The following is a 274,981-nucleotide window of genomic DNA, read 5'->3' on the forward strand; positions in this document are numbered from 1 at the left end:
ACACGAGCATAAGAGTGAATGAAAGGGGCACATAGGTGGAAAAGGCTGTGAAGGACACAGCGGACCCTGGGAAGCACCTACACCACCCAGCACTGGTAAGGCCCCACAGCAGGTATCGCAAATCCTCAATATGAAGAGAAACAAGTTAGAATCATAGAACAATTTAGGTCGGATCATCGAGTCCAACCGTTCCCACACCTCGGCACTGCCCCACGTCCTGAGAACCTCATGTCCGTCTGTCCAGCCCTCCAGGGCTGGTGACTCCAGCACTGCCCTGGGCAGCCTGTTCCAATGCCCCACAGCCCTTTGGGGAAGAAATTGTTCCCAGACCCAACCTCAACCTCCCCTGGCGCAACTTCACGCGGCAGCAGCCGGGGAGCAGGGACGGGCCGCACAGCGGGGCCTGTCAGCAGAACGACGCGAAGCGGCCCAGCGCTCGACTCCAGCCGCCCCACCCCGACCAACCCACCGCCACAGGAGAAGCGGTGGTGCAGGCACCGGGGCGCTGCCGAGGCCGAGCCCCGTGAGCCCGCCCGGCCCGGGGCCGCTCACCCGCCCTCAGAGCCGTCCTGGTGCGCCCATCGCATTTCGCGCCTTTCGGTCACGCCGATACACACCGCACCAACCAGCCAATCCTATTCCTCAATCACAGCACGTGGGCCGAGACACGCCCTCTAATTGGTTTCTCTCCTTTACGTGATACTCTCACAGAGGGGCGGGCAGGGAAGAGCACAGCTGATTGGCTGTGCCGTATTGCGTCAGAGAGAGCAGCAGTTGGCGCGGTGCATTGTGGGAGCTCCGGCGTCAGCTGGCACCGTACCCCTCCCCGACTCTGTTTATTGTTGTGGCTCCGCGAGTCCTGTCTCCGCCTCTCGACCAATCAGAGCCGTAAGGAGGATGAGTGGCAGGCGCGGCGGCCAGTAACACCGCGCGGAGGGCACGGGGCTGGCCGCCGTCGCTCCGCCATGTTGTGTTCGTCGAGCCGTCTGACAGGGCTGCCCGGGGCTCCCGGGGAGCGCGGGATGGAGCCGCAGGTGAACCTCCGTGTCACCTGCCGGGGGGACACGCAGAGCTTCCTGGTGTCGGACTCGGCGCACACGACGTGGGCGGATGTGGAGGCCATGGTGAGCGCGGGGAGGGGGCTCGGGAGGCCCCGCCGCGGGGAACCGTCTCCCTGAGGAACCGTCTCCGTGAGGCGCCGGGACCTTAAGCGCCTCTGAGAGGGCCCAGCAGCTTCTTTTTCGCCTTCCAAAGAAGTGTCACCCATTTCCCGGCCTGTTAGAAGTGTTTTATTTTTTCTGAGTTTCCCTATTAGTGTTGACAGTAACTTTAACTCTGTTGTATACTTGGAGTGATGTGAAAAGTCTGTTTTGGGTAAAGCTCCTTGCAGGTCTCTTGTTTTAGTGTGTGAGCGGGTAACCTTAACTGTGTATTTTGCTCTTTTCCTGAGTTATGGATACTTGTTTTTGACACTGTACCCCTATAAAGTACAGTCTGCACCTCTTATTTCCCATTATTTTACTCATTCAAGTGGATATGGTGAAGTAACACCCTGTAGTTGCTTATCGGGTGTTTTCCCGAACATTTATCTTTGCTCTCTGGAGTACTGAGTCACTAACATACATTTCTGATTTCTTGCTTCCTGGTGCCTTGTGTTAGTTTGGATACAGTTGGTTTTGTTAGTGGGCCATGCACACATAGTTACTTATGAAGGTTTGTATGTCGTGCAGTTGGTATATTGAGGAGGTTCTATTTTTTTGGTTTGGTTGCTTATTTCCAGTCCTATCTAGTGAAAAATCCTGTATTGGCTGAAGTTGAAATTGTGTAGTAAGGATTTCCTTGGTTATGATGAAGGTGTGGTGATATATCTATATACATGTAGATATATATATTTTTTTCTATAGCAGCTTTTGTTTTGTTTTTCTTTTTTTAGCTTACTCTCAAATTGCACCTTAAGAAGTCCTGCCAGTATTTTACTTTCTCTCTTCCACTTCTTTCTTTATCTAGTTCAGGCTTAAAATACTCAGTGGTAAGTAGACCCAGCAGGAATGTCTGAAGCGGTCAGAGTCCTACTTGCATCAAAGCTGAAGCAGGTTGCTCTGTAAGCAGTGGTGTTGCCCTTCATCTTAAGTAGTCTGAGGGTGTGTTTGCTCAAGGTGTGGTGTTCTACTAAAATAATGTTTCCCTAAGTAAGGTAAGTACCACTGGGTGTCTCTGCACTGTGTTGTGTGAATTACTGTTTCAAGGTAGTATCAGTTAAACTGCTTCTTCCTTGTGTTTTGGTGTATTATTAAACGTGTCTGGTGTTCATAAGGGATTGCCCGCTGTCTGGTTCTATCTTGAGTTTTAGGGGAGGAATCTGTGGTACTAGACAGTGTAGATACAGACCCCAGTTCCTCCTTGATAAGTTGAGTTGGTTCTCTTGCCGCACTCCCATAATTAATTTGGAATATGTCACTGAAGAACCTGCCAGTAGCACATCTGTTGTGGGATGTGTAGCTACGTCACTGTGCTCTTGCAGTGCTAAGTCCCAGCCATCTGCTGTCGTCTAAGGCCCCTGTTCTGCTGAGTCCAGCCTAGCAGAATGTGTTCTGTTTACAGTTTTTTCAGAGAGAGTTTCCATCAAGAAAAATACAGCTTGTGTAGGTAAACGATACAAAAATGCGCATGAGCCTCAAAGGCTGTTATTCAGCACAGGGAAACAACCACCTTCATTTATGGTTCATTTGATGCTGTTTGTTCTGCCCTGTTAATGCAAACTACAAAGTAGCTGCTCGGCTTTATTCTCCTAATTCTAACGTCTAGAGTGGATTTCTGTGTTCAGATGTACAGCGCGTCACCCAGCGAGTAGCAGAATGAGTTACTTTGCTCTTTTTAGCACTGGAATTAATCCTTGTTTTCCAAAACACAAACAAGTTTGTGGGAAAAAAGGCTGCTCACCTGTGTGAGCTGCTTTTTCATATAAAAGTCGGCATTCAGTGATTGTTGGCTTTAGCCTTTGTAGTGTTTACTGTGACTGGGTTCGTTAACCCTGAGCTAGTCCTTTTGTAACGGAAAGGCAATTATTATTTATTTTGGAGTAAACATTAACTGGGGAAGGTGAAACATTAAAATAATTTTATTTTTTTCTGTTAATCACAGCAAGTTAGTGAAGGTGGGAGGCAAGTTGTTTTAACTCCAGAAGAATGGATGTTATAAAACAGTGTTTATTTCAACTGAGAGACTGAAGGGAGGGGCAGAAGGGTTAATATTTTTCCCTATTAATAATCGTGATTAACGGAAAACACCTGTAGTGCTGTCTCATTGTGGTTTTATGTTCTTTTTCCCTTACAGGTTAAGGTTTCATTTGACCTGGACAACATTCAGATCAAATACATTGATGAGGATAATGATGAGGTAAAATACCACCCCAATTGCAACAACTCTACCAATGTATGAGTGGTGTGAAACTTTCTGCCTCCTGATAATTTGTAGCGGGTCCTTCAGGAATGTCTGTTATGTAGATCAGATGGTTTTGAGGATGGTTTTGCCCCTCTGATAGGAATATATCTATTGGTCTTGTGTTTTCCCACCCTGTTAAAACAGCCGGTGGTTCTGTGGGCTCTGAGGGAGGGATCTTTATGTTGAGGGACTTATTTTACATTTTATCAGAATAAGGTTGCTGTGACTCTGTGTTTGCGGCCGCGGTAAAGCCATGTCGCTTCAATCTACGCTCCTTCCTCTGAAAAATGTAGGTCCCCTGCCATTAGCATATGTTTGCTTCTGTGATCTGGTGCTCTCAAATCCTCTGCTTGTTTTATGCAAATGCTGTAATCTCCAAGCAGATTACTGTCTCCAAAAACACATTGATTACTTCTAGTTGTCCTTGTTGAGTAACTTCCTGCTCGGCATAACCTCACGCACTCGTATTCTTTAGAGATTTGGAGTAGAATGGAGCTCTCAAATAAATTAAAGAAAGACCAATTAAGTGTTTCATGTTGAGCATTAACAGCAGCTGGTTGCAACCTCTGTGTACTTGTGTTGCAAACCCAGTAGTACCAGCACCAGCTTATTTCCAGCTTGTTCTGGATGCTCATAGCTGCCAGAGGCTTTGCTAATTGTGCAGATCTAATAAAGAACATGGTCTGCGCCGGAATATGCCAGCGGTGGTTAATGATTAAATGTGGCAGCAGCAACAACAAATTCAGGTGAAGGAGTGGTATTTTAGGAACTCTTGTTTAAAAGTACATTTATTCTGAAAGCGTGTTAACTTTAAGAGAATCACAACAATGCGTCGGTGGCTGTTACTCATGGATATTTCTCTTTGCAGGTCTCTGTGAATAGCAAAGGTGAGCTGCTGCTTTATTGAAGTGAAATTGGTGAAGACACCCCAACTGCTGTTCATCTTTTTGGACAAGCAATTGAGAATACTTGCCTTTTGATTTTTATGTATGGGTGGGCATCAAATTCTTCTCAAAGGAAGGAGTTTTTGATCTGATTAGGAATGACTAAATTAATGGGATCTTTAGTACCTAGGCTATGAAGACATGTTTGCTTGTTGCTGTATATACAACTTCTTCCTTCAGTAGCACTATTTTAAAAGAATTTACAGCAGGGGTGGGAGACACTCCTTCATGGGAGGGTCCCTAAATGCTGTGTGCTAAACTTATATCTGTGTTTGAGGTGGAAAATTCATGTTTCTTTCCCTTTTTCTTTAGAGGAATATGAAGAAGCTCTGAAGGTAAATGTTCTCTTGGACTTTTTTCTATATTAATTCTCCAACCTCTCCTGTGTTTTTACAGGATTTTGTGTGTTGGTTCTAGGTGGAGTAAACATGGTGTATTTATGTACTGTTTATTTAGATTGCAGTTAAACAAGGAAATCGTCTCCAGATGAATGTGTATGAAGAAAACTCTCCTCTGAAAGGAGCTTCATGTTCTTCGCAACTACGTGAAAAAACTGTGGCAGAAAAGTTGACACTTAAAGACGAGAAGAAACCCCTTTTGCACTATTCCACGCTAGCCCGGGGGTTAGAGGAAGACTTAAAAAAGGAGGAGATGACAATTCAGGTAGGATGCAGAAGTAGGTTGTAAATGCATTAAAACAAAATGCTTTATAGACTGATTATCATCTTTACCTGCACTTAAAAACTCTAAGCTCAGAAGCTGCTCTTCATGTTCAGCTACCAGCACCTATTGAAACTTGCAAAATTGTTTGAATGTTTTCAAGAGGATATTTTGATGCTGTATTTAGAAATCCAGATTCTTTCATGTTGACCATTTTTAAGTGTTTTGATAAACAGAGCAGTTGGTTTCCTGAAGCCCCGATTGCCATCTAGTTGTAATTTCTGGTTGACTTGATTTCTTTGGCTTTGGGTGTAATTACCCTCAAATGCAAATAAGGGAGAAATATTTCTGGGAAATGTCAGTGGCTTTCTTGGGTTGCTTTTCCACTGTTTTCTGAAGAATTTGATTTTGTTTTTTAAGGACAGTTGAGGGGAGAGCTCTTGGAAAGCGGTTCATTTGTATTGAGGGCTTTTTATTTTTGCAGCTTTGCATACTTTACATTTGTGACTTATTTTTGTGATGTGTGTGTTTGTTTGTGTGTTTCCCCAGCAAAAGTTAAATCCCACTAGAACAGGAAGAACAAGTGAAAATCCTCCAGAGTGGTTTACTAGCTACTTGGAAACAGTAAGTCTATTTTCTTCTGAAGCTCATAGAAGCTTCTGGGCACTAATAATGAGAGAGGATGTGAAATATGGTGTTGCTGTTGAGACTCTTGCTTGACCAGTTCCAGCAGGGTAATACTTAGCGTTTCCTGACATTTGAAGCATGGCATTTGATGACCTTGCTTTTCTTGATTGTTCAGTTTAAGAAAATACTTTCAGGATGCCAGTGAGTATAACCTAGAGATTAATAAGATGTGGGCGTTGACTTGTTTTGAACAGCAAATAAACATGAATGGGATGCTAAGAATTAATGAGATAGTGAGTTCTTGAAAAGATAGTGGTACACCAGTATATACGTTTATCTTTAAGCTTTTTATTTCTAGCATCTCTCTTGCTTTGCCACCTCTTTATGCAAACTAAAGATAGGGGAACTTAATGGTTGTATTCCAAGCATCCCTGGGGGACAAAATCAGGACTTAATGATAGAGACTCCAGAGGGATTTTTTTGGGAGTTGTGATAATTGTCTCAGAGATGAGTTTCCTTCCCTCTGTGCAAGGGTGTGAAAGAACTTTAATATTGTAAATGTGCGTATATGTTTTTTAATTTGCCTTGTTAAAACCTATGGGCTGGTATTTTCTGAAATACAAATCCTCTTTGAGGAATATGATACTTGTTTAATTTTATCTGGCATGTGCTGGGGGCGGGGGGGGATGGGAAGCGGATTCTGAGCTGCTTTGTGGCTTATGGATTAGGAGCCTCAGGACAGTGTAATTCAACTTCTGAACCTGCATAGGTGGATCTCACCATGACTATCTCCATTTTATTTTCCAGTTCAGGGAACAAGTCGTTAAAGAAACTGTTGAGAAACTGGAACAGAAGCTGTATGAGAAGCTTGTTCAGCCCAATCAGCCTCCGGATTTTTCTGAGAGCTCAATTACAGCAGGACCTCCCACTTCAGAGAGCCAGTCAGGGACCGGCAGCCAGTGCGACTGGCTGATCTCCTGCTGCAACTGCCAGGCCCGAATTGTTGGGGTTCGCTACCAGTGCAGGTAGAACATGATGAGAGATGGGAGTGAGGGAAACTGAACGTGGTTAAACAGCCTCTTGCTAACTATCCTGGGTCTCTACTTTGCAGCGTTTGTCCAGCCTACAACATCTGTGAACAGTGTGAAGCAGGAACATATGCACATGATCCTAATCATGTTTTGTTGAAGCTGCGAAGACCTGTACCATGTGTTGCTGAAAATTACAGCCTTGCAGAGTTTTCACCTCGCCTCCCTGCTACTCTGGAGCAAGTTAGGTAAATGGCGACACTTGGCAGTACAAGATTATTCTGATAGCAAAGTGGAAACTAGGTGGCTTATTCTCTCTGCAGGCTCCAGAAACAGATGGACAAAAGGTTTCTGAAGGCAGAAAAGCAAAGATTACGAGCGGAGAAGAAACAGCGGAAGGCAGAGGTCCGAGAGCTCAAAAAGCAGCTCAAATTGCACAGGAAAATTCATCTCTGGAACTCTGTCCATGTGTTGGAAACTAGTGGCTCACCTACCCTGAAATCTGAGAGTCTCCAACCAAATACCTTCCTGTAAGAATTGTTGGTAACTGATAAATAGATAAATCAAGTGAAAACCTTAGTTATAAAATTCTTCCAAACAAGCCAATCTTGTTTTGATGTGTTTTCTTTTTTCCTAAAGAAAAGAAAGCAAACTGTTATGTGGTCTTTAGACTCAAGGTTAAAACAGTAACTAAAATGTTAGGATTTTGAAACACGTCTAGAGAGAAAAGAATAAAACAAACTAAATGGACTGCTGTATTTTTAGCCAGTGAAATAGCAGCTGAGTTATTTCCTCAGTTTTGGTGGTGTATTTAATGTATTTTTGTTTGCTTCCTCCCCCTGAATCCCAGGACTCCTACTCAACCCTTCCAAGCAATTGTCCCAACACTCAGCGCGGTGTTTGTGGATGAGAATTTGCCGGATGGGACTCACTTGCAACCAGGGACCAAGTTTATCAAACACTGGCGAATGAAAAATACTGGCAATGTGGAATGGAGCTCAGACACAAAGGTACCTTCCCTTTGCTTTTACTTCTACACACTAAAATTGTCCTGGAGGATATTTGCATAGATTAGGAATCAACAGAGAATTTATGAAGGTTTTACCACCCACAGTTGGCAGAGAAGCTTGTGAAGTTAACTTTTGTTTTTTGCCGTGTATTTCAGCTGAAACTCATGTGGGGCAATCTGACCTTGGCGTCTTCTGAAAAGAAAGATGTGTTAGTGCCATCCCTTCCAGCAGGACAAGTAGGAACTGTGTCAGTGGAGTTTGTAGCTCCTAATATAGAAGGAACTTACACATCTCACTGGAGGCTGTCGCACCGAGGGGAGCAGTTTGGACCCAGGATCTGGTGCAGTATTGTTGTGGATCCCTCCCCAGCTCCTGACTCGTTCGAAAGCAATTGGAAGGATTCTGACTCCTGTCAGAAGGATAAAGCTTCCAGCACCAAAGAGGCAAGTAACTCATGTGGTATTTGAGGCAGTTCTGAATTGTTGGATCTTGTCCTTTTGGTTTATAAACAACATTCAGGCTTTACATTTCAGGTAAGTGTGTTATTTGCTGCCTGTCTAAGTGCCTTCTGGGACGCTGTTTTTTTGCTTTTGCAGGATGCTTCCTTAAAGACAGAAGCAGGTGCTCAGCTGATGAGTGAAATCATGGAGCAGGCTGACATACCTCTGCCAACTATTCCTTTAAAGATCAAAAACCTGCCAAGCGAGAGAGAATTTTATATCCCGTCTGTCGATCTCCTCACAGCGCAGGTAAGGTGCCAAAATTCAGGTGGAGATGAACTGCTTTTGTGTTCACAGATATCCATAAGAATAAGCAGCTCTAAAATAGCCACTATATTTTCAGGAAGAGTATATTGAGTTTTATATAGCAGAAATATTTTATCGAGTTAGTATTGGGGACTGTCACTATATGTGCAGGACAGAGTCAGATTCTCAATGAAGAGTCACAGGGTTGGGTTATTCTTTGGCCCCTAAAAAGGGAGTACTTAGCTTTGCCTCTTGCTGCCCTAATTTGTGTGCTATAATCTGTGACATGGATATACGTTATGGGAAAACCAGCCTCCAAGTAACTAACAAAGAGGAATAGACTTATTTGGAAGTTAATAGGATCTGATGCTGGGAAGTACGGCATAAAGAGTCCGTTTTGGGGTTTGCTGATGTAAACTGTCGTGTTTCCTTCTGTAGGATTTGCTGTCCTTTGAGCTGCTGGACATCAATATTGTGCAGGAATTGGAGCGGGTGCCACACAATACCCCTGTTGGTAAGCTTCTTATGTTCTGTGTGCCGTCATGGACATTCCAAGCTAACAGTTTATCCAAAGAAAAGCTGAACTTATTTGTGCAAAAAGCTTATTTGCTCTTCAGGGTAGAGTGTCAAGGAAGGGAGCCAGGAGAGCTGCTGGTTAAACAGGAGCTGCTGGGGATGCTCAAGTGGAAGAGGAGGAGTGTATAAACCATGGAAGGGGGGGCTGGCCACTTGGGAGAATATCAGGCTGTTGTCAGAGGGTGTAGGAGGCAACTAGGAAAGCTCAGGCCTCCTTAGAATTGAACCTGGCGAGAGGGGTCAAGGACAACAGGAAGAGCTTTTTCCAATACGTGACAGATAAAACTAACAGCAGAGGCAATGTAGGCCACTGGTGAATGAGGTGAGTGCCCTGGGGACAGAAGATACAGAGAACGCGGAGTTTCCCAAGTCTTGGGAAACAGGAGAGGTGCCTGAGGACTGGAGGACAGCAAATGCCACTCCAGTCTTCAAAAAGGGCAGGAAGGAGAACCTGGGGAACTCTAGACCAGTCAGCCTCACCTCCACCCCTGGGAAACTGATGGAACGACTTCTCCTTGGTGCCATCTCAAGGCATATCAGAGAGAGGAGGGTCATTAGAGGCAGTCACCATGGCTTCACCAAGGGGAAGTCGTGCTTGACCAACCTCATCGACTGTTATGAGGACATAGCAAGGTGGATGGATGATGGCAGAGCGGTGGACGTGATCTCCCTCGACTTGAGTAAGGCATTGACACAAAACTTCTCAAAAGGTTGCCTTCTGGAGGAAGGAAGCTTCCTATTCCTTTAGTGTCTTATATCTTCGCTTCGTTTTTCAGACATGACTCCGTGCATGTCCCCTCTGCCACACGACGGCCCCTGGCTGGAGAAGCCTGGCTTAGGTCAGATACAGGAGGAGAACGAGGGGAGTGGATTTAAGCCCGTCCTTGGTAAGCCGTATTCACAGGGAGCATGGGGTGGGAGGAGGAGGATATTGTTGCTTCTGTGCAGTTGTCAGTCTCGTTGTCTAAAAGCAGTTCTAACTCCGCTCTTTCCCTTCGGTGGAAAAACAAACAATTGTTTTGCTCTGACGCTGCTTTTTGATTGTAGAAGTTGGAGCTTAATATATGTAGAATTCAGAAATACAAGTGTTTCTTGATTTGTCTGACTACTGGAATTGTTGGGAGAAATAACAATTTGCTCTTTATAGACTGGACTACACTCAGACACTCCAGGTGTGGCCCCTGTGCTTCTCAATCCCTTTCACATTCAACTAGAACTGAATTCCAAAGTCTTTAAATTTTTAAAAAGAATTAGCACAGTCAATGTTAGCCTTAGCTAACCTAAAAAATTCTTCTTATATTTCCTCGTGGTAGCGTTCAAGTAATCTGGTATGCTTCCCTTTCAAAGGAACGACGGAAACCTGCTTTCCTGCAGATCCTTCCACGGTCAAAGGGAAAGCTGAACATCTGTCAACCCAGGAGGAAGGTGAAGAAGACATGAGTGGGACTCAGTTTGTCTGTGAAACCGTCATTCGCTCTCTAACCCTGGATGCTGCACCCGACCATAAGCCCCCCCAAAAAAAGAAAATCCTCCCGAGTAAGTACTGGCTGTGGCTGCTGGCTATGGTTTTACTCTTGTACAGCCAGACATTGGCCACAAATTACCCTGCGCTGGAGGTGGTGACACCGCTTTAATTGTTTTTTCCTGATTGTTTGATTAGGCTCTCTGCAGACACTGCAAGACACCTTCAGTTGCAACATGCTAAATGAGGCATCTCCTCGGATCAAAACTGATTCCGCTTCTAAAAAGGAAGCAGAGATTCATCAGTCAGAGGCAATGCCAGAAGATGGCTGTGGTGAGTAAAATAGGTTTGAATTTAAGATAAAGCTATAAAAAGGGCTACCAAAAAATGGTGTAAAACTTGACATAGCTTCAAGTCAGTGCCTTGAACTTCCTGCTGTGTGTAATTGGGAGCTGAAAACTACTGTTGAAGTTCTCCATGATCTCTTACTCCTGTTTTAAATATTAATATCAACAACATATTTGCATGGGCTTAACAGTAAGATCTGTTATTCTTTTGCCCTATACCTCTACCCTCAACAGACAAAGTGGTACCATTAATAGCAGCAGCAAAGGTTTATGTTGGTTTGAAATTCTTGCCTTTCATGTTTGGTACGATCCTGTCTTTGCTGTTATCCATAGAAAATGGACAATTGTTAATACTTCACTTTTATTTTATCCTGTTAGGGAACCTTCCCCTGTCTGATGGGAGAGCAAACCCCTCTGGCGATACTGGCAATTCTGACGAAGAGGAAGATGATGATAACGATGATGTTCAAAGTCAAGGCTCTTCTGCTTCCTCAGAGGATTATATCATTATTCTCCCTGAGTGCTTTGACACCAGTCGCCCTTTGGGGGAGTCTTTGTATAGTTCAGCTCTTTCTCAGCCCAGTTTGGAAAAGACAGGAGAACCTGAAACAGGAGCAGAGGATCCAGAAGGAGCGAGCCAGGCGCAGATCTGCAGCGTCAGTGAGATTCTGACAGCTTCCCAAACGCTGGCTGTGGTGCCCCTGACCCCAGAGATTGTGGACACCTCACCCCAGACACAAAGGTAATGCCTCTTGCACAAGAACAGAACGGTGACGTGTTGCTGTAGAGTCTGCAGGGTCTTGTGCTTAACTTCAGTGTCTGAACACAAATTGTTGCAGCGAGTGTTTTATCACTGACTGGTGTGAGCGTTCTAAATCCTACAACTTTTTATAAAGCCTGTACTTGTTGAGTGTGAGAGAGGTAAAGGCGGCAGCATGTGAAGCTGCTTCTTTTGTCTGTCCAACCTCAACTTCCCTACACATCTACATGTAGAATAAATGTAGTAAAAGTCATTTTTTTGCCTTATGTTCTCAGGAATCTTGCATCTCTGCAGAACGATCTCTTCCAAGAACCAAACGCGCCGCTGTCAGAGAACATCTCTTCCACTCCTCAGAATCAAATAAGAGAAGGTATTGACAGTACCTGACAAAGGGCAGGTCCACATCACCTATTCCTTATGCCTAGTATTGGATTTAATGTCTTGTTATTCTTGAGTAGAGCAGAAATCTACCAAGTAATGATTTTTTTTCTCCTGAAATTCTTTGGGTTGTTGTGACTGCAGTCAGACCCCTGTCTACCCACTTTGTGTCTGGATAACGAGGCTTGAAAGTAGTAGTTCTGGACTGAATGCCTCTCCGTTCCATTTGTGTACATGTTGCATCTCCTCAGCTTCTCATTAACTGGACATTTTGATATGATTTTTTTTCTTCCTGTTCCAGAACCCAGTGGTGAAGATGGTCATGGGCCAGGAGCTTCTGCACTCACAGCTAGTAAACAGAACTGCCCAGAATACCCGAGGTAATGAAGCTGAGACTTCTATTTTAAACTAAGAACTGCTAAATTAGGCACCTAGGAAGCAACACTGGCTTAGATTCCATGTGGTCAGTAGCTTGGGAGAAAGGCCTCCCTTATTAAAGGAAACATGGTTTTTTTTCCTCTAAAATCTCAGGACTCTTAGAATAGGGATTTTGTAAGTTAGCTACGAAGTTAAGCATCTTAAGATACTGAAAACTGGAGGAATGATAAAAGGTTGAGCAGAATATTAAGTGACTTAAGAACTGGTGGAAAACAAATGGAAGTTACTCTGGCCTGAATGGATGTGTCACAGTGCGCAGCTTTCATATAGAGATTTGTCTTCTGAGTGTGAATACTTCATTCTTTACAAAAATGGCCATGTTATGGAGAACAATCTCACGTAATTTAGCGTAAAGCCACATTTTAATATATCAAGAAGGAAGGAATGGATAGCTTGGTTCCTGAAGAGCAGTGATTCCTTTGGATCAGAGGTTGTTCTCTCCAACAAGAACTAAGTCTCAGTTGACACATCAACACAGACAGATTTCCTTTCTAGGGAAACAAAGACTTGACTTTGCTGACTCTGAAGTAATTTGTGACTTCTTTGCAGGTACCCCCAAGGAAGCAGCATCGCAGGAGAAATAGTTAAAGGAGCTTTGTCTGTTGCTGCTTCTGCCTACAAAGCATTATTTGCTGGACCACCCATTCTAGAACAGGTAAATGTCGCTCCTGAATGCTCTGGGAGTTTCATAGAAGGCCAGCCTTAAAATTATAGATTTATTTTTTAATAAATGTTATCGATATTCTGTGTAGGAATTCATGTGACAGTAAAGTGTTAATTTGATGGCATCCCTTTGAAATATGCTGCTGTCCCAGCAGATGGGGAAATCAATACCATGGGGATGGAGTTACATCTATAGTGTCACGTGAGAGTAGTAATTCCTCTGTGTTAGTGAACAGTGGAGGTGAATATCAACAACTTAATTGTGAACAAAAAGGGCCTCTGTGCCTTAATTACATCCCGGCGTAATGCAGGCCGCTGCTTCAAATGGCAAAAACAAATGATGGTCTTTTAGCTTATCTTAATTACGTTTAATTTGCAGCAGCCCGCGGCTCCCGAGGAGCACACTGCCGCCCTGCTGTCCAGCCTCTGCGAGATGGGCTTCTGCGACAGGCACCTGAACCTGCGGCTGCTCAAGAAACACAACAATAACATGGTGCAAGTGGTAACCGAGTTGCTTCAGATCAGTAACGGCGACCAGTACAGCCGATACTGAACCTTCCTGGTGGAGGAGGAATCCTCTGCGCGGAGTAAACTCTCATTAAACACTACAACAGTAGCAGGCTGCTCCTCGGCTGCTTTCTGTTTGGAGTTGTGACTAAAACTTTGGCTTTTCTTTGAGCTTTTGACTTGTTTTCTTCTCATGGAAATGTCACACAGTGCTCATCGCAGCATCTGATGAACTGGAGACCAGAATTTCAGCTGTTATTTGGACCTCATAGTTAAACGAGTAGCCTTTAGGTCTCTGACTTCATACTGAGTCCTTTTATCAGGGAACCCTGTAGAGATGCTTCAAACTTCCACCAGGATGGGAACTTCTCCTTCTATTGTGTGTTTGTTTTTTCTTTCTCTTTTTTAGGCAGCTGGAAACCTGTTTTGTTGACTTTTAACAAGCTTTGGAATAGGAACCAATGTAAAATGCTGCTGTAAAACGTAGTCTTGCCTAATTTACAAGACATGCCCACAACTCACAACTTTTCTTCCAACAGGACTTAGTAACTGGTTTGTCCAGTGCATGGTAGTCACGTAACAAATTGAAACCTTGCAAATGATTCTTAGAAGAACAAAGTTGCTCAGACACAAAAGCCATTGTGAACTGCCAAACAGTTTTGGAAAAGTCTGGAAGTGAAACTGCTGTTCAGCTGATGAATAGCAGGAAAGTTGTGGTTTCTTGTAGCAGAATGAAGGCAGGAAGTGAATTTACCAGCAGCAGTTGAACCATTTCTAGTAATATCAGTGCAAAACATCTTTAACAGGAAAATATAGCCTACATAAAATATGTTGTTAAAAATGGAGCGTAGGGGTAGGAGAAGCCTTTCTAAGACTCTTTACAGACTCTTTGTGAAAATGTTACGTTCGACTGTCGTTTTTTCAGTGTAGCGCAAACCTCTTGTTCTGGTGATACCACAGAGAATTGAAGCGTGTGTACAAACAGACCTGAACTGGAGTAGAATTCTGGTACTGTTTATGAACAGGAGGAGCGGTTGAGGTAGAGCTTGTGTGACTTCACAGGTGGAGAAATGCATCAACTTAAGCAGCTTTAAGCGTAGAATCTCCTGTGATGCTTCTGGCTGCTCCCGTGTTTCCATCGACACATCCGTAGGATTAATTTTTCTCACACAATTCCATGTTGAATTTGGGAATCTAAGAATTCCCTTCTAAAATGCACCAAGAGAGATCTGATTCTGGAGAATCACACAGGATGCTGCTGTGCAGTGCTGAATCCATTGGTCCCTCGGGAGGTGACAGCAGCCTTGGCCATTTTCTTACTTTCAAGCAAACTTTCTTCCTTGCTGCAGCAAAAGACCATTGATCCTAAAGTATTTTCTTACTGCTGCTTCAAAGCAGGGTGTTCCTGCTCCGTCGCCGTGCAGCTGGGCAGCAGCAGGATTGTGACTGAGCAGGTGACCAGGAGTAGTAATTTTTTAAAGAACTACATAAATACCCTTAGAGATGAGATACCATTAAAATAAGAGGAAAAAAAATGTATCATAGCAGTTTTGTTCTAAACCTATTTTTATAGATTGTGGAAGATATACTCTTAAATGTTTATTTTGAAATACAGTAGAGCTATTTTGTGGTGTTTCCCATCTCTGTACACCAGTACAACTGTGCTGTGGACCAGCTAAAGATCTTTCTGTAGCTTGAATCTACTTGGTTTCTCTTTTCTCACTGTTTTGAGGACCTTTTGGCTCCTGCCTGCTGTAGGAAGAGGAAAGCACGTGGATGAAGGGGTGGTATCTGCTTTGCTCTGGAATGCCCAGCAGGACACACGTTCTTTCTGTGTGTACGTTTGTACTTAGAATGTTGACGTGTTCTATCGATTAACAAAACACTAAACCGTTGGAGGTTGAAAACTTCATCACAGATTGAGATGTGAAGTGTGCGATGTATTTTCTTTTTTCTATAGGTTACTTTTTACTAGGGTTTAGATAACCTACGCTCAGGCTTCCCATCTGTTTCCGTTGGCTTTGTATATTTTGTTAATGGCCGCATGGTATAATTTATAATATATTAGAGCACAGCTGTGACTCTGTATCCGATTTAGGGCGAGCACTTTAACGGCACCTGGTATGAGGAGGCACCTTTTGCTCCCTTGTCACAATAAAGCTCTTCATCCCCTGGTTGTCCCTCGGGTTGTCCCTTGGGCTCTTGTCGCGCTTGGTGGCAGCGGCTCCGCCCCACCCAGCGGTGCCACCCCCTGGCGCTTTCGGTTCCACTTTGCAAGGCTTGGCCGCTGTCCACGGGCAACCGGTAAGCGGGGGGGTGGCCGGATGGGCCCTAAGACTCTGGGCCTGGGAGGGTCAGCAGTGCCCCTTGTACCCTGGTCCCTTAACGGGGCACCAGCCGCCCTCGAAGGTCGCAGTAGTTCCCGGCTTTGCGTTCGCTTCCCCTCGCGGAGCTGGGGACTGTCCCAGCTGGGCCGGTGCATGGGGGAGAGGCGGGGGGGTTATGGGGAACCAGAGAGGCAGGACATGGGGTTCAGTAGTGTGGGCAGCAGCCCCAGGGCAGTGACCGTCCCTGTGCTGGGCACTGGGGAGGCCAAACCTCAATTGCAGGGGTCAGTTTTGGGCCCCTCATGACAAGAAAGCCCTTGAGGGCCTGGAGTGAGTTGAGAGAAGGGGAAGCGGCTGGAGCACAAGTGTGATGGGAGCAGCTGAGGGACCTGGGAGGTAACGAGTGATACGACAAAACAGCCTCAAGTTGCACCAGGGGAGGTTGAGGTTGGATTTAGGAACAATTTCTTCCCCAAAGGGCTGTGGGGCATTGGAACAGGCTGCCCAGGGCAGTGCTGGAGTCACCAGCACTGGAGGGCTGGACAGACGGACATGAGGTTCTCGGTGACAAGATTCAGTGCCAGCGTGGGATAATGGCTGGACTCTGATCTTAAAGGTCTTTTCCAACCAGAATGATTCTGTGATTCCGGTCTCTGCGCCTTTAGCTTGGTCTCTCTGTTCCCCACTTATGATTTCTCCAGCTTTTGTGTTGTCGCAGCTCTATGAACAGGCTGCTGCTCCTTCTCACCACTCGTGTCTGAAAAGCTGGTAAACATTAACTGGAAGTGTTAGCAAAAAGGACACATAACCACGGACGTAGTTATATGTGGTGCTTTATTTCAGCGCTGGGAAACCAGGGGTTCGCACCCAAAGCTGGCTTCGACCACTGATTTGAATTCTACTACATTTATACAGTTTGGTTACATACATATTCATTAAAGTTACAACGTGTATACTACATATTCATTAGGTTACACAATTATTTCACAATATCAGTTGCAACACCTTGGAACTACCTTAAGCATGCGCAGCGTCCTCTGGTGGTCGTTTTGGGGGCCTTCAGGATGAAGTAAGTAGTCTTCATCACCAGTGTACTTTTCACCTTTCCTCACAGCACATGCGCACTCTTCACAAAATTATATAAATTCTTGGATGATAGTAAATGTACCTTCTCAGCACATCCTATCTTCTCGAGATAAGATAAGTACTAACTTTTAGTTCTTTTAAAATATGAAACTCATATAACTCATATACAAGCTGCATAGTTTTTGAGATAAGGTAAGAATCTTGGATACAGTTTACGAAGCAAAATGCAGCTAACTATAACAGATTTGCTGTCTGGAGCCCTCGAGACTGCAGAGGTGGGAACTTGTGGTACTTCAAGAGGCCCTTCCCTCAGAAAAAGGGGAAAAAAGAAAAGCCTGGATCATTCAGGCACCCTCATCCTTCCCATCCCCTCTGCCTGCTGCCCGAGGACTGGGAACGCTGAGTTACCTTGGGGGTCCGGGGAGCATCTTGCTGGATTTCACAGTCTGGGGTGCTGAAGGGTCCCCCTGTGCCCCCCAGGCTGCGCAGCCGGGTCTCTTTGCCACCGGTTCGGTGAGATCCTGGTTCTTCCTTTACCAGCAAGGAAACCAGCAGCTGCTTCTGGAATCGGCCTGTCCTGCTGTTGCGGCTCAGGCTTGCGGGGTGAACCTGCGCCCCGCAGCTCTGTCCCGGTGCTGCTGCGCTGCCACGCGTCCGTTTTCATCCCCAGCGTGACCCCCTGAGCGGTTCCTCACGCAAAACCTCCTGCTCACCTGGGCAAATAGAGAAGCTGCTGTTTACCGAGCTGAGCAGCCTACCTGCGTGTGAGCGGCTGGAACAAGACTGCAGGGAGGGGAAGGCTGGCACAGGTAGGAAACTGCGTTCAACTGCTGTCTTTATGATGAAAATACACGGTTTGGTATTGTTAATGCTTTCATGATGATTATTGGGAGCTGATGTAAAGGTTTTTGGTTGCCAAAAGCCTGGGAAAATGAGTTCAACTGTATTTTTAACTTTTAAAAATAGATTATATTCTTTTAGATGGTGCGCTATTTGATTTTAGTCAGGTTGCTGTTAGTAACACTCTGCTTGGTTGGAAACGCCAAGGCCTTGATGTTCAGCTGAGCTCCCCGTTGGATGCAGGTGAATAATGACCAGCCAAGAATGTGGCACTTCCACTTCTGGGCTGCATTGTCATCTCAGAACCTTCTGGAGCTGTGAGATAAAGAAGAACCTGGTGCGCTGTTCTGTAGGGTGGTGCTCTCAGATGCTTTTCCTTTAATCAGTGTACGTTTAAAAGAGTAACTTGCACTAACTCAGTTCTTAAAGCAACTTTAGAACTTTCCTATAAATATTAGGATACTTGTGATTACTACAAATGCTGATGATGCTGCTCTTGGAGATTGGCTCACAGAGACAATTTTCTTAATGCGTTTTTGTGTTGGACACCTAGTGAGAATTTTCCTTCTGCCATGGGTGCAAGAGTCTCCGAGTTCTGGAAAACAGCTGAGCAAAAGGAGAGGGAAGGCAAACGGATCTTACCCAAGCGGCTGGATGCTGAAGGTGAAATCGCGGGTTACGCCAGCATCGGTGACTCCGCGACGTCCCGCGTGCCCTGTGCGGACGCTGCACGTCGACGCTGCGTCAACTGCCCAACGTGTCAGGGGACAGGGAGGATCCCCAGGGGTAGGTGATTCTTCTGTGTGCTGTGTAAGTGCTTTTTGGAGCCGACGCTGCTGTGCCACGTTCTGCAACGCAATTTGCGTTATTTACTTCCATCCTTCGTGTGGTCTCTGAGCTGCTGCCACCTCTTTCAGAGCAAGAGAGGCAGCTGGTGGCTCTGATTCCATACGGTGACCAGAGGCTGAAGCCCAGACGCACGTAAGTCCTGTTACATTTTCCCCTTTTCTTATCTTGTGCATATTTCTGCACCAGATGCAGGGAAGCCTCAGTCCTTCGGGTGTTTTGCTCTGTGTGCTCTGTGCTGCAGTAAGGTTGGCGTTAACCATGTGCAGCTGTTGGGGGATCTCTAGCAATTTGTACTGCGAGGCACCACGTCAGCGTGCGGGACTGTACCCTGCTGCCATTTGGTAGCTGGCAAAGAGTCCTGCACGAACCCATCCTGGTTTTCTGGCACCCAGGATTTATTGCCTTCCCTGCTGAGCTGCAGGGGCTGACAAACTGTGCTGGCTTGCAGGAAACTCTACGTGTGTCTTGCTGTGACGATCTGCCTGCTGACAGCGGCGCTCAGTATCTTCTTCCTGTTCCCTCGCTCCATCCCCGTGCTGCCCGCGGGGCTGAACGCCTCCTCCGTTGGTTTTAACGCCACCACCACCAGCGTGTACCTCAACCTGACGGTAAGTGCTCTGCTCACAGCCAAAGGGCACATCTGGAGGGGTCGTTGGGCATTGGAACAGGCTGCCCAGGGCAGTGCTGGAGTCACCAGCCCTGGAGGGTTGGACAGACAGACATGAGGTTCTCAGGACATGGGGCAGTGCCGGGGGTGGGGGAACAGTTGGACTCAATGATTTTGTTGGGCTTTTCCAACCAAAATGATTCCATGATTCTGTGTGGCCCTGCCGCAAGGTGATTTGTGGTTGAGGTGGTTCTTTAATTATTATTTTTCTCCCTAGAACGTGCTGAACATAACTAATAACAACTTCTACTGGGTCACGGTTGCGCAGCTGGACGTAGAGGTTTTGCACCAGTCCCTGGTAGTAGGGAAAACCACCATGAACGCCCTGCTGAAAATGAGCCCTTTGCAGAGCGGCCAGGTGAGCTCTGCTGGTGCTTGTATTTCCTCCTAAACCCGGGTGTCCTGGACAGGGAGGTGATGGTGGTTATCTTGAAATATAATGAGGCACCTAACGAGAGTGCAGTTCTCCCTCCTGCGGCTCTCTGCATTGCACACAAATATACCCGAGTTCCCGTGTGCATCCTGCTCTCTCTTCTCTTCACATTTGCAGATCTATTATACAGTGGCCAGTACGATATTGGACGACAACACCTAGTGAGTAATTCTTAAAGATTTCTTCTCTTAGTTCATAAGTAACATTAATGTTTTAGGCTTTTCCTGACTAGATTTCTTGTGCCGGCCCTGTCTGTAGAGCAAAGCTGAGTTTATCTTTTTCAGTTTATTGTATAGAGATTATTCAGATACAGGTCTCACACATCCATTTTAAACTCATTTCCTTCCCTATTTATTGGTGTTCTCTGCTTAGTGTTGGCTCAACAATGTCATTTTCCATACATTTTGATGAACAAGTGATGATGTTAATTCGATTCCTATATTATCAACTTGAAATGCTCCATCTGCGAGCAGCTAAAGGCACCTTGTACACACTGCATTTCTCTGCACGTGACCTGCAAACTGAAGTTCATAGCAACCAAAACCTCTGTGCAGACAGGGTGGTGCGTTGCATATTTATGACGCCCATCTTACTAAATCCAGAATTAGTTAAACTGGTAAAAACCAGGTTTTCCTGCTGTAGCTACTGCTGTTCTTGAAGAGCTTGACCTGCAGAGCTGTTGTCAGAGTATCGCAAAGACAGACTTGTTTGGAGAAGTGATGGAATAATGGAGGGCAGGAGGCGCGTAGGCGTCTCGCATGTAATTAACTCTCTTTTCTCTTGCAGTAACATTTGCACCTGGGCAAAAGTCAAAGTTCACAATGTTCTGCTGCATATACAGTAAGTGCTGCCTGGTTCAGAGCTGTAGCTAAAACCTGTGTCACCGTTGTTTCTTAACTCCTGAGTGACAGCTGTCAAGGGACGAAGCAGAAGGGCAGCAGGAGCTCCCCGTGGGCCATTAGGAGAAGCGTTAATTAATCGTTTCTGGTCTCCTTTGCCGTGCAGGGGTACCCTGACGTGCACGTACCTGTGCCGCTCGGAGCAGGTGCTGTTTGAGGATTACCAGTACGTGGACTGCCGGGGGAACGCCACGCTGCCCCCCGCGCCGCCGTGAAGGGGCCGGTGGCAGAGCCGCCGCAAACACAAGGCACGCAGAGACAACCTTCTGGGGCTTGTTCTCAATCTGCCTTAAATAGGAGACTCAGTGTTTCCGTGGTAAGACTTTACATCGGTCATGCAAAACTTGGGCTCTGTTGCCCTCGGATTGCAGCGATTTTCACATACTCATTTTGGTTGGAAAAGAGCCTCAGGATCATCAAGAGCAACCGTTAACACGATGCTGGCACTAATCCGTGTCCCTCAGAACCTCATCTCTCTGAGGGTTTTTGTATTTGCCACTGTGATTCTGCTCTGCGCTGCCCAGCTGTTGAGATTCCAGCTGTGCTTCTGTACTGCCATTATCCACTTGTTCACAAATAAAGGGACTTTATGCAACCAGAGGTAGATTATTGTCTCTGCAAGGTGAGTCTTCAAGGAATCACAGAATACTTTGGGTGGGAAGAGACCTCCAAAGTGCATCCAGTGCCCCCCCTGCCATGACAGGGACATCGTCACCAGCTCAGGGTGCTCAGAGCCCCGTCCAGCCTGGCCTGGGGTGTCTCAGGGATGGTTCATCCACCACCTCTCTGGCCAACCTGGGCCAGGCTCTCACCACCCTCAGAGACCAAAACCCCCTTCCCCGCTGCTGTCGCCCCTTTGTACAAGGTGGAAACGCCACCTTGTCCCCCACTAACCACCGAGCTCGCCTCATAGAGCGGCCCTAGGCACGAGCCGTTCTAGCACCCTCCGCCCTCTCTATGGTCGGTGTCACCGCCCCGCCTCCAGCGCGTCCCCGGATGCGGAAGTGGCGGCGGGTGCGCGCATGCGCAGGAGGGAGCGGGATCATGGCGGACCTGGTGGCCCTGGAGGAGCTCGCCAAGCTCGAGTACTTGTCGCTGGTCTCCAAGGTCTGCACCGAGCTCGACAACCACCTGGGCATCAACGACAAGGACCTGGGTGAGTGGCGGGCCCCAGCCCCGCGGCCTTTGGGGGGCTCTGCTGGTGTCTGTCGCGTTCCGGGCCTGGCGGCGGCTCCGGCAGGGGCTGTTGTGGCCGGTTGTGGCGGTCACGGCGCGTTTGGCGAAGGGGCTTTTCGAGTTCTGAAAAAGCTCATGATTTTTCTTCAAAAAGCTCGCAGTGAGAGCGAGAAAATGCCTCGATCTAGGCTGCTGTAAGAGGACTTGCCCTGGTGAGGCCACATCTGCAGAACGGGATCCAGTGCTGGGCTCCCCGGTTTGAGAGGGACGAGGAGTTACTGGGGAGGGTCCAGGGAGGGACACAGAGATGCTGAGGGGTCTGGAGCATCTTTGTGATGAGGAGACACTGAGAGAGCTGGGGCTGCTCAGCTGGAGAGGAGAAGCTGAGAGGGATGTGATCAATGGGATCAATATCTCAGGGTGGGTGTCAGAGGATGGACCAGACTCTGTTCAGTGGTGCCCAGCGCCAGGGTGAGGGGCAACGGGCACAGACTGAAACACAGGTCTGTCTGTCAACGGAAAAACCTCCTATCTGGTCACTGCGTTGCCAGGAGAATGCTTTTATCCAAATATGGGGTATTTCTACTGCTTTTTAATGATTTCTTTTCATTTACTTCCTGCTTTTTCCTCACAGCTGAGTTTGTGATAAGTCTCGCTGAGAAAAATACTACGTTTGACACATTTAAAGCAGTTCTTTTGAAGAATGGGGCTGAGTTCACGGTAAGTGAGATCTTAACCTTATTTACATGTTCTTTTTGTCCTGGTGTATTTTATAGAGCTTTTCATTTTAAAGAGAGGTGTTCTTTTTTTGTTCTACTGCTGAACCCTCACATGTGCTTTGTAATAATGCAAAACCATGGAGCTGACATTTCTTAAAGTATTTCATTAAATTTTGCAGGACTCCCTTATTAGTAATTTGCTACGTCTCATACAGACGATGCGGCCTCCACCAAAACCAACCACGAGCAAAGGTACGTGCGATCTTGTCCCTCTAATCAGCTCAGTGAAAACAGCTCTTTTTTTGGACTTTTAAGCCACGTTTGGTGTCTGTTCTACTGTTGTAAGATGAGATTTTGGATCTTATTGTTGCACTGAGAGTCTCTCTGTTGTTTGTGGTACATTGGCAAAGCTGTTTAGGCGTTTAAAACATACCGAGAGCACTATTTAAAGTATTTATGCATTTCTCAGATTCACAAATAATCAGAGTGTTGTTTGTAGGGAGGTAACACTGTAATCTTTGAATTGAGGCTCTGTAAACCTGGCTCATCCTGTGCGTTCAGATGAAAGTTGAACTTCATATTCAGTTACAGAAAAATAAAGAGTGAATCATTTCAGCTTTTCTAAGTTTTGAGGGTTTTCTTTTGTTTTTTTTTAAATCTCAAAATCAGAGACGGTTGTTAAACCCAAATCGGAGAAGGAGAAGCTGAAGGAGTTGTTTCCAGCCCTTTGCAGGCCAGACAATCCCAACATCAGGGTAAGGTCATCGTTTCCAGTTTCTTTTGTGGCTGTGTGAAAACATAATTTCTTTTGCTGTTTCTCTTAGCATTTTTCATGTTAACGTGAGCATCTCCTGCTGATGCATCAATAAAAGTGGGCTACGAGAAATGAAATACTGAGAGACAGGAATTATTATTGTGTAGAGTTATCAAGAAGAGCTGTTACCGCAATTGCCACGTTGATATTTTGCAGAATACCTGGAAGACGAGGCTTTTGCGACATGAAATTGTAGCCTTATGTAGTGTTTAACGGATTACAAACTAGATACAAATCTTGGACATTCATAGGCTGTGGGGGATTTGCATTTTGTATTTCTGTAATAATTGGAGGTGTTAAAATGATGTAAAAGCAGAATTGTGTCAATATTGGGGCAAAATAGCTTTATTACCTATTTTCCTATATCATGCATTGTGACTAATCTTTTTCTATCTTATGTTCCTTCTAAGTAATCGTTATCGTTCCTGTAGATTAATTCTCTGCGCCAGATTTTTTCCTCAGCCTTCTCACAGCGTGGTTCTGGGTTCTTGCAGAATATGCTGGATGAAGATGACGTGAAAGTGGCCGCCGATGCCCTTAAAGAACTCGAAGCTCTGATGCCCCATGCAGAGCGGCACGGCCAGCAAAGGAGCAGCGACCACCGGTGGGTTCCTGGGCTGCTTTTGGGTGGATGGCGGCAGTTGGCGTTGCCTGATCCCCCTGTTCTTACTGGGAATGTCTGTGACGTTTGGGAGCAGTCGTGGGGTACAAACTTCCCGACCGTTGCCATGTTGTTGTGCTGCTCCCACAGACAGGTCAGCACTGTGTTTGTGTCGGGTTCGCTGGAGCTGTGCCCTGCTGGCAGAACGGTCAAAATATATATTAGCTAAACACTTAAAACCTGTTATTCTGCAGAACAGACGCCCCTTTTATAGCGACTCTATCAGTGCGTCACATTGGTGGCGTTAGCAACAGAGAAAATGTGGAAAGCGCACAGTTTCCATGTAGCCTTAGGGACAACTTTCCCCTTTCCTTCTTTTTTTTGTTTTCTACTTCTTTTCCATGACTTTCCAGGAATGATTATCTGATTATTGCCAGGACCCAACTGTTACTGCTATATTTGGTAGGATGAATGGGATCAATAAATATTAATTATGATCTTGAAACCTTAAATCTGAAAAAATAACAGGATGCACACACATGGCACAGAAAACGGCTCTTGACATGCACAAAAGCCCCGTAAGCCCACTTTTTTTTTGGTGTGCAGATGCCAGGACTAGGTTTTTATTTTCTTGCCCGACTCCAGCACTGCCGTGGATTTCGAATGCCGCTGTAAATATGTAATGTTTGGTTTTTTTAGGGCAAAGAAAAGGAGGAGGAGCCGAAGCCGCAGCAGGGACAGGAGACGACGGCACAGATCTCGCTCGAGGTCTCGTTCTAGGACTCGGGATAGGAACAGGGGAAAATCCAGATACCGCTCGAGGAGCAGGAGCCGGAGTCCCAGCAGGGACTGGAAGGATCGAGAGAGATACAGTGAGAAGAGCCACGAGAGATGGAGAGACAAGCACATAGACCGTCCCCCGCCCGAGGAACCTTCCATCGGAGACATTTACAACGGCAAAGTCACGAGTATCATGCAGTTTGGATGCTTTGTGCAGCTGGAAGGACTAAGGTACTTTCTGACGTTCACGATAAATCTGGTGCTTCTCCATCCGAGTTCTCTTTTTGCAGGTATCTCGTGAGGTTGCAAGAAGTTATTCTGGGGTTTCAGTAAAAAAACTGAAAGAATGTTCTTTATAAAAGAACACAAGCAATCCGTCGGCAACAGAGTATTTTAATCCAGACGGAGTGGTCTGAAGGGCTGTTGGAGGAGTGATGTCCAAGATCTCATGCCCGTCCATTTGTTTCACCTCCAGGAAGCGTTGGGAGGGCTTGGTCCACATCTCGGAGCTTCGGAGAGAGGGACGAGTCGCCAACGTTGCTGATGTTGTGAGCAAAGGACAAAGAGTAAAAGTCAAAGTCCTGTCCTTCACTGGATCCAAAACCAGCCTGAGCATGAAGGTGTGGAAGACGTTCTGTAGGGCTTGTAAGAGAGTTTGTGGCACCAAAGTTGTTGAAGAGTGCATCTCTTTTTCCTATTTTTTGCTCTTTGGGTGAAAAATAATACATAACCCTTCAAGTGAGTGATAAAAAAATGAATTACTGTTCTACATTGAATTGGCTTATTGCTTTTTAGTCGTTTTCTGTAGGTTCTTGGTTTTGATGAAACATTCCTAAAAATTTTGTGACGATGCGGGAGCTCAGTGACAAGGCAAATGTCAAGTTGCCCCTATGTTCTTTTCCTTTTATTTAGTCTTTTTCATTTCAAATGACATCGCTGCCATTGCCAAGGCAGTGTAGAATGTTCTAGGCCTTGGGGTGCACTTACCTCACAATACTAGCTGACATAAAAAAGCAAAATAGGATTTTCAGTCTCTCTGAGAAATATACTCTGCTTTTTCTCTTGTGTTAAATGAAGCGCCGGCGTTAATAGATCGGCAGAAATGCAATATAGGTAGAGCTGATTGATTAATCAATCTAATGTAGGATGTTGATCAAGACACTGGGGAAGATTTGAACCCAAATCGGAGGAGAAACCTGGTTGGAGAAACCAATGAAGAAACCTCGATGAGAAACCCCGACCGGCCCAGTCACCTGTCGCTGGTGAGCGCCCCGGAGGTGGAGGACGACAGCCTGGAGCGAAAGCGCCTCACCCGCATTTCCGACCCGGAGAAGTGGGAAATCAAACAGGTGCGTTGTACTCGGGGAGACAGAGCGTCAGGAAAATCAGTGGGGAGTTTAATGAACTAGAATACAGCTCCTTGATGGATTGCTTGTGGAACTTATTCCTCGCCTCTAAATTGCTGCCTTGGTGTGATGTGGGATTTCTAGCTTAGTTCTAGCTATGAGGCTGGCCCGGCCTTGAGCAGAGTTCGGGCGATTTGACCTCTAGAGATCACTCTGACCTGGGGGATCACGGTTATCCAGCGACCATCAGGTGGTTTCTGATTGTCGGCGCAGTCCTACCGTGCGTAAGCCGCTGTCTGGTATTGAAGGAATTTCAAATAACAAAAGGCCGATTTGCGCAGAGACTGGATGACTTGGGGAAACGAGTGGCAGAATGTTCCGCCCATTCCTTTCTTCTGAAATCACAGCATTCCTCTGTTCCTGTTTTACGAGTCTGGCAAGAGTGTTAGAACTGAGACCTCGCCGGCGCGATTGGTGTTTGACAAATTCCTGTCGTGTTTGTTGTTTTCCCAGATGATCGCGGCCAATGTGCTTTCCAAGGAAGAGTTTCCCGACTTTGATGAGGAGACTGGGATTCTACCTAAAGTTGATGATGAAGAAGGTAGTATTTCCAAGTAGTCTTATTGTTCTTGTAAATCCCTTGTGTTTCTGGATGTGTTTTGATTCAAAAAGATGATGATATAAGTGGATGTGAATCATCTCACAGTTTGCTGCCATCTTAAACGTTTGAAACCAGGGCTATTCGAGCCTTATCGATAGTGACACTTGGATGTGCTCTGTCTGCATGTTCTTTTTATTTGTGGTGTTTTCACTTGTAAAACTATCTAATTATGCTATAATCAAGAATACACAGGAAGGACTGTTGAAGGAAGTACTTTTGTGTACCTAAAAGGTGTTTAATTTTTGATAAAAATAATCTACTCGTGCATTTTAGATGAGGACCTGGAGATTGAGTTAGTTGAAGAAGAGCCGCCGTTCCTTCGAGGTCATACGAAACAGAGCATGGATATGAGTCCCATCAAAATAGTAAAGGTAAGTGATTTCCAGGACCAAAACAAATAGACTTGATTTAATTAATAAATATTTGGGAATTTAAGAACGAGTTCTCCACCTGGACATTACCACTGAAATGAAGATCCCTTCTTTACTGTTTTACTTAACTGGCGAATAACAGACCTGAAATGTGCATTAACCTGCAGCAGCAGCCGTTACACATAAGTGTGTTAGAACATGCTTGTTCTGCTCTCCTTTTTCTCACCTTTTGGAAGTAGGAGGAGGTAGGGAAATACTTATTTTTCATTGGTTGTGCCCACAATCCTTCTGACTGGACAGCATAGGGATATTAGTTGGGCTGACGGAAATATCCTGGAACTCAGATAAAGAGTGCACGTCTTTTAGAAGCCTCTTCTGAAGATCGTGCAAAGGACAGTGGCAACAGAGAGAATTGAAGTGCTTGAAATCTTCACTTTTGTCTTCCTTTCCAGAATCCCGATGGTTCCTTGTCCCAGGCCGCGATGATGCAGAGTGCTTTAGCTAAAGAGAGACGAGAACTCAAACAAGCCCAGAGGGAAGCCGAGATGGATTCTATCCCCATGGGACTCAACACGCACTGGGTGGATCCTCTCCCTGACGGTATGTCCGAACACACCAGAGCTTGCACTGTGCCTTTGGTGGAATAGTTGAGCAACGCAGGAGAAACGTCTTGATGTTGTGTTTGTCTGCCTCACTTCAGAATCGAGGCACAGAAGAAACACGTTTCCACTGAAGTGGAAATAGGGATGTCAAGGGGAATGTGCAGGTATATCGTGCTGTCCCGCAAAAGTGCATTACTAAAAGGTGCGATGGATGCTGAAGCAGTTTTTTACATGGAAATTAATGTAATTGTGGGGTTTTACATGTAGGAACTTAAATATTTAAATACACAAGTGCAGAAGGTATGGATGATGGAACAGTAGGAGCAGGATCATCGGGGTCTGCGCTGTGGGAACCCGAATGTAATGATGGAATTGTTTTGTCTCTAGTGGATGGAAGACAAATCGCTGCAAACATGCGAGGTATTGGGATGATGCCCAACGATATCCCAGAGTGGAAGAAACATGCATTTGGTGGCAACAAAGCTTCTTACGGTAAGAAGACGCAGCTTTCCATCATTGAGCAGAGAGAGAGTCTCCCCATCTTCAGGCTGAAGGAGCAGTTGATACAGGTGAGACTCTTGAAATTACATTCTTGTTTGAGCAAACAGTAGTTTAAAATAAATATTCTTGGTTTAGCTTGTTGACAGGTAAATAGCCAGTTCACAAGTTAAAGTGCGGAACTGTAGTTCACAGTGATTATTTTAAAGGATTATATGTATCTATATATTTTAATAAAGCTCTAGATATTTATTGATGTAAATAAAAATTGAAACTAGGATCATACTGGCAAGGGGTGAATCAGATAAACAGTTTGCTGACTTCATCTGTAAGAACATTCGTGTGAATTTTGGTCTGGGGCAGCTGGAGCAAGAGCAGTAGGTGCTCAGTCTGGTCCTGGATATAGTGTTGATTTTTTGTTTGTATTTTCTTTTATAATTTTGACAAGTGTATCTGTTCTGACCTTTTCTAGGCTGTGCATGACAACCAGATTCTGATTGTTATTGGAGAGACAGGATCTGGGAAAACAACGCAGATTACGCAGTACCTGGCTGAGGCAGGGTACACGTCGAGGGGAAAGATCGGGTGCACTCAGCCGCGCAGAGTGGCTGCGATGTCTGTTGCGAAGAGGGTGTCAGAGGAATTTGGCTGCTGCTTGGGACAAGAGGTGAATTTTCATGAAGAACATGGCAAATTAAGCCTGAGGAAAAGTAGGAAGAATTAGTACTGGAGCTAGTTTGCTTGTGTCCGTGTGTCTATTCCCTTGTAAGCTGTAAAATGAGCTTGCAGAATAATCAAACTGGGAATTAATGGTGCTTATAACTTAATTCTATAGCAACTCTTTTTTTCTAGGTTGGCTACACCATTCGATTTGAAGACTGTACGAGCCCTGAAACCGTGATTAAGTACATGACAGACGGTATGTTGCTGCGGGAGTGCTTGATAGACCCTGATTTGACTCAGTACGCCATCATCATGCTGGATGAAGCCCATGAGAGGACCATACACACCGACGTGCTTTTTGGCCTCCTGAAGAAGGTAATGTAGCATTTGATTTTTATTGCTTCAGCGTCCTCTGTGCTACGTCTGCGTGGGAGTGCGCAGGGAAAGGCGCACGAGTCGAGTTCATTCCTGTGCTCTGAGAGTCTCTTCTCAAGCAAAGCAAATGCTCCGAAGGGTTTGTTGTCCAAATTTGCATAAGATGAGGCTCCGTGTGAAGATAAAGCAAAATTCAGCAGAAACAATGTCAATTTACAGTCCAGGATGAGTGAGCAGAGCTCAGCTGCTTGTGACAGCTGCTGCCAGGAAAGGTTTGAGATGTGACCTTGGTGGTCGATTGTTTGAAATTGTTAATACTGGAATGAGCTGCCCCTCTATGCAGACATCAAAACGCCTGATGTTACTGCCCTTATTTCTCTGACTGAAGTCAAATGCCATATTTTAATAGTCCCAAAGGCAATAAATGACTTGAGGACTTTCTTTCCTATACAGACAGTGCAGAAACGGCAAGATATGAAGTTGATAGTGACGTCGGCAACGCTGGATGCTGTGAAGTTCTCTCAGTACTTCTACGAAGCGCCAATCTTCACCATTCCCGGCAGAACGTACCCGGTAGAAATTCTATACACAAAAGAGCCGGAGACAGATTATTTGGATGCCAGTCTGATCACAGTAATGCAGATCCACTTAACGGAGCCGCCGGGTGAGTGGAGAGTGGTCCAGGGTGATTAGTGACTCAAATACTCTAATTATGAGCAAGGTCTTTCTGTAAAGTCATGGGTCACATATTAGTAATATGAGCAAAATGCTCTCAGCACTATGTTGTTTGCAAATACAGTAAATAAAATGAAAAAGTAGGGTGAAAGAGTGAAGTGTGTTACTCCAGGCTAAGAGTAGGGGCGAGCAAGTTTGAGATCATCTGCTTTAAATGGAGACAGCGAGGGAGGGAAATGTCGCGCTGCAGGAGTTGTGCTGAACAGAAATGATTCAGTGGCTGTTTTAATTTCCTTCCTGTGTAGGTGACATTTTGGTGTTTCTGACTGGTCAGGAAGAGATCGACACTGCCTGTGAAATCCTTTACGAGAGGATGAAATCTCTAGGACCTGATGTGCCCGAGTTAATTATCCTACCGGTCTATTCGGCTTTACCCAGTGAAATGCAAACCAGGATCTTTGACCCAGCCCCACCAGGAAGCAGAAAGGTAATTTCAGCTCAGTATGGCTTCGTTTTCTGTCGATCCATTTCAGTCGTGGGGTGTATTACGCTGCTAATCATATGTATTGTATTTATCACTTCTAATTCTGTTAGTTCTAACTTCAGAAAAAATGTAGTTTAAAGAAAAGGTGGCTTATATAGCTTAGAGCATGTTTTTGTTCTTCTGTGAATAATTTCTACTTTGATATTACATGATAGCAGTTACATTTATAACAAACTGCTTGTATTGTGCAGAGTGGATTGTTTAATTAAGCAGCACGGTTGGCTTGGAACCAGAGACAGAACTGGTACTGAATCCGTGTGGTGTTTGCAGGTCGTCATCGCCACTAACATCGCTGAAACGTCTTTGACTATCGATGGAATATATTATGTAGTCGATCCTGGCTTTGTGAAGCAGAAAGTTTATAACTCCAAGACCGGGATTGACCAGCTGGTTGTTACACCCATTTCACAGGTGGGAATTCTGTGTTTCATGTTTGGTTTGGTTTGTTTTTTTCTTGCTGGTAATGTGTATCTTGATGATGTGGCATCCAAGCAAAGTGAAGCAACGATAAAATCCCATTTTTGATAATTCCCTGAGGCTGTGCCCAAGGAATAACACTTTCCTGGGTTGTATTGGGAGTCTCTATTAACACAAGTAGAATTGTGAACTATTACTAATTTAATTTTACTTGTTTGCACCTGTTCATTGAGATGCCTCGCTACCTTTAGGCTCAAGCAAAGCAGCGAGCAGGAAGGGCCGGGAGAACCGGACCCGGCAAATGCTACAGATTATATACGGAACGCGCTTATCGAGACGAAATGCTAACCACCAACGTGCCCGAAATCCAGAGGACTAATTTGGCCAGTACGGTGCTTTCCCTGAAGGTGGGTATTTCACCAACCTGTAGCGAGCCAACATGATCACAAGCATTTCAATAAATGAGTCTCTGCCTTTATGAGCCTCATTAAATACTTCTGTAGTTTCAGGTCCTTCTAGTGAACAGAGGTATTTTGGAAGGGAGGCTCCATCAAATGCAGTTTTCAGGCACTGAGCTTGCTCCTCCCTTTTTCTATTGAGGGTTATAATGTTGAATATCCACCTAAATGACAAGTCTCAGCTGTGCGGAACAGTCCGCTGCAGGAAGTTTGAGAAGCAGGAATCTTATGGGCAGTACACATTTCCTGTGTAAGGCACATATATGTTGTTAACAGATAAGACACGCTGGTTTAGGGTGGGTTTTGATCTCCAAACACATGGATCTCCTGTATTCCATCCCTCTGGGTGTCTGCGAACTGGATCTAACCCAGTATGTGTCAGCTGGGGCTGTTGCTGCCTTTTTGGGAAAAAGGGGAAGGGTGGAGAAATATTTAACGTCCATTGGAGCTGTTGAGCCACTCTGGTTTACAAGCCAGGAAGTCCTCAAAACCAGGATTTAGCTGATGTGTCTCCTCAGTCGAATCATCTTGCCTGAGAGATGTGTGGAACAGACTGGAAAACGGGCAGGTAGTGCGGGTTATCTCAAATGTAGAAGTGTGGCCATGGATTTGTGACCGTGGTTACAGTCAGGGTAAGGACACAAGGACGCGATTGCTCAAAGTTCCGTGGTGCCTCATTGTTTGGTGGTTCTTATATGTCTGGCTGGAGTTTGGTGTCTTCCTTCTGCGTGTTTTAACTTGGGTGTTCTCTGCTCCTCTGTTCAGGCAATGGGCATCAATGATCTGCTCTCCTTTGACTTTATGGACGCCCCCCCGATGGAAACTCTGATAACTGCCATGGAGCAGCTCTACACCCTGGGAGCTCTGGATGACGAGGGGCTGCTCACGCGGCTTGGGCGCAGGGTAGGCAAAAGAGAAAACAGCGCTTCTTAGCACTGCCGGGGTCGCAAATATTTAGGGGGTGACAGGAGAGTAGTTGCCAAGCACTGCTGGTTTCCTTTTCCCATTGTTCTCGTGTGTTTTATTGGTAGTTTCCACTTCCCATACTTACGTATCTTCTGATTTTGAAGGAGCAGCTGTTATTTCTCCTTATTCTTGAGGTTACTTGCAATAATGTCTAAAAATTTCCTGTAAGTATTGAGATGTTGTAGTGTTAGTGAATAGAGACAGATAATTTGCTTCGTGTTAAGTTATCCTGGGTAAAGCGCACTGCTTTAGAAAGGAAATACAGGCAAAAGGGCCTTGCTCTCTTTTGCACTGAGAAATGAAGGTTTTCCCAAGATGTTGCAGGATATCCTGAGACGGGTTTCTTGCAGATGGCAGAATTCCCCTTGGAGCCCATGTTGTGTAAGATGTTGATCATGTCCGTACATCTGGGATGCAGCGAGGAAATGCTGACGATCGTCTCCATGCTGTCTGTCCAGAACGTGTTCTACAGGCCAAAGGTGAGAAACGCAGCCCAGCAGCAGCAGTCGTACATTTTGGCTGGTTTTCTGTGCCTGCCTCAGGTTTACTGAGCGTATTTGCCAAAATAAACCTGTAGCCTGGTTAGGTTGTGCTCATATGGCACATTTCTAATGTGCCTTTTGGTTAAAAGCCCTGTAGCTTTGAATGTCGGTGGTTTCTTTGCAGGTGGAAGTTCCAAGTCTCACATTCTCTTTTGTTTTTCCCACTAAACAGCAGGCTTCTCTTGAATCTGTCACTTCTTTGTCATGTTGGCCTCCTGCAGTTTACTCTGTTCACTTCTATTTTCATTTATGTAGCCAGAGTGTTTGATCCATGTTTTATCTGCAGATCGGAGGGGTGGGAAGGTCAGTAGGGTCAAAGCTACTTCCATTAAAACCATTTACTTTGCGGTGTCCTTTACAAAATAGGGACTGAAATGGAATTAAAAGTATCAGAAAAAAACCAAAGGGTTCTTCATCGTTTCTGGTCAGGTCCTTGTCACCCATGGGAGGGTCTGTAGGAGTCCACGTGAGCTCTCTGGCAAGAGCTGTTCCAGGCTTTTCTGTCATACAGGCTTGGTGAGAACAGTCCCAGTGACCTCCAGATTCTCATCACTTTGTCCTTAGTCACTTGCCACTCAAAATTCTGTGTTGTCTTCTTGGTCTTACATCATCTGTTTCTTGGTGGACTTAAAAAGTCCTGGTAGGAGTGACAAGGAGCCCGTGTCCTGCTCCGTGTTGCACAAGGATTGTCTCTATGATGTGTATTGATGTGTATTTCACCCGTTAGGATAAACAAGCGCTGGCGGATCAAAAGAAAGCCAAGTTCCATCAGACGGAAGGCGACCACCTCACTCTGCTGGCCGTCTACAATTCCTGGAAGAACAATAAGTTTTCAAATCCCTGGTGCTATGAAAATTTTATCCAGGCCCGATCCTTACGCAGAGCGCAGGACATCCGCAAGCAGATGCTGGGCATTATGGACAGGTGAGCATGACGAGGACAAGTAGCGACTTCGTTTTCTTACTGTTTTTACACTGGTAGCTAAAGAAAATGTGCTAATCTGCTGGTGGTAGCTGCACCCACATCTGGAGAACCCTTTTTTCTCTCTCGCTCTTGCCTGGCAGGCACAAGCTGGATGTGGTGTCCTGCGGGAAGGCAACAGTTCGAGTCCAGAAGGCCATCTGCAGTGGCTTCTTCCGAAATGCGGCCAAGAAGGATCCCCAGGAAGGTTATCGGACACTCATCGATCAACAAGTAGTCTATATCCACCCATCCAGCGCTCTGTTCAACAGGCAGCCAGAATGGTAAGGAAGGCGATCTCGTTATTTTCTGTTTCAGTTCAGACTTCATAACCGGAGATGTTGTGGTGTTCCCCCTGTGGAGCACGGATCGAAGTCTAAGCTGCTGATTTCTCAGCATTGTGGAGGGTGAGAAAGGTTTTAAGTCTGCTTTTGGCTCCTTCTGCTGCTCAAATTAGTGCCTGTACAGAGATGAGACTTAACATTTTGGGCCAAGGCCAGGCCTGGAGCCTGCAGTTCTGCTTTTGTGTTGTGGAAGTGAGTTTAAAACACTGAGTGTTGAATGGGGGTAGAGAGAGAATTGTTTTAAATCAAATTAAGTAATTCTGTGCTGAAAAGTAGTTGTGGATTAGGAAAGGAAAAATAAGAGACCTCTTCTGCATGGTGCTTTTGAAGCTTATAAGGAACCTTATGCTGAAGGAGGGTGAAGCAGAGCTAGAGAGGCAAGGTTAGATACTCCAGCTCTTGTCTTGCCTCTTCTTGTTTGGAAAAATGAATGTCCCAAGTGCTGTCCCTTTCCCAGGGTGGTGTATCACGAGCTGGTGCTGACCACCAAGGAATACATGCGGGAAGTGACGACGATTGATCCCCGCTGGCTGGTGGAGTTTGCACCGGCTTTCTTCAAGGTTTCGGATCCGACCAAGCTGAGCAAACAGAAGAAGCAGCAGCGGCTGGAGCCCCTGTACAACCGCTACGAGGAGCCCAACGCTTGGCGGATATCGCGCGCCTTCCGACGGCGCTGAGCCTCCTTCCCCGGGGACCCTTCCTGCGTTTGTATTGGCGGGACTGTGGTTTTTGCACTGTTGCAAGTGCCCCAAAAGAAAGGACATTCAGTTGAATCTTCTCTACAAAAGGAACAGAAAATGAGTGTTTTCAGAGCGCGAGCACAAGGGGGTGATGTGTGCGCACATCAGCTGCGTGACAGACATCCTCGGGCTCCTCAGGCTGGTGCATCGCTTCAGAAATGGTTCTGGAAGTGCTTCTTTTGTCATTCCCCTTGTAAGAGACTAAACTTAAGGCTCAGAAATCCAGGCACCGAGCTGAACAACAACAACAAGATAATGATTAAGAAATAGTTGTTCACTAACCTAACTGGGTTCTGAATGACCAGACAAATAGAGGCTGGAATAGTTGGTTTCTTTACAGCGCTAAAAGAGGTTTATTTCTACTTACGCTCTTGGACAGTGGTTTGTTTCTTTGAGAGCTGCTTGTTTTCCATTTTTCCTATTTTATGCGTTTTCAGCGTAGCTTGTCCTTTATACAAGCCAGCTGTGGCGAGGTATTTCCTATCTGTGGCTTTGGGATCCAGCAGGAGAGATCCCTGGAAACCCGGCTCAAATGTCAGTTGTACTTGGACAACTGCACAGGTCAGACTGCGAGTCTGATCCTTCATCACCCTCTCCTGCGTGCTGAAGGCTCGTATATCAAAGGGTAATTAACCACATCCACCCTGGAGCACGGCTCTGTCTGTGAACATAAGTGCTTACAGATGTTCAGACTTTCCATACAATGCGTCATGTGTTTTATTTTCACTTGCACTGTTTGGTGACATCACAACTGTTGGGTTTTATTAGAAAACGCTCTCACAGCTAAGATGTCTGTAAACCATTGTGCAGCAGATCCTTGTTTAAAGAGAGATGGGCTGTTCAGCGTCGTTGTGTCACGCTGAAGTTATCTGGAAATTATTCTTTCTGTTGCAAACAGATGAAACTGATTTGACTCGATAGCCACAGATCCCCATTTTTCAAGTGTTTTTTCCAAAGCTGGGACATTTTCTAAAGCGATTGTTGAAATTAGCAGAATGCCGCTGGCTCGTCGTTTTATCCTCAGTGAATCTGAACCTTCCACAGCGAGAAGTGGCTCTCTTGGCAATCTGTATCTATGTACAGAAGCGGGCAGGGATGTTGTATATACTGTTTTATTATGTTGTGTAAATACCCGGAGTTCCCCTGTGGTGTCACCTCCTCATAAAGTTAAATAGAATTAGAAAGTTTGTTTGTTCGGAGGCTTTTTTCTTCCTGGCATTGGGCAGAGAAGGTTTTTCTATCGAATGCTCTTCCAAGCATATTTTCCTCCCACAAATTCTGCAGCCTCATTTGTTCCTGTTTTCCATGAAAATCTGTGCTTGACTTTCTCTTTACATCTTTCATTTGCCTTTGGAAAGCGTTCCCGGTGTCCCGCGCACCCCGAGCTGTTTCTGTCCACAACTCATTTTGAATTTGCTTCTTCAGTGCCGCAACTTTCTGACTAATGGGAGGGAAAAAGGCACCAGCAGAGAGGGTTTTCTTTTTTGCCTTTGTAAGTGAACAATTCTCATCTGGTTTGTGTCTGTTATTTCTTTCCTTGCTGTAATATCCTTTAATTCATTTACAGCAAGTTTTCCATGTTGGCCTTTGGGAATACCCCCCATCCAGAGCTCGCCTGGGAAACAAATGCTGCCTTTCAAACTTGAACCACTTCCATGTGTTGTTTTAAAGCAAGTTCTATCAACCTGTTACTGCTCTGATGTTTCTGAGTGGAGCATCGTAACATCCTTTGCTGTTTATGTCATTTGTAGCTGGTTTATATTGTCTAAAAACCTCAAAATAAGCTGCCTGATGCTACGATAAAACCACAAACTTAATCCATAACTGAACTGGTATTTTAGCCCTTGCTGGGGAAGGTTCTTGAGCTCTTGTGGAAGCGCTTGCCAACCTGCCTCAGTCTACATGAGCTGCGTTATTGTAAGTGCTAGAAATTGTGACAGCCCTTTCTGGGAAGAAATTGTTCCGAAATCAAATAATTGACAAGCAAAAGATTCACAACAAGAGAAGAACTCACATGTTGGTGTGTACGTACACACGCACATCGCGACCAGCCTTCTGCCATTAATGCTAGAAAGATAGATATGATTTCTACAGCCACCCGCACACGTGCTCCATCTGGTAGAGTAACCACCTTAAGCTCATTAATGGGCTCGTTACCAGAGCCGCTGTGGCAGCACCGTGCTGCCTGCACAATGGGGTTTTGTGCTTTCAGTCATTCCGTTTTCACGAGATTCCTGTGCCAATGGCAGAGGCTGCGGCGCTGACCCGTTAGCACTTGGTGGAATTGCTCCTTTATGAACGCATTGTTCTTCCGGGCCAGCTGGGAATACAGCGAGTGAGCGTCTGATTTTAGCACATGTGGTTTGGATGTGGATGTTCTGCAACCTCCATAAATCCTCTGGCCGGTCTGGCTGTACGCAGGGGGCGGGTTGTAGGCTGTGCTGATCCGGACGTGTTTATTGGGATCAAAAAGGAGCTTGTTCTTGGAGCTGACAGTCCAAACACAGCTCAGAGTTGTGCTTTTTGTTGGGTGTAGGAAATTCACCTCTTGGACGTCAATATTAATTCACTTCTACTAGGAAAAAGGTGAAGAGGTGGAAGTGAGCTGGGTCATAGCGGCACGTCCTGGCTCTTTTGCAATGTGAATTTAAGCTTCTACCTTTATGTCAGTCCCAGTGCCGGTGTCTGGAAAGCCCAGGGATGGAAATCCGCTGTTAGGAAATAGAAAATCTTATCAGAGATGTGGGGCAGCGCCTTAGGAATTCTCACAGGCACATTGCGGAGGCTTCATCTCACTAGATGACATCAGCCGTCTGCGTTATGTACGGCCTGCAAAGATGAATGCGCTTTCTCATCGCTCTCTTGCCTTCCTGCCCAGTGCTCAACCCATAAAGTGAGATTTACTGCTGTCCTTGTTCTTCATTATCACTATTTATCTGTATTTCAGGGCACGGAATCTGGTGATAGAAATATTTCTTGGGTTGGCCTCAGCAAATGGCATCGGGTAGTTCAGCTCTGCTTGGCAACCCGTTAGCACAAGAGGTAATTCCGTGGCCCTGGATGGTGCGCTCTAAGGGCGCATCTGGGACGTGCTGTAACGTTTGGTGTTAATTATTTACTCTGACCAGAAAGCAGCTTTGCGTCGTGTTCTGGGTAATAATTTTATGGTGCTTCCTGCTGGGCTTTGTACTGTTGATGCAGCGGGAGTAACGGCAACGCCGCTGCAACAATAGCGACCGCGTGGAAAAACAATAACTCTAGAAAACACTACGTTAGGAAGAAATGACTGCTGAGGATTTATTTGTGGCTGGTCCCAAAGCATCGTCACATCCTGAGGAATAAGCTGCTAGAATAAATATGGAATATAAGGAGTAAACAATAGTAAAAAGTGTGAAAATATTAGGTGTATTTGCATCCAGCTGTCGGTGTGGCAGGAGCAGAGCTCTGTCTCGAGAGGGTTTTCCATGAGGGAGAATGATGTCTGTCTTACCTGCCTAATGCAAAGTTCAGCTGCCAATTTGTACGGTGAGGGGGTGCTGACTGAAATTCCTGATCAGCTGCCCCTGTCTTGCTGACCTGGAAACACGGGGGGTGTTTATTGATTATAAATCTCTGCCCTTTGGAGGTCACTGCCCTCGCTGATGAGAACCTGATCCTGCCCATTCCCAGCACCGCGCTGCCGCCATCGATCCGTCGCGCTGACTTCACGGACCCCAGCGAGACACCGAGCTGGAATTCAATCCAAACGTGAACTCGCTCCCTGAATTCCCTGTCTGGAAGGAAGGTTGGCCAGGAAGGAAGCCCAAAGAAACCTCTGCAGCCAGAGGTTACAGATTTCATCGCGATCTTCCCATCCTGGTTGTGAGGATGGCAAGGGAGTGAAGTGTTCGCTCCTTGAGCTGCGCCGAGATTCAGAAGTAAAACACGCAGCCCTGAACTCTCTGGATCAGCTGCCCGGAGATGGGCAAAGCAGGGGCTGAATGAAGGTGCACTGGTGAAAGGCATAGACCAATTTATTAATTATAGTATTTTTACACTCATAAATAGTAAAGGCAGCTTATACCAACGGAAGGGTTCCCCTTCACCCTCCCTTCTGGGACACCGGAGGGTGTGGAGGGAGTGGGACAAGGCGGGGGGACCAGGGGCTGCCAGGACACCCCAGTTCTGGGCCTCTGGCTTCTTGGGCAGCAGGAGCTGCGTTTCCAGCCCTCAGAGCCGGGCCCGGGGGGGTTGGCATTAGCCATGCAGGGAAGAGGCACCGGGGGACATCAGGTTTGCAATCACTATACAGAGTTTTCCTGTTCAGGCAGCGCTCTGGATTCAGCAGCTGGAGCGGCAGGCTGAAGCAGTAGAAAAATGGCTTTTTCTGTACGGGTACGCTGCTAATTAAAAAACAAGGCACCTCTCGGTAAGGATGTGGTGCCCATTATGAATGTTCGTTATTGTGGAAAACCAGTCGAGACCCAGTTAAGTTGTGTGTGCTGCAGGGAGAGCGGCCCGTCCAGCACGCCGGGATTTCCTCAAACATGCAAATGCCTGTGGAGCTTAAGTCTAAATTCAGATATGAAATACTATATCTGCTTTGGGTTACCTGGTAAAGCATTTTAAGAGACATTCTCCAGGTGTTTTTCTTGCCTCGGGTGGTTTTCTGGCCCAGCCCAGGACGGGCACAACTCAAGAGCCCGACAGGTCTCCAGAGCCCCTGAGGATGGTTGTTGAAGTTGTTCGGTTTGGAAAAGCTACAACACGACAACGAACGGGTGGCTCAGGCCTCACTGCCTCTGCAGCCGCTCTACCTGAAGGTGACATTGGCCTTGCCCTGTGTCCCAGCAGGCACATCCCCTCAATTGGACGTAGTCCCGTGTACTCCAGGACAACTCCAATCCGGCCAGTGCCTCCAGCTGCCCCGACATCCCAGCAAGGAGGTGATGAGACAGGCACATGCACAGAACATACAAGTCTTGCCTGTTCGCACAGAGCAGGTGGGAAGGAAGGTGTGTGACCTGTGAGCACGGCCGTCCTGGCAAGCAGCAAAGCCTGGCCTTGCAGAGCGGGGTCAGAGCCCCCAAGCTCAGGCCGGGCTCTGCAGGGGTTCAGTGCATGTGCTGGAGGAATGGAGGCAGCGAGGGCGTGGTGGCATCCTCATAGCTGAAAAAAAAGCCCAATAGGACGGCATCTCCTCCATCACCAAAGAGAGGGACTGTGACCGGCTCAGTTGTTCCCGCTGGAAGCGCCAATTGCCCCATATGCTGCTGAAACAGCAGTTCTGCTCAGGATCAGTCCACATCACTGACAACAACTCCCATCCTGCCATTATGGGTGTCTCGTCACAAGAGCCTGGGAGGTGATTATCCACGTGCGCACCTGAACGCTGTTCCTGACCAAAGGAAGTTTAGTGCCACCCTAGGCCGGCCTGGAAAATGCTTGTACTGCTTGAATACTAACCAGACGTCTCCTTATACACAACCGAGGGTGGCACAGGCTCTTCTAGTACGTGTAGCCTTTGCTGTAAAGCTGTGGGGGGAGGCTGCCAAGGTCTGGCAGGTAAGCGGCGTTGTCATCCAGGTGGAAAAGAGGCACCGTGTCCTCCTCGCTGACCTGCCGGTCGAATTCTGCCTTCAGCGACGGGCGCTGGTTGTCGGGGAAGGCCAGAGAGAACAAGGCTTCGGGTTCACACACAAACTTGTACACGTAGCGCTCGCCGGCCACCTGCGCGGAGGAGAGGAGATGGAATCGTGGAATCATCGTTTTGGTTGGAAAAGCCCCTCAAGCTCATCGAGTCCAACCGTCCCCCACCCCTGGCACTGTCCCACGTCCTGAGAACCTCATGTCCGTCTGTCCAACTCTCCAGGGCTGGTGACTCCAGCACTGCCCTGGGCAGCCTGTTCCAATGCCCCACAGCCCTTTCTGAGATGATGAAGAGATGAACGCTGTAGGCACGAAGGCAGCACCGGGCAGTGGAGAAGGCTTGAGCAACCACCTGCCTGCTCTAGCCCGGTGCCCTGAGACACGTCAGGGTTGGAAACTGCTCCTTGTGCTGCTTCTCTGGTGTCCCCTGGAACAGCTCCTGGGAGCTCTCCTGACTGCAAACGTACAGGAAAAGCGAGCAAGCATAATTCCCCTTTGTTTTATTTCCCATACGTTGCCTAGATTCAGCTCCTATATCCTTTCTTCATGGAGCTGCTGCAAAGAGAAGTGATGGGGAAGGCAAGCTCAGGGTGCCTGGCTGGCTCAGGGACATTCTGTATGTCAAACACATCCTGGCTCAAACAACAGAAGCATCACAAAAGGCATAAAAACTCCATGTGCTTTGCAAACTGACCTTCTGCATGATGCCCTTCTCATAATAGTAGCGAAGGGATCGGCTCAGCTTGTCGTAGTTCATGGCCGGACGGTTCTTCTGGATCCCCCACAGCCTGGCCACCTGCAGAATAAAGCGTTAAAGAGCATGAATGTCTGTGAACCCAACCCAGGGGCAAAAGAGCATCATCCAGCCGATTCTCTTCTGAGGAACGCTACCACGAAACATAAAACCTCTTAAAGCTCTGAAAGCCTGAGGATGCTAATGGGTTTCACCTCCTCTGGCTCAATAAGCTTGAACTCCATCCCTCTGCCAGTCCAGGCGATGAAGTGGGAATTGGTGGGATCATCCAGTAAAGCCACAAGAAACTGCCAGAGCTGGAGAGAGCCCCGTCTCTGGTACGGAGGGCCGTCCCGGTACCCCCCGCCTTCCTGCTTCATGTCTCCTGTGGAGAACAACAGATGAGGCGTTTCTAAAGGTAACAGTGCAAAAAAGTTGCAAAAACCCCCACATTTCACAAAAAAACCAGCCAGTTCACCAGCAGCTCTCCCAAGAGGAGCTCTGATGAACCTCACGGTTCAGCTGCTGATGCAAGAAGGCCTGTTTGCTCCTAAAAAACTCAAGAAATGGGCTGCTAAAAAGCCAGGTATGAAGCACAGCCAACACGCTTGCAAGAGCACAGCGTAACAGACTGTGCAGGCAGGGCCCACGTGGCTAACGAAGGTGCTGGATGCCCCATCTTACACCCAAACCACAAGCCATTCTTCCTCTGACCTTCAAATTTTTCTGGAACGACACAGACATCGTCAGCAAAGGGTCTCATGGGCTTGTCATAGCTGCAGCCTGGAAGAGAAACACGGGCAGGGATGGACAAAGCGTGGTGCCAGAGGGCAATGCAGGGAAAAAGAGCCACCGAGTCTCTTACCTAATGCATCTTCTGTGTTTGGATGGCTTGGATAACTCTCAGCATTTACATACATGGAAGGGCACCCAGGAACATCTACGGAACATTTAACATGGTACAGAAAACGTCCCAGCCTTCTTTTGGATGCAGGAAACAGACGTAACACTTTGCACTCCCTGCTACGCAGTCGGTTTCCCAGACCACACAGAAATCACAGGGTGCTTGAGTTGCAGGGACCCCAGTACATCCCCAGCCCTGCTCACGCAGGGTCACAGAGCGGATCACACAGAATCCCAGGGGTTTGAATGTCCCAGAGAAGGAGACTCCACAGCCGCTCTGGGCAGCCTGGGCCAGGCTCTGGCACCGCAAAGGACACAAGTTTCTCCTCGTGTGCAGATGGAGCCTCCTGTGTTTCAGTCTGTGCCCGTTGCCCCTCACCCTAAATGCTCCTGAAGATGAAGTAGAACTGTTCCAAAGCCCAAAGCCCACCAGTGGTGGTTGCTCACCCCCCACCGATGCCCGGTTGATGCCATCAGAGCTACTCCTGCCTACCTGAGTCATACACATAGTCCGTCTGCTCCTGCTTCACCGCCACAGCCACTGGGTACCGACAGCTGCCGCTTGCTTGCTCATACTGCGGGTCATGGAACTCCTGCTTGAAGCCCTGCGGGGGGTACTGGGTGCGCTGGTACGTGCTGGAGCCCTCCTGGGCCAGGCCCTGGGCGGAGGGGAAGGAGCGGCACATCTCCAGGGGCGGCGGGAACGCGGAGCTGGAAGAGAGGACGCGGGACGGCTGCGTTCTCGGCCCCTGATCCCAGGGGACAGAAGCTCAGGCTGTTCCTAGGGCTGTGGAAGCTGCACGCAGAGCTGGGGCAAGGAAGGGACCCCAACTAAAGGTGTTTCCAACGTCAGCCGCACAGCCCATCATCCACCCAGTCTGACAGGCTTAAGGTTGGGGACAATTTCTTCAAAGCCCAGGCAGCAGTGCTGGGTCCAGGTACTTTGGATGGGAAGATCCTGGGATTGCTGGAAACTGAGCGCTTGAATCTGGCCACTGTAACCCCTCCCAAACCACCAAAAAGCACCCACCTCCTTGTCTTCCCTGGCAATACTCACCTGGTTTTGGGGAGGTGCCCACAGCTGGATGTGGGGTGGGGCGGCCCCGCCGGGGTCAGGAAGCTCCTGTCCTGTCTCGGGAACTGTTGGAGCGGTGACTGTATCGGAGTTCCGGGGCTGGGGGACTTGATTCCCACTTGTCTGGCTTGATCATAGGCACTGGGACAGTCAAACAGGTATCGGGACGTTACGGTTCTCCGAGAAGGGCTCGTGACGGCACTGGGGAGACGTGTCACCAGCCACACGCCGTCTCCTGCGCAGCCACCTGGGCCAGGAAACTCCCACCATAAACCCCTTCCTTTCTAATTATTGTTTGCCCCCATGCACCATAGTGATAAACCTCCAAGCTGGAGGTGTCTGTGCTGAAGAAATTACACTATAGTTATACTATATATATATATAAATATACTAAAAAAGGTGGGTTGTGATGGCAGGAGACTCCTTTCTACAGGGAACAGGAGGTCTGACCCGCTTCTTAGGGAAGTGTTGGGGCCGGGTTAAAGGTGTAAACAACTTACTGCCCCGGTTAAAGCCTCAAAGCACGCAGGGACGTGGTTTAGTGCTGGAGTTAGCTCGTCGTTGGACTCAATGATCCTGAGGGTCTCTCCCAACCACAGTGGTTCCATGTTCTATGATCGAGCCCAACTGTTCCCCCACCCCGGCACTGCCCCACGTCCTGAGAACCTCATGTCCGTCTGTCCAGCCCTCCAGGATGGTGACTCCAGCACTGCCCTGGGCAGCCTGTTCCAATGCCCCATAGCCCCTGCTGGTTGTTGGGTTCCCTTCCCCACGAGCTGTCACCTGCTGTAGAGGCACCGCTCGCCATTGTGGTACTGGAGCGGCTGCTTGTGGCCGCAGGACAGCGTGGGGTCCGAGCTGGGACTCTGCGGCTCCTTTTTGATCTTTGCGGGACTGTGAAAAGCTACTGCGGGAGAGAAACGAAAGATTAAGTTGGTGTTTTTCTTGTTTGCACAGAGATTTTATTATCGGCCGGTAGAACGTCGGGTTGAGGTGCCACCACCTTGTCCTTGTTCAGCAGAGGAAAACAAAACGTCAATATGCACAACTGCTCGCTGGACTTTGCTGAGCTCTGCCCTTGATTTAGTTAGGCTTGGATGATACACCAGCCTTAAAAGAGCAAATTGAAGGTAGCGTTAACATGCTCTGTGTTAATCCAGAGCACGTTGAAAAGGATTAAGAGTGGACATTTCCTAAGCTGTTCAGGGCTGGGACAGACCTTCGCATGCACATAATTCTGCTTTTCAATGCATAAAAGGGAAGTTTTGATTTGCATCGTGCAAAACGCTCTCGTTTGATACCCAGGAGGCACATCTTGTGAGAGGCACTGCATTACACTCTAATAACCTTTGCCTTCGCTAAATACACCTCCAAGTGCAAAAAGCAGCTTGCGGTCCTTTCAACCTCCCTCCAGAGTATTTAATTTCATTAAAGGTATCAGGTTTATACTTCGGCACCCAGGAAAAGGCCCTTCAAGAGGACACTGATTCCTGGCACAGCAGCTCCCACGTGGTTTCCAAACGCAGATTTCTCTTGGTTGAACCTCTTTGGTGCTACAACATCTCCGAACATGGGCTGGGGAATCTCGTCACCAAACACCCAAACACCAGGAAAAAGGGGGAAAAAGAAGGTTCCTTTTCATTGATGTAGCACTGGGCTGAGGCGGATGAGGAGCCATATTTCTGGGCTGGTTAGAATCCCATGAATAACGAACGTGAGCTGCAGTTCACAGCACTGGGAAGTGGGGATTGTTGTTTCTTATGCTTAATTAAATCCAGCAGGCAGCCAAACGTCACTGGTTCCTCAGGAATGTTCTCCTGGGCACGTGAAGCATCTTCTGCCTTTGCTGCTGGGACGGGGGCCGTTTCCACCACAAAAAAGGTGCTGTTGCGTTGTCCACATGTGGATTCTTTGCCTGCTTTGGGGCTTTATTTGAGGTTTTTTTGGTCACCGTCATGACATAGAAATAACATTAGTGCTTTAGCCTCAGTATCTGTGTTGCATGTATGTGTCTGTGGGGTCTAAGTGCCTCCTGCCCTTCTCCCCCGAGACGTGCGATACTTACGGGTTTCTGAATGAAAGTCGGGCACAAACTGCTCATCGCTGTCTGGAACCTGAGCTGCCGAGGGAGCGAAGAGAGAGAGAATTAGACTGGGCACTTTGTGCAGGGTAATTAACAGCCAGGCAGGAGTACGTCTGTGCTTTCTGCTGGATGCACTTTAGCGACTGACGAGAATTTCCCTCCGGGATTAATGGATCCAGATTTCCCCCTTAAGAGCCTGGCAGCCTCGTGCTCCCTTACCTTGGAAATAAGGACAACGGCAAGTTTATTAGCTCAGGGTTCATTAGAAACATACAACACAGGGATTTTTAAGCATTTATCATAGGGAATACAACTACCCCCTGCAAAATTTGGAAAGGTTGTGCCCAAGCGATGGGCGGAACAGGAGACATCTGCGGCTCCGGGTCCAACCTGCGCAGCCGCTCTGGAAGTAGCAGATTAATAATTGAATTCAATTAATAATGATTAATAATGATGTGGTGGCAGGAGAGGGAAATGGTCAATAGCGCCCGGCACGTGGGTTTGAGTTTCCCCAGGGATCCAAGCTGATTTCTGGGCATCTGCCCTGTGAGCGGCACCGTTAGTGCAGCTCTAAGGCATGAATGAAAAAGCTGTTTTCACCGTTCAGGAAATCCTTTCACATACTGATGAATATAGAGAAACAAACCATAGTTTGCTCCAGATGGCAATTTTTCTTGTTTAAAAGTCTGGAAATGGGAGTCCCTATGGCCGAAAGCAGCTCCCCACGCACCCCTCTGAAATCATGACTACAACATTAAACACGCGTTGAATTTCCTAAAGATTTCCCTTGAACTCGGAGTAAATGCGATGAGCTATTTCAAAGAAAAAAACTCATCTGCCTGTATTCTAAAACCATGGAAGGGGGTTTGCTTTATCACTTATTAATCATGTATAATAGCAGATGATCCCTTTCCATACGGTTCTATGAGGGCGTGTGTGATCTGCCCTTCTCCCCAGGGAATGTGTGAGTTAATTCGACCAACACTCTGCTCCCGACCTTCATCTGTGGCAAAATTAGGGGAAAAACCCTGCTCAAAATGCCTATTTGTATATTATTCTTGTTAAGTACCTATATCACTGTAAGTACTTTTATATTTATCAAGAGGCTATACTTGAGGATTATGTTTTACATTTTCTGGAAAGCTGATCATTTCTAACAGTGGAATCAGAGCAAATTCACCGTCCTGTTTAAAACCAGTTTCACTTGGAATTAACGGGATTCCCTGGGATTTGAAGGTTTCTCTCCCTTGAAGCCAAAAGGTGAAACGATTGAGACACCGAACTGAGCCGCGTGTGAATCCCAGGAAGGTGCCTTCGAAGAGTTATCTTAAAAATAAAACACTGAGAGAAGCACTTTGTCCCTCAAATTATAGAACAGTTGATTGCTTGTTTAAGAAAATACCGGCGTTCTGACAACCAACAGAAATAAGTGAAAAATTGGCATCAAATCCAATGAGTTACAAGCAGCCTGAAATGAAAATCGTAACCAGGCAAGTTGGGCCGAACGCCAAGTTCCATTCCCAAGCAAATACCCAGCACAATAGTGTGATTCACGCTCCTCCTTCACCCAAGGCAGAGGTTGGCAAGTCTGAAAACAAATAAATCCTTCGTGTTTGGAGCTGAGCAAACAAAGCGAAGGAGCAGCCCAAACAGCAAGAGCCAAACACGGAAAGATGAGGCGAAGCAAAAGGCGAGCGAGGGGAAGGAGCCTACCTTCTGTCAGCCAAGTCTCCTGGAGCTGGCTCAAGTCCTGGAAGAGCTCTGCGGGAAAAGGGAGAGCGACAAACACTTATAAATCCGGCCTGAGCAGAGCGCTGGGCAGGAACGGCGGCGTGAGCCGGTGGGTGAATGGGGAGCTGCGGGTGGAGGCGCAGGGGGAGGAACCCGGTCCCTGCCCAGAAAGCTTCCCCATCCCCATCCCCATCCCCATCCCCATCCCTCCCTCCCTCAGTCATCCCCATCTCTTCCTGCACCCCCAACCTACAGCATGCCGGTACCTTCTGAGACCTGCACTGTCCTCATCCCACCCCGCACCATCCCCATCCCTCTATCAACCCTGTCCCTCCCTCAATCATCCCCATCCCTGCCCACACCGCCCCCATCCCGCACCGTCCTCATCTGTCCCCCCACCATCCCCATCCCTCCCCGCATCCCCCGACCCCCGGTACCTTCCGAGTCCTGCACCGGCGGCCAGCCTGGCTCTCCGGGTCTCTTCCTAACGCCCAGCAAAGCTCCGCCACCTGGAACCGCCTGGCCCGGAGGCTGCTGCGGAAGGAGCCGGTGACCGCGGGGTCCCTGACCGGACCCCCCACCGCGACCCAAGCCCAGAGCCCCCCCAGCCCGGAGCCGCCGCTCACCTGCGGGAACGTGAACGGCACCTGCTGGTCCAGGTACCCCTTCATCCTCCCGCCCGTGCGCTACCGCGGCGGCCACCAGCGGAAGCCACCGGGGTGGCCGCCACCTGCCGCGGTCCCCCCTGGGCTCCCCGATACTCGCGGTGATCGCGAAACTTGCGATCCGAGGTGGGACCGAGCCCGCCGGCTCCCACTGGGAACGGTTTTCCCCCGTAACCCCGGGACAGCGGCCCCGTCCCGCCGCTCCCCGCGCTCCCCGCGCTCCCGTCCCGCAGCCGGTGCCGGTTCGCGGCCCACGCGGAGCCCCGAGCGGCCCCGCCCCGCGCGGGCGCTCAGGCCGCCGTGGGCCCGGGGGCGGCCGCCCATTGGCTCATCGCCGCCTTCACAGCCCTTTGTTTCATTGACAGTTTTTTTCTGAATGAAGCTCCGGGGTTGGGACACGCCCGCCAATCCCAGCGCTCCTTGGCATTCGCCCAATGGAAAAGTGGGCGTGGCTTTAGCTTTCCAGGCCAATCAGGTCGCAGTGCTCTGGGATTCATTCGAGGACGGAGCTCCCATTCATAAAAAAACCCTCCCGAAGTTCATTCACGAGAGGCCGCACAGGCGCGTTTTCAAACGTTCTCCACGTTCGGTTCTTGCGGGGAAAGTTTAAGTTTCAACAACATTTAGGGAAAAAAATCTCCCTCATGCATCTGGAGCGGAAACAGTGAGAGCCCTGGCTGGCTAAATCGGTTTTACAAATGTTAAGGGGCAAGAAAATAAAACAAAAACCTAGTCCTGCGATCTGCACCCCAAAAGGAAAAGTGCGTTTGTGGCGCTTTTGTGCATGTCCAGAGCCGTTTTCTGTGGCAGGTGTGTGCATCCTGTTATTTGATCAGATTTAAGGTTCCATGATCTTAATTAATATTTATTAATCCCATTCATCCTACCAAAAATAGCAGTAACAGTTGGGCCCTGGCAATAACCAGATAATCAGTCATGAAAAGTCATGGAAAAGAAGCAGAAAAGAAGGGGAAAGTTGTCCCTAAGGCTACATGGAATCTCCATTTTCCACGTTCTCTCTATCACTAACAGCACCAACGTGACGCGCTGATATAGTCACTATAAAAGGGGCGTCTGTTCTGCAGAGTAACAGGTTTTAAGCATTTAGTCAATCTACATGTTGACCTTTCTCCAGCAGGGAACAGCCCCAGTCAGCGCAGACACCCCGGTCCGTCCACATCAGAGCATAAACTTCCTTTGGTTTAGCAAGATCACTGAAGTGTGAGAGTTAATCTGAATTTCCAGCTTTACTGGATTTGTTTCTGCTTCCTGTATTTTGTACAGACCTATCCAGACTGTTAATTTCAATCCAGTTTTACTGTAGAGCCAGAATCTCGGTTAGATTGTTAGGAAATGTATAAATACCTTACAAAGTTTTAGTGTCAACAGATACTCCTGCTTTGCACCTTTTTCTATGAATATCACAGCAAAATGGCACTTTGACTCGGTTATTAGTGCTACATCCCCTGGTTAAGAGATAATGAACATTAATGAACAAAGAGGAGAGAAGAAGCACAAAATTCACAAAAACGGAGAAATGTTTTTCTTCCACTGGTCTGGGCAACTTGGTCCAATTATTTGATGCATTTCATGTCTATTGGGAGCTCTTGGGCTGGAAACAAAAAGCAGACAGTATGTCACCTTACAAGGAAAGTGGTAATCAAGCACTAATAAGATGGGGCTGTTGTTATCATGGCACAGCTGATCTGGATGGTGAGTTAATTATCACAGGTGAAACCAGTGCTGCTGTTGAGACGCAAGACCAGTCGCTGATGACAACAACGGTCTTAGAGGGTGAATTGTGCTTTAAAGCCGTTTGTTCCTCTCTTTCTGCTTCTTTTTGTGTCCTGTGGTCTCTTAGGGATCTATATGAATCCTTCTGGTTTTATAACACTGACATAGTGAAGATGTTGCTGGTTGACAACCTGGCGGGTGCAGAAGCAGCCTGAGCAAAGAGAGGAGCTGAGGATTCCTGGAAAAGCTGCCGGCTTTGTGTCAGGAAACGTCCCAGAGGAGCAGAAGGTCAGTGGAAGTTACAAATAACTAACTGCGTCGCTCCCTCGTTTGATAATTTCTCCTCTGTTCCTCGTGTGCTTGTTGTACAACTGTGTCACATTTGTTTGTAAAGCCGAGCTCATCAGATATGGGGATGTGATTCTGGAGTGTCTACTTGCAGCTCAGCATTCAACATTCAGGGTGATTAATTACCTTTGAACACTGTTTTTCTCTAAGCGCAGAGTGTGGGAAGTTCAGCAGTGATACACAAACCAGAGATGAACTGATTCACGCTTACAAAGTGTTAGCAGTAGATTTATTCCAGCGTTATAGTTCACGCTGCCTGAGATGTTTCTTCCCTGGTTTTACAGCTTATTTTTGTCGCTTTGCCATTGAGGTCTGTGTCTGATCCCCCTCCTGCGTCCCCCCGTGGTTTGGCTGTTTCCATCCATTGTGGTGGTTTGAGAAGGGCCGGGCTGGGTTCCTGCTGTGGTCAGCGATGGATCCCGACGCCAATGGGAACAAATGGCAAATGGCTTAGAAAGTGACACACTGAAAGCTGGAAGAAACCTCTCTAGGTGCTCTGAAAGGGATCAGGAGCAGAGCTGCAGCTTCATAAAACAACAATAATAAAGAAACATCTGGCTGAGGAGCTCAGGTTTCCTTATGTCAGGTATGAAATCAGCCCAGCTGCTCTTCAATACCCTGTTGTTACTTATTGAGAATAAGGTCCTGGGTCTTGTTGTCGCTTGTTGGTATCAATTATCTTTGGCTATGGGGTGACACAATACCTGAGAACACACAGAAATCCTCACACTGGAAATGGCAAATAGTGTGTGCAGCCCCAACTCAGCCCCAGTAACGATGGGGTGCACAGAGGGAGCTGGGGAACACAACCGTGCTCCCCAAGTTGTCCTGATCCTCTTGTTTTGGTCACCGTTCCTGCTGCTGGCATCGAGCACCAAACATCAAGCTGGTATTTTTACACTGTGGAGAAACAAAAAGCAAGAGACACGGCAGAGACTCTTTGAGAAGCAGCTTCTAGATGGACTCGTGGATAAAATCGCCCCTTTTAGGTATTCACGCCAGCTACTTTTTATAGTGTTCTGAATGAGAGAAGACGGTTCAGGCACTTTGTCTGCAGGAAGGAAGCAATTAAATTATTAGCACTTTGAGAAATTAAATGATGTAAGTTATGGCAGAATAAGTTTAGCAAAATGTGATAATGTAGGAAAACAATTTAGAAGAGTTATATAAGGTTGGGTGGCTTCTTTATTGTGATAGAGTGAGCAGTTAATTGATTGTCATATGGCCATAATGTACCCGGGCACTTGTGAGAGCAAATAGAGGAATCCGTGCTCAGGAAGCAGGGGATGAGGTGCCAGCGAGGGACGTGTCCTCGAGGGAAATGGGGCTGAGCAGCAGTTTGCTGCCCTCGATTCCTTTTCCATGTATCCTGGAAAGAAACGTGAAGTGCAGAGAAATTCCCTCATTCTCTTCAGCTTCCGAGGCCTGATGATGTGAGATTGCATTGAGTTCTGCTCATAAACAGTGTGGGTTGGAGGGACCTTCCCAGTGCCCCCGCTGCCATGACAGGGACATCGTCACCAGCTCAGGGTGCTCAGAGCCCCGTCCAGCTTGGCCTGGGGTGTCTCAGGGATGGTTCATCCACCCCCTCTCTGGGAACCTGGGCCAGGCTCTCACCACCCTCAGGGCAACAATTCCTGCCTCATGTCCAGCCTGGATCTCCCTCCTTTAGTTTAAACCATCACCCCTTGTCCTGTTGCAACAGGTCCTGCTGAAAATTCTGTCCCCATCTTCCTGCTCTCTTTCCTGCTCTTTGCTCTACCCCTGAGTTTCCACTGTTTAATAATAACAATTCTGGCCTAAAACACTCCACTCAGTTTTGGTTTGGGAGTCACGATCTGGTTTCACCTGTCGTTGTGATGCTGGCGGGTCCGCGGCTCTTCAGCTGGGGGGTGTTTGTGTGCGCAGACACCGAGATGCTCTCGGAACAAGGAGCCGCATGCGACAAGTGGGTGATTTTGTCAGCACCGCTTGGCCATGCGGCCGCTGTGCTGTACAGAAATGAAAGAGGACAAAGCACGGGAGGTACTGAGGCGGTAAAGAAGGTGCTAATTACCAAGCACTTAATTAAGGCAGGAGAAAGGAACCCAGACTTCACTTGGTGATGTCCAGAGCCGGGTACCAAAGTGAGACATGCAGCTGTTAGCAGGTAGCAGCAACTTATCCCAGTATGGCTGCAGGAACCACCAATAAAACCTGATCAATGAAATCCCTTTTAAGTTGGTTGGATCAGTGACCCAGAAAATAGCTCCCCTGCAGAAAAGGAAATGATCGTCTATAAAGCAAGAAGTCAATGGGAAAAAATCTATTAAAGCGAGTGAGCTATAAGGAGACCTCTGGTGTTAACTTGAAACCTTTTGGAAAGAAGCCACAAAACTTGCGGCGGACTTTTAACCCTCCAAATGCTGTCAGGCCAGGAAAGAGCCATCTGTCCTGCTCTAGTCCGAGAGGGCACCGCAGGCAGCCCGGCTACCCCCCGATAACAACCCGCACGTTTGCGAGAAAACCCCCATCAGGTGAAGGGAATAGAGGAGGAACGGCAGCGCAACCGGCGGGTTGTCAGACACAACGGGGAGTTGCAGGACACCCAGTGGTTTGGGTGGTGACAATGGCCATCGCTGCTCCAGCGACCCCCCCATCTTGCAGGACTTTGAGCTGATTCCCCCCCTGCCAAACAGTTAATTCACAGTATACTTAGAATTATCACTCGGCCTTTTTGTACTGGAGAAGTCAGCCGAGTAATCGCTGTGACATCTTGAGCCTGGGACAGTACAGAGGATTAGTCTGGTAGACTTAAGAGTGAACTATGGAGGAAAGGGTTTTCTGGCATAAAAATACAAAATAACCCACCCCCCCGCAAAAAAAAGAAGTTGGGAAAAAAAGTCTATTTAATTTTTCATCGGATTCTTTTAGTTCCCAAAGCAGTTTCCTCTGGTCCTGCTGCAGACAGTATTGATGGGTTGTTAGGATGAGAAGACAGAAAGCAGATCTCTGCCTTGCTGCTGCTGCTTCTCAGGAGGCTGCGCCGCGTGTCAGAAACCGAACAGGAACCCACCCGACGTGGGAACACAGTTAAAGCACAATGGGAGTGGGAAAGGCGTCCTGAAAGAGGTTATTAACAGAGACCCAGTGAAAAGCTCATCACTCATGTTGTGCTGCGCGTTAAGTTCCAGCCAGGCTTAATTTGGCTCAATTAACTTGTAAAATATTTTCACAAAGTGATAGATCATCTGCCATCCCCATTCATTACGTAAAAATGAGGAATTCAGGGATGCAAAGTAAGTCGGGGATCTAGGAAAGTCAGTTATCCAGAGTTAGATGTTGATCAATCGGTGCTGACTCTATTCTTGCACATGAATCGCAGGGAAGAAGCTGAAAACATCCATGTGGAAGCAGAAGTTTTGGTCACATCTCTTCCTACATTTTCAATTTTAAAAAATATTGGAAATAATACAGCCAATCTGCCCCCGGGACACTGAACCCCTTGGGCTTTTCACAGAACCACAGAGTGTCAGGGGTTGAAGGGCCCTGGAAAGCTCATCCAGTGCAATCCCCCCATGGAGCAGGAACACCCAGATGAGGTTACACAGGAAGGTGTCCAGGCGGGTTGGAATGTCTGCACAGAAGGAGACTCCACAACCCCCCTGGGCAGCCTGGGCCAGGCTCTGCCACCCTCACCGGGAACAAGTTGCTTCTCATATTTAAGTGGAACCTCTTGTGTTCCAGTTTGCACCAATTGCCCCTTGTCCTGTCCCTGGTTGTCACCAGCAGAGCCTGGCTCCATCCTCCTGACACTGCCCCTTTCCATATTGATCCCATGAATGAGTCCCCCCTCAGTGTCCTCTTGTCCAGCTCCAGAGCCCCAGCTCCCTCAGCCTTTCCTCACACGGGAGATGCTCCACTCCCTGCAGCATCTTGGTGGCTGCGCTGGACTCTCTGCAGCAGTTCCCTGTCCTGCTGGAACTGAGGGGCCACAACTGGACACAAGATTCCAGGTGTGGTCTCCCCAGGGCAGAGCAGAGGGGCAGGAGAACCTCTCTGACCTACTGACCACCCCCTTCTCACCCACCTTTTTTATGACATGGAAGCAGAAAATGGGGATGGAGCAGAAAGTTTGTAAATCCCAGGAGAGCGGGTGAAAAAAGCAGCGTGACCTCTGCACATGGTTTGTAAAAGAAGGAAGAAAAACCTGTAGAGTTACAATTTGAGAAGTTATTTAGTAAAGAAGTTGCCTTGGGACTGGACAATCACAGTGTGGCAGGAGCTGGGACTTTTTTCGTCCTTAAGCATTACGTTATAACTCGAAAAGGATCCTGCTTTATCAGGCTTCTCCCTTGTTTTCTTTGCGAGCTGCTCGGTGCTGGTGCTGGGCCAAGCGGGCTTGGCAGGGAGGACGTGGCGCTCAGCGAGGGGAAGGAGTGAGTCACCGCTCACTGCACCTTTTCTGAATGGAGCCCTCACGGGTGAGGTTTGTGCCGTACACGGCCCACTGACAACCTAAGGATTTACAAATAAAATACGTATTTTACATGAAGTTAAGTTTGCTGTTTAAAAGCCACAGATGTGCCCCACAGGACAGTCCGCTCCTGGTCCTGAAGGGAGTAAATAATGTCTTTTTTCCCGCTGGATATATTTATATGGGGAAGCCAGGAAAATCCCCTTCTTAACCCCCACATGCCGAATTGAAACGACTTCTTTCTTCCTAGCCCAAAATTAAAAGCAATAACCCAAGTTTTGGAAAGAAATCTCTATTTTTCCTTATAATAACTTTCAGTGCGAGAACGTTATCGGGATTGTTCACAATTGTTCACTTTGGGTGCAGCCGAGACGCCGCTTGATTTGACGGGAGGGACAGAGGGTTTCTTGGGCCGTTGCTCAGTCCTTTCACCACCCGTAGCTGCTCCAGCTCATCTTCTCCTTCCACTGAAGGATCTTGGTGCTTGTTCAGTGTTTTCAGCAGCTCTTTGAGCAAACGCGGCGTTGCGGAACCTCCCGAGCAAAGACACCCCCTGGGGCTCCTCCTGTTTACTCCAGCAAAGAATGAAGTGATTAATGAGGCCAGAACATCTCTCTTTCTCTCCAGGATCCCCAGGAGAGGCACAGCTGAATAAACACCCCGTGTTATCGCGCTCTGCTTCTTTGGGAGTGAAACTGCAGGTAGCAAAAAGCGCTGCCAAATGTAGTTATGGCCACGCTCTGCACCGGTCTCACGGATCAGAGCAAGTCGGAAAGATTTATAGGGACAAAATTATGATCGGAGCTCTTTTTGTGCTGGAACTGGAGGGTTCTGGCTTCTACTGGGGGTGACTCAGTCTCGTGTTCTTCTGCTTTTTCAGCATATGATGTCTCTGAGATGTAGCACAGATGATTCATTGTAGGCTGCTTTTTGCATCCCTTCGTGGTGATCATTCATTTTCCTAAGAAGCTTTACATTTTGGGGGCTCATCTCCCATGGAATAGTATGGAGAAGCTCCCTTGTAATCCTTTCCCAAAGCCCCCAGAGAGAAGAGCGCTGTTGATGTAAGGTGCACAGCAGGAGACGCGGGGAAGCGTGCGGGGCGCTCCCGCCGGGCAGCCTGTGGTTGTGCTGCACAACCCACGGACTCGGGATCGAGCTCCAGGTTCTTGAGTGATGCCAAAACACTTTTTCAGTGTTTTTCAGGAGCTGGTTGAGTGAACACAGGAACACCGTGACCAGGCCAAATCCACCTTCCTCCCAAACTTCCTCACTTCTTTTCCCCCCTTTCCCTGCCGGATTCCAGACAGATGACATTTTCTTGGCACAGCCCCGTTCCTGGCAGCATCTCTCCTCTGAGTCATAATAAATCAGGACTTGAGGGTGAACTGATTGACAGTGTGGAAAGAGAAGGTGCTCAGCCTAACAGATCAAATCCCTCCCCATCTGCCCAGCGCTTCGCCGCCTCCCTCAGCTCCTCCTGTGCTGCTTCTCATTTTCTGCAAAATCCCCCATTTTAACCTGATTCCGGAGTTTGCCGATACGCGGCTGATGCTGTTGTTGGTGTGATAGTGTCGAGAGCGGGCGCATTCCTCGGATCATAAATCATCTCAACCTGACCCCAATTAGCTATAGACTCTGGATTTCATTTCTCTGGGTTCTAACCAGCCAAAACAAATGAGGTCACTGTGTGTCGGGGGGACACGGAGCAGACACCAGCGGGAACGTCACGGGGGGCTCTGGGATCCAGTTCTTGCAGGAGCAGCAAAAGAGATGGAACCAATCGTATCTTCTTGCTGTTTGCTAAATAGGAGCCACAGGATACTTGGCAGCATAGGTAAAGGATTTCCATAAGGATACAGGAAAACTATCTTTAAATTGTATCTGAATTTGCAGCAATCTTTGATTGCAATGCCTACATATCTTGCATAAAATCAAGAAGCCATAGGGCTCTGCGGACACCTGCCCGTACCCGGTCCTGCGGTGCAAACCGCCTTATAATTCACAAATATGGCCTGAAAGCGATAGCTTGATGCTGTGAGATTGTTGTACAGCCGCCCCAGGCAAGTCCCGGTCAGACAGAAGCGCTTCTGCTGTAATTGCTGGAAGAAAACGGGTTTCCTGTCCATCTAGAAGTGCTGCAGGGACCCAGCCCGGTCGCTAATGCAGACATATAGTGTTTCTTGACGGGGCTGCGTGTTTTCCTCAAGGGAAATGACCCCAACTATGAGATAGCGGCTGGTGAAACTCAGTATGAGCGTTGCTGGAGGTGGGGGAAGAAAGTGGGGTGACTGAGAAATGGTGTCTATTCTGCACGCTGCCCTGAGGCAGTGGGGGGTGTATATATGTGTGTGTGTGTGTGTATATATGTGTGTATATATGTGCATAGGAAATCCTGCTTGCAGGAGAATTTCCTACACTTTGCTCCTATGGAATACAACCCAGTCAAAGCCTCCGGCTGGGAGGTGTTTCCTAAAAGGGGTCTCCTGCTTTCCAGACGGTGTCAATTAGAGGATTTGGTTTATTAGTCACACCGTACCCCCAATCAGGAGGACTGTACATATAGGGACTTTAATAGAGGGCTTTGCACTGTGTCCTGCACATGCAGGTTCTCAGCACGAGCAGGTGTTTAACAAAACGTTAGCGAGGATGTGCTACAGCTTGCAAAGTTGTTTGAAGGGAAACAGAGCTGCTGCTTCTAATTTTTCACTTTGCTGTCCCCATAATGAAATACAGTCACATCCACTTAAGTAACAGCTTATGGAAAAGGAAATGTCGTGTTTTTATTGGACACTTTTTATTACCAGCCTGGGTGAAAAGTGCAGTTGTGAGCAAGTATTGGTTCCTCAGGCTTTTCGGCAGCTTGTAATCCCGCCGAGAAGGGCTCCTTGGAGACCCCGAGGTCTGCAGCAGCGGGGTCACTGTGTCCTGTTGCGACAGGACAAGCAGCAACAGTTTTAAACTGAAAGAGGGGAGGTTTATATTAGATATAAGGAAGGAACGGTTTGCTACGAGGGTGGCGAGACACTGGAACAAGTTGTCCGGGGGTGACGTGGGTGCCCCATCCCTGGATGTGCTCAGAGTGAGGTTGGATGGACTTCGAGCAGCCCGGTCTGATTGAAGGTGTCTCTGGCTGTGAATTTGCCATCATCAAACCATTTGAAAATACACTCTAACAGGCCATCCACCCTGCTTCCCATCCCCGTCCCTCATTAATGCTGGATTTCTTCTTTCTCCTGCACTAAACCGGACTGTAAATAGAAGAACCCGGTTTAACCTGCAGCACAGACAGGATTCTCTCAGGAGAGATCTGTGCTGCGGGAAAGCAAGGGGCTTGTTTTGTTCCTGGCGTGCCAAGGGCCCTGCGGACACCCGGCTTGGTGTGGGGTGGATGGGACGTGGCCAAGCACAGCAGCACCTCGGCACATACGCAGAACCCCATTTCTGTCTCTGGATCTAGGATGCAGCGGGTTCCTTCTGCAAGTCCTTTTCTTGCGTTTAATTATTGAAAGTAACAGTCTGGTTAAAAACCACGCAGGGGTATTATTAGACAGCTGCTAGGAAACTAGACCAGGAGTTCACAGTAGCATCATCTTCCAAAATCACCCCATTGCTGCTGAGTCTCCTGCTCTCTGCGAAGCTGATGTAGCTGGTGTGAGGGTAGTAATGGTGTAGTTGATGCTGAAAATCCACGATTCTTTGAAGTTATGGACCATCTAAATTCTTCTAGTGAGGTTGTGGACCTGTCTAAGGCCGTTTCAAATGTACACACACGAGTACATGCTTTTCTCTTTATGTTTGGGTTGTCTTTTGGTTGTCCAAGTAGCTCCATTGACTGGAAGAATCACTGGTTTAATGCTGTAGAGAAACTGAGGGCTGGCGATGGTGGACACAGCAACCATACAAAACAAATCAGGGTTCATGCTCCACTGGTATCTGGCTGGGTAGAGAAAATGTCCGGAAAACCTGACTCTATAGCAAATACTTCTCTTCCTGTATTTATAAGAAGCAGCACAGATAGGAAGGGCCACGGCACATATTTTTGTGTTTATATGGATACCCCCATTCCCTGTGGGCAATTTGCTCTGGCCTTATATGGGGAGAAAATCTCTGCTTCCTGTGGAAGCCCCGGCAGACCCTGCGGACGGGACGCGGGTGACTGTGCGCTCGCGTTATTTATGGAGGATCGGGCATGGGAAGCATCACAAAGCGTCCCTGGGTAGTTCACTTCCTTCTGGGAGCAGAATGGAGCTTGATAGGTATTTCTGTAAAAAATATAGTAATTGCAGGTCGGAGATTTTCAGTCCTAGACAACAGGTTTTGCCTGAAAGGTTTTTGGCACCAGCGGTTCAGGGGTCAAACGCTTTGATGTCGGGAGAGAAATGTTCCCTTGCAAGACACTGAAGTCTTAGAATAAACAGATGGTTTTGTGCAGGAAAATCATAAAATGATCTCACAGGTGACTCGTGCCTTGTTTCACAAAACCCAGAGCCAGGGCTGTTTGGGAGCTGTAATTACAGGCACAGACTGAGCTCCCATTGACTATTTTAAAGTGAATTAGGATGCAATACACTGCTGTTGACAGCTCCCTTGGAAGGGAAGATTTACCAGCCTTCTTTCTGGGTGAGGAGCTGAGTTTTGGTTGATGCTGGAAGCCAAGAGCCAGAAGTTTTCATGACAAAAGGAGTTCCTGCAGCTTGCACACTCTGAGCAGGACGGGGAGGGGGTGTACAGGGTGTAATGGGCTCAAGAGCTTCCAGGGGGACAAGACACAAAGAGCTCCTGCCCATGGGGGTTTGTGTTCTGGGGATGTATGGGGTGTAACGGGCTCGGGAGCTTCCAGGGGGATGAGGCACAAAGAGCTCCTGCCCATGGGGGTTTGTGTTCTGGGGATGTATGGGGTGTAACGGGCTCGGGAGCTTCCAGGGGGATGAGACACAAAGAGCTCCTGCCCATGGGGGTTTGTGTTCTGGGGATGTATGGGATGTAACAGGCTCGAGAGCTTCCAGGGGGACGAGACACAAAGAGCTCCTGCCCATGGGGGTTTGTGTTCTGGGGACGAGGGTGGGGTGGCTGAGTTAGCACCAGAGCTCTTCCCCAAACCAGCTTCTTTTCCAGCATTTGCCAAGAGCTAAACTAGCGAGTGCTGTTCAAAGCTTAATCAGAAGCCACTGAGGTTTAAGCAAAACCATTCTCTGGTCTCAAAGCTACAGTAAAACTGCAGCTTCTTCTCAGCTGTACATACGCAGTTTTATTTTGTAGTCAACTAGTTTGATGTAACCTGAATACTGAGGTTATTAGCGTGTTATTAATGGCAGGTTTGTAACCCAAAGAAGTGCTCTGTCATAGGACACCTCAGCTTATTGCTGCTGGATTAACTGGGATCCGACCAGAGCTTCCCGTCTGCTCCGTCTCCCAGCGCCATCCGGGCCGCTCGCACACAGGTGTCCTGGGAGGAAACGGGGGTCGTGTTTCTGAACCATAACAACCTGAAGGGACATGGGTAGATCTGTCTCAGACAGGACGTGCACACTCCTAATCATCTGAACTCATTTTTGGTTATTAATTTGCATTAAATGCAGCATTCATTTAAGCTTACAGTGACAAACCACTCGTTTATTTTTTAGAGGGATGGGCAGACTCTTCCAGGGTGATGGTGTTTGCTGAACATCTGTCCAGCTGCTCTGAGAAGGAACGGCAAACACCCCTCTGCACACACTGCAGCTTGTCAAATGCTTCATAGATTTAATGGTGTTTGCAAAGAGAGATTCTCCTTTCTCCACCTACTGGGTTTGGGTTGAAATTGAAAATGCCTTCTATAGCCTTTCACCTGTCAACTTTGCAAAAAGGGCTCAGTTAGTCACTTAAATGTGAAATTCCTAAATCCAGATATTGATTTAGAAGACGGTGAGTAATGAGTGTAAATGCACACAATGCCTGGATTAACAGATGGGTTTATATGTAATTCAAACATACACATGTGCACGTTTATTCAGAGCAAAGTTTTGTCTCCAATGGAAAATGCAGCCAGTGAGCTCAGTTAAATGACTCCAGACGTTGTTTTCCACTTCTCCTGACAATCCTGAATTCACAAAGAAAACTCTGGGTTTCCAGCGAGATTCCATAAATCCAAAAGGAATGCAGGACCACAGAGTAGTTGAGTTAAATAGATATGAATGTCGAAAACAAGATAGTACTGGCTGTTGTTGTGTGTTTAATCTGCCGTACCCGCTGTGACATTGGCAATAACTGCTTTGAAAAAAATATTTGAAATTGACATCTAGCAATTTAATTTCAGGATTTACAATAAGTTTGGAAGAAACCTCCCTCTGCCAATTGCTGCCATCACCAAGGGACCCGTCCCCTCGGACCGTCACTGTGAAGCTGTCTCTTCTGAAAGCGGTGAGCAGAATGTTCTGAAAGCAGTAAGCAGAATGCTGGGCATATAATTTTGGTCTCAAATACGTATTTTGCAATCTTACCGCCTGGTTGTACAGATGCTCGATTTTCATTGCAAGAAAAATGGGTGACTGTGGGCAACCCCCCTCCCCACCTGTTTGCTTCCCCAGCTGCCCCTGTGTAATAGGTTTGGGAGCCTGGATCTTGGAGAGGAGGTGGTTGAGGATGTGGTGCGAGGCCCAGTGGGTTTTAGCTGTTATTCTGAAGGCACATGTGTGGTAGGAGGACAATCCAGAGAGGGGCAAAGTCATTCAGTCAAAAATGCAAATCACGCCCTCCTGTGGTTTTGTCCTCAGTTTCTTTAACTGCCGCTGTGACCTCCAGCGTCACAGACCTCGGAAGACTCGTGGCTATAGGTTTGGCAAGCAGGGCTGTCTCATGGTGTAGCTGCCCTGCAGTGGGTTTACATCCACCTGCTGGTCCGTGGTTTCTCCGTGCACCCCCCGGCGCTGGGAGGACTATTCAGAGCTGGGGGAGGCGGCAGAGTCCGCGTCCTCTGCGTCGTGTTCAGGGGGGGACGCCGGCTGGCCACCTTTGACGCGCTTCCACTTCATCCTTCTGTTTTGGAACCACACTTTGACCTGGGGGATGGAAAGCAAATAGGTACTTATTGCCTTGATCCGTGCTGTATGAGCAGACCTATGTGTATATATGTGCCAATAGACAGATGTTTAGTGGAAGTCTAGAAGAAAAGGTGAAAGGAATCTCGTAGGTTTAAGTAATCCATCTCTGACAAAGGCAGGAACAATTCTTCCTAAACTGTTCCAGGCAGATGTTTACCTGAGAACTGCAAAAGTCTTACAAGTACTTTGCCTAGAATATACATCCATCCCATTTAATGCTTCAGGAGCTGTAATTTGCTTCACTTAATTGAGGAATTCCACTAAGCTTTGATAAGGAAACCCTGACTGAGATCACAGTGAGAGGACAGAAATATCTGTCTCCAGAGAACTCTTCATTTTTGTCTTTCCTTATCACCTCAAGGTACCACCTGACCCGGGAAGAACGCGTGTATGGGACATATATCATCCTACTTACAGAAATTTGTAACAAATGCGTTTTAAAAGAATGTGAAGGCTTTGTATTACAATACCTCCGTGCCATTGCAAATGTACACCCTTGAGTAACGTATCTGGGTTTCAGCTTTAGGGAGAAGTCGTGGGGGAGGAAGGAGAAGTCGGGGAGGCAGGGTTTGGGAAGTACTTGTCTCTCGGTGAGATCCAGGTTCACGGCGATCTCGTATCTCCTGAGCCTCGTCAAGTAGTTGTGGTGGGCGAATTCGGCTTCCAGCTCCCGCAGCTGCTCCTTGGTGAAGGCCGTCCTCTCCTTCCGCGACCGGCTGCTCGGCTCCGCCTTGCTCGGCTTCGGGGTTTCTAGGGGACAAGCACACACGTTGTGTCATGCGTGGTTGTGCTGATCTGTGTGAACACGTGTATCGCGGAGGCCTGATGCTAATTAATTAATTGAAATGCTCAGCGGAAGTTTTAAGGAGGTTGTGTCATGACCCCTCGAGCTCAGCGTGATCGGTCAGTGGTGTCAGCCTTGGGTTCAAGGTCTTTTCCAACCAAAATGATTCTACGATTTGATTGATCTTTACTTTCATTCCTTATACAGCTATTACAACCCTACGCTGATCTACCAAGCAACGGACAGCCGAGTTAGCACTTTGTGTGTATTATAGAGAGATTTGGGTTGGAAGGGACCTTAGAGGGACCATAAAGACAAACTAGTTCCACCCATGGGACATCTTCCACCAGACTTGGTTGCTTAAAGCCCCGTCCAACCTGACCTTGAGCACTACGAGGGATGGGACACCCACAGCTCCTCTGGGCGCCCCGTTCCAGGGCCTCACCGCCCTCATGGGGGTGAATTTGTTCCTTATATCCCATATAAACATCCCCTGTTTCAGTTTAAAGCTGTCACCCCTTATCCTGTCACTTTACACCCTTGTAGAAAGTCCCTCTCCAGCTTTCCTGTAGGTTCCCTTTAGGTATATGACGTGTGTTGTGTTATAAGCGCGTGGTGACGATCTTTGGTGCAGGGTGTGAGGTGAAGTCACTTAGGAAGCACAGCACAGTGAAATCACAATAAAACTGCTCAGACATTCCCTTCATTTGTTTTATTTTGTCTGGGGCAGAAGGAAGGAAAAGATTCCGGGAGGGATATCAAATAATTGGAGCTGCTGTCTGGAAAGCCAAGAAGGGAGTGAAATGAAAAGCCCTCCCTTTGGGATGTTTCCTTTGTTCTGCAAGGAAAAGTATATGGGACAGCAGCAAGTATGGAAAGAAAACGTTTCTAAAGAAACTACAGATAACCGATGGGAGTAAACTGGATTCTGGGGATAAAGAGATTAGGAATATTAGTTATTTTAGTTGTTCCATGACAGTCTGTTTGTATTGGAAGAGAACAAAGATGGGGTGATAGAGTGCGAACACAAGCTTGTTGTTTAAACTGTGAAATGGAGCCGTGGATGCTGGATTAGAGGTGGCTCTTCTGTCACCAACCTGTAAAAACTAGAGATTAATATTTTATCGCTGTGTCCTCTACCTGTAAAATGGGGATACTGGAAAATATTCCCCGTTAAATAGCACCGCTGGGTGGGAAAAGCACATTGTGGCTTGTAAACAAATACTATAGCAAATGAATGCAGATAAGCATCTTGATTTTTAACAGCTTTCTGAGGAGAAAAAACACTACGCGGGTTTCACGTGTCTGGGTTTGAGAGAGCAGCAAATGGGAGGTTGCATAAGTATTAATGCCCTGTAGAAAGGATGTTTCACTAGCTGGAATGACACAATGAAACTACCTCCACTTTCTGCATTTTGGACACTGTACTGCTGGGCAAACTTCCAGTACCTCCTTTTTTGGGGTGAAAACGTTGAATATTTAGTGAGGCCAAACAGAACTTATGTCTAAAGGGAGACTTTGCATCTTGTGCTTCTTAGCAGAAGCCGAGATGTCAAAATCCTAATAGAACATTTCCAACAGGCAGCTCAACACGTGGGCTCTTTGCCGTTCTCTTAAGAAATAAAGCGGATGAGGAAAAGACTTTGTAATTCCTGATCTTACAGATGCTCTCTAACCCGTACCGTCCCACAACCCTTATTTCATGTCACCTACCTGAGCTTTCCTTTTTCCTTTTGGACGCCTTTTTCTCCGTCTCGTTCGTCGTATTCGCTGGCGCCTCCTCCTCTTCGTTCATCCCCACGGCCGCGCTCACTAGGTGGGGGCTGCTGCCTTCCAGCTCCCCCGAGCCCAAAGCCAGCCCTGGGTTTAGCCGCCTTCTGGCCTCCGTGGCTGCAAAGTGCCATTCGGAGGGGTGCAAAGGGAGGTGCTGCTCCCCGAAGGCGCGCTCCTCCTGCGGGAAGCTGTGGGGAGCAGCCACCAGGCAGGGGGTGGAGAAATCAGCGTAAGGGGTGAAATCTGCTTTTGGGTGGCAGGAGAACGGTGCCGGTGGGTAGTGGTGGAGCCCGGAGGCTGCGGTGACATCCAGGGTGCCCCGCAGGCTCCCCCAGATTGGGACAGAAGGTTGTGGGCCGCGCATGCAGCTGCTGCTGGTGGGATCCATTGGCTTCCAGTCCTTGGGTTCCCACCTTGGCCGCCGGTTCTGGCTCAGGCTTCCAAAAAGAAGGGAAAAATCCTCCCAAATTGTACAGAATAGATTTCCCCCCTCAAACACCAGTTTGCCCGCGGGTTTCACGCTGCTGCAGATGCGGCACCCGGCGAACTCTTCTCAACGTCTTCATCGTCCCAGCTGGAAACCAGGAACCAGCTCGATGCCCCGGATCGCTCCCCGAGGCTTGAAGTTTGTGTCCTTGTGAAGCGCTGGACATGGGGGAAACACTTTTTAAATACTGTGCTGGGCGAGAGTGACAAGTTTGCAAAGTGAAATGTGAGAGGGAAGGAGGGGTTAACGTACACACACTCGGTCCCGCCAACCAAAGCAGAGCAGGCGACTATTAATCATCCGAAACCTTATATGCACATCTAATGGGATTTGCAGATGGAGCCTTTTAAAGAAACAATGTCTGTATTTTTTTTTAAAAAAAGGGAAAGAGCAGCACACACAGAAAAAGGCTTTAATGTTTCCTTGTAACACTATGAAGTTATTTTTATTGCGCTGTTAACAAAATTCCCCAAGTCTTGGGTTTGGGAAAGGCCCTGAGACAGAATTCGACAGATGCCGAATTTCAAGAGCTGAGGTGGGAAATAAAAGTAAGAAAGGACTTCACTGATTATACATCATTTAAGGCCAAATCCTAATTTTTTTAATGTATTAAACCTTGCTTGTGCACACATGCGGGGTTTGAGTGATTTAGTTTGTTTCGTTAGCTTTGTACCACGTGTATTTGCCGAGAGTGGGAATTTGCCGCCAGTGCTGGTTGTTCTTTCCGTATTCCGCTTTCCAGGGAGTTTTCGGTGTGCCGCTGCTTGCAGGGAGATCTCCAGCTCTATGCCAACGGGAGACACGTCTTTCATCGCTTTTGTTGAAAGTTTTATAGTGTTTTCCTAACAGAAAGCAGATTCTTCGACCCCGGAGCTGGTTGAAAAGACATTAACGGGGAATCTGTTCTCAACCCCCTTTCCACAGAAGTGCGGCAGCTGGGAATGCCCCCAGCCCTTCTCTCAAGGTGGTTTTCCATGTTTCTAGTGGCAATTCATGTGCGTGTGTTCCACGTTCCCATTATCCGCTTGCAACCATCTCCAATATTTAGGTTGTGTGCGTCTCTTCCCCTCGCACCGTTGGTGCTGGTTTTGTGTTCTCTCAGACACAGAGATGGAGACACGGAGCTTTTGTTTTTCACATGGGCTTAAGCGACGCTTTTATTTGACTTCTGTGTCATTCAGAATTGTGACATTTCAAGGAACCAGGAAAAAAGACAAAAAGGAAAAGGTTTTCCTATCCTATCTGCCGGTTCTTAGAGCTTCACCTTCTCCAAGTGTGCGTAGTCCAAATATTTCTGAACAAGAACAACAATCACCGTTCTGGCAAGTGAATCTTGATTTTCTTGCAAAACACTAAATATCTGATACCTAATTAATTCTTTAGGTAGAACTCTTGTAATAATTTGAGGTTGTTGCTGTGTCGTATTAGAGAATAAACAATTATCTGGCTAATGATGCAAAACCACATTTCTGTCCTTGCACGTATGCTTGGGCAATAAAATGAGGACTGGGTGTTATTGTAGTGCTGACTTTAGCCAGGAGCAGCTTTAGGCTCCCATTGGGGGATCCCCATGAGGTCCGAGCGAGGGTCCGTCCATGGGTGCGACTCGATTCCCGCACGTCGCTTGTGTTCCCGGTGGAGCCGCGGGGCCCCTGTTTTCCCAGCGGAGCCCTCGCTGTCGTTCCTCCCGGTTGAGCTGTGGGAAAAGGAGGTGGCAAAACCCCCCAGCGTGGGACCCCGCGGGTCGCGCTGCTCCGGCACCTTGTGCAGCTGGTGCTGTCACTCGGCGGCTCAGCAGGGGCCGGGGTGACCTCGGCATCCTCCTGACACTTCATTCCTGCGGGAGAAAGAACAACAACCCTCCCCTCCTGAGAAAACCCATTTGTTGGCCGAGGCGGCCACCTTTAACCTTCGCAAAGTCAACATCTCTTCGGTCAAGCGCTGTGTTGGGTAGAGAAAATATAACTGCATGGATGATGGTCAGTTTTTGTAACGAACGCTCCCGTAATGAGCTGAAGGCTGGGAAATGGGGCTTTATCTTTGAGCTTTCTATGGGTTTGTTCTGGGACTCCCCAGGAAAGCGTTTCTGGGTATCTCGCACAGGGAGAAGCTGTTGAGCTCTGGCTCCCCCTGGGACCTTGCACAGCGCTTTGCGTAACTTTGTGAAGGTGAAATCGCAAAATTGTGCCATGTCTTCACCTTTAAAAGACCCGACCCATCCTATATGGCTTTAATAGCTCTCCTAAACCACCTTCGTGCTGGTGCTGCTTCATGGAAAGCTGGAGCTCTGGGTCCCGCCGCCTTTGCCGCACCTGACCCAGTACACTTGTGTCGCTGCTTTTGCACCTGAAATCCAAAGGGATTTCTTGGATATCAGAGTTTACTCTGATCTCGAGGCGAAGGGAGATTCAGCTTCACAACAGACACATGCTGGTTAGGTGCTTATCCTATCAGAAGAAAAATGTACACGCTGCTTATGGGGAAAACTCAAGGCAGCGAGGTCTGCTTTTGAAATTTTATGAGCTGCCAAATTTCAAGTTAATAACGTTCTTCATTAAAAAAACAGTACTCTCCAAAGTTGTTTTGTCTTGATAAATAACACACAGTGCCATGCTGTGACCTGCCATGTGTGCAGCTGCAGCAACCGGGAAGTTTTGATCCATGCGAGCACTGGACCAACACTGGGCAGGTCCTCCTGTGTTGAAGAACCTTTCTATTAACTATATTGTGCATTTTAGCACTGGTAAAGCTGGAGAGCAACAACCAGCCAGTAAGAGATACAGGAAGCTGCTGCTTAGTTGCACAAGTTAAAGATGGCAAAAGTTTATCAGGTTACTTAGACTCCCCACAGAGAGTTGTTTTACTGTTCCCTATGAGATGTGTCCATAGAATCACAGTTTGGGTTGGAAGGGACCTTAAAGCTCATCTGGCTCAACCTCCTGCATGAGCAGGGACATCTTCCACTTGACCAGGTTGTTCAAACCCCATCCAGCCTGGGTTGGATCCGCAGCTTCTCTTGGTAACCCGTTCCAGTGTAGTTTTCTAGGGTGTTGCTCAGATCCGCCTGTCACAGCTCGGCTGTTCCACTTTCCCTCAGAGAAAGACGCTTCTCCACTCTTCCTGGTGCACAGACTCAGTTCTCACTCACACTGACTCCTCATTACTCTGAGTACCAACCTGTTGGTACCGCACAGGTGGGGATCAATTATCCAAGTGAGTTATAAAGTGTTGCGCTATCTATGATGAATGGCCCGAAACAGAAGCCAGATGTATTTCAGACGTTCAGCTTCCAAGTCAATCGCTATAGACTCTCAATCATGTTCTGGTGTTTGAGTTCTTTCCAAGTCACGGTGCTGGGAATGAATGTTCACCAGCACCAAGATGAGATTCCTGGTACCGTTTTGGTGAAGAAGGGGGAACAATCTCTGAAGGCAACGGCAGCACCGGGGGGTCACAAAGCTCAGTTCCTAAGGGATTATGCCTGAGATTTTGTGCTCCCTTGTGCTTAGAACCTCCCTTTCAAACGCTCCCAAATATTCTATATCTGCTGAATAGCAGCATTTCCCTAAAGAATGGAAGACAGTTCAATATTCCATTAGAAGATTGTCTTCTGCCACACAAAAGTCATTGTAACATGAGGAAAGCTGTTGACTATTCACTGATCTTCTCTTCCTCAGCTGTTCTTATATATATATATATGTATAGTGCTGGTCACTTGGCGATCTCCTGTTCTTCATTCACGAGGCTGCTTGAATTTCTCACTTTCCTTAATTTTCTCAGGTTTTCACCTAAATTTGTCAAGGCACCTATATGACCAGAGCAACGTGAATCCCCTGAGTATCAGAGGGTGCTGGTAGAGCCTTTGTTAGTCGATAGGAGCCGTACAGTCAATGTACAATCAACATACAGTCAACATACATTCAACCCACCAAGCAGAACCATGAAGGATCTTTTCCTATGAACAGCCTTGTCTGACACTTTGAGACTCGGTGTCTGACTTGCTCTGCAGAGCTGGCATCACCACCACAAGAATTTGTAATGTAATGATAATGTTTCTCTTAGCACTAAGTCAATATTTCCGGTATTAATTAAATTTGATGGCTTCACATAGTGGAAAAAAGCGCCCTGTTTCAGGTCCAGGAAGCACCCAGATGTGTTCGGGGACACTGACGTGATCATTTATCTCGGACAGAGAGCAGAAGCAGCAAAAAGCAGAAGAAAGGGGCGGCCAGCTTGAAGTTTGCAGAAATATCATTTACAAAAGAAAGAAAACCCCAGTAGCTGGGAATGTCTCAGCGCCGTTACACAGTCCGGCAGTGCTAACGCCGCTTGTTTGAAGGATCACTTCTTGGTTTTTAGCTGGTTTTAGTATTATGTTGAGTACAACAAGGGGTTCGGGCTTTAGGGAGGAAAGGGGTGACAGGCAAATGATGGCAAACTGGGGTTTACTGGGCTCAGTGGGTTTTCTTGCCCTTCTCCCCCCCTTTTCTTGCTCTTCCCCCCCCTTTTTTTTGCCCTTCCCCCTCTTTTCTTGTCCTTTCCCCCCCCTTTTCTTGCTCTTCCCCCCACCTTTCTTTGCCCTTCCCCCCCTTTTCTTGCCCTTCCCCGCCTTTCCCCTTTCCTTTCCCCCTTTCCTTTCCCCCTTTCCTTTCCCCCTTTCCTTTCCCCCTTTCCTTTCCCCCTTTCCTTTCCCCCTTTCCTTTCCCCCTTTCCTTTCCCCCTTTCCTTTCCCCCTTTCCTTTCCCCCTTTCCTTTCCCCCTTTCCTTTCCCCCTTTCCTTTCCCCCTTTCCTTTCCCCCTTTCCTTTCCCCCTTTCCTTTCCCCCTTTCCTTTCCCCCTTTCCTTTCCCCCTTTCCTTTCCCCCTTTCCTTTCCCCCTTTCCTTTCCCCGGCTTTGCTGCCGTGTGAGGGCGAGGGCAACGTCCCTTCCCTGGAAGGTCACAAAGAAGCGGCGTCTCTGCTCCAACGTTCATCCTCGAGGCAGCGAAACCCGCTTGCCAGAGCACTTAGATAAATCACCATTCCTAACGCGACGACCCCGTGTCTCCACCGTGTTTGCTCTCGTGGCTCTTCCATGGGGCACTGAGCGTCCTGAGCCACGGCCAGGGCAGCAGCAGCTTTCCATTAAGCCCAGCCTGCTCTTTAGGATCAGCTCAGGAGCCGTTAAAGAGCTTGGTGGGCAAATATTCTGAACAATCCCCAATTAGCTCAGCTTTTGGCATGTTGCAAATCTCATCTGTTGTTTCCATCAGACCACACGGAAGAAACAGGAACCGGAGCATCCCCGAGGAACAGAAGCAGAATGTTCACCCCTTTCAAAGCGTTTTTGTGGGTATAGATGAGCAAATCTACACTTTAGCGCATGGTCTGTGCATGTGAGCTGGGAGAGGCTGCAATATTTTCAGGTTTTATTGTAATAAGAATCCCATATATTTCTGGAGATGCTAAGAAATAAGTGTATAGGGTTATCCGCCAAGTGATGAGCCTTTAAATTCCTTCAGTGCTAAGACATCTGGGCTATTTTTCTTGAGACCATCACTGGGTACTGCTTTTATTGAGCTGTGTGAGCTGCCACTGAGCTGGCGAAACAAAACACAATTAAATGAACATTCTGCAAAAAAACTTTGGAAGAGCCAGGGTTCGTTCCTACGCTGAACAACTTATGGGCAATGATACTTATAATTGCCTAAATTAAATAAAATCCTTTAAATTCTTCTTATTTGCAACATAGTCACAGGATATTTACAGTTTTGAAGAGGTCAACACAAATTAAGATGTTAAAGGTGTCCTACGGAGTTCTATATAGTAATTAAAGTTCAGTCTGTGGTTTCATTAGGGAATTCTGCCGAGGCCATAGAACACATTACAACTATCCTATCGCCTTGTGTCTCAGGGCAATGAGAACCTATTTCTGTTCAATTTAAGCTCTTTCCTCGCTGTGGTTTTTGCCGGGGAGTTACTGGTCAGTGGTGGAGGATCCCACTCTGCTGGCAGCCCTTGTAAATGCAACACAACTTCCATTTAACTGTGCACCAGGTTCATTGGTTTTGAAACATTGGAAGTTCCATAGTCCATGCAATGCGAATTTACACCAATTAGCGCTTCAGTTTCATGTAGTGCTTCTCTTTTCTGTACCTTCACGTCTCCCTTTTTTGTGTGTGCATTTACACGCTATATATATCAATTAATGCTTTATTATGTATTTGACCAGTGGGACATGAGTCATTGACACTCTTTGGATGAATTATTACTTTGTAATGAGAATTACGGTTACAAAAATCAGACAATAACATATCTATCAGGCAAACAGGTTTGCCAAATGGGCATTTATATTGTAAACTGGGAGCTTACCAGCTGGAACCAGTAAATGGAACGGGAGTGGGGGACAGGACCTAGGTATATGGGTTGATTTTAAGGTGATTGCAAGCTGTCCAGAATGTGGTCATGAAAAATCATGTGCATTCCAAAATTGCAAAGAGTTAATTAGGCTAAACTTATAAATACTTCTAAAAAGCCTAAATGCTTAAGTCACCCGAGTGACTTGAGGCAAAGTAGAGGGTTTAGGCCGAAAACTATTAATGTTGTGCAGGACGTGGATCATTCTGTGCAGAAAGGCTGAGTACAGTGTGTTTGTTATACGCTGAATTTAACATGTTGCCTTTGCATAAAATAGCACATCAGGAGTTTTCTGAAGATGCTTCCACTTCACACCACGGGGTGGAGACATCTACCTGCAATTATTGCTAAAATAACCCGATTTTTAGCTGTAAAACTGGCCTTCTGGGCCACCCGGAGGCATCGCAGGCTCTCCCTGCCTACAGCCTTTGCCTTGCGGCTGGTCCTGGTTTGGTTTGACTTTATAACGCGGACACTCCAGGGCCCTTCAGCCAAGTTCTGAGTGTTTTCCAGCGGGTGCCTGGGAGTGACCGTGTGGGTGTCCCAGGTCACTGACTGAGTGTCCCAGGTCGCCGGGGGTTCCTGGGGCCGCACGCACCTGCACCCGCAGCCGCAGGAACGGGGCGAGCGGCCCGAATGGTGTTGGGGGTTCTGCGAGCGATACGTGGGAACATCAGCAGGAGGTGCCGGGAGGCTCCTGTAACGAGAACAAGGGCAGGGGTGGCTCAGGTCGTTCCCCTCAGTCGCAGACGGAAGAGCTCTCAGCACCCACACTCATCTTGGGGGAAACCACCAGCCTTGTCATTTTCTTCTTATTATTTTTCTGCTTTTTATTTTTTTCCCCTTTTCTCTTTTTATTTTTTGCTTTTTACTTTTTCAGTTTTTGCGCCTTTTTCTTTGATTTTTTTTTCCTTTTTATTTTTTCTTTTTATTTTCTTTTTATTTTTTTCCTTTGCCCCCTCTTTCCTCCTTTGCCCCCCACTTTGCCCCCCTCTTCCCTCCTCCTTTGCCCCCCTCTTCCCTCCTCCTTTGCCCCCCTCTTCCCCCCTCCTTTGCCCCCCCCTCCTTTGCCATCCCCCCTTCCTCCTCCTTTGCCCCCCCAGTTTCCCAGCCCTCCTCGCTCCAGGTCCCATCGCGCCCCAGCGCAGGGGTTCCCAGCACAGGGGTTCCCAGCGCAGGCTCCCGCAGTAGCTAAGGCAGCTTCTCCTGCCGGAATGGCCTCTGCCGTTGCCATGGCAGTGAGTGCAGTGGGATCGTAACACAAAGGTGAGGAGCCTGCGACTTGGAGGAGGCCTCATGTCGGGTTTGATTGATAGGAAAGAGTGATTTTTAGTTAGGTTGGAAAGAGTGCGAGCAGCTCCTCCGCTTGCCCCTTGCTGGGTTTCCAGGGCCCTAAGCCCTCTTGCAAATCAGGAGGTATTAGCCTAGATGCTGTGAGAACTGAAGCTTATCTTAAAAACTCAAGATTTGTCCCTGAAGGATTCCAAATTAAAAAGAAAAGTAGAATAAAATCTGAAAATAGGGCAAAGAGGAGCTACTGATCCATCCGTTCCAAGTACACATCACATTGTGACTATGCAGGTAGGAGTATAGACCGCTACGGGCAGGTTTGAACACCCTGACACTTGTGTTTTCCTGTATCTGCCATCTGACACCATAAATCCATGGGTCCGGATGGGATGCACCCGCGGGTGCTGAGGGAGCTGGCTGAGGTCATGGCTGGACCGCTCTCCACCATCTTTGCCAAGTCTTGGGAAACGGGAGCGGTGCCCGAGGGCTGGAGGACAGCAAATGGCACTGCAGGCTTCAACAAGGGCAGGAAGGAGGAGCCGGGGAACTCTAGACCGGTCACCCTCACCTCCACCCCTGGGAAACCGATGGAACGACTTCTCCTTGGGGCCATCTCAAGGCGTGTCAGGGAGAAGAGGGTCATTAGGGGCAGTCAGCGTGGCTTCACCAAGGGGAGTCGTGCTTGACCAACCTCATTGACTGTTATGAGGACATAAGATGGATGGATGATGGCAGAGCGGTGGACGTGATCTCCCTTGGCTTGAGTGAGGCATTGACACAGTCTGCACAGCATCCTCACACTGAACTGAGGGAGTGCGGCTGGATGAGCGGGGAGTGAGGTGACTGAACTCACTGAAGGGAAGAAGCCAGAGAGCCGTGGTCAATGGGCAGAGTCCAGTTGAGTCCTGTGTCTAGTGCAGTGCCCCAGGGGCAGTGCTGGGGCCGGTATTGTTCAATTCATTCATTCAAATCTTCTACATGTTCCACCTGTAGCTGGAAGTAGATTTTTAAAGAGTGCAGCATTCCACATACAAACAGCTATAGGTTGCTTTATCAAGTCTTCTCTATTGCCAGGGGTCTATGCCACTAGAATTTAACATAAGGCTTGGAGGATTTAAATGTCTGTTCGGTTTTGTGCTGGACTGTCAGCCTAATGCAAGTAGGAAATGGCCAAAATTAAACACAAACCGACATGAAATTCACACTTTCAAATGCTTCCCATTTGAACATAATGTAGGCTCGATCCAATTAGCAATTACCACCTATTTATTATAAACAAGTAGAATTCTAATTAGGCTGATTCGAGCCTCAGCTACCCCCTCAGATTGGATTGGCAATTAAGGTACTACTTGTACTAGTAATTATGGTTTACCATGAAATTACCCTCCCTTCTTCCCTCCCCCCCAAAAAAACCCTCGAATTAGCCAGGAGTGGGATTATATTTATCACAGGACCCTGCGCAGCAGAGACTTTGCGAATAAATACAAACAATTAGAAACCCACTCGCAGGGTGCTGTGCCAGCACCGTAATTAGGGCTGGAGGACAGGAGGTTTTGCTGAAGCCAAATTGGCCGAGTTGTCATGCGAGAGTGTCCCCAGCAAACACCCCGTGGGGAGCGGATCCGGGCACCGGGTCGCCTGTCCCCCCACAGAGCAGCAATAATGCAGATCATCGAGTGTACAACCAGTGTCACCCCACAGTAAGGAGCGGACTGTGAATTCAGCAGTTACGGTGTTTCCTGAGTGAGCTGGTGGGGAACAGGCAGATGACAGAGGAATATCAGCTTGATGTATTTCTCTAAAGCGAAAACAAAAGGCTAATGAGCAGAAACTAAACCTGAATTGTATTTCCTTGCCCAGAGAATTAAAAACAGTCTTCTCGTCCTAATTCTAGTCCCTATAGTTGCAGTCTGTTATAAACAATCACAATTACTAATAAAGATGCTTGTCACTGAAGAGGAAAAGCCTAAGGAAAACACCAAATTCACTTCATTAGATGTACAGAATGCATAATTCAAAACACAGCAGCAGAGCCAAGCTGTCCCCATGATAATTTGTTTCCCTGTCTGTACAATGTGACACGATGCTTCTTCCCCATTTCAGCAAGAACAATCCAGGCTGCAGACAGAACATTTGTATCCTAGTCATCCCGACTACCTGTTTAGTTAGACAACTGAAATAAATAGCCTGCAGCCCACGCGCTGCGGGCTGGCACGGAGCGGCGCCCCGACATGAGTGCGGCTGATGAGATTAATTTGTCGGGCCCTTACTTATCACCTGCAGGCGGAGGCTCCGCGTGTGATGAGCTCATTTCCTGGCGCATGCACAACGTGCTATTTCAGCCCGGCCAAACAGGCCAATTTGCTGCGGCCAGAATTACCACCGGCTCGCGTTGTTGAAACGCTCTCCGAGTCTGTTCAGCCATTCGACCCCTGGGTGTTAGGCCTGTCTTAAGCCTCTCGCTGCTTCTCCCTGTGCCGTCTTCAGTGTGGGTTGTTCACAAGCTCTGGGGCGCTTGTCCATGTGCTGGGGTCTGTTTGATCATGTTCTTTAGGAAATCTTAGCGGGATGTATAGTTTGTCTGTAAGAAAGAGGTATTATTCAGTGCTACGCAAACTCTCCTGTGTGTAGGCTCAGCCCCATGCGAAGGCAGCATGAGGACACCCGGCTTGGCCAAACTGCCGTTTCCCACAATTTATCTTCTTTTCCTGAGAAATGTGACTTGAATCATACAAGTGGCTTTAACAAGTATTTCAGTGAGTCTTGGCTTAATACGGTTCTTTAAAGGCAGCACATTCTACTGGCCTCCGACAGCCAAATTCAGAGTCAAACGTACCCGCACAACCGAACCCCAGGTGGTTCCATTGTCCGTCTTCAGCGGGCGCGGGAAGCTCTGTCTGCATCCACAGACCACCCTGAACATTTCTCACCGTTCAGTTTATTGTACAGAGCAAACAAGGTTCATTTTATTGGTTTTTAACTTCAATAATAGGATCAGTGAGGCTCCCGTTCCTCTGCGCGCGGCCCCCGGCACACTGTGCTCCCCACGGCAGAGCAGCACCTCTGATAAACCGCTTGTTTGGTTTGGAAGGGTGTTGTGTCCACCTTCTCACATCAGTCAGAATTGATCTTTGCTGTAAAATGCCGCCAGGAATCAATGTGTTCACAGAGAGGGATCATTTCTGCTTTACTGTTAGAAATGGAATCTTGTCTCGTCCCCAGAGCCAGTCTGGGTGTTCCCAAGGCAGTAATCTGATTTCAAAGCAATATGAACAATTTACATATCCCGAACCGCTTAGTATTTATTTGTGTGATATAAGATGTTGCTCTAATGTCATTTGAAGTCAGTGGAAGAGCTCCTATTGGTGTTGTTGCCTGACCGCGGCACTTTCCCACTATCCCAAGGACCCGTTTCTTTGCTCCTGTGTGTTCTTCCCCGACGTACACTCAGAATCTCGCAGTAAATGTCCTGTTGTTGGACTCTCTACAACAGCATGAACCGAGGTTCGTTATCCACCAGGCTTGCGTGTGTGTGTATTTTTATTTTACATTATATAAGTAGCGAGATGCAATGCGAGGCCTCGAGCCGCAGGAAGGATGGAGCGAGCGATTGACGGCAGCAAACCCACGAGACGGCTCGAGACAGCTTTAATTTACGTGTCCAGCGTGCGCACGGGAGGGTCCTCACCTCCCTTTCGGGTGATGATAAATGACAAGACGTCGACAGTTATTAATTAAGCTGCCTGGCATAGCAATGGAGGCGACGATAAGGGCTAAGAAATGTGCGGCGTTCCTTCTACCCCGCCATGAGAATGAGACCCCGCTGCTGTTCTCTGGCACAGCAGAGATTAGACTAACGCATCAATATTCCAGCGCGGGCTGGCTACCTAGTAACTGCCTGAACACACGGCCCCGCAGACTGAAATCCTCCCTCATGCCATGTGCGGTAATTAAACTTCAGCATTCTTTCAGCAGGAAAGGGTTCTCCTGTGTTGTTCCCACAGATTGTGCTACAACAACAATTTTAGCCCCATGAACTATTAGCAATTATAAAGGGATTTTCTTGGTCTGTTTTACCTGAGGATCAAAGGCGTTTCTTTTTTTCCTTGTCAGATATTGTAGTTTAGATGCAAACAGGACTCCAGGCTTTGGTCGAACCCAATGGGCTCGAGGCAGAAGAACAACTCGCGGCCCGTTTCAGCTTTGCAGGTTTGACTTGCTCATGTTCCACATGAGGTTTGTGTCCGAGTGCTTCCCAAAAGCGGTGATGAGAAATCACCGTCAGACACGCATTTCCAACAGGAAAAATACAATGGCTGGTGAAGGGGGCTTGGGATCCGTCGCTGCATGCAAAGTGAAATGAGATCGGCAGCACACAATGCGAAAAAATGGTATCGTGATATAGGGGAAAGAGGAGAAAGTGGCAGCGCACTTTCCAGTGTACGGAAATTGTGTCCAGTTGTGGCCCCTCAGTTCCAGAAGGACACGGAACTGCTGGAGAGGGTCCAGCATAGAGCAACAAAGATGCTGAAGGGAGTGGAGCATCTCCCGTGTGAGGAAAGGCTGAGGGAGCTGGGGCTCTTTAGTTTGGAGAAGAGGAGACTGAGGGGTGACCTTATTAATGTTTATAAATATCTAAAAGGGGAGTGTCAGGAGGATGGAGCCAGGCTCTTCTGGTGACAACCAGTCACAGGACAAGGGGCAATGGGTTCAAGCTGGAACACAAGAGGTTCCACTTAAATTTGAGAAGAAACTTCTCAGTGAGGGTGGCAGAGCCTGGCCCAGGCTGCCCAGGGGGTTGTGGAGTCTCCTTCTGTGCAGACATTCCAACCCGCCTGGACACCTTCCTGTGTAACCTCATCTGGGTGTTCCTGCTCCATGGGGGGATTGCACTGGATGAGCTTTCCAGGGCCCTTCAACCCCTGACATTCTGTGATACTGTGAAAATAAAAATACAAAGGAAACAAAGAAAAGCGCTATTAAGAAAGCAGAACCCCCCCGATGTCATTAAATAGCAAGCTAAAAAATGTGCGTTCTCAGAAAAAAGAAATAGCAGATGCCGAGTGCGTCGCGTGTCCTTGCAGGGCCCAGCTGCTCCACAACCACAGCTGGTGCAGCCCCGGAGCTGCTGGCAGCACAAAACACCTTCTCCAGGGGCACCGAGTCAGGCTCTGGGTCCTCTTGGAAGCACCAGGGTGTTTAACCTCTTTTCTCTGGTTATTTCATTCTGTTATTATTTTATATTTATACCGTACAGCCCTACCCGTCTTCTCTGGGCTGGGATTATTTTAGTCCCATACATGGAGCCTGAACGTTTTCACAATGTACCTGCTGACCATATTTTAGCATGTTTTGCATTTAGTATAATATCTGTTTAGTGTAATATGCTTTAAATACCTGTTATTTGTAACAGATAAGTGCTCTGACCTCCATGACTAGAACTATTTAAAATGTTCCAGCTGGATTTAGACCTGACTCGAACAAAATTTGACTTTTAGCAGTGGCAACATATTGATGTGTGTGACAGTATGAAAAATAACACATAGCAACCTATGTATGCGTCTTGTATTTTAGTCAAAGGGTAAATCCCTTACTGCTGTATCTTTTAGTATTTAAAATACATTTATTGGATGCATTTGTGCAAGGCAAGAACAGATTGGTCACCTTCCCAACCAAAGCACGACCAGGTTTTGGCTCTCGAGAGATGTAACTCAGGCCTGTGTCTGTAACCGTATTAAAGGTTCCAGGGGCAGAAGGCGCTGGGACAGGAATTAGCAGTGCTTGGAGAGCTTTAAACTCGACTCGAAGTGGGATGGGGATGTAGCTGGGCTTGCATTAGAAGGGCATCACTCTGGAGTTGGTGAAGGCTGGGAGGCCTCCCATAGCCCTGGGGTGAAATGGATGTGGAGTCTTGGATCTGGGCAGGAACAGCCCAGGTTCCAGTCTAAGTTGGGGAATGAGCTATTAGAGAGCAGCATAGGGGAAAGGGACCTGGGGGTGCTGGGGACAGCAGGGTGACCATGAGCCAGCACTGGGCCCTTGTGGCCAAGAAGCCAATGGGACCTGGGGTGGGTGAGAAGGGGGTGGTCAGTAGGTCAGAGAGGTTCTCCCACCCCTCTGCTCTGCCCTTGAAAACAGGGTTTAGTTCAGATACTATCAGGATATACTTGAGGAACAGAAATATATATATAATATATACAGCCATATATATATAATATATAATATATACACCCATAGCACCCTGAGAATGCCCGATCTCATCTGACCTCGAAAGCTAAGCAGGGTCAGGCCCGGTCAGAACTTGGATGGGAGACCAGCTGGGAATCCCGGGTGCTGTGGGCTGAGCCAGCACTGGGCCCTTGTGGCCAGGAAGCCAATGGGACCTGGGGGGGTTAGAAGGGGGTGGTCAGTGGGTCAGAGAGGTTCTCCTGCCCCTCTGCTCTGCCCTGGGGAGACCACACCTGGAATCTTGTGTCCAGCTGTGGCCCCTCAGTTCCAGCAGGACAGGGAACTGCTGCAGAGAGTCCAGCGCGGGGCAACGCGTGTTATTTCCACCGCTCTTGCGCCTTCCATTTGCTTTCTGAACAGCAGAGCATTCTATATATATTAAAAGTTATATTTTCACTGTTTGCAGAGAAATGCAAGAGAACTCTAAGTCCCTGGGTACGGTGCCTCTGCGCAACGTGTGCTTCAAAATAACAGTGGAGTAGTTCAGTAAATACAGGGTGATGGTACCGCTGGCCAAGACAAGTATATATTTGAGAGCTGTGTAGCTTAAAAGTCAATTGGACGTGGACTGAGTTTGTTGCTCATTTTGGGCTCTTAGGAGGACCCCGGATGCCTCTGATTGAAAGATTAATTTATTCAGAGGCTCACATTAATTAATGAGCAGACCGAAACTTCTTGTGCATTTTTCCAGTTCATTAGGAGTCGAATCCAACGTCTGTCCCCTCACCTCAATGATTTCCTGATAGTGCTGCTTTGGTTTCTAGACATGCAGAAATTCAGCACGAGTGCAAAGTTTCTGGTTCCAAGCACCACCCTCCATCTGAAGAACAATTTTAGGAGAAAACCATCACTTTTCAAACTAACTTCTGCTAATTTGACTAGAAAAAATAAAAAATGAGGCCCTGCAAATAGCCAACCCCTCCAAATGGGAGAGTAATTACCTTCAATTAGGCTTTATTTCTGGTTGTGAGAAAATAAAAAGATAAAACCCACAACAACCACCCAATTCTAAAAGCACATTGTGCAGGCTGGGGGCACTGGAGTGAAATACTGGCCATTTGTAGTGAAAGGGAAGGAAATAGAAAGGAGGAAGGAAGGAAGGAAGAAGAGATTAGAGAATCTGAGGGATGGAAATAGTCTCCGAGGAGCCACTGTGTCCCGGGGCCTCTCCTGAGGGACGTTTGACACCACGAATCTGGGAGCCTGAATGAGCAATGACATCACTCACTTATTTAGCCGAGCTGTTTTCTTAAGGCATCGAAATAACCTCATGCCACAAGCATTAAATTGTTGGCGAAGCGATCAAGATGTCTGTTCAGTTTAGGGGCTTGATAACCACGGAATAAAGACACCTCTGTTCCTCGGTTTGGGAGTGTATTTAAATTGCCTGGAAAGCCACGAGGAGGAAAGCTTGAGCCTGAAGGTTTAGTACCAGAATCAGCCTGATGTGGGAGTTTTCAGTAGGGAGATGCTTGACTTTGGACTTGTAACTCAGGCAAGTTGTTGGGGCTTCTTCCCTTTGAGATTAAAACAATGGTGTTACCCTCATGGACACCAAGCACAGGCCAAAGTTTCCACATCCTGGGTGCTGTGCGAGTTCACAAGGAAGGGATGATTTCACTGGGAAGTGCTGGTGGTGATGCGTGGTGCCAGACATACCCAGATCAGTGCGAATTTGAGTAGTCAATATGTGGCAAAAAAGTGATCCAGGTTACATACCCCCTTACCTGGGATGGAGAAAATGGATGTTCATGACACCAGCGTGAACCAGTTGTCCCCAGGTGGTAACAGGAGAAGCAGAGCTGGGCTGGATTACAAGCTGAGGTACCGAAGTGTTCAAAACGACACCAAATGGAGTGACCCGGTGGGTAGTCAGGAGGGACGGGACGTCACCCAGAGGGACCTGGACAGGCCAGAGGGTACAACCGTATGAACGTCATGAGGTTCAACAAGGTCAAGAGAGGGGGTGGCTGAACCACCCCTGAGACACCCCAGGCCAGGCTGGACGGGGCTCTGAGCACCCTGAGCTGGTGAAGATGTCCCTGTCATGGCAGGGGGGGCACTGGGGAGCTTTACGGTCCCTTCAGCCCAAACCATCTGTGATTCAGATTGGGTGTTATAACTCTGCAACATTCAGCATGAAAACTCTTTCCACAGTTCAGGGAAGAGAAATGTCCATCCCTTTCTATAGAACTGGGCAAACATGGTGTGGGATTGTCCGTTGATGGCTCTGAGACCAAAGGGGAGCGGTGTCTCGTATAACTGAATAACTCTGGGTTAATGTAAAGGTGAATTTGCATTCCTTGCGCATCAAGGAGAACTTCAGTTTATTCACATTTCAGGTTACAGCCGCACAGGGTGTTCAATCCTCAAGCTACATATAAATATGTTCTGTGTTAATTTAAGCCTTTTGAGCCTGTTGACTATAGAAAAGTTGTTCTGTGCACCCATATACTGCACTAATTTGAGTGAAACAAGCTCGTTCTGAGTTGATGTCATATGGCTAAAAAAATTCCATGAATGTTCAGAGCTGATTTGCAGAAATCATGAGTCCCAACTTGGCTGTTTTGCTGTGACCTGCTTATTATGGCGGCGGCTCCGCTGCCGACGGGCAGCGCCTCCAGCCACCGGGGCTCAATTCAGGCACTCACCACTATTTATAGGTCAGGAGCGCCTGAATTACTGCACCATTGGGCTGTTTTATTGCAAAAACTGCAATAAAGAAATTTGCTTTTGCCTGAAGAGTTTACAGTCCTGCAGCGAAACTATTTAATGCTTCGATAAAAGGAATATACAGCAGGTTTCTGCCCATTGCAAAGTATTTAATTTGAAAGGGCCTGTCCGGTGTATGTCGTGTCCAGAAAGGTTTGAGTGGTGTGCGGACAAGCTGTAAAGCAGCTCTGGTTTCAGTTGTTTCCTCTGTGCACAGAACCAAGATTTTCCTTCGGAAAAAAGGGTGGAAATGTAGAGATTTGGTGTGAAAAACAAACTGACATTTCCTGCACCCTCATTCTCAGCCCCAGGTAGATGTAGCAGCTCTGTAAAGCACGTCCCTTCAGTCGTAAGTAACTGACGTGGATTATCAGACCCGTAAGCCACACTCTGCATTGCTGTCTCGTAGCAGAGCCCATGTTCTGATTTTCCCAGCAGTTTGCAGACGCTGCCATTTCTGGTTCCCCTCCCGATAACTTATATTGCAAAAGAGGTGGTGGGAAGGGAAGGTTTTGGGAGTAAAACTGCAGAAGGATGAGCAGATCTGCTCAGCTCATCCCCTTTTACCCCGCGGTAAGAAAGCAGAGGGGAGCGGTGCGAACAGGACAGGTTTTTTTGTGGTTGTGTTTTGTGGTTTTTTTGGTGGTTTGTTGGGTTATTTTTTTGGAAAAGGCGTTTTTTGAGGTGAAACGTTTGGGAGATGGATATCACCGGTTCACCCGCATTGGTCCCAATGCTTCTGAGCTGCCTGGGATGCAGCACGAAGCCTCAGATAAAGTGCAATGAGTATCAATGAGTCCTCCTATAATTAATCATTGATTCTGCTTTATTAACAATGTGTTTAAAATTAAAAATAACAGACTAATATTTTCAAAGCAGTATTAGGGCTCGTTCTCTACAAGGAAAACCACTGCATAAATAGTTTCTGAGGAAAAATAAATACATCATTGACTCTCTGGGCATCTCACCTTTTCTCTCGGGGCTTTGGTCCCACATGAAATAATCGCAAAAATCTATCACCATCACAAATTCCATCGTTTATATGATTTCAGCATGAACGCTACATAAAATATCACAGCAGTGAGGAACTGTCTCCATCCCAAACTGTGTTTATCTGACACCAGGCTTAGCGATTCTACAGGATACATACAGCGTGTGACGATTCACCTTCTAATAATATTCTTTAATGTAAAAAGACAAACGTTAGTCTGAATGTTGAGAAGCTAAGGAAAGCTGCACATACCAAAGGCTTTTCTAGGGGGATCCCGACTGGGCCGTTAGCAGAGGTTCACTTTGAGCGCAGAGCCAGCCCCTCGCTCCCAGAACTCGGCTTGCACGGTCCTAGCGCTGCAAAGTGTGTGTGGCCGCGTAATCCCGACTCTACAGAACAGAACATGTAGACTGAAACATCTAAGTCTGTTGTGTTCCAGGAAATAAGGAATAATCTGTATGGTTTATGTGAAATTATGCACATTATTAGCTGCTTGCAGGACAAACACCAGTAGGTTGTCTGGTTGGAGAGGAGCATCCGATTCATGAATCTGCTCCACTTTTAGAATGTGTTTACTTGTCCCTAAACCAAATACGCTTTAGTTGTCAAATCTCAGGTTTGAGTCTGTTGACCCTACAGTCTTTTAATTAAAAGTATGAACTAGATTTGCCCCACTTTTGTTTTGAGAACACGAGTGTCCTGCTCTGATGTTTTGTGTTTAGTGGAAACAGCCAGGGTTCAGGACACCCCACAGGGTATCGTTTCCCAGCAATTTGACTCCAGTCACCAGAACTGTTGAAGTCCTTCCTACCACTAACTTCTACAGCTCGGAGCAGTAGCTCCCGTGGTGCTCGTTTGTCCTGGCTCTTAGGAAAGTGGGAAAGGGATCTCAGGGTTCTTTTCACATAAAGTGAGCAGAACGACTTCTAACCAAGCGCAACTGCCACCACAACAGCTTCGCTTCCCTCTGCCCTACAAGCCACACGACCTCCCAAGAACATCCGAGGTCCTCTCAGACCCAGCTTAGGTGTTGCTGCCTCCAGCTCGGTTTATCTCATTCTCTTATCAGACCGTAACTGCTGTAACCTGATAACTTTTTTGACTACGTGAGCCTTGTGACCCAGCTCAGCAGAAGGAGTTGGAACCTACTGCAGTCACAATGTCATCAGTGCGTACCGCCCGATGTTTTGTAAAATATCCAGAGCTGCTGGGCCGTGTCACTCAGAGCAACCTTCTAATAAGCATTTTCTAACTCGTGCTGGTTCGATTTGCTGCTCCGGGCCCTGGAGAGACGGGGCTTCTTGTTCTTCTGAGGCCTGACGGTGTCTTTGCCGAAGTCCTTCAGCTCGGACTGGTTGTGGTAGCGGGTGTAGCGCTTGCATTTGCAGGCCGTGACGGCTCGGAATTTGTAAGTCCGAGTCTCCCCGTCGGGACAAGCCATGGGGACGCGCTGCGTGCGGCTGTGCGCGGGGATGCAGCGGTAGTCCAGGGCGTTCTGCCGCCACCACTTCCCCCTGCCGATGGAGTTGGGCAGCAGGTGCGAGGGGACGCACTGGCCCGAGCAAACCAGCTCCTTGACGGGCTTGACGCTGCGGCACGAGCCCTCGCTCAGGTAGCGGGTGGTTCGCATCTCTCTGCAGCTGAAGTCGGAAGCGTCTGCAAACAAGAGACATGTTAATTACGACTTTCTCCCCCAGCGTTGAGAAAGCACTTTGTTGTTTCTGGAGCGGGTATCAAGCTCTGAGCAAGGTACAAGCTGGACATCTCTTGAGCAGGGGCTGTTGTGATAGATGAGGGGTGATGGTTTAAACTAAAGGAGGGACATGAGGCAGGAATTGTTGCCCTGAGGGTGCTGAGAGCCTGGCCCAGGTTGGCCAGAGAGGTGGTGGATGAACCATCCCTGAGACACCCCAGGCCAGGCTGGACGGGGCTCTGAGCACCCTGAGCTGGTGAAGATGTCCCTGCTCATGGCAGGGGTGGATAAGGTGACACTTGAAGGACCCTCCAGCCCAAACCATCCTGTGACTTTACAGTTCTACTTGCGGTGGAAATCCGCACAGCTCAGGTTGTGTCTGTTGGGGAAATTCTTCTCGCTGTGTGCAAGGTGCTTCCCCCCTCAGTACATCAGAGAGAGCTCTGGCCCTGAGTCGTTAGCGATGGAACAGCATTTGCACAGACATTTTAATTTTTTGTCCTGTCCCTGGTTGTCACCAGCAGAGCCTGGCTCCATCCTCCTGACACTGCCCCTTTCCATATTGATCCCCAGCAATGAGTCCCCCCTCAGTGTCCTCTTGTCCAGCTCCAGAGCCCCAGCTCCCTCAGCCTTTCCTCACACGGGAGATGCTCCACTCCCTGCAGCATCTTGGTGGCTGCGCTGGACTCTCTGCAGCAGTTCCCTGTCCTGCTGGAACTGAGGGGCCACAGCTGGACACAAGATTCCAGGTGTGGTCTCCCCAGGGCAGAGCAGAGGGGCAGGAGAACCTCTCTGACCTACTGACCACCCCCTTCTAACCCACTCCAGGTCCCATTGGCTTCCTGGCCACAAGGGCCCAGTGCTGGCTCATGGTCACCCTGCTGTCCCCAGCACCCCCAGGTCCCTTTCCCCTACGCTGCTCTCTAATAGGTCATTCCCCAACGTACACTGGAACCTGGGGTTGTTCCTGCCCAGATTCAAGACTCTGCACTTGCCCTTGTTCTATGTCATTAATATATTTCATTAATGTTGGACATCTGGCCAAACGCAGTGACAAGATATTACGAGGTGTGTCAGTGCTGCTGAAGTAGCCAAGCTGACTCCCAGATTGCAAAGTAAAGCCTCCTGTAAGAGATATTGCTCACATTTCTCTGTGTTCTATGTAACTCAAATTTCTCTGTGTCTTGTGCTTGAAAGCACTGAGAGGAAAGATCCCAAGTCATCCTTCTCTCTTTGCCGGTAGGACGGGACAACAGGTTGACAGTGGGGATAATGTGCGCATTGTAGTACCTAAGGGTTGTTCAATAGACAGACCACGTTTTTCAGCAGTAAACTCCACTATATCCCTTCTGACATTTTCATTGATAGCTCTTCATCAGTAGCTGTAACTCCCTATCACTCACAGCACTAAGTCAACACCCAGAGGTTTTAATAGACACACACAATAGCCAGTATTCTCTTACAATCCGCCCGAACCAGCACCAACGCTGCTGGTTTTCTTACCGTTGAGGTCTGGCGCTGGTTGCACGTGTCTCCCTCCGTGCTTCGCCCGGTTCATTGTGTTGTTGTCGCTGGGGATCTGCTCGGCGGGCGGCTCCGTGTTTTCGGCGGCCTCGGGGATGATTTCTGTCGCGTCGTTTTTGAACATCTGCCACCCCTCCACGGACCGAACCGCGATTTGTAGGAAGACACAGAGGGAGCACAGAGCCCAGGAGACCTGCATGGTGGCAGCTCCCGGCGGCGCCTCAGCTCCCTGCCAGGCTCACATCCCGGCAAACGCACATTATTCCCCTTTTTTAAATCCTTTTTAGAACCCGGCCAGCCAATGGCCACACAAAGTGGGAAGGGCCAGACAGCAACTCATTCATCTCAGCTTTTGTCAGCGTGAAATAAACTGGGTGTGTGGGCGTGGGTTGGTGACAATATTCTACAACTTCTGTGTAAAGCTCCTCATACGCGGCTCCGTTCTCGTGCCCGGCAAAGCGGGCGAGCGACCAGCCCGCCCTCAATCGCAACCTGACAAGGCTGCTTTTTGGTAGTTTTTTCTGACAGCAGTATAATTAAAACCCGCTTCTGCCTCCGTATTTGAATCTTTGCCTATTGTGTTTTGCAAACGTTTGTCAGGGGTTTTGTTTTCCCTGCTGTTCTTTGGCTCCCCCAGTGCAAATGAAGCACATCTCCAAACTGTAGCTCAGGAGCTGTGGCTTCTCAGTCTCTGCAGGTGAATGATTGAGGGAAAAGAGCTTTTTTTTTCTCCTTTACAAAACAAGAAGCTTTAAATTTTGTTTCTGGGAGAAACAGGAAAGAGCAGCTTTGCAAAATAAGTTTTGTTTAGTTTTCCTTAAAAAACAAGCTACTTGGGATATGTTGGTGAGGGTGAACAGCAGGCTGTTGTAGGTCATGCTTTTTAATGGGCTCTTTCTCAGGTTTTTATCATTGAAAAGAAGAAAAAAGGCAGCTGCATTTGCTTTAAATGAATCGCATGCTCCTGCTCCCGCTGCCGTTTGCACAGGTGCTGAACATAGGACATTTGCTCATTTTAAATGCAGGAATAGGAGCAGCCCGATTTCCATTCATGATGTGGCCAACGCCAATAGAATTGAGGACCTTATGTCTCGGGATGTGTTCACGTGTTGTGTTGTAAAATCTTCTGATATAATCTTCCTTGCAAAGATAAGACGGCAGTGGCGATTGTCGACAGATGTTGGTTGGTTTAGGGGTTGTTTGGCTTTTCCTTCACAGAACAGGCGAGGCGACCAGGACTGAGTTACACAATGATCTCAGGCTTTGCTTCCAGGCCTTGAAATATTCTTATTTTCTCTGCAAGTGCTGACATGTGGTCTCCTAATGGCCCTTAAATGAATAAAATCATGTGGGTTTGGGGGGATTTGTTTAGGTTTTGCTGAGTTTCTGTTGTGGATTTGTTGTTTGACTTGGTATTAGACAGCAACACCACCTTGTGCTGGAGTTCACCAGCAGGGACTGTGCCGGCTGTGGCACCGTGTCCAGCTGAACAGCAGAACGGGAGAGGAAGAAAACTGAGTCCTGGAAACCACTGCCCCATTGCACCCTGTGCCCTCCCCTGTTCCAATGCCTTTAGAATTGCATGTGTCCACCTATCAAAGCTCAGTTTCTGTTAATATCTTTTCATGTAATATCTGCCTAGAGAGCATTTCCAAAAGCTCTCAATGTCAGCACAGGCCAACTGCAGAGAACAGCGGCGACAGCACTAATGGTCACGTAAAACATAAAATTCTCCTTGATGCAGCTTCTCTAAGTACTTAATCCCCTCTATTAACTGTCTTAACATGTGTCTGCATTACACACTGGGAGAAATAATAGGAAAAAATCTATGCAGTAAGGATCAGAAGCTGTATTTAGCCTCCAGCTTAAAACTCCTTGTCCACAAGCCTAAGAGAGGCAAGAAAAGAACCCAAATCTCACAGATATTCAGATTCCTTAACTACAAAAACACCACTCCGTGTCCTGTAGCTACTTCCCTGCTCATAAGACTTTCTGCAACAAAGCAGAGGGGGTCAGGGCTGCAGCCCCCCCCAAACAATTGACTTTGCACTGTTAATGAAGCACAGGGGAAACCAGGATGTATTGAGGGTACTTTCAGAATGGCCCCTCAGCCTCCTGATTTTCAGCCCCAGGGCCGTGTGAGTCCATCAGTCTGAGGGCTCCGATGTGATCTCTTCACAGCAGCCGGGAATCAACGGGATCTGCTCCCACTGGCGAGCAGCACATTGGCTGGGAAAGCATTCCGGCACGGCACGGACACGGATCCACGCAACAGTGTTGATCGGGGTGAACGAGGACTGTCTGTTGAGGAGTAACGAGCCAACAGCTCCATCTGGTGAGTGATCTCGCAGCCACCTCGGCCTGCTGCAATTACATCTCATAAAATAGAGACAGCGAAACAAACCAAAAAGCCACAACTCAACTGGTTTCCGAGATTTATTTGCAGAATAGAAACAATGAGTAGGACACGAATTCTCACAAACAAATCCTCAGGAGATACCTCTTTGTTCCTTGCTATAGAACGCTGATAGCTTCTTGCCTCCATTCCTCCAACTTCACTAACTCCCAAGTATAAAAACCCCAAGCTATTGACTTTTTCTTTCATTGTGCTGGATCTGACAGGGTAGATGTGTTCGTTGTATGATATATGCATGTTTTAGAGATCACGTCACTTCTCTAGAGTGCTGTCTACACAAAAAGTACCACATATACTAACGTAAATCCAGATGACACAATTTTAGTTATAGCCAAGAGGTGTCAGTTCCAAAAACGTAGTGTTGCTATTTGCAACACATGGTTGGTTTAAAAAGTGCCTTCCCTCACCAGCGTGCTGTACGAACAGCTCACCGCAAAGGGCAGGCGCGCCGTCATTTCGGAAGAATAAAAAGGTGCATTTCTTCCAATACCTTCTCCATGTCGTATTACACGCAAAGGAGGCTCTCATTCCCATTTTTATAGCAATCTTTCCTTCCATAATCCAAAATTCAGACGTATACAGCATATCATTACGGATTAGGGGCATCCGAGCTCTTCTTGGCCAGCTCCAACAGGCAGAGGAATGCCCAATGTTACTGTTCCTACCCAGCGAGATAACGCTGAAAGGATGGGTACGATCCATCTGACATCCTATTTTTAGCCTACGCTAAAAGCAGAACTAGAAATGGTTTCGTTACTGAGTCACCCATCAGTAACTCAGAATAGGAGGCACCGCCTTAGAGCTCGATTTTTAACATCAATTTATAGCCTTGTCTTATTTATTCCTCTCCACCCTCCTGTTACAAAACGTTTGTTGAATTGGTTATGCTGAGGTAAACAGGTCGTGGTGCTACTGAAGTAGTGACAGGAAAGCAGGGAGAGACACGGTAAGTGGATCCAAGCCTCGGGGCTGTGTTTGATATGTAGGACTTTATCACACACCCAGCACAGGCGCTCCGAAACGCACACGTTATTTCTTCCTTGCTCAAGTTTCCTCCTCAACGTTTGCTCCTGATATTTTTTTCTAGTATGACTTCAAAACAAAAATAAAAAGGTATTTAGTATCAGACTATTTCAAGTCACTCACAACAGCAAGAGGTATAAATACTATTGGAAATACAGTGTGCATCAAGGGCGGGCTCTGAATGGCTTTACGAACACACTGTGTATTGCATAAATCCACACTGAACACAACAACGCGTACACTTCATTTTACAAGCAAGTGCATCTGTGCATTTGTATATATGCTGCTCCATTCCTGGAAGCTCCTACACTCGAGCTTTAGGCACCTGTGTGCGTGAAAAAGAAGCTTTAAAAAATACAGTACTTGAATTAAGACTGAGTGAAGACGTGTTGGGGCTCTTGGAAACTGGTGCTCCGGTGAGATACAAGACTAGGCCTAAATAAATCACACTCAACGCCAATGCAAACCACATACGCTATAGAGTCTGCAGGGGGCCCTGAAATACATGTGAACAGCTGTTATCATGGGAGTTACCCCTCTGACAACACCTCTTCATTGCAACAGCTCCGAACGGCGCCACGATTTTGTGCCATCTTGAAAGACAGAGCCACAGTTCGACAAACACTTTCATTAGACAAGAGCAGGAATTCTGTCTCCCTCACGTGATGTGATTTAGCTCGGTGGTTGGGCTTTGGGAACCTAAAGCACCTCACACGTCCTCTGATGGTTTGAGAACCTCTGTTCTAGGGCTTCAGTTTGCCTTCCTTCACTAACCGCTCGTTGAGCTGGCAGAGCTGCCTTAGGAAGCCGTCGTTGGGGCCAATCTCTCGCTTCTGGCGGACAGCGCTCAGCGCAGACTTGACGTCCATGTTCTGGCGCAGCATGAGGTAGGCGATGACCAGCGTGGGGGAACGGCTGTAGCCCTCGCGGCAGTGCACGAACACCTGGCCTGCAGGGGAGACGGGTCACAATTGGGGTTATACTGGAATATAGGTTTGGAAAGCAACATGAAATAGGGAGGATGTAAAATGGAATGATATTAGTTCTTCAGCAGCTTCGTGAAGGGAAGGAGCCATGCTGGAGAAGTTGGTGCAGGGTGGGATGTCACACTGGAGCAGAGGAGGGGAGTGAGGAGGGAGGAGCAGCAGAGACAACGTGGTGAACTGAGCACAGCCCTCACCCACGTCCCCTTGTGCGGCTTAGGGACAGGAGGAGGAGAAAATCAAGAGTGAAGTTGAACCCGAGAAGGCGCCAAGGGCAGGGGGGAAGGAGTTTTAATATTTGCTTTCGCTTCTCATGATCCTACTCTGATTTGATTGGTAATGTGTTAAATTGATTTCCCCAAGTCAAGTCTGTTTTGCCTGTGACAGTATTACTGAGTGATTCCCCTGTCCTTATCTCAACCCAGGAGCCTTTTGTCATATTCTTCCCCCCCTGTTCAGCTGAGGGAGTGATAGAGCAGCTCAGTGGGCATGTGGTGTCCAGCCAAGGTCAACCCATCACATGGATAAATCCTGTAGGGAGGTATCCAACAATAACAAATCAGGCCACTGCTCCCTTTGAGAAATCCAACTCTATTTCATTGCTCCTCAGCTGCTTCCTCTTTGACCTGCTTTTCCAGGCACAGAAATTTTCCCCTTCCCAAATGCAGCGGGAGATCTGGCCCCGGCTACTCTCCAGAGCCAACTCTTTTCTGACCCCAGAGAACAGATGAACCATACACGCGTATTTTCATCATAACAACTTGTTTGAACCACAGCAACAAAAGCCCGTTGCCACGTTTGCCTGGAGCTGCAGAGGCTTCTTAGCTCAAGGCAAATCTCTAATCAGAAATGCAGCATATGTAGAAATAACTGGTGTGTAGAAATAGTCAGACAACAAACACCGTCTGGCCCACTGCACTATGTCCCAGGATTCCTGCTCTGAGGAAACACACTGTAAAGTAATGTGGCAATCAACACCACCACAAATCTCCAGCCTTCCTGCAGTCCTAGGGAATGAAGAGCTAATAATCACAGAAAATAATGTGATGAGTTAATATAAGAAAAGCTGCAAGGCTACAGTCTCTACCCTTCCTGAACATTCGGAAATAAACAACCATATAGCAGGTTGTGTGAGTACTCCTCAGCAATGCGATACTTGTATCACTTCTGCCTTTAGTTTCTCATTAGTAGTGTCACAAAACAAATTTTAGATCCTGTTTTGGTTTTTTTGGGTGACATAGCACTTCTAAGAACACTAATTCCCAGAAAGGCACTAGTGTAGGATGCGGCAGCTGTTCCACTTGGCAAAGTCACCCCTACAGTGACAGATTCCCATCTGCCATATACTGGAGAACTACACGTCTAGACAGAAGATTCCAGTGTCTTATTGCGTTGATGATCCAGACCCTTGATCTGAATTCCTGATTTGGTTGTTCAGCTGATAATCTGAGCAAAAAACCCCTATTTTAATCGGTAAAATAAATTGCTCTGAAACATATGCATAGAAAACGTGGTAGAAAGATAACTCGGTTTGCCTTACCATCCTTTTGGGAAAGTGCTTTCTCAATAAAATCAGCTGCCTCCTCAAAATAGCGGCTGAGGTTAAATTCTGGAGTATCGTTCGCTTTGATGCCATGGTACGTGATGCCCGAGCCTTCATAGAACTCTGCGTTCGTGTTGACGTGCATGAACGACTTCCCCTCCGCTGCATTCAGAACATGGGTTATCCCCAGGTGCTGCAGCCTCGTTATGTTCTTGGCTATGAACCTGTGTGATAAAACGATTAGAACCTGGTAAATCACCTCAATATTTATGATGTCCCCAGACAGCACTGCTAACCAAAACCTCTGAAGCTGAAGGTCAGAGAATCGTACCCCCCGTGGATGAGGAAGGCTGGCAAAATGGTGACAATGAGCAGAAAGGTGAGGCACTCAACAACTTCTTGCCTCGGTCTTCACTGGCAAGTTCTCCTTCCGCAGTTCTCGAGTGGATGAGCTGCAAGATGGGGCTGGGGGAGCAAACGCCCCCGCACTGTAAATGAAGATCAGGTTTGGGACCACTTGAGGAACCCGAACAGACAGAAATCTTGATGAGATGCACCCGGAGTCCTGAGGGAACCGGCTGATGTGGCTGCCAAGCCGCTCCCCACGGTATTTAACAAGTCGCAGCAGTCAGGGGGTTGGCCTAAGTGAGCCTGGAAGGTTCCTTCCAACCCAAACCATCCTACAATTCTATGATTTTTCTGTTAATAGTGGCTAAATATACTGTGTCCAGAGGTGAATTAACTACAATTATAAACTCACAGAACTATTTAGAGCCACAGTCACTACTTGTGCGTGAGAGATCGCTACTTTCTTGGCTGACAAGCAAGGAGAGTATGTATGAAATTCAATCTGCTAGACCCTACCATGGCGTAGAATTCTAACTCTTTCTGAACACAAAATTCTGACCAAAGTAAGAAAATACTGGAGATAACAGAAAGCCCAGGATAGTCACTTATTAACTGTTATCTACATAAGATAATTCAAAAAGCAGCCATAAAAAGGCTCTACTGTCAGCTACCAGTCTTGCAGGGCCAGGGAAGCAGCACTTGCTATGCCAGCAGACAGTCCAAACAGACATTTTAGGGGCAATTTAAACCACTGTAAAACAGCACTGGCTCCTTCTCAGGCCACAGGAAGACAGAAAGTAACCGGGAGTAAATGTTCCTGCATCTTCTAAGGTCGCATCTGAAGACTATGAGGCGTAATCTTCTGTCCTTGTGCCGTTCAACATCTTTAAATCATGGAAAGATCTGGCCAGGCTACTCAAAGGGCAGCAATACATTTCAGTCTTTGCCGCTCAGTGTTTCCATCACAAGTACCGTAATCTTTAGTGTCTTAGTTGAAATCAATATCTGAATGGAAAAGAATCCAGATGAGCGATGTTTAAGATGCTTAAGTGCCTAAGAAAGCATTCAGTACTTTTAGGTCAGCTAAGCCCTCTCTAGCTCCTCAGTTCTACCCAGTAATTGGAGCAAAACCACCTGCGTCCAGCTCTAAGTGGCTAAAAGAGCACCCTGCCCTGTGAGTGAACAACTCAGCGGGATGATACGTAATCATCATCCCTTTCGGGCTTGAATTAGATCCACTAATAGTGCCATAAGCTCTGATAAAAGCTCCAGGCTGTACAAGGGCAAGCAATCTATCTGCTGAGCACCACAACTGCTTATGCACTGGAACGCAATCTCTGGTAAGAGGAGATACCCACTGACTCCTTTTTGTCATAAAACCACTGTTGTCATTCTGAGTCCGATTATTTCCATCTGTCAGTCCCAATATTTGCCTGACTTTCCTGGGAATCAAAAAACCCCATACATTTTATCATACCACGGGGTCTCCCAGTAAAACCCGAGCCCGCTGGTGACAGAAGGTGACAGAGGCTTGAGCTGAAAGATTCACAGTTCCTCCTGCACACTTTGTGACAAGAGGCAGCCTAAGCAGCCATAAGCCCTGGTACTGTTTTAGAGGTGGCTTTCGCCATGTGGAAACAGAAATCTTCTAGAAAATCTCCCTCTGGCTCGAGTCATAAACTCCAATACAAGGAGTTGTAACATTAAGCTGAGCTCCAGATAAGCATTGGTGCAATATCTTTTTGGAGAAGTTTCTAAGGGATGGCAACACACCTAAGGGTTTGGGCTGGACTCTTAGCTATTCAAAAAAGGTTAAAATAAATACCCAAATGAGTTAGCTTATAGCTATATGAGCCTCTGAGTGAATTCACTCACAATTTTCCTGTAATTCACGGCTATACGTACATCTAGAGCGTTCCTTTTCTCCTAATGACCGTTCACCCCTTAAGTTGTAGCGTAAGCAGATGAATCCTTATGCATGAGTGAAGCAGCTACATTTTCTGCCCTCTGTGCCAAAAAAAATCCCCTATGGCAATGAGCCAAATATTTGTAAAGACTTCATTACCCAAACAACCGTTGACAGATTTTCCATCTGGCAGGACATCATCTGTGCCAGGGGACAAGTATCAGAGCCTGGAGAATTCTGCTTGCAACACAGAAGTAAATCCTACAGTGCAAAGCCAAAACAAAGAGTGTTAATTCAGCTGTGAGTTCCTGCGCTCAGTGGGGTGAGTATATGGTGGTTCTTATCAAAATGAGCTCCAGGAAATCACTCCCATAGTCTCCTGTGCTGGAGACTCTCCAGAGCCCCCCTGCCCAGCTCAGAGCTGCACGAGGGCTGAGAACCTTTTGTTTTTCCAGAAGGATCCTTATACATGACACTGAGGACACAATGAGGTTAAAGACTTGTTGAAGGAGAATGAGAAGAGGATGTGAAAGCTTGGAGGAAACATGCATAGATCTCTTTTTCTTCATAGCTTTAATATGGTATGTAATACGTATCCTTCCTAGTTCACTGGTGCAGACTTCTTTGTAAATGCGGCAAGAGGTGGTTCTTAGGCTGAGTTACACCGAATAGTACAGAGTATTTTCAAGAGTGTTAAAAATGCCACCAAACATAGATCCTGTTCGCCTTCCCTGCCCTTTCTGTGACAAATCCCTGCGGTAAAAGTGAACTCCCGCTTCTCCTCATTTATTAAAACACCTTTTCCCTTTGTTACCCACTCAAGGATGCTGCAAAACTTATCTTTGCGGTTTGCTTTCTTCAATAAGGCCTCGCTTGTAATAGAACAGGTTACACAGAGCTCTAAGACAGGCACTTGCTATGTGGTTAACACTCCAGGTGCTATTCCCCGTAACTTGCCATTTGCCATGGCAGACCCGCAGCTGCTCAGGCCTCGCACCCCCGGGGCGGCAATTCCTGTCAGCTCCGGCCTCCCGGGCCTGTGGGGCCTCCCCGGGCTCCCCGTTCGATTCCTCCGGCCCGAAGTCCCGGCTCAGGCCTCACAACCCGCCCGGCCCCGGCGCCTCCCGGCCCCGCTCACTCACGCGTTCCCCACATGGATCCGCGGCACCACCTCGTTGCTGTGCGCGCTGGGGAGGCTGTAGCAGCCGCTCCCGTTAGCCAGGAGGTCGTTGAGCTCCCCCACCGAGATCTCGTAATCGGACATGGCCGAGCCCCAGCGGCGCCCCAGCCGGAGCGGCCTCTTGGCACGGCGGCAGCTCGGCCCGGGCCCGCCCCGCCCGCCGCCTCATAGGCCGAGGAGCGTCAGCTGGCGGCGGCGCAGCCGGCGGGTGTGCCCGGAGCGGAGCGGAGCGTGCCCGGAGCGGAGCGTGCCCGGAGCGGAGCGTGCCCGGAGCGGAGCGTGCCCGGAGCGGAGCGTGCCCGGAGCGGAGCGGGCAGCGCGGCGGCTCTGCCGGGCGGGGATGGACCCGGCGGCGCTCACTCTGAAGCTGCTGCTGGTCGGAGACAGCGCGGTGGGGAAGTCCAGGTGCGGTGCGGGATGTGGGGCTGTGCGGGATGTGGGGCTGTGCCGTGCAGACTGTGGGGCGGTGCGGGATGTGGGGCTGTATGATGCGGGATGTAGGGCTGTGCGGTGCACTGTGGGGCGGTGCGGGATGTGGGGCTGTGCGGTGCACTGTGGGGCGGTGCAGGATGTGGGGCGGTGCAGGATGTGGGGCTGTGCGGTGCACTATGGGGCGGTGCAGGATGTGGGGCTGTGTGGTGCAGACTGTGGGGCGGTGCAGGATGTGGGGCTGTGTGGTGCAGACTGTGGGGCGGTGCGGGATGTGGGGCTGTGCGGTGCACTGTGGGGCGGTGCAGGATGTGGGGCTGTGTGGTGCAGACTGTGGGGCGGTGCAGGATGTGGGGCTGTGTGGTGCAGACTGTGGGGCGGTGCGGGATGTGGGGCGGTGTGGCGCAAACTGCGCGGACCAGGCGCCCGCAGCCCCGGGCTGAGCCCGCAGTGTCTCTTCTCGCAGCCTCCTACTGAGGTTCACGGGTGGTGGGTTCGAGCCCAACCTGAAACCCACTGTGGGTGAGTCTCAAACCCTCCTGCCCCGGAGCTGCGGGCGGTTTTCGCTTCTTCTCGTCTGGGTCCCGTTGGCGAGAGGCGGGGGCGGATTCATCGGTTCCTCCTGACAACTCTTTCCTTCTCAGGTATTGATTTTAAAGTGAAGAAAATGGTGGTAGACGGCCACGCGGTGCAGCTCGCGATATGGGTAGGTTTTGTTCTTGACAGGTGTGTGAGAACTTCAAGATCCCACTTTTTTGGTGGGTTTTTTCCCCTTTTCCTTCCCCTCAGTCCTTGCTAAAGTCTTGTGCGTGTTGAGTTCATGTGCTTCTGATGCAAACACACATGCCTGCTATGATCATACAACAGTATTGCACACAAAGTTTGTTCAAAATGCCGATAAATGTTGTTGCTCTGGGGTTTGGATTTCTTTCAATTCCATTAAATATTTTGACTGCTCTTTCCTGCACTTACACAACGGAGTTTCTCAAACCCCCTGTGAAGATGCGGCGGTGCAACAGAGGCAGCTGCTTCATGTCTGTATCTCCCAGGATAGCTGCAGAAAAGTGATATTCTGGGTCATGAGTCAATAATTTCTACCAAGGCTGCGCAGTGACTGTGTGTCTGTATTACACCAGAAACAGCCCAGGTGCGTTCTGTTGGTTTTAGAGTCTTAGCAAACCTGAAGCGGCTCTTCAGCTGGACTCTCCTTTCCTGGTGCGGAGGAGCAGAGGGAGGGTTTTGGAACCACTGTGCCTCCTTTCCTGCAGTGTCTTTCACTGGAAACCCAGTTATTGCTCATTATCGTTAACTGATTAAGCCTGGTGGCTTGGCTTGCAGCAAGAGCCTTTTGTGGTTCTCTCTTTGAGTCCCATTGATTTTCTCGTTGTCTCACTCATGTTACAGGTGTCTGTGTTTATTGCTTTAACAATGAAGTCCTCTCTGTGCTTTTCTACCCATCCTGTCCCATTTTCTGCTTCTGCTCACGTTTGCTGGCTGCTCCCCACCTCCTGCTGCCTCATCATTTCACTGTCCTTCCTGATCAGGAAAAAAATTAATTTTGTGTAGTTTAAAATATTATTTTTATTTTAAATATACTTGATTTTTTTGTGTATGTGGTGGGGTTTTTGTGTTTTGTGTTTTTCCTTTGTAGGACACAGCAGGACAGGAGCGCTTTAGAACACTGACTCCCAGTTATTACCGCGGAGCTCAAGGGGTTGTTTTAGGTAGGAGGTATATGGAAGAAAAACACCGTGACAGCGAGTGTGGTCTCTGTTGCTACCTAAACGTGCATGTTTTTAGAAGAGGAGGCTGTCTAGGGGAACCACAGGCGCAGTCCATTTCCTACAACGTGACTGCATCATTAGCTCACACACTGGGTACTCAGAACCACTGGCAGGAAATCCTGCTGCTTCAAAATAGTTTGAATTAAAAATAAAGAGGTATCACGCTGCAGGCTCTTGAGTAGATGAATTATTAGCTTTGCAGTTCTTTGGTGAGTTTCTGGTAATAAGACAAATGGAGTTTGTTCATTTGTTTTTACTTTCCTTGGCAGAAACTATTGATGCGATTACTGTAAGACATGAGGTTTGTAGCACAAGTAATGGATGTTAGTTATTAGTTAATTTAATTAGTTATAAATTAGGTGACAAAATACCTATTTTAAAATATTCTGCGTGGCCCAATTCAAAGCTAATAACAAGTATAAAATTCACCTTATAAGTCTGATTTCCAGTCCTAGATGTATTGCAGAGATACTGCTTGTGTTCTGTAACCCCAGTGACTTTGGGTGAGCACAGCGAACATGTTCAAGCATGGGGAAGGCGATAGGGTTGATACATCTTTCTGTAATTCCCTAATCTGGCTTATTTTTAGAGGGGGGGACAGTAGTCAGCCAGCTGGGCCTGAATTCTGCTAGAATGAAGAAATTTTATGCAAGAGCCTAGAGCTGTTAATTTTCCTCTGTTGCCAGTGTATGACGTTACACGAAAAGAGACTTTCACGGGACTGGAGGGCTGGCTGAACGAGCTGGACACGTACATCGCCAAAAACAACACTGTGAAGATGTTAGTTGGCAATAAAACCGATAAGGTCAGTTTGGAAACGCATTGTTTTACACTCTTCCACACGTTACCAGTCGTGACCCCCTAACGGTGGCTGTGTGTGGAGCGGGCACATCCAGCTGCTGAGTGTTCCGTGGTTTTATGGGCTTCACAAGGTCACTTCTGCAGTGACGCTTTTCCAGGGGCTTCCTCCAAGCAGCAACTGTTGATTATTTTAGTCCTGTTCATTTGTCTCTGCAGCCTGATCGTGAAGTAGAGAGGAAAGAAGGACTCCAGTTCGCCAGGAAACACTCACTGCTTTTTATAGGTATGTAAATGCTCCAAAAACTTGTATATTCATGTTTATTTTGGTATTGCAAAGTGTGAATGAAGCGTACAATTATATTTCAGATTGACAGGTTAATTTACTTTTGGTTTTGAGTACTTAATTAATAGGGATTCCTTTTGCCGCATTGGTTCATAGGTGTGGGTTTTAACTTTCTCCGAGATGCTCTGCATTGCCTGCAACTGGAGGTGCTGATCTCCAGAACAGATTTACTTCATATAGTGTATAGCCATGACTTTTATATTCTCTTCAGACCAGCAGGACTTGTAGTCTTGTAGATTTACTGTCACAAAACGAGAACAATTTCTGTTTCTTGTTATGGAGAGAATGGGGAGCTGTGGAATTTGTTTCAGGTGGGAAAATGAGATGCTTCAGACTGGGATGTATTTCTGGTTATCATATTTAAGGGAGAACATGGAGAAGTTTAATTTCTTATAAAGATACTTTCTCTCTGCTTGCGAAAGAACTGCTTACAGAGGAGAAATGTCCCTGCAAATACAATAAAACTCCCTTTTTCCCCCTTCCCAGAGACCAGTGCCAAGACACGGGATGGGGTCCAATGTGCCTTTGAGGAACTGGCCGCAAAGATCCTGGAGACACCAGGTGTTTGCAAGAAAAACGCAGAGAAGGAGAGAGTGCAGCTGCAGGAACGGCGGGACAAGAGCTTCTGCGGCGCCTTCTGTCCGCTCTCCTAGATCTGCAGGTGGCTCTCCCGTGTGAATGGACTTGCATTGGAAACAAACCCAGAAGAGGTGGGGGAATTCCCAGCCCTCCTCTGTGCCTTGTTTGACCAGATCCAAAAACCAAACTGAGGAACAAACTCCGGTTTCTCCTTCCCTTACGCACAACCAAGAGATTTTTCTGGTTATGTCAGGTTTTCCCTATGAAACCCTAGTGCTGTACGGCGTCTCGTGCTCTCGCTGTATGGTGTTCAACATGGGCTTTTTCTGAGATTCCTGCCTTAGCATAAAATAAGGTTTGTACTCTATTTTGTGATATTACTTTTCAGCTGCCCTTCTGCGGATCGGCACGGGAGTCTTTCAGACTCTGTAGATTCAGCGACACTGGTATATAGGAAATGTGCTTTTAATAGGCAATGTAGTTCTGTTCAATGCACTGAAGAAGAATTACATCACACTGCTAAGAGTCAAGGACCAAAAGGTCTTGTTGAATAGTACACAGGAAAGAGGAGACCTCAGCAGAGAATGGAAAACAGGACCTAGTTTCAGTTAACATGCACCTGTACAATGCTCGTATATTTTTTTTTTCAAACAATTGTAAAGCAGAAGTGCTTCCAGAATCATCTCTGTGCATTTTCTTATTAACACCCGCCTAAAAAAAATCCTGTATATTCAAATCTCCAGAAATATATACAAAATCCTCTACCCAGTTAAGATTTCTTCCTCAGGATGGGCTGTAGGCAAACGGATGCTCTGGAAGCACTTAACTGATTTCAAACAGAGGTGGTGATAAATGATTTGGAGCTGTAGCTCAACTACTTGGTGAAGTTTCAGCACCCGTTTTGGAGCTGCTGTGGTGGCGTCAGGCTGCTCTCGCATCACATGGCATCTGCAAAGATGTCTTGTAGAAAAAGAGCTTTGAAAAAGGTCTCTTTTAAATCACAGGCAGTTGTTTCCATGTAGACTAAACAAAAGTCTCTGTTTTACGAGCTGGTGTGTTTGCAGGGGGTCTTAACGTTTTCCTGGGGCAGTAGGAAGATGGGGAAAGTGCGCAGACCAATACCTGCGCAAGACAACTCGGACACATTGGGAAACATGGGGTGGACATGAAATAAAGAATCAGCCACTGAAATATTTACAACTAGCCTAGTTTTACTGCCCAGTTGGAACGGATTTGCAACATCTTCCTACCTGGCTGAAGGAGCTTGTTCTGCAGGCACGTTGGTTCCTGAAAAGAACCTTCTCAGATGCTTTAATTCAAAATTTGTGGCTAAAGGATGAAAATTGCAGTTTTGAGTGTTGGATCTTGGAAAGCGGGGGGCGCTCTGTGAAACTTTACTGTACAAAATGCACTATTTACAGTCTAAAAGTCACTCCAGTCTTCTACTGATCTGTTTAGTCTAAGCATTGACTTTTACATGACAGCTGCTATTAAAGATGTTGATTCAGGAAGGCAGTGTTGGCTTCTGACTTCGTTTAGTTTTTCTCCTACAGTCTGTATGTATCGCCTTCGAGACAGACCAGCAGTTCTGAAGTGAGCTGGACATGATTTCCCTTTTCTAATCCATATATTTACAAGATGTTTTTATACAACTTTTCACTTAAACAGCACATAAGAAGCTACGACCTCACCCAGCTGACAGGCACCCAGAATGAATCCTTGTTTAGTTTCTCTAACTCCGTTTTCAGCTGATTACACGCGCTCTGCAGATCTTCTTTCACCAGCACCGCGTCAATTAAGTGTCCATACTGCTCTTCAATGAATGCTGCTGAATTAATAATTTCCTGCTGTTCTTCATCCTGCTGATCAACACGAGAAGATGGTATGAGATCCACAGTGTGTCTTTTTAATTACTAGCATTTTAAAATATATTCATTACTAGCATTTTGAAGTATATTAGCACGAGAAGTCATTGCTTTTGAAGGCAATGAAATGAGCTGCTCCCATTAGGACCTGCTCAGTGCCCCACTCCTGCTGTTATGCAATAGGAACTCTCCTGTATCATAGAAATTCCAGCCCAAATACTTATTTAATGTCTAAAAAGAAGAGCTGGAGGTTCAAATACATACAAGGGGGGATGAGATTTCTTCTGATGTGGGAGATTTCAGGACAGGTTTTTTCTTTTCTGGAACGAGAGGCTTCACAAAGATAACATAGGGTTTAAACTCGGGCGTCCTCAAGTGCTTCACTGCCTGCAAACAGATGGCTTTGGTTACAATACTTGAATGGTTTTGGTTTTGTTCTATATCAATGCTCAACGCAGGCCGGGTTCAACCGTTTCACTAGTACACTGTGGGGTCCTGTGCACTGCACCGCCCAGGATGCTGCGGGAGGTGTGTCAATGTGTCAAATGCCTTCCTCAAGTCACCTCTGGTCACACTGACCTTTTGTTTCGCTTAAGAAGCCAAACACTGCAAATTTAAGACCTGGAATTCAGCTGGGGTCGTATGACAAGTCTTGTCATAGCCCAGTTACCAAATCTGCATCAAAATTTCAAATGTTAACTCATAACATGGAGGGATTAAGAGCAGGTAATACTGGCACTGGTTGCACCACCAGTAACACTTCAGAACCAATAGGAAGGTGCTTAGAAAGTAAATAAAACTGAGTATTTTATAGACCGTACTGGCAGCCTAAGGTGAAATAGTTGCTTTCTTTAAAATAAGCTGCGGAACTTACTTCAGGTACCACGTCCACCAAACAAACCTTCTTCTTGGCCATCACGGACCGGATTGCCTCGAGACTTGTACCGTACAGGTTTTCTTTGTATTCTCCATGTTCCACAAATCTGAAAAGTCAAGGTTTTTAAAGAAGATCCACGGAGAATATGTCACTTCCAACATTCGCCAGCTGTTTCCTGAAGTCCCAGCAGTCAAATGTTGGCTCTAAATCACTTCTTACTAAATTTCTGAGTTCACGCTAACAGCCCAGACTGAATAAAGAGCTTTTTACGTGGAAAGCTGAACCTTCCTAATACAACTAGTCCAGCTTTACACCTCATTTTGGTATTCATATGATGCAAAATTAAATTAGCGGTATTTTTTAAATACAGTCAACTGTAGCAGTGTTTTTAAGTTCACTCACTTGTTTTGCTGCACATCTGTCTCAAATGATTGCTTGGAGACAAAATTGTATTCCACTCCTTCTTTCTCATGACTCTTTCTTGACCTGGTTGTATCTAGAAGAGAACGGAAGCAAGGCAGGACAGACCAACCTTTGCTACCAACTCTGTTTTCTGTTTAATTAATTCCAGTCGCGTTTTCATTACCTCAAACAAGGTGGTTACACACTGGCAAATTCCAAATAACATAAAATGCAAATCAAATATTCTAAGTTTGTTTTAAACTCAATATCAAAAATTCTAAGACCAAAACCAAAGTGGTTTTGCTCCTGAGCGTGCTAGAACTAGCCCAAAAATTAGGAAGAAGATTTCTTACACCTGATAGAAGCTGCTATGATGTTCTGAAGATGATTTAAACACACCTGTTTTGGCTGAATCAATCAATGCAGCCAGCACTACATAATTAGCAATTAAGGAATAAAATGGCTACAAACCAAAGTCAGTGAAGGTGACTCACGTGGAACTGCAACTCCGTATTCCTGCGGGTTCTCGGCCACCACCTTCTGCTTGAGCTCACTTAATCTGGCCCCCAAACAACCTGAGAGAATAGAACTGACTAAGATATCTGTGTAGAATAAAATATTGCAAAGAGAATATCAGCAATTTCACACAACATGATGCAGGAATATGCCGGAAGACACCTGTACATAAGAGACCTCATGACCCGCCACGTTTTCATTTGACAAACATCAAACTGATTCCTTGAACAGCTGTAGGACAAATACTGTCACAAAATCTGTCATCTTAGCAGTCGGTTTTATGAGATTTCTGTGACATCCTGGGAAACTGGTTTAACATGAGGCTGTTAAGCACACGGAATAAAAACTGCGTGCAAAAATGTTGCTAGATAATTCCACCCCATACCTTTTCATGGGTGGTTCTGACAGCATAAGTACGTGTGTTTAAGTGAAAATCAATGGAAAGGGAAGTAGAAAAATGAGAAACAGATTTCATGAGTTTGGTTGGGGTTTTTTTTTGGTGGTTATTTGTGAAAAGATGGGAAGCAATGGTGGACCTACCAATCAAAACCACCAGCCTCTGCTGGTCACCCGGCTGCTGCTGGTACTTTGTGACTTCTTCATAGGTGAGGAACTCGGCTGGGTCCGCCTGCTCCGCCGCTTTTCCCTCGTTCACACTGTTCTCCTTCTCTTTACGGCTCAATCGAAAGCTCCTGCGTAAGCCAGCTGGCCGGGAAAACAACACAGCTATTAAACCATGTCTTCATTTAGCTCAATTTTCAAGCTTGTCCAGCTCTAAGATATTCTGTCTTTGAATACGAGTTACCATCACTATGGTTATATAATCAAATCAGTGCACACGCCAATCTTAGAGATGAAAAATGTGCGTATCGGGGAGAAAAGCAAGCACCCCACCTATAAAAAAACCCCCTCAGCACCTTGAGTTGCCACGTGTTGCCTACACCAAAGTCCAGTTACGCCCCTGCACACAACCCAGTTTATGAATATATGGGAAATTAACGTACATAAGTGAGTTTTGCTTTTTTAACATGGGGGGGGATTTTTGGGGTGGGTGTTTCTTGGGTTTTGCTTTTTTCCTGGGGGTGGTTAGGGAAGAGGAAAGTGTGCTTTCTCACCTATGTACTGCCCGTTGAAATATCCTTCACAGTCACAGTCCTCTGTAAATTGAAAAGGAGAGGGAGGGGAAAGGGGCAAAGGAGAGGGGAGGAGGGAGATATCTTAAATAGTGCCTGTATGCGAGTCGGGCTCACTGCTACAGAAGTAGCTTTATCTCCTATACTCTATGCACACACTTTTCTAACACAAACACTAATGATACAAAACCCTATTTGCCTTGGCTGGCGGTTTGTAGTTTAAAAAGATCCTTGGAGGTGAAGCTGAGCGGTCCAGAGCAGTCCAGAGTGCCCCGGCTCCTCCTTCTTGCCCTTTCTGAAGACTCTAAACACCTTTGGGCTCTAAACACCTTCTTTTGATTAAGTTAAATTACCATTGCTTATTAATTCTTGATTAAAAAGGTAAAGATTTGATGCTTTTGTCATACACAAATATGTAAAATCTTATGCAAATCTATGTTAAAAATCCAACCTACCCCCTCCTCCAGCTACGATCACCCCAAAGCCCCTCTCACCAAAGCTGCTGGAATAACGGTACCTGGAATGTTATTCACAAGCAGCACGTATAATGCGGCAACAAAAATCACAGCATGCAGAATGGAAAGACAAAGGCTTTGGTTGACTATATTCAGCCACAAAATGAGTTAGGAGAGTACCTACCTTTATCAGAAGACTGATCATCTGCAGTTAGCATGAAAGGCAGAGGTGGTTTGATATTAAAAGACTGGCAAATTATTTGAGTAAAATTAGAGGGAGTGGAAAGGAAGGTTCTTCTGGTCTGATTTGCTTAAGAGGCTTTTCTAACTTAAAAAAATAATGCAGAAATGTTCCCTTATCAACTGATTAAAGACTTTTGTTGTTAAAATTTAGTATTATAACCAGTTGTTAGCTTAATTGTCTCATAAAGATCTGAGAAAGAGCCTAATTAGCAATCGTCATTACATTCCTCCTAACACTGAACGTAACGGAAAGTCATTTGGAAAAGCTTTGTGTAAATCAGTGATGCTGTTCTATAACTGGGTTGAGCATCTTTCCTCCTCTTTGTAGCCTAAAAATTCCCAAGAATACCTGTACCTTGATACAGCTGATTTTAATCCTCCTTCAAGCTACACTTTCTTTTAATACAAGCTTGGAATCATAAGAATTTTAAGTAGTAGCACAGGGTTACTCTTGCAGCTTTCAAGTTTCAAACCATAGAAAAAAAATGTGAACATTAGCAAATTTTAAAACACCTAAATGATGTGTAAGGCCTCATGTTCTTGACAGTAAGAAGAGAGGGATGGCTGTGGCTTTTGAAAACAATAGGAACCAGTACCGCTGGGTAAAGCTCAGACCTAAGTCCTCCAGCTGATTCCCACGCAAATCAATCACGGCCAGATTACACAGCACATTAACACATCACTATTGAGAGACAAACCCTGAGGAGCTGGGCCCGACGGGCGCACTGCCGAGGGAACAGAGCACACTTACACAGCGGCTTCCTCACGGGCCGGGGCTTCTGCAGAGCGCCGATTGCTCTTCTGTACGTCAACCGTCTAAAGAGAAAGTAATTCTATTTTAGCCACGTAAGCTCAGAATTATAAAGAATTTATAGCGTGTTATAGCACTGGAAATAAAGAATGAAACAGTGTTTTCCTTTGAAAAATAGAAAACGTCTCTGATTCAACATTTCAAAAGACTTCTTGAAAACTATGAGAGTCCCAGACTGCCCCGCTAAGTTACTGAGAGAGAATCAGAGCATATTACTCCTATCAATTATTTTTTTCCTGTTTCTTTTTCTCCACTCAACCTATTATCTTCTATTCCTGCTGCAAATCCAAGGGCAAGAAGGAGGACCCAGGGAACTATAGGCCGGTCATTCTGTGAAATACAGTATCTCCATACGCCAAGAGGGTCAAGAGACTGATATTCTGTACTTCATTTTATATGTTTGCTTAGCAGGTGCTTCTGTCCTCGTTAAGTCAATGGCAAACTAGCCAAGGAAAGCTAGGAAGTTAATTATATAATTAGAGAAGATGGAGATTTGGTATTCACCCTGCCCGTCACCTCCTGAAAGAAAAAGCAGCATAAAATCAGCGTGACATGATCTGAACGGAACAAAATCCCTCATCTTCACTGACAAACCTTTCTTGGAACTGTTTGGAGGGGATGAGGCCCGCTCGGAGGTTGGTATCCCCAACACGCTTCGCTTGCCACCACGTGGGGTCGTCTTGGCTCACGACTTCCAGGATGTGTCGTCTCTTGAAGGGCAGCCCGGCCTCCTGGCAAGGAATGGCTCTGTCTTCTTTGGGGTTATAGCAGAAAAGCGCCCTCATATACACCTTTAAAAGAAAGTAACACATCCTTTCTTCTTGGCCCGTTTGGAATTTCAAATGACATTGAAAAAGCTGCCCCAATGCTTATGCTGCTGGCTGTGGATACTCTTCATCTCTCCCTTATGCTTTATGGTACTGAAAAATACTGAAATGGGTATCATACTCAAAAAACAGCACCTCTATTTTGACTTACTTATGCAGAAAAATAACCTTCAACACATACCCAGTCATTACATATTGGCATTGAGCAACACGGGACTCAAAGTCCCCAGAAATACAGTTCACAGCCTATGTAAGTGAAAAATGGAACAAACGGACAGAAAAAATAATTGAAGGAGAAAACAATTAAAAGGGACTTATGGCAACGTTGCCCAGTTACAAAGATCGTCCTTTAAATGGTCCTTTAATGCATCAAAATCTATTCAACTTTGCATTTGTATCTCGCTACGATTTAACACATCACTACAGAACTACTTGTAAGTGAGGCAACTGAGAGGAGGGAAGTGGAAATAGAGGCTGGCAGAGGAATCCTGTAAGGGACCAGCTGCTGATCAAGGAGGCCAAACGAAGCACTCGCTGTGAAGATTTTTGCAGTGCGCTAATGAACTCAAATAATTAACATAGCTCTGTTTGCAAACAGGTCCATTGTGCCTCGAGCAAGTGGCAAAATGCCCAGTGCTAATGGACACGGAGCAGCTGGCACGGCAAGAGCAGATGGGCAGGAACACCCGTTCTAATTACGTGAACAAAAAGGAGTGGCTGGATTTCAGGAATGCTCCGAAAGAACGTGCGCCCAGACCACGAGGAGGAGAAGTCACCCAAGTCATTCTACTGAATCAAAGGGCCCTGCTTTTTACAATGAGAAACCGCTCTACCATCGTTTTAGTTCAATAACAGGTGTGTGAGGCTCCCCGCTGGAACAGCAGCAATCCTGCGCTTAGAGAGGCGCCAGAATTGTGAAAATAGGAAAAGGCACACTTGGGTACCTCAGGAAGCCGCGTACCTTGCTGTCCTTCAGACGATCTTCTTCTTTGACAGCTGGAATTATTTTTAATGTTATTGATCCCTGAGACTGAGCCTGAGGAAGAGAGAAAGGGCTTTTGACTCTGAAAGGAGGACAAGACACAACACAGACTATTCAAGTTCCAGTTTAGGAGCAAACGTTTGTCTCTTCTTCTCAGAACTTTAATAGGCCAAGTTAATCCACTATTTAACTTCTTTACAGACACTATCATGACGTTCCGTGAATCCTCCGCAATGGCATTTTGGAGACATCCGCAGTAACTATTAATACTTGGCTACAAAATATTAAGACCTGCATTAAAATCCCTTCATTTGCTTTTAGCAAGCGCATTAATTTCCGGATTACAGCTCACAGGGTGCCTGTGGCTTTTAGTACGACATTAACTGCAGTTTTTGCAGAGGAACCATTTTCAAGTGCTCCTTGGAAAAATATCGCTGTATTTTCCCAAATAGCGGGTGAAACGTACAAATCTACAACATTAACGTCTACTTTCGCTCTAAAAATCTTGCTCATATCACAAGGAAACTGCTCAAAAAGAACAGAGTGACAGCTCTACCGGCCACACAGCCAACATGCCATGTTATAAATACTCTGCTTATCTCCCGGAAATGTACTTTTAATTTGCAATTTGCCCAACATGAACAGGAGGAAAGGGAAGCTCTTTCCATCATCTATTGTAATTACTAGACAACCGAACAGAAAAGATCTCGCAATGAAAATGCAGACCAAAATCTGACTGATTTCTTCCGGTCGCTTGCGGAGCACGGCGACGCCGTTCACTTCTCTCAGTTCATCTCCAACGTGGACAAGACCTGAAAAAGATGGTAAGGAAATGAAAATAAATCGACAGACTGGAAAGCACCGCTCTGCTGTCCAGCCTGAGTCAGCTGCACCTGCCTCCTCCTACAGGTTATACGTTGGTTTATCCATTTTCAGTGCAAAACGTTGTACTTGTGTTATTTTGGACATTTTAAAACAGTTTACAAGTGCAATATAAAACCCCCTTTCTTTAGGAATTTACCGCTGCGATCAGCTGCGCCCCCTCGCATGATCCTGGCTACGATCACCGCTCCCGTGTGCTCGTCTCGTCTGATGGTAGCTCCCTGAAATCAAACAAAACCCCCAAAATTCACTTAAAATGCAGCCAGCGGTGAGATACCGTGTGTGTGTGGCGTCTGAATGTTTGTTCAACACAGCCAGCACCTTCACAGCAGGGAAAGCCGAGTCATTAGATTTCTTTCTCTTCTCCTACCCCCGCTGGCAATGCAAAGCTCTAATCAGGAACTAAATCACTGCTCTCCTCTGCTGCCTACTGGCATATACAAAAAGCGCATTTCTTCCCCAATGCAACTGGTTTTTCTTAGGAAATCAACTCTTCCATTTCCATCTGTATAGAATTAGTACCTTGTCATTAAATCTTTACATACGGGTACTGCACATATACTCTTAGTCACTGACTTTCATGCAAATGCACATTCATTGAATGTTAGCTACAAAATGAAGAGAATTAATATGTATAATAAGCACAATTGCTTCAACACACACAGTTTCCTCAGAGATTGTGTCCCCCGCGTTAACTGGCGTTATAAACTGACGCCTATAAAGCACCTCATGCAAAATTGTAAAGGCTTATTTACCAAAGTTTTATTTTTATATTATTTTACCAGCTTCAGAAACTCCTGGTTTTTGCAGACTATCTGACCTTCTGGTATCTCGTCCATACTCACAGTAACGCTTCTGCACTACTGAGTTTCTGATTAGAGGTGGGTTATGTTACACGTACCAAGGGTTCCTTATTTTTCACTAGCCGAACAATTTTCACTGATTCCTCATCAAAATCATCAGCAAAGTTATCGGGCAGAGGTGGAAGGACCGGGTCAAAGTTCTTCTGCGCTACGGTGTCATGTACTACAAGCATTGCCTGCATAAAGGAGATAAGAAAATGTAACATCATGAGGTAATAATCCAGTTTCCAGTTCTCACGTTTCCAACATTATAAACTTAAACTTCCCCTTTCCCACCCACACCATAAATTCCCCCAAAAAAAGATTTAGCTATTACCTTACCCATCATATAAACTACATATTGGTATACATTGATATTTAAAGTAAATCCAAGTGATAACAAAGCTCGACCTAAATAAAGCTACAGAATGGAGGTGGACTATGGAAAGCAAGAAATGAATTCATTAAGTGCTTTTTACCCTGAGATGTGGTGTTGACAACAGCTGCAGTAGCTCTTTTTCTTCATTATTCACTGGTGCAGTCTGCAACTCTTCTATTACCTTTAAAATAACAATTACCAACCTCAAAATTAAAGGAGCAAGATTGTATATTTGCAAGTGAACGCTTCACATGTTTGCGAACATCTGTCATCCTTCAAAGCAGCGTGCACAGATAAAAACCAGACCCAGTCCATAGTGCGGGAATCCCAAAAGACATGAAAGCTGCTTCATCTGGTTTATTTTTATTAGATAGTACAGGAAGAACTAGTCAGAAATCAGGACCATAGGCTCTAAACATACATTTCAAGAGCGAGACAAGAATTTGTACTCACATCTTCCACTAATCCTGCTGCGCTATGTAGAACAGGAGTCGGACTCTGTCTTTCATAATGACGGAGTTTTTCATGAATCTGAAAAAGATGATCCAGGTATATTACCACAGCGAGATACAGATCCTCCTAAACATACCTACACGGGGATATCTTTATATTGAACAACACAATTTTTCAGAGAGAACTGTCAGAAAAACAACCCCTCTTGGGGTTATTTGTGTTTTGTTCAGGAGTCTTTTAGTTTCTTTTTGCTTGCGCTGGTTTCCCAGCCAGACAGAAAATCTGTTCAGACTTCAGTGGCCTAAGGGAAAAATGACATCATTTCATGCTGCTTTTTAGCTATGGGGAACTGTACGTGCACTCTGGCAGACGGGCTTTTTCTAAGCAAAATGTGTTAAATATCAACAAATGTTTGAATGTTCTTCATGTTTGTGCACAAATAAATCCATGCTCGCTCAGCACAGAATTCTAACCAAACAAAAAAGCTTTGGCAAAGTAAAGAGTTGATAAATCAAGGGAACAGAGAATAAGTAACTGGTAAGGAAAATGTACATTTATAAAAGAACTTTTACCTTCATCAAGTAGCTGAGACTCTTTTCACTGAAGACATCTCTAAGAAATCCCATCTCCTCTTTATGATTTGAATCAGGTGTCAGCTGAGATGTCAAAAGGGCCAAAGTTTCGTGCAATCCTAAATTTAAATTCAAACCAGGATAAAGCTTTGTAGCCAGCACGTCTCACGGGACCTTCTGTTGCAGACTGAGCATCAGCGACATTTACTTGGGTACCACCTTGGTGACCATGAATTTTGTAGGAAGATTTGTGCTTATCTGTGCTTGAATGGAATCACTTTAAGTCAAAAGGAAGAATATTAACAAAGCCTACCAACACCTATTGAGAAAACATTCAGGAAGTGGCACAGCAAGCAGCAGATACAAGGGCTAATTTTTAATAAATGTGTGTAGAAGCCACCAAGAGGTCCAAGTTTGTCCATAGGAGCATTTATTCAGTAGCTCGAAGCTTCTTATGAAACCAGGTGTTTCCTGAAATCTGACCAACCTCATTCATTTCCACCTTTTCTACTCCACCTTCCTTGTATTCTCCCAGAATCCCAGAGTGTCAGGGGTTGAAGGGCCCTGGAAAGCTCATCCAGTGCAATCCCCCCATGGAGCAAGAACGCCCAGATGAGGTTACACAGGAAGGTGTCCAGGCGGGTTGGAATGTCTGCAGAGAAGGAGACTCCACAACCCCCCTGGGCAGCCTGGGCCAGTGTTCCGTCACCCTCACTGAGATGCTCCACTCCCTTCAGCATCTTGGTGGCTGCGCTGGACTCTCTGCAGCAGTTCCCTGTCCTGCTGGAACTGAGGGGCCACAACTGGACACAAGATTCCAGGTGTGGTCTCCCCAGGGCAGAGCAGAGGGGCAGGAGAACCTCTCTGACCTACTGACCACCCGCTTCTAACCCACCCCAGGTCCCATTGGCTTCCTGGCCACAAGGGCCCAGTGCTGGCTCATGGTCACCCTGCTGTCCCCAGCACCCCCAGGTCCCTTTCCCCTACGCTGCTCTCTAATAGGTCATTCCCCAACTTACACTGGAACCTGAGGCTGTTCCTGCCCAGATCCAAGACCCCACACTTTGGTGTGCAGGCATTTCAGAGCGAGCTGAGCACACCCATTTCACCCCAGGGCTATGGGAGGCCTCCCAGCCTTCACCAACTCCAGCGTGATGCCCCGCTGATGCAAGCCCAGCTACCAGCCCAGGCTGTTAGGTAATTGCTAAGAAACCTAATCGAACTATCTACATTCTATTTTATTTAACTCCAAGTTGAATTCATTTCCTCTGTGAAACACTAAGATTTCAGTCACTGGTCTGTTGAAAACATGTAGATTAGTTACCTGAGTCTTCTGAAAGCACTGGCATGGCTTCCTTCTTAATCCTCCTCAACTTAAATCAACACGATTGTTTCTTCTGTGATTCAGAGGGAGTCCTGAAACGAGCAGGGATAATAAAAGCTCAAGCACGAGAGGAAAAATAGTAATCATGCACAAAACGATAAATTCCTAATACATCCTTCTCTCAAGCGTTCAGCTGAACCTGAATCGGGCAGAGTCCTGCGGTTATTCTGCTATGTAAGTAGTGACACGAAAAATATTACGTTATATAATAAACATATGGTACCTTGGATAAAGCTGATGCTGAAGAGAGCAGATGCTTCCCTATCCTGTTCTCCAGATAGTTTTAGAAGGCCTACAGAAAATGAAATTGTGCTGCAGAAGGGATGTCTAAATGCACCGATCAACACCATATGCACAGCAATCGAGCACGCGGGAAGATGCCGCGACATCCTGGGGACTCCTAAAAGCGCAACCCAAAGGAGTTTCCATCCCCTGGGCATCCTGATGCAAACCACGCTACAATACGTACAACTCGTAGTAGGAGCATCACTCCATCAGGTCATGAGTTGTAAGGATGCTACAACAACTCGGGCTCCGGCCACTGCTCACAGATCCCGTCAGAGGCTTTTATTGCTGATTCTTCTTGTCACCGAGAGCAAACGAGCCCTGAGCAATTTCATTTCAAACTGAAAAATCAATGCTCATCATTGCCTGTCCAAGATGAAACACTTCGCGTGTTCCAGTGCATTGAAAAATCTCGTTCGCCCTCATAAAATTCATCAGGTTAATGCTTGCGGAAAAATAAACAACCAGGACAGCACGCAAAAGAAAACCTATTCAAAAGAAATGTGGGCTATTCCAGCTCTTTGTTAAATGCAATAAAGGATGCTCCCGGTGTTTCTACTTGTAGGTAAATCCCTGATATTTTGATGGTTTTCTGATTCAACTTGATTTGATCAGCTGCCTGACAACACCATAGTACGGCCTGGCAACCTGGCGCACACCAGCCTAATGTTCTAGATACCCGAGTTTCTCTACAACACACTGAAATATTAATCTCAATAGTCACTTGTGTTTTGCACCCGGTATTTTCTACTGCTGTGCTTAATTAGCCCACCTGGGTATCAAAACATAACCGAGTTCTCTAAATAAGTGAACCGACACTGTTGAAATTCCACTCTAATCCATGGATTGTACTCCAGTGTGTTACATATACTAGGCATTTATTTAATTAACTTTCAAAAGCATCATTGTTACCTATTGCTCTGAAGAAATAAGTGTTTCACACACGCCCCACACACTTCACGCCAAAAGAAATATACACACAATTAATTCAGCTGCTCTGATTCCTTGATTATTGTATTTCATTTGACACATATTTAAAGTCTCTGATTATCAAGAAAGGGAACTTTGATGGCGTGCTCTGTCTTTTAACAACGTGTGCTTCCCACAGACAAACTTACTTAGCGCCAAAACCCAAGGAAACCTGAGTTATTTTCCAAACTCCTAGTGGAACAGCATCCCCCACCGAAATCCGGAAAATATGTTTTAACATCTCAAAAACCCAGCAGCAAACTCAGGAGCAGCAGGATTAGACAAGTCAGGCACCGCAACCGAGATGGAGGCGTCTCCCGTCTCTGTAAATCCCTGGTAGCCAGGACCGACTGGAATGAACAGTCGGAAGAATGAAAACCACTCTGAATCCAATAATTTACCACCAGCATGTTCCACATCAATACTCAGCGTTACCTTCGAGGTGTTAAATTCAGCCCCAGCATGTGATATTTTGAAAGAGGGGCTCAAACCCATGAATCTGTCTTCTCATCATGAACAGGCTCAAATACACTTTTCCTTTTTTAAAAATATCTACCTTAAAGCATAATTCATTTTTCACACGTATCCTTGTGCCGCTGTGCCCGAGACAGGATGTTTGAGCCACGTTCCCCAATTAGGAAAAGGACCATTGATATTTGGAAAGGATTAAATAAAGTGAACTGATGCTCTTCGTGGGGTCAAAGAAGGGGATTAACCTTGGCAAATAAACCTGGTGTGGTTCACAGCCTGATACAACACAAAGCTTCTGTAATCCAGCCACGGCGGTCAGAATCGGAGATCTCATTTTGGAAAGCGGTTCCATTTTAACGTCTTTGCAGCAGATCACCCCTTGATCAGGTCAGCAAATGCATCTGCATGTTAACGAGACGCCAGCTGCCAGCTATGACACAGGGTTTCTGCTCACTGTGATTCTGTGCACAAAAAGTGTCCACATGGTACTGAACTGGTCTTTTGCTGCGTACTGTACCTGCTTTGGCACTAAGGAGTGGCTGCTCTGATGGCCTGAACGATTCACAGAATCATTTGGGTTGGAAAAGCCCCTCAAGATCATGGAGTCCAACCGTTCAACCACCCCATGTCCTGAGAATCTCATGTCCGTCTGTCCAGCCCCCCAGGGCTGGTGACTCCAGCACTGCCCTGGGCAGCCTGTTCCAATGCCCCACAGCCCTTTGGGGAAGAAATTGTTCCCAGATCCAACCTCAACCTCCCCTGGCGCAACTTGAGGCCGTTTCCTCTGCTCCTGGCGCTTGTTCCTGGGGAGCAGAGCCCGACCCCCCTGGCTCCAAGCTCCTTTCAGGCAGTTCAGAGATCAGAAGGTCTCCCCTCAGCTCCTGTTCTCCAGCTGAACCCCCCAGGTCCCTCAGTCTCCATCACATTGTGCTCCAGCCCCTCAGCAGCTCCGTTCCCTTCTCTCCACTCGCTCCAGCACCTCAAGGGCTTTTTTGGCGTGAGGGGCCCAGAACTGCCCCAGGACTCGCGGTTTGGGCTCCCCAGGTCCCAGCACAGGGACGGGCACTGCCCTGCTTCTGCTGGCCACCCCAGTGCTGGCACAAGCCAGGATGCTCGTGGCTTTTTTAGTCACAGTCGCCCAACACCCGCGGCCGCTCGCCACCACAGCCCGCGCCACAGCCCGGCCCCAACATGGCGCCGCCCGGCCCGCCGCCGCAGGCCCAGAAACGCGCCCCGTTACCTGCGGCTACGGGCCCGTGCGCTGCTGCCGCCCGTCCCGGCGGGACCCGGAGCGGCTTCCCCGGTTCTCTCCACCCCGCAGCCCCGCTCCGAGCCTCGGTCATGCGCCCTCCGCGCCGCCTCCCGCCCGCCCGGGGCCGCGCACGGCGTTGAGTACAACCGCTTCCCCGTATTCTCCTCAGCTTCAAAGAATAATGTGAAGGAAAATGAACATTTTCCTTGTTCTGGAGCCAGCAGCGCTTCCAGCTGCAGCGCTGCGGTTGTACAGCTGCTGACCTATTTCGGCGAGTCCCTTCGCGCGCCGCGCAGCCTCTCGGCGCCGCTGCCGCTGCTGTTCTCAGCCCCGGCGGCCCGGGCTCCGCTGTCCGGTGAGACGCCAGCACTAAAACCATCACTTGTCCTCGCTCAGAAGGGACCCCGGGGGTGTCTGAGCGCACAGGTCCAGAGCAACGATCCAGCGGCGCCCCCCTCACTCCGCATCCTCCGGCGCTGCCCCCGACCGCCCTGCCGCGCTCCGCCCCGCCCGCCCCGCCGAGCTCCGCCCCGCCCGCCCCGCCGCGCTCCGCCCCGCCCGCCCCGCCGAGCTCCGCCCCGCCCGCCCCGCCGCGCTCCGCCCCGCCCGCTCCGCCGAGCTCCGCCCCGCCCGCCCCGCCGCGCTCCGCCCCGCCCGCCCCGCCGAGCTCCGCCCCGCCCGCCCCGCCGCGCTCCGCCCCGCCCGCCCCGCCGAGCTCCGCCCCGCCCGCCCCGCCCGCCCCGCCGCGCTCCGCCCCGCCGAGCTCCGCCTCGCCCGCCCCGCCGCGCTCCGCCCCGCCCGCCCCGCCGAGCTCCGCCGCGCTCCCCGCGCTGCTCTTCCCGAGCGTCCCCGGCGCTCGCACCCCCCACGGCCACCCCCGTGGGGATTCCCCGCGGCGCCGGCAGCATGTCCGCCGTGCACCGGCGCTTTGGGGACGAGTACCGGGCGGTGGGCCCGGCCCGCAGGGAGCGGCAGCGTTTCGTGGACAAGAACGGGCGCTGCAACGTGCAACACGGGAACCTGGGCGGCGAGAGCAGCCGCTACCTGTCCGACCTCTTCACCACGCTGGTGGATCTCAAGTGGCGCTGGAACCTGCTCATCTTCCTGCTGACCTACACGGTCGCCTGGCTGGTCATGGCTTCCATGTGGTGGGGCATCGCCTACCTGCGAGGTGACCTGCACCGGGCGCACGATGATGCCTACAGCCCGTGTGTGGCCAACGTCTACAACTTCCCCTCCGCCTTCCTCTTCTTCATAGAGACCGAAGCCACCATCGGCTACGGGCACCGCTACATCACCGAGCGCTGCCCCGAGGGCATCGTGCTCTTCCTCTTCCAGTCGCTGCTGGGCTCCATCGTCGACGCGTTCCTCATCGGCTGCATGTTCATCAAGATGTCGCAGCCCAAGAAGCGAGCCGAGACCCTCATGTTCAGCCGCGCCGCCGTCGTCTCGCAGCGCGACGGCAAGCTCTGCCTCATGTTCCGCGTCGGCAACCTCCGCAACAGCCACATGGTGTCTGCCCAGATCCGCTGCAAGCTCATCAAGGTGAGGTCTGGCGTGGGATGGGACACGTTCGTTGCGGTGGGTGACACAGGCAACTATGTGCGAGGTGACAGCTGGGAATAAGAAAATTGATCGTACCCATTTTGTGGTGATGCTAAATGAGGACAAAAATCAACCCTGGCCTCCTCTTCCCTTTGGGGAAACCCGGGGAGGTTTAACTTGCAGTTTCTTACCCCGTGGTCTCCCAAGCATTTCAGAGGGATTGTGCGGGTGCTTCGGTGGAAAGGCCCCTTGATTGTCACCACTATATTTATTAATCACTGACAATGGTCAGTGTAATTCAGAATGCAAGAAAACTGGGATTCAAAGGCGATCATAACAAAAATAAATCATAGGGATGCAGCCGAGCTTGGCAGACGTGGAATTCCTGAGGGTGCGTCGGGCAGGAGCAGAATGGAAGGAAAACACTATGTGTGCACATGAAGATGAAGCAACATAGTATAGCAGCTCCCAGCAGCTACGTCATGTCTAAATATCATATTTCAATGCTGTAAATGTTCTATATTCTCTATGGTAATCCTCTCTTTGGAGCAGGTCTGTGGGCAGTTTAATAATCTGCAGAAACAAGTATAACAGAGCAGGTGATGGGACGATGGTAAATGCCAAATGCTGTTTTCCTCCTGCTCTGTGCAGAACGCTTGGCTGAGCTGTTCATTTTTCTCGCTACAGAATATCATTTAAAATGGAGAATCTGCTAAGATTCAGCAAGAGGTTGGATATATATATATATATATGAGAACAAGCTGTCAGGAGTGAAAATGGAGCAGTTCATGTAGGAATCAGAAAACCAGCTAAACCATGTTTTTTGTTGCTCTCTATTAAGAGTTAGCAGAAATCCTCCTTTAAATTATTTCATTCTGTCCATCATCCAAGATGAGACGCAAGTCCAAGTGGAATAAAAGCGGTACCACAGTCGTGGTTTTACAGCACTAGTAATTCGGTGCAAAGTTATTTTGCAATAAGACACAACCCACACAACCTGGTGCTGTTCCCGCTGATAACTGTTGGTGCTCCATGCTGGTGTGCAGGCGATTGAGACTGAAAACATAAGGACATTTGGTGGACCTGCTTGCCCTGTTCATCTTCTGAATAGCTGTTTCATAGACCAGACAACGAATCAGTGACTCATATGTGATTTATTTCAAGCTATCGTTGTGCCCAACCTGCTCAGCTCCTTGAGGTGCCTCTTGAACCAGACTGTTCCAGCCTTATAGCGGCTGTTCTGGCAGCCTGTGAATTAACATCGGTGTGTGATGTGTCTTGTAAACTTACGGTGGCTGTGCCAGAGCTCACTCACATTTATCTTTAGCACGTTCTGCCTTTTTTGTGTGATTTGTGCTCTTTCTGCTGTGCTTTACAGGGGGCTGTTGACAGCTGGTCTCGCTACACTCCTGCACCCGATTAGATAGCCGGCGTTTCATTTACTTGTGTCACACTGGAAGAATGTGAAGAAATATGGCTTATCACATTTTGCACTTGCGACAGGACCCATATTTAGCAGTGAATGTAGCGTTTCAATGGAAACACTGGGGCCCTGAGGATTTACCTTTGTAAATAAAATACACCAGTCTAACTCTGAATGGCTCGTAGTGTAGTAGTCAAAATATATATATATATATATCATGGTAAAGTTTGTAGATGATGATGAGATGTAGTGGCACAATAAGAAGAGTGAAAATGGGTCATATATAGTAGCCTGACAGTATTTATTATCACTTACATCTCCATTGTGAAGACCCCAGACCTAATATATAGATAATAATGCCACGAAAGCGGCAGGTTTAAACTTCATTGCATTGAGTTCATGTTTTCCCGCACACTAAATCATCTTTTCGTCTTCAGTCCCGACAGACGCCGGAGGGAGAGTTTCTGCCGCTGGACCAGTGTGAACTGGATGTCGGGTTTGGAACCGGAGCGGACCAGCTGTTCTTGGTGTCCCCGTTAACCATCTGCCACGAAATTAATTCCAAGAGCCCCCTGTTCTGCCTCTCCCAAAGATCCCTGCGAAGCGAGCAATTCGAAATAGTTGTCATCCTTGAAGGAATTGTTGAGACCACCGGTAAGATTCAGAATAACACGCGTGCTCTGGTTTGTAGTCTTTGTTTTCAGCCCGGTGTAGAAGAACGCGGGACTTCAGAAGCTGCTGGGGCTGCAGAATCCCTGGCAGCCTGTCCTGCTTTTAACTGAACGCAAAATAACAAACCCAGCTTTGCAGCGCGAACAGAGACCGCGCAGCCACAACACCTGGTTGGCTGATTTTAAACGTGGATACAGCATTGCCCAGGGGACACTTGGCTTTGCAGCCTTGGCTTTCGAGGGTTTAATGTGTTTGTGGACCCTCTGACAATGCGGTTATTGAAGAAGCTATACATTGAGGATCCATGTGTAAGTTAAAGTGAAGACCATTCTAGATGCGTTGGCTTGCTTAGAACACATTTGAGCTGTTAGTTCAGGCATGGAAATACTGCCAATGTTCTACATTTGCACTGAGTGGAACAAATCCTGCGAGCCTCCCAGCAGTACCTGTGTCTCAGCATGGAAACAGCTGCAGTGTCTCTAACGGCTCTTATCTTGACATGCTGTTTGGAGAAGAAGTAGCCTGTCCTCGAGAAGGAAAGGGACATTACGTTTCATTTCTCTTTGGCTCCCCCATGCCTGACCTTTGCCAGAGAATTCTGTACATCTCTGCCAAGCAGCAGTTCTTGCTCCCAAGGTGACTTCCAAGAACCAGCTTTACATACGGACTATAGGATTGTTGCTAGAGAGCTGATACTGTCTTCATTTTATCTTTTGCTTTTGTCAAAAGCTCTTTGCTCGGCGTGAGTCTGAAATATATACTCCAATATTTGCATTAAAATCTAGTCAATCAGTTAGAGGCGCTCCATGAATTGTTGCGAGATTGACTAGGAAAAATCCCTCCATTTTATAATCTATACATTCGATATCTTACAGGCTACAATTGCTTTTCATCCAGCAGCTTTACCTTGTGTTTTTGTTCCACGTGCCTGTTTTCTTGCTCCCATTACGATGTCGTGCTCTTGTTTCTGTTTTGCAGGAATGACATGTCAAGCCAGGACCTCCTATACAGAAGATGAAGTTCTTTGGGGCCACAGATTCCTGCCAGTAATGTCCCTAGAAGATGGCTTTTTCCACGTCGATTATTCTCAGTTCCACGCTACGTTTGAAGTCCCAACTCCTCCTTACAGCGTTAAAGAGCAAGAAGAAAACCCGTCCCTGGCATCTCCTTTGAGCAGTCCCGTCGATACCAACAGAACCAGAAGAGAACAGGTTTGTTCGCTTGACTGCATGGATGGTACGGGAGACAAAAACAAGCTCCCTTTTAAACTTCAGAAGATCAGCTCAGGAAAGGAAGAGTTTCCAAGACGAGCCCTGCGGATGAGCTCCAGCAGCACGGAGAAGACTTGCAGTGCTGGAGATCTCCTGGAAATCCAAGAAGTCAGTCCCAGCTCTGCGGGGGACGACAGGATACAGCTGGAAGCCTTACAAGCCAGCGCCCGGCCTTTGAGTCAGTCTGCCAGCGATTTGGATTTTCAGAAGAGCCCTCCAGGTGTGTGCGCTCCAGACTTGAAATTGGAAGGTAATTTTCCTGCCAAACTTCAAAAAATGGACTCCGGTCTCCTCTCTTAAGAGCAGAAACAACAGGAGTTGTGGCTGATAAACTGCTTTAAGACCACTGACCTGCACGAGCTGACTTACAGTACAGTCATTATTTAGTTTGGCCACTTTCAAGAAGAACAATCCTTTTTGTATCATAGTTCCAGCTTAGGTAGCACAATAGGACTTAGAGGGGCAGTCAGGTTAGACTGTCGTGCCAAAGAAATCCTGCCCCAATTACGTTTATCAGCATGCTCGTTGCAAATCCACGTTGTCTTCCATAGCTGCAGATGCTGTTTCACGAAGCAAAGACCAGGTCCTTAGTTATTTTAAACACCCTCCCCGGAATGTGGTGATCTGTAGAAATGACTAAAACGATGTCAGGGCAGGTTTACACAGAGGTGTTGGTATTTTGGTGTTCAGTGTCTCTTTAAAGTGTCATGTTATTTCTGAGCGACTGCCCTTGAAGAGGGCGAAATCTTGCAGAGCTGAAACTACTGTTTGCCTTACCCATCACCAGGAATGGCAAGAACTAGACTTCTATTTTCTTAGGTTTCCTGGGGTTCCACACTTCCGAATAATGGCTCTATTATTCAGCTATTCCGCTGTCCATCGCAGTCTGCCAAAGAGGTTGGTTTGTTTGTTTTCCAGAGGGTAGTGAGCAAGCACAATCAGAATAAGCAGACACGTGAGGCAGGAGGATTCTGCGCTGTGCATCCTGCAGGATGGTCCTGAGCTATTGTCAGTTTTCCCGGCTCTGTGCTGCTCCCATAGCTGCGGAGGAGATTTCATGGCCTCCCGAGACTTTCCTGTAGACCACTCACATACATACGGACATCTATGTGTTAAAAAATGTAACTGTGCACACGTATATTCTATACACAGATGTTACAATACATGTCAGTCAGCTATTAAGCTCACCCGTGGCTGCATTTTGTTCTCAATTAATGCTGAGGTCTCTGCAGCATTGGGGATGGGTCGTCGGAGCATCATGGCATCGCTTTCCTGATTATGGAGGTGCAGGGGGGAGTTTGGCCAGACCCTGAGCTGTTCCCATCTTCTGGGAGCATTTTATCAGGGCCTTTAGTTCCCTTGGCCCGGTTTCATGTGATCGCCCTGTGCCCTGTTTAGTGTCCCCTTCCACAAACGTTACACACAGAGGGTTTTCCTCCCGCCGCTGGAGGGAAAGACGGGACCGCAATACAGAGCGACGGACACGAGAGGTTACAGATGCGCTGTCGAGATAAACTGCCCAGAACTCCAGGGAGAAATAAATGTTCGTTTGTTGCACCGGGAGATCTACTGCTGCTCCATGAACACACACTGGAAAACAAGGGGGAATTACAGGGAGATGGTCATAGGAACAATTTCTTCCCCAAAGGGCTGTGGGGCATTGGAACAGGCTGCCCAGGGCAGTGCTGGAGTCACCAGCCCTGGAGGGCTGGACAGACGGACATGAGGTTCTCAGGACGTGGGGCAGTGCCGGGGGTGACCGGCTGGACGGGATGATCTCGAGGGGCTTTTCCAGCCGGAGCGGTCCGATGGTTGAGCCGCTTTTCCAGCTGTTCGCACATCTGCGGGAGCAGCGGGACCCGGGGCCGCCCGCGCGCCCCCTGGCGGCCGCGGCGGGTCCTGCGGGTGCTGCTCACGCATGCGCAGTGGAGCCGCCGCGCTTAACCCGGGCTGGGTCCTGCGCCCCGACCCTCATCTCTCTGTCCCTTTTCCTCTCTCCGTCACTCTCTCATCCTCCCGGATCTGTTTTTCGATTCCTCCATGTCTGCCCTGCCTCCCATCACTGTATTTTTCCTCTGCCATCCTTTGCCCTGCTCCCACCCTTGTCGCTCTTTCCCTTTGTTCTGCCTCCCATCCTTTTTCCTTTATCCTCCATAGAATTATCGAATCATTTTGGTTGGAAAAGCCCCTCAAGATCATGGAGTCCAACCATTCCCCACCCCATGTCCTGAGAACCTCATGTCCGTCTGTCCAGCCCTCCAGGGCTGGTGACTCCAGCACTGCCCTGGGCAGCCTGTTCAATGCCCCACAGCCCTTTGGGGAAGAAATTGTTCCCAGATCCAACCTCACCCTCCCCTGGCGCAACTTGAGGTCGTTTCCTCTGCTCCTGGCGCTTGTTCCTGGTGAGAACAGACCAACACCCTCCATACTCCACCCTCCTGTCTCTCTCCATCCCTCTCTCCTGCTCCCCATCCCTCTCTCTCTCTGGTTCTCTGTTCTCCTGATCTCCCTGGAGTTGATTTGCTCAGCTGCAGGTTTTGCTCGTGTCTCTGTAGGAGAAAACAGCCCAGCCCGGCACAGCAAGGAGAGAGATTCTCGATGCCCTCCCCGGGCAGCTGAAATGCCGCTCTCCCTGCACAGAACGAACCAGCCTTCTTCTCTATCTGACACGGACCTGTGAAGCGGCATTTGTAGCTCTGCCAGGGGTGGGTGTTTACTCGCTCGGGTCTCAGGAGGCTCCTGGCAGCTGAGACAGGGGTGAGGAATTTCAGCCATCCCATGAACAGCAGAGGGACGTGGTGAAGAGGAGAAACCCCGCAGCTCCGCTCACGGGGCCGGTTCCAGCAGCAGCGAGTGCAGCCCCAGGGATGGGGGGAACCAACAGCTTCGACCATGGAGCTGTTTCTTAATTTGTTTTGAAACTCAGATCTTTAATTGTGCTGAGTGATCAACCTGAAGCATCATAACGAAAGGGGAACCCAATAGTTGCTCCTAAACCTCTGCTGCATCTGTCCTGCAAAATCTTTGTAGCAAATCTGCAGAGCACAAATCAGCGCAATGAGGTTCCTGCCCAGACCATGGTTAGATAACTAAAGGGAAAGCTAATCTAAAAAAACCTATTAGATCCAGTTGGTGAGGGGACCCACATGTTGGTGCCTTAACTGAATCCACACCACGTGCAGGTGAGATCCCAAACCTGTCACCGAGTTCCCTTTGCAGCTCTACCAATGACCCCAGGAAAGGCTGGATGAGCAAACGCCCTGCGCTGGATCCTCCCCCTCATAAAACAGAGAAAAATCGATTTTCCAGGAGTTTGGGGAGCTAAAACACGTTATCTCAGCAGCTCAGGCCTGGCATGAGCGGGTGGGTCCAATCCTGCTGTTTGGGAGCTGCTGCAGGGCCGGGAGTGATGGGAATGGGGGTGTCAGCAGCTCAGCCCGGTGCTCAGACCCCCCCGGCCTCTTCCTCTCCAAAACGCCGCTCCAGCCGGGTTACAGGGTCTGTTAGGAGGAGGCGGCGGCTAAAAACCGCTGGGAAATTGGCTGTTTGCCGTTATCGCACGATCCCTAGTGTGGATTCGGGGAGGCGAGGCGGTGGATGATAGGGCTGGGTGGGTGTCGCTTGCAATTATTGCTTTGTAATCTCTCTATAATATACCAAGTAATTTAGTCAAAAACAAAAAACCAAACCTAGAATGTTTTGCTAACTGCAAACTCAGAGCCTGGGTCAGACTTCGCCTGCGGTGGGAATGAAATTGCCGCTGAGCGTTGCTGCCTCCTCATCAGCCAGAACCCATCCGACACGCACCCGCCCCACCGCTCAACACCCTCACCTTAGCTCCATCCTCATTCCACATCGTCCTTCGGCTCCTGGAGCGGCGGGGGGGACACCGGGACAAATGACAAATGAGCCCGCGGGCAGCGAGAGGAGTTTCTGAAAAGAGAAGCGGAATCCGCTTTGAATGAAGAGGATTTTAGCACCTAGGGCTGAGCCAATAAACCTCGGCTGTCCCCATCCAAACGGCACTTGTTTGCGCATTCTCTGGGAGCTGCTTAAAGCAGGAGAGACGCAGAGACCGGCCAGCAGCAAGAATGGTGGGGGGAGAACCCCAAAACCCCCTTTCCCATTGAGCAGCTCCCTCTAGCAGAGCCGGGACGGGGCACGCAGCCCAGGGGACACACTGTGTCCCTGTCACCACCTCGCGTGACAGGGACCGGGACGCTGCTCCCAGAAGATGCTCCGTGCTGCCCGAGGCACCGGCTCTCTCCACCCGGCCCCGGCGGCCCCGGCCTGGCAGCGGGTCCCCAGGTGAAGGATTCGCTTTCTCCAGCTCTGGCCCTGCGGTCCCCACCCGGCGGGACCATGGGGAGACCCGTCACGGCCGTGCTGCTCTGCTGCTGCCTCTGGAGCTCCGCGTGGGCTCTGGTAAGTCTGAGCGGCTCCATAGGCTCCCCCAGTCCCTCTCCTGGCTCTAAACAGTGTTAATTGCGTCCCCCGGCTGCACATCGCGCTCCGTGGAGCTGCCGGGCGGGAGCTGGGTGGAAGCGGGGAGCATCTCACTCCTGCTAAAAGCACAGATACGCTGCGCCGCGGTGGATTTTGCATTCCCTGGGTGCGCCCGGTGCGCGGGTCGCTGCCTCAGAGGTGTCAGGGGCACAGAAGCCCGACACGCGGCTGAGTTTTAGCACAGACACATGATGGGAGCGGCTGAGGGACCTGGGGGGTTCAGCTGCAGAACAGGAGCTGAGGGGAGACCTTCTGATCTCTGAACTGCCTGAAAGGAGCTTGGAGCCAGGGGGGTCGGGCTCTGCTCCCCAGGAACAAGCGCCAGGAGCAGAGGAAACGGCCTCAAGTTGCGCCAGGGGAGGTTGAGGTTGGATTTAGGAACAATTTCTTCCCCAAAGGGCTGTGGGGCATTGAACAGGCTGCCCAGGGCAGTGCTGGAGTCACCAGCCCTGGAGGGCTGGACAGACAGACATGAGGTTCTGAGGACATGGGGCAGCGCCAGGGGTGGGTTATGGTTGGACTTGATCTTAAAGGGTTTTTCCAACCAAAATGATTCTATTATCTACCCAGAGCTGCACAAACCTGACCTGCCCGGGGAGAGCTGGGGGGTCCAGCCATGCTGTGGCTGCTCCAGCAGCTTTTCCTCCAGCACATCCATGTTCCATCGTCTCCTCTCCCCCGCCCGTCTCTTCCTTGTCTTGGCAGGTTGACCCCGATGACGTCCTCACAAAAGAAGAACAGATCTATCTCCTGGTGGAAGCCAAGGAGAAATGTCACAGAGACATCAAAGCCCAGCTGGAGAAGATCAAAGGTAGCGTCCCTCCCCTGCGCACGGTCAGCGGGTCCCGGTAGAGCTGGGAAACACTGTCCCCTCACATGGGAGCGGGATGGGGACAGGGACACGTGGCTCCCCAGGGTCTGTGGAGCTGCTGGTGCTGTGGCTGCTCTGGGCACAATTAGTGCTGATTAAATGATCACACTGATTAGCCAGTGCTGGCTGCACCATTTCCAGTTTGCCCATTGCAAATGAGAGCTGTGCAGGGGCCTTGGCCCCCCAGGAGGAGGTGGGATGATTGGGATGGGATGGGATGATGTGGGATGGGATGGGATGGGATGGGACGTGTCCACCTCCCCAGCCCCCTGCTCTGCCATCAGGGCTGATCATGTGGCAGCAATTTTTCCCCACCCTGGTCCAGCTTGGTGAACCTGAAGGTCACAACGTGACTCTGTTTGGAGCCCAAGCAAGATGTGTCTCTGCTCTTTGGCCAGACACCAGCTGCCTTCCCGAGTGGGACGGGATTATCTGCTGGCCGAAGGGCTCCCCCAGCCAGGAGGTGTCTGTTCCCTGCCCCGACTACATCTACGACTTCAACCATCGAGGTGAGCGCTGGGTGACAATGCTCCACCAAGGGGGGATGTATCTGGGCTTCCTGCGGCTCCTGCTGCCGTCACTGCGCCCGTTGCTGTCCCCAGGTCACGCCTACAGGTACTGCAGCGCCTCGGGGACATGGGCCATGGCTCTCAGCATCAACAAGACCTGGGCTAATTACACCGAGTGCGCTCTGCTCTTCTCCTCCGAGAGCCGGAGCCGCGAGAAGGTGACATTGCTGGGCAAAGGGGTTGGGCCGGGGAAGCACTCGGGACAGCCCGGGGGAATTGCTGGGAGCGCAGGGCTCTTGCTCTCTGCTCCCAAAAAGCCCAGGGCTGCAGTGCTGAGCACAGCCCTTCTCTTCCAGGAGGTGTTCGACCGCCTGCACCTCATGTACACCACCGGCTACTCCATCTCCCTGGCCTCCCTCATCGTCGCCGTCTGCATCCTCTCGTACTTCAAGTAAGGAGGAGCTGAACCCCCGTCCCCACGTGAGGGGAGAACCGTCCTCACCCCACTGCCCATGCACACAACACCCCGAGGGGGAAACAGCCCTGCAGGGAACAGGAACCGGCCCCAAACCCCAGCACAAACATCAGAGCACTTCCAAAGCCCCCAAACACACCTGTTTCTTTGATTCCTTCATATGACCAGCTCCTCACCTGCTCCATCCTGCTCTTGAGGGGCTTCACACCCCAACTTGCCCCCAGATCTGGCTTCTGTGGCCATGGGAGGGCTGACACCTCGGAGCTCACCTTCTCTGGGACCCCCCACTGCCTGAGCCCACGTGCGAGGAGTTTGTTGGGCAGCCGAGACGGGGCTCGTGTCACGTCCCTTCTCCGTAGGCGCCTGCACTGCACACGCAACTACATCCACATCCACCTCTTCGCCTCCTTCATCTGCCGGGCCGTGAGCATCTTCGTGAAGGACGTGGTGCTCTACTCGGGCACTCTGGCCAGCGAGACGGACAGGATGCGGGAGGACGACTTCAAGGCAGAAATGGGTCCCTCGCCAGGACAACGGAGCCACCTGGCAAGTGGTGCATTGAGACTGGAGGCAGGATCGCAGGAAAAAAGGGATTTAGGAGCCCTGGTGCATGGGGAATGCGCTTTGGACCCTCCCAGATTGGGGCTGCGCTGCTCAGGGGTGACGGGGAGGGATGAACCTACAGCTTCTCCCCATCCTGGTGCCGCCATAGAGATGAGATCTACACGGACACGGGTCTTGCAGGCTGTCTGAGCTCAGAGCGCGCTGACGAGGGACACACCTCTCCTGGGGAAAGACCCGGAGCATCTGCTCTACCTCCGATGCTGGTGGAGCTCTGGTGGCCTGGAGCTGCTCCCTGCGAGAGGAGGGACATGAACCACGCACGGGGCACAGCCTGGGCGTTGCTGGCCAGAGAGCCAAAGCCACCAGGTTTTACCCACAGGGGCAGCCTGAGATGGGCACCTCTCTGTCTCCGCACCCACAGGTTGGCTGCAAGGTTGTGGTGACTCTCTTCCTCTATTTTCTGGCCACCAACCACTACTGGATCCTGGTGGAAGGTCTCTACCTGCACAGCCTGATCTTCATGGCCTTCCTCTCCAATGAAAACTACCTATGGGTCCTCATCATCATCGGCTGGGGTAAGCAGGGACCCCAACCCAGCGCTGTGGCCACTGAGACCGTGGCTGAGCAGCACTGAGCGCACAGATAAGGGCAGAGGACACAGGTCGGTTGGGGTTGCGAACGTGATGCTCCATCGCGCTCCTCACTCTGGTTCCTGCCCCCCCAGGTCTCCCCGCGGTGTTTGTGTCGGTCTGGGCCAGCGTCAGGGCCTCCCTGGCAGATACGCAGTACGTGGGTCCAACTTCTCCAACCGTCCTTTGCGGGGGGAAAACATCTGTGGGCACCAGAACTTTGGAAAATGAAAGTTTTCCTAGAAGAACAAGAGGACTGAACACACACGCAAGGCTGGTTCATAAAACTGTCAGCAATCCAGACCAATAGTGGTTTTGTTTGCGTTTGGGAGGAAGCTGGGTGCAGGTTTACACCATAAATTGGTCAATCAACAGTGCAAAGGTGAATACTATAGGGCATGCTCTAAAGCGTTTTAAAAGGCCACCAAACATACAGCAGGAGTTTCAGATCAGCTGGCCAAGGAACCCTCAGGAACGTTGATGTCAGTTTAAAACTGGTGTGTAGCACCGTGGTGGTTACGAATGCTGCTGTTGGGTCAGGATCTGCACGCGTGGGAGGACGGGGACGGTGGCTGGGGACACGGGGAGCCAGCAGCCGCTGCTTTTCCTTACCAGGGATTTCAGGTTTCTCCAAGGTGTTTCTTTGCTCATCTCTTCAGGTGCTGGGACCTCAGTGCAGGGAACATGAAGTGGATTTATCAGGTCCCCATCTTGGCCGCCATCGTGGTAAGAATCCCATGGCTGAGCCTCCTAATCCTTTTTGGGGAAAGGGGATTGAGAGACCCAGAGCGTTCACTTGTGGTCACTGGTGCTGTGTCCCAGCCACCCCAGCACCCGGAGGGCCCGTGTGATGCAGAGGGATCCAGGACACTGGACCACAGCATCACCTGCGTGTCCCTGTGTGGGGCTCACCCAGAACGGCCCGTCCCCATCCCGGGGGCTGCTCGGGCAGACCCGGAGTTACTGCGGGCAACAAATCCATCTGTCGGCAGGTGAACTTCTTCCTCTTCCTCAACATCGTGCGGGTGTTGGCTTCCAAGCTCTGGGAGACGCACACGGGGAAGCTCGACCCGCGGCAGCAGTACAGGCGAGTGTCCCGGCTCTGCTCTGGCTCATTTTCTGTCCGTTGAGCTGATTTGGGTCCCCAGAGGGTTGTGAATGAAGAGCAGAGGCACAGGAACGGCTGCAGGAGCGAGGGGAGGTGGTGAGACGATGGCAACCAGCACTTCTGGCAGCTCGGTTTGTGTGGAACAACAGGTTCAGAAGTTCAAGCTCTGAACCCTTCTGCTCAATGGGATGCGATAGTTACACACAAACAAGCCAAAGTGGTTGCCCTTTCTGTTAGGATGCTTGCCCGCATCTGCAAGGGGGCTGCCGGCTGGCTGGCCGGTCCCCGCTAACGGCTCGGAGTGTTTCTCCTCTCAGGAAGCTGCTGAAGTCCACGCTGGTGCTGATGCCGCTTTTCGGAGTCCACTACGTGGTGTTCATGGCCATGCCCTACACCGAGGTCTCCGGGGTCCTGTGGCAGATCCAGATGCACTACGAGATGCTCTTTAACTCCTCTCAGGTGCGTCGACACGGGGCTGCTGTTCCAAACACCGAGCACGCGGACAGGACCGCGGCTCAGGACTCAAACTGCCCCTCTCTCTCTCGGCAGGGTTTCTTTGTGGCTTTTATCTACTGCTTTTGCAATGGGGAGGTAAGTGAGAAGCGTGAGCAGCTGAGCTCCCTGATCCAGCCCCTTTAGGGTCTGGGAATGGTTTTAAACTAAAGGAGGGAGATTGAGGCTGGACATGAGGCAGGAATTGTTGCCCTGAGGGTGGTGAGAGCCTGGCCCAGGTACCCAGAAAGGTGGTGGATGAACCATCCCTGAGACACCCCAGGCCAGGCTGGACGGGGCTCTGAGCACCCTGAGCTGGTGACGATGTCCCTGCTCATGGCAGGCTGGGAACTGGGGGAGCTGGGAAGGTCCTTCAACCCAAACTATTCTGTGATTCCATGATTATATGAGAAAAGCTAACTCAGAGCCCTCAGGCTGGGATAGCCAGAGCGAAAATTCAGATCCATCCCTCTCAGTAGGAGTCAGAAGGGAAATAAAAGCACTAAGAGCAGAAAGCACGGGGAGCAATGCCTGTTGTGCTGGCTCTGGACACCAGCAGCCGTCTTGGGTCTCTCGCTCAGGTGCAGGCGGAGATCAAGAAAGCCCGTTTTCGGAGGAGCCTGGCGCTGGACTTCAAGCAGAAGGCCCGTGCCACCAGCGCGGCGGGGAGCTGCTGCTACGGGGGGCTGGCGTCCCACGGCACCACGAGCTTCAGCGTGAGCCTGGCGGGGCGAGGGGCAGCGAACCCGCCGCCGCGGGGGCTGCTGCTCCCGGCCCGTGCCAGCCTGCCGGGCTCCTTCGCCTTGGAGAACGTTTTGCCCTGTCCGGACCAGGAGATGAGGCAGAAAGGCTGTGGGGAAAACACAGTGGACTTAACGGACCTGACTCAGCGTCACCCCAACCTCAACAAAGAGCTGGAGACGATGCTGTGAGGGGTGTGTTGCCCATCTGGACATCCAGCTGTGCCCGGGAAGATGCTGATCGTCACGCTTCAGGCTCCTTTTTCTCTTGCATGGAGAGCTGGGGTAGCGGGGAGCAGCTGCAACAACACAGTTCCCTTTCCCTCACACCTGTGTGCAAAGGGACTGCGTGTTCTCACTCCTACCTTCCTGGCCTAAAAATGAGCAGCCGTTTCGAAACCTCATTTCCTTCTGCAACTGATTGATGTGATGTCTGTGTATGCAAAGTCTTGAATCATCACCATAAAACAATCCTCCAGGCTCAGTCTTACCTCAACAGTCTGGAAAGTGAGTTCAGCTCCAGGACGTATAAAGCTGATTTACTGAGCCCACAGTCCTAGTGTCTGACTTCCCTATTTAGCACCAGTTCCTGTGTTGTACAGCCCGGGGCAGGCAGAGTGAAGAATATAGGATCATTTTGGTTGGAAAAGACCTTTAAGGTCAAGTCCAACCATTCCCCAGCCCAGCACTGCCCCATGTCCTGAGAACCTCATGTCCGTCTGTCCAGCCCTCCAGGGCTGGTGACTCCAGCACTGCCCTGGGCAGCCTGTTCCAATGCCCCACAGCCCTTTGGGGAAGAAATTGTTCCCAGATCCAACCTCAATCTCCCCTGGCGCAACTTGAGGCCGTTTCCTCTCATCCTAAGATTGCCTGCAGAGCAGTTCTGCCTCTCACCCTGCCCGTGCTTCCATCCGCGTGCAGCTCGCGGAAACACAGTTGTCCATAAATACACAGACCACTGCATGCAAAAGCCTTGGCACTGTGATCATCTTGCAGGCTAAAAAGTGAATAAAGAGACAGTCTGTACGGCCCGTTTCCATCCTCAAACTCCTGCAATGCCCAGACAATCCAGCCAGACCGCAGGGGAGGGGAGAATCACATCGTGATTGGGAGAGCGGGTACATACACCAGTTAAAATTAAACAGCTTGTTGGTTGTCGCACTAAGTTTTTTCATACCTGCTCTAATGAGGCGCAGTCACGGGACTGTGGCAGTAATTTCTGAGGAAGTATTTTTATGATCAAGACAGTGTCAGCGAACACGTAAGTAATTCTGTGCATTCACAGATCTTGCGGTGAAAAGCTAAAATACAAAGGGAGTCACAAGGATTAGAAAGCACAGACCTGTGAAGCAGCATTTGTAGCTCTGCCAGGGGTGGGTGTTTACTCGCTCGGGTCTCAGGAGGCTCCTGGCAGCTGAGACAGGGGTGAGGAATTTCAGCCATCCCATGAACAGCAGAGGGACGTGGTGAAGAGGAGAAACCCCGCAGCTCCGCTCACAGGGCCGGTTCCAGCAGCAGCGAGTGCAGCTCCAGGGATGGGGGGAACCAACAGCTTCGACCACGGAGCTGTTTCTTAATTTGTTTTGAAACTCAGATCTTTAATTGTGCTGAGTGATCAACCTGAAGCATCATAACGAAAGGGGAACCCAACAGTTGCTCCTAAACTTCTGCTGCATCTGTCCTGCAAAATCTTTGTAGCAAATCCGCAGAGCACAATTAGCACATTGAGGTTCCTGCCCAGACCATGGTTAGATAACTAAAGGGACAGCTAATCTAAAAAAACCTATTAGATCCAGTTGGTGAGGGGACCCAAATGTTGGTGCCTTAACTGAATCCACACCACGTGCAGGTCAGATCCCAAACCTGTCACCGAGTTCCCTTTGCAGCTCTACCAATGACCCCAGGAAAGGCTGGATGAGCAAACGCCCTGCGCTGGATCCTTCCCACTTGTAAAATCTATTCCCCAGGAGGTATCGAAGCTCAAATAAGGTTTGCAAAGCAGCGTGGGGTGAAAGATACTGCGGAAAAACACATGAAGTTTTCTACAACTACAATCCACGACTTCTGGTGAAAGAAAGGGACACAGTGGAATCTCCAGGCAGCCAAATCTCCATCAAATGCAACAACAACCCAAGGAAGAATTGGAGAATAAAAAGCACGTGCTAAATATTTTTGTCCCAGTAATAAAACATTTACTAGAGCAAGCAGAAAGTAAATGCACAGCTGATAAAGAAAACATCACAATCTCACAAAAACCTGACAGTTTCTGATCCTTCTTTCAGTAGAAACAAGACAGAGGTGGGTGCTGACATGTTTCAACAAGAGAGTTCTTCCTTCCTTGGTGGCGCAAAAGAAACAAGTTAAAAAACAGATAATACACACGAGTTAAAAATGGTCAAGCAAGATTTTACAGTTTTCAGTACATGTGTCCAATATGGGGCCATATTCGAGCTGTTCCACTTCATCAATCACTTTTCAAGTTCTCCCTAAAGGCTTCTGAGCAGCAGGTCCCTGAATTTCTAAAGGAAGCCTCTTAGCTGCGCTTCATGGGGTCACCAGCCTCTTGACTTTTGTGGCGTATCTACATTTTTTCCTTTTTGTTCTGAATTGGAAGCAAGCACTCAGCCCTCTCCTAACACAGGGGGCATAGGCACAGCAGAGCGAAGTTTGCTATGCAGGCTGCCACCAAAATGCAGGTTGTTTGTTAGGAAAGAAGAGGTTCTTTGAAAGAAAAAAATACCTGGGCAATGGGCCTGGGATTGATGTACTGAGCACAAACCAGGCGGGGAGCCCATCCTCCTCCCCGTGAATCTGTGGTCAGCTGGGCTGCACAAGGACCCCTTCAACAGCTCCAGGAAAGAATTTTTAAAAAGGAAATAAAAGAAAAACCAACTTGCTTCATCCCACCTTCAGCAACACAAACTGACACATTCTGACTCGATGGGAGAGATGTTGGGGGCAACCTGGAGACCGAATTATTTAGGGGTAAGAGAATACGTGAAGAGATTGGGGAAGAACTCACCATACCGAACCAATTGCTGAAAGATTAATGTTTAACAGGTGGGTCCTGAGCATCTCTAGATGGGCTGTTTTTTTTAAATGTGAACACTGGTTAAGAAAAGACTACTTTATACTTCTATGGACAACAGTTGCTTAACATTCCAAAGGACATGAAACAGCTTCTTCCTCGTCAAGAAGATCTGTTTACATCTGGCAGAGAGTCACTTGAGCACTGAATGTTTAAAAGCAGAACCCAGGGAGCTTTATCAAAGTGATTTCTCTTGGACTAAGCACTGTGTGTACACGTCATCAGAGCGAACCTGTCCGCAGATGTACCGGCCCACGCTTGCACGGGGAGTTTCCACTGTTTCCTTCTCCTCCCCCAGCTGCTCAACAAACAGTTACCAAAAACCCCAAGAAATCCTCTGGAAACAAAAGACAACACTACCCGCAGAGATTCCAGGCTGTGAAACACCCGCTTTTAACTGTCCCACCGGCTCTTCTTACGTTTTGGGGGCTCTGGGACAGCAAAACCATCTGTCTTGTTGTCTCGGCTGTTGGCATCCTTCCTGTTCTCCCCATTCCTGTTCTCGTTGTTCCTGCCCTCATTGCTGTTCCTGCTGTCACCGTTATTGCGATTGCCACCGCCCATATCAGCGAAGTGCCGGCTTTCAGCGTGGCGATGGTTGTCGCCGTGTCGGCCCTCTCCATGGCGATAAGCGTCACTGTGGCGACCGCCTCCTTCTCCGTGGCGCTGCACATCGTGGCGCTGCACATCGTGGCGCTGCACATCGTTGTAGCGACCGCCTCCCTCTCCACGACCGCCTCCCTCTCCACGGCGCGGGATTTCGTTGTGGCGACTGTTCCGGTTGTCGTTGTATCGTTCTCTGACAATGCCGCCACCACCGCCACCAGCAGCTGCCATGCCGGTGCCGCCGCAGCCGATGCCTTCTCGATTGTTGGCGCTGGAGTTCGCGTTGTTGAAGCCCTGCGCTCCAACGCTCGGGAAGGAGGGAACGCTGCTCAAATTCCCCGTGCTGGTGAAGCCCGGAACACCCTTTGCCGCGGCGGTGGCCGCAATCGGGCTGTCAGGATTTGCAGCGTTTTGCTGTGCTGAACTTGTCGGTACCGAGTTCAAGCTGCCAGCGCTGGTCCAGCCGCTGGCACCAGCAGCGGAGCTCCCAGTCTTTTGGTTATTTAAGCTTGCAGCAACGAAGTGGCTCTTATACTGGGACTGCCGGCAAGAGACAAAGAAAAGAGAGCACGTTTGCATCTGCGCTGCACCACACGACACACGATCATCGTGCACAGACAACCTGCCTTAAATTCTGGGAAGCCCCTAGGAAAACGAGTTCCTGTAAAAAGTCACTCCTGGAGTGATCACATTCCTGCCGTGCCTACCAACACAGAATTAGTAACAGATATTTGCTACCAGCTCACAGAAAGGAGGGTGCTCTTATACCATAAGGTTGATTTTTACACTGAAGAGAAAGGATTTCTCCATTCCCCATTTCTTTTGATTGCAATTACACAATTGCTGCTGAGCAGCCTAAGCAGGATCAAGCCCAGGAGCAGAAGCGAGAAGGGAGGGTGAGTAAAAGGGGCAGCAGAAAACAAAACAAGCTTGGCAAATCAACTTTTCCAGGTTATGTCCTTTCCTCTTGAGCCAGACCTTGGAGTACGAGTGATCAAACCAACCTGGAAAGCTGCTTTCATTGCCGTTAGCCTGTCTCCCATTGCCCCAGTAGATGGTTTGTAGGCCTCGTAGTTACTCATCACACTATTGTTGTTTCCACGGTCCTGAGGAAAAAAAGACAACTGGAGAGATTTATCCAACACAGAGACTCCTGATCCAACCGGTCTCTGAATCTACCTTGACCCTGCGCTCAGGAAACACACCCACTAAGGATGAGGAACCTCTCTGAAAACCTTCCCTCGTTTTGGAAACAATCTCCAAACCTCCTGGATCCCCGTGACCCTAAAGGAGCGCTTGACACAGGGATCACAGCAGGGACAGTTTCACTTCAGATATTTCCGATACTAACTGAAAGATCCCAAGCTATGAAAACATCTGAAAGCAGATGCTAGACTCCACTACTGAGATTTTTTTTTAAATTAAAGAGCTGTCAATACGAAGTTTAAAAGTTCCGAGAACCTGTAAACAACTTCCTCAGCATCTCTACTTACAGAATTTTCTGATCCGAGACCAGGACGTTCGCGGTACCCTAAACCACCACCACCGATATTCAGCTTCTTGCCTTTTCCTCCTTTGAAACGTGATTTCCGGAACCACGGGTTCTGTACAATAGAAGGACAAATGCTTCTCAACACAGGGAATAAGACGCTCCATAAATGCACGTAATGAGGCTTGGGAAAGGAGGATTTTGAGCATTTCAAAAGAAAAATGTAAATACACTGTTTCCCTTCCAACAACACGGCTGTTGCGAGGGGATGGGATGGGACGTGACAGACAACAGCGTTTGCAAACTAAGCTGCAGACAGTTCTGACATGTGGGGCTGAAGCTTCTTGTTATAAATGGTTTTTATGAAAACTCATTTCTAACAAATCCAGATGGTGGACCTGGAGTGTTCTGCTGCCATCAGCCAGATCACAGCTCCTAATTTCCTAAGCAGTGCCTGACTCCAAAATAGATTGGATATTGTGTTCCAAAATCTACATGTGTTCACGGATTCTTTCAAAGGCCATTAAAAACACTAGTTAAAAACCACTATAGATTGTCAAGAGGTCACTAACACATGATGGAGCCAGAAACAAGTCCCTGAGCTCCTCATTTTGTGCCAATCATGGAAGGAACCTTCCCCTACTCAAGGAGTTTTGCTCGTTCGTACCTGCATTGCTAGATCCAACAGCTCTTTGGAAACGTGTTGATTAGCACCTTCCAGGTTCCTGACCAGATCACCAGCGAAGTTACTGTCTTTGGGAGTCAGCAGAGTGTAGGCGACTCCCTTCTCGCCTGCTCTGCCAGTACGACCGATCCTATGGGTGTGCGTATCTATGTCCCGGGCCACGTCGTAATTGATGACGGTCTTAATGGAAGGAATATCTAACCCACGGGCTGTAATAAAGAACAATAGAGCGGTAAGTGTGATTATCCCAAATTAACTCAAAGCAATCCCATTCAGACCAGCACACCATCCTGCTCCAGCAGGAAACACACAGGAACACACAGGAGTTTCCAAAGGAACACACTTCATTTAAGCATATGCAATGTGTCATCTGATTAACGAATACCAATTACTTCCTTAAGAAACAGCTTATTTTCTTTCTGTATATTAAAAAATATCTGCCAGACTGTAATTTAAACATCATTAGAAGACTTAAAAAATAAAACTGCTTGCTAACACTGTGTATGTCCGAAAAACACCATCTGGAACACAGAAGCCAACCTTGTTGCCTTCCACTGAAATGTGTTAGCCCTTCTGCTGATATCCACAACTTGTACGAGCTGCTGTTTCGTACAACGTTTCATACCTGCCACATCAGTAGCTACCAGTATCGGGATGCCCTTTTTCTTAAATTCCGAAATGACTTTATTCCTCTCACTCTGGTCCATGTCACCATGGAGCAGCCCCAGACTATGATCCTCCTGTTTGAGGTTGTTGGCCAACTCTTCTGCATTTGCCTTCTTGGTGACAAACAGGAGGACGCTCCCAGAGGACGTGAACTCCACGAGGCGCCGAGTCAGCCAGTTCCACTTGCTGGGGCCAGAGGGGAAAATCTCCACAATTTGAGTAACGTCTTCATTTGCCTAAAGGGAGAAATAAGTCATAAAGCAGGACAGAAAGGACAGTGTGGCAAAGAAATACAGATGGCAGAAGAAAATGAGGGATTTAGGTGTGAGAATAAAAAGTGACCAAAATTCTCCTTTAAAAGAGGTTTCAGCTCTCATCTAACTGCTGATCACTTCCACAGTGCGGAGAAGACAGAAGTTAAATGAGCTACTCTCTGCTAAAGCTGAGAGAAGCGAAGCGCAGCCTTTGCCATGATGCCCTGTTGATCTAAAGATGGGTATTGCAATTTAGATGCTCTTGCGACAGATGCCGTTAACATCTAAAATAGAGCGTGCGAGAGCAGGAGAAGAGATGGAGGGGATGCTCCTCAGCAGAAGTTATTCACGTGGCGACCAGAGGAGGAAACCCCGTGAGCTGTGACGTGGAGTCACGAAGAGAGGAGGCATCTCAGTTTCAAATCCTTTACTGCAAAAGCTGTAATTTAAATCTTGAGAGAAAACAAAAGGATGTACCCATTGATTCAGCCTAATTAAAAAACCACAAATCACTGCATTAATGCTTCACTCCTTGATGAAACTTCCCGTCACTATAAAAATATTTGTTGGCAAAAAGTAAGGTCAATAAAATTTAAAAATAAACAAAAAAAACTTACTATTTTGTGTTAAGCACAAAGAATTTGCTCTTAAATATAAATGATGACCACTGCAGTTTAACAGAAATTTCAGGCAGCAGAAACAGGATGGTTCATTTCTCCAGTTGGCTCAGAAAGAAGGTGGAATTACCTCTCCAATGTCTCCCTGCACAACTCGAATTGGGTCGATCAGGATATCTCGAGCCAATTTCTCAATCTTCTTCCGGAAAGTGGCGCTGAACAAGAGGGCTAAAAGAACAACAGTATTTCAGCTCCTTGAAAAATGAGCTTTCTTTGAACTTTCTTCCTCTTTATACTTACTCTGCCTGTCAGGACGTACATGGCTTGCGATTGATCTGACCTGATATTCTGCAAAGGAGAGGGAAAAAATGTTCTAATTAGCATTTTACACTCATTATTTAGTAGAATAACTCAAAATACAACTTCATTGCTTTATTTAACAAACAACCACAGCGTGAGCGAGTGCCTCTCACTCAATATTCACACAGAATCCCAGAATGTCAGGGATTGGAGGGGACCTGGGAAGCTCATCCAGTTCAATCCCCCCTCCTGACACTCCCCCTTTAGATATCTGTGAACATGAACGAGTCCCCCCTCAGTCTCCTCCAGCTCCAGAGCCCCAGCTCCCTCAGTCTTTATGCAGCAACTTTAAGATAAATGTCAGGGTTTCTGGGCTTCAGCATCAACAGGGCTTCACTCATCTCTTTATAGTAACAGACACCAGACCATTAAATATGACTTTTGTCTATAAGGGGTTTGCTTAATGTATTTTCAAGTATACAAAGGTGGGAACTGGACAGGCATTGTTTTCCAAAACAGCGACCTTTGTTCATTACATACCAAATCCCATATCAAACATCCTGTCAGCTTCATCTAACACAAGGTAAGTGACTCTTTGGAGGTTGGTAGCTTTCTTTTTCACATGATCAATCAGTCGACCCTATTAAAGAAAAAGAAAGCCAAGTTTTTAATGCATATTTAGAAAAATGTTAAAATATGCAACCTTTAAGCACTTAACTGCTCCTTATCCTCACTTGCAAGAGACTTAGAACAGAAAACATCTCAAGGCTTCAGCCTGGAAGTGTCGATATTCAAGTCATAGAAAGAGACTCCTAAAACCCTCACCAACTACGCTTGACAAGCTGAATTTTAGGACTGTTTCTTTTAAGCTTAACAGTGCTGAGATCATAGAATTCCTCATTCTTCACTACAATTCCATTTTAAATGTGAACTGGCTGCTTAATCCCGCAATTTCTGGCAAGGAGGTGTTTCATATCTTGTTTTCTTCCCTAGTACTTCAATAAATAGCCACAATAAAACTTCCTCCAGCATTTGTTGCTCAGTTTTGCCCAAGTTCACAATGAGCTTTTGCAATGAGCAAAGCCAGTTGACAATGGTGCTCATTTACATCACTGGTTCAGCATCAACACCCGTTCCGATTCAGGATTTCAGCTCTTCAGTGATTCAGGAGGATGGCACTCAAGTTCATGTTATTCTGGGAATTTTCTTCATTAATTTAAGGCTCAGCAATCAAAAGCTGGTATCACGCACAACTGACACTGATTCAAGCAGATCTTGCTTCCTACTCTGTCTTCTACTGGAGATCATACCTAATATTTCACTCAGTTTCTCTTGGGAGAAGAAAAAACCCAGTATATTCACCCTCAACATCTGACAACCTGCAAAGAACCTGGATTTCAGTGATCAGAGAACAAATCCTGCATCACCACTAGTAATAAAAACCTGTCTCAACTTCAGTTAAGCAACAAAAACATGGCACTGGGCGCATACAGGTACTTACCGGTGTGCAGACAACGATCTCCGCTCCCTCCTGGAGGGCTTTGGCTTGCTCCCACATGCTCCCTCCTCCGTACACGGCCACGGAGCGCAGGTTATACGCCTTACCGAAGCGCTTACATTCAGAATGGATCTGAGAATTTTAAAGAAAGCACATCACCCTTCACGTCAGATCTGGGAAAAATATCCCCACCTTGGAAATATATTCCAGCTCCTGAAAGCCACTGAAATGATTCAGAAAGCCTCAGGGCTGAATAATTCAATACTTGTGGATAATTCCCAATAAATAATTTGGGAAACCTATTTAGTTCTAATTTAACCCGCAGGCTCTATCGTTCCACACACTGGATTTGTGGCTATGCATCCACAGTATTCTTAATACTTAGGAATACTCTCCTCCATCTCTGGGAAACTGATGTATAAGTTGGGGAATGAGCTATTAGAGAGCAGCGTAGGGGAAAGGGACCTGGGGGTCCTGGGGACAGCAGAGTGACCATGAGCCAGCACTGGGCCCTTGTGGCCAGGAAGCCAATGGGACCTGGGGTGGGTTAGAAGGGGGTGGTCAGTAGGTCAGAGAGTTTCTCCTGCCCCTCTGCTCTGCCCTGGGGAGACCACACCTGGAATCTTGTCATGCTCCTAACGCACAGTTTTGTCTGATAGTTTACTGAGGTTCTCTGGTAACTTCTGCCCAGAATTTTGTCATCGTCCATAAGAACGGCATGGAATGTATACGCTTCTATACACGCCTACCTGTTGGCAAAGCTCTCTGGTCGGACACACGATCACGGCAATGGGACCATCCCCTGGCTGAAGCTCCTTTTGATCCATGATGTGAATCAACATCGGCCAGATGAAAGCTGCTGTTTTCCCACTTCCAGTCTTCGCTATCCCAATCATGTCTCTGCCACTGAGGGCAACCGGAACACCCTAAAAATAAGGAGATTCTAAACCCATATTATGCCTACCTTAGCATCTTCATGTGCTACATTTTATGTGAAAACTCAGAGAACACGAGAAAAGCACATTACAGAAGACTCACAGCAACATACACCAATGCTTACACAGTTTTATTGCCAATTTCAGATCTGAAGTAGTTTGTTTTAAGGCCCGGAAGCAATTATCATGTTATGACTGTCAGTGTCCTACACTAAATCAATGTTTGGGCACAGTATGACATCCCAAGGATATATTTACATGTCCACAAATACAACTCGTCTGGCTGTAAGAACACTAAAACCAAATTCTCTGAGCCTGTTTTCTGTAACCTGAAGTTCTCAGTTCATCCCTACTGTCGCTATAAGGACCTTGGTTATAATCATATTATTGATCACCATAATTAGTTATGGTGATCAATCCACATATGCAGTAGAATCCCTTTTGCTTGCATGGCTCTTCAAGGCATGACCAGTTAAATGGTCCAGCTTGCAGGGCTTTTATTCTAACTGCCAAAAGAAATTTTAAAATTGCCTTGTTGTATAGCTACAAGAGTTTCAAACAGAAACTGTTTAAAAATACAAATTATTCTTCTCCATGGCAGCTCTACATAGGAAACTAGAACTGTACATATTCTCACATGTGCCTGGGACCTTTCCCTGTGTTCTATTCGTTCTGCTAAGGTGTTAGAGAGGCAACAACGCTCACCTGACACTGTATAGGAGTGGGCTGCGTGTACTCGGATTTCCTAATTTGATGCATAAGTTGCTCATCAAACCCAAAGTGAGCGAAACTACTGGCAGGCCTTGGAGGAGCAGCACCGGAGACCTTCGAAACAGAAAGAGATGCTTGTTCAGAACAGTATAAGAAAAACAAAGAGCAATCTGTACAAAAATGAAAACAAACGCGTGTCTCTACCTCTGTAAATGGCTTTTTATTTTTTGAATAGACGTAAGTTTTACTGGGCACAAATTACAGATGTGTTGTGTAAATAGGACTTTCAAGTACAAAAATTTAGAGAAATTGCCAATGAATTTAAGCTACTAAACAGCCTATCTACCTCCTTGTATAACTGGTCGTGTTCTTCCCCAGATAATTCCCTTCACAGAAACACACTGCACTGACATGTCAGAAATGGTGAAGAACTAATGCTTGTGTATAGTATTTCCAGTTTCAATTCCTAGTTCTTCAGTCCAAGTGCAACCACACAACTGACAACCCAGGGTGCCCATTTTGACAAGTCCAGAGAAGACTTTCAAGAACTGCAGAGGAAAACCAAGCTCCCTTAAATCAAAGTTACTGAGGGTATCCAGGAGGCCTGGCATTCCAAAGCAGGAGTTTCCTGTGAACGTCCTCACTAAAACTGTTAACAGTCCAAAAAAAAAGCTTTTATGACCAGCTTACCCGGAGATTCAGCTTGTGACGTAACTCCACCACTTGCTGCGGGGTGAGAGTGGTGATCTCCTCATGCTCATCGTAGAAATTTTTCTCAAATGGTGGATATTCAATCTGCAAGGGAAATGAGTTAGTCCAGGACTCAAGATTCTCTGTGTACACTTAGTTTTGGAAGGGAAGGGTCCTTTTGAGAAAAAGTTCTTAATTGTCGGCAAGAACATGGGTTCAAGCGGGAACACAAGAGGTTCCACTTAAATTTGAGAAGAAACTTCTTCGTGGTGAGGGTGGCAGAGTCTGGCCCAGGCTGCCCAGGGGGGTTGTGGAGTCTCCTTCTGTGCAGACATTCCAACCCGCCTGGACACCTTCCTGTGTAACCTCAGCTGGGTGTTCCTGCTCCATGGGGGGATTGCACTGGATGAGCTTTCCAGGGCCCTTCAACCCCTGACACTCTGGGTTTCTGTGATATTCCAATCTGCTCTTTAGCTCCCGCTTGCTAGAATGCCTCAAAACACAAAGGAATAAACTTCCTCCTACCTCTGAATGGTCAATAGGTGGAAGAGGATCAATGATTTTTTTGGACGGAGCTATCGGATTCCCATCACTATCGTACTCCAAGTTATCCTCTTCCTCTTCTTGGACCACACCAGCAGTAGGGTTTTCAGCCATGTAGCGAAAATAAGCTTCCTGCAGCAAAACATATCGGTAAAATCACATACAACAGAATGCAAAAATACTACATTTGTTGAAACGATGCATATGCTAGATGGCTGTTTGCTTTCACACCCACCACTGAGGAAAACCAAACCAAACCAACAACAAAAACATTCACTAGAACTGATTCTTCTAGTAAACACCAAGTTACGTTCAAAAGAAGGACAAGTACAAATGAAGAAAACAAAGCGTCAGACCACAAAACACTCTCAAAACCCAAACTTCTTCTCTTACATATCTTCTTCACTCCTTCTACTAAGACTTGGTATGCTTAAACAGAATAACCTATTCTTATTTCCACATGAGCAAAGTACAAATGCTGCGGGTTTTTAAAGAGATCACAATATTACTAAGCATATGACATTCACACTTTTTTAAACACACTATGCCGAAGAGTTTCTCCACTTTCCCTAACTAGACTCTAAAAATTAAAATATTTCTATTTTTCATTGAGAGACTCAACAGCAAATGGGAAAGAAACTATTTCAGAAAAGCCCTTCAACACAAAACCAGGTTAGAAGTTACTGCCACGTGTCACCTTTCCAGCTTACAAATAAGTATGTGTCTCTCAGAATCCCTCTGGCACACCAAGACACTCTCCTGGAAGAAACACCAGTCTCACTTGACCAAATTGGAGGCAAAGACCTAGAGGCGAGACAACCCTGCTATGCTCTGCACTACTGTGAGTAACGCAATAGTTATTAACTACAAGTTACTAGCAAGGTACATTTTGAAATGAAGCTTTTCCTCTTTGCTGACTGTTTCTGTTACAGCGATGCCTAAAATAAAGAGCAAAAAGCCTGATTCTTGCCCTTAACAGAGAGGAGATTTCACTGCAAGTAGCCTGCACAGCTTAACAGCCTCTCCCTGGTGCTCCATGTTAGTTGATTCTGCAAATTTCAAATTTGATGAGACTCTCAGATACTGAAAAACCTGTACGGGAAGTTGAAATTCAAATTGACTGAAAAAATATCTTCTCAAATTGAGTGAAAAAGAACAAAATTGTCTCCTAATAGATTTTTTTTTAGGTGAAACACCCAAGGGTAGAGACAGCAGGGTAACAACTAGAGTTTCCTGCTGAAATGTCTGGATACTGCATGCGATACTGGAGCTTTGTCTGTACCTAGTAGTTATATATCTGGGGAAGGAAGATTTAAAAAAATAACAAAACAAACAAAAAAGAAGATAGAAAGACTGCATAGGAACTCACTTGGTCATCTTCCTCTTCAATGTCATCTCGAATACCCCTGGAAAAACAAGCGGAGAAAAAAAACTTCCCTGCAAGTGTTCCACAAACTCAGCTCCATACTTGCATTTGATTAGCGCTGAGCTCCGTATTTGGTGGAAGACACAACACTACAACTCAGTAACATTCATAATCCCAACCCATGGAGTTTTTATATTTGGTGCCAACCATCACAGCAACCCTGCAAGACTTATTTTTACTTCTATTAATGAGACTGAAAGATTAGGACTCCGTCTTCCCAGTAGAAGCCACATCAAAGATCATCCTGGTCTAAGTTCTTGATGCTACAGAAGTCTCATAACTGAAGAGGAATATGAGCCAGGAAGAGCAAATCCAGTTCAGAACTTCCCCAGGTGGTGATTTGGATCTGGTGTTCTGTTTCAGGACCAGGATCAACCCTATGCAATGCAAATTCTACCAATGTATCTGACATTTATATCAAGAATTAACAGCATCATTACTTCCTTGGTCAAAACAGATAGATAAGCTCTAAAAATGTAAACTGTTTTTAAAAATGTGAACTGTTTTTGAACTCCAAATTTAGTATCTCAATTGTCACATGCTACCTACAGGTACAGCAGCACCGAGTTATCTTGCTCATATAAACTTAATCTGAAACCAAAGCATCCTGATCACTGCAAGGATGAGGAAAGAAGAAAAGCTATTCAGGCTGATCTGGAAGGTGGCAGCAGAACAACGTGCTGCCCCAGTTTGTGTGGCCTAGAAAGGCTTCTCACATGAGGTAATTCTCAGTGTTGTCACATTTTACTGTATAATGCCACCACTGGTCCTTCCCTCCTATCATTCCATTTTAATTGCACAGAACTTTACCCATGGGAGATATCATGCACTGATTAATGCTGTTTACTAGGTATATATTATATTGTCTACAGAACAACCATCATCAACAAAATGCATTGGGATTCTCTCAGCACCATACAAGACACAGGCAGGCATGGGAATTATAAAAGAGAACTTACTTAACAATCTTTTTTTCTTTGTCTTTATCTTCAAGCCTCTTCATGTCTCGAGCAGCTTGATCCTAACAGGTCATAAAATTATGACATGTTAAAAAAACCAAGATGGTAAAACACGGGAGGGAAAAACGTTCCTACAAAACTAGACTTCCATGCTACAGAGACAACCATTCTTGGACTAAACTTCCTCTATACCTCATTATCCTAAACAAATTCTCCTACTAATTCCTTTGAAATGTATATACTGCAACTTTGTGGCAATGCTGTTGAAAAAATACATTCTCTGCATTCCTCCTGCAAACACTGTGATAGAATCCAGCTAATAAGAGAACTGTAGCTAAGAAACAGTTCACGATAAATACAAAACATTTCAATTCAGGTAGTGAAAAATGCACAAAACCTTAATTTCACACTCTGAGACACACAAAGCTCTTTGCTGTATTGTTTTGACACGCTCAAAGCAGTTAAATCGTTAAGCTATTGTAAATCATATCCACCCTCTCCCTATCCAATCCATCTTTGAGTTCTAATCAACACAGCAACTTGCATAAAAAACAAAAGGTAAATGACATCCTGAATACAGCTGCCAAAGCCACGAGTGACATTTGCTGCTCCTGACTGGACAGAAGTACGGCCAGAGAAATTCATCAACATTTCACAAGTCGGGTCTTGCCTCCACTTCAGCCATGAATGCCTCCAGAGGATCGTCGTCGCTGTCAGAGTCTGCCGATTTGGAATGAAACTGCTGCCGAGTGGGGGAATTCTCTGCGGGAATGTATGGCAATTCCACATTGCTGGAATCCTCCTCTTCATCCTCAAAGTATCTGAAGAGAAACAAAAAATGGCCCGGTCAGCACACAGTGTACAGCACCACGCTGCCTTTCGTGGTTTCTCAGTTGAGTCAAGCTTCCTGCACGGAGATGGATAATGAAAGTCAGTAAAATAGGTTGAAATGTATTTATTTCTTTATGATTATTCATGTTGTAAGCTAAAAGTGATGGTAGGGCAAACATGTTATGGAACTGATCGTGATGGCCTGACACCCATAGGAAGGGAAAATAACTGGTCCTGGGCAACACCAAAATCTGCTGCAGAGCAGGGATGGGAGTTCCTGCATGTGACTAACTCAGTTTTTCTTCATACTACCACCATAAAGCTACGGGGATTCTGTTACACTGTAATGCAGCGCTAGGTTATTTATCCTCAAGCAGACTTCTCTAGAAAACTAAACCTCATAAATGTCACAGATACTTTCCCTGACCTTGGAAACTTTAAAACACCAAAATCTAGAGCTGGATAAACACAAGAAATAACCCTACTTACGCATTCTCTTCATCAAAATTCGCTCGCTTTGACCCAATTTTATAGAAAGAAGGCAGCTGAGGAGGTCCCGATTTCGCAAATGCAGCAGAAGAGCCGGCTGTTCCAAACGCACTGTGAGACTGCTGAGAGAGTTTGGGCTCCTCTTTCTTCCCAGGTGTTATGGCAAATCCACCAAAACCAAAGCCTCTCTTAGTACCAGGTCCTCCTTTATTCCAATTCATGATGTCCCCAGTATATCTGTGAAAAGCAGAATAGATAAATTAATCCCCTTTCTGTTTTAAGTAGTTATTATATATAATTGTCACAATTTTTCCTGTAAGCGGATAACTTCGGTCATGATAGATTTGTGGAAATGTGGCTGACAAGTGTTTGATCTGTTTCCCAAAAGGGATCTGGGCTTCGTTCTTTTCTTGTAAGTATGAACATACCCACAATTTGAAAAATAACAAAACAAGGAGGTTGTCTTTCCAAACAGATGATTACTTAAGCATAGTTAAGATGCTGCCTGTCCTGTCTGTTCTGTAATCTAAGACAAACAGACCCAAGGCCAGAACTTTGAACATCAGGAGGAGCAAGAGATGAAAAGTCAACTCTGTGTGTATTTTCCGTGGCTGTACAGCCCCATCTTCGAGCGTTTCGGGGCTTTGTAAACACCACACTACTGCCATCCAGACACCTCCAAAAAGCAGGCCCGCAGCAGCACATGGCTCCATTACGAGACAAGACACACTCCTGCCAAAAAAATCAACCCCCTCTTCTTATAAAACCACCTTTAGCCATATAAATGCTCTCCAATCTACATTTTTCAAACCATGTTTAAACATAACACGCCTGCTCAGAACTTGGTTTTCTGAGTTAGCTAAAGAGAAGACTGAATTGATATACTAAGATTTTACATTTCCCATTCCAAGGAATTTAATGATTTCACCTGCGTTGTCAAGTAAGTCAGACCTTTAAGGCAGCAAAAGACAGTACAACACCCATTGTTTCCAAGTGTGTTATAATTAAGTGGCCCAAAGGCTACAAATCTTACTAAACAAATCCTCATATTCAACGAGAATCCTCCAATTAGATCAGAATTCACTGTCAAGAGAAACAACTTCAAAATAATCCGTAAGCTAATACTCCTACTGCTCCCTGCACAGCACATTTACTAGCTTGGGACTTGCTCAATAAATCTGAAGTCTGGACCACAGCTCCTTAGGAGACTTTGGGGAAAACTGCTGTTCAGTTCTCCACGGTAGCAGCTGCCTCTGGTGTCGTGTTCTCCTGCTTGCACTGACACAGGGCGCAGCTTTCACACCTGCAGCTGCCTGGCAGATAAAAGATCAAAATATACAACAAACGGATGAAAGGTGGAACTTTGCACTTCTGCTGCTCACGGCCCAGTGAATGATCTTTTAAGTTATAGCACCTGATTTTAAGGATTCCTCCTCATTGAACTTACTGATTTCCCCCCCGCCCTCCCACCACCAGGAATAAAATCATTACCAGAAAATAAAATCATTATTTTACCCTGTCGTAAGTACAAAACTTGGTCTGTTTGCCCACGGAGCCCACTGGTGAGTGTACAGGGAGGGGGTTCCTAGAGAACAGCAGAGACCGCAGGCTGACTGGCGAGGCTCTGCTTCCCTGCAAATGCCGTTCCGAGGGGCAAACCGTGAAGGTACGGGCCCTATCTCCAGGTTCCCTGGATCTGAGGGGACATGTCTCAGCTGCTCCGGTTTCAGGCCGTCGCTGAAGAGAGAAGGGACCCCCCACCCGCCGAGACGGCCCTCCCCGGGCACAGCGGGGCAGAAGCCAGGAGGTCCGGCGCCGCGGGACCCCCTGCGCCGGGACAGGTGCTGCGGAAGGAGCCGCAGCTCTCCCGGGACACCGGGCCCTGCTTGGGGCCGCTAGCGGGGCCCCTCACAGGCCTTCCTTCCCGCCCGCGGGGCCGCGGCACGGGGGCGGGCCCTTTGTGCGGGCCAGGCCCAGGCTCCCCGAGTCCGCACTAGGCCGCGGTCCCGCCAGCTCCCGCCTGCGGGCGCCGCCGGGGAAGGAGCCGCTGAGCCGTCCCGGGCCGCCCGGCCCCGCGCCCCCTCACTCACCCCTCGGGCACCGCAGCCGCCTCTGCCGCCGCTTCCCCGGTTACCGGGGTGGGGGGGGGTGGAGACGCGACGTACCTACGCACCAGCGAGCGTGCGTGACGCGCTGACATCAGCACGTCCCGCGGAGCATGCGCGCTAGCGGCAGGTGAAGCCACAAGAGGAGGGCGGTAGACCCAGACAAGACGTGAGCGCACCGGGTCGCTCTCACCGGCAGCCCCGGGGCCGTGCGGTGGGTACCGGGGCCCGGCTGCTGCCTCAGCCGCGGGGCTGTGAGTTCTCTTCCCGCTGCCCGCGCGTGTACACCCGCACACCTGCGCACTTCAGCGCGGGCAGCCCGAAGTGCGCATGCGCTGCGGAAAGCACGTAGGCTGCGCCGCTTGCGGGCGCTCGGCGGAGCCTGGAGGGCCGGGCCTTAGCGGTGGCGGCGCCGCGTGACTCAGGTAACGCGGCTCCGCGGCGGCAGCTCCGCGCCCTGCCGGGTGGGACACCCCGCTCCCGCCGCCCCGGCCGGGCCGGCCTCACCCCCGCCCCTTCCTCACTCTCCGTTGCTGGCCACCCTTGGCCCCGTAGTGCCCCTGAGAGGCGGCCTGGCCCTGAGGGCGTGCGGGGCCTGGGCTGTCAGCCGCGGGAGCAGGAGGCGCTGGCAGCGGGGCCGGGGGGCCTGGAGCCCCCAACACCCTCTGTCTGGAGCCCTCAGCAACCCCTGCGGGGCCAGGAGTGGGACGGGGGAGGGCAAAGTGGGCGTGTGGGGCAAAAGAGGGGGCCCCATAGAGCTGATTTCCCCTCACTAACCTTGATTTGTATCCCTGGAAGGAGCTGCGAGCGTCTGCCTGGAGCCAGGGGATCCGCGGGACGGCGAGCAGCTCCTGCGGTGGGTGTCCCTGATTCAGCGGTTCAAGGCAGGGGCCAAGTCCCTCTCCCTTCCATCTCCCCTGTGAAGGGAAAGTCGGTGGTTTATAGATCATGGAGCTTCTGCTGAAGCATCTTCTGCTTCATGGGGTTGTCTGTATGTAGAATGCGTTCTGCCTGCGGCAGATGGCTGAGTTAGGAGCGTGTTCTAGTTTTCACCTCTCTCTAGTTCAACTGTCTTTTGGCATCAGCAGCGGAATTTTATTTTGCATAAAGCTTTATGGAGTTGGAGGGTCTTCTGAAAGTGGATATGCTCCAAGAGTCTCAAAATTCCTATTGGGAAACTGCTGGGGTTTGGTTGAGCGGGTGGCTCTGTTGTCTGGGCGTTTTTAACCTCTGAATGCAAATTCTGTCATATGTAAATAGTGTTTTGTGTTTTCTGTTTAGATTAACATGAAATTGTGGCATACCCAAGCAATGTGCTAAATGCACGGGCTCTGTCTTGATGTAATTCTTGTCTTTAATGTTCTTGAGAACATGTTCTGTTGTTTTGCTAGAATGAGAACCCTTTGACAAAGCATTTATTTTAGCCGTCCTTGTCATTCACAGCAGTGGGTTCCCTGTATGTGGTACTCAGAGGAGTGCTGGTCTAATTTAGGAACAAATTGTTTCTATTTCAAGTTTTTAAGAGAACAATATCATTAACATTCAAGTTCCCACTCAGATGTGGTTGCGGGAGGGAGTAAAATGAGCCTTCCTGCCAAGTCTGATGCAGCCGATCCTCTGTAGCTGGCTCTGAAATGCAGCAGGAGGGTTATTTCTGCCTTTTCAGGCCCTCGTTTTGGATCTTGGTAACAAAATCCTCAGTGATGGACGGTCTGAGGGGGAGACAGGGCTGGTTTGAGATCAAGCAGAAAAGACACAGAAAGCTGAGGGTAAAAAAAAAGGTGAATGGCTGAACCGTCTGCAGGTTTCTGGGAGATCTGGGGAAGGAGCTTTAGTCTCATGAGCTGCAGTTTACTGTTGTTTTGGAGTCCGGTGCAATATCCATCCTCTTCCTGCTTTTTACTTTTGTGGCGTTTACAACAAAAGACCTCTACGTCTAACCAGAAATAGTGCTGAGATGTGCTGAGACCCGATTCTGAGCGTGCAGTCTAGAAAATCAAAAGATGAGCACTTTTAAAAGAGCAGAGGCTATTGGAGTGTTGCTGTTTAAAGTAAATTAATTAAGGACGTTTTAATATTTACTGCTGTTGTTACACATTCACTCATCTGACTGTGTCTAATTGCTAATTAATAACAACTGTAGGCACAGTGTGTGGTCTTTGAAATGAGCTGGCAGTGCTGACTGACTGAGCGATGCTGTTGGAGAGTCAGTTTTAGAACAGAACATCTTTACTTCCAGAACTTCCTCACCTGAACCCCTTGGCCAGGTGTGAACGTGCTGCTGCCTCAGCTGCTCCTGCTACAAGCAAGAGAGTCTAGAACCTCAACTTCAAAGTTATTTTTTTCTTCTAAGAATATTCACTTTATACAGAAGATGGCAAGATCAGGCAGGGGTTTATTTTTCACTCTGGTCTGACCCCGACAGTGTTGGTTTTTTACTGGAGGTGTCATGTAACAAAATCAATAAGGATTTTTTGCAATGTTTGATATTTTTTTCAGTGAAAATGAAGAATTTATATATTTTTATTGCTGTCCTGCTCATCCCATGGAGTTTTGCTTTGGCAAAGTATGATGAATTTGAGGATGGAGACGACATTATGGAATATGATGATAATGACTTTGCTGAATTTGAAGATGTTAATGAAGATGCAGTCACCGAGTCTCCTCAGAGGATCATCACTACAGAAGATGATGAAGAAGAAGCCACTGTAGAGCTTGAAGGTCAGGATGAGAATCAGGAAGACTTTGATGCAGATACACAGGTAGTGCCTCATCTGCTTCTTCTATGTGTTTCTCACCTTATAGTTTTGGATTTTGCTTCCTGGGCGTTGGATTTTCATGCTGTTTGTGATTTTGTCTTTTAGGAAGGTGATACTGAGAGTGAACCATATGATGATGAGGAATTTGAAGGCTATGAAGAGAAACCAGATGCCTCTCCTAGCAAAAATAAAGACCCCATAACAATAGTTAATGTAGGTATAAGTGTTGATTTGCTTTCTATTTGGCGTTTCATCACTTTTTTAAGCGGTATGGTAGTAATGTCATTCATGTTGGGACGAAGCTTCTCCAGCCTTTTTCAAATTGTTTGTGTATATGGCATCTGCTCATTCAATGTGTAAAGAGTTTCCATTTGCTCCCTGTAGGTCCCTGCTCACCTTCAGAACAGCTGGGAGAGTTACTACATGGAGATCCTGATGGTAACAGGTCTTCTTGCTTACATCATGAATTACATCATTGGGAAGAACAAAAACAACCGTCTAGCTCACGCATGGTTCAATACTCACAGAGAACTGCTAGAAAGTAACTTTGCTCTTGTTGGTGAGTCCCATGATGACTAAGATCTGGTTTTAGTTTATTTGAATAAAGCTGGTTTTAGAGCAGCATATAGGCTATGGAGAAGAGTAACTTTTTCTCTGCAGATACATGATCGCACTAATGACAGCTTTGTGTCAAGCAGCAGTACTGAAATTATGTTATGGGGTTGTAGTATAAATTATTGAGAACCATCACAGTGATAGTGAAGTTATCCAGCAACGACTGAGCTCTAAGCCTGCTGATGAATGTTGGTGTTTAAATTTGTGGGTTTTAGATTGCAGTTCTCTTTCACTGTTGTTTTCTTCAGGGGATGATGGCACTAATAAAGAAGCTATAAGCACTGGGAAACTAAATCAAGAAAACGAACACATCTATAACTTGTGGTGCTCTGGAAGGGTGTGCTGTGAAGGAATGCTCATCCAGCTAAAGGTAACGATGAGGGAGTTCATACCTGTCACCAGTTTTCAGGTTTTCCATTCCAGCATGAGCAACAAGAGTCCCAGCTCAGCTCCTTCACTCCCATTCAGAGATGGGGTTCTGAATATGGACCCGTGAAGGGAATTCTGGTTGGACTAAAGATGTGTACAGGCCTATATTGTGCCCACTGAATTAGGTAAGAGTGGATGCTTACGGAAGGACTGTAGAAACCAGAAGTATAGTGTAAACGGCAGTAACTGGCTGCTGAAGAGAGAGGCTTTAGTGTGTTGGAGGAATGGGCCAACAGGAATTCCAATGAAAAACAGCAGACAAATACAAAGTACTGCACCTGGGAGAAAACACTGGTTCAGCTCCTAACTTGAGGGAACAAGGCCCTGAGAAACTCATTTAATGCAGAAAGTAGACCTGCTTTTGAGCAGTACAGGTGACATCCAAAGGGCCCTTCAAGCTAAATTATTCTCTGAAAAACATCTACTTACCACTGTCCTCTTTTTCCTTGAGCCCCACTATCTGCCAATGAAGTGCTGCACTCGAGGTATATTTAACTATCTTCTGTGTTTACGAACTTGTGTTTTTAGTTTCTCAAGAGGCAAGACCTACTGAATGTTCTTGCGCGCATGATGAGGCCAGCTTCTGACCAGGTGGTAAGTACTCGGCCCTTTAGATGAGCAGTTGCGTTCTTTCGGTTCCGCTCTGCTGCTTTTGATTGTTCTTATGACACACAAGTGAGTTGCTAGGTGTCTTTTTATAGTATTTCACATTTTCCAGTTCAGGAACTGTCAAAAGATTCGGAAAGAATAATTCATATTTCTTTTCTGCTTGTGAAATGCAAGCTGCTGATGACTGGGAATTGTTTCATCTATGGGGTTTATTGTTTGAATGGTTTTGTGAACAGTCTTATCATGCTTCAAGACCTCATCTTGATAAAAGGGGGTTTCACAAAAGGCAGAGTACGTCATATAAATCTGATCAAGGCTAATAACGTTCTGTCCCACAGCAAATAAAAGTAACAATGAATGATGAAGATATGGACACCTATGTGTTTGCTGTTGGAACAAGAAAAGCACTGGTGCGACTTCAGAAAGAGATGCAGGACCTGGTATGTTCATATAAGGAATACTAACGTGACATATAATAGGATATAAGAAGCTCTAATCTGTAGATTGCTTACTTTCTTGGGAACAGCTGAACCCTTGTGACTGACCTGTTGGAATCAGTGTGTGGGGAAAAGATATTAATAACGACTATTGATACTGCATGCTTTAATTTATGCTTGACATGTCCCCAGCCAGACTGAGTGACTGAGTTACTGGATTTGTATTGGTTTTTATCAGGTACTTTTAGGGGTCCCACTGTTCTGGAAGAGTTTGCTCTGATAAGATACAAGCTTGTGTTTGTTTTTCTTTCTTTCCCCGTGTTCTCTTTGGAACAGAGTGAGTTCTGCAGTGATAAGCCTAAGTCTGGTGCAAAATATGGGCTTCCAGATTCGCTGGCTATCTTGTCAGAGATGGGGGAAGTCACGGAGGGAATGATGGACGCTAAGGTAATCCTGAATTAATTAGTACAAACCTTCTATGGTAACCCTCGCACTTACAGCCTGTACAAAACAGTTCTAATCTCTATCTCCTATAAACATCACAACAGGAGAGCCAAGTGGCCCTAGTGAGATCTAGAGAAATCAAGACCCTAAGGAAGCTTAAGGGCTGGAGGAAGGATGTAATTCTCACACCCTTATTCCTTTTACATAGCAACTGCTATTCTAATGTGAACTGCAGACTTAAAACTGCCTTTCAAAGCCTGGCAGTTGCTTCCAACAGCCAGTTTGAAGGAGGGTGTTGATGCTGTGTCTGCAGGTCCTCAGAGCTGACGTGTTATCAAATGAATTGGAAAATCTGTAATGAGAGTTATGTATCTGATACCTGAGTTGCTCACGTTAATTCCATGCATTGAGGCTCATTCTAGCAAAAGCTGAAAAACCCTGACAGTTCACATTGTACTGCCATTATGACAAGCTGAGCACAGCAATTTTCTGAGTGATATATGGACACTTTGGCAAACCCACATGGAGCGGGTAGGCTGCAGATGGATTGGTGTTGGCAAAAACTAACCCCAGTTTCTCTTTTAGATGATACATTTCCTCACGCACTATGCTGACAAGATTGAGTCCGTCCAATTCTCGGACCAGTTCTCCGGTCCAAAACTTATGCAAGAGTACGTATAAAGCCAGATCTCTCCTCCCAGTAGCTATTGTAACACTAAACAAAACAGAGGTGAACAAACTTGTTTGCAGTGTGAAGCCTGCTGAAATGCACACAAAGAGAAATAGGGAGCAAAGGTGAAACAAGTGAATAATTCCACCCTCAATGCTTCCAAACGCTGCATTAGTTTAGAAGATCCAGGTACTGTATTGCCTTAATATTTATTTTAGTGGGCTGGTTACATTGTAGTTTGGGCAGCCACAAATTTCAGATAACACCTGGCAGCTCTGGTGTACACAGCTGCATGGAAAACAAATGAGTAATTCCCCTAAAGGTATGGGGCACATTAGAGTTTAAAGGCCAAGAGTGCCTTTTCACTGCATGCTTCTGACCAAAACACTTAAGGAATCTGAATAGTTTTTGAAGCTTGAATTTGAGTTACAGCCAGGCTTTTAATCTCAGTTATTTTACTTGAGTAGTTTGCAAGTGTCTCTTGGTTCTTGACGAGCTTTTCCCTAACGATGTTAGGTATTTTGTGTGCCTGTATTTTTCTTCACTCATTTCAGCCACTTTTTTTTTTTTCTTTTCTACCAGGGAGGGTCAGCTTACAAAACTGCCCGAAACTAAAAAGACACTTTTGTTTACATTTAATGGTAAGAGAATGGTGTAAATGGATGTATGTATAGTCAGGAGTGTTGTGCTTTATTTGTGCAAGTTGCACATTCAGGTTCTGTTATCTGTAGAAGACAATATATGATGAGTGCCTTCTGTGCATGTAAAAGCATCATTGATTAATTAACAAGTAAACAGAAGGCACCAGTAACACTGGGGACCGGATGCCATATTGTCATGATAACAGGATATTCAGTCTTGGTGTTATTGAAGTTAGTTCATACTCGGATCTCTGCTGGTGGTTGTATGAGGTTAGTGTTGGAAGATGGCTTGTCCTATCATTGGTTGTCACAGAGAAGAGCCTGGCTCCATCCTCCTGACACTCACCCTTTAGATATCTGTAAACATTAAGGAGGTCACCCCTCAGTGTCCTCTTGTCCAGCTCCAGAGCCCCAGCTCCCTCAGCCTTTCCTCACACGGGAGATGCTCCACTCCCTGCAGCATCTTGGTGGCTGCGCTGGACTCTCTCCAGCAGTTCCCTGTCCTGCTGGAACTGAGGGGCCACAGCTGGACACAAGATTCCAGGTGTGGTCTCCCCAGGGCAGAGCAGAGGGGCAGGAGAACTTCTCTCAACCTACTAACCACCCCCCTTCTAATTCACCCCAGGTACCATTGGCCTTCCTGGCCACAAGGGCCCAGTGCTGGCTCATGGTCACCCTGCTGTCCCCAGGACCCCCAGGTCCCTTTCCCCTACGCTGCTCTCTAATAGGTCATTCCCCAACTTATACTGGAACCTGGGGTTGTTCCTACTCAGATGCGAGACTCTACACTTGCCCTTGTTCTATTTCATTAAATTTTTCCCTGCCCAACTCTCCAGCCTGTCCAGGTCTCTGATGGCAGCACAGCTTCCAGTGTCAGCCACTCCTCCCAGCTTGGTGTCAGCAGAAAACTTGCAGACAGTCACTCTATTCCCATATTGAATAATATAGGCCCCAGCACTGCCCCTGGGGCACTGCACTAGATACAGGCCTTCAACTGGACTCTGCCCATTGACCACGACTCTCTGGCTTCTTCCCTTCACCAGTTCAGTCACCTCACTCCCCACTCATCCAGCCGCACTCCCTCAGTTCAGCTGTGAGGATGCTGTGCAGACTGTGTCAATGCCTCACTCAAGCCAAGGGAGATATGTCCACCGCTCTGCCATCATCCATCCATCTTATGTCCTCATAAAAGTCCAAGTGAAGCTAATGTCAGAGCTTGAATTCAGAGCTTACATTTGTATTCCGTACTAATAAAACTAAGAACGATTGTGTGGGGGAATTGTGCCTGTCACTGTGTGAGGATTCTAAATGTGTTCGCCAAAGCTAAATGCCTCTCTTAGTTGGTTATGTCCTTCCTAAAGAGGAGGATAAGAACATCCTTCTTTCATGAATGGTGTGAGCAATAAGGAAAGCGTGCTATGGGAAGTAGAAAAATTCTGCCAACCTCTCTGAATTAACAAGAAGCCTTTTTATTTTAGTGCCTGGTTCAGGCAACACTTCCCCAAAGGACATGGAGTCTTTGCTGCCTCTGATGAGCATGGTTATCTACTGCATTGACAAAGCAAAGAAGTTCCGGCTGAACAGAGAAGTAAGTAGTGTATATTTTTCTGTCTTCTGAATATTGTATGAATGGCAACCATTATATTAGATCCTTAATCTTAAGAGTGGGAGCCATATGTTTCTAGTAAGACTATCAGAGATAGTGCCTCCTTCTCATGGGGAACCTGTATTAAGTGCATTTGCTTTTCTCTGTGCGAAGGGTAAACAAAAAGCTGATAAGAACAGGGCTCGTGTGGAAGAGAACTTCCTTAAACTGACTCACGTGCAAAGGCAGGAGGCTGCCCAGTCCCGTCGAGAGGAGAAGAAACGAGCAGAGAAGGAGCGAATCATGAATGAAGAGGATCCTGAAAAACAGCGTCGGCTGGAGGTGAGATGGATTTGCTACTGCGAAATTTCTCCTATGGTATCTCCAGGGCTGCATGTAGGTATTCCAGCAACAGCCAACTTTTGTCTGCCTTCCAGCCCATGAGAAATCAAACTGTCAGGGTATGTGCTGCCAGTTTCTGAAACGTGAAGGCATCCAGTGAGGAGCTGGCTCATGCAGTCCGAGATGTGAACCCAAGTACTGGAGGGTTTTTTTTGTTGTTTGGTTCTTCCAAAATGATCAGCTTGCTCTTTGAAGAGCTCACCCATGTTCATTCCAGTCTCTGTGTCCTTGCCTACAGGAAGCGGCTTTGCGGCGTGAGCAGAAGAAACTTGAGAAGAAGCAGATGAAGATGAAGCAAATCAAAGTGAAAGCTATGTGACTCCAGTGTGAGAGGCATCTTAGTGCCACCTGCAGAATTTTAATTCCCAGGGTACAAAGACCTACTGAACTCCATAATCCTACACTTCGAACACTAACAGCCATTAAGAGAAATGTTCCTTGCATTGGTGTTACTTATTTAAGTATTACAGCAACATGCAGGTGTATGTAGAGAGCTTTGTCTCAGCAATTTTATTCCAGGTGGTATAAATTTTTGCTACTTGTCTGTTTAAGAAAAAAAACTGCAATATTATTGAATGCTCTTTGTCATTTGTTCTTTAAAAACAGAAGACTGTAAGCCTGTCCACATGTGCTGGTAACATATTCATGCTTTGGTTTTATACTTTGGTTTCAGTTATTGGGAGGGACAGGGGAGAAACTTAAGGGGAGGAAAACTGCACAATAAACATTTACTGTGCATTTATTTGCATTAAGCTTGAAAAGGCACAAAACTTAGAGCCTTCCATACACGGTATGGATTCTTCAGGGATTTAAGTCCAGTAGAATAGAAGTTTTTTTTCTTTTTTTTAATTTTTTTTTAATGACAGACTGAACCAGTATTAGGTCACCTGTGGGCATGACTGGCATGTGCATAAAATTACATGGGTTAGATATGAGGAATGGAACACATGAACAGTTTCCCACTTGTGGTTTTGAATGCTGCAAGCTTAATACAATGTGAGGTCTGTAATGTCAGCATGTTGTTTCTTCAGGAGTGAGTGCATGGTGACTTAGCAGCTTCAACCTGCTTTCCTTGAGTATTTTTAACTGTACAAGTTTGCCTGAAAAACTTTTCTCCTGATCTCAGCAGCTGCTTTCTAGTTCACTCCAGCCAGAAGTGAGATTCAGTGAGGTATCTGCAATTGCCAATTTCCCCAAGCGAGTAAAGTGTTTCAGAGGACACACATCCTCTTCATCTGGTAAATGATCACTTCAGGTTTCTGAATATAAATGGGGAGAATGAAGTGAATGCGCCTGTGCAAGCACTTCGCTAACAGAGAGCTCTGCATTTTATAAATGCTTCCAGTCTAGAAGGCATTTTATTGGTGCTTGTAACAGACTTTTAACAGTTTTTGTGGGGAAACAATGTATTGCATTTTCTTGTTCAATACTTGGTGCAAACTTGGTACTGAGGCAATAAGAATGAGCTGCTGTTGAAACAGCAATTGCTTAAACATCTTGTTCCAGCATGGGGTACTTCACACTGATTTAAATGCAAATGTCTGTAACCTGATACATGCAACTACATTAATTTTGTAATGGTTGGTAAAATGATTTAAAACCAAAACTAATGCAGATTATATGAAATTTCAGCACTATTTAGCTTTAAAGATTAATACGGTATTGTTTCACAAAGGTCTTTGAAAGGAAATATTAATTTGTGCTTTTTGAGTGAATGGACAGCTTTCCTGAAGTCCCATACATTTGTGGGCCGTGGCAGCTAATTTTGTAATATGAACAATCTAAAGAAGAGTAAAATATAATTAAAACACTCCACCTGCCTACTTTACTTGGCTGGACTCCGTGTTCCTTTCATCTCGTAGAATCTCAAAGCTTTGTCAGTGTGAGTATTTTGATGTGCAGTAGCTAGTGTTCTCTCTGCTGGGATGTTGGTGGAAGCGATTCTTCCCCAGGAGGGCAGTGAGGCCCTGGACTAGGCTGCCCAGAGCAGCTGTGGATGCCCCACCCCTGGAACTGTTCCAAGGCCAGGCTGGATTTGGCTTTCAGAGAAGTCCCTGCCCATTGCAGGGTGTGGAACTAGGTGATCTAAAGATTCCAACACAAACCGTTCTGTCATTGTCGTCACACAGGCGCTGCTGCCTGTGAGGGTGGTGGTTGCTGAGGGAGGGCCTGTAACTGGAGGAAGGAGTCTCTCCACTTCTGCAGGCTGAGGTGGGTGGAGATGGACGATTTACCCCCCTGCGTTCAAGGACGGGGCCGTTCAGGCCCTACAGCAGCACCGTGGGCGGGCAGGCGGCGTTCCCGTCCCCGATGAGCGGCAGGACGGCCATCGGGATCGCAGCCTCGGCCGCTTCCTCAGCGCCCCAAGATGGCGCCCGCCGCTTCCCGCCTCACGGCCGACGTCACAGCGCGACCCGCCGAGCGCCCGCGTCACGTGGCGGCGCGCTGACGTCACACGCAGTGTCCGCAGCCGGCGGTAAGCGGCGGCCGCAGCCCGAGCGGCGGGTGAGGGGCCCGGGTGGGGGGGGGAGAGGTCGCTGCCCTGAGGGGCCCCGAGGGCCCGGGTCGGTGTTTCCCGCCCACTGCGCTCCCGTGGGGCCCACCCGGCCCGGGGCTGCCTGGCGGGCCGGAGCGGTGAGCGCTGCGGGGCTCGGGGTGACCCGCTCTTTACCTGCAGGTTGCCCGTTTTTTCCTCCCGAGCTGCGTGAGGTAAAAACAAACGCGGATTCCATGTCTTTTCTTGTAAGTAAACCCGAGCGGATTAGGGTGAGTGTTGAACACCTTCCAGCTTCCCTCAGCCGTCGGTAGAACCTGCCTTGCGCTTGTGCAGGGCCGGCTCCTGGAAAGCACCTGAAATCACAGTAAAACGCATTCATTATAGGGAAGGGCATCGATGTGCAAACTAGGAGCTAATTAAAACCAAAACAGCTGGGCTGAGGTATTTATTGCTTGCACACCAATATCTCATTGGTGTGTGGTGCAAGAGGTTTGTGATGGGTGTTGCAATTAAGAAAAAGTGCAGCAATGCACATTTTTTTGTCCCTTTAAGAATTATCGACTCATCTGTGTCACACCAACAGTTTATTTTATTTTTTTAAACTTAGTTTGGACAGCCAAACTCAACAGCTTTGTTTAATGCTGCATTTTAAAGGGAGGAAGTTTTCATGTGAGAAAACGCTCTTAATGCCACAAAGTTATATCGTTACATGTGATTTTTGAGTTGTCGTCACCTAAGGGCTCCTTGGTGCTTTCTAGGACTGGCTTCCCTTGCACTAAACATCAACTGTTTTTTCAGTTATTTTACCAAGTAGACAAATTATAATGGAGTGTTTGTGATTGTTTAATGCTAACTTCATGATCAATTCTCTACAAGCCTAAAATTGCATATTCTATTATATGTCTGCATATATGGTTTGGTTTTTTTCTTGAGTAGAATGGTAGAAAAATTCTCTGCACAACCTAATGCTTGCTTTGAATTTTAAGCATGAATTCTGTATGAGAACAACAGCTTTAAAAATATTTATGTGCTGATTTTGCATGGGGAAAGGGGGGAAAAAACATTATCTCTAGATGAAAAAACTAATTATCCGAGGGATTTTTATTTTGTCTTTCAGCGGTGGGTGTCTGAAAAGTTCATTGTTGAAGGCTTAAGAGAGTTCGAACTGTTTGGAGGTAAGTTTTTCCTCTCACTAGATGATGTTGTCAGAAATGTTTTATATTAGCTGCAAGGTCTATTAATTTGATTGTAAATATGTATCTCAACAGTAAGAGAAATGAATAAATCTGGTTGCAGCACCAGATCTGGTCATTCAAGCTGACTGACTGTGTAAAGTTAATGTGAAAGCGTCCAAGATCTAGCAAGATATTTAGAAATCAGTGTCATGTTGATGGCAGTACTATTATATTTCCAGACCCTGCATTCTGTATTTCTGTATATTCTATATTAGCGTAACAAGCAAAATTGCCCACTAGGATGCAGAATTCCTGATCAGGGACATAGAAGGTGACCAGAGCATAGGAAAGATGTCCAGGACTGGAGGAATTTTCACTACTTTAAATAAACTTTAGATAATTTTTTCCGTATTTAAGTGAAGTAGATGTGTCATTTTTAAATGTGTTTAGAGGTACAAGAAAAAAATGGGCACGTTACATATATGAACAGTAGCACTGTTTGAATCTCTTTAATTCCCATACTTGTACTACAATTTGTTTTTAGTGCTGTCACCTTATGTGTAAATTAAACATTTAAAAAAAAAATGGTATATATTTGGTATCAAAAAATATAATGTAGGAATATTTACTCAGTTTTCCAACTATATTTTTAATGGGTCTCTGTTGAACACAACATGGTGAACAATTAATTTCTTTACTCCAGAGCAGCCTCCGGGTGACACTCGGAGAAAAGTAAGTGGCTTTTGCAGGCTGTGGTGCTGTGGTTCATTGCATGGAGATTATTATTCCGTGTGGAAGTTTGATTTTTCTTTTTCTCTTAGTTATATATTTCATCTCTATATTTAGCTCTACAAGTGTGGAAACAGGTTTCACCCTGGAGTGGAGATTTTGGTGTGTGGTTTTCAAACAATATGTGACAAGTCAAAACTTTCACCTTCATCTCTGGGATTTGTGTCGTCGTCCCTCCTTCCCCCAGCGCATCAAGGCTCTCCTTTTTTTGAGATTATTTAGATCTGATTCTGCAGAGATGCTCATCTGTTATAGCACTCTGTTAGAATAAACACACTGGATCATAATGAACAGTGCTCATAGAATAACACAACTTGTGATAGAATCTATTTGTCAAATGATTTCCCACCTGCCCTCACCATATTGAAACATTTCTGTGTGCAGGTGTTCTCTAGTTGAAGCTAATTGCAAACACAAATTAAATGTGATTTGTCAGTTCAAGCTGCTTATAACTGATTTTTGTGCCAGCGTCTGTAATTCCCTGGCACAAACAAAGCTGAAAATATGAGACATATATGGAATGTTTTGTATAAAGGCAAGTAAATTCATGCCTTTTTAAAACATTTCTGAGCGTTCTGCATATGCTGGACAGGAAGCAAATTGAGATCAGCATCTGTTTGGTTTTTGTTGAAGTATTCACTTGGGGTTTGGTGCCCTGTGCAGTGGTACTGCTGGCTTTCATTCTGATTTTTACATCTAAATAAAAGCTTACTTCTTCCAGCAGGGCTGCAGAAAAAGGTCAATCATTTGGGGAGAGTGATGGGAGGAAAATTTTGGTTGCTTCTGCTGAAAGTGAGTGAGGGAATGAGGAGGTGGAGAGGATGGCAGCAGAACAAAAGCGATATTCCCTCTTCCTAACTCAGATGAACGCAATTTGGCAAACGCAGATCCCTGCTATCATCACACAACTGATCTTCTTATGCCATTTATGACACTAGTTGCCTTTCAAAGTTTAATTTCCTATCTCAAAATCAGACCAACAAGCCGGAAAGCGAACTCATTTTGCACTTCTTTTGACCATACACCAAAAGTTGTCCTGTGTGAAACCACTGAGGAGCTTTTGTTCAGTATTTCATAAATGACATTTCTGTTTAACTTTCTGTTTTAAACTCTTGTACGATGTTGATAAACCTCTGGTAGAGCTCCTTTTGCATTAACTCTCAGTTACTGGTCACTGCTAACATGAAGAGAGGTGAGTGACAACCTGTGGTGTGCTGCAAGACTTTTAAAAAGGGAATTTACACTATTTTTCCATTACTGTTGAAACAGCCTACACTATTAATAAGATTTTTTTTTTTGCATCTGTTTTTTTGGCTTATGCTGTATCTGGAGTGGACTTGAATAAAGCAAACCACTTACATACTGCTGAGTGTTTCACCAGCTGTCATTGCTCCATAACGCTGCTTTCATTTCCTTGGTGGTGCCTTTCTGCTTCAGAGGTTTCCATCTGCCTGTGTCTCTCTCCTGGCAATCTTGCTGTTGACAGGACTGTGAAATTGCTGGAAAAAGTCATGAATGATACAATCGAAGTCAGAATTGACAGGCGTCTTTACCAGAAGTTTGAAATTTGAAAGGAAAGGTGCTGCCTGTTCTCAGCCAAGCAACAGCGCTGGGTTAGGACTAGAAACAAAAAAGGATTGGGCACTTCTGAGATCTCAGGGCTTAGTTATCCTGAGTCGGGACTGAGCTGCTGCACTGGAGTTGAGTTGAAATTGCACCACAGTGCTGGTCACAAATTTTAAGTTTTGCTTTTTCCCTTACCTGAAAAAGTTATCTCTTTTAAAGAAGGCAGAGAGAGGTAAAATGTGTGCTGGTCAAAGTCCATTGAAAGGTGGAACCGACAACTCCCAAAGTATATTTAGGGGCCTAAAGGTAATTTATGGCAAATTAATGTCTGTGCTCATTGCACTACATTTACCCTGGACTGAGTGTAGAACAGCACGTTCCTTGTTTTTCAGCTATCGCTGTGGCATTTCCATCTTTCAGTGCTGGAAGAGGGAGTATTTGCCATCACTCTAGGAAAATCACGAGCCTTTTCTGCTTCATGTAGCATGAGAAAAGGTCTGATAAAGGGCGCTTGCAGTTGATGAAGACTGAGGTGGAAGAAATGAGCTGGAGTTGCAAATGTCAGGAGGAGTTAATGTGCTGGAAATTTGAGATAACTCAATCTGGTCTTAGACACCAGATAAGTTTGGTTCCCCATTAGGATGCTCTTGTTGCGACTTTGGAAATTTGAGGGAGTTGGAATGTGCAAGAACGTTGAAGTTTGTCTTCTGTAAAATCCTGCTTGGAAGGGTTTCTGTGTATGTAAATAAAGCAGATGGCTGGATGTCAGGTACAGTGAAGGGAAGCTGACAGGCTTGGGAGTGCTGCTTCACGCGTGCTCTGGGCTCTTTTATTTTTATTTCTTTTTTTTATTTTTCTGTAAGCACTAATGCTTTGCAGTTAAGTTTTTGCTTTCATGTGAGCTTCTCTTTTCATGTGTGTCTGATATTCGTATCTTGGCTAAGTTGGTTCATCGCTTGTACCGTTCAGCGAAGCAGCTCCAGCTGCCCTGGTCTTAGCAGAGATGAGCAGCAGAAAAGCAGAAGCCTCAGGAATGCTGGACGCCACGGCGCAGAGCAAAGGGCTCTAGACAAAACTTCCCTGTGGCAACAGGATGGGGCCACACAAATTTGTGATTAATGGAAGGTGAAGAGTAATTGGCTTTATCCAAATATTCCTAAAGACATTCTAGCTTACAGCAATTAAGAACCTACCTGTTACAGTTCCATGTTTTGAAACACAGATGTCTGGATCTTCTGAAATGAGGCATCTCCTGAATTTCAATTGATAAATAACTATTTAAAATTACGTTAACAGCAATTAAATTCTCTCTTCTCTATTCAGTACTGTCTTATTATTTTGCGGTGTATGATAATAATATAAGGAGGAGGCGATTTTTCTAGCATGTGATATTTCTTTTGACCTGACTTTTGGTTTTTTCCCCCAGACAAATGAGGCAAGCTCCGAGTCGATAGCGTCTTCCCCTAAAAGGGACACCATGAGCAACTTCCTACCAGACAGCAGCTGTTATGAGTTGCTCACTATTATAGGTAAAACTACCAGTGGGCTGGGGGATCTAAAGTCTGCTTTGCAAAGAACGTAACTTGTGCAGATTTCTTGGCTTTTTCTTGATCGATTGCTTATTTTTGACATTAGATGCCTGTCCTCTTTGATTTTAAAATCACTTGGATAAAAATGAGATGCTAATCCTAAAGGCTTTCAGCTGAAAGAGACGTGATTTTATTTCTACCTCCTTTCTGAACTGGAAAGGCAGGAGAATGCTTCTGGCTAGGAGGGTTCTCTCGATGGGATATGTGCCAAGGAAGGTGGCGTCTGATGGAACGATTACTTCTTTCCACAAGGCCAAAAATAGTTTGAGTAAATGAATGTAAAGGTTATTTAAGGGTCAAGGACTGGAGTTCTCCAGAAGTGTGTGGTTCCAGAAATATTGCTGAAGCTTTCATGTCTTTCCTTTTAGGCAGAGGCTTTGAAGACTTGATGGTTGTGAACCTGGCCAGGTATAAACCCACAGGGGAGTACGTGACAGTCAGAAGAGTGAACCTGGAGGCCTGCACGAATGAAATGGTGACATTCCTGCAGGTAACACGAATCCCCTAATACCGTAATACAAGTTTAGGAGAAGACAGGCAGCAAGAGCAGTGCTTGTCAATACTATATTCATACTTCTGCATTTACCACATTGAATCAAAATGTCTTCTTTTTTATTAAATTATTATTATTTTAGGGGGAACTTCATGTTTCCAAGCTCTTCAACCACCCTAACATCGTGCCATACAAAGCAACGTTCATAGCTGACAATGAGCTATGGGTGGTGACGTCTTTCATGGCCTATGGTAGGTGAGAGGGAACACCGCTGTCTGAGCGTCATACTCTGTGAAATGAAGTTTCAGACATTAAGTATCTCTGGTGGTTTTTTTCTGACAGACTCAGAGGTGTTTTGTTTCTTTTTAGGTTCTGCAAAAGATTTGATCTGTACCCATTTTATGGATGGGATGAGTGAATTGGCGATTGCGTATATCCTCCAAGGCGTGCTGAAAGCACTTGACTACATCCACCATATGGGCTACGTACACAGGTATTTTGAAAATAAAAGACAATCCATTTCCTTCTATTGGAGGTTCTCAGAAATATTGCTCCTCAAGTCAGTTTGATACTCACAGAAAATCGTACCATTGATCTTACTAAAGTGTGTGACAGTGTCACTGTGGAACAAACTGATCCCAAAGCCCACTCTGTATCTAAAATCTCAACTGCAGCTCGTATTCACCGTCTGACTCATTAAGGCTTTGTTCAGATACTACTGATAGTCTCCAAATTGAGACTGACAGTTGCCCTGTTACTGTTGAAGGTTCTGGGTCCAGAATTTAGTCCTGTGTTTATCCTTGCCAGAAAAACATTTGGGAACCTGCAGAGTGGCTGAATAGAATCTTTAATGTTTGTATAAGTGGTTTTGCGCAGCATTCAGGATGGTCCTTAGGAACCACGACCTCTTGGTAGGAGACTGATCGAATATTGATCATTTGTCCAGCAGGGCAGGCGTTACCCTTTCCACAGGTGCTCACTACAGCTGCTCTTTATCTCTTTCTAAATCAGTCTCTTCACCCCTTAGCACATTTTTTTTCTCTTCTCTGATAAACTTTCTCCTGTGAGAGTAAATTTCAGATGCTGAAAGTTCAAGGTTATTAGTGATCCCTACTTTTATTATCTGTAGTGTAAAAGAAATCCAGCCTGCCTCAAATCCTTTGCAGTGCCCTTCTGCACTATCAGGCTTCTGGGGATGCTGCTGCTATTGTACTCGTTTATCTTTCAGGAGTGTTAAAGCCAGCCACATCCTGATCTCCGTGGATGGGAAGGTGTACCTCTCTGGCCTGCGAAGTAACCTAAGTATGATCAACCACGGGCAGCGACTCAAAGTTGTTCACGACTTCCCCAAATACAGCATCAAAGTCCTGCCTTGGCTCAGTCCTGAAGTCTTGCAGCAGGTATGTTTAAAAGAAAAAGAACTGTGAGTTTGTAGTGATAAATGGTTTATCTGCAGAATTTTCTGAGTTCTTATGGCATGTGTGGGGACACACAACAAAAGCTCTATCTTTTTTTTCCTATCCTTTTTATCTTAAAACCAGTGACCCCTGGAAAGGGGAAACCTGTATTTCTGTCAAAAGGGACAGTTGCTGAGAAGCATGTGTGACAACATCGTCTTTCCCTCCAGAGGGAGGTGTGCGAATGCAAAAAGGGGAGAGGCTGGAGGGAAGGAGATTTGGGGCAGGCACAGGGGCAGAATTTGGGTTTGCTCTCCTGCATATCGAATTACGGGCATTGCCCGTGTTCCGTAACACGCAACTCCACAAGGCTTAATTTTTCTTTTCCTTCTAGAATCTCCAGGGTTACGATGCAAAATCTGACATTTACAGTGTAGGGATAACGGCCTGCGAGCTGGCAAACGGCCACGTACCATTTAAAGACATGCCTTCTACTCAGGTAAGGCTGCAAAGCTCTTCCTTGCTCATCCTGAGCCTGGCACATAGTCCCGCCTTGCTGCGCTGGGTTGGAAAGACAGAGGGGTGCTGTGCTTGCCTGAATCCCCTTCTTAATGCTGCTTTTTCCATAGAATTGCAGCACTTCTGTATCAAACCTTTAGTGTCAGAATGATCACGTCCAAATTCTGAGGACATTAGAAATCCACCGAGATAACTGCCTGATCTTTCTGTGTGTGATATTGATGCCCCTTCTCTTCCAGATGCTCTTGGAGAAGCTGAATGGAACCGTTCCCTGCCTGTTAGACACCACCACGATTCCCGCCGACGAGCTGACTATGAAAACCTCCCGTTCAAGCGCTAATTACGGGGTAGGCGAGAGCATGGCTATCAGCAACGTGAGAGCAGCCAACGGAGAGCCGACCCTGCACCCTTATCTTCGCACCTTCTCCACCTACTTCCATAACTTTGTGGAGCAGTGCCTCCAGCGGAACCCTGACTTCAGGTAAAGCCACATGGTACCTGCTTTTCACATGCCCGTGCTATTCCAGGGCAAATTGAACTGAGAAAGCCAGCATTTTCTTTCCAAAAGTATTTAAAATAAGAGCAGTTGTTAACACTTTGAGCACTTTCCATAAGAGCACTTTAATAATTACTTTGCAAGTGGGGCAGAGTTGCTACGTGTTAGGAAAACAAACGTACCAGCTTGACTTTTTGGTCTCTGTGAGACTGTTCACCTGGTTCCCATCACAGTGAGTGTCAACAGAGAATAACGACAGGACGCAATCACAGCCGCTCTATAGCGAGTGGAAGGTCGTCTGTAGCCATGACAGACCTCTCTAGCACACCCCACTGTTCAGAAACTCTCTCTTGACCGAATGCTGGGCTGTGTAAGTAGGTAACTTGCACAGAAGAAGGTTGAACTTCCACTAGCACTGACTTTAAACACGGATGCATTCTCGTGTGCTTACTTTGTTCTAACTCCCTTCTACAGGCCAAGCGCAGGCACTCTGCTTAATCATCCCTTCTTCAAGCAGGTAAGGAACTCATTTAATCTGCAGATAAAGAACAGGGGCTTTTCTGTAGCTTTGCTGTCCTGCTGTGTCACTGAATCAGAGGGTGGAAACATCGAGTTGCTGAATTTTCTGCGATCTGAAAGGATCGAGTTAGTTTGGTGACTAATTTTAGTTCAGCTTTGTAAATCTGCTGGTGAGTACTGGTCCTTAGTGAGACAAGCCGGACGTGACCTGTGTGGCGCTTATAGCTGCGTGGCAGCTCCAGCCCTGGCGTGGTACGAGACAGAGGCTCTCCTGCCCCTGAAACCATTTGCCTGGCTTGTTGCTTTGTTGTTACAAGATGCTGCAGAAAAGCCCTGCACAGCCCTGCCCAAGCGGGAGGATAATCCTGTGTTCTTAATTTCTGCCTGTAACCCCACGTTGTTCTGCACATCTGTGACTGGCAGCTGTGGGGCAGCGTTTCAGCAGCCGAGTTCTCTCCTTTCTGTGCAGATCAAGCGCCGTGCGTCCGAGGCGCTCCCTGAACTGCTGCGCCCCGTCACCCCCATCACCAGCTTTGAAGGAACGCGGCCCCAGGATCCCAGTGGGATTTTCGGGCTGGTGTCAAACCTGGAGCAGTTGGATGTGGATGACTGGGAATTCTAGAAAAAACAGGGACTATACCTGGTTCTGGAGGAGCTTTCTGGACACTTTAATTTACCGGTCCTGTTCTTAAAAGGTGATGAATTACACATAGAAGAGTTTACAGGTCCTTGGGAAGGAACTTCAACTGTCTGTTTACTCAAGAAGTAGCCTGGAAACAAATGGACAGCGCTGAGCTGGGCAAGGCTCGACCCTGGGGAACTGTGGAGTACTCCAGAGCCCCAGTTCTTGCAGCTGAGCACTGGTAGATCACTTGAATGGGTTGAGCAAGTCTGTTTAGTCTCTATTTATGTTTTTTTAAGAATCACTGGCTTCCTCATATCACAGCTGAAGGCTGCGCGTCCCTCCCCTCTTTGGTTCTTTCTCTTTCCAGGGTGCCTTAAGGGGAGGCAGGAAGCTCTTCGCTTTCAGGCATTTTCTCAGAGCTTGTCAGATTGCTGGCACAGGGGATGTTTTGAGGGTGGGGAAAATAGGGATTATGTTCTGAAACTCAGTCACTGCTTTGTGATGGACAATGGGAGATCGAAGACAACCTGCTTTTATTCCAGGCGCACTCGCTGCACCGGGCATTCCTCTGCAGCTCTGCCTCTCTCCAGTTCTGGAGAGAGCTCGTTCTCAGTGATTTACCCTGGCACAGAGGAAAAGTCACTTCACTTTGATGCTAAATCGTCTTGCTCACGACTCCTCTTTGAACATCATGTATAGAATTGATGTTGAGCCTTCCGTTACTATCGCTGTTCTGCCCTCCCTGACTGAACGACAGGCAAAAGCTTTTCTCAGGTGGGTCCCCTCGGCTCCTGGCTGCGTGACTCTCCCATCCCATGGTATTTAAGGCTTTTAGTTTGTCCCTTCCAAGGCCCGTGGGTGCTGGAGGACTTCCCGTGGGTCAGTGCCCCGGAGGTGGCTGATGGGAGTAGCGGTGCTGGCAACAGGTCCCTCTTGTGTTTATAAACTGTACTTGAACCCAGATAAAGTTTGTTACTCTAGTTTTTTGCCAAAACAAATAAAATATTTCTGAAGTTTGTTAAGTCTGCTGTTTCCTCTCATTTCCTTACCTAAAAAGCTGCTGCTCGCAGCACTATGAGTTGTAACTGCCTTCATTTTTTCAAAACCATCTTCCCTTCAACTAAAGCAAGAAGCTACAACCAACTGCTCTTGCTCTTTTCTGAAAGTCTCGGTAGAAACTGAAAGCTGGTGGAGAGTTAGTGACATGGAGCAGCTGGGGGGTTTGGAGCTGGGTTTCCCCACCAAACAGGGGTGATACAATTGCCACTGAAGTTCTAAGCCTGTCCAATTCTAGGAACTAAGAGCAGGCAGAAAGGAATACACTGAGTGATAATAAATCACAAATAACTGCAGTGCTCCGGCCTGCTTTCCCCAAGTTAGCATTTTTAGGGTGAAGGATGAACTTCAGACAAGCTGGGATTCCTCATCCCTTTCCATGCACAAAGATTATGGACTTAGAGTTTTATGCTTACACAGCAGCAGGAAGCAAGCAGGACAGCACGAACTGGGGAGTGAAACAGCAGCACCTTGGTCAAAAAAAGAAATGATGAAGTAACGGGACGTGCAGAGCTCCAGCAGCTCCTTCCCCAGGGGCTTCTGTCCTGGCGGCAGCAGAGCCCGGCGCAGCCACGGCCCCCGAGGCTGACCTTACCTTCCCAACGCAGCAGCCAAGGGGTCTGGCACCGTCACGACACCTTTAGTAGCTGCTGGCCCCAAGGCAACTGCTCTGAGGTTTGTTTTCTTTACTCCCATAAAAGCTTTATTCAGCTACATACAAAACAGTGCTCTGCTACTGCGGGTCCTCTCCGTGCTCTGAGTGCTGCTGCTCTTCTTCCTCTTCCTCTGCTTTATGTTTTTCCAATTTTGCCATGAGCTCTGAAAATCAAGAAGGGGCAGGATGAGCCTCTGGGTGCAGGGAGTGTCCCACACCAAAGCCAGGCCCTGCGACACCCATCTCCGCAAGAACCAGGGCACCTAGAAGAAAACCACTTGCCCGCACAAAGGCTCAGCTGGGAGCTGTCACTGCGTGCGGAGCCCAGGGCAGCGGATGTGACAGTCACAGAATCCAGCGCGTGTTACTCAGCTGCCAGCGAGAGCGTCAGACAAGCTGCTGCCTCTGCTCCCACGGCACATCTCACCCTCCCCAGAAGTCGCGCTCCCTGAGTTCCCCATCTGGGCAGGCACAGATGCTCATTTTGCGCCCACGGAGCCACCCAGGCTGTGATTTAGTGTCTCCAGGCGCTAACGGAAGCTCTGCTGGCAGCCAAGAGCTCAGGGCCAGGCCCAGCGCCAAGGAGATGCCTCAGGAGCTGGTGCCTTTGCCGCGTTGGGTGTTCCTACTAAACGCCCTCGCTCCTCCCGGAGCCCGTTACCTTTCGCCGGGTTGAAGACGCCGTTGGTTTGCTTGTCGCAGACGTAGCAGCGCTGGGATTTGCGATAGTGTTGGAGGGCACAACTCTCGCAGAAGTAGTGCCGACACCTGTGCGGGGACAGAGAGGCCACTGAACGTCACAAAGGAACAAGGGCATGAAAACAGAATCTCAAAGTTAAAGGGAAAGCCGATGTAATGAGGCAGTATCTGTGTAAATCTAAAAGGTGCTCAAATAAAGGCTTGAGATCCCATCCAAGGAGCTGCTCCAGCTGCAGTTATGAGACTCTCTGGTTATCAGACACTTTTCCCACCCACCAGAAGGCCCCAGCAGCCCCCGGGCAGAGTTTGTATTGGCCCTGGCAGTGAACAACTAGTGGGCTTGATCAACAGCCACCACGTGGCTCCTTGTGCCAAAACCACCACTTACTTGGTGACCACGGGGTTCTTGAAGGAACTTCTGCAGATGAAGCATTTGAAAGGCATATCCTCCTCATCGCTGCTCACCTCATAGTTTTCATCATCTGCAGGGGAGAAAGTTAACCAGACCGGAGCAAGAGCAGAAGTGGCCAGACCAGCCCGTGCATGGAGCATGAAATATTAAATGTGCAGAGAACACAGCAGGTGGGATTGAATCCCAGCTGGAAACAATAAAGCTCTGGCATCTGGGCAGTGCTGATGTCACTAACACATGTGGGACTGAGATATAATTAGGCCTAATGAGCCACTGTGCTTGTTGCTCATCTCACAGCAGCAAATTCTCTTCCACCTCGCCCACGCGCTGCTATAAAGAGCCATATCTTCCAACCCCCCTCCTATTTTTTAGATTTTCTTCCAAACCAGCTGCCACCACCTCTTTGGCTCCAACAGAACAGAGAACGATCTTCCACCCCACAACCGCACAGCGGTTCATGAGCAACGCTCACGGGACTTGGGCCGCAGCTACGGATGCTGCGAGTGAGAAATAACCATGTGAGGGAGCACTAAGGTGTCCCACCTCCTGGGTATCTGGGTGCAGGAGACAGTCCCATCTCCCCACACCTTGCTGTGGGAGCTGAGCTGCCCTTGTATGAAGAACCCGAGGAGATCATTCTCTCTGGTGACATCAGCGCTTCTCTAAAAGCAGCAGATTTGCTCTGTGCCATCAGTGGTTACTGGCCCCTCAAGTTCCGCTGCAGCAGGGAGTTCCACAGCTTTGGAACAAAAGCATCCTTTCTGTCTGACATTCACTCAACCCGTGGCACACGCCATTAGAGAAGGCGAAGTTCCCTTCGCGGTCCCGTGTCCCTAAATCACGGTCACTTCGGGCATGATAAGAGGCAGGACCCGGTGCCTTCACCCACCGTCAGCTCAGGGAAAGGGAGAGCAGAGGGATGTCGTACCGTTGACTCCGTACCGGCCTTCATCCAGCTCCCGTTCGATCTGCCAGCCGTGTTTGTAGTCCGAACGGTCGTGGAGGAATTTGCAGCTGTCTGAGCAGCACAAAGAGGAATTAACAGCCAGGAATGTTAGCAGGACACTGCACTGAGGGGCAGCGGGAGCTCTGGCCGGAAGGCGAAACCCCGTTGCTCCCCGCCCGCCTGTGCCTGCAGCGGGCACGGGATCCCTCCAGCGGGCACAGGATCCCCCTCAGGGCTGACAGGTCGCGAGGATCACGCTCTGTGTGTCACAGCGACAGCTCCGGCGTTCACACACATGGGAAGTGGGATAATAAACAGCAAACCCCACCCCTCACATGGCCTCAGCAGCCACAATACCTGTGCGAGGGTGGGAACAGCCCAGCGGTCCCTCCCAGGACTCTTAAACCCACTGATTAGACACCATCAGCTCTCAGAAAGACACAAATGACAAGAATGTCACATAAAACAACTCTGCAACAGCATCACACACCAGCTCTGCAAATAAGCGCCTGTAAATCAGTAACAGCCCATCTTGGGATCACAAACACAGGACCACAAGCCAGACTGGATCCCTTTGCAAACGTGGCGCAGCACGCGTTGAGCTGCAGACACAATCGCTCACCTCCGAAGCCACAGAAGCCAGTTTCTTTGTAGTCCTTGCAGATGTCAGGCTGGTAGTCCCACCGCACCGTGGCCCGCAAGTGCTCCGGAGCGCGGATGGGTCCTTTCCTGAAAGGGTGGGACAAGGTTCAGGCCAGCTGAGCAGCTGCAGTGCAGAAAGCCCCTGGGGGCCGGGTTGGAACCAAACACTGGACTCGTTAAGACACGAAGCTGGTGGCAAAAGCCAAGTTCAAGGCCCAAACAGATGCCTTTGGAGGTGGCGCCTGAGCTTCTCTGTGGTCCCAGTTCTTGGGGGCTCATCCCAACGTACCTGACCATTCCCGAGGAGGCGTTTCCCATTGATGTGTCCTTAGGCTTCACGTACTTCTGGTAGTTGTTAATACCACGGTAAATTTTATCATCTTCCTTTCCTCTCAGCTCCTAGGAAAAGGAAAAACAAAATGTGATTAAGTATCAGGAAAGCTTCACAACAGATGAGCTTTCACCACTCTGACACCAGTCTCCCCTCCCAGACCCGCGTTCCATAACACCAAGATACCAATAAAGCCAGAAAGTTCCCCTAGTTTCGCGAGTTATGCTCTTGGCTTCTCAAATTTCCAGGGAGGAAGAGGCTTGTTGGTGTGCAGAAGGGGCTGAGCCAGGCCCTCGTGCTCCTGCCGCGGAGCACCGGCTGCACAGAGCACGGCTGACTCACCTCCTGGATTTTCTGGCTGCGCTCAAAGATGGCCTGGGCGTCCTTCTCCTTCTCCGTATCCAGTTCATACACGGCTGTGGCTCCCATGTCTTCTGGGCCAACAGGTTTCTGAAAAACAAGAACAACTTGTGACAACAGCAAAGAGAAAACCTGTATGAGGTTTGAGTGGGGTCAAGTCAGGCACGATTCCCATTCTATACACAGGCACAGACAAGAAGGAAATAGGTCTGAAGAGGAACATGTGTTGATATCTGCTTTAATCCTACTTGTGTCCTGCCCAGGCTCATACTAACAGGCAAAACTTCACTAGACCAAGAGGAGAGATAAGAGAAAAATCCAGTGGGAAGAACAGTTGAAGCTGCACCCAACCCTTCCCACATGATTTCTCTCCCTTTCCTGGAAATTTTGTGCCATGTTGGGCAACTCCAGTGGCATCTTGGGGTTTTAATTCCCAACTCGAAGAGGGAAAGTCCAACCTTAAATGGCCTCCTTTAGATGCAGGGGGTATCAGGAGAAAAAACCTAACACAAGTTGCTTGTCTATTAAGAGAGAAGAGACAGGGAGGTGTATCTATAGATAAAAAAAAGGAATGACTGATCCCACATTCCCAGAGGCAAATTCTCCCTATGAAGCGCAGGATCTGTGGGCCTCAGCTGACCTCACACTGCAGAACCACATCCTCGCCCTGTCCTTACCGCCGACCTTGTCGATTTGTAAGTGACTCCGATCTCCTTTGACGGCTCCTCATCGTCACTGCTGCTCACGGCGTACGCAGACCTCTCCTTCATGCATCCCCTGGTCTGGGGGGCAAGCAGACAGCAGCTGTGAAGGACGGGAGGCTCCAACACTGTGTCTAGCTCGAGCCTGGCAGGTGCTGCGGCTGCACCAGTGCCTGCTGCGGCTCCCTTACCTTCTGGATCATGGGGTTGGGGGTGTCCCGCCGCCGCTCCTTCCGCACCACCGTGCTGCCCTCCTCGCCGCTGCTCTCTGAGGGGTAGACCCAGGGGTGAGGGTGCGCTGGGGCAGGGCTGCGACCCAAGCGCAGGGTCTGTGCGCATCTGCCCCCTCTGCAGGCGGGGATGCCCAGGGGAAGGTGCGGGAGGCCAGTGAAACCCCCGAGGAGGAGCCGCACAATCATTTCAGTTGGAAGAGACCCTCAGGATCACCGGGTCCAACCACAACCCAACTCCAGCACTGACCCATGTCCCTGAGAACCTCGTCTAAGCGTCTTTTAAACCCCTCCAGGGCTGGTGACTCCAGCACTGCCCTGGGCAGCCTGTTCCAATGCCCCACAGCCCTTTGGGGAAGAAATTGTTCCCACATCCAACCTCAACCTCCCCTGGCGCAACTTGAGGCCGTTTCCTCTGCTCCTGGCGCTTGTTCCTGGGGAGCAGAGCCCGACCCCCCTGGCTCCAAGCTCCTTTCAGGCAGTTCAGAAATCAGAAGGTCTCCCCTCAGCTCCTGTTCTCCAGCTGAACCCCCCAGGTCCCTCAGCCGCTCCATCACACTTGTGCTCCAGCCCCTCACCAGCTCCGTTCCCTTCTCTCCACTCGCTCCAGCACTTCTAGTACTTCCCCGTTATCCCCCGCACCGCACGGACACCGGAGGGGCAGCAGGCCCTTCCTCGCCTCCCCAGGGCACCGCCACATCCCGGCCCCCAGCGCCCCCCCTGGGTCCCCAGCCCTCACCCTGCTCCTGGTCGCTGCTGGGCCGCTTCCTCCGGCCCCTGCCCGCCGCCAGGCCCCGCTTCTTGAACACGAAGCTGCACACAGACGCCTCCTCCGCCATCTTGCGCGCCGGCCGCTGTTGTCAGCGGAGCGAGCGGCACCGGAGGCGGCTCCCGCGCTGCGCAGCGCCCCCTGCGGGAGGGAGGACTGGGCGCCCCGGGTTTGGGGAGGGAGGTGTCCCCCGGGGAGGGCGCCCCCTGCTGGCGGGGGAGGGAGCGGGGCCGCGCTGGGCCGGGGTGCCGGAGCCCTCGGGGCAGCCCCGAGCCGCCCCTGCTCCCCTCTGCACCCCCGTGCCCCCGGGGCACCCCGGCTCCTGCCCTCGGCCTCGGGAGCCGGCAGCGGGCGGTGCAGTGAGGGGCAGGGCTGCGGTGCCCCCGTCCCCTCTCCATCTCCTCCGCAGCGGGGGGGCTGCGGGCCCTTCGCGTCGCTATAGCAACGGGAAAAGGAGCTGAGCCCCAGCACGGCCACCCCGGGGCCCACCCCGAGCACCCCAGGGCGCGCAGACCTCAAGCACCGCAGCAGCCCCGCCATCGCCCCAGCCATGCGAGCGCGTGTGGGAGCGCATGAGCACACTAGTGCACGTGTGCTTTTGTGCGTGCACATGTGCGTATGTGGGTATGCACGTGTGCGTATGTTGGTGTAAGTGAATGTGTGCGTGTGCATGTGTGTGCATGTCTGAGAGTGCATGAGCACTCTAGTGCGCACGTGCTTTTGTGTGTGTGCATGTGTGTGTGCATGTATGCATGCATGTGTGTGCACATGCGTGTGTGCATGTATGAACGTGGGTGTGCATGCATGTGTGCATGTATGAATGTGTGTGTACATGCGTGTGTGCATGTATGAATGTGGGTGTGCATGTGTGTGTGCATGTATGCATGCACGTGTGTGTACATGCGTGTGTGCATGTATGAACGTGGGTGTGCATGTGTGTATGCATGTATGCATGTACGTGTGTGTACATGCGTGTGTGCATGTATGAACGTGGGTGTGCATGTGTGTGTGCATGTATGAATGTGTGTGTGCATGTGTGTATGCATGTATGCATGCACGTGTGTGTACATGCATGTGTGCATGTATGAATATGTGTGTGCATGTGTGTGTGCATGTATGCATGCACGTGTGTGTACATGCGTGTGTGCATGTATGAACGTGGGTGTGCATGCGTGTGTGCATGTATGAATGTGTGTGTGCATGTGTGTATGCATGTATGCATGCACGTGTGTGTACATGCGTGTGTGCATGTATGAACGTGGCTGTGCATGTGTGTGTGCATGTATGAATGTGTGTGTACATGCGTGTGTGCATGTATGCATGCATGTGTGTGTACATGCGTGTGTGCATGTATGAACGTGGCTGTGCATGTGTGTGTGCATGTATGAATGTGTGTGTACATGCGTGTGTGCATGTATGCATGCATGTGTGTGTACATGCATGTGTGCATGTATGAACGTGGGTGTGCATGCATGTGTGCATGTATGAACGTGGGTGTGCATGCATGTGTGCATGTATGAATGTGGGTGTGCATGCATGTATGCATGTGCATGCATGTGCAAGTCCGTGTGCATGCGCCCACATACACACACGCGTGTGCACACATATGTCTGTGCACGCACGGGGAGGGGGTGGCAGCAGGGAGCACTCTGCTGCCAGGGGACTCCCACGGGACGGGGCTCCAGCTCCAGCTCCAGCTCTGCACCCACCCCAATGTCCCTCGGTGCTGAGCTCCCAGCCCTCTCCTCCTCCAGCCCCTGTCCCCGTGGGGTGATGCCATGGCCAAGGGACACAGACCGAGCCCAAAGAGGGGACCTGTTTGTGCATCTGTGCCCAGGGCAGCAGGCAGGTGCTGAGCTCTCAGCGGGGCCGTTCGCTGCAGGTTCCGCGCACACCTGCCCTGGTGGCGATGCCTCGGATGCTCTTGTGCTCTCCCCCGAGCCCAGATGGCTGCTGGCTTTTGCAGCCCTGTGTGTGACACATGCGAGCGTCCCCACCACTGGGCCCGGATCTGCTTGGCAACAGCTCATTTTACTATCAAGTCAAATTCCTCTTTTATTTACTCTCGGTGGCAGCAAGCCTTCTCGTCACAGATGCTATTTGGGCAATGCAGAGTGACAGAGGCAATAAATCACACCACCGCTGTCTCCTTGCCCGGTAAACACTGCCATAAATTCCTTAATCGCATTTTTTGCACAGACAAACTCTGCGCACACGGATCACCTGCCCGTGCCGCTGGGCGCAGGATTAGGCCCATCTCCAGCCGGCGCTTGGCTCTTTCCAGTAGCACCACGCTGCCTGGAGGAGCCCAGACAATAATATTTATTCCTGTATCATCATTATTAAAGCTTCTCCCACCTCTCCATCGCATCTTTTGCCTCCGTGTATGCCCCATTGGCTGGGTTTGAGGTAAAGATCTCAGAGCCACAGGGTCCCTCTGCCTTCGTGCCAACACGGGGCCAGCCCGGCTGCCCCAGCTGCTCTCAAGACACCTCCGAGTTCCCTTCGGGTTTTAACTATGAACATTGAACCTATTTGCTCCTAATGTTTTGCTGCATTTCCGGGAAACCTCAGCCCTCCAAACTTCAGACACTTGGTCCCAAACCCTGGGGTGACGCGGGGGAACTGCCTGAATTTTGCTCTCCCCATGAGAACCTGCCCTGGCAGATCTACCGAGCACCCTCCCCAGCACCCTGCACAGCACCCTGCACAGCACCCTGCACAGCACCCTGCACAGCACCGCTCCCACACACGGCTCAACTCCCCCCAGAGGAAACCTGCATTTCTGAAGCCATCACAGCTCAGTTTTGCCCTCCGGGCGGGTGAGGAGCCGGGGGCATCGGGATCCCCCTTTCCTGCTGCTGATCCTTTGCAACCAGTTTGCGGAGGCTGGGGAGGAATTTGACTTCCGCAGCCCCCGGAGGGACGAATCCTCCGGGATGTGTGCGGGAAACCTCACACGAGTGGGTTAGTGCCACGCAGAGACCCGGGGCCGTGTCCAGAGTCCCATCGGCACACACAGAACATGGCAAGGAGCGGGGGGGAGAGGCTGAGCAAAAGCTAATTACACCGGGAGGTTAATTACAAGCACGTTGCCAGCAGGGAGGAAAACAGAGGCAAGTTCTTGGGGTTGGCGGCCGGGTCGGGGGTGCTGGGGGGCCTGGGGGTGTGTGGGGAGAGGGAATCCGGGAAGAGGGGCTGGGAAGGTTTGGGGTTAGAGGTTGGCTCCACACAAAGGAGCGAGCGGCTGGAAGACGGTGACGCCGAGAGCCAATCACCGCGGCAGCGCGGCGATAAAAGGGCTCGCGAGCGGCCGTGGGAGCTCGCAGGAAACCGCTCCCCACTCCCACAGCCCCGGCCTCTGCCGTGGGGACACGGGAGCGACGACGCCCCAGCGGCGGGGACGGCTGGACGGACACACCGCCGGACAGACCCACCCTGCTGCGGACAAACCCTCCGCTGAGGAGCATATGGTGAGTCTTGGCCGGTGGAGAACAACGGCGCTGAGAGGCGGCGGAGCGGCTCGGCGGGAGACAATGATGGTCTCTGAGATGTGGGGGGCGATGGGGTTTGTCCCCCCTCGGGGAGCCATGGGGAGAAAAAGCAGGACCGAGCGGTGGGGAGGGAGAGGGAAGCACCAGGGAGAGAGGGATGGAGAGGAGGGAGGGATGCAAAGACGGGGAGAGCCCTGGGAAGCAGCCCTGCTGCCCAGGAGCCCCCCAGCCGATGGGGGTGCAGACCCCCTAAATCCCCCCCCGTCCCACCCAGATGCACCGGGAACTTTGTTGCTTTGGGAGGAGGCTCGGCCGAGGCGCTCGCACATTTAGGGTGGGGGGAAAGACAGGGGGGTCTGTTCTCGGCCTCGCTGGGGTCGGGTGGGGGCAAGGAGCCGTGTCTGAGCTGCGGGAGCGATGCTGCTGGAGGGGGGAGCGAGCAGCCCCTGCCCCGTTGAGCCGGGGGGGCTCAGGGCTTGTCCCCAGCATCTCGTGGGAACAAGAGCGAGCGCAGGCCTGTGTTCCCCGGATCCGCTGCAGCGTTTTGGGGCTCCCGCTCCCCGCCTGGGCTGTAATTCCCCCTTTGTTGTGTGCTGCAGTACGCGCCGGAGGGGGGGCTGGTCAGATCCGTGTGATTGAGCTGATTGGGAAGAGCAGAGATGGAGGAAAACCTGCTAGATCCCGACTCCCCGATCCCCCCGTTAATGCCCGCTAATTCTCCGCGGTGTGTCTCCCGCCGCCTCCTCCCGCCCGGCTTTGAACCCTTCCAGCGACAGGTCTTTCATCGCTTCCCTGGGGAGGCTGTTGCACGACTGTGAGATTTAATACGGACACAAATACCCTGAGCTCTGACATAACCCTCGCCCAGCCAGGGATCGCCCGGGGCTTCACAAAGAGAGCAGCTCTGTTTCCATTGGGGGGCGAAAAGGGAACGGAAAGAAATGAAATAATTTGCCCACCGTCACCCCAAAATTAGCAGCAGAGTTGGGAATTAATCCAGGTCTCCCAAGTCCCCATTCAGTGCTGTATCTACCATGTTTTGAGCCAGTCTGATCTGTCTAATCCCGTTGGATCGCTTGAGATGAGCTAAACTACCTTGTAGGTCATATTTTGGACCTGTTTTCCACTGTTTTCTGTTCACGGGGTGGGCATCAGTTTCTGAAGCACGTGCTAATTCATCCGCATGGATCATGCCTTGGAAACTGGGCTTTGTCCACCAAAGACATCGTGTGGGGGCTCTCGCAGGGAACACATCTGGTGCCCCAGCTGAGCTGTCATGTATTTAAGGCCAGAAGCAGCACATCTGCAGAACTATTAACATCGTTTACAAAATAACTGCAGGCCAAATGATCAAGCCTAGTCCAAGCCAGCTCCAGTGTTAACGTCCTTGTCAAATGGGAGCCCCGCAAGAAGCAAATTCCCAGTTATGAACCAGCCTCTTGGGCTTTGCAAAGCGACTGGGTGCATCTTCTCTTTCACACAGCTCGAAAATAGGTTTCTGACCTTTTTTAGTCAACGAAAATCCCGCGAGGCTCCTCCTGAGGGAAGGGAGTTCCTCTTCTGGTTTCCTCTGCGAGCCGGTGCCGTGAGCCGCAGTCACCCCCTCGGTCATCCGTGGCCATGGGGCTTTTCCTCCACTGCCCATCCTGGGCTCCTGCAGGGCTGTTGGCCACTCCCGGGCAGCTGCCACGCTCCCCCAGAGCTGTTTTGCCGTTCCCTTTCCGGTTCAGCCATTCTTTATCTGCAGAGCTCACCCAGCAGCTCGCAAAGAGCTCTGGGCTGGAAAACATTCAATCTGGGTGAAGGGATTATTGCCATCGATATTAAGCGCACTTCAGACATAGATCTCGCCCCTCTGGTGCACCCTTCACCTTCTCCATATGGCCGGCTCCAGCATTTCAGACACAAGGAGCCTCGGGAACCCCGATGTGCCTCTCCAGGACTTGTATTACGCTTCATGTTTGGGGAAAGGGGAAATGAAAAGCAATTATAGGTCCATTAATTGGAATACAACAAAAGGTGAGTTCCTAGAATAGGTTTGGGAAGAGTCATCAAGGACATGGCGCTGGGAAGCAGAATAAAACGCAGGGTGGTTTTAACACACGTTACGTCAAATCGGTTCAGTATCTTCCTTGGATGTGACAACTGACTCCCGAAACAACAGGGTCTCGTGGATCTGGATGTGAGGAAAGCACTTGGTACCATGGCCCAGGGGAATGATTATTGCAGGTGGAGACGGGAAAGAGAAGAAGGAAGAGGCAGCCGAATGGGAGGAGGACCCTTGGATCCCTCCCTGAGATGAGATGTGGGGACTGAACTGCGACACGAAGCTGCTGGGGCTGGGGGGACCCCAGCGAACGAGGGCGCTGAGGAACAAAGAGCACCCAGGATTTGTGACGGAGCAAGAGCACAGCAGGCCAGATGTTTTCGGGGCGGCCAGAGAAGCATTTGTACCAAACACAAAGATCTGGGGTGTCCTGCAGTGTGGTGCCCCAGCCCAGCCCGGCTGCCTGCAGCGCTGGCTGTGGGAGCAGAGAACCCACCGTCTCAGAACTGATCCAAAGGAATTGGCTTCTCCTGCTAAAAAAAGGGACTAATAGGGAACGTGGTCACTCTTTAGGAATCCCTCTGAGAGGCAAATACGGTGGGAGAAGAACGAGGAACGTAATGCCAGCACAACAGTAAATGGCTGCACGTTTATGGAGGAGAGCGGAAGGTGGGGGTTCCAGGTGGAGCGTGTTTTATGGAAGAGATTACGGAAAAAAAGGAGAGAAGAGCAGCATGAACTGCTATCTGCCTGTTGTGCTTGTTTGCACCAGGTTCACGTTACACTTCATCAGAACTGTGCTGCAGAGCTCCCAAACCTTCCTCCCGGGGAAGCAGTTTGGCCTCATGTCCAACCCGAACCTCCCCACCTGCAATCTGTGGCCGTCGCCGCTTGCTCCGTCACCTGCCATCGCTGGGAGGGTTTGTGTCCGTCACCTGCCATCGCTGGGAGGGTTTGTGTCTGCTGGAAGAGGCTCTTCTCGCCCTCCCCGCGGCTTTCTGCTGCGCTTCTCCGCTCCACCTGAGCTCCTGGTGAGACAGGAGACCCAGGGAGCAGAACCCCCGTTTTTAATGGATGCCGTTCAGCATGGCCACGGCCCCAGCGCTCCGTGTTTCTGGAAAAGGGATGAATCCCTGTAGCATCTCCCTGTCCTCTCTGCCCTGTCACAGAGAAGCAGGACTTGGGGACAAGCTGGGTCCCCCTTGTTTAGGGTCCTTTCACCTCCCCATCGGGGCCGAAGGTGGGACAGCAAAACAGGTGGGCAGGGGCTTCCCCGGGGCTCCCTCCTTGCTCGTGTGGGTCCCTCATTGTTGCCCGACAAAGGCAGCCCTGTTCCTCCCCACAACTGTTCCTTGTCCGCGGCCCTCGGCGTTTCGGCCGCACATTTCCTGCCCACTGGCAGCTTTTCAAGAGGCAGCGCGGGCGCGGGACGTGGACGGAAAGCGGATTAGTGGGAGGTCAGAAATGTGATGAACAGGGCCGTGGTGTCCGCAGAACCGGCCTGGCCGCTCCTCCACCCTGCGCCAGGCCGGCCAGACCCTGCCCTGGCCCCCTGACACTGCTGAGGGCAAGTGGCTGGCTCAAAGCCACCCAAGGAGCCAAGATCTGAAGCCGATTTAAGGTCTTCCACGACTGAGAGCTGGAGCCACGGCCACTGGGCTCACTCCGTCCTCCCGCCACAACCATCTCACTGTTTCTGTCCACACCTGAGAAGCTGGAGCAGCGCTGGGGATGCTGTGCCCCCCGCCCTGTGCCCAGTTCTGGCGCTGGCCCGTTGGACGCTGGCTCTGCACCATGGTTTGTGTCATGGTGCGGGCTGGCTGCAGAAACAGCTCCCGTCTACCTCCTCCCACACCGTCCTGCTGCCAGCGCCGGGGGGTCCGCGCCTGTCCCCGTGCACTAACCCTGCCCATGATCTTGGGGACATCGCTCCCCACGGCAATCAGCCCATGATTTCCTGGGGAAGAGGATGGGCAGCTTCCCCGGGGGGCTCAGCCCCTGCCCGTGGCCTCACCGTGCTGCTGGGGATGGACGCTCCACGTCCCCCGCGATGGAGGAGGAAGGGGCCCAGATCCCACATGCTGGGGACACTTCATGTCCCTCTGGGATGGAGGAGGAAGGGGCCCGGATCTCCCATGCTGGGGACACTCCATGTCCCCCCGGGATGGAGGAGGAAGGGGCCTGGATCCCCCATGCTGGGGTCACTCCATGTCCCCCCGGGATGGAGGAGGAAGGGGCGCGGATCCCCCGCACCGCTCTTTGCCTTCGGGAAAGCCTCCTGCAAGGGCGCAGTGATCGCAGCGGTAAACATGCACTTCACAGGGCCGCTAATGGGAACCAGATGGCAGAAAGGGGCCTCTCGCCCTCCGCACTCGGCTGCTTTCCTGAGCCGGAAACCCTCCGGCTTTCGGAGGGGCCGGCGCCGGCTGGGGCCCGCGGGAGCAGCTGTGGGCCGGGAGAGGCTCCCGCTCCCACCTCGGTGCGGGAACGCGAGGCTTGGGAGGCAGGAGTGGGGAATTTCCTTGAGGGGCCACCCTCAATGGTTTTCTGTCCCTGTGTCTGTCCCCAGGAAGGTGAGAGGGGACGGGAGAGGCTGCTGGGGACAAGCTCTGTGACCCAACAGCTTCTGTGGCGAACGTTGCCCTCCTCACCCCAAACTGCCCCCTGCTCAGCGCTAAAAGAGCCGCGGCTCCTCTCCAGCCGCTCTCACACGGCCCCGCAGATGCCAGACCAGCTCCTGGGTCAAACACCAACACGGTGAGATCACCCAAGAAAGCCCCCGGAACTGGTGACGATCCGGGCTGGCGGCTTGGGCAGCAGGCGCATCCGCCGGCTCTGGTGCCGCCTCTGGAGCGCACGGGGACCCACCTCCCCCCTCTGCCGTCCTGCGGCCACCGGTGCTGCCATCAGAAGCTGCTCCATCTCCCTGGGGAGCTGGAACAAGCGCAGATCACTTGCAGGAAGGGTGTTGGGTTTGTTTTCCACACCAGCCATCAGATGGTCCCAGGAGGATTATGATGAACAGGGGCTGTGAGGCAAAGGGGTTCTCACCTCATCCTGAGTCAGAGCCCTGAAATCGCTGCCTGAGTGACCAGGAGAGGACAGTCCTCAGTCCTGCTCTCCCTGAGCTGCGTACCCGTGTTCCTTAGGGAACAGAGGTTTGGCAAAGCCAGGTCTGGCAGTTTCGGTGCCAGTCTCCACCGCGGGGACGTGGCTTTCCTGCTGTGTCACACAGGCCCTCTGTGCTCCCCAGACCAGCGAGACCCCCCGCGCAATGGAGGTTTGCCCTGGCAACTGTAACATGGACATGGCGGCGTGTCCTTAAGCAAATCTTATTGCCACCGGGGTTCCTCGACTCGTGGAGGCCCTGGGCTCGCATCCCACCCCGTGCAGACTGACGCCTCCTTGGAAGAGCAGCGACAGCAGCTGGAGCCTCCTGGAAACCCTCCCGCGGTTTCTCACTTGTTCTGTTTCTCTTATCGCCCCAGCGCACCCTTCCCCTTTGAGATTTCTCCTCTCGCCTCCCGTCCTTCGGCAGGAAGGACGTTTTGCAACTTGTACTCGCACAGCTACACCGAGGAGAGCTCGCGCCCCACACGACGGCGGGGAGCGGGGTATGTGCACGCAGGGATGGAGGAGGAGGATGTGAAGAGGAAGGAGAGCTGGAGGATGGGGCTGGAGGGAGGACATCAAGCCACGGGCTGGGATAAGCGGGATGGGACTAAAGGGAACGGGGTTTGGGGATCAGAGGAGCAAAAGAACAAGTAGGAGGTGGAAGGAGCCAGGGAGCTCATGGGGAAGGGCAACAGGAAGATGATGGAGAGAGCAGGGGAAGCAGGTGGCTGGGGCAGGGGAGGAAGATGAGCTGCGAGGGAAGAGGAATGGAAACCAGGGGTGGAGAAACGTTTGTGGCAAAGGCAGGGGAGCACGTGAAAGGCAGGTGAAAAGGGGGAGGGTTGTGCATCTGCACGGGGTCGGGCACCAGCTTTCCTGGGTTTTGCGGGTTCCCCCTGGGTGCGGGCACCGTGCAGACCCGGGGACGTGATGGGGACACTTCTGTCCCCAGGAACAGGGGCAAAGAGGAGCCGTGGCCCCGGGTCACGCAGCCCTGGGGCTGCTCCTCGTCCGGCTCGGCAGCTGCCACCCGCTCGGCGAGCAGGAAATAACAACCAAACCGCAGCGGGGACGGGAAATGATTTGGGTAAAATCGGAGCCGTGTTCTCAGACGAGGCTGCAAAATGTTTGTGACGAGGGCCGTCCAGGCCCCCCGGCTGCAGGGGAACCCCAGCTCACCCACCTCTGCTCAGGACGCGAAAGCAGCCGCCGATTTCGGGTGCTCTGCTGGGCACAACGCACGCCTGGTGTCAGCTGCCGGGCGCTGGGACTTCTAAGAACCCCCAAAACCCGGAGAATGTTTGCAAATGTCACCGTGAGACTGGGCATTGCGGGAACATCCCTGTCCCAAGCCCCTTACCCTGCTGCATCTCCTGCCCTGGGGCTTTCTCAGGTCTCCCCTTGGGCAGCAGGAAGTTTTTGGGGTGACATGATGAGGACAAGAGGAAAGCGCCCAGACCGAAGCGAGGGGGTGCTGATCTGCCAGCCCCCAGCAGATCCCCCATCCCTGCAAACCTGCCGCCTCCCCTCCACCCCCCTGCTCCCCGCTCTGCTGCTCCCTCGGCATCACCCGCTCAGCCCCACATCTCCATCCTGCACATGCAAACCAGGGCTCGTCAAGCCTGACCTTTTATGGGTGTTTTGAAGGCAAGGTGCAATGGGGAAAAACCCCGGAGGAGCTGTCAGTGCTTTCTCAGCTGTTTTTTTACCAAAAGGGTTGATTTCCAATGCTGCTGTGTTTTTCACTTTCCTCTGCTGTGTTCAGGCTGGTCTGTGACCTGTTAAACTCATCCTCCCGAGCACCCAGCGCATCAGAAGCCAGAGCTTACTGGTCTCAGCCCAAAGGCAACGCCGGCTCCCCAGGGAAGACAAAATCCCCATTGCTTGCTCTGCTGCGATCCGCCCTGCTCAGCAAGGCTTTTCTGGGCTAAAATGAGACTAAAACGGCAGTCCTTGCTCCAGCGACGCCCGTGCTTCAGCGCTTACAGTGGCTCTGGCTGGGACACACGGCCTTGCTGCTAACGGTTTGGCTATTGCAAGGGGGTTGGACCAGATGACCTTCGAAGGTCCCTTCCAACCCAAACTATCCTATGATAGCCTGGCAATCGCCTTCCACGAGTGGGTTTGGAGCAGAATCGGCGCGTCACCTTCTGCTCACGTTTCCAGCAGCGCCCCAGCACCTCAGCCCACTGTGCCAGGTCACCAGCAGCTTCCCAAACCCGAGCAGCATCCCGGACCAGCCTGGGGCGCCTGTATCGCTGGGATCATCCCCCCAGAAACCCCCAGGCCAAAGAGGCCCCACGGACCCCACAGAAGCAGCTTTGAGCTCCTGCAGAGCTGTGGGTTCGGGGTGATGAAACCAGCCCTGTTGACATTTCCTTTCCAGGTGTTGCAAGAGGTCTGTCTTCGACACCTCCCCAGGGAACATCAGCCCACAAACTTCAAGCTCAGGACTAAACAGACGGAGGAAGGGAAGGAAGCATGTTCCAGGCCACGGGACCCGCCAGCCCACCCCCAACCCACGTACGTATGAGAATTTCCACGCGGGTTTTGTTTCGGGGGGATGGAGGGTTGTGTGGAGCAGCTGCACCACGGACCTGACACGCTGGGGTGATCAAAGGCGCAGTTACCGCTACTCAAACGCCAGAACTCGGGGCAGGAAGGTTCCAGCAGAAGGTGCTGTTTGCTGAGCACACGGTAACACCGTACGGGGCCGCTCACCCTCTCCCGGCTCCGGTCGCCGTCTGTTTGTTTGTGTTTCCATGGCTTTCTGCAATCACAATCGAGAGCATGCGAGCTCCTCAGCACTGGAGATGGAAAAACATAAAGACTCAAGAACATCTCCTGCTGGGACAGGATACGGCCCTTCCCCGAGGGAGGATATATCAGATGTGGAATAGATAGTGTGTCTGATCGGAGCCAGGAGGCTGCCGAGAAGTGACGAGCGGCGGGTTCTGCCTGCAGCCTTGGGAACGGATGCGTTCCAGCTCCGACGAGGCAGCTTTTCCTCCGCTCCGGTCAGCGGAGCCTGGAAACACTAAATTAAATCCCAGCCCCAGCGGATCACCTGCGGTTGTTTTATCAGCGCCGAGGGACGCAACTGGTTTTACACGGCCCGAGGCTCCTCGCCGCCCGTGTCCCTCTGTTGACTTTGGCTTCATGTTCCAGCCTTGTGGGAGTGAGAGGGAAAATCACGTCCCTGACCCCGGTCAGCGGGAGCAGCTGGGAAACGTCTGAGGAGGCAGCTCAGCGAAGTGAGAGTTTCCTGTGCGGCCCTCAGACAAACTGCTCCAAAAATACAAAGGAGAAAGGATGGGGAAGGAGGAGGAACGGGGATGGAGGATCAGCCTGGGCGCAGAGAGGTGTGCAGGGCTGGGCAAGCGGAGCTGGAGCAGCAGCACGGGGGGACGCGGAGGCAGCGGGTGACGATGTTCCAGGGTGACATTGCCCCAGCCCTTGGGGACAAACTGCAAAGCAGTCCTGGCTGCTCCACGCTTGCTAAAAGCGCGTTTAACCCTGTGATCCCGACTGTTTGGAAGAAGAAGGGGCATTTTCATCAGCTAAAACTGGGACCCAGTGGGGTCTGGCTTGGGGAGGGCACAGGACTGGGGGACAAGGAGGAGGCAGTTTGGGAGGAGATGAGTTGCTGCAGCTGCAGATGGGAGCGCACTGCTCCGAGACCTTGGGGACAGACGTACAGACAGCTCCGTGTTTGGGTCTCTCTGCCCCATCGCTCCTCCCGCAGCCACAGGGTCTGAGCAGCATCTGCCCCGTCGGGCTGCACAACGCCAGATGTAAACGATTTCTTCCCCTCTTTGGAAGAAGTAACCGCACACGAGGGAGGACCTGGCAGAGGTTGCGGTCTCCGAGCGAGCGGGTTCAGAAGCTGCTCGTGTGCCCCACAGCCCTGCGACTCAGCCGCCTCTATGAATCCTCTGCCGCTCCTCCTTCAGCACGGCTCAGCGCCCGGTTTCTCCGGCCAGGCTCTCATTTTGGTTTTTCTCCTTCTTCCCTCCTTAGGAGGCAAAGAACAACTCAGGAGGCAGCACGGTGCAGCGCTCCAAGGTATTTGTAATTTTACCGCATCCTACTGATTCATAACAAGGGAGAAAGGATGGAAAGTCCGCGGCCCAGCACCAGTGGGGTGGGCGAGGGGAGAGGGGGCTGCTCCACGCCAAGCAAATGGCCATCGGGATGTCAGGGAAGAGGGTGGGAGCCAAACCCCTTCCATGTCACCTCTCCCTTTGCTCTCCCTCGCCCAGTCCTTCAGCCTGAAGGCACAAGTGAAGGAGATGTGCACCGCCTGCCAGAAAACCGTCTACCCCATGGAGCGGCTGGTGGCGGATAAATTCGTCTTCCACAACGCCTGCTTCTGCTGCAAGCACTGCCACACCAAGCTCAGGTGAGCCGGCTGCTGCTGGTGACAGGGACGGTGCCACCACAACCCTGCCCGGCCTGGGTGGGAGAGACCCTTCCAAACAGCGCACCCACACACCCGCCACCGAAAACAATGGGCTCGTCTGCCCGCCTGGTTCCAAGCCAGAGCTAAATCCCACCTGGGCTGGAAGAAGAGGGCCTGTTATGGTAAAACAGGGGGTGATGGTTCTAATCTAAAGGAGGAAGATTGAGGCTGGACACGAGGAAGGAATTGTTGGCTCTAAGGGTGGTGAGAGCCTGGCCCAGGTACCCAGAGAGGTGGTGGATGAACCATCCCTGAGACACCTCAGGCCAGGCTGGACGGGGCTCTGAGCACCCTGAGCTGGTGACGATGTCCCTGTCATGGCAGGGGGGCACTGGGGGGGTCCCTTCAACCCAAACTGTTCTGTGTTTCATTCTATGATTTCAAGAGGGTTTTCCCCACGGTAACGCAGAGCTGAGCCAGAGCCAAGGCCGAGCTGCCCTGCGGGACACCCCCTCCGCAGACCTTAATGCTGCTCACAGCAGACCCCGCCATCCTGAGCTGGCTGCGGGAGCAATCAGCCCTTCCTAGGGGTCCTCTCCTGCATGTCCCCTCCTCCAGCCCGCATCTCCTGGTGTCCCCAAGCCCCACGTGCTCCCCACAACCCACAGCTGGGTCCCCACGCCCGCCTAACCCTGCCCTCCCTCCCCAGCCTGGGCAGCTACGCGGCGCTCCACGGGGAGTTCTACTGCAAGCCCCACTTCCAGCAGCTCTTCAAGAGTAAAGGCAACTACGACGAGGGCTTCGGGCGCAGGCAGCACAAGGAGCTGTGGGTGCACAAGGAGGTGGAGAGCGGGACCAAGACGGCGTGAGCGGGGCCAGCCCACCCTTCCCCAGACCCGGCGGGGACAGCACAGAGCGGTGCTGAGCTGGGCGCTGACTGAGCTGATGTAAAGCAAAGGGGACCCGAGCGGGGGGCAAAGGAAGAGGGGGAGCCCAGGCCAGTTTGGAGGATGCTTAGGGGGGTGCTACAGGCCATCGGGAGGGCAGAGCCCCCACACCTGGAGGCCTCTGTCTGCAGGCTCTAATGAGACCAGACCTGGAACCTCAGCCCTTTTCATACATTTTTGGGATGCCACTATGGAAAAGGAGATGATCTGGGGGCTTAACCTGGCCTAACGAGTCACAGGAGAGCTCCCAGCGCCTGCCACCCCAATCCTGCCTTGCTGGGGCTCTGGGGAAGGAGGGTCCTTGGTTTACATCAGCTCAGTTCAGCTGGGATTGTTCAGCCTTAAGGATGTTGCCCTGCGACTGTTTAACAGTTTCTGTCTTTTTATATCTGCCTTTGACTGGTACGTTCTGCGCTGGAGCCTGGCACGGCAGCTTCACGCGGGACATCGCGCCGTGCGCTCTTTTATTTTTGTAATACAAGGTTTCCGAGCCTTCCCTGTCTCGTCCTGTGTCCCCAGGGCTCCGGGGAGGTGGGACTGGGGGTCAGGTCTGCCTCGTACCACCCAGCTCCATGGACAGAGCCTCTGCCCACGCAGGAGCGATCCTGAATACGTTACATTACGACCAAGGCAGACGGGTCCTTGGGGGACTGACCCCAGCGTTTCAAACCACACGCCAGCGTCGCTGCCCCAGCTGTAACCACACACCAGCTTCCACACAGAGCCCAGAGCACCCCCAAAGGGAATTAATTCACCGTATGGTGAATTAGATCCAGCCCTTCGCGCTGCAGACGTTGGGTGGTTACTTGTTTCTCCCTCTGTAATCAATAAACACCACCCTGGCCCCCGTAAGCAGATGCTCCGTTCCCTGCAGCCGGTGCGATGGGCACCAGAACTGGGCTGACGGGGACAGGGCTGGTTTGGATCAGCCCACATCTGCTGGACGGCACAGACCCTACAAATCAATGACCCCAACAGGTCCCGCCAGGCGGGAGAGCAGCAAAGCCAGGGAAAGCAGGTGAGTCTGCTTTCAATTATCATTTACCTCCATCCCCCCCACACACCGAGATGAGCTCAAAAGCGTGAGCATTTGGGAACCTCGTGTCTTTCAAATGCTATGGGAGTTAAGCCTTTCAGAGCCCACACAGCACAGAAGCTACCAGCAGAGCAACAGCCTTTGGGGCAACAGCAAGAGCCTTGTTCCATCACCGGTAACATCGGCTCCTGCTGAGCACGTCCTTTCTGCCACCAAACACCAGTGCGAGCATCCAGACACAGCCAGGGGAACCGGAGCTCAGTGGAAGAGGGAACAGGAAGGGTGTGGGTGATGCACAGGGGTCCCAGGAGCAACAGATAGAATGTATAGATGTGGGTTTAACCCAGGTCGCTGTGGAACTCGTCCCTAAGGTCCCTCTGGGGCTCTGGGTGGCTGCAGTCACACCGGATTTTGGGGAAGCGATGTGCTGGGTGACCTTTTTAGTTAAGAGATTTTTAAAGGACGGGTCTGTCGGTGGTGGGGCCACCCAGAGATCTGTACCGCAGGGACCCCAACAAGGCTCCCACCGAGTTTCAGCTTCAACCGTCCCCATCGTGCAGGCGCTGCCACCATTTACACACCGACAAAACCCTGCAGCGTTCGCTGTCGCTAACGCAGGAACCAACCCCGGTGGCTCTGCGGCGAGGGTCTGGTGGTGCCGCTGGGGCTGCGGCCCCGTCCCTCCCGAAGGCGGCTGAGAAAACGACAGCTGCCTGCTCGGTGCCGCTTCTGCTTTCCTGCTGTCCTTGCTCCCCGCTCCCTCGCCTTGGCGGCTGCTGCACAGCAGGGCACTCAGATACCAAACGTTTGTAACTATATATATGAGCACAGAAAGCTCTCACCGATGTAGCAGGAAGGGACAGAGCCTGCGTGAGCACAGGAGGTGTGAGACCTCCAGCCTGCTGCACCATCATTGTCTGCAGTCCCTTTTTTTCCCATTTTGAGAGCAGGAACCCACGACCAGGCTCTATATTACCAAAACAAGCTGCCGCGACCTGACCCAGGCAGGAAGCGAATCTGATGAGGATCGGACACGTTCGATACAGAACATTTCACAGCACAGAGCAGCGAACAGCAAACTCTGCACGCAATGAAACTCTGAGGGTAACACAGGCGGGAAGATGCTCTGAACACGTTGAGCTTCACTGATCTGCCAGATACATTTCAAAGGTGCAATGTCACAAATGACACCCCCTTAACATGTCTCTGTGAAACAGATACCTTTAAAAATGCCCAAAACACTGTGTATTTGTCCCTTCCTCAGAGGCAGCTTTGTGGAGGACACGCTTACCTGATCCAAGCAGCAACGCTTCCCAAACAGGACACTTCTCCAGCTGTCCCGAAGAATTAATTCCTGAAAGAGAAATTAGAAGGAAAACGAGTTAATTGTCTAATTCACTTATCCCGAGGCACCACTTACACAGGAAGGAAGAGACGCTGCATTGCACGCAACCACCAGAAAAAGGCTTTCATATAAATGATAATTTTATTGTAAATAAAATGATACATTGGCCCGGCTTTGCACTGCAAGCCCCCGGTCGGTATATATAGACTACTGCTTCAAGGTCTTCTGCACAATCCAGGTTAAAGCCGCTTCTCCCTGCTCTGCCCCGTTTATTCAACCTGTCGACACCTGCCTGACGCAAAGTCCTTTTGCGCGTTCCCAAAGCGCTCGCCCGCCCTTCCCACCCGCACACCCAGAGCTGCCGAGCCGGATTTGCGCCTAAACGAGCCTGAGGTCTAAAGACCTGAAGCCCAAAACCACAATTAAACCACAGAATACACCTGTTTTTCTTCTAAAAACTCAAGGCAGCCTGAATTCTCGCGGCTCCGAGGGCAGATACCAGGGTGGCAGCCCCAGGACGGTGTGGATTAGAATAGGTATTATAAAACCTTTCCATCCAGCAGCTACTGGCCTAAGCACCAGGCACTGGGGTATCAGGCCCTTCTACAGCTCCAATTATTTGGCCTTTGCTTATCAGATAAAGTGTGTACAGCGGGAATACGTATTTATATTTACTGTGGTGTCACGAGTTATCCAGGATCACCTGGAAATAACCCGTGTCACCTGAGCAGGGACCAACTTCCCCCTCGGTCAGTTTGGTTTGGTAACTAACGGCAATGGGAACTGTTTGGAGCATCTTCAAGTCCTTTGGAATATTAGTCCAAAAATTAAAATAACATCCAAATTGCCGCAACCCGCTGCCGTTCCAACAGGCAAAATCAGACTTACCGGAGAACGCGCAAATAACCTGGAATGCACAGAATCGTCACACCGAGACCAAAACGCCAGCGCTTTGTTTCCTAACAAGCTCAGGGACAACCAAATCCCCAGCGCTCCCAGTTCCCCCTGCTGGGAATATCAGGCTATTTCCTGCTCCGTTTCAACCGTTTCAGGACAACGGGACTCCTGAAAGGTATTTTTCTTCCAACAGAATATTCTCTATTTCTGCAGCACCTTCCGTCGCGGAGCCCCGTGCTCAGTATTCGCTCTGTATCCCTGGAGGGAGCAGCAGAAATAGCGACGTGACATTTGGAATGGACACAACAGCTTATTGTGAGCCTGGCGCTCCCTCCTCCCACCCCAAATGAATGAGTTGATTCCCAATTTTTTCCAATTCTGCCAGGACAGAGAGGCCAGGCGTAATTCAACTTCCAAGTGTTATTACATTTATGTCCACTCGAGACTGTTTTCCTGCCAGGGCGCGTTAAGGGGCTGTGGTACAAGTGTCGGCCCCAAACTGATTCACTGTGGCAGTGGAGTTAGGAATCCAGATCCTTTGACGCAATGGAGAGGGCTGTGAGGAAACAAAGGCGGCGGCTCGGCTCGGCTCTACTCGTTATAAACCATCAGCAAATTCTCTGCAAAACCAGCTGCTTTTTTCCTTTTTTAAATTCATAAAGGCGTCAAATTTATTTCCCGCCCTCCCCCCCACCCCGTAACAGTCGATATATATAAAAATCACCAAATATGATCTTTTACGATATAAATAAAAAAAAAAAAGTATGAGGCATCACCGTTTACATGATGTAAAAAGAGCTAAAAAAGAGCGATATAAACTACATTCATGAAAGTGCATCTCCAAACATACAATAATGCTTTGGCTTGTTCCTGTGCCGAACGGGTGGCGTTGGGTCAGGGACCGAATATGAGAGAAGTCCAAGCTGGCACCCCATGTTCTCTGTCACTAATTGCTAATTACTGCTCGTTAATACAGACCGGAATACACGTGTGTAGGCAGAGTAGGCACATTTCAGCGCAGGACCAGCGGGGAAAGGACCGTCAGCCCGGGGATGCTCTTTGCTCTGGACCAGCTTTCCGTGATGAGGTAAAAACCACAACAGATCCTGAGGATTTAGTTGCTTTGAAACACGAAGCGACATCGTTTCCCCACGCCCTGTTCTCTCCCAAAACGCAACGTGGCGGGATAGCGAGGAAAGACCATGGGAAAGGGGCTCGGTTTGGTGCGGACAAGCCAAGGGTGGACAAACCGGCGCAGATGGGATCGCCGCGCTCCCCGGTGCCGCGTGGCCAACAAAACCCTCCAGTCTTTGGTATATTTAGGTGCTAGTTGCAAGGCCTGAGGAGCACTGAACACCCCACTCTGTCACTTGGGCTATGGGAATGATTTCCCGTTCTTCCGCAGCAAAGTGGTGTGAAACCATTTACGCTGCAGCAAAGTGGCGTAAAAGCATCGAGACCGCAGCAAAGCACTGCAGAATGCTCCCCAAAGTGGAAAGGAAGCGCCACGTCCCCGCCTCCCGTCAGCAGCGAAGCACAGCCCAAAAATCAGGGCATGTGTCTCGACAATTCAGAGTGAAGTTGCAGGGTTGGGAAAGATCAAGAGAACTGCTCGCCCTAGAACTAAATAACCAGGGAGCGGGGCCTTCTGGAAAAGATCCCCCCTAAGTGCCCGCAGCCGAAGCGGTGCATCCTTCTAGTAACCCCAAAAATGAAAGCACCTCCAGCTTGTTTTCACCTATGACACGTTGTTTGGCACAGAGAAAAACTCTTCAGATTATTAAACCCTTTTAGGGCTTTTGGTTGGTTGGGGTTTTTTAGGGTTCTTTTTTTTCCCCCACTCTCAATTCAACGCAATATTTATCAGAACTTGCTTGTTCTGCTCTTAGCGTTCACTTAAAAACTGTTCATTTCAATGCATTAGAAAAGCCATTTTCAAGTTTTTATGGGGGAGAAGAGCGGAGGAACGTGGACCCTTAACACAGCTTCCCATGGGAGAGCAGAACAACTTCAGCGTTGCTCTATAAAGCAACATTTTCACTACTAATAAATTTGCTTTTCCTAGTTTCACTTCCCACAGATCACTTCTAATTACTTGTGAATCCCCGGTACTTGAAAACCGTTGGTCTTTTCTGAGTGAAACGAGGGTTATTAGTGCCCAAATCTACATACGGTATTTGAAACCATTAAGTCATCGGTCCAAGACGTGGCGATCGTTCAAAATCACCTGGGTACATTTTGCTGGTACCTGCAGGGGGACGTCCAGTTAATTTTAGAATATACTGGTATTACACGTTCTCCCTGATCCACTCTTTGACTTTAAAGCTTATTTAAACAGGGCCATAACATTTTATGGAAATCTTAAATGAACACTTGCACACCTGTAACACAAAATGCACACACTGAAGGGTTGAGCTCGATTCTAACTTACTGTGCACAAGTAAAACTCGTGTCCAGCTAATCCTCCCCATGAAAAACTCCGTTTTCTACCAGGCCAGGTCCTCAAAGGAACGCCTAAGCCTTTGCTGACGTGAATTCCTGGGCACCAGGTGAACGCTCTTTGGTTTGAAGGATGGTAAAAGGTTACCAGACACAAAAGAGGTGCCGGAGAAAGCTGCTCCGCACAACGCGCTGCCCCACAGGCTCTTGCTGGACCCGGCAGCGCCAGGGAGGCCACGCGGGAGCACGATCTGTTGGCTACGAGGACACACAGTAAGCGACACAGTCTGGATTCTAGGACGGATCAAGCCTTGGAAATCAAGCTCTGGATTTTCTGATGTCAGCGGGAGAACCTTCGTCTCAGGCCCTGGAGCGACTGCGTTCTGCTGAAACTCCTCTGATCACCCTGACGTTTAGCTAGAAACACTTCCCTCACCCCACCCCAGAATCCATGGTTTTCAGTTATAAAATAACACTATTCACATACTTCTGAATCAATATTTTCTGAACACCTTCAGATGCTGAATACTTAAGAAGAAAAAAAAAATAGATAATTATAGAGCGAGCGCATGCTCAATGCCGCATGGCTTTTGCTGGATCCGTGTACTGCAGACGCCTCTAAAGCCCCGGCAGGCCGGCAAACAGGGACCCACAGGTAGCGAGCTGGTCTGGATGGCCGCCGCACGCTTCTTGCTGAAGAGTGCAGCTCTGATTCCCACTTTGGTTCAGATTTCTTCCGTGTTCCACCAGTGAGACGACTCTTCGCTTCATCCTGCAGGAAACACGCAGCCAGCTGCAATGCACGTCAAGGTAACCAGGGCAAAACCACAGCGCTGTTCGGACAGCTGTCGGTGGAATGAACGTTAGTCCAGCAAACAAAGGTATCAGGCACAAGAGCAGACCCCAGGTTCCTTGGCATCATTCTCCCAAAGGACTAGGACGGCTGGAGTTGGCATTTGGAAGATGCAGCACCACAACGGGCAGTCGCAACTAAACCAGACTGGGCACGGGAAGCCCGGCAGGAGCTGCTTGGCGAGGGAGGTAATTCAGTACTGGAGCTGTGCAAACTGGTGTCTGAGCAGCTCTTCAGCAGAGGGTCTGTGCCTGGCTTCCACAAAGATCTGCTTTAGGAAGTCCCGGCAATGTTCTGATATGTGAGAGGGCAGCTGGGGGTTGGTGGGTTGGGTGGCGATTTTGAAAATGGCAGCCATGGCTTCGTACTCTGCCCACGGCGGCTTCTCGGTCAGCATTTCCACCACAGTACAACCGAGGCTCCTGGAAAAGCAGACGGGAAAAAATACAAAGTGAGAACTGGCTCACAGAATAACGCGCAGCATTATTTCCGAGCTGGCAACACGGAGGAAGAGCTCTGCTCCGCAAACAGCCAGAAAACGGATTTCTGCTCGGCAAACCCCGTGTGCGCCAGAGCTGCCGGCGGCGCTGCTGCCGGGCTCGCCGCGAAGCGCTGAGCAGGGAGACGTTCTCACCGCGGGTCTCAGCGCACCAGCACCGAAGCGCCATCTGCCCAGCCCCACGGTGCTCAGATCCTGCTCTCTGAACATTTGCTTTAGCAGCAGGGGATGGGAGGAACACGAGAGGGCCCCGAAGGCACCGCTCGACCTCGGTCATCTTTCGGGTGCTGCTGCCACTGCTCTATCCCAAAGGCACTTGCTGAGTTGAAGGGAGGAAATGGACTTTTTAACCGAGGTCCAGTGAATCGGAGCTAGTTTGACCACATGAAGCACCTTCAGTAAAATCCCTTCTCAGTGCATGTGGGGAAAAAAACCCCTTCACATTTCCACTTCACAAGGAACGGAGCGCGGTAGACGGTCAAAAAATAATTGAAGTCTCAACAGCTCCAAACGGAGAAGGCGGGAAGTTAAAATGCCAGTAGGCAGATGCATCGTTACATTAAGGCAAAACTCGTAGTAAAATTAACAGGGCTCTGCTGGCTAATTAAAGGCAAGAACGTGATTATGGGGATGGACATGGTTGAGCCACTTTTCCAAAGCAAGCGTGACACCGAGACTTTCATGGGGAAGATGGGTTGGCAGCGACTGGGTTTTGTTCAAAAACGCTGAATTGCTTCCTCCGGGCCACGGATTAAACAGAAGCAGTAAGTGAACCTCTAATATCCAGCCCTGCGTTTTGATCACCACACTCCATTAAAAAGCAAGACCTGCTCTTCTACCTCTACGCTAAACCCTCTTTTGAAGTGGAAAGCAAAGCAAAGCAATTTTCAGAGGCAGACTCGCAGCGGTTGCCAAGACAAGGAAGGAAAGGAATTAAATCCTGTGAATATGCAAGAAATGACTTCTTCACAAGGCTTAAAATCCAACGTGAAAATTTTACACTGGTTTCCAGCCATTTAAGACTTACTAGAAGAGAGAACAGAAAATGCAAACCATGTGTGCTCAAGTGCTGGGGGTTTGCTCAAGAGCAAGCAGGGATATATTATTGTTTAGACTGATTTATACCGTTTAAGCAGATCCGGTTTCTTTAAGATATTCAGCAAACAGCAGGAATGTTTTTCATGTCAAGTCACTCCAGCAATAACAAATAGCTCACATATTCTGCTATTTAGGAAAGAGAAAACTGAAGGGGCCTGCAGCAGTGGTGGGAAGCCAGGCGGTGAGATCCGCTCCGTCCCCGAGCCTCTGGGCCCAACGCGTCCACCCGGGACTAACGCTGCGCTGGACGTTCTGAGCCCTGCAATAACGGTGGGAGCGCAGCAACGGAGCCCGGCCAGCGGCAGCACCTCTTTGATGGGAACAGACCCGTGACAGTGCCGAGAGGAAACCCACAACGGCACCAGCCCACGGGGAAGGGCACGTGCTCCGTTCTCTCCCCAAGCGTCTCAACTGGGAGAGTATCCAGAACTTAACGCTTTGCATACGAGACAAATTTCAGCTGTTTCCACTGACTGCTTGTACAGGAAACTGCGTTTGCCTCGTTTCGCTGTGGACACACAAACACACCTTTGGTCGTTGGGTTCAGTTTTATAATCTCACCTTTTTAAGGCCTCCAAAACTAACATGTTGACACAGGACCATTTTGCTTTTTCCTTTCGATAAAGGCTGTTTCTTGGCTATGCCAATAATAGCACAACTCCAGTTTCCATTCATGCATACTTCACTTCACCTCCGATCTGACCGGTATCTTTTGTGTTATTCCAGGTTTGGGCATCTTTCCTTTAAAGCTCTGTCAACATACTCAAATTCTATTCCTTTCACTTCCACAGTGTTATGCGCATATCTCTCATTTTACAGCAGAATGAATGGACACTCCCTAAACAACCTTCATTCTCTCTTAAAAGGGATACAAAAAGGATGGAAACCTCACACCAGAAAAGGTCAGAAAGCAGCAAACTGGCTCAGTTTGAGGCCAGAATGAGTGGAAATCGTTCCTGAAAAGCTAAACGAGCAGTTGTGTGTTGACACTGCGAAGCACGGCCTGCAGCAGGTCATGTGTTGAGTCCACACCAACTGCTTCACCTTAAACTGGTCTCGCTTTTGATCCAGGTAAAACCCGACTTTGGATATACGGATGACAGAACGCGTGTGCCTTATCTCGCTCCAGAAAAGCTGTAACTTGATCTAGAGGTAGAAAGTTAAAGGCTCACCACACGTCTGCTTTTCTTCCGTAGCCTTCTCCGCTGATCACCTCTGGGCTCATCCAGTACGGTGTGCCCGTGACAGAGCGGATGCCTGTTCCAGACATGCAGATCGTCTGCAGCCGTTTGCTGGCCCCAAAGTCCCCAAGCTTCACGTTCCCAGCAGAGTCACGGAGAATATTGGCTCCTGGACAAGAAAAGAAGAATTGAGACAGCTGTTTTCATGCAATCCAGCTGTTGGATCCGCAGCCTCCAGAGCTGATATCCAACCCAGAAATACCCATGCTCATGGTATGGCTTTTCCCCCATTAATCCTCAGGTGACCTGCTAAACATCATTTCTTTATTTCAGGCTGTAGACAAGCCAATGGCTAATGGCTGAAAATGGGAAAAACTGCAGGGGAAAAACACAAGGAAGTGAAGGGGGAAGGGAAATGAGAGCTGAGTCAGCACCATCATTGTTCCTCTGTCTGTAAACAGCTCAGCCTATGCAGGGCCCCAGGCGCAGACAGGACAGCGTTTTATTGAGATGCTGTTTGGCGAGTAGAACCCTCGCGTTCTGGTCAGCTGGGTAACAGATGTAGCTAATTAAACCACTTTGAACTCCTACAATAAACAAGTCAGTCTCCACTTTACTTGGTCAGAGGTCCTGAACACGAAGCACCAGGGTAAAAAAGCAAACTGAAGAGCTTAGGTTGTATGTGGACAGAAACTGAGGCTTAGACACCAAAACCAACTCTTCCTCCAAAGCCACAATACCATCAAGAACCCTGTGTTGCCACTAACCAGGACGTGTCTCTGAAATACTCCTGCCCTCAAATAAAATGCACTTGTGCTTTATCACTTCACTTCCCCACTGGAAGAGCTGAATTCGGAATAACAAGCCTGTCCACCCAGCACCCTGCGGGCACGTGAGCAGTTTGGCTTAGCTGGGTGCAAACTAGGGAATAACCCACCAGGCAGGAAAAGATTTGGTAAAGAGCATCACGTGAGCAGCACACAAGGTGTTATTCAAGAATCAGCAGCTCATTTCTCTTCGCCAGCCTAGAGGGGATGCAATGAAGATTTAGAGGCAGGAACAAGAGGGTATTTTCCCAGCAACGAGCAGCTCTTCTGGTCCCTCTAGAGCACAGACAATGTGTGTGGTGTCTGCCGCGGCCGTTGACGTTAACTCTTCAGGAGACTGGTTGGCTCCACAGAGTTATATTGGGAAGAGGAAGATTAAGGACTAATCCTAGCAGCTCTACATGGAAAGCTGGGGGTTCTTACCCAGAGGAGGCAGGACAGAGCCTGCGGTAAGCAGGACTGTCAAGAGCGGCCATGGAGCTTTTCTTAACACTTGGTTTCTTTTTTCAGAGTTTCTTTAGCAATGCCACACACATAAATCACCCGCTGATCTCACCCTTGATGTCCCTGTGCACAATCATGTTGCTGTGAAGGTACGAGACTCCCTCGAGGATCTGGCGAGTGTATTTCCGAGTGACGTTTTCCGTGAGAGCACCGTACGCCTTCAGCTGGTCCTTCACCGACCCCTGGCCAAAAGCAAACGGACGGATCAGCAAAGAAAGGACAAGACACAGATCTCGCAGTCTCCATTCAACTCTTGCGAGCCGTGACTGCGTTATGCACGTAACCGGCAGAGCAACGAATTCTGGCCTCTTCTAAAGCCTTTTTGTGAGGCTCTCAGAGCATCCTGCCCTATGAAACCCCTTTTAAGAAATTAAGGGCACAGCCTAATAGTTCAGCAGACCGATCCGGGTCAAAAGTCTCCCTTTTCGCAGGGTCAGCTTGAGCTTCATTTGCTGTACAATATGACTCTGCTAATTCACTTAGCCCGATTTACAAGTTGGCCCAAGTCCTTTGAAGTACTTTGGGAGAACAAATTTAGGCTGAAGAAAAGAACTGGCTTTAGTGAGTCACAAAGATAATGTAGTTCACGTACAAGACACTTAAGAAAACAAAATAAAACAAAACAAAGAGCATAAATAAAAAGCAAGTGGTGGAATTACAAAGCCAGTACGAGAAAGGGGCATACCTAAGAGTAATACATTGGATTACACAGTTCAGGTAATCACGGCAAGTAACAAACCCACTAAGAAAAGCACCCGTTTCACTTTGTGATCTGTGTCTGCGCAGCCTGTGTCAGCTCTTACCCCGGGCATGTACTCCATGAAGATGGTCAAGGTCTTCTCTGCCCGATCCCGTAAGCAGCCGTAATACTGAACAATACGCTCGTGCTGGAGATTCTTCAGCAGCTGAATTTCACACTCCAGGGCGCTCACTTCCTACGGGTGTTGAAGGAGAAAATGAGGTTCTGGCCCCAGGAAATGTTTCATCCCAATCAATGTGTCCATGTCACTGGCAGGACAAGAGCCCTACAACACCGCACGGGTCCCATCCACGGCACTGGTTCACCGACTTCTTGGAAAAGGCCAACACGACCAATGCATTGCACTCATCCTTACTGCGGAACAACCGGGTCAGTACTGGTGCCGCAGCTTTGACAGAAAACAGGCAGCACCAGCTATGGGTTTAGAACCAGAAAAACTTTGTTCCTTGTCTTGATTCTGCCAGCTGAATGTCTTCACCCAAATCGGTTGCGAGCATCCTTTACACACAGATAGGGCCTCACTTCTCACCACCAAGCTGAGGGCGGTGAGTGTTCATTTCAATTAAAGAAAAGTAATAATAAAAATTTCAAAAAGCTCTGAATCCACTTACAGAACTGCCAGGAACCCGCTGCAGGAACCTCAACCCGTTACAGAGCACGACCACAGGTCCTGAGCTCCAAAAGAGTCTTTTGGCACCCAGTTTTGTTCTGAATCAACCTCAGAAACGGGTTCCTCTCTTATTCACTGCAAAGAACCTGCAGCTACACACCTGAATGGATTCTCTGCCTTATTGCAGACACCAGGGTATCACAGCGCAAAGGCAAAGAGCCCATCCAACAATTTCAGACTGAAGTGGAGATGTTTGCTGCCCAGGAAAAGTATCAGGTTCTGGCTGAATCCAGAGAACGAACAGGCTGAACATCAAAGGGACTAGAGCACGAGGATTTATGGAAAAAGAAATGATGGTTTCCCCCAAATTAGTCCCAGTCACACACGGAACCAGAGGAAGCCGCTTAATTGGCCCAACTGATAGTTTAAGGTTTGGAGTTTTAGCGCCTTCAAAATCTATTCCAGCCTGTTCCTCCTTGGCTCAGAGTCACCATCTGATGTGCAACAGAGACACAGCGGAACTCAGAACGTACCAAGTTAGGGCTCCTCCTGGCACCAGCGTCTCATATAAAAATCAGGATAATTAGATCTTCATGGATCAGCTATTCCAGATCAAAGAGGATTTGTTGAATATTGGCAAACTGGTACGCTGTTAAAACGCGAGCAGAGAAGCAAACGGCCGCCCCGGCTGCAGCCGCCGCGCAGGGGCCGTGCGCCCGCCTGCCGTTCCGGGCGCCCCTTCCCATCGCCCTGTTTCTCACATGTTGTCACGTCGCTGTTGATTCACTCACACGTCACAGTTCGGTTTGTTTTAAGGACAGGGAGAATTCAGAAGCAGGCACCAGTAATTAATACACTCGATACAGGATCTACCATATAAACCCAGAAAGGGGGTTTTGCAAGTGTATGTGGCTTTTTTTTTTGTTTAAAAAAGGAAAAAGTTCTACTCTTTCTGGGTTTAGTTTCATTCACATCCATGTCTACCCAGGAACACGGGGCAGTCCAGTATTCCTCAAATAACCTGGCAACAAACCACAAAGCCGAGGAGGCAGAGCCAAAAACGAAGCCAGAAAATGGATTTTAGTTTCAGGCTGAAGTTAATAAGACAGAAAAGTAATTTTTAAATGACTCTTATTCCTCTCCACATGACTTGAAACCCTTGTACACATCAAGCAGGATCCCGGCTTTCGAGGACAGACACACAGGCCCTTTGCAGGACCTCACAGTCTGCACGGCGGATTCAGAGGCTGCGATCAGCGTTACCTTGCTCGTCTCCGGGCTCTCCGGGTCGAACTGCACCTGCTTAGCCGCAAGTTCTCTGCCCGTGTCCACGTCGTAGCACAAATACACGCGGCCGAAGGCGCCCTGGCCCAGCAGTTTTCCTCGTCGCCAGTTTATCGGAGCACTCGGAGCTACAAAAAGAGCAGCAGCGATTTTTCTGTTCATTATACTATTCCAAGATAACGGCCAAATTTTCAAAGATCAATCCCTTAAAACTGATAATTTGCAGCTGAAGAAAACAGACACGAGGGACTCTCCCTGTGTCAGAACTCGAGCAGAATCCAACCATCCGGACTCTCAGGACCTGCTGTCTGGTGTCTCATTAAAAAGAAAACTGCAAAACATTTTGGAAAGATGGACCGTAGACAAGTTCTTCTGTGAGGGTGATGACATTTCATGACTCTACATCATAAGAGATGGGGCAGCAATTAAACAGCATCGGGATATAGCAGCGAGTTAGAGTTCTCACTGTTCTACTGCACAAGCAGCAACGTCCTGACCCAGAGACTGACACCTGAGCCCAGTTTTCCAGCCTGCACTTAATACCAAAACATACTGCACGAAGACCAGCGCTTTAGCTCTAACTTGGAGCACGATCCCGCCAGACTCACGCAGTGCAATGCATCTGATTATGTTGCATCTAAGAAGAAACTTTAAAAACAAAGGAACCAGCCATCTGGACAGTGTGAAAATACAGGAGAGCTGAGAGATCAGCTTTGCCATGGCGAATTTAATCAGATTTACTGCCAGTCAGTGTTTCAGTGTGTTGCTTAGCGTGCTGCACTCATGTCTTCATTTCCATCCTTAAATTACGGGGATATCTGAAGTTCATCAGTAACGATTTATGTTCCATTTCTTTTTTTTGACAACGTAAAGTCCCCAAAAAAACAACCCAGGAATGCTATTAATACAGAAGTAAATCTTTCTGCTATGGAGCAAGTGAAATAAATACAGCCCTTAACTAGTAAAATAACCGTAATCCACAAGCCTAAAGCAAAAGCTGGCTCCAAGTGCATGACTATGTAGGCTTAGAAGAGGATTGTCTTGTAGGTGAGACAGACCCATCTCAACACACAGCCACGTAATTATGTTGTTTTGAACGGCTTAAAATCAAGTTATGGACAAATATTGGGTCTGGAGTTCACCTCTCCTTGCCTGTGACCCCAATGAGCACGGAGTGAGCGCTTACATTTGGTGGGAATGTTCCTCTCCTGCACCCCAAGGGCGTTCTCGCTGTCCGCGCTCCGCAGGCGGCCCCGCGGGTCCAGGTACTGCAGCGCCAGGCCCAGGTTCTCTCCGTTGGTGCTTAAGGACCGACTTGAAGGGACCAGGGTGAAAAGATTCCCCTGGTGCCGCCGTATCCGGGGAAACGTCCTCCGGCCTGGAGAAAAAGAGTTCAGCTTCTGAATAGTATGTTACAAGCGGAAGGTAACGGCTGGAGATTGAGCAATGAAGAGAAGGGAGAGAAAAAAGCCACGTTCTGGCCTTTTCTCATGGAGCAGAATCTACTGCCAAATAGGCAAGATGCAAAAATATAACAGTTGAGGGGTGATGGTGCTTGAGCTGAGCACAGCTTTGGATCGCCCCCAAAGCAGAAGGGAGAGAACGCTCTGTAATGCCCTTGGTGCATTACTGCAAGATCTAAACTTGCCTTCCAAAGCAAAAACCTGCATTACAGGCAACCACACAAGCTCCAAGGCCTGTTAACAACCACACAGATGGAGTAGCTCTCTGGATAACATGCAAATAAGAGTGACAACCAAAGATTAGGACAACTTGTGCCTCTGACGGAACTCAGAGAAACTCATTTCCACAGAGCCATCTGACTAGCAGAGATGAGATTCTTTCAGTCACCGGTATCTTTAGAAGACCCAGAGGCAAGTTTGTGTTGTGAATTAGCAAAACATAACGAATCCCTGAGGTAGAAACCCACTATATATCCCCAAGAGTAATAACCAGGCCCACTGCTCAACGCTTGCAGGCACTGAACAGTCTGGGTGTCCCCAAAAAGGGCAAAATGAACTAAGAATTTCAAACAGTCGTCGTGGGTTGCAATGAAAATGTGTCACCACACATGGCAGCATTAACCCCAGCGCCGGCCGCACGGCCCAGGGCCCGTCCAGCCCCTCAGCTGGGAATTGCCACGGCCTCATCCTCTTTTCAAGCCTGGAATCGAAGGTGTGAGAACAACTCACCATCGTTGTAGTCCTTGTGCTGCATGGAGACGTTGTAGCGCCGGGGGTAGGTGCCGCCTTTCCCCGCTTTGTCGTAGATCTGGTTCTCGCGGTCTGGAAGGAGATGCAGGGAAAGCAGTGAGGTGCCTTCAAAAAGTACACGTTCTAATGACAGGATTTTCCTGTAACAGCAGTTTTTTTAGACAGAGCTGAGTAACCAATAACTTCACAGCTTTTTCAAGCAACATATCCCCAGTTCTACTTATACAACCACAGTAAGGGTGGAGGGTGGCCAGCAAACAGCAGAGAATGTCAGCATCAAATACTATTTATACCTGCCACTGACATACCTGAGAACTCCTGTCTGTTATCAGGAAAGCTTTGTGCCCTTGACATCCGCGACTTCCGAAAAGAAGGACTATGGAAGAAAGAAGGCAAGAGTAAGTTTTGCGATCTACTGGAGTCAAACCTACAAGGACTTCAAATAAAAGCCAATGTATTTGCACATTGGTGACAGTGACTCTCAAATCCGTGTCCCTGCAATCATTTCACACGTCTGCAGGGCTGAAGTCAGACCATTTCCCACGCGGGCAGACATTTCTGCTCAGTTTGTGCTATTTTTCAGTGGCTCCCCAGCCTCTGGTTTGAGACTTTAAAACATGCTGAGGCCCAATACTGCAGGTGCCCAGCACCACCTCAAGCAGCACCGGCAGCAAAGGGAAGAAAAAGATTTAGAGCATCAGCCTATGGCAAACTCTTCAAAGGAGGAGCCCCTCTATTTGCCTTTGGAATTAATATTATCTTCTGCAGGACACAGGAATCCAGTGTAATGATATATTTCTGTAGCCTTGGAATATGTTCTTGCTTTTTTTTTTAAAATGAACAAGTAGAGTCTTGTCTAAAATAGATGTAATACCCTGCAGCCAGATCTGCTCAGGCTCTGCGCAGACAGCACGCTTTACGACTTTGTATTTATAACACAGAGCTAACGAAGCACCAGTTTGTCACTGTATGGTTTCGGCAGAAAATAAAACAGCCTTAAGATGCAGTTAATCCTCTCTAAGAAATGTATTGGGATATAGGTAGGAAATGAATGTGTTTCTCTCCAGTTAAATTTATGAGATGGAAAACAGACTTTTGCCAAAGTCCAACTGGCATTTTGATTTGAGCAGATAAGTTCCTATCGGCTTGTACATTTGTACCTGTCTCCTGACCTGTCCAAGGACTGACAGCTCCCTGACACCGAGTTCTCCGCGCTGCTTAGAGGGTCCAGCATCTGCAACACAGAAGAAATCACAAGGCAACATCAGTTCCATGTAATGCCTGACAGAGGCTGTGCAAGAGTCCTGGAGGACGTCCAGATGACAAGTGGAGTCGAAAGCTATTTAGAACGTACATTTTTCCTTTATCTCCCACAGAAATTGTTGAGGTAAAATTGGAGCCAATGCTTTAGGTGTCGAAGGACTCTGCTGTGAACACAGCAGTCTAAGTCAGCCTTGGGCTGCGTTTCGATCCCGAGCGCCTCCAGGCACAGCACCTCTGCGGGCACCACCTGCACATCGCCCTTTGGCCTCGCTTCCTACTTTTTTGAATGGGAAGCGCAGTTTCGAATGCAAGAGAGTCACAGGAACTTGGAAATAGGAAACCTGAGCACACATGTGCAACGCAACCAAAACTGCTCATTCAGAGGTGGAGAGACGATGCCCAACACACGATAACCGCTTCTGGCAGCCCAACAAAGGCTCTGAGCTTAAACCAAGCCTGAAGCACTGTTTAAATGAACAAAGGTAGGCGGTAATGCAACTACCTAGTGCATATTCTGCAGCGAAAGAGGGCTCTGAGGTCAGCAGCCTTAACAGCTGGACTTTTCCCATGCTAATGCTTGTACTTACACACTGTTCGTTGGTTTCTGGGATGAACTCGCCTTCGCTGTTGATGCTGGTGTAGGAGCCCTGGCGAGCGATGCGCTGCTGCCTCTCCGGAACGTACCCGGGCGGCGGGGAACTCCGGCCCGTGTTCTGGGAACCTGCGCCAGAAACAAGGGCACTTTGGGTATTTACACTCACTGAAATGAGGCTACACATCCACATGCCCAAAATCCAAACGTTCACCTCTAACGCTAGACCTCCGTGATCAATTCTGGAGTGAATCCTGCTCCCATGGGAGCACAGTTACCTTTGGATAGAACCCCAATATTTTACTGTGAAAAACTGAAGAACTGTATGACTAGTTTGGGTGAAAACACACGGAGATCAATTCTGCAATTTCTGTTAATTAGTTGAGATATCTAGATGGACAGAGGGCACGTTTAGGGGCCAAAGGATGAGAATAATACTTTACTCATCTGCTGACAGTATTACCCAAAGAGTTTCTGTTGTGCTGCCTACTGAAACCTCCCCCATAGCGTTTATTTTTCCCTTGCGGATCTCAAAGGTGACGATACTTGGGAAACAGGAAGATACAAAACCCCTAATCGCAACGACGGATCCACCTGCAGCTCCCAAATCACACCGCGAGCTCCAAGAACCGCTGCGGTCCAGCCAAGCTCACCCATGAAGGCAGAGACAGTCCCAAGCCGCGCTCCTTGCGACGCTGTCTTTAATTAACTGTGTGTACTCAGGTGCTACGAAAGATGGACGGAGATCAGCAAATCCTATCCCAAGGAAAATATTTTCTCGAGGAGTTATTGTAATAAGGAGCGAAGGCACGCATGGGAGGCAGCAAGCTGAAAACCAGAGCGGGGGCTGCAGAAGGACACCAAAATCCCAACGCTGCCATGGCTTGTGCATGGGGCGAACGACACGCAAAAAAATACCTATAAATCTGCTGCATAGAGCTACTGCCTGATTTTCCAAGGGGCACACGTGACACAACAAGCCAACTGGCGCGGGGATAAACACGCAAACGTGCTCGGGGCCGCACACTTTCACTCCTTCCGACCCGATGGCACGGCCAACGAGCCCGAGTCCCGCTGGCACCGGCCCAGCGCTATTGTGGAAAGGCCAGCGGCGCTGGGCAGGAAAGGGAAGTCGGCACTAAATCAACGTATATCAAAGGAAGTGAGGGGAAAAAACACAAGCGCTGCCAGAATGCTTAGCAATTTTTTTTTTCATTAAAGTTATCTCTACGTCCAAACCTGCGAACTGGTGAGGGCAGGTTTGAGGTCCGTTCTCTTGAGAAGATGGGAATTACACAGATGTATCTCCTGCAGGTAAAAAGCCACTTTCGGCTCCCATTGCATGCTGTGGTACGAACAGGAAACCTCTGTGCCGGGACACCGGGACACAGGGAACACTCCTTTTCCAAACCAAAGGCAGAAGAGAAGGAAGACAGAATTGCTCAAGACTAAGCTATTGCCAAGTCACCATCCAACCTCTGACAGCAGCAGAAGCCTTCTGGACCCGCTCGTAATTTAACAGTCTGGTACTCTGACATGCTCAGCAAACAGAACCAACGCTGTCGTGATTGATGAATGATCAGAAGGCACCGCGAGCTAGACAAGAGGAAAGAGTCTGTACGCCAGGGATGCAAAGGGGCCCCTTATTACTACCCAGTTTACCCACGACAGACACTCGGTACAGTCTGTTAGCTTTGGCATCATTATTTGGATACCTTAGAATGCCAATAAAGGAGAAAGATTTTTTTTTTAAATAAAATATTGTTGGCGCTGAATTTGTCCATGAAAAGAGAAACACGGCGCTCAGATGTGCGTGGATGGTGCTGCCTCCTTCACGGACTGAGGAATGCTGCTCTTTTTAACGCACGTTAACTTCAAACTAGAAGGGATAGGAAAACTCTGTGTCCAAGTTTCAGTCACATAGTTGACAAGCTTTCAGCACTTCTTTGTGTGCTACCGCACAACAGCAAACCCTACAAATCAATGAGCCAACCTGCACACAAAGGGGGATCTGCGGAGCCCAGACAGGACACAAACAGGTTTGTTAGACAAGCTTAGAATCGAGACCTACTGGTCTAGTTCTCAAGTCTTTCTCTACTGAGCTTAATCTCCCGATTACGTCTGGTCAGAACAGCGTGGATCTGACCCTGAGTTAGATCCCCCAATATGCAGACTGTTCCTGTTTAATCAGATTTATTACTTGACACTAAGGTTGCATTGCAAAGAATGTCTGAAAGGCTGGAATTAGGTGGTTCATGGAAGTGCAGCAGTTCTCTGCCACAGGGAGCTGCTCTAGAACCCGGGAACAACCCAACCGTGCCGCCGCCAGCTCCGGCTCTGCCCCCGTTTGCAGCCCCTGCCACCTGCAGCGTTAGTCCTGCCCAGCCCCAAATCAGCTGTTGTGACCAACAGCACCCTCTGCTTCTGCTTCCAGCAAAGCTCAGCTTTTCTCGCTTCTAAAGCATAAGTCATGTACACAGAATATCCTCCTAGGCTCTTGTCTTCACACACAGATCTCTATTATTGCTCGTCCTCTTCCTTGTTCACCGAATTTCACACCAAGCAGCACAATTCTAAGGCACATATAGTTTTTTTTTTGACCCAAAAGACATGGAAGCATTTTCAGATGTTTTAGTTTTTCATATTAAAAGTTAACAGATTGAGCAAATAATTGAATAGTACTGCATAGTTATACAGGGGGTTATCACAGAGAAACTGGGACGACTCGGACAGATCTACCAGAGATACGAGTCCATAAAAATGAGAGAGTCTTACATGGACCTTTCGTCTCAATGTGAGTTCACCGAGCTGAGAGAAACACGAGGAAAATCAGACAAAGGTACATATTACTCCGACTTTTCTTACTTTTGTGCAGCTTTGCCATTCACCTGCAATATCAGCCTTGTGCTCTACTTATCTGGTAATTAGGACAGTGAAAGGTTGGAGAACTTAGGTCTAATTATATAATTAGATAGGCAGTGGCAATTCCTGTTCTACTAGTGAAATGCTCCGTTACGGGAGCGAGGACGGATTCCACAGCCCAACATTAAAACACAAAATAAAAAGGAAAAGGTCCAATCTAGGTTGCGTGAACTGAAATTGCCAATCTAAATAAAACCTTCATGGAGTCCCGCAAGCTTTCCAAACGTCCGACCTCAGCGGGCCCGGCGCTGGGACGGCCCCTCAGCAGCGACTCAGCGAGGAACTCTGAAACGTTCTACTGGAAACATATTGAGAGCTTTTGAAAACGAACTGCCTTGTCCTAGAATAACCTTTCCGTTTCTCATGGCCCTCACGAACGCTACAGCACACACACTAGTGCCCAAAATCTATGTTTCACAAAATAAAGAGAAGCAGAAGTGGCACAAATACTCACTGACAGACAGATGCCTGCTCCTGGGCTCCGGCTGCTGATACGGTGTGTTCACGTCCCCCACGGACTGCGACGTTTTAATCCTGACTTGCTTGGGCAGTCCCGAATGGGGCGAAGAACTGCTCTGTTGGGTAAAAGGAACAAAAAGATAAAATGAGACTGAGGAGCTCGAGCGATCCGGCCTCAGTTTCAGAAATATCATCACGTTTAGTAGCGAGAAAGCTGAGAAACAGCTCTAGAGCCCGCGATCTCATTAACTTCACAGAACATGAACAATAAAGGCAGCGAGAGGGAAAGCTTTATGATGATGGGAGCCGAACAAGCGGAGCGTGCCACCCTCAGCCTCAGACCGAACGCGGGACTAACAAATCCCAGCGCGTCGCCACCAGCAGTGACCCCGGCAGCCAACAGAGACCACAGAGCCATGGAAGGATGATGATTTCCATCGGCCCTCGTGGCCGGCACAGAGAAAATCCAGATGTGCTCTTTCAGGAGGAGTTAGATGGCAACCCGACTCCCACAGGGCTTAAAAAGTAAACTGACAATCCAGACTCAGTGAAAATAAATTCTAGAGTTGAAGAGTACAAAGAGCTCGGAGGTGCCAAGCTGAATGCTGCCTCTGCTGCTTTCTTCATATTTATTATACGCATAATTTGATTCAAGACCATTTTTCCAGTGCCTTCATCTCAAAGCAGAAGAACGACACCCGCTGCATGTCAAAGTAGGTGCTCAACACGAGCGGACACCTTCAATTTTAATCTTCTTGTCCTAAAGTACCTGGTTTAATGAGAGGATACAACAGTCCCCCTCTTGTGTGCTACAGAATTTAACCAATGCTTGTAAAACACTTATTTTATGGAGGTGAACATAACCAAAGAGACTCCAAAGAGATTAATTCTGTCTTCTGAATATTATGTGAATATCACCGGCAAACAAGGTGTGAGGCCACACAATCAAAAAAGGATCAAATAGCTGTTCATTAACGAGACCCTGGCACAGAGTAGGAAGGAGCCTGATTTAAGCTACATAGACTCTACTGTGAATAGATTGATGGGAGCTGAATAAGGGGTGCGGAGGGCACATAATTTATGTGGGCAGTCTGGTTTTAGCCCTCTAGGTGTTCAACTGAACCAGCTCTTCCCATTAGTTTCCAAACACAACCAAAGGACTGACGCCAGAAGCGAGCTGTTTGATAAAACAAGCACAAATGAGCCACGGAAAGAGGCACAAGGACATTAGTACGAATGCTCTTCACACACGCGGCTCTCAGTACTAGTCACGCAGCTACCGTTGTAAAGTTAATCTGGTTTATCTACACATTTGTGCCAAAGTTACCTTTCCATCCCCAGAAAAAGAAAAGAGCACAACCAAAACAAAATCTGCATCCTGTGCTTCAGGAAAAACCGCGCTTCCCGCTCCCGCCGCGGGAGGAGCCCACGCGGCCAACAAACCCCTTCAGACGCGGGTCCGGCTTCGTCACGCGCAGGACGCGGCCGCCAGGCAGCCCGGGCTGCAGAGGAAACGGTGCCGAGGGGAAACGGTGCCACTTACTGAACACTTCGCTGTTTGTTTCTGCTTTGAGCAAAAGAGGAAAAAACAGCTAATAAAAGGACAACACCGCAGCCTGGCTGGGGTAGGAATGAGATTTACTAAGTGTCTGCTGGAGGTGGCTCACGTAAAATGTAGATGTTATCATTTAGCATCTGCTTTGCAAGCTGAAGACACTGGAAAAGAGGATTGTTTTAGCGTGTCCTATCAAAAGTTGAGGCCACCTTTCACAGACTGTTTCCTGAGAGCGCAGAACAGGTCTGACTCCACCAGGCCAGAGCAAAGACCTTCTCGCCAAGTATTGCCCTCACACCCGCCGGTAACGAATGCCCAGGGCAAGAACAGCATCATCCCCTCCTGCACCTTTCGGCATCCAGTCATTTGGGAAAGGCTTCTATATTTCTATTAACAGGGATTATCGAGTTCAAAAATAGTGAGAAGTAAATTTAAATTCTCCCGACAGCTCCAAGAATTACAGGTGTGATTATTTCAGGGTTGAGCTCACAGCCTGCAGAGCTCGAATAAGTATGAACGTTCAAAATCAACGCACTACTATCAGCTCACAGTTAAATGTTTACTTAAATGTTTACTGCTCGTGTTATGGGATTTTCTGCTGAAAAAAGCAAACTACATTGTCACTCTGCCCATTGACCACGGCTCTCTGGCTTCTTCCCTTCACCAGTTCAGTCACCTCACTCCCCGCTCATCCAGCCGCACTCCCTCAGTTCAGCTGTGAGGATGCTGTGCAGACTGTGTCAATGCCTCACTCAAGCCAAGGGAGATATGTCCACCGCTCTGCCATCATCCATCCATCTTATGTCCTCATAACAGTCAATGAGGTTGCTCAAGTACGACTCCCCTTGGTGAAGCCATGCTGACTGCCCCTAAATGACCCTCTTCTCCCTGATACAGCCTTGCCCATGGCATCTCCCCCAGCAATTGCCTGAAAAGGCCAAAGATGACTCTCAGACAAAGCTACAGTCATGTTGCAGAGACTTAAGGGTAAAAACCTTCATTTTGCTGCAGTCACACGAGTTGTTACCTACATGGTTTCTGTCCTGAGACAGCAATAATATTCTAAGGCTTTTCACATTAGAGCTTCGGTCTAAGAGATCTACTGCTTTATCCAGGTCATCTTGATTTTTCAGAGGAATAGAGAGCTGCAAAATAAAGAACGGGAAAAAAACACATTAGAAAAGCCAGAAAAAAATATGTTTAAATACCTATTGGGGGAGTAAACTAACATGAGAAAAAAATAATTGGGATGTCAAATAGGATTCTGATTGCTCAGTTATTCCACAGACTGTATATATATTGGCCTGCAGTAGCTTTTGCAGTCAGAGTACCTCAAATACATTTATTTCCTCCCCCACCCAAACAACAGCAGCACAAGGATGCGAGATGCTGATGTCCATACGACACACAGCGTGGCGTTCTGTCCACACCAGCACGTTCACTCTGGAGCAGAGTGATCCAGCTCCGGCTCGTATTAAAAAATTACATGTAAGGGTAGAGAATTGGGGATGGGAAGAGGCGGCGTCCCCCAGAGCGAGCGTTACGCGTTGCGGGCGGCGATGCCACGCTCCGTACCTCGTTGTTCATGTAGTGGAGGTCCAGGGGCTGCCCAAACGCTGTCTTCACTTTCTGTTGCACGTCCTCATAGCGCACGGGCCGAACAAACGGGATAATCCTGCAAGGAGAGAGAAGCACTGATTGGATTCAGAGACGTACTTGATAATGCAATGGCTGAGCCACCGAAAACACAGCTGAATGTTCTCCCCTCATCCTCAGGCAGGTAGCGACCTTGTCTAATTTGAAGCGATATTAATTATTTTAGCAAGGAATCCGTGACCTCTGGCCCATCTCCAAGCGGTCTGACAAAATGCAATATTCCTATGAAGATTTCAAATATAACACCTTTGTTCCTGGATAGAAAAGCATCCTTTACGGAACATATGTCTTTCACATAACAGGATATAAGTCTCCTTTGCACTTTGGCTTAAAGAACACGGCCTCAGGCACAAAACACACACAAACACATTCAGTGAGAGCTGAATTAAAAGCTGCAGAAGGCCCAAAAAGCAAAACAGTATTTGGTTTACGTCCTCCAGTATCTGAACTCAGAACTCCCTCACCAAGTGTCCAAAACACGGGGCTTTTTCTCAAGAGCTGAAGTCAAATCTACCTGTGCAACCATTTGTCACTCACAGCTTTATTTAAATCAATTACCTTTTCTCTTTAATTACAGAGGCCAAATAAATCCAAGTTTCAATACTGCTTCAGCTGTAATAGCAGTGGCACAGCCGGCTTGCAATAACTCAGAATACTCAGATAAACACGAATATTCATAATCATATTCATATAAAAAGCTGCAGAACGCTGTGGCACGCGAGTGCTTTCTAGAAAGCAATGGTGTGGTTTTGTTGGGTCTTTGCCTCCCTTGGAACAGGAACTCCAACGCACCAGGCAAAGGAGGAATGTGAAGTTCCAGCAAAGCATCCCCACTGTTTGTTTTGGTGGAATGCTTTGCTGCAGGAGCCACCACGTCCTCAGAAAGTTGTCACCTTGACCACTGGGGACAAGGACTATTTTCACCTTTCTTTACAGGAATCAGCAAGTAAAATATCCCAGGTCACAATGCAGAGGATTCAAACGTGAACTGTAGTCGCCAACCCCATATTGTAGCAAACCAAGGATGACCAGTGCTCAGAAACTCTCTCTATATCCATCCCTCCGCTGCTCAAGGCCCAGATGGTTGGTTGTTCTCGCAACCAGACTTGTCCCCTTCTGCTTCCAGGTGCCACCAGACCACAACGTTCAGAAAGAATTGTCCTTGTTAAAAAGCAGCCCGCAATAACATTTTCTACACATTACCAAGAAAGCCATCCATGAAATTATAGCACTCTGGCACCGCATGAACGTAATTTAGCTCTCGGTTGAGGCGAAGTCCCTCATAAAGGCTGCCATTCTACACTCCACGCATTGAAAAGCAGAGCTGTTCTCAGGTGCCACAAATTCTATTAGTTTAAAAACTCCCTGCACTCTTCTAACACAAAATCCCGGGCTGCAGGCTTTGAGGAGCCCATTCCTGCCCGACCACCTCAAATATTTGTGGTGAGCTCTGGCAGCTCCTCTGAGGCCGAGCACACACACTCGTATTCTCGGCGCTCGCTCGCTGTGTGTAACTGCACACCGCTCTGGGAACCGGGAATTCGGGCGAGCGCAGCTGCATAATGAGACCAACACACAATCAACCTTTTCATTTTCATGTTACTTCAGGAAAAGAAAAACTTGAAAACCCGACAGGACAAAGGCCCGAGCGCTGTGGATCTCAAACGCAGAGGCGGCAGGATTGCGGTGACAAGACTTTGCTTCCGAGTCACCTCGTCCTAACGGGGTGTCACCAGAAATGGTGACAGGATTCACCACGGAGTAATTTGGTGAATGAAAACTGCAGAATTTTTCAGGAAGACTTTATAAATGATCCTTCCACCATCTGCTTTAAGGACAAGGGCCTCTGCTTTGGGGTTTTAACAAAAATCCCCTCTTTGGACAAAGGAGGATCTGCGGCAGCTCAGCAGAACCTTTGCTCACAGCAGCTGCCAGGATCACCATCAATATCCCTGCAATCCACTTACAAATACATCCTATGAAAACAAATCAAAGGAAACTGCTACAGGACACAGTGATTTTAAAAAATAACAAGTTGTGTACGACCTGTTTGCTGTTGCCTTCACTGCGTGTTTTTCATTCAGGAACAAGGAAAGTGAAGCCAACAAAACATCAAAGAGTGGAAGTCACGAAGACACTCACCGTCTCTCCCCGTTATATTCAAACTTTATCCTCACATCGTTCTGTAGAAAAAAAGAACAAAAAAAAAAGTAAGTTTACAATGAAACTCTGGCATCAGTAACAGCAGCCGAATGGATCACATCAGGATTTTAAGGCGCAAACACCACAGTCAGGTCAACTGGTGGTTGCAGAAGCAATCAACTCCTCAACGGGTTGATGAGGACAAACCAAGTTTGATAATCAATCCATGGAAGGTGAAGCTGTGGACAAGCTGCTGGTACGTGAACACGGCAGCATGAGGAATGGAGGGATTGCTAAAGAATAAAGGGATGGAAAGGGGTGAAAACTAAGTTGTAATTTTTATTAATGGTCACTGAAACAGAAACATACTTTAAGGAAAACTAATCTCTCTTTAACATTGCACGGCAAAAATCTGAAGCTGACTCTCACAGCATATTTATCTGAACTAAAGGTCATTTTCCTTGTGCACTCTCCAAGCAAACATGCTTTCTTGAATGGCAAAATAAAATAGAGACGTACAGGGAACAGGCCATATTCCTTCTTCCTAAGAAACGGACGGAAGCTCCACTTTTCCAAAAACGCAGCCCCTGGAGCTGTGAAGTTACAACCAAGTTCCCCACGTGTCACCTTTTAAAGGGCAATGGGGTCCTAAAAGCACCGACCGCTCAACCCGTACACACACAAGACGTTTATGTGACGCGGAAGAGTCAACACGTTGAACTTTCAACTCCGGGGATCCGAGTTCAAATCCCAATTTAGGTCACGAGATAAAAATAAAAGGGAAAAGAAAAAAAAATCTGCTCTGATAAGCCTCCGTAATTTCTGCCGCGCGATTGATGCGATCGGAATAGATGAAGCCATCTGTGAAAGCCTGAGACAATAGGCAATCATATATCTAGGAACTCCAAAAAAACGTGGCCAGGAAATGCTCTTTAGCTGCAGGAAATATCTGCAGGGCCAGCGGTGGAGAACGCGGCTCAGGGGACGCGTGACACCCCCGCCAGCACCCGGCATTCCCGGCTGCGGACAGACCCGCCGCACCACGCGCGGCCCCGCTGGGCCGACAATCGTCTGCAGGTGGGCGATTTACAGGGAACTTCACCAAAGGTGTTTGCTCCGACGTGGGAAGAGAAAGAACTCGCTCTGGGAACACACCAGAACGAAGCCAACCCCAGAGAGTTCGTTTTAATTGAACGGTAAATGAAAAATGTAGCAAACAGCAGAGGAATAATAAAGTATAAGATGCCCATCAGCAAACTGTAGGTGAAACAGTTGTTTCTTGAGCGTAATTGATGGAGAAATCGTCCCCTTCTATTGAGGATTTTCAGGGAAGAAAGGCAACACTGTCCTAAGTAGCCCAGTGAAGGGAACTGAACAGGACTGTGGGGAAGAAACTTCATATCTAAGGAAACTCATATCTAAGGAAAGATATTCCAAGACATCTTAGTGTTTAAACTTCAGAGAGACCCCAGAGGAGCTGAACACCAGAGCTCTTCGTTGCCTTTGAACCCAGCACCTATAAAACACACTTTTTAAAGCAATTCCCATAATCTGTCCTAAGAGACGAGGAAGAAATCAAATCCAAGTTTAGTGCTTTAGCATTCCAGTTCTGTGATGCCGTATCATAAATAACCGTTACATATTTTGATTTAAGACATCTCTGAATTTACGTTTCAAAGTGATTTTAAAGGATTTTGTACTATTCCATCTGCGGATTTGTCCAGCACACGCAGGGAAATCCCAGATCCCAGCTGAACAAGTCGATTACGGGCAGACAAAGCAGAAGGAAGAGACAGACGCGAACTTTAAAGTCTGGTCCAAAAAGCTTAAGCCTGTAATAAGGATATAACTGGAGTTATTTTACTGATATAGGCAACTTCTCCTCTTAGTTTCATTGCAAGTAACTCAAACTATTTTTAAAGACGATAATGGCCGTAGAATTCTTCACCCAAATGATGCACAGCACACACTGACAGAGCAAAATTATTCTCGTTTTCTTTCCACGATTATGCTTCTCAGGTCCCTGCTTCCCTTTAAGTATTATTTCCACTACAATAAAAGGTGCATCATACAGCCACTTCATGCCAGAGTCCGTGAGGCTCTCCTGGCCTCCCCCACCTGCTTAATGAATGCTGTAAAGGTCACCGCACGCAGATTTAAACCATGCTTCTATTCATAATGGCTCATATTGAACAGGACAGCAGTTTTCTTACCGGCAGTTTCTTCTCGTCGGCGGCAGAGGCGCACTGGTTCGTCCCGGCGGGGCTGCCCAGGACGGCTGCACTGCTGCCGTTGTGCTTCTTCTTTGAAAAGAAGAGAAGGCTTTGTAAAAAATGGCAATAACGACCCCTAAAGCAGAAAATCGCTTGGGAGGCTTTTAGCTCATCTACACAGACCAAGCGCCATGGAAAACACGTGTGGGAGCAAGGCAGAACACCAAGATGTTGCAAGTTATTCTGACCGTACCCTGCCCAGTCCATACAGTAAATGGAATAAAATAAAATCAATTTTTAAAGCTCCCACGTTGGCAACAGAGCCTGAGCAAGAACAGAGGCTAAACCACCCTAATGCTTCTCCAGGTGGAGGCAGCGGATCCACTGCAACCTGCGCTGGCCGCGATTCCCAATGCTCCCCAACAGCTCCGTTACCTGCTTGTTGGAGTGCGCTGGGTCTTTATTCTTCATGGTCTCGTATCCTGTCAGCCTGTGGCGCCGGCTCATCTGGAGCGCGACCAGGTCCTTCATGATGGATTTCAAGGCCTCTTGTTCATCTGTGATGCACAAGAATTGTAGTCGGGTGAATATGGAACCGTGACGCCTCTGCTCTTGTTTTCTGCTACATCATGGAAAGACGACCCTTCCCGGGATCTTTGCAAATACACTGTAATTTAATTTGCTCATAAAAATCCCAAAGTCAACCTTACATCAGGAAGAGAGAGATCAATTTTAAGCCACCTGTCCAATGTTACAAAAGGATCTGGCCATAGGAAAGTTCAGCATAAAGATCCCCGGCCCCTGGTTCTGCTCAAATTGCTTCACAACAAAGAGAACAACTTGGACAGGCTGGTGAGGCCATCGCGAGTCGTTTAGGACGGGCAAGCTGATGCGCTGCTGCCGAGGAAACCCGCTAAGAACCCGTTCTTTCCTATTTTATATCCTGCTAACTTACAATTCTTGCTTGTTAGCGGAACAAACCACGGTCAGCAGAATGAACAATGAAAATCTGGATGAAGAGTCAGCTCAGAACACCTCTGAATTCTGATCCTTCCACTGGTTTCCCCAACGCGTTCCTCTCTTTCCCCTAAAACAAGCTGATGGAACAAAATTCCAGTCATTTCACGAGACTTCAAGATCTGAGCGGATTCAGACCACTCAGCATCAAGAACAGATGCGCTGGATTCCTCCTTTCCTCCCCAAGTCCCCAAAACGAGTCACTTCAGGGTGCTTGAGTCAAAAAGAGCATTTTTGAAGCCGATTTGTAAATAACTGGAGCTTGATTTTAAAAATCCATCCTGGCTACAGGCTCATTCTCTATTCACGGCGCTGGTTGGGATGGGGAATGACTTTGTGCTGGGAAGAGTCGCTGTACAGCAAATGATGGGCCATCTCGCACCCGTTTTTCCCTGTAAAGGGACTCACTGGGGCTGTTTGTTTCTTCAGTTTCACATTACACTTTTGCTCATGAGTGTCTCTCAGTAAGGCTTATGTTTTATGCAGAAGACAGGGTTCATAATTAATCAACGTCTGAATTACAAACTAGATTTTCGCAAGGCTTAAGGCTGACAGATGGGGGACACATGCGCAGGGATCGAACGCCATCAAAATTTAGAAGCAAAAAGGGGGAAAATGTATCTATTTGCAACATCTAAAGAGTCCCGTTCAGAAGAGGAGTCACACTATCTTGGGTGCAACCAGAAGGTCTGGTTTAGCTTTCTAAAGCACTAAACGTTCCTCCATCATGGACCAGCAGAAAATCAGAACCATCCAGCCTAGGCCAGATGGTAGAGGGGAATGGAAAGAAACCTCCCAATGCACTTGCAGAAGGTGTTAATTAGAGTAACGCTCATAAAGGAAAGCGGAACAGAGAAAATAAAGTCACTGTACCAAAAAATAATCAAAACCCACCAAATTTCTGCTGTCCAAGACAAGGCAGACGAGACAATACCCACATTGTGGGAGCGGAGGAGGGAGAGCGCTCCGTGAAACCCCAACCGCGTGCAAAGGGAGCGAGGGGTGTAAGTAACACAACCGAAGGAGAGGCTGCTTTTCCAAAAGCGCAACGGCCAAAGGAAATAACTGCTGGGATCTATCTCAGCACTAAGTAACCCCTGGTGGGAGCAAAGCGAATGGACAAAGTTCCAGGTAGCCGACAGCGCAACTTGGTTTTTCAGTTGGTCCCAACTTTACATTTGAACGTTTAAATTTTACCTTAGTGGCGTGTCTGCAATTTGCTCTTATTCTTTAATATTGCTTGATATTAAAGCACAGACTTTGAGTCAAATGTTGTGCCTTTGCACAACAAAATCCCCCCCAGGGATGGGCCGGTGGAGCCCTGGAGCGCCTGCCCCCCAAAACACGCCGTCCAGAGCTGGGGGCGCGTCGTCCATCGGGCTTGGCCAGAGCCCGGGAGGATGAAGAGCAGCTTGTCTTGGCAGAGGTTCCTTTGGGCAAGAAGGAAAACAGCTATGACAGCAGCTTATAACTAAGTGCTCACGACAAGAAATCCAGTCAATCAAGGAATTTGCATCTAAACAGTCTGGTACGTCGCTGGAAAACGATCAACAGCTGGGATGCAATTGCAGACAACAGGTGTTTGATCCCAAAGCGCAGGCTGTGTAGAAATCACCTGGTTTTCAGTGAGATTTGTATGAGAAAATGAGCAAGGAGGATGTGGATCTAACCAATTATGTATCTCTTTAGTAAGACTGCAGCTCAGCTGCATAGTGAATTTACCTATCATTGCAACTTGTGAATTACAACACGGTAAGACACTGCAGGGCCAGGGCTTGGGCTCGATGAGCCTCGTGGGTCCCTCCCAACATGGGCTGTTCTGTGATTCTGGGGCTAAACGGCACCTGCCCAGCATCCCAGCCCACGCACCGCGGGGTCCGGATCTCACCGCAAACTCAGCTTCCTCCGCAGACCCGTGCTAACGCTCACACTTGACCTCCATCCATGCAAAAAGCAGCATTTCACGTACTACAATCAAAGGCTGACGGAACAACTTCAGGGGAATTTAAATCTTACGTGATTATACGTTTTTTAATAGTCTTACACTAAGCTATTGGCTACCTAGTGCCAAAATGTACATTTTGTAATGCATCCCTGTGTTGCTGAGGTGGGAAACGATGGAGTGTTAATCTTTTTAAAACATAAACCAAACATCAAATATCAATCTGAGCTCGGGTAGGGAAAAACATTGCCACTTAGGACAGCGTTGTGATGGATTTCACCTTGAGAAGCGCAAATACTTCTTTATTTCCACCAAGATAGAGGATTTCCATGGATGGATTTAAGGAAGCACGTGCAGCGGCGTCACGTTAATCCCACAATGCAGAAGCCGTGACAAACGCACACGAGGCAGCTGTGGCAGCGCACTGAGAGACCCTGTTCTGCCAGGTCTCCAGCAGGTCTGGGAAACACAGCTCAGCTTTGTGCGGGAAGATGTTGTCCAGGAAATGCTTTTCATGGTTTAAAAACTACACTCGAGGATTTTTATAACATCGATAAAAGGCAACTGCTGCTCACAGAGAAAGCTGCTCCTACATCAAGCATTTATTTCAACTAATGCGTGGTTTCTACCACAGGTCTGAGCAAGCCAGTGTATTTGCTGTGCCAGAGATGGAAACGGTTTTGAAAAGAAATCACCAAGTTCAGAGTAAAAGCATCTGCACATTGGTAAAAACAGGAAGTCTGAGAGCCCCTATAGAGCAGGATGCTGGTTTATATAGTGTGATAATAGAAGACATGATGCTACACTTGTTTAAAAAAGATAAAAAGTGAACAAATAAGTGTTTGTTGCCTACAGCCACAAAGCTGATTGCCTGTGCAAGCCAGCAGCAGATCCAGAGGCAATGAGACGTTTCTCAAGTCACAGAGACAAACCGAGACCACGTTAAATCTCTGAGAAAAGTTATTGAAATGTTTAATTTTGAGTCCTTCACTGCAGACAGTCTCAGGGGTAACAAAATGCTGTTCTGCAGGGAAACAGCGAGTGACCTGGTTTGTAGAATTAAAGGAAGAATCAGAGTGTCTCTATGAATCTGATACATGTGGAATATACTTGGGGTGACTCTTCTCCCCCACAAATTAAAAATAAATAAAAAGGTGGTGATTTAAGCTGGTCCTAAGCGACAGGCTCAGCCCTGCTGCTGAAACCGGGAGCGCTGAGCTCGGCCACGGGTGCGTGTGAGCCAAGGGAAGGAAGTGACACAGGCAGGAAAACAGAGATCGAGGGAAAGACTCGACTGCAGCCGGGCCTGCACACACCAGCCGGCCTGAACACATCACCCAGCCTGCACACACCACCCGGCCTGGACAACTTTCTCGGTATTAGAAGCCAGAATGGGATTTGAAAGGCTGCTGAGGACCAATGTGCAGGGCGGCGAGCGTCGCCCGCAGCACCAGCCACACCAAGAAGCTGCAACAAACCGTGACACTGAGCGCTCGCCGTGAACCGCACCACGCGCCTTGCTTACAAAAAGCAAGATGAAAGAAGAGCAGGGTGCGACACGGCCTGTTATCCGTCGTTATTTAAACTATTTGATCGCAACTGCCTAATGAATTTAGGCCTTTCCTACCCCAAGCGGCGTTTGCGGCTGTGCTGCGATGACTCCAGCATATACAATGCTACAGTGGAGCCGTCCATCAAGTTGGACTTTTTCACTTTGCACTCACGTGTTTGCATCCAAATGCCACTGGAAAACACTCCCGCGCAAACCCAACTTCTTCCGTCTCAATTATTTAAAGCTCATGTACCATCTGGTTGGTTCCTTTAGAGAAGACACAGGTCGAATAACTGCACCTCTCTTTGTAAGAGATCTGCTTGGGATCTGCTTATGTTTGTATTTACAAAACCAAAGTACAAAGGAAATTAACTTGCTGCAGTTGTGATTGGAGCAGTGTTTGCGGCGCTTTATGAGTAAAAGAACTAACTGTGCATACAGACTAAACAATGAAGGACAGCCCTAGAAAAATGAACTTTGTTGGAGGGCAGGAACACGAAAGCGGCAGCTCCACTCCTAACGATGGTGGCAGCTCCACTCCTAACGATGGTGGCAGCTCCACTCCTAACGATGGTGGCAGCTCCACTCCTAATGATGGTGGCAGCAATTCCTTTGCCAAAATGCAGACGAGCAAGTTCTGCTTCAGAGAAATTACATTTTCAGTTGTAGCACATGAGACCTCTCCTTAAACCAAAAAGGGAAACAGGTAACAAAGAGAAACCCACGGCAGTTCTTTACACAGGACATACAGTCCAAAAGAATTAATCATTCAAATTCAGTGACGGCAATGTTTGACGATGGAAAGAGTTCCTGCAACTCCTTTGCTCGTTTTCACGTGTTACCGTCCGGGTTAATGTGACAAATGAGAATTCAATGGAAGCTTCACAGAGGAAAAACAAAAAGTATTTTGATAGAGTCCCAAGGTACAATTAATACCGCAGTAAAAAGTTTCCCAATTAACTTCAAGCACAGAAATCTCTGTCTCGAAACTCAACAACCTGGTTCTCAGAGGCGGCAAAAACTCCCTCAACTCTTAGGCCTGACCTACTGATCCCCAGTCGCTCTGTCTGGCCTATTTTAGGCAAAGTCTGCAGCTCAAGGCAGCGCTACCGACCAGCCCGGCCCTCGCTGCTTTCCAGCCCGACACCTTTATTGAACGATTTAAAAGAACTCTCTCGAAATCCGCTGTTTGCCCACGGCCAGCGGTGCCGCCGGCCCGGGGAGCGAAGGCACCGCGGGCAGCAGGACCCGGGCAGCCCCGAACCCCCGCAGGCCCCGGTCCGGCGGCGAGCCCGCGGCTGTCCCCCCGCTTCCCAGCGCCGAGGGGCCCGTTTGCCGCTCAGCCCCCTCGGGCCGCGTCCCGATCGCACCGCCCGGGAGGGGCCCGGGGACCCGCTGCCCGCCGCCCCCTCCCCGGTGCGGCGGGGAGCCCCGGCCGCGGCCCGCCCCTCCGCCGCAGGCCCCACCGAGCCAGCGAGGCGCCCCCGCCCGTTCCCCTCCGCAGTTCTCACCCATCTCGGCGGGCGGCGGGCCCGCGCCCGGCGGGCGGCGGCGCGTTGAGCTCCGGGGCTGTCACCGCCGCGGCTCCATGGCGGCCGGGCCGAGGGGGAGGGCTCAGAGCCGCCGCCACATTCCCAGGCCCTGCGCCGCCGCCGCCGCCTCCTTCCGGCGGCCGCGCTACGGGTCCCGGCGCGGCGGCGGGGCTGTGGGGGCGCGGGGGGACGGGCGGTCCCGGGCGGTCCCGGTCGCTCCCGCCGCCGCCACAGGGCGCCCAGGCCGCGAGCAAAACAAACCGCTCGGCGGCCGCCGCGCACCCGCCGCCGCCGCCTGCCAATCACAGGGGCCGACCCGCCGCCGCCAGCCAATCCCGGCCGCCGAGCCACCCACCCGACGGCGGCGCTGGCCAATCAGCGTGCGAACGACCGAGCCGCCCGCCCCGCCCCCGCGCCAGTTGCCAATCACGGGGGCCCGTTCCTCTCGCGGGCTAGCCCCGCCTCCTCTCCCGCTACTGGGCGGGGACAGTCCAGACCCCGCCCTCAAGTGACTGCTAATCAAGTTGACAGACGTAGCTGTGGCCCTGCCCAACAGGCGGCAGCTATTGCTGGGTCCTAGAGCCCGCCCGGGCTGCGTCAAGCCTGATTCTTCACCATCCCCACCAGGTCACTCTCCCAGCCCCTTGTCCCCCCTTCCGTGGTGCAGGTGTCCCCTCAGCCACTATTTTGGGTAGAGATCAGAGTCTCCTTGAGAAGGGATTATGTCCCACGTCCAGCAGCTGCTTTTCAATCCAGCCAACGTCTCCCAGCAAGCGCATTGGTTTTAAAGGGTTTTGCTCACAAGCAACGCAGCAGCAATGCCAAAGAGGTGATATCAACTGGATAAGCCCCACAAAGAAGAAAACCAGATTGGAGAGGGAAATTTCTCAGGGGCAGGAATCTAAATCCTACACCCCAGGAGGAATTTTTAGGACATAGAGCATGCCAACAGCTTTGTGATATCATTCATTTATTAAGATGGCTTGCTTTGCGCAGAAGCTGGGACTAGAGCACTTCCATAGATACCACTTTGAGCTTCCCATCTTAAACCCAGTTTAATTCTGTTAGTGTTTAGACTTCCCTTTAGTCCCTCCTGTCTTATTGCTCTGATGTTAGAAAACCATTTCTAGCTTTCCTGTCTCTTCTATCCCATTTCCAAGGCCGGCTTACAGCCATTTGTTTTCATGTCAAGATTATCCTTTTACTTAAATAATCCTTTCCTCTTCCCTGGTATTTTCTCCCTAAATACATCAAGAAGATAATCATATCTCCTTTCAGGCTTCATTATAAAAGGCAAGTAAGCCACTATCTCTTTGTAATATGAGCTTTGTATTTGTGGTGCTTTCCTGGTAGCCTTTTTTTGCGCCTGTTCCAATTTGAATTCCTCTCTCACTTGACAGTATCATTATAGCTCACGGACCAACTTTTCTACACGCTTTTTCACAGCTTCACGCTGGCTCATCACCAGCCTTCATCAACCCGTAAATCCCAGGCTCCTTTACACATGAATTTCCAAGCAGCAATAAACTCTTTGCACCCTTCACGAGCTCCTCCTCACCCCTAAATTCACAGCCTTGCACTTTCTGCTGCTGCATTTCCTCTCATCTCTCTTTCTCACTTTTCAAAGTCAGCAGTTCTCCAATATACTCTCATTCCCTTGTATTATTGAAGCCTCCCACTTCTGTTCATCACCAGATTTAATTGCCGTGCTCGCTATTTGTGCCAAGGTCACTATAAAAAGGTTTCAGTGAGATGACTCCTGGGACCAGAACTGGTAAAATTCAGTACAAATTTCCCACTGCTCCAGCCCTGATGTCAAAACCTCGCCGCCTTGGATTTTTGTCTGTCTTGCATTACTTACATGTTTCCACATCAAATTCCTGGTAGAAGTCCTGTTAAATGAGACCGATTGAACGTCCTTCGAGCAGGAACTTGCTTCGCTTAAATCCAAATGGGAGCTGCCAGTAGACGGTAGGAAGCAGCCACCCCGGCCGGGCTCCATCCTTCCAGCCCAGCCGCCCAGGACGTCCGGATTTACCGAAGCTCCTCAGCCTCCCTCAAACTGAAAAACACAAATCAAATTATTTGTCCTCATTAGTTCAGCACTTCACCCACCTGTCAAGCCTGGTGTCTAAACTGCCAATTTTTGTCTGCTGATTTGTGGTTCTATTCTCATTTTATAGACATTATCTACATGCAAGAGCCATTAGGACTCTTCTTGGACCACTGCAAACCCCTCCCATCTTCGTTTTTCCCTGGACAGGGTGGCACTGCCTTCCTGAACTTGAACCAAAGTTGCTATCAAAATAGGTGCTCTTATTTGTGTAACTTGGGAAAATAATATAACTAATTTTCTACCTTTCCTGTCTACTTAATGCGTTACTAATGTTGTGCATACAAACCAGGTTGTTTCACCAACACCACCGCGGTACAAACTGATATTCTGTGGTTTTCCCCCTGGATCGCCCACACCCTCCCAAAGCCGCAGCTTTCCAGAGGAGAAGCTTCACTCCTGTAAACAGCAACTAGGAAACATGCTTAATTCTTCAAATTAAAGCTATTGCTTGAGGCCATTTCATGTCAAATCATCCGTAGAGATATTCACCGACCCTCAAGAGCTATATTTATAGTTAGCCCATTTGTTTGAAATAAACTTTATAGAGGCCTAATTGTTTAACGCTGAGGAGGAAATGTAATCCCTATTTTTGGGATTATTGGGCACTGCATAGAGCGCCAGCGACGTGTTAAAGGTTACACAGGAAGGCTGGAATAGACCTTTGGGATTTAACTCCTGGCATCTTCTCCCAGTCTCTCAATCACGATGCCATCATCTTATTTGCTGGTTTGCTAGCGTTTCCATACCTGACTCAAAGAGCTGCTCCTCCTCGCTATCAGATGGATTAGTTCTGCTTCCCTTCCCATTTTCCTGTTTGTTTAGGTGGCCACATCCTTCCTGGGGAGCTGAGCGGTGTCCACAGCCAGGGACACTGAGCAGAGCAGCGAGAAGAAACAAAGTGAAGGGAAGAGGAGGAAGAACCCTGTAAATTTTCAAAGGATGCACGGGAGCGTTCTGCGCGCTCTACAGATCTAAGCGGACAGCGAGCGCATCGCTTCCAGGCGGCTCTCGCTCCACTCTCGTTTTCCTGCTGGTCCCGGCATTGAAAACCTGAACGCAGAGTTAACGGACAACATCACAATCCAACTGCAGGACAGTTCCGTGCTGGCCCAACCTCACCTCGCCTCAGCGGAACACATCGAGCACAAACTCCATCACGCCTGGGGCGCGTTTCCCCAGCCCCGCGTCCCTGTGCCGCTCCATGCCCGGCCTCTGGTCGACAAGACTCCAGCAGAGGGGGCTCGGAAGCCGGTTAAGAACCGGGGCCGTTCTGCTTGCGGAGTGGACAAAGCTAAGGAGGAAGAGAAGAAAGGACATTACAAATGAATGTGCTTTTTAAAACCATGACTTGCCTCTGAGCAGGCGGCCGGGGCTGTTTACAGAGCAGCACTAATGAAAACGCACCAGATTAAACAGCGGCAGGGCTTCAGATCATCTCAGACACCCCTTGCTCTCTACACTTATGGGCAGAATATTCTGTTACAGTGGAAGGTTGGTTCCCCCCTCCAGGATTTTCAAGCCACTTACTGATCGGTGATTGATTATGTGCTTTTCACTTATTATACAACTGGTATCAGAGAAGTGACTTTCCCCAGGGTCACAGAACAAGCAGCTCAGCCCTGCCTGATGCTCCTCAATATCTACAAGAGGCAGAGAACTTCTCCTCCTCTCGTTTTCCACCCACATTCCTCTCCAGGACTCCATGGCGCTTCTTTTGCCGCATTGACGGGCAATTCACTTCTCGTACCATCCACCAATTCCGGCCTTTTTGCACTACCGGCTCCAACTCGCACGAGTTTTTCTTCCCCCAGAGTGGAAGCTGCGAAGTTTCTTTGGAGAATTCCAAAGCACAGATCCAAACAAAAAAACCAGAGGCTGTAAATACATTTCTAGGGTAAAAGACAAACAATCTGCAGAAGCAAAGCATCCTTTCCAAATACAGATTACTAGAACAAAGTCCATATATAGCTTAAAAACCACTGTAGCATCTTTACAGGCCACTCTTTCCACTGCGGTCATGAAGCTTAATGAGCTTTATTTCAAGGGCAGTACACAAAGAATTAAGAGGAATCCAAGGCTGCCGGACAACAGTTTAGTGTAACTACAGTTAATCTAAATACTGACATCAGTCTGGCTCACCAAGCGCTAAAGTGAAACCAAAGGTCCAAGTTCTGCCCTCCTGTTCCCCTCCAGGTCCCAGTTCCAGCAATGGCACCAGTGACTGAGTTGGTGGATCAACCCACCCACGGCCACCGGTCAGCCACGCACGGGAGGCACCTCAAAGCTAAACACACACCTAATTGCTTTGTCTTCAGTTTGCCTGTGTTCAAAAAGCCTTAGAGACCAATTATTTGAACTAAAGAAAATCCCTCTTACCCTCATCCTAAAGCCGCGCAGGCAGATAATTACCATGCGTTGAGTGGGGAACGAACCCTACACAAAGAGGCTGGAAAACAATCACAAACACCACGCGCACACAGGGACCCCACAGCAGGTTGTTTGAAGAACGCAAATATTTAAAGTACACCCACACAAACCATTCTGTTCAAGCTCCGTTGTGACTGGGTTCCCAACCATCTCATTATCTGGAGTAACTCGCAACTTGGAGCAGCTCGAATTGGCGAGTTTGTTTGGGTGTCAGTGGGATGAGAAATCGATACGCTCCAGCGGTTCTGCAGACAAGGAAAAGCCAACGAGCTCCACGCAGGACACAGAAACCTCTTTGAATCAGTTCCCCGCTCGCCCCCCAGGTCCCAGTTCGTGAACTCACACAGTGAACCGCAGTCAATCTACAAATGTTCCATTTTTATTACAAAGTATGAAAGGCAGAAAATACTGTACCTAATACACAGGAGGCTGGAACTTCGAAAGGAGGTTAAAAAATCGGAATAAAACTACATAGGACGCAGGAAATAGCATAAAAGGATGCGACATTCCACTTGCAAGCGACTTCAGAAAATTGCCTTAAAATTTACAGAGTTTCAACAACATGGTTCCATGACTCGGGTGCTCAAATCCATCGTAACAAAACCTTTTGTATTTTCTCCATAAAAATAACGGATATAGGGACACTGCAGTTATCCAGGTCAACAACGCACGCCTGTTGAAAAGCGGGACACTAAGATTCCTCTAGGACAGTATAGTAGCGAAGTTGCAAATCTCAATACAGAAGGTGGAGAAGAGAAGGACAGAAATAAAACTACTATTGCTTTAACATTTTAGTGAGAACAAGAAGTCAGGAATCTCATATGGATGTTTGTACAATCATGCTACAAAGATTACACCTTCAGGAATTACCACAACGGGACTGCGCATGGGAAGAGCAGAAGGGAAAACACACATAAAAGTAAACGTCTCCTACTTGACTATCGGTTTCAGAAACGGATTTAAATTACATTTTACACTGCTAGCAACCCAGGTTCCAAACCGAAAAAAGGTTCCTGTTCAATAGTAGACTTCGGAATTCATATTTACCGGGTTGGCAAAGCAGCGACGGGCGCTCCTCGGCGGCACCAGGACCCTCCGCACCGGCTCTGCTCCTCCGCCCGTGCTCGGGTGGGATGGATCTCGCCCCCAGCAGAGACTCCAGTGTTGCAAACGGGAACGCGAACTCCACAGCTGCTCATGGCCACCCTATTTTTTTCAGGAAACAGCTTATTTCTTCACTTTGTTAGATGCTTCTGAAAAGAAATCAACTTGATGGGACCCACACAGATAACTCATTTTTAAAATGTTTGTGATTATGGAAATTCGAGCTTGATGCCAAGTACCAGAGGTTACACACAAGGCCACTGAGATACCTTTTCACCCTGTATCGGGCAGCAGCGAGCAGGTCTCTCAGCGCCCCTGCCATGGATCCCCGCAGGAGCGCCCAGTGACTGCTATTGAGTTGTGTTTTTAATTACTGTGTTTCAGTGCTGGTGAAAGGTGCTGATCAGAAGTTCTGGAGATCTCCTTCCCCCAGAAAGAAAAAGCCATGTGCATGCTAAGCTCTCGATATCCTCGAGAAGGAGACGTCTGACCCTCCTCAGGTGAGCGGGGGAAATACAGCTGCGTCTCTAAGCAGGAAAAAGTGCTCTTTAAGTGCCACATATAATTCATTCCCTGGATTCTCCACAAGGAGAAATGGGAACATAGTTGACAGTACCTTGCGCATTCCAGGACTGATTCTGGACACCTCCTTTTAATGGCTGCGGTACAATAAATACAGGCCTGCTCTTCAATATTGGTCTGACAGCAGAAAACAGGAAATATCAGCGAGAACGTGTGTTAAGTGACAGGATAACAGTGGATCTGAGGGCTAGGAGCATTTTGCTAAGCTAGTGAGAAAACTAAACCCTTTGGTACTTCGATGGAACTGCATCTGTGCAATCGGAGCCCTTGCAGCCGTTCATTCCTTTCACTATGTCCTGAAAGCGTTAAAACAGCACTAACAGCAGGAATTCAGGTTGTGTGCGTTCACAGACAAGAGCTGCATTGTCTTTCTATCACAAAAATAAGTTACCCAAAGAATCCAGCTGCATCTCTGCACAACCAACCTGCCACCACGGCCGCCGCGCTCAGGAGCGGGAAAGAGGATCCGCAAACACGCCGCGTTCTGAGCAAGGCAAAGGGACTCTCTGGGTGCTGAGCGCAACGTGCCTCGGGTTGGCCCCACAGGATCGTGTCAGTCTCAGAGCTGCAGTTTAACGTCAACAGTATTGCCAAGCGCTCACGTTTTTGGTGCTCAGTAGGAACAGATGAGGGTGCGCTGGGTACTGGTAACGCAGCCAGTTTAGGATTTCAGTGACTGTTGTGTATTTAACATTTTATACAAAACACAGACAAATGCCTACCATAAAAGGGCCGAGGAAAAGATGACTCTCTCCCTAATCTTACCAAAAATATACTCGTTAAAGTGCCATCTGCAAGAGAACAAAACAGACACACTCAGCTTTCTGCATTTACATTTCAAACAAGCACAAGAGCATCTGCGGTTGCCATCGATGGGACTCCTCCCCTCACCTGTCTCCGGCAGGCAGATCCGCACTGGTCTGATGCAGCTTCCCCATTGCAACACCAGGCAGAAAATAGCTCTTTTTACTATTATCCAGAACATTCCGGAGAGTAATTACAGCTAAGTTTTGAAAGGATCATTAACTTTGACTTATGAGAGACAATGCCTCCCCCGTTAAGTACATTTCAGCGTTCCATAAGGAACAACCTGTATTATCAGTCTCCTTTCATATCAATCTCTGAAACCACTGCGCTTTCTTTCTAACTAGATTGTCAAAGCACTCAAATCCTTGCCTTGTAAATCCCTGCACACAGAAGTACAACTCCCAGAGATGCGACCTCCACGCAGCCCATTTCATTTAGACAATTAACAGAGTTGGCACACTACACCCTAATCCAACATCCAACCTATTTGCTGCAGGTTTTCACCTCACTAATGAGTTTTACATGATCGGGATCCCCTGGTTGAGAGCCCAAGTGCCAGCACCAGGTTGTCCACATAATCGGAGCAATCTACAGAAAGCTTGGTTTAAACAGAACGTAAGCATCTCGAATTAATCAAGCGGACAGTGGTACACAACTCCTTCAGATTTCTGCCCCAGAATCAGTCTCATCTGTACCAACAGCATGTGATTTTGCAAACCTCACCGATGCTGAGATTTTCCCCTTAATGTTACTTTATACTCAAGGGATACGAGGCATCTAGAAGCAGTTGCTCTGCTCTCTCTGCTCATGCAGTAAGCACAAGATAATTGAGATCAAATAAAGCATTTTCATACACTTTGGACAAAAAAAAAAAAAAATCCTGCTTCTGAGGGCTTTACACCCAACAGAACTGAATGTTGCAAACCATATCTTCTGTTCCCAGGCTACGGTGACATGGCTCGGGGTTCTGCTTTCCCTGGCGGGTGCACGGCAGCAGGCGCACAGCTCCAGGCGCACAGCTCGCCCCCTGCCTCCGCGGCAAAGGGCAGCGAGGGCTCGCTCTCCTCCCCGCTCCGCCAGCGCCGGCTGCACCACAGAACATCTCACCCAGGAGGATTTTCGTGTCTTTTCAGTCATTAACCTTTGAAGTGACTTCTTTGAAAAGCAGCTATTTTCAGTAGCATTTCCCTGGTCCAAAACAGCCTCTAGTGATTTCAAATGTAATTTCATATGAAGAATGAGAATGGATTATGCCCAAAGCAATATGCTGGAGATACAGCAGATACCCCAACTGGCTAAACAAACAGGATATCGCTTTATTTAGAAGCCACTGGAGCCTCTAAGATTCCTTCGCTTGCCTTTGAGGAGTTTGGAACAAGCTCGCCATTCCACAAACGAACTTGAAGCTGCGTTTTGGCTGGAAGGGCCGACACTGAGTTCTCTTCAGGTTCATAACAGGACTGTTTTCCAACAGCACCAAAAACAAGCTGGCTATTCAGACCACCAGCCCCTTTATACACGCTCTTTCTCATCATCTTAGCGTAACAGATTGTATTCCTCAGGCAATAAATTGCATCTGCCATTCAGTACAGCCTATGGAGTCTTATAGTGACTTCACTTTCAACTAAATTATCTCATGTCTTTTTTAAAGCACAATTCTACAGCTGCAAAAGATGCATTTTTATGCTAAGCAACAGATGCACTCACCCTTTACTCACACCATCTATACAAGAGACTCTGAAACATAAAGGGGGCTACAGAAAGCAGTAACACTACAGGTAGTTCCCTCTTCGTAACACAGCACATTATGCCTGCTGTTTGTGATTAAACAGTACGCAGCCTGTGTGCATATTTTTATACAAGTATCTAAAGCTGTGAATGTGTTATATGCTTCTGCTAAGAAAATCCTCATTTTCACTTCATTCTGCATAAGTATTTTCCAGTTTAAGACAAAGTGCTACTGTAAAAAGTGATAACCTAATGGTTTGGGTAACACTGCTGCAACGTTAGGTCAAACCTGCCCGTGCAACACGCTGCTCTCAGCACCGCTGCCAACATGACAAACTGACCTTCAACACAAACCAAGTTTTCTGTCAAAAATCCCACAATTGAACACAGAATGTCACTGACAAAACACAAGCTTGAACCGTGTTAAGAGTCTTTTGGTTCTCCAGTATTAAAAAGGAGCGATGGAATAAAGCTGTCCCTAACGAATTCCTATCAAATCCACAAGGCAGTGCTTTTCTGAGCTCCATGTTGAGCAGCAGCCTGGAGAAGAATATTTCTGTATGTCCAGAATGGCAGAACTTTTCCAATCCTGTTCTGTATTGACAGCGATTTCGGTGTCAGCTTCGCCGTTCCACAGCAATCCCTTCTCCCAACTTGCACCTTCCTGCACAGCCTGACAAGATTCAAGTTTGCCGACATCCTGCTCTTCATGACGCTGCCTGCGGCTGCAGGTGAGCGCTCGTTAGGTGGAGACACTTCCGATGGTTTGACACATCGCAGCTCAGCTGGCGCAGCCTCACGTACCAGCCATGCCCGTCGTGTCTTCATCACCGGTTCTGCGGAACATTCACTTGAGTAGCTGTTATCAAAGATCTTTATCGTGCCTAATCCACTCAGCTCTGATTGAAAAGCGCTGCTGTACAGCGATCCACCATTCACCGCAGAAACAGAAGCCCTCAGGCACATCCTCAAAAGATACGAGGATGACAAGAGCCAAACCGAAGCCTGTACAGCACAGTTTCTTTCCTTTCAAACCCATCGCTGTGCATTAGGGAATCATTGGGTTCAGAGAAACAGCCTTCGCTTGGATAGTGGACCAGCTTTTCCAACTCATCTGGCTCGTTCAACAAGACCTGACAGCACCAAGCAAATACACTCTGTGAAAAACAAAAGATTGCTCTGCCCTCCTTTCAAGAACTCCTGGAACACAGGCCAAACGAAAAAAGCTCCAAGGTACAGGCTAACCACAAAAAACTTGCTCACATTATTTGCCAATCAAGCAAGCTACAAAGTGTGAAACCATTTTATTTTGCTTTAGATAATAAGTCTTCCGAGGGGAAATCATTTGATTGGAAGTGCCAGTCCCAAGTCCATTACAAATCACATTTTTCAGGAGTCATTTACCTCCTGGGAGCTTAAGTCATGCACGTATCTTCCTTCCAAAACCTATTACCATTCCATTAGCTAACACAACTGCAGGATGCACGCAAATTCAGTTATCATTTAAAAATAAGGCCTACCGTAGTAACGACTGCCTCGAGTATCAGAAAAGTGTAAAGAAGTTGTGCAACAAGTGCTTTGTACTTAACAGCACCAGAAAATTCTGCACAGGTAACCAGGTACAGAGAGGCAAGGCAACAGTTAGTTCTGGCAGGCCTTGGCTGCCGGGGCCTGCAGCCCCACTGCGATCTGTATCAACGAATAGATCCTGCTCATGGAAGTGGATCACATATCAAAAGTAAGAATTTGGGAGAAAAGCCTTACTCAATAGAAAGTTAGCCCAATATATAAAAAACATACAAATGTTTAAACAGTTTAGAGGCAACAACAACAGGAATGATCACGATTCCTGCCAAGGTGGCTCTTAACATCAATGTCTTTTTTCCCCCACCTTGTTTTGCACTTGCATCTATTAAACTCATTGGATGTGCTGCCTCAGCTGGCTGACAAACACATGGACATATGCAGCAACTTAAAAGCCTGCAAGCTTATTAACACAGTCAACAAACAAATACACAGAACTGTAACTGAAGGGGAAAGAAAACAACAAACAGAAAACCAGAACCCAGAAGGTCCAAGAGGCTCAGCACGTCTCTGCATTTTAGAGTCTTGGAGAGACAGGACACACCTGCCACTGATTCTCGTAACAGTTTCTTGTAACAGTAGATGCAAAGCAACAACAGATACTGGCCACTTGTGTTGTTCTTACTTTAGGAGGGGAAGGGAAATGATACAGCCCTGCCTCAAGGCAGCACGAAGCAGGAGGGTTAGACTCTCAAAATCTCCAGGCAGTTGTTGTAGCAGATCGCTATCCAGTCTGGCTGGGTGGATGCCCACTGTACATTGTTGATCTCGCCCTCGGCTGTATAGGCCAAGATCGGGTCCTCAATGGCACGAGGCATCTGCTGGATATCCCAGATGAGAGCCTGATGGTCATCCGCTGCAAAGGGAAGAGAAAATCAGCAGTAGAATCAAGGTATAATGAGATCTCCATACTACTAACAGGCATATAGTCCAAGGAGTTGTACAGGATATGGCTGTCGCAGTCCTGATGAGAACCAAGCCAGAGATACAGTGATACAAACACATGCCAACAAAACAAGCTTGGATCATTACACATTACCCAGCACAGAGCTGAAAAACATCAGTGGAACTGAAAACATTTAAGAACTAGTTTGCAAAAAACTAAGGAGCATAAAAATAATAGAGCTTAGCCAAAGCAGATGCACGGTTTGGGCACTGGGCTCACCATTTGCACACAATAAACTCCAGCATATGTCTATTTCCCACAAAAATTAGGAAAGTCACTAATTGATGGCTTCTAAACTGCAGGGATTCTTTAGCAAAAGGCAGGCAGAGAACAGCACAAACCTTTGGAGAGAGTTTTGCAACTGCAGCAGCAGACTCTCAGAGACTGACCCACACGGCCAGGCAGGGATGGACCACACTTACCTGCTGTACAAATGTGGCAGGAAGAATGAGGTGCCCAAGCAATTCCATTTACACACGCTCGGTGGTTGTTTAACCTGGCAACAGGTGTGCAGGGAACTCTGACATCTAGAATCACAACCTGCAGAAACAAAACCCAACTGAATTAACAACTTGCATTTAAAAAAAAATACTCAGAAAAGCAAATATTTTGACCTAAGGCTACAAATACAGCCCTGTCCTAAAGGATGCACTTGGTGAGTAAATGCTGTTCTCAAAAAATGGCTTCAAGGTGGTCAGTGTGTCTCAAAAGGCATCAGACTTCACAGGGGGGCTTGTGAGGGATGCAGTAAGGGCAAACCAATGGAGGAACCCAATTGAGTGCCTTGTGCACTGAACTGCCAAAGAACAAGGTGACTCAAACACTTGCAGTTAAGGTTTGATGTGAAAACTATCGCCCAACTGGCTCACAGATCCCTCTTAAAAACCAGCTGAAACATACACAAGCCACAGAGATCTTCAAGCTTATAACGCCAAAGTTACTTCTTTATCTCCTAATGAAGTTAGTGCACCAAGAATTGATCTTCGATCATACTGCAGTTCAGGAATTGACAATGCCCCACTTATTTTAGCAAACTGTTTACTAATTACTACCAAGCCACCTCCCCAAAAAACCACAGCCACCAGCACATACCTCCATGCCGTCCATGGCCATCGTAGCAAGGTAGTTGGGATCCTGCTTATTCCAGCAGAGACGCAGCAACGGGTGGTGCTGGGGGTCCTCGTAAATGATGGTGCTGTGTTCCAAGTGGCGGAGATCGAACATCCTCACCGAGCCATCCGCACCAACCGAAGCGAACATATCCCTGCCGCCGCCCGCACGGCTGAACGCGATGTCGTACACCTGCTCGGCGACGGGACAGAGGAAAGCAGAGCCTCGGGTCAGTGAGCAGGCTGCCCTCGCGTTTGCAGTAAAATGGGTTGTGTATATGGGGAGCAGATCTCATTGCAACATATTCTGCCAAACAGTTGCTGTTCCTACCAAATTCTTAGTTACTACACTTGCCAAAAGGAGGCAAAAAGCATTATGTCATTATAGGATGATCCACTAAAATGAAACATACCCGTTTCCCAGACAGATTTTTTTAAATTTTAATTGCTAAAAGTAATATGTTAAAATGAAAATCTTCCAAGCTGCTTATTGCCTTTGCTATGCAGTTGATTTCAAAACGTCAACTGATGTTTTACCTCATTTTTCTAAAATGTTCCGGAGCACAATCTAGTAACACAAGCATATTCTCAAGTTCAGATTCTCCGATGAGCAAACAGAGTTGGTTTGATAGCCACGAGTGCAGTTTTAGCTTGACACACAGTTTTGAGTATCTTGATCTTTGATAAATTCTCTTTTTGGATCAGAGTTTGAGAAAAAGGAGGAAGACAGAAAAGCTGTTTCTTTTTTGTTGCTTAAAACCCATGCAATGTAAACAACCAGAAAAAGCGTCACCTCTTTGTCATGCGCAATGAGCTGGGTCTTCACGTGGCCAGAGACCAGGTTTACCCTGCCCAGAACCTGGCCCGTCTCCAGACCCCAAATAGTGCAGGTTGTGTCGATACTAGAGGTACCTGAAAGAAAACCACTTCTGTTAGCAAAATTAATATTATCACAAATCATTTAATCACTTCGTGGATTAATGTAATATCCTCTGACATCGACAGATCAAAATAGCTACAAGAACAGCATACAATTCAAATAAAGAATGTCAAACAGCCAACAGCCCAAGTGCCCAAACCTTTTAGCCGCAGAAATTGCCTTCCTCACAGGAATAAAGTGTAAATAGCTCATGTCAACTTCAATCTATTCAGAAGCCTGGTGCAACCAAGATCACAGAATCTCAGAGTGTCAGGGGTTGAAGGGCCCTGGAAAGCTCATCCAGTGCAATCCCCCCATGGAGCAGGAACACCCAGATGAGGTTACACAGGAAGGTGTCCAGGCGGGTTGGAATGTCTGCAGAGGAGGAGACTCCACAACCTCCACTACCAGATTCAAGACTCTACACTTGCCCTTGTTCTATTTCATTACATTTTTCCCTGCCCAGCTCTCCAGCCTGTCCAGGTCTCTGATGGCAGCACAGCTTCCAGTGTCACCACTCCTCCCAGCTTGGTGTCACCAGTAAACTTGCTGACAGTCACTCTATTCCCTCATCCAAATCATTGATGAATATATTGAACAATACCGGCCCCAGCACTGCCCGTGAGGCACTGCACTGATCCAGGCCTCAACTGGACTCTGCCCATTGACCACGGCTCTCTGGCTTCTTCCCTTCAGTGAGTTCAGTCACCTCACTCCCCGCTCATCCAGCCGCACTCCCTCAGTTCAGCTGTGAGGATGCTGTGCAGACTGTGTCAATGCCTCACTCAAGTCGAGGGAGATCACGTCCATCCTATAAGTCTCATGTCCACATCAAAACCAAAATTCAAGCATAGCGCTGCGATAGTGTATTATTATCAATTCATTTCTGCTGTGGACTGAAGGCGGGGCTAGTAGTAAAGCTCTTAAGAGATCAGAGATGCAACACACAAAAAATAAATCATGTATTAAATAATTACTATGACATATTATCACTGTTAATCTGGGCAAATCCCCCAACATAAACGGTTGCACTCTTCTGGGAAACAAACCTCTGCTGGATCAGTCATCTTGGATTCGCAGTTTGTCCCAAGGGCTATAATTAAACCTTAAGCATTCAGCCCCCTCCTCCAACTGAATTAATGGCTCCTGGTTTTACTGCTGCTGCTCTAATGGCTTCCCAAAAGACAAATCTTGGTACACGGTTTTCTATCCACTCCAGAATGTGCCAAAATAAGTCGCAGGAGTTCATGTATTAATACATCATTACTTAGTGCTACAACAGCTCACCAGCCCTGAAGACTGAGGCTCCCTATATGAAAATAAGGAACACGCCTAATCCAACCAAAGTGACCACAAAGTGACAACAGCACTTAGTCACAGCCCCAGCTTGAGACTAAATTCAAAAGCCATGCCAAAAATGTAGCATTTTGTCAGTCTCACCTAGAAGGTACGGATCCACTTCATTCCAGTCAAACGATGTCAGTGGAGCACAGAAATCAGAGTTCTTGTTATTGTTCAGCAAACACTCCAGTCGGGTCTCTGTTTCACCCACCTTCAGAAAAAGTGAAACATCTGACTCAAGTAACATCACAACTTGTTTCACTTGCACTTCCAAAACAAAGCATTAATCTGGGTTTCCTTCCTCTCAGCTTTACATCCTATAGCTCTCAAAACCAATCACCATCTCTGTCTTCAATAAGGCAATTAAGACAGCAACTACCATGATAATTCTGCTTCTATAATCTTCATATTTAGTAATATTACTGCGGTTAAAAAAAACAAGTGATTAAGTGCTCTGACTTGATTCTATGTCTTAACCTCCACACTATAGCAAGGGCAAGACACCCTGAAAGGAAAATAACTCGCTTCAAAACACCTGGTCTTGAGTGAAAATGAGATCAATATGCCACACAATTAGTATCATGGTTCATCTTTTTCTAGGGCGGATCCACTCACCCTCCACACGCGCAGATAGTCGCCGCTGGTTGCCAACAGGTCTGGATACACCCCCTTGGTGTCCGGGATCCACATGAGCTTTGTGGTAGGGTAGGGGTGATCAAAGGTGTTCCTGCAAATGAATTCTGAGCTCTCTTCATCCAAACCAACAAGCTGCACCTGTAAAAAGCCACATTTAAAAGAATTTTATCAAAATAATTTATAACTACAGCATTAAGACTGAATATATTTCAGAAGGAAAATATAAAAGGACCATCACGTCAATGGAATGAGAAATCATTGAAGCTTTGCTTCCCAGCTGAGGCATGTAAGCAAAGTGAAGTATATGCAATCACCACAGCGCTTTACTTTGAAGAGCTGATCTCAAACGAATCAAAATCCAATCCTAAAGGATTAAAGACCACCCTTCTCTTCTCCACATCGCAAAGCCTAGTTTAAATCGCAGGCTTAAACTGCACAAACAAGTCATCTTCAACCGAACTGATGCTGCCAATGTCATCTTCAGAGAGCAGGACACGCTGTGGTTTGCATGACAACCACCCACAATTACAGCCCCTATCGTGGGGCCGCAGCCCCACAGCGTGACGGATCACATCAGCTCGCTGCCCACCTGGCTTTAGCATCACATTAACTGAAACATTCCATCACAACTGCACAAAATTAAGATACAGACTAATCACAGAGTCAGAAAAGAGAACTCAATAATGGGGAAGCCAAAATATTTAAGTAATTATTCAAATGTTTTGTGTGAAAAGACCAAGAAAGCAGGTCTGAAAGATTCTAGATAACTTGATTCCAAACTAGGGGTTCTTTTGCACAGCAATGTGACAGTGGGAAGGGCTAATTTGCCCAGTTGTGAGAGTGATGTGAGATGGAGCAAACACTAAATTATCTTCACATAGCTCGGTCATGCCAACACCTGAAGTAATGCTTCACGTCCTAGACATGATGTTATTAGAAAAATATTGACACGGCAGAAAGGGCTCAGCGAACAATGCGGTGCTGGAAGATGTGTTTAACCCAGCAGCGAGTACAAGAGCTAAACAGGATGGAAGCCCCACTGTGCTAAGTGCTGTCAAAACACAAATATTATGAGGACAACTCACTACAATTAGTTTGTAAGCTGCTCACTGTAGGAATTTCCTACTACTTTCCACACAGCAGCTTCCTCCCGGAAACAGTGGCTTACTGGACTTTTACTGAGATGTTTATCTGGAAAAATCCTAAACATTCTGGATACGCAGTTTGGTTCATAAACTATACATTTAAATTAGACTGGAAATCTATCTTAGTGTTTCCATATAACAAAAAAAAACAACAAATGCTTCAGCAGATCTTAAACATTAGGAGTTATGAGTCCATTTAGAAATGCTCTTAACAAACACAAACCTTGCCACAATGAGAAAACTCAGCCTTTTCACCCCAGAACTAACTCTAAAAGACATATCCAAATATGCTTCTAAAAATCTGTGTCTGCCTTGTACTCCTTATTCTAATTTGGAATGAATCAGTCAAGAATCTCCGAGGCTTCTGAAGTGATTGACAAATGGCTTTCTAACTCCTTTAGGGATCAGAAATACTAAGCGGATTTTACAAAGGAAGCAAATTGTCCTTGGTGATAGAAAATCTTGTGGCAAGGTCACGATCAGAAGACAAATGGTCTCTAATCACTTCTCCTTTGCTTATGCTGTTTTCAGCTCAATATGAGTGTACAAAGCCTACACAATCAACACACTCAATCAGAAGCAAACCTCAAACAGCACAGGACCCACTTTTCTTGGTGTGAATTTATATATTCCTGCACTGCATATTCATGTTTAACCCCTCTGAACTGAAGAAAAAGCAATGACTGTGTAGCAACCCGGTATCTTTGTGATCTTTGACACTTTCAGTGGCAGGCTGGGTTATAGAACAAAAATCGCATTATCAACACTTGGAGCTTGTGGCAAGTGGTGAAGATCAGGTGTGTGACACTGCCCTGGCAGCAGCCGGGGATGCATGGAGACAGGAGTGGAAAACACTGCTTGAAAAGCTGGGTTCTCTCCTAGCTCAGCATATTCAAAGGTACGACTCTTCTCTTCGTACTTGATCACATACAGTGATTACAGAATCCCTCCAATCATCCTCTTGTGCAAGCTGAACAGGAGGAGATGGAACGATGGAATTATTTGCAGGATTATATCAGAGTCCTGTCTCCTGCAAGCAAGGCAAGATTGCTGCTGCCAGCTCCTGCGCAAAGAAATGCCTCAAGTCTGGCCCAGGTAACAGTGAAGTTACACCACTTACATGGACAGAGCTAAGAGTTTACAGCTAGTGAGCACCAAGAGTTCCCAATCTGGAGCATGAAGCTACTCCCCGAATGTTTCCATAGCCTCTCAAAGACTGAGCAAAGCTGTGCGAGTCACAGCACAACACCGTAAACACAGAGCAGACAAAACACCACCCCCTAGCTTGTTCTGGTCCCTAAAGTAAAGGAGACAACATCAATACTCTAAGCAATAACAACACTTGCAATTAGCCAGGACAGCTCTGTCTTAATGATCTTCCTCTACTGAAAGCACTACAAAAAGCAGCAAACAAGGAAACCTCAGAAAAAAACAAACCCAGAGCTCTTTGAAATATCAGAGGCACAGCAAAACCTCTCAGCAAAGTGAAGGTTATGTTGCACTGCATTTATTGGACAAGTTTAATTTTTAATCATACATCAGCTTTATTTCTATAGCAGCAACATCCAGACTGGCAACCATTCTCATATATTTAATGTCAGGTTCTGTACACCACACAGATCTCATAGCACGTGGTGCTTATGTGAAGTCAACAGAATAGTTACTCCTGAAGCTCAGAGGTCAAGAGAAGCTTTGAGGAATATTTCCAGCTAGCAGAAAAGTACATAGTCCTACACAATTCCTGTCTGCAACAACTGTGAGCATGAAGGGTAGAAAAAGCGGAGTTGGCTCAATTTCTTTACATTTGAAGCCTGAACTGAAAAGCAGACCTGATCACACTGCAATCGAGAGCAACCCCAGGGAACGGGCCCAACTTCAGGAGGTAAAGGCAACATAAACAAATACCCCCTTAGCAACCAATTCTACCATCTCTAAACAAAAAAACTGGTTGCAAGTTTGTTATATTAGCTTCTCAGAATACAGATTAAAAACATTTTCAAGCTGGTCTTTAAATAAATTAGAAGTTTTTAAGCTCAGGGACCTGCCTGTCCCCAGCAGCACTCCCAGAGCCACAACAGTGCTCACCAGCATAAGGAGATGACTCGTACACACCAACTCATCCTGCCTGAGCTACAAAGTGCTCACAAGTATCACGTCTGCAAGTGCTGTAATGTAACCTAAGAGATGTCCTAACCTAATTTAACAATCGAAGAGATGTCACCCTTGCTTTACTGCCACCTCCCCTCATCACATCCTTGCAAAGCCCCAACATCAACTTTCTGACATCATTTTCCACAATCCCCATTAAACAGCTTGACAAAGCTACAAAGCATAGATGCTGTAAATACACAAAGCTGTAATTGCAAAATCTTAGTTCCACACAAGCTTCAGGATGCTCCATAACTATACCCATTTCTTCACCTCTCTTCCGTTTATATGAATTCATTATATCAGACTAGTACATTAAAGTCTGTTCAGAAATGACTGCACAAGTGTTTGGAGAGGTGAATACATTGTCTCTATTACCAGTGTAAGGTTCTCGGCTTATATCTGGCAGGGAAACACCGAAGATATAATCTCATGCCTCATTACACCCTTGTTCTCCAAGAAAAGTAAAACTACTGAGGAACCAGTGAAAGTAGCTTATATACTTATGAGAAAAGTTACCACGCAGAAGCTCTCCACAGCAAGAAGTGACAACAGCATAAAATTTGCAACACAGTCTCAGACACACCGTATATGCACAAACTTTAGTCCTGGCCATACGCTTGCCTTCATGTTGGAAAAAAGGCACTTATGCTCCAGCTGAGGGACCTTCCCGGCTGAGAAGTGACCAGCACCAGCACCTGGGGCTCTTCCCACCCACAGTCCCTCCCAAAATCTGAGGGCTCATGGGGAGGAAACAAGCCTCAAACATAGAATCATTCCAGTTGGAAGAGACCATCAAGATCATCAAGTCCAACCATAACCTAACTCTGGCACTGAACCGTGTCCCTAAAAGCATCGAGCCGCATCTTCCCGGGCTGCTCCAGCAATGCTGAGGTCCCGCTGTAGTAACACCCCCGAACTGCGGCAGGGGGACCGAGGCCAGCACCTGCACCTCAGGGGGACACCTGAAGGCTCCAGTGCCGAGGGCAAGGTGGGAATCACAGAATGACAGATGGGCTGGGGTTGCAGGGACCCCTGCAGATCCCCAGCCCACCCGCTCACGCAGGGTCACAGAGCAGATCACACGGGGTTGTGTCCCACGCGGGGTCACAGAGCAGATCACACGGGGTTGTGTCCCACGTGGGGTCACAGAGCAGATCACACGGGGTTGTGTCCCACGCGGGGTCACAGAGCAGATCACACGGGGTTGTGTCCCACGCGGGGTCACAGAGCAGATCACACGGGGCTGTGTCCCACGCGGGGTCACAGAGCAGATCACACGGGGCTGTGTCCCACGCGGGGTCACAGAGCAGATCACGCAGGTCGCTCCAGGCAGGTCTGAATGTCTCCACAGGAGACTCCACACCCGCTCCGGGCAGCCTGGGCCAGGCTCTGTTGAAGAGGAATCCCTCCAGCCACACCAACGGCGGGGACCGTGCCCGGGAGCCGCCGGAACGCCCGGGATGCCGCGGGCCGGCCCGTCCCCCTACCTTGTTGTTGTACTCCTCCACGAAGCTGCCCAGCGCCAGACGGAACCGCTTGTCCGGCCGGACGCTCCAGTTCATGGCGTACACGGTCCAGGGCGCCTCATATTTGTAGATCTCCTTCCGCTTCCCGTGCAGCGACATGGCTCGGCCGAGGGGGCCCCCGGTGGCGGCGGGGCTGAGAGGAGCAGCGGGCTGGGCTGAGGGGGAAACCCGGGTGGGCTCGGAGGGGAGCGATGGGCCCGGCTGAAGGGAGCGGGAAGGCGAAGTGGGCCGGGGAGGGGAGAGGAGCGGCCAGCCGGGGCGCAGCGAGGCCGGAGGGGAGCGGGGGAGGCCGCAGCACGGGCCGCGCCCCCAGGCCCGGCTCCAGACCCCGGCGGCGGCGGGAGCAGCGCGGAGGCCGTTTGGGATTCGGCCCCTCACACAACGGGAACGGAAGCCACGCGGGAAGCACCGCCCACTGGGTGCGAATTGGCTATATTGGCTGCCACTTAGAGGCTCAAGCATCTATTGGGTAATTCTCCTGTCCGTTTGGCCTTCTTCGGTTTTCTATTGGTCGCTTTGCCCTTCATCCCAAACGGACGCTCTCCCCCTGGCTGGGATGACCTACCGTTGTGCTTGACCCCGCCCCAGAGGGAGGCTTTATTCATTCTCGACATCTTACTGGCTACCAGGGGTCGCAGTGGCGTGAGGCGGGCTCTCGAGCCTTTCTTGATAATCGATTGGCTGGAAGTGGTGTCAGTCACGTCAACCCGCGGCGAGCGGGGAGCGCTTCAAGCACACGGCGGTGTGTTCGAGTCCCGCCTCCTCCGAGTGACGAGTGGGGAGAAGATTGTCGCTAATTAACTAAAGTCCCCTTGGCGAGACTGTGTCTGTCTGGGATCCCATCCTTGACCTGTAAGACCCGCACGTCCATTAGCCCCACACTCCTTGGGTGAAGCAACTGGGTGAAGCAACAGGGATCTTTGCAGATTAGCGCCCGCGCTTCGTACCGCCAGGGATGAATTCACGGATGCGCCCAACAAACACAGCTCTGATCCACATTAGGTGCCAAAAACATCTTTATTAGCTAAAATTCCAGAGAAAGAGATGCTCACAGTTTTACTACTCTCAAAGGGAGCTCGATACGTTACTTGAGCAGGCAGCCTAGGACTGTCACGGCATCTAACCGAACGGCGCGGCTACGTGGGCTTCTCCTACGGGGGACGCAGCGGGAGCCTGCCGGGGAAAGGGCTAGGGGGGAGGAAGCATCTATCAAACCCTTATCAAAAGAGAGAAGCTGGGAGGAAGGGCTGGAGATGAGGTGTCTGAGGCTTTTGGGCGTTCCAAGATTGTGCTTTTGAGTTTTGTGCTTTATGCCCAGGCCGGTGACCAGTTGAGATTGTTTGGGGGAGTTGTGGGGTGCGTGTTGGGGTTTGCAAGGGGCGATCAGCCTTGCTGGAGAAGTCAGTGCCCTAGGACTCGCGCTGAAGCATGCTGAGGCGGCGGGGCTGCCGGCCCTTCGTTTCTCGGTGGCGGTCAGGTAGGACAAGGGCAGCTTCTGTCCTCTGTCCTTGTCTCGAGCTTCCCACCTGCAGCTCCCCCAGCACCGCACCGCAGAGATCTCCTCCTCCTCCACCGGAGACCACCCTTTCCGTGACACCCGCAGGCTCTGCTGGGCTAAGCCCAGTTCCAACGCAACGGTCCCTGCTCCAAGGAGCTGGCAGCAAAGTGGCCTCGCAGCCAAGAGCCGTGGGTTTGCCCTCCTCCGGTCACTGCGGCTCGCTCGGCTCGCGCCGTTCTTGACAAGAAGCCGTGGCAAGGAAGAGGTGGTGGGTACCGTGTGGCCTGGCCAGCTCGTTGGTGGCCGTAAGAAAGAACTGCTCTGGGTTCGCTATAATGTGCAAATGAAATCTACTCTATGGGAACCGCTGGAAAACGTTGACCTTGGAAGCCAGCCACTCTACGCTTCCTTTCACGGTGGCAGAAGACAGCTACAAGTTATACCCCTGAGCCAACGGCATTGTCCTCCGTCGTACCCTTGCAGTCAAAATCAACATCAACTGACCGAGCTCGCAGTTGAGGTTCCTCTTGACTTGCTTTGCAGCCCACACATCTCTAACTTCCAGGAAGCACTGGGTCGGAGAGGTGTCTCTGAATGTCCTGGTGCTCGGAAGATGCCTCCAAGTGCTCAGGGAGGGAAGGGAATCGAGAGCCCCGCAAGAGTCCCTGGGTATTTGGTGCCCTTTGATGGGGAGGCTCCAGGTTCGGGGGAGGTGGGGAATGGTGCTCCTGCTCTGAGTAGACCGCCATGGTTTCGTCGGATGCCACAGCGGGGTGCATCCCGCTCGACGAGGAGTCCCTGGATTTCAAGTGGAACTTTTCCACCTCCGTGTAGCTCGAGCTCTGGTGGGAAAGGAGGAACCAGATGGGTTATGGCAAAAGCAAATAATGTAGCCACACTCCCTCCTCACCCCATCAGGCACCAAGCCCCAAAATGTTGTTTTATGCCTGAGCAGAGGAACCCAGTCCCCAGGCAAGCTGGCAGTGTTGGAGATGGCAGGCTGCGCCCCAAAATCCACCACGGGCAGAAGCGTCTCCAGGAAGATCTACACTCTTTTCAAGAGCCATCTGAAGGAAAGCGCAGAAGGTGGCCTTACCTGCTCCAGGGTGGCCGGCTCCTCGTCCTCCAGGGGCGCGCAGGGGGCGAGCGGCTCCAGGCTCCGCGGGAGGATGCCGTACATAGCCAGGTTGTGGGAGGACGGCGAGATGGGGCTGTACGCGGGCGGCACTTGGGACAGCTGGCGCTGCAGGAGCTGGAGGATTATATTAATGTCTGACGACATCCTGGACTCCAGCCTGGGGACAGAGCAGCCCAGCATTAGCGCGGCGTGTCCCACGAGAGCCAGACCCACAGCCAGGCAGGGGGGCACTGGGGAGGAGGTGCCGATTCGGCTGCCCCAGGGTGACGATGCGTTGCCTGGTGCTGCTCGGTGAGGGTTTTAGCAGAGCTCCAAGCCAAGGCTGCCACAGAGAGATCAATCCTGCTCTCATCCCCTGCCCAATACTTTTTTTCTGTGGAGCCAAGCTGGGATCTGGAGCGAGGAACCGAACAAAGCTGAAACTACCCCGGAGGGGGGAAAATATTGCAATGGTTAGTTTTAATCTGGATCGATTCTCCAGGCCAGCTGCCTGTACCGACAGATGGGAGCAAGGCGGGTCGGTGCCAACCACTTTTAACTGAGGAATAGAAGGAAATGGAAAAGTGGAATAAGTCCCTGTTGCTGGGGACGGCACATTGGTGAGACACTGAACTGTGTGCGTGCTCTGCGGTGAGCTGAGCTTAACGTGGGCAGCAGCCGCGTGTGGAAGAGCCAGCTGCTCAGCTGGGTTCTACCTGGGGACTTTAAGCCCATGTGTCCAGGGTTGGCTCGTCCTTCTTGTTCAAAAATCACGTCTTTTTTGTATTTAGAGGGCAACAATGCGCACAAGGCTTGTTTGCTCAGGCAAGAAGATGTTTGCAGCTGTTTGCAACACGAAGAAGCGGCTTGCAAAGGGCTCAGTGGCGAGACTGGGGGTGTTTTTGTGTCTGCGATTGCACCGAGTTCCGAGGCAGCAAAGCGGCAGATTCCGGGGTGGTGGGACAGTTGCTGATAAGGTGGTGGGACAGAGACAGACGAGGGGGTGGGACAGGGACAGACGAAGTGCTGGGCTGTGGCTCGGGCCAGGACTTGTGGTTTAAGAAGCTGCCGCATTTGCTAAGCGCTCCCACCGCCTCCCCAAGGAATTCAGTGTCCCAAAGGGTCAGGAGGTGGCATCCGCTGCAGACAGAGCCCTCTGCAGCCCCCCCGGAGAGCAGGTGAAGGCCCATAGCCCACCCAGGAACTCTCCAAGCCCATGTGCTGCCCACCTGCTGAGCTGGGCCTGCAGGAGCTCCAGCCTGGACTCGATCTGCCCCGGCCGGCAGTCGCCGTGCAGGGGGACGTCCCGCGAGCTCTGTACCACGGAGATGCGCTGCAGAGGCTCTGCGCGGTGGTTCGGCCTTCGGTCCTCCCAGAAGGTGAACATGTTGGGGATGTCCAAGGGGGCAGCTGGAAGGAGAAGAGACATCTCAGCGCTTCTCTCTTGCATCCCCCAGCCCCTTCCAGGTAGTTGTAGACAGCGATAAGGTCTCCCCTCAGCCTCCTTTTCTCCAGGCTAAACAGCCCCAGCTCCCTCAACCGCTCCTCATCTCGCTTGTGCTCCAAATCCACGAGGGCTGCTTGGCTCTGCCCCAAGACAAGGCCACCATGCCCAGCCACCCCTCACCGGCCTCCGGCCAGCTTGGGCTGCAGCCGTGGCTACCTGCGTAGGACTGGCTGCTCTCCGCCGCCTGCTTGCCAACCTCCGTGCCGCCGGCGCTGGTGGTGACGAGGCTGAGCGTGGGCAGAGCAAAGTCATCCTTTTTGGACGTGGGGAAGGGCTCAGCTTTCGCAGGGCTGCCAGTCTTGGCCTCGTCATCACTGGTCTGGGAGCAGGGGGTGGTGCTGCTGCCCAGGTCGTCCCACCGGTCCTTACTCAGCGGGTCCTGCGGGTTGGTGAGCTCTGAGTACGTATGATACTGCTCTGCATCAGAGATGCCCGTGTCTGGGTCTGTGGGGCAGCACAACAGGTTAATTTGGGGGGCACCACACACGGCAAAATCAGCCCCCAGTCCCTCTAGAGTATCTATAGCGCCGGAGCATCCTCAGGAGAGGGAGGAAGAGAGGGAGGAAGGGAGGGAGGAAGGGAGGGAGGAAGGGAGGGAGGAAGGGAGGGAGGAAGGGAGGGAGGAAGGACAGTGTGGATGCCCCACGGTGGCGACATACAGGCTGGTCTGCAGAGACAGAGGCGCCAGCAGCCACCTCTGCTTCGGGGTGCCTGCCAGGGCGCTAATTAAGTGATGATCCCGCTCCCCAGCCCTGCAAGCCGGGCCGTGCCCACGCGGAGGGACTCACCGGGCTTGTTGGGCTGGCACAGGGAGTGCTTGCGGCGGCGTGTCCGCCGGTACGTGCAGTCGTACTCCTCGCTGAGCGGCGTGCGGGGAACGCTGTCTGCCTGAGGGATGAGAGCGGCTGGTCACCAGGGCAAGGCTGACACGTCCCATCCTTGGGTGCCACGTCCCATCCATGGGTGCCACGTCCCACCCATGGGTGCCACGTCCCATCCATGGGTCTCATGGCCCTGGGTGCCCTGGGGGCTACAGCCCATTCGGCATCCTCCTGGGGCTATTCTCCAGCTGCCTCTGGCTCTTCTCACTGCCCTGTCCCACCCAGTGGCCTGAACTATTGTGTGAGGGGTGGGAAACTGATATTGTAAGGGTATAATTGCCATGGGGTCTCTTTGTTTGGGGTACCTCTTTGGATGCACCCAGCTCGAGCTGTAGCACTATTAATAACAAGTACTTTCATCAAGAAAACTATCTTTTGCTTTATGCAGAAACCTGGAGTCGAACCCTGTTATGGTGGCTGGAATGCGTAATTTCTGTAACACCAGAAAAGCGTCTCTGAAAACAATCTCATCAACCCCTAGGACAGCCCTGGCACTCACATCTCGCAGGTTGAAGGTGATCTCTAAGTTGCTCCAGAAGTTGTCAGAGAAGGCTGGGTACATGTCCAGCACCTCCAGCAGGTCCTCCCGCTGGATCTTGTGCAAGTCGCAGTAGGTCAGGGCCCTCACGTCTGCATTGGACTTCCCTGGGCGGGCGTAGAGGCTGATGGGCTCCCCAAAGATGTCGTTCTTCCCTGTGCCAACAGACAGCTCGTTAGGGGGGGTGGGCAACCTCCCCAGCTCCAGATGTGCTGGACCAGCAGACCTGACTTTGGGGCTCATGGACAAGAGGATGCCCAGAAAACTCAGCCTTGATTGTGGATGCTGGGGATTATACTGTGAAAACCATCACTGATGGGGAGACCAAGGCTGGGCAGTGGGTCATCAGTGATGGCTGGGGACTAATGAGCCATGCCCGGCTCTCCTCACTCCTTTGTGGCCTCTCCCTGATGTCTACTGGGATCCTCCATTCCCCGTCCACTGGTGTGGTGACCAGCCAGATGTTGAGGAACAGCCTTCTCTTCTCCAGGACATGGAGAAGTCTTTTACCCCTCACCTGCCACCCTTTGTGCACTGCCCATCACCCACCATCCTTCACCCATTACCCTCTGCCCCATTGCCCACCACCCTCCCAGAAGAAAGGACTTCTCCACCTAAGATGGCCACCACAATGTCTTCCCGGAGGATCTCAATGGAGCCCCGGGAGATGAAGTAGAGAGTGGTGAGGACATCTCCGTAGTGCACCAGGGTGTCTCCGGGCGGTGCGTGGGTCGTCTTGAACTTCATGGCCAGCGCGCGCAGGCAGCCCTTGCTGGCGCCCCGGAAAGCCTTGCAGTTCTGGAGCAGCGTGCGGTTGAGGTGGAGGCAGATGTCCGCCTGCAGACAGTCGGGGAAGCCCTTCAGCACCTGCGGAGAGCGAGCAGAGATGTCACCACAGCGCCGTCCCCAGGAAGGGCAGCTGCGGCAGCCCTGGGAGGCTGTGACACATGGCATTACATGGTGGTGCCAAATGGGGAGCCCCCAAACCCAAAAAGCCAAAGCTGGGGACATCTTCTGATCTTCCCTTGGTGGATGCCAGCTTGCCCGTCCCTGGCTTGGACTGCTTGTGGCCAGGGATAAGAGCGCTCCTGAGCAATAAATAATAATAATAACCAGAACAAGCTATTTATACCCACTGGTGGCATATCCACCTTTTCATCTTTACGCCCACTCATCTTGGCTGAATGAGAGCACAAACGGGTAACGAGGCGCTGTCCTAATTAAACAGCACCTGCCTGAATGCCAAGAAGCAGCACGGGCCAGTTGTGTGCAGCAACAGCTAAATAAACCCATGGCAAACACATTGTGTTGGACAAAAGCTAAAGCTGAAGGTGAAATCAAGGTAAAACTCGCAGTACAGAGAAAAATGCTGCCACCAATGACTCATGGTGCCAGGGTAAAATCCACCTGGGCTTGCGTTTTTTTAATGGAGAGCAGCATATAGAATCGTAGAATCACAGGATGGTTTGGGTTGAAGGGACCTTAAAGCTCCCCCAGTGTCCCCCCTACCATGACAGGGACATCGTCACCAGCCCAGGGTGCTCAGAGCCCGTCCAGCCTGGCCTGGGACGTCTCAGGGATGGTTCATCCACCATGTCCCTGGGCAACCTGGGCCAGTGGTTTATTATGGTCCCCTTTGCTCTGCTCTCACATCTCACTGCTGGCCAAATCCTGGACGAGCAGGCTCCATCATGATCTCACAGTCTGGCAGCAGCGCCTTAGTTTCCCCACCGGGAAATCAGGCCTGGACGAATTGATCGGGCCATAGGATGATTGATTAGATGATATTTTGTCTCAGCAGGATCCAGCAGGGATCAGTGTGAGCGGTGGCACGTCCGAGCCATAAGCTTAGCTAGTCACAGGGGATTTGTGACCCAGCTTCCCACTAAGCCAGGAGAACTGCTTGGTAGGGTGCCATGGCTTTACTTCTAGTTATTGCACAGGGTGTCTCCTCCATGGGAGAGGCTGAACCTGAAGCTCTCCCAGCAGCAAATCCCCAAATGCCGCCCAGTTGTTTAACGAGGTGGCAGCAGCCAAAGACAGGTTGCATTCACACAAAACCGTGGCCTCCTGGTGCTCGGGGATGGAGAAGGATCAAGTCTTAAGAAAAAAGGGAGCATGAGTTGGGAACGAGGGGCTAACGGCTCCCAGGGCCAAGAGACGGGGAGTACCAGGTCCCATCTCTCTCCTTCCCTCATCCTTTCACCCACATTTGTGCGTCGAGCCCTGTGGCCATGAGCCGAGTCCTGTCACCCCAGTCCCAGCCCGGGACCCCTATCTGAGCCCCCTCCTCACCCCTGCAGTGCCCCGGAGCCGCGGCACAAGGCTCCCGCCAGGCTCGGAGACACAGCGTCTCTCCAGCGCGGCTCCGCCATTGATTCCCCCTTTGTTAACAAACAGCTGCCTCTCTGGGCTCTAATTAAAATGGATCGAGGTTTATTTAAATGCCCTCCTTTCCCTGCCGCTGAGAGCGGGATGCGTTTTGCTTAGCAACCGGCGGTGTGGAGAGGAGCTGGATCGATACGGGCTCCGCGGCTCTGTGACACCAACAGGCACCGGCCTGAAAGTGCTCAGCGCCTATGGGGACTCCGAGCTCCTCCCCAGCGCACCGGCACCAAACCTGCGCTCTGGCCAAGAAATGCCCTCATGGCCCTGGAAAATGTCTGGATAGATGTGAAGGGATGGACAGACAGAGCGGGAGGAGGGGAAAGAGGGAGGCAGGAGGTGAACAGTCAGACACACTCCCAAGTCTTCTCCTGCCTCCTCTCCACCCTGGTTGAAAGGATGGAAATAATGGAATCACAGAACAGTTTGGGTTGAAGGGACCTTCAAAGTTCATACAGTCCCACCCCTGCAATGACAGGGACATCGTCACCAGCTCAGGGTGCTCAGAGCCCCGTCCAGCCTGGCCTGGGGTGTCTCAGGGATGGTTCATCCACCACCTCTCTGGGAACCTGGGCCAGGCTCTCACCACCCTCAGGGCAACAATTCCTTCCTCATGTCCAGCCTGGATCTCCCTCCTTTAGTTTCAAACCATCACCCATCTTCCTATCACAACAGACACTGCTGAAAAGTCTGTCCCCATCTTTCTTGTCGTCTCCTTTTAAGTCCAGAAAGGCACAATAAGGTCTCCCCAGCGCCTTCTCTTCTCCAGGCTGAACACTCCAACTCTCTCAGCCTGCTCACGTAGGAAATATTTGGATGGATCCAGAGCTGGATTCCGGGTTGCTCAGGACAAGGTGCCATGAGGAAATGGAGCCTTCCCGCCCCATACTCACCGCGTTCATGTCGATGCCGTTGGTGTAGGACCAGGCATGCTGGAAATACTCCTCCAGGCGCTGGCGCAGGGGGTTGGGGATCTGGTGGAAGCGGATGAACTCCTTCACCCGCAGCATCTGCGTGTGGTAGCGGGCGGTGCCCGAGTACAGGCGCTGGATGATGGCGGAGACATTGCCGAAGATGCTGGCGTACATCAGAGCTGCAACGAGAGGGCAGGACTCGGTAGGACACGGGGAGGCGCATGTCCAACTACACTGGACCTGGAACCAGGTCTAGTGACCCATCTACTATGGACCTGAAAGCAGTGGGTTCCTGAAACCTGTATTTCTATCTGTCACTCCATCCACTAGTCTGTGCAGAAGGGGCACAGGTGGAGGGAGGTGCTCTCTTAAAATCCTGCATGCTCTCCCTGTTTCAACCCAGAGCAGCCCCTCCAACCTCCAAGGCAGGGACAGGGACAGCGGGACACGTGCGGGCACTCACAGCCGATGAGCATGACGCAGATGGAGAAGATCTTCTCGGAGTTGGTGTTGGGTGAGACGTTGCCAAACCCCACGCTGGTGAGGCTGCTGAAGGTGAAGTAGAGGGCGGTGACATATTTATCCTTGATGGATGGGCCGGAGGAGAGGTCGCTGTCATTGTAGCGCTTGCCGATCTGGTCACCCAGGTTGTCCAGCCAGCCGATCTTGTGCTCCATGTAGGGCCGCTCCACGTTGCCGATGGCGTACCAGATGCAGGCCAGCCAGTGGGCGATGAGGGCGAAGGTGCACATGAGCAGGAAGAGCACGGCTGCTCCATACTCAGAGTAGCGGTCCAGCTTGCGGGCCACGCGGACCAGGCGCAGCAGCCGGGCGGTCTTCAGGAGGCCAATGAGGGTGGTGGTCTGCGGGGAAAAGGGGACAAGCCTCAGGGACAAGCAGGGGATGAACCTGGCCAAAGGCAGGTCTCCAGCCTGGCCGTGCACCGCTGAAGGGTGCAAATGCATTTCTAGAGCACGAGTCACCGTGTCCTGGAGGTGACATCTGGAATAGGTTAGATGAATTGTGCCATAGAAAGGGCACTTTCCCTCTGCTCACCATAAAGGTGACAAGCTCTGGGATTACAGGCAACCAACTAAGAGGAACCAAGGCCAAGCCCATGTTTCCTGGTGGTCCTCACTTTGTCAACCGTTGCTCCCAAAACAGCTGCCTTGCACACCATCCCATGGGCTCTGAGCTGAGGTGGGGTCTCCGGGTAGCACAGGAACCACAGAGCATCCCATGACCCCAGTTCCTAAACTGAGTTCGCAGCTTGCTCTGCTGGGTCAGCCCCAACAAGGGGAACGGGCCCAGTTAGACACTATCTGAGAACATAGAGTTGGGTCTGTGTGGCTGTCTGACCCCGCTAAACGAAATCCCAGGTCCCAGCTGCTAAATAAAAACCTATAATGTCATCCTTGTCCATCCCCCTGACTAACCACCCCTCTCCTTACAGATCTAACCATCCACTGCTTACATCAAGACATCTACATCCCTCCCTTCCTCTCCCATCCATCCCCATCCATCCATGAGTCCCCTCCCATCCTGATGGTCCTCCAGGCCTGTACCTCATCAGAGCCGGAGCGGAAGATGAGCAGGTCAAAGGGGATGGCGGCAACCATGTCGATGAGGAACCACCCCTTGAAGTAGTGGATGGCGATCTTGCCAGGGTGGCTCACCACCTCGTCATTGATGTTGACATAGGTTGTACGGAAGTTGATGACAATGTCCACGATGAACATGATGTCCACGATGAGGTCGATGATGTTGAGTGGGTCACAGGAGTAGCTGCAGTCCCAGTGCTTCTCCTCCACCTGCTCTTCGTTGAGGAGAAAGGCAGCCGAGTAGGGGGTGAAGACGGCTGTGTAGATCACCAGCAGAAGGATGAGCCAGTCCCACACGGCCTTGAAGGGACTGTAGTGCAGGATGGTCCATCGGTGGATCCGCGGCGCCTGCAGCTTGTACTCAGGAAGGACATCAGCACCCAGGGACAGCACCTGCAGGAGATGGGTGTGAGAAGGATGGGAGACCAGGAGAGCGGTCAGGTAAGGCCAGGAGCCAGGCAAAGGGCTCCCACGTGCTGGTGGAGCAGCGAGGAGCATGCGATGGCTTTCCTACACCCTCTTCACCTTTGTTGCCTCCATATGTGTTTGTCCAGGAGGCCAAAAGTTGGGCTGCACGCTATGGCTGACACCAAGCTCTGCCCAGCTCCTCGTCTGTGTCTGATGGCCAGAGCACCCTCGGGGCAGCCGTTTACCTGCTTTATGCCCTTTGGATCCTTCCATGCTCGCAGAGAGGAAAGTGCATCCCCAGGGAAGGGGTGACCAACATGCAAACATCACCTCATGCATGCACCCTCCCATATTGCCATGTGTCCCCAGATCTGTCTCCCCTCATGGGGACATGCTCCCACGGCACCAGTGAGGCCCCACACATCCCGCCTGTCCCAGCTCCCCCCTCCAGGACCAACACCAGCTGCTGATGGGCTCTGAAGCCACCTTGGGGACACAATGCAAGGGACTGGGCAGGTTGGGGCTGTCTTGCTTTGGGTGCTGAGAGATGGTAGCTTGAAGGGGCTTTTTTGGAGCTGGGGGCAATGGGATCCTCCCTGCCTGTCCCTGCCACTCTGTTGTCCTCTGCGTGTCCCTGCAGTGCCACCCCCAGTGCCACCTGTGGAAGAAGGGCAAGGGGCACCTCAGTGCTCCCTCCTGGCACCAAGCCCCCAGATAAAAGGATGCTTTTGCCAGGTTGCAAAGGAGAGGAGAGAGGACGCTCCACATGTCCCAAAGCCATGGTGATCGTCACCACCACAACGCTACAGATCCAGAAAAAGGGCCTGATCCTTCCTGCGCTGACACCCATTTTGTCCAAGGGCTTCCCAAGGTCTCTTGGTGCTGCAACCCAGAGCGGATCCAGCCCCACGGCCCCATCCCACCACAAGCAGCCGCTCACACGTCCCACAACCCTGGGGACATCGGTGAGTCCCTCGCCCGGGGTGTCCCCCTGCTCCTACCTGCCTGCAGCTTGCCCGGCGCCCCCGGCGGCAGCTGAGCCTCGAAGCCCGGGTGTCCCCCATGGGGGTCCCCAACCCCGCACGGCCCGGCAGGGACCGGGGCCGCGGCATCACCCACGCAGGGACGCATGGGCTCGGCCGGGCGGGCGGGAAACATGCGGCTGCGAAGGGCATTCGGGAGCCCGGCGTGGATTAATCAAAGGCAATCGATGCTGGGGCCCCCGTGGGGACGCGAGCGCCAATGGGGCAGCGGGAGCCGCCGACGTCGCTGGCAGAGGGACAGGGGAGGGATAGGAAAAAGTGACCCAAACGCAATCGTTGCGGAGGGGAATGAGGCACGGATGGGCTCGGGGACCGGCTCCGGCGGGGATGGCGGGGAAGGGGATGAGGACACCTCAGTGAAACGCTTCATCTCAAAACTCAAAAGTGACCAGCACACCTGAGATGTGCTCCTGTGCCTTGTGTCTGCAAAAACCAGCAACACTCCCACCCTCAGTAGCTAAATCCCCCCATACTGCCCAGCCGGAGGCAGCTCTGTACGGCCAGTTCTGAATTTGGGGCCCCAAATGCTGCTCCCCACACTGGGGCACCTGCCCTGCCCCATGTCCCCACTCCTGGCACCCAGGTACTGCAGCAGAAGCAAGAGCAGGTCAAGCCCTGTTGTTTTCCAGGCAGGAATGAATAAAAAGCCACGACCCCAAAGATCTGAGGCAGAAAAGGGAAAAGAAACAGCCCCCAAAAGAGCATCCAAATCACTGCAGAGCCAGGAGGCAGCTGCAGCCTTGTCCCTCTCTCCCCCCTGGGGACACGGGGGCTGTGGGTGCACCCGTGGGTGGCCCCGGGAGTCTCTGCGGGTGGCAGTGCCAGGTGTCCCCCATTGCGATCCCTCTGGGTGCCCAGTCCCTGTTCCCCTTCCCCTGGCACTTACCGGCTTCAGCGGCAGCCGCAGGCTCATGGCGGGGCGCTGGGTGCCGGCAGCGGGGTGCTGGGTGCCGGGCAGCGAGCGAGGCAGCAGCGGGAGGGGGGAGGAGGAGGAGGAGGGAGGGGGAGGGAGCCGGGTGTGCGGGTGACAGAGCGGGGGTGCTCCCATGGCCCTGGCTAACTCAGGACACCGCTCGTACCCCATGGGTTCCAGAGACCACGCGCCTTCCTCTCCCTGTGCCGGGGATGGGGATGGGGACGGGAAGGGGGACACTGAGCTGGGGACAGCGGCCACACCGGAGTCACCAGGGGACCCTCAGGCACAAGAGGCTGGGCAGGATCAGGCCCATGGCGCTGACTGCAGGTGGGCACTGACCCCGTGTCCCTCCCAGCATGGATCCAGGACCCCCACCCCTGTCCCCATCCCTGTCCCCAGCACCCTCCTGCCCAACTCCACCACCACCCATGGGGCACTTCGAGGGGACTGGGAGAGGTGCCACCTGCAAGACAGGACCCCAGCCTGGTGGCACGGACCCTGTGGTGTCCCCATGTGCCTCTGGCCGTGTCCCAGAGCTGCGGCCCTTGTGGGCTGAGCCCAGCACACTCATTGCACTTGTGACCTGCCCTCCCTGCCTGCTCGCTGTGGGGCCAGACGACCCCAAACAGCCTGTGGCTGCTCCTCCCTGCCCTCCAGACAGTATTTTTAGATGCTGTTCCCAGCGTCTCACCGCCGTCTCTACCTCACCGGTGAATTATTTAGTGGCAAGGAGCAAGGAGCCATGGTTGGCGGGAGGCATGGGGGACATGGGGGTGCGGACAAGCAGGACACCTGGGTCCCCCAAGGCCATGGGGAGGAGAGGTCCATCCCATCCCATCCCATCCCATCCCATCCCACCCCGCGTGGAGATTTAAGGTGAAGGGAAGATTTGTGGATGCTACGTGGGCCCTGCAGTCACCACTCGTCAGCTCTGATCCCATCACCCCACAACCACCTAATGAACTGGCATTGAGTGGTCAGTGTCACCCTGCCACCGTCACCCCCGTAGTCCCCGGTCCCTTGTGATGGGGACGGGCATGGAGGCAGCTTGCTGTCTCACTGGGGCATTCAGGCACCGATCCTGGGTCACTGCGGTCACCCCCAGACCAGAGGGGCTGAGATTTTGGCATGAAGGGGACAAGGCAGGGGGACAACAAGCCTAAAAACTGACCCATGCTGTGGGGAGCAGGGATAAAGCTTTGCATCAAGAAAAGAGGAAAATCCTGCAGAACATCCCATTGATGGAACAAACTGTCAAGCCCAGAGGCTTTTCTGGGGTCACTTGTCTGTGTTTTCATTAAACTGCCCCTCAGCTGCTGCTGGCAAATGTGTCCTTAGATGTATTTTCATATCACGTCTTTCCCGTGCCTCAGTTTCCCCACTGTAAGAGCTCCCGCTCCAGGACTGTGGGATGCAGCAGCACCTTTCACACTCACTGATGTCCCCGTGGTGACAGCATGGTGCCGTGTGTCCCCCACAGACGCGGTGCACTGCCACCAGTGTCCCCTGCAGTGACAGGCAGCGTCACACATGTTGGTGACAGTGCAGTGCCACCTGCTGTCTCCCAGGAGATCCCATGGCCCTCGGCATGGCCACCTGTGCTCCTGGTGGGGGTCCCTGGCAAAGTCCCTCAGGGCCACCTTTTCCCCCTGGGGGCTCCAGCCCAGCTTTGGGGGCAGCAGACAGTGGCCAGAGCCTCCCCCATGAACAAAGCCACATGCACACACACAAGTACCTGTGTCCCCTTCAAAGCCACCATCACACCGTGAGCAGTTCATGCCAGTGTTTCCCAAGCCACAGATCACCAGAAATACTTATTTAAGGGGAAAAAAAGTCATTTCAGCCATTCAGAGGAAGAGCTAAAAATCAAACATAAGGATACGGGCATTTCCTGGGCTGGAAACTCCAGGTATCCCTGCACTCTCTGCTAAAACTCCTCCAAACCCCACAGGAACGGCTGTGATCATACCCCAGCAGCTGGACCACCACCCCACCGCTGCCTCGGTGGCACCTCACCTCCCACGTACCTGTGTGACCTTCTCGGTGACGTTCTGGGTGCGCTCCATCACCTTGTGCGGAGCAATTATCTCAATCTCCGTGGTGGAGCCTGAGCGGTGCTTCTCCAGATTGAACTCCACGAAGTTGAGCGTGAACTGGGGGATCTGGCTGATGGTCCGGTACTTCATGAGGTCCGAGTCCGAGGTGGAGTTCGGAGGGTTGGGTTTGACGTGGGAAGTCTCTGGAAGAGGATGGAGAGGAGCGTTGAGAAGGGCAGTGTGAGCAGGAGCCAACCTGCAGAGCCCTGACCTCAGCGTAGGACATTCAGGAGTCGGGGACCACCACAAGGTGCCACCAGCAGGTACCAGTATCTGCCTGGCCATGAAGGCTTGGCTCCTTCCTGAGAGGGGGCTGTTTTTCAGACATATCACTCATCTTTTCACCAACAAACCTCCTTCAGGGGGCTCAGAGCAGCTGCCAAATCCCAGAGGCACCCAATATTCTTTGCTACCCCTGAAGACTGTGGCGGGTTGGAGACCAGCCCCAGTGAGACCCACCAGAGAGAGAAGCCAAAACTGGCAGGGAAACAGAAGAAGGAGGAGATGGATTTCCTCCACCCTTGCATGCTTCAGCATGGCCAGCACAGCTCCTGAGCGGCTGCCTTGGGTTTTGGCCACTGAACTGAGCCAGGAGCTGGATTATATCCCCACTCAGATGTTTCCTCCACCCCCACACTCCAGGGAGGGAGGTCAGAGCTTTCTCTTGAAGAAGAGCTGTAGTGGGGCTGGATCCCAGCAGTTTTCCCTTGGTAACCCCAGTGCAGGACCAGGAGGAAGCCCCAGAGGTGGTCGGGTCAAGGACAGGCTTGTGGCCACGTGTGGTCACGGAAGGGAGCGTGTACCCACAGCCAGGGCTGCAGGACCAGCCCCAAGCACCGTAACCAGTGTGTCCCAACCTCTCCATCTCCCACGGCCAGGGCATATTGTCAATCTGCTACCCCTTCTATCCCTTGCACTCTGACATTGACCCAAGAAGTGTTGGTCACTTCTTGCCCAGAGAGGGGGTGGATGAACCATCCCTGAGACACCCCAGGCCAGGCTGGACGGGGCTCTGAGCACCCTGAGCTGGTGACGATGTCCCTGCCATGGCAGGGGGGGCACTGGGGGAGCTTTAATGTCCCTCCAACCCAAACTGTTCTGTGATTCTGTGATGATTCTGGGTGTCACAGGCAGGTGTCTGAAGACATTGTGAAGGTGCCCAGTTAGCACCAGCCATCCTGCTGCCACCCTTCTCCTCCCTGCTCATTCCCCTTCCCTCCCTCTACATTGTGTCCCCTCCTGAAGGTCCGTAACCTGTGACTCTTTGAGGATCATGATCCCCCACCCCATTTTCTCAAGCCAGACACCGCAGACTGATTTCTCTCAACCCCCAGTTCCTGAGGCTTCTCTTCCCCGGCCTCCATCTCACTCGTCATCATCTTTCTCATGAGAACAAGAGGTCTGGATGTGATGGTATCGGGATGTCCCTCATGTGGGGCAGCCAAACGCAAACTCACGCAGTCTCACATCTCACAGGCAACACCACGGATGGCTCTACCCAAAGAGCAGGACCTGCCTACACGTAGAGACCAGCGCGTTTTGGGGAGAAGACCCCAACTTATCTCCACTTTGCAGTGCAGGGTAAGAGACCTCCCCCCAGAAACGCACCGGGGCCATCACCCAGGACCACGGCTCCCACAGTAGCACCGACAGCTCCGGGGTTTTTCCCCTACCTGAGTTTGCCCTCCTTTCCCTGAATTTTCTCTGGAACTCAGACCTCGCAGCCTCAAAGTTGTCCAAGGAGGAGACCCTGCGGAGGCTGTGGAAGCTGCCCCCAGGGCGAGACCGAAAGAAACCCCAGGCAGAGTACGACCCTCGTGGGCCCACCAAGGGAGGCTCTTGTTTCGGGGACGAGTGTTGTAGGGTGGGATCAGCCTCCAGGCTTGGCCTCCGCTCCTTTTCCAGGAGGGATTCGGTCTCTGACTGCACACAGTTCTCCTTGGGCGATGTCTTCAAGTCCCTCAAAATCAAGGAGTCGCCACCAGGCTTTAAGACAGCCAGGAGAAAGCGTTTTATTAGAAGGAGTCCTCGCGTGCTGGGGGAAGGAGCGGGGAGCCGGGGGAGGTAAGAGGAGGAGCAGAGGGCTGGGAAGCGCTGCGGTTCCTGAGGTCACGTCCAGCCGGGACCAGGACCTGCTCTGTGGTGGGGTGACCGAGTCCTGGGGCCGTGGCAGCTCCTAACAGCTCCTAGGGGAGGCTGGGCGGCCGCGGGGCGTTTGCGGGATGCTGCACAGCTGGGGAGCAGGCCAGAGCAAAAAAGAGGAGAGGAGACCCTATGGATAGGCTTGTCTGCGGTACCTGCCTTGCTGTGAGCTTTTCTGGGGTGTCCCTGCGTGCCACACATGGACCTGCCCTTCCCTCACCAAGGGCAAGGGCTCAGGCCACCACCTGGGGTCCTGTGCTGGTGTCTATGGGAGAGGATGTGCTCTGCACCAGAAGGCACTGGAGGAGCTGCTGGCTTGCAAATTTGGCCGTACGTGGTCCTCCTTCTCCTCCAGCAACCCTCAGCCACCGCGAAACCTTTTTCTCTGGACACCTAAAGAGTTTCCAGCCTTTAAAGACTTCTGCAACAGGATGCACAAAGGAACCACCTTCTGGAGCAGAAACCTGTTGGTCTGCACCCATACCAGTCATACGCATGGGAGGGACTTGGGCACTTCTCACCATCCCTAAGGACTTTCTTGCAGGTTTTAGGATGGGGGGGCTGGCTGCTGGGCTGCACTTGCAACTGCTGGGCTGCCACCCCTTGACCAAGCTCCACCAAAGCGGCGGATCAGCGGGTTGACCTCAATGCACATCTCCCAGGTGTGTCCACCTGAACCACTGCAGCTTCAACTGGGGGCATCCAGAGCCTTCAGATAACGCTACACAATGTCTTCAACTCGCCACAAGCACAACCTCTGAGAAGACAGGCAGCTTTCACCTCCTCACACCTGCAATTTGGGGAAGCAGCTTGGCCCATGCTGTCCAGATACACCCAACACAGCGAGAACCTGGCGCCTGGGGATGCGCTAGCAGAACAAAAGCCTCCTGCCCGCAGCCCTGCGCCTCGAGCCGCAGCTTTGCAGCAAACAACACGTCTCTGCCTGGAGGTACCTTGAACGCTACTGACGGTCAAGAAGCCACCGAGAACAGCAATCCCTAAAGAGGTTCAGACAACATCTTCAACCTCACTCTCCATCACAGCAAGCACAGGCTTTGCTGCAGGACTAAGCCAGAGCTGCCAGGTCCCTGCCAGGAAAACATGGGCAAATGTGTGCAGAGTTAGGTTAACGCTTGCACTCCATGATCTTGCGGGTCTCTTCCAATCAAAAGGATTCTATGTGCCCTTTCGAGGTTTGCCTGCGAGTCCTGCTCAGAGTAGACCTTCTCCAGCCTGTGCAGCCACCAGTCCCCTCCGAGAGGAGGTGACAACTCCCTGGAGTTCCATCAGCCCCGATAACTCACACTACGGAGCCAGCCCTTCCTCCCGGCTTTAGCAGCGGCGCTGGCCCCGCGGAGCAGCACCGTCTGGCTCGATCCCAGGCCACCAAAGCACTGCCGCTCACTGCCAGCCCTTACTGGGACCAGTGCTCAGCGCCGACCCGGCACTGGAGTCCCTACCGCTGGGTATGGCCCGAGCCACGGCAGCCGAGGGAGAGCGGGATGGGGAGAGCGGAGGAAGAGCGCTGGAACCTGGCCTGAGGCACGGGCTGAGATCAGACAAAGGCTACGGTTACCTTTCCATAGTCAATGGCTACTCCATCAAACTCACTGGTGGGCAGAGAATTCCGCTGGATTGTGAGTCGCCGCAGGGACGGGAGACTAAACTTCAACCTCCTACCTTGACCTTGTTAAAAAAAACAAAGACAAACAAAACACAAGAGAGACAGATGTAACCTAGCTGCACGTGACGGCTGGGGCGGCACGGCGCGGGGACAGGCTACGGAGAACTGGGGGTGACTCTGGGGGGTCCGTGCCACGTGGCACTTCATCCTCCAACACCCTCGCTGCTCCCGAGCCCTCACGTCCCCGTGCACTCAGGTCAGAGCCTGAGCTGGCAGCAAACGCTGCGGGGCGGAAGGAGAGTCCCCACAGCTGTGCATGCGGGACGGGAGAGGTGCGGAGCATCCCTAAGCCAGTTAAAGACGGTAAAGCCACTTAATGGATTTGGACCTGGAGGAAACCGAGCCTCTAAATCTCCTCAGTGAGACTTGGGGAAGAAAATACTAAAAACCACACACAAAAGAGACGGTAAGCTAGCGGGGCATTGGAAACAGCAGTGCTACTCTGTTTCCCTGAACATAAGACCTACTCCGAAAATAAGCCCTAGCATGACTTTTCAGGATTTTTGAGGATGCTCAAAATATAAGACCTACTCCAAACATAAGCCTGGTTACGGTTCATTTAAAAAGTCAATTTAAAAAGTATCCAGGCAGCTATACATGTAAAAAAGTAACAAGTTTTGGAGCAAAAATTAATATCAGACCCTGTCTTATTTTCAGGGAAACAGGGCAGCAATTTTGCTCCTGGGGTTGTTCTGGATTTTAGGTGAGGGATGCAGCACCAGAAGGGGGGTCACTTGCTGCCATCGCGGTGGACCAGGACACACGTCACCGGAGGTGGGGAGCAGGACAAGGGCAGCGGGGCTGCGAGGGGCTGCACGAGGCTGAGGGGGATACGGGACCAGACGTGGGGGGCACCGGCAGCGCCCGCAGCGGGACCCAGCGCTCCCGGTTGTGACATTTTCCTCTGGGACAAAGCAGCGCGTCCAGGAGCTGTTCGGCTGCAGAAGGATTCGCTTCCCTCACTGAGCCCTGACACATCACCGAGCTGCTCAAACAGGCTCCCGACCGACCCGACTCCCCAAAAACGCCCCCGCTGATGGGGAACCCACGCAGGCTCCCTCTGCTCACCCCATCCCCACCGCCCAGAGCAGCTTTGCAGCTGTAAGAAGCAAAGCTGCCGACTTTCCCTGCGCACGGCGAGCAGGGACCGGCACGGAGCCGCCTGCGGCCGTGTAACTAGAGACTGAGTCAGAACACCCGCGCAGGAGCGAGAGAGCTGGGCTGGCGCCGGCAGCTCCGGCCTCCGTGCGCTCCCCAGCACCGCCTGGGAACCCGAGCGGCGTTCCTGGGGATGCACAGCGCAACCTCCATGCGCGGGGAGCAATAGGCACCCTTGTCATCTGGGTGCCTTCTGCAACCAAGGGTACATCTCAGGGTGGGATGGGGGATGGATGCGTCATGTATCGAGAGGTACTGAGAGCTGAGCGGGCTGCAAAGCAGCACCCGCGTTGGAATTAGCACTTCCTCAGCAGTCTGTGCACAGAGACTAACCGGTGCTAAAGCGATATGCCAAAAACGTAAATCGCGTCACTTCATAGGCATAGGAATGCATGCACAGGTAATATATACATTCGCACACATATGTCTGTCAGTCCTGTGTGTGTCTGGCCTGAGAACATATAAAACCATCCCTGCACAGAGCGTCTCCGCTGGCACCCGTGGCTGCACTAACAAACACCTCAATGGCTCCGGGATATCAATATGCACCAAGTGTGAATGCATTAAAACTCATGTTACTGATACAGCAGGCAGCACGAAGGGTCCCCGTTGGTCCCCGATGTGGCCCTCGGTCCGGTCCTGGTCCCACTGTGTCACCCCCTGGGACAGACCCCGGCTGCTCCCACAGCTTTACTTGGAGGCCCAAAGCCTCCCCATAGCGACCCACATCCCCAGGAGGTGTTTGTATGGAGACAGATGCAGGATTATTTCCCTGGCTAGAATACAGGCGACTGGCACCGAGGGCTCTATAGCAGGAGGGTATTGAGAAGCCACAGCTCTCCTTCCCATGATCGGGTCTAACATCTGCATCCTGGGTATCCCCACCCCCTCCCCATGGCCTCCTGTGGATCCAGCCTTCCCAAAAAAAGGGAGTTTGAATTTTCCGCTGCCCCGCAAAACCCGGGGATGAGCCTGGGACAGCGAGGAACAGCCCAAAGCTCAGCGCCATCCCAGCGCCACCACCCCTGTGCCATCTGCCTGCGGTGACATCCCCATAGCACAGCCATGCCGTCGGTGACACCAAATGTCCCCCGGCTCCCCCAGTGACCCCGCACGCAGGTCCCGTCCCAGACCAGCAGCTCCTGCCCTGGTCAACACGGCGCTACGGACACACCGAGGTGGCCTAAGCACTGATGGAAAAAGACCTCCCAGTGTTAAATATGGAAAGGAGCAGCGAGGCAGGGGGAGCACCGGGGGCTCCACGGCTCTGCTCACAGCAAGATGCTCTTGCCTTAAAAATGCGCCATCCTATGCAGGGGTGTCGGTCGCCTCCCGTCCCCACGTCCCCAGGGGCTGGGGAGGTGTGTGCGGGCTGGTGTGCATGTGCGAGGAGCACGGCTGACTCAAACAGCCCTTTTTTCACCCAGGGTTTGGCCGGATCAGCTGCAGAAACACAGATCAGCCCCCGGCGCGGGCTCCTGCCCCGGCGCGGGCGCACCCCTCACCCCCTGCAGCTCCCGAGAACCCCGCGGGACGGGGAGAACCCCAGGACGTTCCGCTGCCCTCCCGCCGTCCCCAGCGCCCCCGGCGGCACCCACCTCCGCGCAGGCTCTGCGACAGGCGGCGGTGCAGGCTCCGGCTGGCGCTCTTGGCGATGAGCTGCGCCAGGTCCTCGAAGTTGAGGATGAACATGATGACGACGCCGTCCTCGTTCTTCACCGGCACCACGTCCACCAGGCAGCGGAAACACGAGGCTGCCGAGCAGAGGGATACTCAGGGGGGGACGCACAGGGGGCTCTGCCCACCCACTGCCCCCCCGGCACAACACGTTTTTGGCAGAAAAGAATTTTGGTGGGGAGCGGAGGATTTGTAAGGCCATGCGAGCCTATCCCGGCTCACCTAGATCGCATCTCGCCTGGTTTGTTGTTGTCCCAGGCAGTCATTTATATTAATGTACTTGAGAGCAGCAATTAAAGAGTAGGTAATTAAGAACTCAGAAAGTCCCAGGTAGTGGTTTAACCTCATTAAGCACGCTGCTTATAATCACCCCGTAGCTAATTGCCCTGCAATTGCCAGGCAGTTTTTGGGGACTGAGTTCAGCCGTCTCATATCCTGGATGTGGGCAACGAGGGCGACCCCGAGCATGTCCCCATCCCAGCCCAGGGACAGCCCCTAAGGCACCGCATGGAGCCGTCAGACACCGGCTTATCTCATGGGGAAACTGAGGCACGAGGGGCACAGGGACTGGCTCAGCGTCCTGGGAGCGATGGGAGCTGCGGGGAGGATCCCAAACATGGCAAAACCCCCCAGGTTCCTACCCCAAACCCCCTCAAAATGATGGGACAACCGAGTACCGCTGCCCGGCCGGTACTGAGCAAAACCCCCTCCTTCCACGGCGGGTTTTGCTGGGTGCGGATCCCTGATTTCGCCTCTTTTCTGATCACCGGGGATTAGCGGATCGGGCGGGATGTGCTGCCGCCCCGGTCCCGCGTGGCCGGGAGGGGGACGTCGGCCTTTCTGCGTGTAATTTTAAGGAGCTCAGGGCCTCCCGTAATCAGGAGCAGATGGCCGGCATCGGGCAACTTCAAAATCTGCCGTGACGTCAGGGATGTGCACAGACACAAACACACGCACACGCACAAGAACGGGAAAGAAATGGATACGGCAAAATCCGTTTAAAGGGCCCGGCAGCTGGGATTATTTCTTTCTTTATTTATTTCATCGTTGTTCACCACAGGGAGAGGAAATCCAGTTAAACGTGTGAGCTGGGGAGGGCGGGTTTCAGCAGATGAGGCTGTTTCGAAGGGACGCACGGGCACGCTGCGGGCGTGGAAAGAAATGAGCCCTTTTCCCTCCCTTTGTCCGGATTTTTAGGGATCTAAAAGCCAAGCGGTGTCCTTTAGGTGATGCTGAGGGTGTGAGGTGTCCTTTAGGTGATGCTCAGCGGGATGATGAGGAAGAACATGAAGATGATGAGGCTGGACATGAGGAAGGAATTGTTGCCCTGAGGGTGGTGAGAGCCTGGCCCAGGTTCCCAGAAAGGTGGTGGATGAATCATCCCTGAGACACCCCAGGCCAGGCTGGACGGGGCTCTGAGCACCCTGAGCTGGTGACGATGTCCCTGCCATGGCAGGGGGGGCACTGAGGGGCTGGGGAGGTCCCTTCAACCCAAACTGTTCTGTGATTCTATGATCCTATCTGCTCTGCTCATGGCAGCTGGGTCCCAGCAGGTCCTATGTGGCATGGGAAGGGTTAATCCCAGTTTGATGCCGAACAGCTGAAAACTGGGCCCATTTACAACCAGTTGGAGGGATATATAGAGCAGCTGGGAGGAGGCTGGGAGGCAGCTGGTGCCTGGTTTGATCCTGCTGAGCAGCCTTGGCTGGGGCTGCTGGGAGCCCCGTGCTGGTCCCAGGGGAATCACCTGAAAAATGGCCCTGCCAGGCGCAGTCCCACGTGCCGGGAGCTCCTGGCTCAGATGTGTGTCCTATGGCATGGACAGCACCAACGGGATGGTGCAGAGGATGGAGCTGGAGGTAGGAGTCGTGTGCTCCCTTGAGCCTGGCTCAAAGGCAGAGCAGTCCTCCGGGATCTGGGCTCTCTGGGCAGCTGTGATTTGGGGTGCCCCCAGCTCTGTGGAGACCCCTGTGCCCCCCCGTGCCCTGACTCAGTTTCCCTGCAGCGAGCCAGTCTGGGCTGTGCAAATACCAACCCCCCCATCCTTCCCCACAAAAACCAGTAACTCCAGCCATGCTGTGGTGCTGGTGGGCTGAGCTGGCCCAGGAGGGACCCCAGCCCCACGCTCCCCCATTGACCGGCCTCGTCCACCTGCCTGTCTCTTCCCTTCAGCTGTTCAGCTAATCTGTCTCCATCCATCTAATTTTATCCAGCCGCTAAATGATCCCCTGGAGGAGCCCTGGGAGCGATCGCAACCCGTCTGTGCGCCTGTCGGGGGCAAAACCCAGCGCAGGGGCTGTGGAAAGGGTTGGGCAGGAGGGATGTGACACGGATGGTGCTTTGGAGGGTCCCACACCCAATGTGCTGGGTTTTCATGGGCTGGGAAAAACAGCTCGTTCCCTAAAGCCCTGGGGTGGGTTTGATGTTCCCAACACCCAGCCCACCTCCCTCAGGCCGAGCGCTCGGAGGTTTGCGCTTTCTGACCCATCTTGTCTTCTGACCTTGATGAAAACGAGCGCTTAATAACATTAAAAATGTCATAGTCGGGGGCCCTCCCTCCCCAGCCCTCTTATCCTCCCCAGCCTCCAGTGGTTAATGCATTTGTTGGTATCATCAGTATTAAACTAATCAACAGGACACGGGGGTTTCCGAGAGCCGGACACAAACCGGTATTGTTATGAATATTAAAAAAGCAAGCTATTAATCTGCCCTCGGAGCTCTAACAGAGTCTCTTCCCTCCCCCCGGCCGAGAGATTTAATCTGCAGGGTCTCATAGCAGAGTGGCTAAATCTATAGTGGTATTATATAACGGAGCAGAGAGGGGCTGGGAAGGGCACGGAGGGGACAGGGACGGGATGGGGACGAAGCTGGGGACATGCTCGGGAGGGCTGAGCCCGCTCCTGTCTGGGGATAAATCAACATCAGGGCTGGGTAGAAACTTCCAAGGGAAGTGCAGAAAACCAGGAATATTGAGTGGCTGAGGGCACCACCAACAAAGCTGCAGGAAGGATGCTTCCAGCCCAGCAAGGTGTTTTGGGGTGCAGGTGGAAGGATGCTGCGATCCCCAGGAGCCAAAAGAAGTCCTGGATCAATACAGGGGGCTGGCAAAAGGCAGCTTAACGTCCTCTGCAAGCGAAGCAACCGTCCGCATCCAAACCCATGGTCCTTCACTTGCTAAATCCCCGCTGGCCGTAGGAATTAGTCCAGCTTAGGGCGGGGTTGCGTGGCCAAAGCTTGCAGTGCTGACAGTGCTTCCCGGGGCTGTCCGGCCGTCCCAAGGACCATGTCCCCATGGCATCAGCGGCCACTGGGGATGTAACAGCCAGCAAGGATGGGGATGGGGGGTTTGGGGTGGGAATCAGAGGCTCTACCGGGGTGAAGATGTCAGAAAAAAGCCTCCTGGGATGAGGAAACGGCCTCAAGTTGCGCCAGGGGAGGTTGAGGTTGGATGTGGGAACAATTTCTTCCCCAAAGGGCTGTGGGGCATTGGAACAGGCTGCCCAGGGCAGTGCTGGAGTCACCAGCCCTGGAGGGCTGGACAGACGGACATGAGGTTCTCAGGACATGGGGTGGGTGAACAGTTGGACTGGATGATCTTCAGGGGCTTTTCCAAACAAAATGATTCTGTGATTCTGCCCCTGGGGGTGCGGGGGACGCTCTGGGCCTGTCCCTCTGCTCACGGCACATCTGCTCTGAGCACGGAGCATCTGAGGAGCGGCAGAGGACGGAAAACGAGCCTCTTCCAGCTTCGTACCCCGATCATCGCGCTGTCCCTGGGGCAGAGCTGGGGCACGGGGGTGGCTGCAGCTGCGCAGCAGCCGTGCCCGGGGCAGCAGAATCGTCCCCGCATTGCGGGATCTCCGAGGCCAGAGCGTTTGTCATCGCGAGGCGGGATGTTTATAAGTCTGGAGCTGGGCCACGGTGTCTGTCCCCTTCCCGACATCACAGCCCGGCTCTGCCAAACCCGACCCTTGAAGGAACGCAAAGCGAGCGGCCTCGGCTTGGCTTAACATCCACATGTTTTTGTAAAAGCAAAGAGCTCAAGTTGGGGTTGGGGTTTTGCAGCTGGCCGTGTCCCCCTGCTCCTGCGCCTCCCGGGAGGTCCCCTCCGTCCTGCCTTGTCCCCTCCGTCCTGCCTTGTCCCCTCCATGGCCAGCAGCAGAGGTTCCCAGGGGCCACCAGCACCAGCCCCAATGGTGCCAGGATCCAGCAGCTCCTGGCAGGATTTTCCCTCCTGCTTCTTGTGCAGGGACATCCTGGGTGATACCAGGTGCCCCAGTCTCTCTGTAGTGTCTCCCCACTCCTTCTATAGCCCCCGGTGGGAAATCCCAGCTTACAACACCAGTGTAATGAGTCTGCTGGGCTGATCTGGTCCCTAATCCCCAGCCCCAAGGGATGGGCACAAACGGCTCCTGTGGGAGGGGACAAGCCGTGGGCTCTGTCTGGGGAGGGGACAGGGACAGAGGGGCCGCGGGCGGCTGCCCCACCAGCTGCTCCAGCTGTGTCGTCCCTACATCTCCCCTTTCATATTCATAACATCACATTAATGCCGACGAAGCGGGAGCAGGCGCTGCCAGCTGCTGCCGCTCGGGCTGTGCCGGCACCGCGGCACCTGCGGCCACCAGCCCCGCGCCGGGGACCCTTTGGGGTCTTGCTGGTGGCTTCACTGCCAAGCACATCACCCCTGGGGGGGAAACACCCCCACGCGGGATCAGCTCAGCCCCCTGTGCCGTCCCCAGGGGATGCTGGAGGGCCTGGGCTCAGCCCTGGCCACCGCAAGGACCCTGTCCCCAGGGCTGGTGGCCGTGGCTGCTCGTCCTGTGATGGCCCAGCTGTGCAGCATCTTGTGAGGAAATTAACTTTCCACTGATCTCCCGGCTTTGAGCGCGGGATTAGAGCCCACATGTGCCACGGTCGGGCGCTCCCCACCTTCCGAAGCCTTTTTGGGGCTACAGTGACAGGGAGGGACAACTGTCCTTGCTGCGCTGGTCCCACCTTCCCCTGCTGGGGTTTGGTTCTTGGCTCCATTTGGGCTGCCCGGAGCTGGGCTCGCCCTCAGCACCCGTGGCTCCTTTTGTAATTAGCTAATGACAGCGTGGGCAAACGAGCAAGGACCGAGCAGCGGGGCTGTCCCCATGGACACCACGGTACAGTACCCTGCCTGTGCACGGACACCCACGGGTGCCCTCCATCCCACCCACCTCCATCCATCCCACCCCGGCCCTGCCAGGGAAGCTCCGACAGCCACGTTTGGGGTATAATAATGTCTCTGGCAAACCGAAAAGCGAGGAAACAACCCCGCGAGCTGCAGAGCCGGGAGTACCGCAGTAATAAACAGCAGGTTTGAGGCTGGAGATTGGTGCCGCCGGTATAAAAAAGAGGACAGGCGGGTTCGGAGCCTCCGCCGGCTAATTAAGCAGCAGCTCCCTATAATGCGAAAGCCTTTTCTTTGCCGATAAGACCCATTTATAATGGGCTGAGCGGTTGCAGGCTGAGTGCTGGGGGGAAACAATTGGAAAGCATATTGCCAGTGGGGCTGGGTTTTAAAAATAGACATGAAGGGTTTGCTTCTGGGTGTTTTTTTTTTTAAAATAAAATAAAAGAGAAGAAAGCATCTCAGAGCTGTGCCGAGAGTCTCCCGTGGCCTGGATGCAGAGCCCGGCTGCGAGGAGAGCACTGAGCACCCCCCGAGCCTCAGAGCAGTGAGGATGGCGTTGGATCGGGGATGGATGGGGACTATCCTGAGGGATGGGGACGGGGCTGCAGACGCTGTCGCTGCCATGGCGCTGGGATGGGGACAAGGGGACAGCATGTGCCTGCATCTCCCGGGCTGCGCTGGGCTCTGGCCAGGTCCCTGCAAACCCAGGGGGGACCCACACCCCGGCCCCGGCGTCACCTCACCCAGAACCAGCCCCGCCGGGAAAATCCTCAACCGGGTCCCTTGGAGAGGACAGGAGGAAATTTATATGGGAAAAGTGGCCGGTGAGCGGCCTGATCTTGCGGGTTAACACATGGGGTGCTGCCAGGATAACGCCCGGGGCGATACGCTGGCACCTGGCGGCCAGCCGGGCGATAAGGGCTGGGAGGGCGGCCAGGACAGCCGGGTCCCAGCCCCGAGATAGGGCGCTGGGCTGGGAGCCAGGACTCCTGCGTCGCCTTCCCTGCACTTCCAGTTGTTTCTCCTCCTCTCCATCGCTCTGTGAGTTGTTGACGGCGGGACGCAGCCCCTTGCTCAGGCCAAGCCCCCATCAATACCATCTAACACAATGGGAAAGCTCCAGAGGTTGAAAAAAAAGGAAATACTTAATATTTTTAACCTCTAGCAAGCACCCAACCTGTATTTCCCCCGCCCCTGGGAGCTCTGGCCACTGCGGGTTTGCAGCACCAAGCACCCAACATTTATTTAACTTCCTGCAGTATTAGAACTAATCACTAGGTATTTTCCATCAAAGCTTCATTTTCATCTTAACGTAATTCCATCTGTGCACGCACAGCTGCATCCTGCTGGCGCAGAGGCGGCTCCCAGCCCCTGCCTGCACCCGCTTTTGGCAGAGATGGGGTCTGCCTCCTGCCCTGTGGGAGCACAGACAGGACACCCCTGTCCCCTTCCCACGGGATCCTCGTCGTGACATCCCCGCAGCGACACCATCGCCTGCCCCGGGAGCCCTGAGCCATCCCCAAAGGCTCGCAAACAACCCCATTCCCAAATAATGCGGCAACAACTTCCATCGCTCGAGGCGCCAACGCCCCCAGCGTCCCATCACAGCAGAGATGTGCCCCCCCCAGGCAAAGCCCTGGCGCTGGGTGCAATCCCGATGCCCTGGTACCCTGTTTCCCCAAAAATAAGACAGTGTCTTATATGAATTTTCACTCCAAAATATGGTACTTTTTTACATGCATGAGTGCCTGGGCACTATTTAAATTGACTTTTTTTAATGAACTGTAACTTATTTTTGGAGTAGGGTTTATATTTCAAGCATCCTGAAAAATCACACTAGGGCTTGTTTTTGGGGTAGGGCTTATTTTCGGGCATCACACCTCCTTCGCCTCCCACCACCGGCTTCTGACGGCCCAAATCCCAGGGCAGATGACACTTTCTCCCCCGCCAAAAAAAAGGTGACTCTTACTGTCTTTGCGGTAGTAGAGGATCTCGAGCTTGCACTCCTCGGAGCCCAGCAGGGCCTGGGTGAGCTGCGCGATGGAGCTCTTGGTGGTGTCGGGGCCGGTGAGGAAGTCGCAGGTGCAGGGCCGCTGCATCACCTCCACGCGCGAGTAGCCGAACATCTCGCAGAAGCCGTCGTTGCAGTAGATGATGGCGCAGTTCTCCATCTGGGCGTTGGCGATGAGGAACTTGCGGTCTGCGGGGAGGCAGGAGGCTCAGGGGGGACAGCCTGGGTGCAGGGGGGTGCTGGGGGTTTTTGATGCCACCCGCCGTGGGGCTTGTGCAGGGATGGGGACATGGGTGATGGGTCTGGGTGCTGCCCTGCTCTTCAAAGAGACAAAATTCCCCCAATTTAATGTAAATCAATGACCGTGTGGGACACAAAGCGGGGGGTCCCCAGTAAAGGCAGTTTTTGCTGGGATGGGTGAACCTGCACAGCACTGACGTCTCAGCACTCGCACGCAGGGACTCGCTGCTGTCTAATCTGTCCCCAGGCAGAGGGACGAGCTGCAGCGTCCGTCCCTCCCCAGGGGCTTATCAGGGACCTGAGTTATCTCGGAGACTTCCCACCCTTGCTCAGATTCACTGAAGTCAGGCGAGGGGCGAGAGGAGTGAGCGTGAGGCTCGGCTTCATGGGAAGCCGGTGAAACCCATCACGCTAATGATTCTCCTAATGTTTTATAGGATAATTGTGCCTTCGGGCTGAAGCTGAAATCTGGATCCTGCTGGGCTGTGTGGTCCCTGTGCTCAAGAAGAAAAGGGTTTAGGTCGAGGAGAGGGGAAACTGAGGCAGGGTGTCCCCTCCTGGTGCCGCAGCCACCAGGGCTGGGCTGGGGCCGGACTGGCTGTCACGCCGGGGTGTGCGGCAGCGCTGCCCACGTCATCCGGCCGCTTCTGTCCTTATCCTGGGGAAGACCCAGCCTAGACCTTTGATTTGGTTTGATTTTTGTGGGTTTTTTCAAGGAGACCAGGGGGTGCCTGGGGAGGTCCCTCTCTGGGACAGGTTCGCTGGGATGTGACCGGTCTGTGGATGCTGATGCAATGGATGCCGATGCAATGGATGCCGCGCTCCCGCAGCAGCTTCTCCCTCAGCGCTTGGCATCAGCTCCAGGCTGGAGCCAGAGCCAGGTCGGAGCAGAGGGTCCATGTGGAAGCTGCCTCCCAGCCCAGACCCCAATTAATCTCCTGGATTACCCAGGAATGGCATCTGCAGCCTGTGTGCTCCAGAACCAGCTGCGCTCCAGCCTTGGGAGGAATTTCACCCAAAAGTGGGAGCTCCACGCAGCTCTGGCACCCAGTCCTGGGACCCGGTGGGGTGGGGGGACCCATTCTTGGCACATCGGGGCTCTCCCTAATGTCGCCTGCAGGGTGAAGGTGCCTCCCAGTAAAACCAGTGCTCCCAGGAATGCTGCACTGAGGGCTCCTGCTTCATCCCACCCTGCACCAGCGCTCGGTGGCCCTTCCTGGGGTCTCCCGCCCCGGCCCTTTCCCTCTCCCACGCAGGGCTGACGCAGGTGCCGGCGCTGCAAACGCCACAAACCACCGCGGCCAAATGTTTCCCAGTTCCCTCTTCCCGATCCTTCTCGATGCAAATGGCTCTGCCAGCTGGAAGGCGGCACAAGGAGGGGACCTTCCCCAGAGCCTCCCTCCGGGGGCACAATCCCCACCTGTGACGAACGTTTCCCCACCCAGCACCAGCCCCACGGGCCGGGGCCGGGCTGGCTGCAGGCTGGGCTGGCGCAGGACAGGATTTACGGGGCTGGCAGGGCGCCGGAGCGAGCGGTGCTGAGCACGGGGGACGTGACCGAGGCCGGGATGGGAAGGAGCTGCAGAGCCAGGTCTCCTTGGGGGTACTTTCACCCCAGATTTGCTTTCTGCCTTGCCCTCACCTGCAGATTTGCCTTTGCCCCCATGGTACTGGGGCTCTGTACCAGTGCTGGGAGGGAAGCGCTGGGCCTCTCTGGCTCCAGCGGGGACTCAGCAGGTGCTGCTGCACCCATGGGAGCGCAGGGGGGTGAAGGCACCCACGAGCAGGGGAGGACACGCTGCGATGTGACCAGGGTGGGGGACTGGTTTGGTGTCTCCCAGCACCTGTTACACCCCAAAGGTGCCATGGGAGAGCACGGGGCGATGTTTGGGCAGAGCCCAGTTGGTGCCTGGCACGGCAGGCAGGGCGCAGGCAGGGCCAGGGGTCTGGCTGCTCCCCCGCTGGCACGCTGTGCTGGGTGCCCCCGCTGCTCCCCCGCTGGCACGCTGTGCTGGGTGCCCCCGCTGCTCCCCCGCTGGCACGCTGTGCTGGGTGCCCCCGCTGCTCCCCCGCTGGCACGCTGTGCTGGGTGCCCCCGCTGCTCCCCAGCCGCCGCTTCCCAGTGGAGACTGATAGGAACCAGGGACAGTTTTTCTCGCTTCCCGTCCCCGGGGTCACGTCACTCACTGTCGGGGCAGGCGTGACAGCGCTGGGGACATTGGCCCACCCGGCAAGCACCAGAGAAAAAGCACAGTGAGCCGGGGTGGTGGGGGGCGCATCGCCCCAGGCGCAGCTGTTGGGTGACTCCAGTCCACTGTCCCACTCCCCTTGTCCTTGGCTGCGGAGGGGGGACCCAGCCCCATTGGGGTGCCCGGACAGTGGGAGCGGAGCCCCCGCCGCCTCCTCCCCACGGCCCCCACCCAGCCCCACGCAAACCCCAGCGCTCGCTGATGTGCACAAACTCTTTGCTAGATTTGACACGAAAATCAGCCCAAAAATTCATATAAAGGGATTACTCCGAGCAACAGCAAATGGCAACATTTCACCAGGGACGGCTGCCTGCGAGCAGCGCCGAGTTGAAGGCAAACAGGCAGCGAGCCCGTCGGTGCCGCCGTTCGCCCCTGTCCCCCAGCTCTGCCAGCCGGGACCCCTCCCCGCCCCCCCGGGGACCCCCTCCCCGCCCGGGGACTGCGGGGGACCGAGGTGTCCCCAACCCCCGGAGGACCACCGGGCTGGGACCGCTCGTCCCCCCTTGTGTCGCCCTGTCTATAAATACCCGCGGGGACACTGCCTGGCTGTCGCCCACCCCTCTGCCCCCCCGGGAGATCACAGGGGCGCCTTCATTTCCCCGGGGACACCCCACGGGTGGCCCCGCTCTGTCCCCCCCGCGCTGTTTCCCGAAGTTGGGGGGCTGCCCGCAGCCGCGGGAGCGGGACCGGAGGCGGGGGGGGTGCGGTACTCACTTTGCCCTTCAAATTTGCGGATGATGGTGTCCAGGTAGGTGTTCTGGGGGGCCACATGGCCCCGGCGGACCGGCATCGCTGCGCCGCCCTGCGCGCTCCGGGAGCGGCGGAACTTCCCGCGGGGGCGGCGGGGGAGCGCGGCCCGAGCCCGGAGCGCTCGGCTCGGCACGGCCCGGCACGGCGCGGCCCCGCTCCGCCTCACCCCAGGGCTGGCCGAGCTCTGGCGCCCAGCCGGCCCGGGGCTCCCATGCTCCCGGTGGCCGGAAGGGGGAACCCCTCCGCCCGCCCTGCCGCGCCCGGCTCCGGGCGGGGGCGGCCGGGGAGGATGAGGATGGGGAGAGGGGGAGGAAGTGGGGGGAGGACCCGCTCGAAACGGGGATAAAATAATAGAATCAAAGAATAAGTGTAGAAAACCCCCAAAGTGCTTAGTCACCGCTGCCCCGGCCCGCCGGAGCCTCCGGGGGAACCGGCGGCAGCAACAGCTGCCGGCCGGGGAGATGGTACCGCCCCCCACCCCGCGGAGCCCCCCGGGTCTCCCCGGTGCCCCCCCGGGGTCCCTCGGCACCGCCTGGCACCGGCCCCGC

At 49.7% G+C, this 274,981-nt stretch overlaps 19 protein-coding genes across 46 annotated transcripts; 9 read left to right on the top strand and 10 right to left on the bottom strand.

The window, feature by feature from the left end:
- Positions 1–930: 930 nt before the first annotated feature.
- Positions 931–17,686, top strand: NBR1 (NBR1 autophagy cargo receptor). Of its 3 annotated transcripts, XR_013923350.1 has the most exons (22): positions 931–1,124; positions 3,334–3,396; positions 4,310–4,328; positions 4,698–4,720; positions 4,842–5,048; positions 5,595–5,669; positions 6,480–6,697; positions 6,784–6,948; positions 7,024–7,230; positions 7,551–7,710; positions 7,866–8,153; positions 8,307–8,459; positions 8,895–8,970; positions 9,809–9,919; positions 10,380–10,568; positions 10,693–10,827; positions 11,220–11,583; positions 11,877–11,971; positions 12,281–12,359; positions 12,967–13,072; positions 13,460–15,424; positions 17,541–17,686. XR_013923350.1 is itself a non-coding variant. In XM_080359954.1 (21 exons), the coding sequence occupies exons 1-21, from the start codon at positions 966–968 to the stop codon at positions 13,631–13,633; spliced, it is 3,066 nt and encodes a 1,021-aa protein (XP_080216080.1). In that variant the 5' UTR covers positions 931–965; the 3' UTR covers positions 13,634–15,912. The 3 variants fall into 3 exon arrangements, 2 of the variants coding, with proteins under 2 accessions (XP_080216080.1, XP_080216081.1); XM_080359954.1 differs by lacking the exon at positions 17,541–17,686 and having other exon boundaries at positions 13,460–15,912; XM_080359955.1 differs by lacking the exons at positions 931–1,124; positions 17,541–17,686 and adding an exon at positions 1,167–2,194 and having other exon boundaries at positions 13,460–15,912.
- Positions 17,678–21,283, top strand: TMEM106A (transmembrane protein 106A). The gene is made up of 8 exons (XM_080359956.1): positions 17,678–17,809; positions 18,394–18,626; positions 18,758–18,821; positions 19,138–19,297; positions 19,574–19,714; positions 19,907–19,950; positions 20,576–20,629; positions 20,795–21,283. Exons 2-8 carry the CDS (start codon positions 18,413–18,415, stop codon positions 20,901–20,903), a joined length of 786 nt encoding a protein of 261 aa, XP_080216082.1. The 5' UTR covers positions 17,678–17,809; positions 18,394–18,412; the 3' UTR covers positions 20,904–21,283.
- Positions 21,284–21,323: 40 nt separating this feature from the next.
- Positions 21,324–36,391, top strand: DHX8 (DEAH-box helicase 8). The gene is made up of 23 exons (XM_080359953.1): positions 21,324–21,844; positions 22,499–22,584; positions 22,763–22,835; positions 23,253–23,338; positions 23,892–24,001; positions 24,698–25,009; positions 25,254–25,398; positions 25,924–26,127; positions 26,638–26,725; positions 27,059–27,156; positions 27,609–27,756; positions 28,146–28,327; positions 28,729–28,923; positions 29,109–29,294; positions 29,748–29,958; positions 30,275–30,456; positions 30,784–30,924; positions 31,182–31,337; positions 32,154–32,291; positions 32,705–32,833; positions 33,624–33,820; positions 33,961–34,140; positions 34,658–36,391. Exons 1-23 carry the CDS (start codon positions 21,646–21,648, stop codon positions 34,875–34,877), a joined length of 3,666 nt encoding a protein of 1,221 aa, XP_080216079.1. The 5' UTR covers positions 21,324–21,645; the 3' UTR covers positions 34,878–36,391.
- Positions 36,392–40,427: 4,036 nt separating this feature from the next.
- Positions 40,428–47,292, bottom strand: ETV4 (ETS variant transcription factor 4; the record flags this gene model as incomplete). The annotated part of the gene is given in 12 exon segments (XM_080359886.1): positions 40,428–40,649; positions 41,263–41,364; positions 41,517–41,686; positions 42,016–42,084; positions 42,167–42,241; positions 42,698–42,915; positions 43,262–43,420; positions 44,063–44,186; positions 45,345–45,398; positions 47,076–47,142; positions 47,145–47,243; positions 47,245–47,292. Coding segments are annotated over 12 exon segments (1,407 nt in total).
- Positions 47,293–61,213: 13,921 nt separating this feature from the next.
- MEOX1 (mesenchyme homeobox 1) lies at positions 61,214–64,323 on the bottom strand (the record flags this gene model as incomplete). The annotated part of the gene is made up of 3 exons (XM_080359899.1): positions 61,214–61,336; positions 61,959–62,128; positions 63,876–64,323. 3 exons carry the CDS (start codon positions 64,321–64,323, stop codon positions 61,214–61,216), a joined length of 741 nt encoding a protein of 246 aa, XP_080216025.1.
- An 18,949-nt stretch (positions 64,324–83,272) lies between these two features.
- SOST (sclerostin) lies at positions 83,273–85,454 on the bottom strand (the record flags this gene model as incomplete). The annotated part of the gene is made up of 2 exons (XM_080359947.1): positions 83,273–83,694; positions 85,235–85,454. 2 exons carry the CDS (start codon positions 85,452–85,454, stop codon positions 83,273–83,275), a joined length of 642 nt encoding a protein of 213 aa, XP_080216073.1.
- Positions 85,455–87,784: 2,330 nt separating this feature from the next.
- Positions 87,785–94,761, bottom strand: DUSP3 (dual specificity phosphatase 3). Its single transcript, XM_080359971.1, has 3 exons — positions 94,617–94,761; positions 91,218–91,444; positions 87,785–89,643 (listed from the first exon to the last, which is right to left on the bottom strand). Exons 1-3 carry the CDS (start codon positions 94,736–94,738, stop codon positions 89,438–89,440), a joined length of 555 nt encoding a protein of 184 aa, XP_080216097.1. The 5' UTR covers positions 94,739–94,761; the 3' UTR covers positions 87,785–89,437.
- A 185-nt stretch (positions 94,762–94,946) lies between these two features.
- LOC308049781 (ras-related protein Rab-18-B-like) lies at positions 94,947–100,453 on the top strand. The gene is made up of 8 exons (XM_080359631.1): positions 94,947–95,059; positions 95,550–95,605; positions 95,728–95,789; positions 96,735–96,807; positions 97,554–97,672; positions 97,885–97,951; positions 98,498–98,672; positions 100,339–100,453. The coding sequence occupies exons 1-7, from the start codon at positions 94,995–94,997 to the stop codon at positions 98,662–98,664; spliced, it is 609 nt and encodes a 202-aa protein (XP_080215757.1). The 5' UTR covers positions 94,947–94,994; the 3' UTR covers positions 98,665–98,672; positions 100,339–100,453.
- MPP3 (MAGUK p55 scaffold protein 3) lies at positions 98,958–114,642 on the bottom strand. The gene is made up of 19 exons (XM_080359632.1): positions 114,454–114,642; positions 111,154–111,245; positions 109,830–109,948; positions 109,258–109,335; positions 108,905–108,985; positions 108,485–108,622; positions 107,723–107,804; positions 107,428–107,513; positions 106,681–106,755; positions 105,487–105,683; positions 104,833–104,897; positions 104,023–104,043; positions 103,366–103,407; positions 102,791–102,955; positions 102,229–102,309; positions 101,735–101,828; positions 101,330–101,438; positions 100,720–100,842; positions 98,958–100,452 (listed from the first exon to the last, which is right to left on the bottom strand). The coding sequence occupies exons 2-19, from the start codon at positions 111,176–111,178 to the stop codon at positions 100,270–100,272; spliced, it is 1,764 nt and encodes a 587-aa protein (XP_080215758.1). The 5' UTR covers positions 111,179–111,245; positions 114,454–114,642; the 3' UTR covers positions 98,958–100,269.
- Positions 114,643–115,096: 454 nt separating this feature from the next.
- On the top strand, positions 115,097–120,685 carry LOC308050034 (G protein-activated inward rectifier potassium channel 1-like; the record flags this gene model as incomplete). Its single annotated transcript, XM_080359957.1, has 3 exons — positions 115,097–115,735; positions 117,596–117,812; positions 118,809–120,685. 3 exons carry the CDS (start codon positions 115,097–115,099, stop codon positions 119,399–119,401), a joined length of 1,449 nt encoding a protein of 482 aa, XP_080216083.1. The 3' UTR covers positions 119,402–120,685.
- Positions 120,686–123,463: 2,778 nt separating this feature from the next.
- LOC308049888 (parathyroid hormone/parathyroid hormone-related peptide receptor-like) lies at positions 123,464–128,497 on the top strand (the record flags this gene model as incomplete). The annotated part of the gene is made up of 9 exons (XM_080359758.1): positions 123,464–123,526; positions 124,178–124,418; positions 124,700–125,438; positions 125,822–126,008; positions 126,259–126,601; positions 126,751–126,811; positions 127,315–127,381; positions 127,648–127,746; positions 128,085–128,497. 9 exons carry the CDS (start codon positions 123,464–123,466, stop codon positions 128,400–128,402), a joined length of 2,118 nt encoding a protein of 705 aa, XP_080215884.1. The 3' UTR covers positions 128,403–128,497.
- A 2,673-nt stretch (positions 128,498–131,170) lies between these two features.
- On the bottom strand, positions 131,171–161,417 carry DDX42 (DEAD-box helicase 42). Of its 7 annotated transcripts, XM_080359573.1 has the most exons (21): positions 161,299–161,417; positions 158,150–158,328; positions 147,665–147,804; positions 146,298–146,367; positions 144,783–145,019; positions 144,133–144,283; positions 143,463–143,524; positions 142,447–142,483; positions 141,060–141,209; positions 140,535–140,639; positions 139,839–139,958; positions 138,948–139,124; positions 138,202–138,330; positions 137,241–137,340; positions 136,701–136,748; positions 136,531–136,628; positions 135,489–135,765; positions 134,846–135,072; positions 134,183–134,293; positions 133,694–133,795; positions 131,171–133,229 (listed from the first exon to the last, which is right to left on the bottom strand). In XM_080359573.1, exons 5-21 carry the CDS (start codon positions 145,001–145,003, stop codon positions 132,477–132,479), a joined length of 2,868 nt encoding a protein of 955 aa, XP_080215699.1. In that variant the 5' UTR covers positions 145,004–145,019; positions 146,298–146,367; positions 147,665–147,804; positions 158,150–158,328; positions 161,299–161,417; the 3' UTR covers positions 131,171–132,476. The 7 variants fall into 7 exon arrangements, with proteins under 7 accessions (XP_080215699.1, XP_080215698.1, XP_080215700.1 ...); XM_080359572.1 differs by lacking the exons at positions 146,298–146,367; positions 158,150–158,328; positions 161,299–161,417 and having other exon boundaries at positions 147,665–147,792; XM_080359574.1 differs by lacking the exons at positions 146,298–146,367; positions 147,665–147,804; positions 158,150–158,328; positions 161,299–161,417 and adding an exon at positions 146,873–146,981.
- CCDC47 (coiled-coil domain containing 47) lies at positions 147,039–157,950 on the top strand. 4 transcript variants are annotated; one of them, XM_080359585.1, is made up of 14 exons: positions 147,039–147,101; positions 147,686–147,743; positions 149,387–149,649; positions 149,752–149,859; positions 150,031–150,205; positions 150,510–150,631; positions 151,219–151,284; positions 151,638–151,739; positions 152,073–152,183; positions 152,766–152,851; positions 153,433–153,491; positions 154,970–155,079; positions 155,251–155,418; positions 155,717–157,950. In XM_080359585.1, exons 3-14 carry the CDS (start codon positions 149,392–149,394, stop codon positions 155,795–155,797), a joined length of 1,446 nt encoding a protein of 481 aa, XP_080215711.1. In that variant the 5' UTR covers positions 147,039–147,101; positions 147,686–147,743; positions 149,387–149,391; the 3' UTR covers positions 155,798–157,950. The 4 variants fall into 4 exon arrangements, with proteins under 4 accessions (XP_080215711.1, XP_080215710.1, XP_080215712.1 ...); XM_080359584.1 differs by lacking the exon at positions 147,039–147,101 and adding an exon at positions 147,247–147,312; XM_080359586.1 differs by lacking the exons at positions 147,039–147,101; positions 147,686–147,743 and adding an exon at positions 147,294–147,312.
- STRADA (STE20 related adaptor alpha) lies at positions 157,950–168,121 on the top strand. 7 transcript variants are annotated; one of them, XM_080359588.1, is made up of 13 exons: positions 157,956–157,983; positions 158,156–158,220; positions 159,093–159,150; positions 159,854–159,882; positions 162,932–163,034; positions 163,463–163,584; positions 163,730–163,838; positions 163,957–164,080; positions 164,816–164,987; positions 165,379–165,483; positions 165,743–165,984; positions 166,474–166,516; positions 166,988–168,120. In XM_080359588.1, the coding sequence occupies exons 2-13, from the start codon at positions 158,209–158,211 to the stop codon at positions 167,138–167,140; spliced, it is 1,272 nt and encodes a 423-aa protein (XP_080215714.1). In that variant the 5' UTR covers positions 157,956–157,983; positions 158,156–158,208; the 3' UTR covers positions 167,141–168,120. The 7 variants fall into 7 exon arrangements, 6 of the variants coding, with proteins under 6 accessions (XP_080215718.1, XP_080215714.1, XP_080215715.1 ...); XM_080359589.1 differs by lacking the exon at positions 157,956–157,983 and adding an exon at positions 158,022–158,042; XR_013923330.1 differs by lacking the exon at positions 157,956–157,983 and having other exon boundaries at positions 158,080–158,244; positions 166,988–167,213; positions 167,686–168,120.
- On the bottom strand, positions 161,349–179,178 carry LOC308049759 (E3 ubiquitin-protein ligase RNF113A-like). 5 transcript variants are annotated; one of them, XM_080359594.1, is made up of 11 exons: positions 178,942–179,178; positions 173,137–173,213; positions 172,922–173,026; positions 172,227–172,334; positions 171,843–171,952; positions 171,534–171,640; positions 170,894–170,983; positions 169,942–170,035; positions 169,516–169,622; positions 168,919–169,018; positions 161,349–161,438 (listed from the first exon to the last, which is right to left on the bottom strand). In XM_080359594.1, exons 1-10 carry the CDS (start codon positions 179,081–179,083, stop codon positions 168,933–168,935), a joined length of 1,026 nt encoding a protein of 341 aa, XP_080215720.1. In that variant the 5' UTR covers positions 179,084–179,178; the 3' UTR covers positions 161,349–161,438; positions 168,919–168,932. The 5 variants fall into 5 exon arrangements, with proteins under 5 accessions (XP_080215720.1, XP_080215719.1, XP_080215721.1 ...); XM_080359593.1 differs by lacking the exon at positions 161,349–161,438 and having other exon boundaries at positions 168,717–169,018; XM_080359595.1 differs by lacking the exons at positions 161,349–161,438; positions 178,942–179,178 and adding an exon at positions 173,915–174,108 and having other exon boundaries at positions 168,785–169,018.
- Positions 177,283–188,388, top strand: LIMD2 (LIM domain containing 2). 2 transcript variants are annotated; one of them, XM_080359599.1, is made up of 5 exons: positions 177,283–177,417; positions 184,986–185,122; positions 186,620–186,664; positions 186,862–187,001; positions 187,711–188,388. In XM_080359599.1, exons 2-5 carry the CDS (start codon positions 185,081–185,083, stop codon positions 187,868–187,870), a joined length of 387 nt encoding a protein of 128 aa, XP_080215725.1. In that variant the 5' UTR covers positions 177,283–177,417; positions 184,986–185,080; the 3' UTR covers positions 187,871–188,388. The 2 variants fall into 2 exon arrangements, with proteins under 2 accessions (XP_080215725.1, XP_080215726.1); XM_080359600.1 differs by lacking the exon at positions 177,283–177,417 and adding an exon at positions 183,065–183,099.
- On the bottom strand, positions 185,356–222,618 carry MAP3K3 (mitogen-activated protein kinase kinase kinase 3). 5 transcript variants are annotated; one of them, XR_013923328.1, is made up of 19 exons: positions 222,319–222,618; positions 216,732–216,853; positions 216,297–216,386; positions 214,084–214,124; positions 211,861–211,960; positions 211,317–211,430; positions 208,726–208,846; positions 205,345–205,478; positions 204,655–204,728; positions 203,803–203,870; positions 203,474–203,566; positions 202,468–202,659; positions 201,261–201,409; positions 199,431–199,562; positions 198,680–198,809; positions 197,288–197,465; positions 193,658–194,940; positions 190,276–190,338; positions 185,356–185,406 (listed from the first exon to the last, which is right to left on the bottom strand). XR_013923328.1 is itself a non-coding variant. In XM_080359580.1 (17 exons), exons 1-17 carry the CDS (start codon positions 222,320–222,322, stop codon positions 194,712–194,714), a joined length of 1,968 nt encoding a protein of 655 aa, XP_080215706.1. In that variant the 5' UTR covers positions 222,323–222,618; the 3' UTR covers positions 190,708–194,711. The 5 variants fall into 5 exon arrangements, 3 of the variants coding, with proteins under 3 accessions (XP_080215706.1, XP_080215707.1, XP_080215705.1); XR_013923329.1 differs by lacking the exon at positions 185,356–185,406 and adding an exon at positions 193,399–193,474 and having other exon boundaries at positions 190,314–190,338; XM_080359580.1 differs by lacking the exons at positions 185,356–185,406; positions 190,276–190,338 and having other exon boundaries at positions 190,708–194,940; positions 216,297–216,383.
- A 10,680-nt stretch (positions 222,619–233,298) lies between these two features.
- Positions 233,299–242,823, bottom strand: DCAF7 (DDB1 and CUL4 associated factor 7). The gene is made up of 7 exons (XM_080360047.1): positions 242,422–242,823; positions 237,618–237,776; positions 237,102–237,213; positions 235,536–235,654; positions 234,726–234,935; positions 234,056–234,173; positions 233,299–233,543 (listed from the first exon to the last, which is right to left on the bottom strand). The coding sequence occupies exons 1-7, from the start codon at positions 242,557–242,559 to the stop codon at positions 233,371–233,373; spliced, it is 1,029 nt and encodes a 342-aa protein (XP_080216173.1). The 5' UTR covers positions 242,560–242,823; the 3' UTR covers positions 233,299–233,370.
- A 747-nt stretch (positions 242,824–243,570) lies between these two features.
- On the bottom strand, positions 243,571–274,534 carry KCNH6 (potassium voltage-gated channel subfamily H member 6). 2 transcript variants are annotated; one of them, XM_080359633.1, is made up of 14 exons: positions 274,398–274,534; positions 271,153–271,383; positions 263,947–264,102; positions 257,296–257,507; positions 252,866–253,294; positions 251,764–252,163; positions 251,280–251,479; positions 248,616–248,868; positions 247,963–248,156; positions 247,371–247,470; positions 246,739–247,026; positions 246,305–246,485; positions 245,055–245,253; positions 243,571–244,800 (listed from the first exon to the last, which is right to left on the bottom strand). In XM_080359633.1, exons 1-14 carry the CDS (start codon positions 274,471–274,473, stop codon positions 244,513–244,515), a joined length of 3,207 nt encoding a protein of 1,068 aa, XP_080215759.1. In that variant the 5' UTR covers positions 274,474–274,534; the 3' UTR covers positions 243,571–244,512. The 2 variants fall into 2 exon arrangements, with proteins under 2 accessions (XP_080215759.1, XP_080215760.1); XM_080359634.1 differs by lacking the exons at positions 263,947–264,102; positions 271,153–271,383; positions 274,398–274,534 and adding an exon at positions 259,038–259,096.
- Between the last annotated feature and the right edge of the window lie 447 nt (positions 274,535–274,981).

The sequence above is a fragment of the Nesoenas mayeri genome (genome assembly GCF_963082525.1).
Source record: "Nesoenas mayeri genome assembly, chromosome: 26".
Classification (NCBI taxonomy): domain Eukaryota; kingdom Metazoa; phylum Chordata; class Aves; order Columbiformes; family Columbidae; genus Nesoenas; species Nesoenas mayeri.

What these genes read in the sequence shown, in the direction of transcription:
- LOC308049759 (XM_080359594.1), bottom strand. Translation starts at nt 179,083, where the DNA reads ATGGGCAGTGGAGGAAAAGCCCCATGGCCACGGATGACCGAGGGGGTG. An exon ending in GCAGCCAGAAAATCCAGGAG is followed by an intron (nt 171,953 to 172,226) that starts GTGAGTCAGCCG and finishes TCCTTTTCCTAG; the next exon opens with GAGCTGAGAGGAAAGGAAGA. An exon ending in AAGAACCCCGTGGTCACCAA is followed by an intron (nt 169,623 to 169,941) that starts GTAAGTGGTGGT and finishes GTCCCCGCACAG; the next exon opens with GTGTCGGCACTACTTCTGCG.
- TMEM106A (XM_080359956.1), top strand. Translation starts at nt 18,413, where the DNA reads ATGGGTGCAAGAGTCTCCGAGTTCTGGAAAACAGCTGAGCAAAAGGAG. An exon ending in AGGCTGAAGCCCAGACGCAC is followed by an intron (nt 18,822 to 19,137) that starts GTAAGTCCTGTT and finishes GCTGGCTTGCAG; the next exon opens with GAAACTCTACGTGTGTCTTG. An exon ending in AATGTTCTGCTGCATATACA is followed by an intron (nt 20,630 to 20,794) that starts GTAAGTGCTGCC and finishes TTTGCCGTGCAG; the next exon opens with GGGTACCCTGACGTGCACGT.
- NBR1 (XM_080359954.1), top strand. Translation starts at nt 966, where the DNA reads ATGTTGTGTTCGTCGAGCCGTCTGACAGGGCTGCCCGGGGCTCCCGGG. An exon ending in GGGGTTCGCTACCAGTGCAG is followed by an intron (nt 6,698 to 6,783) that starts GTAGAACATGAT and finishes TCTACTTTGCAG; the next exon opens with CGTTTGTCCAGCCTACAACA. An exon ending in AACTGCCCAGAATACCCGAG is followed by an intron (nt 12,360 to 12,966) that starts GTAATGAAGCTG and finishes ACTTCTTTGCAG; the next exon opens with GTACCCCCAAGGAAGCAGCA.
- DHX8 (XM_080359953.1), top strand. Translation starts at nt 21,646, where the DNA reads ATGGTCGGTGTCACCGCCCCGCCTCCAGCGCGTCCCCGGATGCGGAAG. An exon ending in TGAAGGAGCAGTTGATACAG is followed by an intron (nt 28,328 to 28,728) that starts GTGAGACTCTTG and finishes GACCTTTTCTAG; the next exon opens with GCTGTGCATGACAACCAGAT. An exon ending in CCACTTAACGGAGCCGCCGG is followed by an intron (nt 29,959 to 30,274) that starts GTGAGTGGAGAG and finishes CTTCCTGTGTAG; the next exon opens with GTGACATTTTGGTGTTTCTG.
- LOC308049781 (XM_080359631.1), top strand. Translation starts at nt 94,995, where the DNA reads ATGGACCCGGCGGCGCTCACTCTGAAGCTGCTGCTGGTCGGAGACAGC. An exon ending in AGCGCGGTGGGGAAGTCCAG is followed by an intron (nt 95,060 to 95,549) that starts GTGCGGTGCGGG and finishes CTCTTCTCGCAG; the next exon opens with CCTCCTACTGAGGTTCACGG. An exon ending in CAACCTGAAACCCACTGTGG is followed by an intron (nt 95,606 to 95,727) that starts GTGAGTCTCAAA and finishes TTTCCTTCTCAG; the next exon opens with GTATTGATTTTAAAGTGAAG.
- MPP3 (XM_080359632.1), bottom strand. Translation starts at nt 111,178, where the DNA reads ATGCCAGTGCTTTCAGAAGACTCAG. An exon ending in GTCTCAGCTACTTGATGAAG is followed by an intron (nt 109,336 to 109,829) that starts GTAAAAGTTCTT and finishes CATCTTTTTCAG; the next exon opens with ATTCATGAAAAACTCCGTCA. An exon ending in TCCAAACAGTTCCAAGAAAG is followed by an intron (nt 104,898 to 105,486) that starts GTTTGTCAGTGA and finishes CTTTCTCTTTAG; the next exon opens with ACGGTTGACGTACAGAAGAG.
- MAP3K3 (XM_080359579.1), bottom strand. An exon ending in TAACAGACAGGAGTTCTCAG is followed by an intron (nt 203,567 to 203,802) that starts GTATGTCAGTGG and finishes ATCTCCTTCCAG; the next exon opens with ACCGCGAGAACCAGATCTAC. An exon ending in GAGGAACATTCCCACCAAAT is followed by an intron (nt 201,410 to 202,467) that starts GTAAGCGCTCAC and finishes CTCTTTTTGTAG; the next exon opens with CTCCGAGTGCTCCGATAAAC.
- CCDC47 (XM_080359583.1), top strand. Translation starts at nt 147,836, where the DNA reads ATGGAGCTTCTGCTGAAGCATCTTCTGCTTCATGGGGTTGTCT. An exon ending in GAATGCTCATCCAGCTAAAG is followed by an intron (nt 150,632 to 151,218) that starts GTAACGATGAGG and finishes TTGTGTTTTTAG; the next exon opens with TTTCTCAAGAGGCAAGACCT. An exon ending in ACTTTTGTTTACATTTAATG is followed by an intron (nt 153,492 to 154,969) that starts GTAAGAGAATGG and finishes TTTTTATTTTAG; the next exon opens with TGCCTGGTTCAGGCAACACT.
- LIMD2 (XM_080359599.1), top strand. Translation starts at nt 185,081, where the DNA reads ATGTTCCAGGCCACGGGACCCGCCAGCCCACCCCCAACCCAC. An exon ending in CCAGCCCACCCCCAACCCAC is followed by an intron (nt 185,123 to 186,619) that starts GTACGTATGAGA and finishes TTCCCTCCTTAG; the next exon opens with GAGGCAAAGAACAACTCAGG. An exon ending in CACTGCCACACCAAGCTCAG is followed by an intron (nt 187,002 to 187,710) that starts GTGAGCCGGCTG and finishes CTCCCTCCCCAG; the next exon opens with CCTGGGCAGCTACGCGGCGC.
- KCNH6 (XM_080359633.1), bottom strand. Translation starts at nt 274,473, where the DNA reads ATGCCGGTCCGCCGGGGCCATGTGGCCCCCCAGAACACCTACCTGGAC. An exon ending in GTCGCAGAGCCTGCGCGGAG is followed by an intron (nt 257,508 to 263,946) that starts GTGGGTGCCGCC and finishes ATCCTCTTCCAG; the next exon opens with AGACTTCCCACGTCAAACCC. An exon ending in CTGCGTCATGCTCATCGGCT is followed by an intron (nt 251,480 to 251,763) that starts GTGAGTGCCCGC and finishes CTCTCGTTGCAG; the next exon opens with CTCTGATGTACGCCAGCATC.
- DUSP3 (XM_080359971.1), bottom strand. Translation starts at nt 94,738, where the DNA reads ATGTCCGATTACGAGATCTCGGTGGGGGAGCTCAACGACCTCCTGGCT. An exon ending in CGGATCCATGTGGGGAACGC is followed by an intron (nt 91,445 to 94,616) that starts GTGAGTGAGCGG and finishes TTTATCACACAG; the next exon opens with GTTCATAGCCAAGAACATAA. An exon ending in AGCACTTTCCCAAAAGGATG is followed by an intron (nt 89,644 to 91,217) that starts GTAAGGCAAACC and finishes TCTCCCCTGCAG; the next exon opens with GCCAGGTGTTCGTGCACTGC.
- STRADA (XM_080359587.1), top strand. Translation starts at nt 158,209, where the DNA reads ATGTCTTTTCTTGTAAGTAAACCCGAGCGGATTAGG. An exon ending in CGGGTGACACTCGGAGAAAA is followed by an intron (nt 159,883 to 162,931) that starts GTAAGTGGCTTT and finishes TTTTTCCCCCAG; the next exon opens with ACAAATGAGGCAAGCTCCGA. An exon ending in CAGCGGAACCCTGACTTCAG is followed by an intron (nt 165,985 to 166,473) that starts GTAAAGCCACAT and finishes TCCCTTCTACAG; the next exon opens with GCCAAGCGCAGGCACTCTGC.
- DCAF7 (XM_080360047.1), bottom strand. Translation starts at nt 242,559, where the DNA reads ATGTCGCTGCACGGGAAGCGGAAGGAGATCTACAAATATGAGGCGCCC. An exon ending in TGGAGGAGTACAACAACAAG is followed by an intron (nt 237,777 to 242,421) that starts GTAGGGGGACGG and finishes GGCTTTTTACAG; the next exon opens with GTGCAGCTTGTTGGTTTGGA. An exon ending in CTGCCACATTTGTACAGCAG is followed by an intron (nt 233,544 to 234,055) that starts GTAAGTGTGGTC and finishes TTCCCTTTGCAG; the next exon opens with CGGATGACCATCAGGCTCTC.
- DDX42 (XM_080359573.1), bottom strand. Translation starts at nt 145,003, where the DNA reads ATGAATTGGAATAAAGGAGGACCTGGTACTAAGAGAGGCTTTGGTTTT. An exon ending in TTGAAGAGGAAGATGACCAA is followed by an intron (nt 141,210 to 142,446) that starts GTGAGTTCCTAT and finishes GTTTTGCTGCAG; the next exon opens with GAAGCTTATTTTCGCTACAT. An exon ending in GGTAGCTACTGATGTGGCAG is followed by an intron (nt 135,073 to 135,488) that starts GTATGAAACGTT and finishes TCTTTATTACAG; the next exon opens with CCCGTGGGTTAGATATTCCT.